The sequence below is a fragment of the Pecten maximus genome, chromosome 10 (genome assembly GCF_902652985.1).
Source record: "Pecten maximus chromosome 10, xPecMax1.1, whole genome shotgun sequence".
Taxonomy (NCBI): domain Eukaryota; kingdom Metazoa; phylum Mollusca; class Bivalvia; order Pectinida; family Pectinidae; genus Pecten; species Pecten maximus.
In genome coordinates, this window is record NC_047024.1 from 10,947,773 (window position 1) to 11,168,620 (window position 220,848).

General features: G+C 36.2%; 8 protein-coding genes across 16 annotated transcripts; 5 read left to right on the forward strand and 3 right to left on the reverse strand.

Annotated features, from left to right (window-relative positions):
* Positions 1-4,025: 4,025 nt before the first annotated feature.
* Positions 4,026-7,174, forward strand: LOC117336001. The gene is made up of 4 exons (XM_033896311.1): positions 4,026-4,156; positions 5,843-5,994; positions 6,205-6,281; positions 6,677-7,174. Exons 1-4 carry the CDS (start codon positions 4,047-4,049, stop codon positions 6,884-6,886), a joined length of 549 nt encoding a protein of 182 aa, XP_033752202.1. The 5' UTR covers positions 4,026-4,046; the 3' UTR covers positions 6,887-7,174.
* Positions 7,175-8,089: 915 nt separating this feature from the next.
* On the forward strand, positions 8,090-14,041 carry LOC117336003. The gene is made up of 4 exons (XM_033896315.1): positions 8,090-8,193; positions 8,530-8,592; positions 10,871-11,085; positions 12,052-14,041. The coding sequence occupies exons 1-4, from the start codon at positions 8,160-8,162 to the stop codon at positions 12,265-12,267; spliced, it is 528 nt and encodes a 175-aa protein (XP_033752206.1). The 5' UTR covers positions 8,090-8,159; the 3' UTR covers positions 12,268-14,041.
* Positions 14,042-14,065: 24 nt separating this feature from the next.
* Positions 14,066-19,185, forward strand: LOC117336002. 2 transcript variants are annotated; one of them, XM_033896312.1, is made up of 8 exons: positions 14,066-14,222; positions 14,450-14,503; positions 14,769-14,906; positions 15,202-15,318; positions 15,589-15,741; positions 16,174-16,255; positions 17,023-17,133; positions 18,961-19,185. In XM_033896312.1, the coding sequence occupies exons 1-8, from the start codon at positions 14,081-14,083 to the stop codon at positions 19,088-19,090; spliced, it is 927 nt and encodes a 308-aa protein (XP_033752203.1). In that variant the 5' UTR covers positions 14,066-14,080; the 3' UTR covers positions 19,091-19,185. The 2 variants fall into 2 exon arrangements, with proteins under 2 accessions (XP_033752203.1, XP_033752205.1); XM_033896314.1 differs by having other exon boundaries at positions 14,185-14,285.
* Positions 19,186-20,222: 1,037 nt separating this feature from the next.
* On the reverse strand, positions 20,223-32,788 carry LOC117336004. Its single transcript, XM_033896316.1, has 4 exons — positions 32,575-32,788; positions 23,359-23,506; positions 22,786-22,923; positions 20,223-21,402 (listed from the first exon to the last, which is right to left on the reverse strand). The coding sequence occupies exons 1-4, from the start codon at positions 32,639-32,641 to the stop codon at positions 21,249-21,251; spliced, it is 507 nt and encodes a 168-aa protein (XP_033752207.1). The 5' UTR covers positions 32,642-32,788; the 3' UTR covers positions 20,223-21,248.
* An 8,676-nt stretch (positions 32,789-41,464) lies between these two features.
* LOC117336005 (60S ribosomal protein L15-like) lies at positions 41,465-45,076 on the reverse strand. The gene is made up of 4 exons (XM_033896317.1): positions 44,963-45,076; positions 43,455-43,648; positions 42,450-42,586; positions 41,465-41,886 (listed from the first exon to the last, which is right to left on the reverse strand). Exons 2-4 carry the CDS (start codon positions 43,624-43,626, stop codon positions 41,581-41,583), a joined length of 615 nt encoding a protein of 204 aa, XP_033752208.1. The 5' UTR covers positions 43,627-43,648; positions 44,963-45,076; the 3' UTR covers positions 41,465-41,580.
* Positions 45,077-49,447: 4,371 nt separating this feature from the next.
* Positions 49,448-146,730, forward strand: LOC117336006 (dihydropyrimidinase-like). 8 transcript variants are annotated; one of them, XM_033896320.1, is made up of 16 exons: positions 49,448-49,562; positions 49,950-50,330; positions 124,312-124,406; positions 125,328-125,401; positions 127,317-127,427; positions 132,811-132,975; positions 133,675-133,817; positions 134,351-134,419; positions 135,758-135,878; positions 137,181-137,337; positions 137,914-138,055; positions 138,761-138,844; positions 139,545-139,724; positions 140,209-140,295; positions 140,631-140,793; positions 143,287-146,730. In XM_033896320.1, the coding sequence occupies exons 2-16, from the start codon at positions 49,998-50,000 to the stop codon at positions 143,370-143,372; spliced, it is 2,010 nt and encodes a 669-aa protein (XP_033752211.1). In that variant the 5' UTR covers positions 49,448-49,562; positions 49,950-49,997; the 3' UTR covers positions 143,373-146,730. The 8 variants fall into 8 exon arrangements, with proteins under 8 accessions (XP_033752211.1, XP_033752210.1, XP_033752209.1 ...); XM_033896319.1 differs by lacking the exon at positions 135,758-135,878 and adding an exon at positions 136,436-136,556 and having other exon boundaries at positions 49,450-49,562; positions 140,631-140,832; XM_033896318.1 differs by having other exon boundaries at positions 49,451-49,562; positions 140,631-140,832.
* A 2,621-nt stretch (positions 146,731-149,351) lies between these two features.
* On the reverse strand, positions 149,352-164,074 carry LOC117335996 (ABC transporter G family member 21-like). The gene is made up of 14 exons (XM_033896302.1): positions 163,935-164,074; positions 162,176-162,345; positions 161,774-161,879; positions 161,278-161,378; positions 160,265-160,426; positions 160,070-160,163; positions 159,016-159,079; positions 158,559-158,671; positions 157,489-157,733; positions 156,846-156,903; positions 154,263-154,477; positions 153,056-153,146; positions 151,949-152,066; positions 149,352-150,691 (listed from the first exon to the last, which is right to left on the reverse strand). Exons 1-14 carry the CDS (start codon positions 164,065-164,067, stop codon positions 150,502-150,504), a joined length of 1,860 nt encoding a protein of 619 aa, XP_033752193.1. The 5' UTR covers positions 164,068-164,074; the 3' UTR covers positions 149,352-150,501.
* Positions 164,075-183,594: 19,520 nt separating this feature from the next.
* On the forward strand, positions 183,595-196,918 carry LOC117336519 (acyl-coenzyme A amino acid N-acyltransferase 1-like). The gene is made up of 7 exons (XM_033897131.1): positions 183,595-183,648; positions 185,765-186,101; positions 186,890-187,153; positions 189,423-189,662; positions 193,163-193,281; positions 196,289-196,535; positions 196,818-196,918. The coding sequence occupies exons 1-7, from the start codon at positions 183,595-183,597 to the stop codon at positions 196,916-196,918; spliced, it is 1,362 nt and encodes a 453-aa protein (XP_033753022.1).
* The last annotated feature ends 23,930 nt before the right edge of the window (positions 196,919-220,848 follow it).

The following is a 220,848-nucleotide window of genomic DNA, read 5'->3' on the forward strand; positions in this document are numbered from 1 at the left end:
AACATTCATTGTAATCTTTAACATGAAACATGCATCAATAATCAAGCGTTAATAACGCATGCATACGCTCCTTTGATAATACCGTACATAACACAGCTGATACACATTTAATTGATACTAATAAATCAATACAAAAGAATTCAAAAACGCAATCATATCGCGGATAGACGACAAGGAATCATTAACATGGGACAAATCAAAACAACCGTGGGTACAGCTACTGGGCCGGAAAGGGTTACCTAACTCAGGAAGTCAACTACAATTCTATATCCGTAAAGTCAATTTAGGGACGAAGAAGTTTCTCTACAAAGTCGGGGGTCAAAACCGTGATATGCTGCCGTCGGGATTTAATCATGACTGCAAATGAAAAATTCAAATTTGCAAATAATGAATGACATACACTGTAGAGTAGAAGTATACAAGCATAATTATCAATTCATCTGCTGGTTATTATAAATGAATCACATTATTGATTTAAATGTGAAAGATCGTGAGACGATCGGTGAGACCATTTCATGATTAATGGCTTACTGAATAAATGCATATATTAGCGGAGAATTTATGTTCGCTGTATTTGCGGTCATTAAATATAGCACGAAATAAATACCTAGCGAATGTTTTCAAGCCTCGCGAACTTAATACCCGCGAGCTACATGTAGTTCTGAACTGTACAAAGCCAAACGACCGTCCAAGAAATTTCCATGAAGTGTAATATACGTATTTATACAAATCATAAATCTGTAATACATGTATATACAAATGTATAATATGTAATTATGATTTCTCTATGTCTATCTTATTTATCTACTTGGATTAGAAGACATGTCACTGGTCTATCTCCTTTTATAGTATACAACACACGCCTCACAGAGAGTGGGTATCCAACGTGCTGCCATTACCTTAGCTAGGTATCTCCAGTTGTGACCCTCGTCCAAAGTGAAAATAAATGTTTCTGTTCCAATCGGGTCTATGATTTGAGCATTAGCCAGTATAGAGTGATTTATAATGCATGAACTGATCGATAAACAATCTTTGGCCTAATCTTTGATGACTTGCACTGACAATCACATTTCAGGGCTATTAAATACATTGTATATAGATTAATACGTCATTTTCAGCCTCTTTCATTTACTCGCTATATGAAATAACCACACAGGGATTTTATCTTTGTCCGAGGAATGTTCGGTCAACATGGAGAAACACCTTGATGTGTTATTGTTTTTTATTTTCATTATTGAAACTATTACTGCATCTACAGGTAAGTGAATTCTACAAGTAAATATCTCTCGGAAGTCATTTTAAACGGTCACCGAACGATTACATTTACCTACCAGTCTGATGTCTGTGTAAATACATTAAACCGTCACAATTTACATTTACTTACCAGATAAATTAACAAGTCTTACCGTGTCATAATTATTCTTGTTATACATTCTATCAGTATCAATATCTTTCGGATTAGGATGTCACATCTTTCTCGTATTTTTTTTCTCATCGTGCGTCATTTATAGCTGTTGTCGTTTTTTTTTCGTCCATTCGTGCGTCATTTATAGCTGTTGTCGTTTGTTTTGTTTTTTCGTCCATTCGTGCGTCATTTATATATGAAGTATCACCCTTGTGTGTAGTCATGAGTCATTTATATCTGATGTTGTGTTGTCTCGAAAGACGTCCTATGTATTTGATGTATCGCTATGTCTCGCTATGTCTCGTTCGGCGTCACATTATCTCTGTCCAATGTCACCGATTTGTTTTAATCTCTTTGACGTAATTTTCTGAGTCTTGATGATTTCGGATTTTTCTTTAGAATATGTTATATTAAACGGGAAACCATTCAATTTCCTCTATATATAACATTACGAAGAGTTCAATTTTCCGATTAGACTTTTTTTATTTTACGACATTACATCAATATTTAAGATAATTGTATATTTGTCTTTTTCAGTTTTAACACGAGTTGAAAACCTGTTGCTTGTCTATGAAAACAGCAGCACCAACATTGTTGATTATTGGAATCTAAACAAGACCGACAATAACCCGGGTGACGACAAGCATACCATGCCAATCTACCAACTTATCAAGGAAGGCAACTTCCGCAGCGACAAGGTGGACCAATGGCATACTAACCCTCCAAATGAGGTAATTTAATTGGAATTATCTGGGGGGGGGGGGGGGGGGGGGGGGGGTTTCGTAGATAAAGAATTCTTTCTATTTAGTAACATTATTATGTTTGTTGTTCCTATGCTGTTGTGATTGTTAATTTGTTTGTTGTTGTTGTTGTAAAGTATAATAGGGATTAAAAAATATACACAGGTACCCAAGACATATCTACAGTAGATCTAAACACATATATGGTAGTCATTCACGCAGGGAAAGCCAGTAAAGATCGAGCCATCCTTCAAACAGGCCCATTTCATTACTAACAGTCCGCCCATTAGACGGCTCATCCAAAAGAGGGTTGGCAGTCAATTAGACAGGAAATAGAAAAAATGGACAGGTTTGTAATCACACAGACAGACGGACAAGTTTGTAATCACACAGACAGACGGACAGGTTTGTAATCACACAGACAGACGGACAGGTTTTTAATCACACAGACAGCCAATGGACAGGTTTGTAATCACACAGACAGACGGACAGGTTTGTAATCACACAGACAGACGGACAAGTTTGTAATCACACAGACAGACGGACAGGTTTGTAATCACACAGACAGCCGGACAGGTTTTTAATCACACAGACAGACGGACAAGTTTGTAATCACACAGACAGACGGACAGTTTTGTAATCACACAGACAGACGGACAAGTTTGTAATCACACAGACAGACGGACAGGTTTGTAATCACACAGACAGCCGGACAGGTTTGTAATCACACAGACAGACGGACAAGTTTGTAATCACACAGACAGACGGACAGGTTTGTAATCACACAGACAGACGGACAGGTTTTTAATCACACAGACAGATGGACAGGTTTGTAATCACACAGACAGACGGACAGGTTTGTAATCACACAGACAGATGGACAGGGTTAGACAATCAATATGTGAATAGATTGTAAATCATGGGATTTAAGACAGGAGACAAATTGATAACTAATGCTTTTGGTGTCTTTTAGCAATGAAGTGTGTTTCAATTACTTAAGTTTAAACGAATGTGGTTTAATGTATATATGGAATTCACAGTTTCAAGGCCATTTGAACCCTCAATGGTTAAAAGCTAAAGTAAAGCAAACATTGTACGATCAATTTTTACAAAAATGGGAAAGTGATATTTGTTATAGAACATATAAAAAAGAATGCAATTTTGAAAAATATTTGGATATACTAAATGACAACGAAAGAATGTTGATCTGTAAATTTAGAACAAGTAACCATAAATTCATTATACAAAACTGGAAGATGGCATACAGTAATTTATCAAAATAGAATCTGTCCACACTGCGATACCAATGACATCGGTGACGAGTTTCATACCTAATATTGTTAAATTTTCACAGCTAATGAACTCTACCAATATCAAAACATTAAGGAATTTATGTAAATTCATCAATGTACTGTTTAAAAAAGTTATATGATTTGTCATCCATATATATTTTTATTGTTGAATGTTGTAAATATGTTCTCTCTATACATTGTATTTTTGTAAAGAAAAGGAATAAACAAAGTTGAAAGTTGACAAATGTTTGATAACGAATACGTGATTACGTAAACTCATTTAGATTAACTATTGTTACAGATAAGAAATAGAGAACATAACCGTATTGTAACCAGAAAAGTTGGATGTTAGAGATATGTTTTGATGAAGAAAATATTCTTTCACGAGAAATTATTATTCATGGATGTATCTTCTTCTCTAAGACCAGAGCCATAATGAAATACTGAGCAAACATTGTCAACAAATTACAGGTGTTTTGTCACTATGGAGTGCAGTAACATGTCGCTTTCTGTTTAATTTGTACACATCACCATAATTATGTATGTACCATTATTCTTGACTAGGTCGCCATTATGTTCTTCAACAATATTGGAGACCTCCATTTCTGGATGGTGTTTAACACACGAAATGCGTCCAGGGGGTTGGAACAGTGGATGAAGGTAGATCGGCTGCTCGGCTCGCTCATCATGAATATGTACCAGATGACCCCATTGTGGAGGTTAGTAAGCCGGGGTGTCGTATCTATATCCCTACTGTAGATATAGGTGGATTGTGCCTGCTATATCCCGGTGTCTTTGGAAAAAGGTTTTCCGTGTCAGCACAATTCAAATGAACGTGGTAGAAATACTGTTTGGAATTCATGTCGGAATTGTGTGTGTTCATTTTTAATCCACTCTATTGGGGTTATCCCAATGTAACACGCAGTGCTCCTATCTTGGCCGATTGGATATGTGATTCCATACAAGGCTGATTTAATTGTCGAGTTTATCAGGACATGTAACAATGACTCTGTGACGTTCTCCTGTACCACATTTAGATACATTGGCGTGTTGTACGGATACACAATTAAAATCAGTGACAATACCAATTCTTCCACATTAGCCCCTTACATTAACCTTTTGACCTTTACTAACGAAAACAATCAACAGGGGCATCAATTTCTTCATTTATTTTAGAGATTAGGCAGTAACACCCAGACCTCCTAAACCAAATGTTTAATTTACTCGTAAAAATGGTGCCCTTGATTGACAAATGTCGACTACGAGAAGAAAACTAACAGCACAGGGGTTTTGCGAGAGGCGGGTTAATGAAGACCTTTGGGAAGTTTTATGATTGATATCATTTCATTTCCATGTTCGATATTGATTACCATATGTTCGATACTAGTTTATATAGGTCGATACTTGTATAGAACTGGACTTAACCCTTATTATTTATAACAAGCATTATGACTATTTTATAAGACTAGGATCTAACAAAGATAAAAGAGTCAAGAGATACTTTTAAAGCCACATACTCCCATGTATCAATATATCAATGTTTACATTTTGAGCTTTTTACAGTTTTCGGACTTGATACATGTACATACGTAACAGATTATAATCAGAAACTGAAAGAAAATGTGTATTTATGAAAGTATACGGGGAATTCCCAAAAATAATAACTGTGGCTGCCGGACCAAGTTTCTCTGAAAATTAGTAACACAATGCAACGGCGGGTTTTCCCGTCCATACAAAATGGCGGAACGCCGAAAGCGTGGATCTGCGAAAACGCAGACAGATTCTGTCAAAAAGAAACATAAAAGGGACTGGAATCGGCAAAACCCGAGTATTTCCTAAACCCGAGTATTTCCTTAGGAAAGGAAATGATTCGTTGGGTTTTAGCGAAAGAAGAAAAGGGAATAGACTCGAATTCCGATTTTACCGGACGTCTATTTGATTGCTGGTTAGCTTTTAAACATTGTCCACTTAACCGATCTAAAATTTTATCGATGTTTTGTTTTATGTATATTGCTACGTTTTAAAATTAAGTATTTAAATGTAAACTATGTTTGTTTATTTTGTTCAGTTATTACGCTAATAGTCTGTTAATATATTTAAATGAAAGCATTATTAGGCAAAGTTCACGTATGCTCGATATGTAAATAACGGTCATGTATGTAGTTTATGTGCAGTGCACGTTGTTATAGCCTCGTTCTCGGGATAAAAATAAATGCGGAAAGTTATTTTTATACACTGATGTCTCAACGACTCACCCGGTCAAGCGTCCAGGCCAGTGGTCATTTTATTGTTAGTTGAGCGTGAATGAGCATCTCGGATTGCCATTAATACATGTGTGCAACTAGAATTTTAGGTTGTTTGGGAGTATGTAGCTTTAAAGACAACATCACACTGTTTCATTTAAGCCAACCCGGATACCAGGTTCTGTTCTCCTCGGCGTTTGAAGCGAATAAGGTGTGGTTTGCTGTGACGGATAGAAACATCTATACGGGAAACAAGGAGTATCCTTTCTTCCTAGTCCCTCTTCGGGATTCTGTACCGTTCTCTCTTCTGGCTGGTAAGTTAATGGATTAGAATTCGTATGATAATATTTTAACGCAGAATCATCAACTAAAATAATATATATCATGTGACATCATATGTCAATACTCTTCTTGGTTCCTAACATGGTTTCCGACGGTTGGTCGATCTGTTTCAAAATATGTCGGTTAAGCGGTTAGTTTAGACATATACATTTTGTAGCTATATAGGCTTTCTGTTGTTACAGAGACCGAAGTGGTACCAAACCATGATCCAACCCCGCTAGGTGAATTCGGACCTTTCCTGTCTCAGGACGTAGTACAGGTAACAGCACTCTCCGTAATTAAACTTTCAAATAGAAAACAAAGCAATTCAAGGTTGCGCGGTTATATTTTTTAGTCAAACTGGTCCATTTAAGGCAGTCTTTATGACTCTTTAATTTATACAGGTGTCTACCAATGTTTGTTCAGTTATCCAAGGAATCGACACAAAATTGAAACGCATGTAGATAATGAGTGATTTTGGAGATCAAACTTCTCAATCAATAAATATTCATTTATATCTGTTTCTGTTTCAGAGTTATCCGTTACTTGTATCGAAATACTAAATACAAAAATCACAAAATCGTTTTCTGTTTACCAACGTGAATTCAAACAAGAAACGAAAATAGTGCATTTCCATAGTTGTTTTGACATTATTGTTTTTGTCACTTTGTCAAGATCGACCTGAGTGGACTTGCGTTGGGAAGCATGGTGTACGTGCTTGCTATTCATGCCAGTACACAGAACTCCGGAGTAGCTGTACAAGAGTTTTACAAATTGTTGTACAGTACGGACGTGTGCAACACAGAGGACAGAGTAACCTACCGGCGACAGGACGGTATGATTCTGGTACGTATAGAGACATTTACCGGCGACAGGACGGCATGATTCTGGTACGTATAGAGACATTTACCGCCGGCAGGACGGCATGATTCTGGTACGTATAGAGACATCTACCGGCGACAGGACGGCATGATTCTGGTACGTATAGAGACATCTACCGGCGACAGGACGGCATGATTCTGGTACGTATAGAGACATCTACCGGCGACAGGACGGCATGCTTCTGGTACGTATAGAGACATCTACCGGCGACAGGACGGCATGATTCTGGTACGTATATAGAGACATCTACCGGCGACAGGACGGTGTGATTCTGGTACGTATAGAGACATCTACCGGCGACAGGACGGCATGATTCTGGTACGTATAGAGACATCTACCGGTGACAGGACGGCATGATTCTGGTACGTATAGAGACATCTACCGGCGACAGGACGGCATGATTCTGGTACGTATAGAGACATCTACCGGCGACAGGACGGCATGATTCTGGTACGTATAGAGACATCTACCGGCGACAGGACGGCATGATTCTGGTACGTTATAGAGACATCTACCGGCGACAGGACGACATGATTCTGGTACGTATAGAGATATCTACCGGCGACAGGACGGCATGATTCTGGAACGTATAGAGACATCCTACCGGCGACAGGACGGCATGATTCTGGTACGTATAGAGACATCTACCGGCGACAGGACGGTATGATTCTGGTACGTATAGAGACATCTACCGGCGACAGGACGGCATCATCATGATTCTGATACCAACATCTACCGGCATAAAACTAGCTGTTACGAAAACATAGGGTAGTTGTGTCTTCTTGCTTCCTCATTAGCTTCCGTGTCATTTTTGTCTAATTCAATAAATACACTTCCTCCAAATAAGGACCAGGGCAGTTACCAGGAGTCATATACCTAAACCAGGAACATTTCCTGATTATAGTGACAAACATAAAACTAGCAAAACGAATATGTAGTCCAGGATTTAACTATTGTGTATCAATTTATCAAGGATCCATTACATTGTTATTGGGAACAAATCATTTGATACAAAGAGCAATTACCATGATATGATCTTGATCTGTTAGTTACGTGGATATCGAAGTAAGAGGCTGATGTAGAGTGTTTAAGATTCCTGAGGGCATTACCAATCTACATGTACATTACTTATATATTTACATGTAACATATACGTGTACTCTCTCAGTGTACATAGTTTCCTGTTGTTTCTTTGTTGACAGCAACTACAGGTGGACAAAACTGAGCCGACTGAGTTGTTACGAGTCCGCTGCTTGTGGTTATCGTTCGACAATGCGATGCCCTCTGTCACAGTGACGTTGTTTGGTCCAGGTACATATGTATAATCACATACATTAGTATTTATTCCTATGCGCAACATGTGCCGTATACCAACACACCCCTGTTTTTGTTCACCTAATATAATAGCAGAAATATGTAAAATATATTTAAGGTTTTTTTTACACCTTGACTGATTAACGTTGAGTTCGTCTGAAATCTAATATACATGTACATGTACATAGTGATTGTTGGTTCTCGAGTGGCTCTTATCGCGAGGTTATCAAATATGTGTGATCTCTATTTTAATACTAACTAGTTTAAGTATGTTTATACGTTACCCGTTTGTTGTATAATGACAAAATTATCATTTGAGTCTTACGTTTTTAGTTGCCACACAACAGGATTTCATTCAACTTCCCATTATGGTATTTCGTGGATTTTGGTATGGTGGTAAGTATTAAGTGTCCAAGGTTTTGTAATATACCAAATACCGAATGTGTCACTAAACGCACGTATACCTCAGATAATTATCCAACCACCTTAATGCCGCATGTGACAAACGAAGGTAACTCTGCACATACCTTCATACGGCATATGACAAATACAGGTAACTACCCAAATACCTTCATACCGCATATGACAAATACAGGTGACAATGACAATATTTTATTCTCATAAACATATAAAGTGTAGAGAATTATATACATACAAAATTTGTACAGGTAGCTATCCAACTACCCCCATACCGTATATGAAAAATTCAGTTAATTATTCAACTGATGTATTATTAATGTAATATCATGCAGACTGCCGTTTTGCGTAATATTTTATCCGAATCAATACTTTTAATTATTGAAATATGTATGAGTCATAGTTTCCGTATTATTGCGTGATTTTGTTGTGTTTTTATAACTGACATAACTCGGCTATGGCCAATCAAGTCGAGTATGTGAGCTGTAAACGCTGTATCGAGGTTAATTAGAAAAAAAACAGCTCTGTTTACATTGCTCAAGAAATGAAACTTATTTATTAATCAAAATTGTAAAAGTCTTTTGGATATTACATGTAGAATATCAGAAATGCTTTTGAATGTATTTTCATAGAATACCTTTTTTATATGCATATATAAGTCAAGCCTGCGAATGTGTTGGTGTTATTTAACTCAAAAGGCATTAATCAATAATTACTACTGTTGTATAATATGAAGTTTATACCGCACGTAGTATCAGCTTCAATTGAGTTTTTTTATTGGCTGACTCGGTTAACTCTGACTGGAAAGGCCGCATCACGCGGTTGCGGAAATGAAAACATACAAAAATAGTTCGTGATTTTTTTTGTGATATTTTTTACAATAGATTTCTACCAATTTATTGTTTTGAGGATAAAAATATCTTAATTACTTGTTATGATTTGTCATCAATTACAACATAAAAAATATATCAGTTTTGCATATTTATTAGCTGCATTTCACTGCATGTGATATTCTTACGCCAAAGACCAAACACATTCGGTAACAGGTCAATTCTTCCTCGGAATGTTTTTATTGTGGTCGAAACAGGTAATAAAAGCTTCCTGCATAAGGTTTATCTTTGAGTTAGTTTTCTTTCATATGTCACAAAAAAACATCCTCTAAAGTTCTTTTTCGTATCTTTTAGAAAAATAACTCGAGTGAAAGAAAGGACACATACAACAACCCGTTGCGTAGCTTGTATATATCATATTATTTCTCACCAAGCTATATTGTACACGTGTTTTATTTGTAAAGGTATATCAAGCTACATAAAATACTACATCCCATCCAGAATTTCGCACAGAGACATTTACAACATCAGTTTCGTATGCTGCACAAATTTTTACAAACATTTTAACATACAATTTTTAAGAACAAGAATAGCGAATAGCGATAAATAGAAAAAGAACAATATATGCACGGACTCTATCGATGGTTGAGTACATGTAGCTAAAGATTCATGAGCGAAAATAGTTACCTTTGTTTAATAAAGCTCTATGAGAACATGATTGTCTTCCTTTCATAATCGAATATTCAACACGCTAATCGTTTATCTAACACTTTATTCAGACATAAAAGTTAAGCAGGAAAGTATTAAACAATGTTCTCTATCCGGTCCATTTAATCACATCTTTCAGTGATCGAGTCCTAAGTACTCTTAGATAGCCTCATAATGATGTTACCGCCAACCATATCGATCGACATCGTATAGCTTTATGTATCGAAGTGACCAACGACTCGGTGTAAGTTAATAGGGAAAGTAGGAATAACGAATTTCGAATAACTAGCAACCTCAAACGGTAACAAAATACCACAAAGTGTCAAACGACCTAAATACTGTTCTAGTCAAGCAGACAAAAAACATAATATTCAGCAACTTCACACTACTTATATATATACGGGATAGTTATTCGATAAAACAAAGGTGGAATATGAACAAAATTTCTTGTTACACGATAATTCTTGACAACGCACAATAACAGGACCAGGTGTTTCGGGAGTATAAGCGTCCTTTGCTTCATTGACGACACCCGTCATGCAAATTAAGGTAAAAGTCCGGTGATGCCAAAATAAGACCACATACGATATGCTATGAGATGATATGAGCATATCAAATAAATATCCCCCAACCCAATTATCATTACAACATATCGCATGGTGTTAACTTCGCACGCATTGCATAGTACCAATTTGATGTACATTTCGAATATTTTGTAGACGCCAGCGAGACAACGGTGAGTCCAACAACAGAGGAAATTCTGACCACAAAAAGGGAAGAAATAACTACTGATCAATTGTCTACCGTCAGTGAAGTATCATCTGATCCGCCTACATCGGAATCCCCCTCTCCGTCTACAGCTGAAATGTGTACATGTGTCTGCCCAAATATACATGTAGACAACTCACCTGCAGCCATCAACCTTAAAATACAGGTGAGTCAAGTCATAACCCTAAAAGTAGAGAAAGAGTTAGGCCATGTACTTATAAGTACAGGTGAGTCACATCATCGACCTGATGATAAAAGTGATTCAAGTCATAGACCTAAAACAGGTGGAGAAAGTCATTGACATAAAAAAACAGGTGCGTCAAGTCATCGACCTGGCAATACAAGTGAGTCAAGTCATTGAGCTGGTAATGTAGCTAAGTCAAGTCATTGAGCTGGCAATGTAGCTGAGTCAAGACATCGACCTGGCAATGTAGGTGAGTCAAGTCATCGACCTGGCAATGTAGGTGAGTCAAGTCATCGACCTGGCAATACAAGTGAGTTAAGTCATTGAGCTGGCAATGTAGGTGAGTCAAGTCATCGACCTGGCAATGTAGCTGAGTCAAGACATCGACCTGGCAATGTAGGTGAGTCAAGTCATCGACCTGGCAATGTAGGTGAGTCAAGACATCGACCTGGCAATGTAGGTGAGTCAGGTCATCGACCTGGCAATGTAGCTGAGGCAATACATCGACCTGGCAATGTAGGTGAGTTAAGTCATCGACCTGGCAATGTAGGTGAGTCAAGACATCGACATAAAAATACAGGAGAGTCACGTCAAAAAAGAAAGGAAATGTCAAATGATCCAAATAAAAGAGATATGTGTTAGGGCTACCTCACTGAAATGTTATATAATGCCAATGTAGGTATGCGTTAAAGGGTCTTCGTACACAAATTCGTGTTGTCGATGTCGGAATCATTCCTTTAGAACGGAAAATGCATTTGTGTATTTTCATCATCGTTTATTGTTGATACAACGTTCAATGTTAGAGTAATATTCATAAATGATGAAATTGACCAAATCTCTAAAATAAAAATAAAATCTCTTGAAGTTCTCGTGAAATCAATCAATTTAATGATTGTGTCTATAATGCATTTGCTTACATAGTAGTCACATGGACACTTTGAATTTCAGAATTTGAAGAGGACGCTTGCAGTTAATAAGACCCAACTGTCGTCCCACATGAGAAAGTTCATCAGTGTACCGGATGGGCGTGCCTCGGCCGCTGGGATCGGGTACGTGGCCGGGGTATTCCTCGTGCTTGTGGTTACTACGATAGCTGTCCTGGATTTATCGTCCCTGCTCCACTATCTCGCCACAGTATGGAAATATATTAGAGAAAATAACTAGAACTCGGACGGACTCAATTGGTTCGTTCAATATTCCCTTTCCCTAATATCTCGCCTCTGTATGGATGTATCAGACAAATTATTGGAACACTGCCTCAGTTTGTTAAATATTCAAGGATCTCCACAGCAATGTATATTATAAATTGATATGTTTGTATATATATATATTTGGGATATCCATCCATATGGCACTCCCTGTACTTTCCTGTTCAACGTTACAATAAAATATTATTTCAACAGACCTCTTGAGAATTGTTTTCTTCGAATGATATGATAAATAACAATATCTCTCTATCTATGCTGATATCACATTGGACTTCATTAACGCGGCCACTTCAGTGTAGAATAAACTGTCAGAAAAGATTGGTGTTGAAATAAACTTACCTTGGCGAAAAATGACGCAAACTAGGGCTCGTTCTAAGCAAATAATAAAGTCTGAAATATAATAATCACATGGTCTTTTCCAGACAGACCTACTTAGAGAGGTGCCCGTGTAAAAATAAACATTGATACTAGCGGATATCCCTCTTTCATGTATAAGTTCACCTATCCGACCATACATGTTTCCGATTTGTCCACATCAGCACTTTGCGTTTCCACCAAAGAAATTGTTGCAAAAGAATTGCTCAAAAGATATTATCACCTTTCAATTCAAATTGAGTGTTACATAGTGTGGAACCCCAAACTGCATCATATATCTGTTTTTTCCTTCTGGGATCCGTCAGTGATGATAAGGGTGTAAAGTGGTGATATGAAGGAGATGAATGGAGAAATTGGAATAGGTCAAACTAAATCTAAACAATACAATAAATGCCATTTCCAGCATTGGATTTCAAAAGAACGTGAGGACATTCTGTCGACGTTGTTTTCTAATGACATTTAAAGGAAAAACGACGTTCCTTGGGGAATTACTGTCTTTCTAGCCGTTTTATACTATTAGAGAAAATAATTTTGACCACTATTTGGAAAGATCCTGAACCGAAGTGAAGATTAGCAAAATACTTGAACTGTTTGTAGATTTGTATTATACATAAAACACACAAAATATATTTCTGTTTGACTGTGGTCATCTAAAAATGACATTTTCAGATGTTTGATGTATTCATACATTTTCCTTTCGTAAACTTCCTCCTAAGACTTTAACAATTGAAAAAGGTATATACATAAGTAAACAACAATTACAGAGGCAATCAATCATTAATATTGTCCACTTCACGAGATTTTTTTCAGTGTTTTACAATGATCCAAAGACAACATTTAATGTTTCAGTTCTATGAATAATTGTGACAAAGATTTTAGTATATAAGAAATTGTATTTTCATTTTATTTTTAAGTAGGTAATAAATTAAGTTCAACAGGTATTGGTTGGACCCTAGTCGTTGACTTAAAGGTTAAACGGTAGATTGTACTAAAATGAGAATGAAATTAAACGACAATTATCTATACAAAATCATTGTTGGTCTTTTCTCACGAAATAAAAAAAAAAGTCAGCGTTACAGATAAGGTGACACCATGGCTAAAGTCCTGACTTACCACCAATACAAACCTGTCGTGCATCATACCGTATCATTAGACATGGTGATCACATATATCCTGGGAGACGTTTTATTGGTTGGTTCAGGGTTTGATGATTCTCGCAAAGATATTGGTATTTCTATACTGATATACTTACATAGAACATTGTGGAAGATGAAAAACCTGGTGATCAGAGCATATATTGAATACCATGCTAGTATAACTCATTTAAATCAAATAATAAAGCAACGCTCGATCAAATAATACACAGCAAGTAATATACATTATGCAAATGAGTCATGGTAACCCCAATCTCTAAACCATGCTATCTGTCCGCGACGCCACGCTATCTTATCACCAGTTTGTACTCTTTGATATCCTATCTCTCCGAGTACAGTTCCACACTATTGCTATGTTTCTATAACCAAGAGATTCTTGTCAGTAAGTACATAATTTCTGTTGTCACGTAGGCGACAAAGAACGGGTGGATATATTATATTAGAGGTAATTCCACGGGGATATAAATTACATTCAAAACAGCACGATTTAGGAATGATTTAAATTTTGTTATTTTAACAATATCTAACAATCGCAATATGCTAACATGAATACTTTTATGCGCTATCTGATAAATCGTGTGATGCTTTAAGATTAATTTCATTTTACAGACATGAACGTTTTCCTAGCATTCCTGTACATCTTGCCGATCGCTGTGTATGAAGGTAGATTTTTTATTATTCTTTTTTTTTCGCGTATATCATCATGGTTATCTTTCCCAACGGTACAACGTCAATACATGTTAATTTTAACAGCTTAAAGCAGCAAAAAAATATCAGTAAGGGTGTTGTATTATATGTCTATCCTGCAAAGAAGTAGTATTGAAATCAATTTAAACATCTTACAGAGACCTTTCATTGGCAATGTTTACTTTTCATAAACGTTCTGCTGTTCTAAATACATTATAAAAAGGTAGACATATTTTCCCAGTTTCCGGTGAGGGGAATACCACAGTAGCCACGTGTGGTGACGTTCTAAATAATTGCGAAACATACGGGAAAGCCGCGTGCCATCATCCGTTTGAAAGTTGGGCCCGGAAGAACTGTGCCAACTACTGCGGATTTTGTGGTAAGTCAAATATATTATATCAGTAAGCTTCGTTGAATGTGGATACCTATCATGAACTCCATGTAATTATTGCCAAAAGTTTGAAAGGTCATTCAGACTGCTCTCGAGCTTCTGTAACATATTGTCAAGTAAGTTGTACCCGCAATGACTGGAGATTAATGTTAGATTAGCCTAATCACTTTTGTAAATCTTGACCCAGGTGATGTAAGATAAAATCGCAGCGTTTAAATATCTTGCACTTATAAACTTAATGTTCATGCGCCATATTGTGACATCAACACTTTATTTTAACAAGGTGAAAACGCATGTGTGGATGAATTAACTAACTGTGAGACATATGGAACCGCCTCATGTAAATCTCCATATGTGAGTTGGGCTACCAAGAACTGTGCCAGGTATTGTGGTATATGTGGTGAGTATGGGCTGTTTTCGAAAATGTCTTAAATGAAAATATTGATGTATTTACCACTAATCAATGAATTTATTTTAATCGAAATGGTTGTTACATATAGGCATAGATGTTATCAAAAGAATTGTTCATGCCGAATTCCTGAACATTCTACACGTTTCACGAATAATCAATATTGATGTATGTTAATCATATAAACCAGTTTGATGTACGTTGACGTTGTGTCTACGCGGTTTACACTGATATACACCAATATAATCATTTTGATGACAGGAAGTATAAAGGTACCGACACACCCACCTTTAGCGCCATCCACCGCTGGTTGTCATGACGAGGAAAAGGACTGTAGTTCATATGGCAAGGACATATGCACTGGGTACCAGACCTGGGCCAGGCAACACTGCGCCGCATATTGCGGTTTCTGTGGTGAGTTTATTTTTACCCCAATTCTTACCAAATATCAGCACTGATTACCAAAGACAACTGTAACTGATTGGTGCCATATCTTTCATTCTGTAATGTGTGGTGTAGGTAGTATATAAACAGTGTTAAGAATGGAGGAAACAATCTCGTAGATCATATAGTTACTCTCCGCTTCAGGCGGCAAACCCGGGTTTTTTTCTTTGGATTTCATGTCATATCATTATTTTATTCCGACTAAACAATTGACGCAAAAATTAGAAAATGATCATACTTGTATGGAAACAATATGTGCTGTTTTAATAGTCTATAGTGGCGAGGTGAGATCATATCTCTGATGATATCTTACAGATATCCAATGTAACTTACTCTTCAGATATTGGTAAGAAAAAAAATGATAATGCTGTAAGTTGATTTATAGAATTTCTTTTTCTGCAGAGGAATTGTCAACAAAACCCACCATACCAGTGTATTTTTACACTGGCACTTTCCCACCCGGGTCTAATGGTACTTTAAACAGGTATGCAGCTTGGGACTCTATAATTGATATAGATATAAGTATTAAGTCATCGATTCATCTCTACAGTTCAATACAAAACTAGTTGTATAGCAATGTCATTGTAAATTAATAAGCAATGTGTCGGTGGCACACTTTAATAATACTTTGTGGTACGAGATTGACAGTTTTTATTTAAGAAACTGTTTTTGTTGTTTAGTGGTTGGTTTTAACTGCATTTTGTACTGCTATTGATATGTTGCCCTGAAATGGCTCAACAGCTGATTCCAATTTGACGGAAATGGCTGTCAACTAAAGGAACAATTAATACAGAATATAGTTACCTAATAACACCTCCTCTTCATTCCATTTCAGTGGAAATGTTTTGACATTTGCATCTTCAATTTTAATATTGTATTGAATTGCATCATATTTTCTATAAAAATAAAATCACAAATTGTCAACAAAAAAAAAAAATGTGTATGTGTGTCGAATCACAGCCGAGCCGGTCCAACCTCACTCACTGCCATCAATATATTCCTACGCGTCTATCGAAAGTTTACCGAAGTGTATACGTCAGTTTCGTTGGTAAGGCCAAATAAAGAAGACAGTGGAAATGTAGATATTAATGATTATCGGTAGCTAGTTCTTAAGAAAATCAACATGTTTAAAAGCTAATAATCTCCCCTTTATTGGTGTGAAATATTCGAGTCTACCTGTATTCTGCTCTTTAGCACGTTTATTTATTTATTTAGTTATGTGTTTGTAATTGTTTTTATTTTGTCTCCAAGATGTTTTTATAAAGGGAACTTTTACCAAACAAACGACACCTGGCGAGATGGATGTGAATACAACTGTACCTGTACTGATGATACGAAGGGAATGTACAGGTGTACAACCTTGTAAGTAAACAGTTTATAGACTAATATACAACGTAATACTAGTTTACATGTTTATTAACATCTAAACACTAGAACAGTATGTACATTGTAACATCAAAACAACTCTTAACATCTTCGGTAAGAGGGGCTACATCAGTAGCTGTACACATTTAATGCTTTGCGCTCGCAAAGTTATGAAGGAAAAGATAAAAAGAGGAGGGCAGATTTCACAGGATGTAATCCATTGGGTGACAGGCATCTACTCTTCCTACCCTAATCAGTCATATTTAACGCGTACATGCAAATAATCCCAAGTGTGGAATGTTCACCAATCACACTGTCGAACAAATTGTCAGACCCCTATCGGGAAATTTCCCTGGACAAAGAATTGTCCCGAGCATTGCCATTACTCATGTGGGACGTGTCACGTAAGGATGAATGTGATTACATAACATTACATAGTATATCAAAACATATATATCATGAGAGAAACATGAGGAAATCACACTGTTATTACAAAACTCGGGAATGAAATAATCCTAAATATGGATATGAGTAGATAAGTACTTGACGACGTTTAACCCTATTTTTACCTACCTACTCTCACTCTAAAATGTATGCATCAAACGTGCTAGATTCAGGGAGCTGTGACCCTATTTATTGTAGAATTCACATAACGTTATTTGTATACTTATGCTAGAATTAGTTGGACAGTCTAGTGATCAGGTTGTATTGTATCGAGAGTAAATCGTCCTAAATCTTAAGACAATAATAATACATTATATATAAATATGTATATACATGTTTGTTTTAAGAGTTATTCCAACACAAAGCAAATATAAATCGCAGATAACGATTTCGTGTTCCTGTCTGGCGTTTTTTTTTTTTTTTTTTTTTTTGTAAGGCAGATAGCGATTACAGCAGATTGCGTTAGCTCTGTGATATAATTATTTGTTTTGTAAACACGATCACGCATAAATGCATATCATTTTATAAAGGCAAAACAATGGTAATCTGTTAGATTCGAATTATATAATGAATAGAATCATAGGTTACACACTTTCTATGACGCATTACTATTGTTCACGCAATCTTTGTGTCGTATTAGTATAATTTACACACATTCCGTGACGTATTAGTATAATTTACACACGTTCAGTGACGTATTACTATTGTTCACGCACATTCTGTGTCATATACCTGTACTTTACACACTTTCTGTGACGTATTACTATGGTAACAGACCAAAGATAGACTGCCTGGTCATGTAGATTTTTTGGTTAAGCAAATAACTCCTGTATTATAATATGCATGAAAAAAATGAGCGATTGAGGGGATGGTGTCATTGGGAATAGCATATAGTGAAATAATTAGTTGTGTGGGAACTTTACACACTTATTACGGGTTATTACAGGTATACGTATGTCAATAACAGATGTTTTATTCATTGGAATATGATTCATTAATACTTAGTGAGGCAGGATAGAACATGTTTAATATTTTTCAAACAATTGAAGTATTTTTACCATTTTATTGTTCAATTGGGAAAACTTGCTAATGGTCGTCATTTCTGTTTTTAGATCTCTTGACATTAATAATTAATAGAACGATGTCTAATATTAATGTGGAAGTAATGTTTGTTGTTGCTGTTGTTGTAGTGTGCTACATCATCCCTTGACCTGAATATGTACACAAACTGTCTTCACTCTGTTCGGGTTTTGATATCATTATAATATCAAACAAATGAAATAAAGAGTTTATTTATTGCTCTGAATGGTTGTAGTTATGTTATTTTCTCAAGTCATCTGCAAATCATCTGATTTAGGAAGGTTATTATCTATATTCCAGGTGTTATACGTGGACCTTACCCAGTATCTGCCGATTGGAAACTCCGCCTGGCAAGTGTTGCGCCAAACCGGTGTGTCCTCCCAACTTCCATCTTCAGTATCCACCGGGTTACGTAGACCAGGACGTCTGAACTAACAGATATCGCAGGACTCATTGATTATATAAAACTTCCTTCATCTAGATGTCTATTTTCATGATTTATTAATAAACCCATACAATTATAAAGTGTTTATAAGACAATAAGTTCCGTACAATTCTAAACATTATAAAGCAGTATTATACAACCGAGAAAATACTTATCTCTTTTTAAGTATTGTGTTAAAGTCTTGTGTTGCTTGCGGAGGTCTATTGAAGAGTATTTCTATGTTCATGGTTTATCAATTTGATGGGTAAATACTATAGTTTAACACAAATAAGTATTCATCTCTTTTGTCAGTATTACGTCTTTGCTGGTTCCTTGGAATCTTAAAAATTGAAGACCAAAATACCCTGGGCAAGTAAATGTACATTGAACATAGACGGTATTCAAAATGAGTCATTTTTCAAGGGAATTGGCTCTGTTTGTAATACAAATTAAGAAGCTGCCGTCATGTCGTAGTCTCAGTTCTGTATGATGATTTAGTATTGTTGCAATTTTGTAAAATCTAATCTTTATATTTTTGAGTTTACACGGCAAACTCAACATTAATAACTAGATTTGATCAAGGTCAAAACACAAGATTTCTATCCAGGAAATGACTGTATACATGTTATAATTCTGACGGTCGCTTTTATACGTTTTCTGCTCGTTTAAGCGGCCATTTCAGTTTGAACTGTGTCAGTGGCCTTGAACTTCAAAGTAAATCGGTTCGTTTACAATACCATACCGTCGACCATACCGTTCGACCGACTCGTCGTTATTATGTTTAAAGAGATGTCACGTGTATAAACACGTCCGCCTGGAACGAAATTGATTTGTACATGAGATAATGATAAGTAAATCCATTTCAAACATAGATTTTATTACGAAAATAGTTTGCAGACATTTCAATATTGAATCAATGTGTAAAAGGTCTCACAGAACGTTTATCACAGGTTATTTGCAATACGAGACTGGCACAAAAAACCGATTATGTTTGATAATAGAGTGTTTGCTGGGCTACAAGTAGTGTTTAAGATTGCAATATCAACAGTAATTCTGAACCTTTCTTAGTGTTCAATAGCTTATTCAAACAAGAAAAAACGTTCTTTACTTACACATCTAGTTACGGAATGAAAGGGGGGGGGGGGGGGGGGGGGGGGGGGGAAGGGGGGAGAATCACATACAGGTTGTTGATACATAGCATTTCAAAAACTAAACATAAAAACATGCTTGTTTTTAGACATGCTAGCTGTTGTACGGATCCTACTTTTCTTTTTATTTATATTGTGAACTTCTTCTAAAAAATTTGTTTTGGTAAGTTACAAATTATCTAATATACCATTACGCTAATGAATCCCGGTGTAACGGGTTCCTTCCAATAAAATGGTATCGATCCGGACAACATCACTAGCATGTTTCCTGTCTACTGAATGAACTTGTTATGAACTAGCGGCATTAGTTACGTAAGTGTATGTCTCAGCTGATCTATCAACATATTGTCACGTACAAGGTATTGTTAACGCGTACGTGAACGTTTCTAAGGGAACCATAAAAATTTCCTATTAGTTCTTGATCTATCAAAACTTTATGCATAACTGAATATTCTGTTTAAATACTTAATGTACATATATACAAGCAGTGCTTCTAATGCGTTTTAGGATAGAACGTTATAATTTCAAATTGTTAAATCACAGGGGTACATACGTTAAACATGTATATAAACACATCACGTGAGAGTACAGTTGTGCATTAGATAAAATAACATAAAACAACAAGTGGACGGCAGTCTTGTAGATTATATACATATATAGTAGTACTATGTATTTGTTTTCATATAATTGTTATATTATTTTCCAACTGTTTGTCACCAGCCCATGGTGTAAAATGTACCAATGTGTATTATTCTAGTGTCCAAATTGTATAAACATTGCCATAGATGATTTGTGAACTTTCCACGGACGATTGTAATTTTTCAAGTAAATGAAATTGGGATTTTAAATGATTATTTAAAACCAAATCACAAAAATAAGGTTATATTACTTAGCTTTGTTTTTTTCCAAAAATATTTTTTTTTAAATGCGTAAGATTAATACATAATTGAGCCAAGAAAAACTAAGACCTTAATAAATTCTCCATGACAGTTTCACATCCCTAACTTTCCAATGGATTAATAGAACCGGGACATGTTGCTAGATGAAGATCCCGGTTGGATTTTGAGTTCCTCGTCGGACGGAAGTGTCCTCGTGAAAGGTGATATCTGATAAGGTTGACTCTTTCTTCTGTATTCCTCGTCGTTCAGTGGGTCATCGTCGGACTCCTCACTGTAATCACAAAACATCGTATTCAGTTGTAGGCCATAGATGTTTTCAAATATATGTATGTGATCAATATCGAATGGTCAATCCATATGTCACTTATCATGCGGATTCTAGCTCATAGTATGGAGTTCAATCCACAACCAATCGATTTTGGTACCAGGTGAAAGCATATGACATCCTTAGTAGTCTACACATCGCTATGATAGAGCAAGAGATTGCGAAAAAAGTCCATCATTTTACAAAAAACATGAAATAAATGTTACTTCTGAACTGGTGCCTCTATTCATGAAAACGTGACAAGCAAACTGTCGGTAAACAAAATTCTATCAGGACGGTATAACACCTTGTTGACAGAATGAAAGGTTTGTACGTTTTCTTAAATCATGTATTGCATAACGGTCAGATTAACAGAAAATATACATTTGGGCATCGTGACGTCGTAATGGTTATGACGTATCAATAAAGGTAATTTTGACTCGGCGTTCCTAAAAATAAAACCCTAACGTCAAAGCATTGACTTTAACTTAACTATGTTTTAGCAAACATTCCGTGTCTATATATAACTGCATTATGGAATTTATATAGTTTCTAAAATACTTATTATCACATAACTCTGAACACCTACGTTGAAACAGGTTTTGAGATCAAAATGACCTAATCAAGCGGAGACATTTTGTTGAATCATTCATAATTCGTGACGTCACGTCATAGTCTATATGATGTCACAATCGAATTTTGACTAGCGCAGCCAATGAAAAACGCTGTAGGATATTTTAGATAAGTGGCATACGCTAAAATAAAACATGGTCGAACTCATTGGCTAACAATAACGATTAGGTGATCAATTTTATTGTGAAAAGGGAATACCAATGAAATCACCTTTTTCACTGAATAGTAGTCAGCGTACTAAAATGAACTTTGAGCAAAAGCTACATCATTAAAAAAAAACACCGACCTCCATGCACTCTAGATGTCTTTGTATTTACAAGATCAGCGTCACGTAGTCTATTTGTTGTTGTGTTGTCACACATGAATAGTCATTCCGTACGCTTAGATGGTTTTGATATCCCATTGGAACTATTTCACGTTATCATTCAAATCACAAAATTGATGTTGGCGTCACCAAAAGCTATAGCAACACAGAGTTAATGAGCTGGTCTTCTTAACGACACATTGTTATATACATATATTGAACTGAGCGTACGATAGAAATATATCGGTGTATTATATGATATCAGAAATGTAAAGTTTGATTTACATTGGGGAAATCTTGCTTCACCAAGTACGTAGAGCGTTTGGGCTATATTATTGTTGTCAAGATGCACGCTAGCGTGGGGATTAGGGGACTCGATAAAGGGAAATCTGTATTCCCACAAGCTGACGTACTTTTTAGCACAGCAGCATCGGTCTTTGACTGGTCTGTCCGACGAGCAACAGTTCCAATCCTTACACAACCAACACAGCAGGACTGTAATGAGTATGACCGCAGCTAGGACAGCGCCCCATAGGATGAACTGTTCCTTCCTGTAGAAACAGATGTGAAGTCATTGCAACTTTATACCTAAATGCGTTCATACAAATAACGCTCAGCGATATACAACCACTGAAGGAAAAATTGACGAGATGCATAGTTTGGTTATATACAATGAATCTATAAACTTTCTTGATAACTTTTTTATTAATATCTCATACGCCAAAAATAGAACACAAGGGGTTCCTCTATCAAATACAATAAATAGTACCGATATATCGGGGAACATTCCGCTTGTTGTCAATGGTTATATATGTGACTCTGATTAGGATAATGGTTTAGCACGAAAAAGATGTAAATATTTTGATTGATTAATATTATTTCGATATAAACTTTGGTAAAATCTAAAATATAACAGATACATTAAGCTATATGATAAAACAGTATCTGATGAAATCTACTTTTAAAGCGTTAGGGGATATATTTACAGTGTTTTAGTAGACTGTGTCTGGCAGCAGGTGAACTCTAGGTTTTCCTCACAACACTCGGGTTTGCCTGGATCTTCGCAGTGATACACGTTGCCCTCCCGGTCTCCGACAAGTTCGTCTCGATAACATTTCGTGCACAGCACACCACCTTAACATATAAAAGCATTCACCATTTGAAACATGTTTGTAAAATTCTTTTCCTGTGAATACAAAACTAATTGTAATTCTATGATAAACTTACTGGAAGCTTATTAACAAAGTGATGTATTTTAAACACTCATACAGGAGAGACCTTTTTTCTATCTGTGTATGATATCCATACTGCACGTTATTTACATGGTATACTTTTACTTCACCATTTACTTCTGACATGAGTTTCTTGAGAAAGTTAAATTGAATAAAAGCTTTTAAGAATTATATACCGCCCCTTGTGAGATTTTTACACATATACATGTACATATACGATAAATCCGTTTTAAAATTCAAATTAGACATTTGACATTCGGAAATAAAGTAAGAGGGAATATGTCTATAAAAATGTTTTGGTAAGTTACAAATATATTCACAAGTTTTGGCTACTACAAAATGTCATTTTCAGTGTTTATAATAATAACAACAGAGTGTTCACTATACATCGGGTCAGTTGTGGTCAAATATTTCTTGGATTTGAAGATACAATAGTAAAATAAATGAAGCATAATGCATGCGTACCAGGAAATATCGTTTGTTTTAGCTGGTGTTCATGTCATGTCAGATTCTGAAATATGTATTTTTTTTTGTATTTGGATTGAGTAATGTTTTCCACTGTCAGGCTTTGGCTGCGAATTCCGATCGATACGCGTCTGTTATCAAAGCATCTGACCATTGATGTGGAAATTGGATTGAAATTAACTCTAAACATCCACAGAAGTATACCGTGATATTACAGGGTACACCAACGTGGTCATTTTACATTATAATTGTAAAATTGGGCATGTTTTCCGAGCAATGCCACTACCAGTAGATAATCTGGTAAAATATCGTGATCGGTACATGAAAATGGCATGCTTCAAATGCTAACCAATCAACTTTATATTCACAATATCCGCAATCAATCTAAAACGCGTAAAGAAATACATCGTAAACTGGTCCCGTAGTGATTTATGTTGAGTGGGAGACAAATGCGACAATCGATTTGAAGCACGAACTGACAATGTGTGAAACAGAATGGAACTTCGATTTTTGATAATTTTTTTGCAAATGTACTGTTTGTTTATGGAATGTAACTTTTTTTTTCATTTTTATTTCCCTTAGGATTTGTAAACATTGTTGCATCTAATAGTTGATGCTGACATGTTAAGCAAACACTCTGACATAAATCGATATAAAAACACTATTCATCCTATCATTGCTGATATACAATGTTAAGCGTGTTGAGCCAGATTCGAACACTCTATTACTAGGGTAGGTTATGAGATCACGTGTAATGAATAATGTTGAATAGGATCGATGAAAACTTTAATTGGACTGTTTTTCTGATGGACTGATTCTAAAACCGTAAGTATAGGATAAAAGAAGATATCATCGATATTTTTTACACCCAATATAGAGCTACTAGAAACTGTCGGCAATCGCTATGGACGAGTTTATCGACACAAAACTATATATACTCACACAAAACTCAATATACTAACACAAAACTAGGGCATTATGAGTTGTTTACTTACAAAGCTCTGGTGTTCAAATAGATCATAAATACCATGCAAAAACAGTTCACCGCTTATATTTACATTCCTTTTACTTTTTAAAAACGTTTTAAAAGATCATATCTAAAATTCATAAGTCCCACCTTACAGACAGTCTATAATTTTTGGTCAATAGATGGAACAGCTGGAACATGATCGCGTGCTGAATGGCAAAAAAATATTACATTGAAAAATTGCTATATACTCACACAAATTTATATACCCACATAAAACTATATATTTACATCTCTCCCTTCTTCAGCTTAGTAAACTCTGATTGCGAAGAAATTAGCTTATATACGCAGTGATAAAAGGCTCAGCGGATTAATAAGCGCGGGAATCGGTAATATCTGTGACGCTACCGGAACGTCAACTAGACGGCGCCATTTTCGAAGGACTGATCAACGCAATTTTAGTATTTTCTCTTGTTATCCGATTATCTCTGAACAAAAAGCTAACGTCAGCTGAGTATTTTGTCAAAAACTAAACTGACTATAGCGGAATTGGGTACATATTTAACTTCTCCACGAAGTAAACTAAGCGTACAGTTCCTAGAGAACATTTGACCACGTCACTACTAAAGCTGTGTCGATGCACGCTGACCTTAGTTAATCTGAGACGGAAATTGAGGATTGTGAAGATATCAATTAATTAAAAACGTAAAAGGTATTAAACAAAAATGTTGAGTTGATCTTTTAATTTTGTTAACAAAGCTAGTGTCTTTACGTAGATTCACTTGAACTATATCTTCTTAGCCACCACGGCTGCCGTAGTTACCAACGTCGCAACACACACTGAATGCTAATTTCTTCGTACTGTATTTAAACTTGTGTGATGTAAATATAAGGATTGTACCTCATTTTGACTGCGTATACGGTTGTATGCCCGTAGTTGGTAACGAACATTTCCTATGGTTAGCGCGTTAACTGTTAGCGCAAACGATAGGAAATGTTCGTTGCCAACTGCGAACATACCATCATATAAGCAGTCAAAATGAGGTACAATTCTTAAATGACATCAGATTCGTTGTTATTACTGTTCCTTTAGAATAAAATTATTTTTTGAACCCATACAGAACTTTACATACTTCATACAGAACTAAATATATACCTCATACAGAACTCTATATACCCAAAACAGAACTCTATATACCCCATACAGAGCTCTATATACCCATACGGAATATATTTATCCCATACAAAACTATATATACATCATACAGAATTATATTTATCCTGCAACTGTTACACACACACTGGCCGATAACTATTGACGGATGAACGTATGCTTTATACGTCAATACGATTCACGTGAATTCGTTCCCACAGCTGACGGGACTACTTTTAACTTAACCCTCGTAATCGTCAAAACTGAATTTGTTTGTTTTGTTTAGTTAAAAAGTGCATGATGTAAGTAAATATAGAATTCTTACAGTTACATATCGTCGTATGTGTTCTCAAATATGGATGATGTTCATTTTCAACAATCGTGGCAATATCGTCTGCTTCTCGTTGGCCGACGTCAGAAAATATCACAATAATCTATTCAAACAAGTTGACAACTACTAACCTTCAATTTGAATCAGAAAATCAATCCATGCCCAGTGTCACAAACCTACGGGCCCAAGGCCTAAAGTTTAACAACACGTGGTATCCGACAGGGGTGCCCTCTATCGTGTTTAATTTTTGTACTAGCTGCTGAATTACTAGCTCAAAAAATAAGAACAGATGTTCATATAAGTGGTATCAGTATTCGAAATAGGAATATGAAAATCTCCCAACTAGCAGATGACACTACTTTATTTATGAGGTATAGGGACATCAGAAGAGTGTTATCAATCGTTGAGCAGTTCGGAAAAGTGTCTGGTCTACAATTAAATAAATCTAAGACCGAAGGTTTGTATTTAGGCTGTAACAAAAACAAAGATAATATGTTTATGGGTATTAATTGGGTGAAGCAAGTTAAGTCGTTGGGAATGTACTTCGGCACAAACTCAAAGGTAAGTTCCAATCTTAATTGGGCAGATAAAATTACAAGCATTGATGAACTAATCAAAAACTGGAAAAAAAGAAAATTGACCATTATAGGAAAATCTGTCGTTGTTCAAGCTATAATATTACCACAGATAACCTACTTAGCAAGTGTCCAATACGTAAGTAAAGAACAAATAAAGGAGCTTGAAATATATTGTTTTATCTGGAACAATGGGCCGGAGCGTGTTAAACGTAGTGTTATGATAAGTGATAAATCGGAAGGCGGTTTATTAATACGGGATGTTGAATCCCATATTGATGTTTTAAATGTAGCCTGGATACAAAAGTTAGTATCTCCTGTAGACGCCTGTTGGAAGGTGATTCCAAATTATTATTTGGAAAAGCTTGGTGGCGCCACTGTGTATGTTTTGTATGTCCCCAGGACACATACGCAATCTTCCAAAAAACGATGTACCATATTTTTATATTAACATCCTACAATCATGGTTGAAACTTAGAGAAAATAACGCGCCGATCGTTGATTATAACTTTACAGATATTTGTCGAGAGATCATTTGGGGAAATAAACACATCAAACTTAACGGAAGGTCGCTAATTTTTAAGACCTGGATTGAGTCCGGGTTAATTTTTATCAACGATATAATTGATAATGATAGTATAAATGAAATAAAAATTTACCAACAATTAAAAGAAACGAGAGACTGGATAAGTGAGGTAAGTCAGGTAAAGAAAGCTATTCCTAAAGAATGGAAGGACAAAATCAAGGGAGATAATGCACGGGTAAATGTACAAACTGACTCTGATTTATTAGTCCTTGATAAAGGAGTGGGTGTAAAACTTGATCAGGTAAATAATAAGTTTCTTTACTTAGCATTTATAAGAAAAAAGAAATCAGAGTCATACTGCAGAGGCATGTGGGAAGATTTGTTTAAGTTAGAAAGCAGTGGTTTGATTTTTCATGAATTATTTGAATTTATCAATGATATCTTAATAGAGAATAACGAAAAAAAAATTCAAATGGAAGCTATTCCATAATATTCTTCCAAATGGAATCTTACTTAAAAGATGGAATATTATTGATAATGATGAATGTTGTATATGTAAAGTTAAGGATGATTATAAACACTATTTTATTGAATGTCAATGTGTAGACCCATTGTGGAATTTGATACATGATCTTTTACAAAAACATAATTACAATGTTCAGCTAAGAAATATGTATTACATCGTGATAGGATATAAGATTGTTGATAAGAAGTACAAAGAATTTAACATTCTTATGTCCCTGATTGGTTATACAATATATAAACACTACCACATCTCTAATAGAAGGGTAGACAGTTGTTCAATTGTGTCTTTATTCAAACATTTTCTTGAGAGAAAATTACTCCTACAACGATATAGAGATATAAAATTATTGAAAAGCATAGCAATGTATTTAAACGAGTAACATGTAAAAAACGAATAAAAAAGAATGATTAAAAGAATCAATAGAGAATGTGCAATGATGATAAACATGGCTCTGCGAGCTTATTAGCTCTTAAAATGTACTAAAACATAAAGTTATGATCTATGTGTAAAGATGGGTAAATGAAAGTATTATGTTTACATGAAAAGGGCGTATTGGTGATATATACGCTGCGTGTGTACTGATGGTGATGGTGTTTTTACTGTGAGTATTCTCTATTTTTGTGTGGGTCTGTGTATAAACCAGCACGTATATGCAAGTATGCTGCCGTTAGTATAGAGTTTCTGCTTCTGTTTTAAGGGTACGTGTGTGCAAGGGTGTGTGTGTGTGTGTTTGAAGGAGAGAGAGAGAGAGAGAGAGAGAGAGAGAAGCCAAGAAGAAGGCGGAAAAGAGGAAAATAAGAAGGCAAACCCAAAAATACAAAAGCCAAGGGGGCGAAACAAACCAAAAAAATAAAGAGGCCAGGGGCCAAGGTTTTTTTAATTTAAACCACGGGAAGAGACAAAAAACCAGAATACCAGGTTTAAAAACCTTGAAAACGGGAAACAGTGAAAACACTTTTCAATCCCAACTTAGCCCTAAAGTTTACCCCAACAACGGGGAAAAAAAAGGTCGACCAAAAATCCCGGAAAAGGGGAAAAAAAAAAAAAAAAATTTTTTAGGAAAATTTTTTGGGGTTTCCACCAAAAACCCCCGGGAAAAAACGTGCCAGGGGAAACCCCCCCCCATTAATTTCCCCCCTTGAAAACAGAAAGGAAAAAAAACGAGGGGAAACAAAAGGGGGAAAATAACCCCGGGTAAAAAGGAAAGGCGGGAAAAAAACCCGAAAGGTTGCTTTTACCCGAGGAGAGAGAGAGACAGACAGACAGAGAGAGAGAGACAGAGACAGAGAGAGACAGAGACAGAGAGAGAGAGAGAGAGACAGAGAGACAGAGAGAGTGACAGAGAGAGAGAGAGAGAGAGAGAGAGAGACAGAGAGAGAGAGACAGAGAGAGAGAGAGACAGAGAGAGAGACAGAGATTATTACTTTCGAGGATGAAATTATGAACACCACGTTTGTATGATATGTATAACGAGAAATGTAAAAGTATGGTAATGAAATATGAATGAGAAGTTGGACTATATACATATAATATTAAGATATATCTATGAGCCTATATCTGAGCATAAAAAAAAAAAAAAAAAAAAAGTTTAACAACAGCTCGAGCACGGTGAGGCAGCTTAATTCAATGTTTTATGGCGCAACACTCCACATAAATAATTTAAACATTTATACAAGCCAAATAATAATCCATTGTTGTATACTTTCATGTAGACATATCCTTGACTTTCAGATGTTGCCGGGCTCCAACACCAAACAAGTTGTCATAATAGCGTTAGGCTTACGTCACAGTGCTCGAGTTGTTGTAGGCTTTACACACAGTGACACAAGTTTGTGTCTGATGTCTGCGAATTCTAAATTCCGTTTTGTTGATCGTTGTTTTAAACATATTGTAAATTAAATGGGTCTTTGTCAGGAATAATTAATATTTATGTGATATGTCCATACATGTTAAACTAAAACTGAACTCTGATTTACATAAAAAGCGTGGAACTATTTTCCTATGGCGCATTGATAGTTTCGAGGTAGTAAATACACACACAAGAGGTATCAATGAATGGCTATTTTTCTGCGCGATGTAGCCGTTCAAGTCACTTGGGGTCACTCGTACCCAAGAAAGGTAAACAAAACGGTAATTTGCTTGTTTTCAATGGCTTGAACTCGTAGAAAAATGTTGCAGGATAAATAAAATACATAGTTAGTATCTCGCAATACAAGGTTTATTTTTGGCCCGGAACGTCTTTCCTTACCCTCGCCACAAACAAAATGAAAAACTTTCATGAAATTATATTTGTTTGCAAGTACGCGAGAAAAATAATCGGCAAGAGTGGGGTGAATGGCCAAAATCTTAAATCGGTTTAAAAGGTAATCCTTCCACGGAAACAGACCCTTGTTAATTTTTTAAAAAACCCAAAAAAAAACCATAACCCCTGGTTTTTAAAACCCCAAAAAGAAAACCTTTCCCCAAAGTAATTTTACCCCATTCCCCATTTATATACCCATACAGGGAAAAGATTCACCCCTAAAAGAAATTATAACTAAAAAGAAAAAAATTTTAACCCCAGAAGAAACCTAATACCGTATAAAACTCTTTTTTCCCCTACAGAAATCTATAAATTGAAAAAACCCCTTTCAAAAAAACCCAATACCCCATACAGAACTCTATATAACTCAAACAGAACTAACTATATCTCATAGAGAACTAACTATACCCCATACAGAACTCTTTATAACTCAAACAGAACTAACTATATACATAGAGAACTAACTATACTCCATACAGAACTAACTATACCCCATACAGAACTAACTATATCTCATAGAGAACTAACTATATCTCATAGAGAATTAACTATACCCCATACAGAACTAACTATATATCATAGAGAACTAACAATACTCCATACAGAACTAACTATACCTCATACAGAACCCACTATACCCCATACAGAACTCTTTATAACTCAAACAGAACTAACTATATATCATAGAGAACTAACTATATCCCATACAGAACTAACTATACCCCATACAGAACTAACTATATCTCATAGAGAACTAACTGTACCCCATACAGAACTAACTGTACCCCATACAGAACTAACTATACCCCATACAGAACTAACTATATCTCATACAGAACTAACTATACCCCATACAGAACTAACTATACCCCATACAGAACTAACTATACCCCATACAGAACTAACTATACCCATACAGAACTAACTATACCCCATACAGAACTAACTATATCTCATAGAGAACTAACTGTACCCCATACAGAACTAACTATACCCATACAGAGCTAACTATATCCCATACAGAACTAACTATACCCCATACCAGAACTACTAACCCTTACAGAACTTAACTATACCCCATACAGAACTAACTATACCCCATAGAGAACTAACTATACCCCATACAAAACTAACTATATCTCATAGAGAACTAACTATACCCCATACAGAACTAACTATACCCCATACAGAACTAACTATACCCCATACAGAACAAACTATACCCTATACAGAACAAACTATACCCCATACAGAACGAACTATACCCATACTGAACTAACTATACCCTATACAGAACTAACTATACCCCATACAGAACTAACTATACCCCATACTGAACTAACTATACCCTATACAGAACTAACTATACCCCATACAGAACTTACTATACCCTATACAGAACTAACTATATCTCATAGAGAACTAACTATACCCCATACAGAACTAACTATACCCCATACAGAACTAACTATATCTCATAGAGAACTAACTATACCCCATACAGAACTAACTATACCCCATACAGAAACTCTATATACCCCATACAGAACTTCATATACCCCATACAGAACTCTTTATAACTCAAACAGAAATATATTTACCCCAGACAGAACCATATATACCGTATACAGAACTCGTTATTCCCCATAGAGAACTAATTATACCCCATACAGAACTCTTTATACCCTATACAGAACTCTATAAACCTTCTACAAAGTAGGACATATCCCATTCAAACCCACCAACATTTGTTTTCTTAAAACGTTCCACCTTCTCACTTTCAGATGCGAATTGTGAAACAAATAGAGAAAGACGTGCGTAATTTTACGCCATATTGTAAAACTGGTCGTCCGATGACGCCGTCACCAATACGATTGTCCTGCATAACATGTTTCTAACACGAGAAATAATTTACATGAGACGAAGCGAACAAGGTTTTGGTAAATAGTGGTTTTATAAATCAGTTCCGGTGAAATCGCTGGTCAATCGCTGTAGGAATAAATCTATAACAATCAAGTTATTATTGTTGTGTTTCGTCACAGGAATATGATACATTGTTTAAAAAACGTTTCTAGTGTACAAAAATGTATAGCAGGACTTTTAAGTCAGGTGTTATCAAACTTACCCAGAAAACAGATGAAAATAAGGAACATGGACAGATGTTTAACACTCCGACATGTTGAAGACGACATAGTGACAAAGTTAGAATTGTCACAGCCACATAATTCCACTTATATCTCAAATCCTACACTTATCTAAAGTGCGCAAATATATGTCACAGTCTCGTGTACCTGGACCAGACCGTGTGCTATCACGCCAGGGATTCGTGTAGAGTGAGTATGGATCGGAGCCAACCCAGCATCTAGAGTCGGAAATCAGTGGAAACGCCGGGAACAATCGATCTTATTGAAAACTCTACTGACATTTATCGAGTGGGGTAGTCGACCGGACACTTACGGCTCCACCAGCCCGACAAATGATTTTAATCATACGTCATTACGTAACGAAAAATGATATTTATGGGATCTTTACTTCTTCTTTATGTAAATTATATCTAAAATAGAACATGACTGGTAGTGTGAATCATATTACAAAGTATATTTTATGACACTTAAATTCATCCATTATTACGTTTCGGTGTGATTCCAAATGTTGGTGTGTCGTTCATTGCCATTGACCTCTCCACCCAAACCATCTCAAATTTCTTTCAACCTATTTCGGGTTTGTTGTTGTAGCCTCCAATGTGCCAACACATTAAGGTCCTCGGCCTCACTGACAAGTCCGAGGTTTCACTTTGGCTCGACACTGTATTTGTATTGTAAGATTCTAATAGCTTGTGAGTCTTTTGTCTTGATTACAATGTATCGTTTGATTATTGATATGGATCCTACCGAAATGCCTGGTGTCCAACCTAATTAATAGTTAATTTAGGTAAATGATGTCAACTTATTCTTATCCTAACATTAAATATATTGGTATTGTTTTCCTTGGGTTAAAGAACAGACATATTTGTACAGATATTTGTAAATTGTTGTCAATATCGTTGCACTGCCGAAGTTATATCATCATCTATGAGATCGAAGAAGCCACCGGAGGAACAGGTCGTAAACTTCCGGGGTCAGTAGCTACATTAATCTGATTTTCATTGTCGTTTAATGAACAACAAATTGTACATGAGTATTGATGGCGATGGCGAATGTATCATTCCCCTGCTTTATAGCGAAGGTTCCCGCGGCTATGGATTAATACTGTTATTCAAAACCTGGCTAGATTTTGTCTAATAAAAGTTACCCATCATGTGTCTTAATGAAACAAGGACAATTATTTGTAAACGTGTTTTCTGCAATATAACTAGAAGCAGGAGGGCAGGAATTGATGGCAGTAATGACCGATCGATGATGCACGTGGGATGGAGCCGAATTCATCTATTCAGCATCGCAGTATCAAGAAAGCAAAAAAACAGCATGAAATTACTTTTCCCTGGTAGCAAATGTGTAGATATTTTATAGTTTCCTAATGTCCGCGAAATATCGACAGTTTAATAGTTTCCTAATGTCCGCGAAATATCGACAGTTTAAGATTTGTTGAGGATCTTTTGTGAATGATGATAAACTGTTATATAACGTTCGTATGCCCATTGGAACAATTTATGCCTCACTTCAGAACAACTTAATATTAGTTTCAATTCATATATTCATAGATAACGTATGAATCGTGTCTAGAATTGAAAACCGAGAACATTTTATAGACTCTTCTTTCTATCTACAGATTCCGCTTACCTTAATCAAAGACTTGTATATCAGGTATATATATGGTAAGGTATAATATATATGTGGTATATACGTCTCTACCTTAATCTTCGCTTAACTCAACTCACATTGTCGAATTACTACTAAGATGTATGACAAGCGTGGTTATTTAATTTTCATTTTTTTCAAAAAGTTTTGCGTCCCTGCTTTCTTGTGAGGAACCAGCAAAGTCATAGCCACCTCATTCAGTTGCATTTTCATTGGCTCTCAATTTGAAAACTTGGTATATCTTTATTTGTAGCAGATGCCGTCGATGAAGCAGATGATGTTTTCCTTTTCGAATCGCCTCGTTATACTCCTGTTTTGTCTTTTTTTCCTCAAATGTCTCTTATAAATCTTCTTTTTATCATACCTATGGTTTCTCTTGTTACATTTACCGGAGAGTGATAACACGGTGGGTTTTTTTTAACTATCTATAATTTTTGCGTTGTATACATTTTTTAGATGCTTGTTACTCGCACAATCACATAAACGTAGACCCCCTTCCCCCTTCATATCGATTCTCGAAATACAGCGACAAAAACAATTACAGATCGAATGCATAGTTTTGATTCAGCGATTTCCAACGTCAATACTGACACGGGGACCTTTGTGTTATTAGCAGGCAACTCTCACTTTTTTCTGTATATTCTCAAAATCAATATGGACGTTAACGAGCCTACAGGTACCGTGTGTACACAGTGTTCCGGGTAAACCCTGTTTAATGGATCACCATTGTCCATGTGTGAGGCACGAACTGGAGTAGGATGGATGGTAATTAGTCCGCATTGATCAGGCTCACGCACAATCAAAGGCTTACTCCAGACAACTTTACCATTACAAATTAATGTCAGTTTCTAATGGTATACACTTATTTAACAAAATAAGTTTTTCTTTAAAAACAGTTGATTTATCGTAAAAAATCCATCTGTAACCGATGTAAAGATGCTGATTGATGAAATCCTTCATAATTTTATCAATATTTACTGAAAACTAAAATCTTCGCCTTCCTCACACTACCCATTGGGATTACCTTATTGCTTTTTAAAACAAATTCAGGTAGCAAACAAAACGCAGTTGCCTCATTGATTATGGTAGCATGTAGCTGAATGTAACCTACTTAATCAGTATTTATCTCAGAATCGGATACTAGTGACCTTGTATCTTATATACCTGTTATGTGTTACAAGATGGTAACAGTGTGGGTCAAACAAATCTGATAGAAACTTACAGAAATAGTATGATTCTATCATCACTGTCGTCGTCGTCATCATCATCATCATCATCATCATCATCATCTCCTTTAAATCCGATAAAAACTCCCACAGTCACAAAGTTACAAGATGACATGTTTTACCCGAAAGAACGCATTTCCTATACACGTCAATGCACTCATATCGATTGAGCAGAAGAAGTGACACCACCAGAATAGGTTATTTGTATTACTGACATCCTTATTAATTGTTAACAAAAGTGCTTAATGCATGCTACAGCACTACATACTGTCTTGGTTAAAATAACTACCGGTTTGAATTCAACATTGTATTTACATTCTGAGTGTAGATTCTTTATATTTAAGAACATACCAAGTGAAAACAACAAACATTTGGCCATGAACACACTATGAATACAGTATGAAAACATCAGTAGCTATCTACATATCTTCCGAGATGTGCTAATGCGCACCACGGGGTATGTAGATAGCTACTGCTATTTATAGCCGCCATGAAAATAAAAAAATAGAATCCATTCAATCCTTATATCAGAGTCTTTCACAGTAAGGAACCCGCCTTGTTTGACACTGATGGTTTAATTTAATTAAGGATATGTAAACTTGTATTTGAAGATAGGTTTAATTCAGTTAGAGATAGGTTAAATTCAATTAGAGATAGGTTAAATTCAATTGAAGATAGGTTCATTTTAATTAAAGATAGGTTCAATTCAATTGTACCCTATCTTTAAATAATTAAAGATAGGTACAAAAAATTGGACCTTCAAATAATTGAAGATAGGTTCAATTAATTGAATATATGTTAATTTGGCGTTCCATATAAATAACTTTGCAACATCTCGGGAAAAGATTGCCAGAAAGATATCCGAGATGTTGCGATTGGTATCTAGTAATAACGGCACTTCAAAGTCATAACGAAATGAATATTTGATACCACACACCTGACTGCTCATTCTATATTTCTAGTCATTCATGTATATATAGAGCTTGAATCCATGTTAAATGGATTTACATCGCCATGGGTAACTCTATACATCCATAACATAGTACCACAAACGACGAAGGACAATTTTATGACTTCTGTTGTGACCGGGCCGCTTTGCAGTTACGCAATTTAAGTGGAAATGCTATATTTACAAAGTGTTTCCTATATGTATTCAGCCTATTCATTGTACCAAGCATGCATCATACTGTTTTTAACTTGTGGTATTTTCAGTCCAAGCCTAAAGAACATTTATCGGATGGCTTGATGCCAAAAACAATGGTATTTTGTTTTTGCGACTAGGATATGCCATTAGGTTACGTGAATACATACAGTTACAATACTGAACGAGACAGAATTAAGTCGTACGAACGAGTTGCAAAGTCGTATGAATGAGATATAAAGTCGTACAAACGAGATAAAAAGTCGAACGAACCAAAGGGACTTGAGAATTTGTTACAGCCTACATGTATTTGGACCTTCCCTAGTGTGTAGAGCACATTTTGAGACGTTTTGGAGGGCTAGATTAAAATTTGGTAAAAATGACACCCCCAGTGTTCATATATACGAAAAGGGAGGAAAGCTCTCTACAACAAAAAATCGACAACTACGTTTCTCGATGGGAAAAAAACATGTTTCTGCTGAGTGTAGAGCAATATGCTTATGATCGTTGAAAAGATCGATATTTTTTTCTTTCAAAAACATCCTATATACACGTAAAACCTACGTTCCGACGCATGCACCACCGCTTCCTTAAAAAATCACGCCATTTCCACGATTTAGAAAATTTAAGGCCCTTCATTTTAATATTCTAGGGACGCATCGGGGCTTACTGTTAAAGTCATCCACAAGCTAGAGGCACATCGAACGAAGGGGGAAATTTAGGAATCTATAGGCGAACTTAATTCTGACGTGGCGGTGCCGCAGGCAAAATTACTTGAGTGTGTCCCGAATATGCGCGCGCAATTTCGGCACGTGCCGATCGGCGTGAATTCCTGTCGGTTTGGAAGCACCGGCACACCGGCAAACAAGATGGCGACGTGTTCAACCGAATGATTAGATTAAGTTAGATGTTAAAGAATTTCAACTTCTTTTGAATCTTTTAGGCTATTTCAGTCATATATATTGCAAAATAGGTTGATTTTGAATGTTCTGCAGCGTTCGATGTTTACAATGCATTCATAAATAAATAAAAATAAATATGTTTTGGTCTATGTCGGCACCTGAGCCGCTTTGCTTGAAGGTATGCCCTATAGAGAAACCGCTCATTATTTCTGCAGCATAAAACATCATGAGTTAGAAACTGTTTCATCATTTCTTCATCACGAATTACTTCTCTTGTAACTAATTTTGTTTCTATGTATGCAGACATGATAATTTTCTTTGAATCTACACCTTTTGACAAAAATAAATAAATAAATAAATATCATAAAAGCCAATATTTTTTTTTAAATAAGGATGAAATTAATACATAACTAAGCGAACCTGTAATTTAAACATCGGTCTACATCAGATATGTCCCTCAATTTTCCAGAGGGGAGAGGCCTAATCGAGCTACAGACCGATGTTTAAATTAGTTTTGCTTAGTTATGTATTAATTTCGTCCTTATTTGAAGTGATTAACCCTCAATTTCATACCGTGCTGACGAAAGCTACATGCATAAAAAGTAGTTTCTTGACTCGGGATAGTCTCGCCCATCGTTATAATTATATAAGGCGTCTAACAAAAGGTCCATGGGGCCTGTATCGCTCACCGGGTTGGATTTGACCAAGTGTCAAAATAATGTTTTATCTGTCAATCTCAAACAACGCTGTATATGGTTATAGTGTGGGGATCCCAACTGCTTTAAAGAAATAACGAAGTCCAGACTCTCTAAGGGTCTGAAAGGCCTAAAGAATTGTTTTACAAGGTTAACATGCATTCATAAATTTACTAGTAGTGATTTAAGGGAATTACCTCCATTTCCCCTAAGTGGCCCCTTGGGGGTCAAAGACACTATTTATGCAAAATCTGTTCCCCTAGCTTCCCCTAAAGATGTTTCTGACCAAATTGGGTTCAAATCCATTCATAACTTTATGACTAGAAGCGATTTAAAGGCATTGCCTCCGTTTCCCCTATGGGGCCATGCCCATTTGGCCCCTCGGGGGTCGGAGTCACCATCCATGCAAAATCTGTTCCCCATCCCCCAAGGATGTTTCCGACCAAATTGGGTTCAATTCCATTCGTAACTTTATGACTAGTGGTGATTTAAAGGAATTTCCTCTATTTCCCCTATTGGGACCCACCCCTCCGGCCCCTTACGGGTCAGAGTCACCCTTTATGCAGAATTGATCTGTCCCCCCCCCCCCCCCCCCCCCCAGGATATTTCTGACCAAATTTGGTCAAAATCCATTCATAACTTTATGACAAGTAGCGATTTAAAGGAATTGCCTCTATTTCCCCTATTGGGCCCCACGGGGTCAGTAACCCATTTATGCAAAATCTGCTCCCCTTCCCCCAAGGATGTTTCCGACCAACTGGGTTTAAATCCATTCATAACTTTATGACTAGTAGCGATTTAAAGGCATTATCTCAATTTCCCCTATAGGGCCAGTCACTATTTATACACGATCTGTTCTCCTTCCCCAAAGGATATTTCCGACTAAATTGGGTTCAAATCCATTGATAACTTGATGACAAGTAGTCCCTGCTCCTTGGGGGTCAAGTCACCATTTATGCAAAATCTGATCCCCTTCCGCAAAGTATGTTTCAGACCAAATTTGGTCAAAATCCAATAACTTTTGACTAGTGGCAATTTGAAGCAAATGTTGACAGACCCTGCGCCATGCAAAAGCTAAACCAACCTTCGGTCCAGGCGAGCTAAAAATGAAAGTAGAATACTTCCGACATCATTACTTTCATATTCTTGGGAGTTTCCGCAAACAACTACAAAAGGTGTGAACAAGAGTTGTAAAATTCAAATAACAAGAGGCCCAGGGGCCTTAACGGTCATCTGACTCTAAATTAAAACCCTTATATTATTGTAGTATGCATTCTCTGTAGCATGTATATAGTAGCACTGTTGGCCATGGTGGCCATCTTGGATTTCTGACCGACCCAATAAATAACAACACTTGGTCTAGACCATCTAAGGATAATTTCTGGTAAGTTAGAGCTGAATCCTACCGGTGGAATTTGAGAAGAAGTTTGAAATAGGCATTGTTCAGGAAAACCATGATTGCGCAATCATGTTACAAAATGGCCGCCATGGCTGCCATTTCAAAGTTTTTACGAGGCCGAAAAAATAACAACACTATGTTGGCCCTCCTTTCTTAACATCCTCACCAATTTCAAGCTCAATGGCACCAGTGGAACTGGAGAAGAAGCTTAAAATGTGTTTTTTAAGATGGCTGCCATGGCGGTCATCTTGGATTTCTGGCCGACCCGATAAATAATAACACTTGGTAAGGACCATCTCAGGGTTATTTCTGGTAAGTTAGGGCTGAATACCACTGGGGGAATTTGAGAAGAAGTTTGAAATAGGTGTTGTTCAGGAAAACCATGATTGCGCAATCATGTTACAAAATGGCCGCCATATTGCTGCAATGTCATAGTTTTTACGACGCCAAAAAAATAACAACACTATGTTGGCTCGCCTTCCTCGACATCCTCACCCATTTCCAGCTCTAGTGGAACTTGAGAAGAAGTTTAAAATGTTTTTTATAAGATGGCGGCTATGGCGGCCATCTTGGATTTCGGACCGACCCAAAAAATAACAACACTTGGTCGGGATCATATCAGGATCATTTCAGGCAAGTTTCAGCTCAATAGCACTGGTGGAACTTGAGAAGAAGTTTAAAATGTGTTTTTCAAGATGGCGGCTATGGCGGCCATCTTGGAATTCGGACCGACCTGGAAAATAACAACACTTTGTCAGGATCATCTCAGGATCATTTCTGGCAAGTTTCAGCCCAACAGCACTGGTTGAACTTGAGAAGAAGTTTAAAACGTGTTTTTCAAGATGGCGGCTATGGCGGCCATCTTGGATTTCGGACTGACCCGAAAAATAACAACACTTGGTCGGGATCATATCAGGATCATTTCAGGTAAGTTTCAGCTCAATAGCACTGGTGGAACTTGAGAAGAAGTTTAAAATGTGTTTTTCAAGATGGCGGCTATGGTGGCCATCTTGGATTTCGGAGCGCCCAGAAAAATAACAACACTTGGTCGGGATCATCTCAGGATCATTTCAGGCAAGTTTCAGTCCAACAGCACTAGTGGAACTTGAGAAGAAGTTTAAAATGTTTTTTCAAGATGGCGGCCATCTTGGATTTCGGACCAACCCAAAAAATAACAACACTTGGTCAGGACCATCTCAGGATCATTCCTGGCAATTTTCAGCTTAATCCCACTGGTGGAACTTGAGAAGAAGATTGAAATGTGAAAAGTTTACGGACGGCGGACGACGACGGACGAAACACGATGGCTATAGGTCATCCTGACCCTTTGGGTCAGATGACCTAAAAATATCATGCGCTTCCCCAAACGCAATTTTTTAAGGTTTAAAATCAGAACTTTAATGGGTTCCTTTTATTTGAACCCAACCAGATTCATGTCAAATGCATAACTTCATTAGCACCAAACTAAATTTACTAATGTGGTGCGCAATTTATCAGGCCAGATATTTCTTGCAACATTAACCATGTCAAATGCATAACTTCATTAGCACCAAACTAAATTTACTAATGTGGTGCGCGATTTATCAGGCCAGATATTTCTTGTAACATTAACCATGATACCATCATCGAGGTCAATCAATATGCCTCAAGTTGTGGTGAATAAATATAGTATTTCCATTTGTTAAATAGGTTCTAGTATTTTTCATAGTTGTTTTATGGTTTAGATGTTAAACTTTTCAGAGGCCCCTTTTCCTTTCAAATGGCACCCATTTCTTTAACACTATGAGCCCAAACGTCCCTCTCTAAGTGCTAATACTACATTGAGAACACTGTGAAATATAACTCGAAGACAAGATTTCCTTCTGCTGTTTATTCCATTAAAGTATTTTTAGATCTGCACAGGGCAGTTGCTCAACTATTTCTAACTGAGCAATTGTAAAAAAAAAAAGAAAAAATATGAAAGCATTATTTTTAACGCTTTCTGCGGAGACTGAGAGAATTGCCCTTCTTCCAGTTTGCCCTGCGAGAACCTCCTGTAGTTTTGTGGAATCCATGACCCTTTCCAAGGCCACGTGAGCTCTTTCCAGCAGAAGTAAGACCACGAAGCTCCCTGTGTTTGTGGACAGCCTTGCAGATCCATTGTATTTTTGGGTCTCTGCGGATAGCCTTATGGAAGGTATCTACAAGGATAACTTCAAAAAATTTGTAGCTGGAATCCTGGGCTACCCAGTAGGAGTTAAGGACTCGTAGTGCTCCACACTTGCGACCAACACGTTCCTGCAAATCAAACAACAAAATACTTGCATAAAATGTTTTATGAGAATCTTCTAGTATTGTGAATGTTAAATTGATTTTAACAATTTCATTATATTTTAAGGAATAGAGGTATTATTTATATATCTAAAACCATATAATTAAAGGTAGGTAACTCTTGCAAAATTTAACCAAACTTACTGTTGAGAGAAATAGTTTTCAACTACAATAACGATTACATCATCTGAATGTGACATTTCTCGTTAATTCTTACAAATACATCATCTTAAACATGACACGAAATCTATTTGAGAATGATAAAATCTTAAAAACAACTTTCACATGCAAATGATCACTTACATCACAGGAATCTTCTTCTGGTCAGTATTTTTTAAAACTAGAGGACGTCTAAGCCATAAACGCCTCTGCTGCCACTAGACACCCTTACATGAGCAACTATATCCCCCCCCCCCTTCATGGCAGGGATATAAAATATTATGCCCTTCTCCATCTATATACCCCCCCCCCTCTGTCATGGCAGGGACACAACATATCACATATTATCCACTTCAACTATTTCAACATACCTCTGCAATAGACCTGTGGGACCGTTGGAACTTCAGCTGATTTACTCCATGGGTCTTTGGTTTACCATAGGTACATCCCTTGGCAACGGGGCGTTTGCGTCCACCACGACGAACTCGGACCCTGTAGATAACGTAACCTGCAAACAAAATATTTTACTGATAATATTCAGAAAGAAAATGTTTTAGATAAGATAATTGCCTACTGTGAAAGAATATCGATAGTCGGATAAGTATTAAGTTGGACCTTGGTAATATTGAAACTGGGTACCTTTATTTTATTAAATAGTAAAATTTTATTTGTCAAGTCATTTCAAGCAATGCAACCGAGATTCCATTTGAAAATCCAATCTATTATGCTTCTAGCTCTATATCATGACACTGAGCCTCTGGTTATCAATTGAGAGAAGTTGTTTTTATTAAAGACATAGTTAACCCTCTGACCTTGAAAGTAGGTCAGTGGCATTCATTTAAAGAGGCTTACCCGCAGACGGACCGGTACATCTCCGATCACTAAATAAACTTCAGTACACGTTTCTATGTGACAAAATTAGAGGCTTTCCGACTTTATTTCTTGAAAACAATTACAGAATATGTATTTAAAAGACGTTTTAAAACTCAACCCGAGAGGGAAATGTATGGAATATAACGGCAAATCTTCTTTGTAAATCGCCACTGCCTTTGAAGTTATCACTGTGCGGCACTGTGCACGTGCTTGTTTCTTTGATGTGTCAGTCAAATTAGACTCCACTTTATAGCGGGGACTTATTGCGGGTTGCGATTAAATAAATAATATTAAAAAATGAGGTTTTAATATCACTTTTCAGCGTTTTATAAAGAAAATAAAATGAAAAACTCAACAATTCCAACAATCTGTCATGTGTAAAAAACTTTTTCTATTAGCCAATTTTTCTGATCTCTCTGCGGGCAAGCCTCTTTAACAGGTTATTCTCCATCTGGCTGGAATTTGACCATATAAATTTTAATTTTATCCAGAAATATAATGACCTTGTTTAGCTCTGTATCCCAGCCTCCTGGCCTTGTCTGGTCGAGTGGGACGGGTGGCCCTATGGATAGCAGACAACTGACGGTATTGCCAGCACCTCACTCGGAGAAGAAACCTCATGACATCAGTTTGCTTCTTCCTGTATAACTCCTGAATGTACTTGTAAGCACCCATGATGGTAGCGTTGAATCCTTACCTGTTAATATAACAAACATTTTTAATATATCAAATGTATGAATTGCTTGCCCTAAACCACCGGACAAACAGTTTTTGGTCTCATTAATATGCAAGAGGCAAGTACACACCTGGGGAAAGTAAAAGTTCTGCTCTTACAAAGCAGCATAATTTCAGCTGAAAAAATCAAAATTCAAATGAATGACTGTGGTGTATACAAGTATTTGTACTAAAACTATTCAGCTACAAGGATCACCTTGGGTTAAATTGGTAGTAGATAATTCTTCAATAATGGGTAATATGCTGTCCTGGATTTTCCGAGGGATTTTCGAGTGTGAACTAGATCCAGTCTGGAAGCGACTCATGATCAACTGATTAGGCCTAGCGAGGCGAAATGGGATAGGTTCGAGTGGACAGGGAAAAGGAACAATTATCTATCTAATTCAACTAGTTGGGCATCATAATTGGAAAGGAATGTGAACATGCTAGTGCAAGTCAAAAATGCTTGTTGCTTGTTGATTTTAACCCAATTTTCATACAGCAGAGGCATCGTTATGATGTTTAGGTAGGGCATATTTAAAACACTTTTGTATATTTGCCCTAGACAATTTGCTATATAAGCATGTGCACCTCAGACAATCCTGGTGGACAGTAATTAGTCTTCCTAGCCTTCTCTTCTAAGGAGTTACAACCCTCGTTACATAATGATACCTATTATATATAATGACTGGGTTGGAAATTTCTACGAAGTCCCTGTGGAAGGCCACATTCCTCCGACTGTACACCCATTTCACAGGGGCATGATTCAGATTGAACATTCCGATATATGCCCTATTCAAGTGACTGGTAACTGTTATCTTTTACCAGACAACTGTCTGCCAAAAAGTTGGGTCTGGTGGTGGCGTATTGTACTCGAAGTACATTAGGCCTATTTTTGCTGATCAATCAAAGGGGTAAGTCTTATAAAATAGACATGCCCCGTGGATCAACGAGCTCCTGTCCAGATCTTAGTACAAATGTGTGTGACTCCAACTTTAACGTGCACCAGATGTATAGCAGACATTAGTATCAGATATAATACAACCAACTTTAGAAGTTTTCAGTCAATAATGTTTCGTTATCAACGTGGAACACCTATATTAGGTCCTACAACTCTCAACACCCATGCTGTGGTTGAATATAAAACTAAAAATATGCCATTTGTAATTAATCAACTGCTTTATAATATGTCTACATGACAGAAGTGTTAAATCAAGATCATTTTGTCATTATATGGATAGAATATAACGCTAAGCAAAGCGGATGCCCGCAGATACACAACGCCAGTTCAATGTACCTTCTGATTGCAATGGCGGTGCCGGTGAAAAGGATCTCGTTCGTCGCGAGAGGTTGCGAGATTACTTGGATATAGATAGACTTGCTTATGTCCATTTATTAAGCCCAGACAATGTACGTCTCTGATACTTCCGGGCATAGCTGATATTTGGTAAGATATATAGACTGTTGCCAGTCTCTGTGATATACAAGTCTCTGCTTTGACCAATCGTTGCGCAAAAAACATAATTCTTCTAGTCCTTTTTTTCGTAATGTAGACTGGATATCTGCTCTTGTGAGCAGTGCTAATTGTTACGGCATTTGGTTGTGAGAATAACGTCATGAATTTCTGAAAAAAGACGTAATTTTTTTCTCCCGCAAACTAATGACGTAACAATCAGTATCTGCTCACAAAAGCAAATAACACGGTATTACGAGAAGTATTACGGAATAATAAGATACAATAAATAAATAAAACAACACTGTATTACGAGAAGTACTACGGAATAATAAGATACAATAAATAAATAAAACAACACTGAATTACGAAAAGTACTACGGAATTATAAGATACAATAAATAAATAAAACAACACTGAATTACGAAAAGACAGAATAACAGAAAAATTAATTTAAAAAAAAAAGGAAAAAAGAAAAAAGAAAAATAAAGAATACCGACCGAAAAGGACGGAAAGTTTGAAATAAACTGATTTGCACGAGTTATAAATCTTGGGGTTACTTACATATGAGCTGATATAATTTAATTTATTTAATTGATATGAACTGTACCCATTAAATTCTGACTTGAACGTGATAGTGCCAAAAGATCTTTGATAAGTTAGAAAATGCAACGGACACAATTACCTCTGCATCCATATCGTAATGGTGTTGTGAGATTGTTCCTTAACCTCTACACCCATATCGTAATGGTGTTGTGAGATTGATCCTCAACCTCTACATCCATATCGTAATGGTGTTGTGAGATTGATCCTCAACCTCTACATCCATATCGTAATGGTGTTGTGAGATTGATCCTCAACCTCTACATCCATATCGTAATGGTATTGTGAGATTGATCCTCAACCTCTACATCCATATCGTAATGGTGTTGTGAGATTGATCCTCAACCTCTACATCCATATCGTAATGGTGTTGTGAGATTGATCCTCAACCTCTACATCCATATCGTAATGGTGTTGTGAGATTGATCCTCAACCTCTACACCCATATCGTAATGGTGTTGTGAGAGTGATACTTAACCTCTACACCCATATCGTAATGGTGTTGTGAGATTGTTCCTTAACCTCTACATCCATATCGTGTGGTGAGATTGATCCTCAACCTCTACACCCATATCGTAATGGTGTTGTGAGATTGATCCTCAACCTCTACATCCATATCGTAATGGTGTTGTGAGATTGATACTTATCCTCTACATCCATATCGTAATGGTGTTGTGAGATTGATCCTCAACCTCTACATCCATATCGTAATGGTGTTGTGAGATTGATCCTCAACCTCTACATCCATATCGTAATGGTGTTGTGAGATTGTTCCTTAACCTCTACACCCATATCGTAATGGTGTTGTGAGATTGATCCTTAACCTCTACACCCATATCGTAATGGTGTTGTGAGAGTGATACTTAACCTCTACACCCATATCGTAATGGTGTTGTGAGATTGATCCTCAACCTCTACATCCATATCGTAATGGTGTTGTGAGATTGATCCTCAACCTCTACATCCATATCGTAATGGTGTTGTGAGATTGATCCTCAACCTCTACATCCATATCGTAATGGTGTTGTGAGATTGATCCTCAACCTCTACATCCATATCGTAATGGTGTTGTGAGATTGATCCTCAACCTCTACATCCATATCGTAATGGTGTTGTGAGATTGATCCTTAACCTCTACATCCATATCGTAATGGTGTTGTGAGATTGATCCTCAACCTCTACACCCATATCGTAATGGTGTTGTGAGATTGATCCTTAACCTCTACACCCATATCGTAATGGTGTTGTGAGATTGTTCCTCAGTCAATCTATAGAAGTTAATTTGGCATTCTTAAAATTTCTACATAAAATGTTCGTGATATAGTAACAATCAGCACGAAATATTCAAGTTAATATCAACCAACGTTTTCCTATTACAATAATCATTGAACGTTTCATAAAAAGTCCAATACAAACTGTCTCAATTCCTTCCTTCCTTTTAATCGAATGCTAGAGGGTTTTTTTGTTGTTGTTTTTTTTGTTTGTTTTTGGGCACATTATCTTAAAGGGGCAATTTCTTGTTTAATTAGCTGAGGAAATGAATATAATATCCGGTGATCCGTGATTTCAAGTTAGATATAGAAGTTATTCCCCTTGTGTCAAGAAAAAACCTACCACTATCTTTTCCCTCTTGGTTTGCCGGCAAAGTATTCCATAAACGCACTTCATTTTTAACACTTCTATTTCGGAGTAGTAGACTCGGATTCTGCTCCTTCATTGTGTCCGAGTAGGACAGCTTATGCTTATTTTCCTCTAAGTTTGAGAGAGTGGTATTTTTGAAGAAGAGATAGCTCTCCTTGAAGTTTAAGAAAGTGGTATTTTCGATGTGTGATTAATGAAGTTACGTACACTATCCAACCATATTCTTTGGATTATGGTACGGACTTTTTTGGACAAGGACTTATTGGTTAAGTATAGGGCACGGAGTTATTGGTTAAGTATAGGGCACGGAGTTATTGGTTAGGGTTAGGGCACGGAGTTATTGGTTAGGGTTAGGGCACGGAGTTATTGGTTAGGGTTAGGGCACGGAGTTATTGGTTAAGTATAGGGCACGGAGTTATTGGTTAGGGTTAGGGCACGGAGTGTGTGGTGAGGGTTAGGGCACGGAGTGTGTGGTGAGGGTTAGGGCACGGAGTTATTGGTTAGGGTTAGGGCACGGAGTTATTGGTTAGGGTTAGGGCACGGAGTGTGTGGTGAGGGTTAGGGCACAGAGTTATTGGTTAGGGTTAGGGCACGGAGTTATTGGTTAGGGTTAGGGCACGGAGTTATTGGTTAGGGTTAGGGCACGGAGTTATTGGTTAAGTATAGGGCACGGAGTTATTGGTTAAGTATAGGGCACGGAGTTATTGGTTAAGTATAGGGCACGGAGTTATTGGTTAGGGTTAGGGCACGGAGTGTGTGGTGAGGGTTAGGACACAGACTTCACAAGTGGCAAAGGTTATGATTCGGACTTATTGGTTAGGGTTAGGACACATACTTCACGAGTTGTTAGGTTTATGGTACGGACTTAGTTGTTAGGATTAGGACACAAAGTGAGTTGTTAGAGTTAGGGGTTAGTTGGTAGGGTTAAGGCACATACTTAGTTGTTGGGGTTAAGTTACAGACTTAGTGGTAAGGGTTAGGTCACAGACTTGATTGTTAGGGTAAGGATACGGACTAAGTGGTTAGGGTTACGTAGGGTCACAAACTTTGTGGTGAAGGTTAGGTTAGGTTAGGTTAGGTTAGGGCTCTAGGGCATTCTAGCCTGTGAAACTGTACATTCGCGTACGGATAGGGTGTGCAGTGTGGTCGAATTGATAAATGTCCACAAATGTCCCCTTCTCCAACTAAATATGTGCAACCACATGGGAATTCGCTACAGAATATATGTATTTGGATATTTCCGAATGTTCAGGTCTAGATTAGATATAAAATTCTGTAAAAAAAAATACATCCTCGGTATAATGTGCAATCTACAGGGAAAATGTGCTACACACAGTAGGAAATGTCCAAATACATATAGACTGTAACGAATTCTCAGTTTCCTGTGGTGCAATCCATATCTATAAACCAGGGACGTTTAACTGGAAATTAATGGCAATTTAAGGGAAAAGTTGCCCTGACATTGACGGTGAGAAATACATAGCATGTAAATGTACATGTAGGAAACAGAGTTATATGTGAGTGCCAGTAATGGTTAGGCCTCATTTACATAAGGTTACAATGTGGATTGTTTTATATGAGACAACGCGATCACTGAAATGATAATACAGTATATAAATAAAGAAAATTAACGAAATGAATCGAAAAGGACAAACCACTATCCTTTGACATATAAAACGCATCCAAATTGACAATGTATAGTGATTCATTCATGGATGGAACTTCTGTAACAGTTGATATTATAATGATTCTCACACTCGCCTCTAGGGAATGTCGGCAACATCGCCCGCTGATGTGTCTGTACACGTCACATAGCAGAACTCCGTGCATCACCTGGTAAAATTTCGCGTGCGTAGTTAAACTTGTCAACATTTATAAATTAATGATTAATAAAGGTCTGTCCGACTAAGACGAGTTTGTGTTAACGTGTGATGGAGACCTGAGCCGGTCACCCGGGCGACGGATGTTACATCGATTTTTTGAGTCATCATTGGCGGGAGTTAAATTTGAGTCAGCCGCTGTAGCACACCCAACAAATAGATGTAGGCCCTGAACATGGATATGTTACACGAAAGCTAAGAGCCAGACAACACATTTGTAAGTGTGTTCGGTGTTGTTGGGGAGCTTTGCTGAACATCACATGTGATACAAGTTTACATCGGTTTGTGGAGGATAATTACACTGTTTACCCAAGGTCACTGTAAGTTTTATTCTGTCATGTGTTTCACGACAATTTAGATGTCTTGCTTATATCATTTTATGCATTTCTGAATTATACTTGTAGTTGGATCAATAGAAAATATCATTTGACATAGCAAATTGATATTAATGGATTTAAGGTTTGCATAGTTATTATATTAATATTAATATTTATAAGAATTTTCGGATACTAATTCCAACATTTGCCGAAGATATTGTTACTTTTTGATAACGAAATCTATAGATCTCTATAGCATATATTGATGCATGCTTGGTATTGATGTCTTCAGCAGCTGGGGTTGGCATAATGAACTTGATTGATTTTACACCTGGTTCATACATTTGTATATAAAGAGGGAATATCCCAAGATCTATTTTTAACTTTCAGTTTTATATCCAGTGAAGTTGATAGCAGGATTAGAAGATCACCTTAATCATGGCTGACAAGAAGAAGGATCCCAAGGATGATGACGACTTCGACTTTTTTGCACCACATCCTCATCCCACCAAAGTGAGAGTAAAGAACTCTTTCTTCAACATGGTACCAGATGCATATAGTGGAAAATCCATTGATTTCAAAGAAGATCCAAGGAGGACTCCAACCAAGAAACCCAATAAGAGTATTGCAGAGGCTGAGAATGAAGAGACGAAGGAAGAAGAGACGAAGGAAGAAGAGAAGAAGAAGGAAGAAGTACCTCCTGTGGAAGAGAAGCTGGAGGCAGAAGCTGTGGTGACACAGGAGGCCAACCCCTGGGATCAGTCAGACACGGTAAATACAGTAATGTCACAATATACACAGGTGTACCAGTCAGACAGGTAAATACAGTAATGTCACAATATACACAGGTGTACCAGTCAGACACAGTAAATACAGTAATGTCACAATATACACAGGTGTACCAGTCAGACACAGTAAATACAGTAATGTCACAATATACACAGGTGTACCAGTCAGACAGGTAAATACAGTAATGTCACAATATACACAGGTGTACCAGTCAGACAGGTAAATACAGTAATGTCACAATATACACAGGTGTACCAGTCGGATACGGTAAATACAGTAATGTCACAATATACACAGGTGTACCAGTCAGACAGGTAAATACAGTAATGTCACAATATACACAGGTGTACCAGTCAGACAGGTAAATACAGTAATGTCACAATATACACAGGTGTACCAGTCAGACAGGTAAATACAGTAATGTCACAATATACACAGGTGTACCAGTCAGATACGGTAAATACAGTAACGTCACAATATACACAGGTGTACCAGTCAGACACAGTAAATACAGTAATGTCACAATATACACAGGTGTACCAGTCAGACAGGTAAATACAGTAATGTCACAATATACACAGGTGTACCAGTCAGACACAGTAAATACAGTAATGTCACAATATACACAGGTGTACCAGTCAGACACAGTAAATACAGTAATGATACAATATACACAGGTGTACCAGTCAGATAAGGTAAATACAGTAATGTCACAATATACACAGGTGTACCAGTCAGACAGGTAAATACAGTAATGTCACAATATACACAGGTGTACCAGTCAGATAAGGTAAATACAGTAATGTCACAATATACACAGGTGTACCAGTCAGATAAGGTAAATACAGTAATGTCACAATATACACAGGTGTACCAGTCAGACAGGTAAATACAGTAATGTCACAATATACACAGGTGTACCAGTCAGACACGGTAATACAGTAATGTCACAATATACACAGGTGTACCAGTCAGACAGGTAAATACAGTAATGTCACAATATACACAGGTGTACCAGTCAGACACAGTAAATACAGTAATGTCACAATATACACAGGTGTACCAGTCAGACAGGTAAATACAGTAATGTCACAATATACACAGGTGTACCAGTCAGATACAGGTAAATACAGTAATGTCACAATATACACAGGTGTACCAGTCAGACACAGGTAAATACAGTAATGTCACAATATACACAGGTGTACCAGTCAGACACAATAAATACAGTAATGTCACAATATACACAGGTGTACCAGTCAGACAGGTAAATACAGTTATGTCACAATATACACAGGTGTACCAGTCAGACACAGTAAATACAGTAATGTCACAATATACACAGGTGTACCAGTCAGATAAGGTAAATACAGTAATGACACAATATACACAGGTGTACCAGTCAGACAGGTAAATACAGTAATGTCACAATATACACAGGTGTACCAGTCAGACAGGTAAATACAGTAATGTCACAATATACACAGGTGTACCAGTCAGACACAAGTAAATACAGTAATGTCACAATATACACAGGTGTACCAGTCAGACAGGTAAATACAGTAATGTCACAATATACACAGGTGTACCAGTCAGACAGGTAAATACAGTAATGTCACAATATACACAGGTGTACCAGTCAGACAGGTAAATACAGTAATGTCACAATATACACAGGTGTACCAGTCAGACAGGTAAATACAGTAATGTCACAATATACACAGGTGTACCAGTCAGACAGGTAAATACAGTAATGTCACAATATACACAGGTGTACCAGTCAGACAGGTAAATACAGTAATGACACAATATACACAGGTGTACCAGTCAGTTATATCTATGTACCCGTCACTTAATTATCCCAATATAACACAGTTGTACTGGTCACTTAAATAGTCCTTATATAACACAGGTGTACTGGTCACTTACTGACAGTAACAGGTGTACCGGTCACTTATCTCTATAATTAACACAGGTGTACCGGTCACATATCTCTATATAACACAGGTGTATGGTCACTTATCTCTATATAACACAGGTGTACCGGTCACTTATCTCTATATAACACAGGTGTACCGATCACTTATCTCTATATAACACAAGTGTACCGGTCACTTATCTCTATAAAACACAGGTGTACCGGTCAATTTCAGGTATACTGTTTTACTGGCTATAAAACAAAGGTATACATTTCAATTAATTTCATTCAATTAAACCTTTGTTCACTAAAACTGACCATAATCACAGGTCTGACATCTAATAGTTTAGAAAGAGACACCTACAGTAATGATCACAACATCCTAGTTAACTCGGACTTTCCCCACCCATTTCAGGCAGAATTTGTAAATTCAGTAAACCTGAACTTCAAGTGAACCATTTGTGACTCTAAATGTTTTGATATATACCAGATAGCCTCCAGGCCTCAGAGTGTTCTAAGTACATGTAAATATCTGAGATTTCCTCTAAATAAGCCTGGAGCATCCTTCTTGATAAAACAGAAAATTTTTACTGATTTGTTTTCACTAAATGGTATATGATAATTAATCTCAATTATTATTTCCTCCTTAGACATTAGATTAATATATTTTTTTCAGTTACGTTCTTCAAGTTTTCAGATCTGAGAGATACAAGTTAATACATGGTATACATCATATGATATATAAATGAAACTATCCACCAAGCACCCTTGTACAATATCATTATTTTTACTATAAAGTTTTATCTAAAGTAATTAAAAATGATACTGGAAAGTGCAAACAGTTATTAGCAGAAACAAAGGCCTCCTCTAACACATTCAGAAAAAGTTTTTTTAATGGCCCAAATTAAAGCTATAATAAGTAACAGAGTTATGTCCCTTTTCCAGACAATTCAGACTGAGACTAGAGGTAAACCTCTTCAAACCATTTTTGTGTGAAGGTTACAGCCCCATTTCCCAACAGTCCTTCAACCAACCATTAAGGATCAGAGTTATGACCCCTATTAAGGTGTTACTAATAGCTCAGTTGGTTAAGCATCATCCAAAAAGCATGCAATGGGCCGTCCCTATGTTGGTCGGAGATGTCACTACCTACTGCTTGTTGAACTGAGGTCCAGAAAGCATGCAATGGGCCGTCCCTATGTTGGTCGGAGATGTCTAAGACACTATCTACTGCTTGTTGAACTGATGTCCAGAAAGCATGCAATGGGCCGTCCCTATGTTGGTCGGAGATGTCACTACCTACTGCTTGTTGAACTGAGGTCCAGAAAGCATGCAATGGGCCGTCCCTATGTTGGTTGGTGATGTCTAAGACACTAGCTACTGCTGTTTACCAAAGCTAACACACAAACCCCCAATTCTAACCAATCAGGACCATTATATAACACAGTTCCCTATTCCTACCACTGAGGACAACAAGTGCCCAATTCAATTCATTCTTGATAGATAAAGGCACCTATCCAACACAATGAGGACCATGTTAAGACCCGGTCCTATTCCATTACACAGCAGAACCAGATAGATGTTAGGTCCTTCTTCCATCCACTTAATCATCAGAGTTAAATCTCTGGACAAATTCAATATTTGCCATAAAATGTATGATAATTAAGTTGTTCATCTCAAATAACCAATAAATTATCTGGTTTATGATATGCAATTATGAAGATTATCAATAAATGTGTTACATGACTGAGTGCAGGACCTCACTAGTGAATGCTTCATTTGTGATACTGGTAATTAAAGCTGGTTATAGTGACTGAAATATATAATTTGTTAGACTGTTGGTGTTATTGGTGATTGGAAATGATCTAAAGGACCAAACAATTCTTGGAAAGGCAATATATTATAATGTTTGTTGCTTTGTCTATTTGTTCCTGCAAAAAATGCTTTTCTGGGTCATAGCTTCCGACTCCTCGAAGGTTATTGAAATTTCATGGCTGTATGAAGTATGGTATGGAAACGCATGGAAGGTTGATAGGTTTTAACATGGCAGCACCCTGGCCAAATCACAAAGCTCTTTAATGAGTTTGAATCATTTGGTACTGTAAATTCTGGATCTAATGAACCATCATATTAAAATTACACATCATATATCTATTATCTGTGATCACATTGACAGAATTTTCCATCAAATCCATCGAATACATCCTATTCTGTATCTGCCGGAAAGTTCCTGTCAGAGTATTCCCAGCTGATAATTGAACACTCATCCACAGCAGATTGTCTGCAGAAATCATAGTTGCATATGCTCTGCAATATGAAATTATTATATAATCTTGTTTTCAGAGTGCTGTATGGTGTTCTCTGTATCAACTGGTTATCGTGTGATGTGTATGTAGGATGGTAAGGTATGGTGTACAGGGTTATATTGTACCAATTTTGACATAGCACGTCCAAGGCCATTTAAACATCAACGTTTCAGGGGTTATATTTGGTTGTGTTTAACATCAAGGTCACAGGCATCATATTTGGTGTGTTATCATCAAGGTCACAGCTAGGTCATATTTGGTGTGTGTTTAACATCAAGGTCACAGGGGTCATATTTGTTGTGTGTTTAACAACAAGGTCACAGGAATTACATTTGCTGTGTGTGAAACATCAAAGTCACTGGGGTCATACTTGTTTTGTGTTTAACATCTATGTCAAAGGTCATATTTGTTTTGTGTTTAATATGAAGGTCACAGGGGTCATATTTGATCTGTGTTAAACATCAAGGTCACAGGTCATATTTGTTGTGCATTGCCATAACTTTTAACTGAAGGTAGAGCAATGATATTTGATAGATATATGGTGGATGGAAAGACAGTGTGTTGGCATGTTGTGTACCACATAGGGATCTGTATGCCTGTATGAGTGGTTAAGGTGTACCGACACTTTATCACTAGCCCTCCACCACTGGGTTGCGAGTTCGAAACCTACGTGGGGCAGTTGCCTGGTACTAACCGTAGGCCGGTGGTTTTTCTCCGGGTACTCCGGCTTTCCTCCACCTCCAAAACCTGGCACGTCCTTAAATGACCCTGGCTGTTAATAGGACGTTAAACAAAAACAAACCAAACAAACCAATCTGAATGCCAAAGATCAATGTCATTATTGAGGTCAAATATTTCTGATCTGTTCAAGTCGCTTATTTTGTACATATCATCTGATTTGCTGATGCTAGGTCAAAGACATTTAATAGATTTGATGGGATGTCCAGATGGTGTGTAGTGTACCACTTTCTAGTCTGAGTAAAAAGGTCAAGGTCACATTCAGGTCAAAGGTAATTCCATTCCACAGGACACTCCTATTCACTGAAGGTAGGTTTATAAAAAAAACATTTATATATGTAGCTTGGCAAGGCAGTGTACCACATTTGGGTATAACGTCAGTGGCCATTTATCCATCTATGATGCTTTTTCAGACCATAATATACAACTTACTGAATGTAGGTCAACACTATTTTCTTGGATACCAACATGATGGCACATTTGCTATCAAGGTTATTCACTCAGTAACCCATATCTTCTAACTCAATAAAATGTAGCTATGGATGCAAAGATGTGGAATGAGAAATCAGTACAATATTTTAGTCTGTATACCTAAGGCCAATGTTACATCAAGGTCAAAAGTTAAATGCATTGACTGCTTAATTAACACGGAGTCTACTAAAGTCAGGTCTATGATATTTGATGGGTTTAGATTGCAAGGGTGTCAGGTGTAATGTGGACTATTTTTTGAGTTGACTCAACCACAAAAGTTAAGATCATATTGAAGTCAGACATTGGTAAGGCTGTGTATAAAAGCCCTTTTTGAGTTGTGTACAGTGTACATGTGACTGTCTGTGTTAAACCACCATATCCATGTATTTTTCAATCCTTTTATGCAAGTTATAGACTGAAATTTCTGTTTCACTTTTTCCAGTTACAATGGCTCTTCTTGGAGAGTGTAATCAGTCATTTCACTTGTTTTCTTGTTTATTGGTTGGTAAAATCACAGGGACTTGGCAGGAATTTCCAACCAATAGTCTAATATGTATTATAGTATATATATGGACCATGGATTGGAGATTTGTGCCAAGTCTTTGGTGATTAAATGGACTTTTCTCTCCATTTCATTTGTAAAGAGTGTAATTTGAATGTGATTCAATGCCTACTCATGGTCCTGTTATGACCTATGGGCAGTATGGAACCATCAGGTACCGAGCCTCTAATCTCCCCTTATCTATGTTAATGTAAATACCATGTCCACTTTACTAGCCGACATTATCTGATCAGTTTCTAGTCTAGTGTATCACTAATCAGGGCTCATAGTGGATGTTTTTACCAGGTGGTCTATTTTGCTACCAAGTCCTAAAATCTTAATGCCAATTAGAAAAGTTAGTCGCCAAAGTACCCAAGTTGTCTTAATTTTGAAAAAAATATCTTTTAATTCTTTTATTCAGTATTAAACATCTCTGTAACTTTTTCAATTGTGAATATCATTTTAGCATTGCCAGTAACCTTTGAAAGGTTAACCAAATCGCAAATTTACACAATTTTTTAGTTGCCATGCAGACGTCTTATAGGTCAATAACTGGTCGCCAATGGTGAATTTAAGGCGCCATGGCCATGAAATAGGCACCACTTTGAGCCCTGACTAAGAAAACTTTGTTCAATTTTTGTATCACTTCCAACACTTCATATTATTTGTGTTTCTGATAAACCATAATAAGATTAACAAAATAAGATATGATTTTATTGTTTAGTGTTATGAAACAATTACCCTGCTGTTATCAGGTAAAATAGACAAGTATTTTTACTTCCCTGGATGTACATTATATACACCCCTCTATCACCCTGTATCACACACAAACACACCTTAAGTACAATGTAATTTGCAGCTTCCACTGATTAATGAACTCTGAGCCAATCAAACATCATCAGGGAGTTAGCTGTACACTGATGATGTACCACAGATACTGCTAGTGTGGCTATATTTCTCATCTCTGTAGTTTTATGCCTCAACAAACACAGGTTCTCTGCCAAGTTTTTAACAGTTAACATCCTACCTCATTGCAAGAAAACATTGATACTGGCGACAACTTGCCTCTCTAGTAAGTGTTACTGTATTTACACAAAAGTAAGTGATATGGGTATGTACAAAATTGTACAATGTAGTTAATATTTCTACCAAATTTCAAAATAATTGAATTTTAAATACCAAGACATTGAAATAATAATTTGTAGCCGAACGATGGTTGCAGACAGTCGGAACCTAAATTTCTGAGATACTCTACATATTGAGTGCTTGTTGAGATGGGTCACAGCAGATCAACACACACTTTAAAAGGTATTGCACCTTCCCAACCATGAGGATGTTCTCTCCTGTTTCCTCCCATAGCTCTTTAACCTTTGACACACTAACCCACCAAGCCAACTAGAGTGGTGATTGATATAAGTTGATAAATCTTGTTTTCCTATATTGCTGTAAAGTAGATAGTATAGAGTGGGCACCTGAAACATAAAACTACATTTCTAGCATTTTTATTCTGTCATCGAAAATGTTAAAGGGCCATTCCATCATTGAAATACGGAGGTCGGTTAGTGCCACATGAAGTAAACTTTTTATGTTTAACTAAGTCATAATTACGAGATAACTAAGTCGTAATTACGACATACTAAGTTGTAATTACGAGGTAACTAAGTCGTAATTACGAGATAACTAAGTCGTAATTACGAGATAACTAAGTCGTAATTACGACATAAAAAAGTTTACTTCATGTGGCACTAACTGGCTTCAAAAGAAAGTAAATGGGAATCTTTTTATTTTTCTCAACAAGTAAAAGTTATAAACTTTACTGTAATACATTAAGTCCAAAGATAACCCAAAGCTCTAAGACATTTTTTTGTTTTTGAAAATGTAACTTTGAGTCTAAAAATGTGAATATCCCCAAATGACTACCAATACAAACATGCACGGACAAATTCATGGACAGAAACGAAAATGATGTATGCGACTCCCTGAGTTAGTGATTAGCTAATGGTCACTGGAATCGGAATCAGTGAGAAAATGAGGACTCAAGATAATAGTGAATGTCATAAGAAGTCGTATGAATATCGGCAAATAGATGGAAAGATGGAAGGAGGTTGTGTAAGTCAAGATGAGTAAGGAATTTGCATTGCTTCTGGAAATTTCTGCGGAATACTCAACTCGATAGCCCGACAGATTCGTAATGAAGTTATGCTCAAAGTTACACTTGCTACCATGCTACCAAATCACAGACAGTAAGAAAGCAACTGTTACATCATTGAACCACTATAAATGATTTTACATGTTGGTACTAAATCTGTAGCAATTTCCTTCATTTACATTCATGCCACATGCTTTAATTTTGTTTACATAACACACATGTACGTTCCCTGTTGTGCTCATATTCATGTGACTTTGTGCATGAGTAAGATCATGTTTGTGTGTAATATTTAAAAGTTTTTGATATTCTTAACTCATTTACTAGCTGTGCATGCACGTTACCCTAATTAGTTGAGGTAAAAAAGCTATAATTGGGGTTTATCATCACAACAAAGACTGATACACCTACATCAGTCACTATGCTGTGATCTGTTTAGGGTTGTCTTTGGTGTCACATGATATCTAAATGAAGCAAAGGAGGCGTAGCTGAATATCCAGTGCAATGCACAGCTGCAGAATTTTGCAGATTTTCTGTTCAAATATGATATTTATTCCATCACAGTTAGTCATAAATAGGAGTGTAAGGTTCTTTCATTTATCAATCTTATAAATTACTGTACAGCTCATATCTGCCATTCGAACAAAGGAATGCCTCTTTAAGGCTTTGAATCCTATTTGGCACATCAGATTTCTTTCCTTTCGCTGTGTAAACGAGTTTGTTGAGGTTTTGTTGGAGTGTGTAGGGTTCACTGCCATTCTGCAGGTGTAAGATGCTGGTAACAGTAAATAGGTATACCAGCAAATGTGTCAAATAGAGGCTGAACTGTCATAATGATCTGTAATGAGGAAGGTCACTACACAGATTAATGTGTAGTGATATTTATTAATGGTTTTCTTCCTTTATCATCTTAGAAGGTGTTGGTTATTGTTGATAGTTTATATTGGTGCAGATTTGGAGTTACTGTTGAGGGTTTATATTGGTGCAGACTTGGGGTTATTGTTGATAGTTTATATTGGTGCAGATTTGGGGTTACTGTTGAGGATTTATATTGGTGCAGATTTGGGGTTATTGTTGAGGATTTATATTGGTGCAGATTTGGGGTTATTGTTGATAGTTTATATTTGTGCAGATTTGGGGTTATTGTTGATAGTTTATATTGGGTGCAGATTTGGGGTTATTGTTGATAGTTTATATTGGTGCAGATTTGGGGTTACTGTTGATAGTTTATATTGGGTGCAGACTTGGGGTTACTGTTGAGGGTTTATATTGGGTGCAGACTTGGGGTTACTGTTGAGGGTGTATATTGGGTACAGACTTGGGGTTACTGTTGAGGATTTATATTGGGTGCAGACTTGGGGTTACTGTTGAGGTTTATATTGGGTACAGACTTGGGGTTACTGTTGAGGGTGTATATTGGGTACAGACTTGGGGTTACTGTTGAGGGTTTATATTGGGTACAGACTTGGGGTTATTGTTGAGGGTGTATATTGGGTGCAGACTTGGGGTTACTGTTGAGGATTTATATTGGGTGCAGACTTTGGGTTACTGTTGAGGGTTTATATTGGGTACAGACTTGGGGTTACTGTTGAGGATTTATATTGGGTGCAGACTTGGGGTTACTGTTGAGGTTTTATATTGGGTACAGACTTGGGGTTACTGTTGAGGGTGTATATTGGGTACAGACTTGGGGTTACTGTTGAGGGTTTATATTGGGTGCAGACTTGGGGTTACTGTTGAGGGTGTATATTGGGTACAGACTTGGGGTTACTGTTGAGGATTTATATTGGGTGCAGACTTGGGGTTACTGTTGAGGTTTTATATTGGGTACAGACTTGGGGTTACTGTTGAGGGTGTATATTGGGTACAGACTTGGGGTTACTGTTGAGGGTTTATATTGGGTACAGACTTGGGGTTATTGTTGATAGTTTATATTGGGTGCAGACTTGGGGTTACTGTTGAGGATTTATATTGGGTGCAGACTTGGGGTTACTGTTGAGGGTTTATATTGGGTGCAGACTTTGGGTTACTGTTGAGGGTTTATATTGGGTACAGACTTGGGGTTACTGTTGAGGGTTTATATTGGGTGCAGACTTGGGGTTATTGTTGAGGGTATATATTGGGTGCAGACTTGGGGTTACTGTTGAGGATTTATATTGGGTGCAGACTTGTGAAAATGTGAATACAGTGGAGTGTAGGTGGTGATGTTTTTACCATTTGTACAATTGTAACAAGTCAGAGTGAAGTAAGTCTGTTATAGACAGGTGTACAAGGAGATTATCATGGTTTATTTGTAAATTTTATCGAAGTTAATACAATGCAGGATATATTGTACATTTGTATGCAATATATAGATAAAGGTCAGGTTACATGTATAAAGCTCTACCCTGGAACACTGTTATAGTAAACAGAATAATGTGTATGTGTTCAGTGCTGAATCTCTCTGTTCTGATTGAGCTACAAAGTTTTGACCTTGTAGCTCAGATCGAGCATGCCTTGAAAGTTCATTGGCATTTTCCTCTGACTTATAATTTACTGTTGGTCTGTAAAAGTTACAGGCATCTGTGTCTGTAAAGTTAAAGGCGTCTGTTTGTAGGTATAGACTAATTCCAGTAATTCATTACAGACACATTCAATAATTGAAATCACATGCTAATGTTATCTCATTAGACAAGCTTACTAATGCACCTAACAGTATATGCCCCCTACCTTTATAGACAGATTTGTAAGCATGGGAAATTCTAATTTGGTGCATTTGTTTACTAACAATGGTCCTATGTAATTCACCAAAGAAAGATGTTTTAGATATAACACAACAAATATATTTCATATGAAACAGCAGTAAGATTGAGGAAAACTAAATTACACCATCAGGGGGTTATCCTTTACTAGTCATAACATTAGGACTTCTGTGTAACAACAGTTAGGCAATGGCAGACTTAGACGCTGACATATTCAGACATGGTGTATCTTGGTTCAACACAACAATTAGGCAATGGCAGACTTAGACGCTGACTTTCAGACATGGTGTATCTTGGTTCAACACAACAGTTACGGCATATGATGTCCAGGCACCTATATAGCTGGTATATAGGCATGCAATGTCTGTCACATTGACCTTGATAAGTATTGTTGAATACACAATGTGTCCTTTAACTTATTTCTAGTGACCTTGACTAAACAATGTGGCCTTGAACATGTCTATAGTAACCTTGACTACACAATGTGTCCTTAACTCAAATTATCTATGGTAACCTTGACTACACAATGTGTCCTTGAACTTGTTGACAGTAATCTTAACAACACGAAGTGCCCTTGACCTTGATGACAATAATCTTAACAACAAAAAGTGTCCTTGAACTTGATGACAATTAGTGAATTGTAACAACAAATAGTGTCCTTGACCTTGATGACAATTAGTGAATTTTAACAACACGAAGTGTCTTTGACCTTTATGACAATAATTTTAACAACACAAAGTATCCTTGACCTTAATAATTACCTTCGCTACAGAATGTGTCAAATTTGGCTTTATTGTCTACAGGCACAAACAACAGTTTGTAAATAATGTACATGTACTTAATTTGATGCACTCATTAATTTTAGTCCAAAACAAATTAAAACAGATTAGCGGAATGATGAATTGATTAGCGCACCAACAATGAGTGCCATAGAAACCACTGTAGACAATCAACAATTACTGCAATCATGATTAAGCTGAATGCTATCAGTGCAAACAATGCTAAAATAAGATCACCACTAAAATATGTATGTTTACAGTAATCAGCAAAAATGGCCTGTGATGTGAACCTGAGATACATGGTAGGGGAGGGGGTAACAGCTCCAAGGAGGACAGGGTTTAGGGTATGTGTCTGGTGTTGTTAAAATGATTTATAAGCATCCTTTGTGTTGTGGTCTTACAAGAACAATAGAGTTCCATTCATATGGAGACCATTACTGGGTACAGGAGGGACTGTTAGATCAGTACTGTAGTGTTGTGTAAATCGAGGAAATAAAGGATACTTACAGCGACAACAGACAGTGATTGGTACAGGAACATTACACAGACAGAAGGATGCTGACATTGCCGTTGGTAATGTACTTTGTCATCACATTAGGATTACTGCATGTAACATCATGTCAATTGATACCTTATCATTATCCAATCACCACGTAAACTAACCTATATAATTGATGTTTAATTCATTAGTCCAAGTCATACATGTATTAGAAGTCACAGGATAGGTACATACAGCTATCAGTCAGGATTCATTGTTATTTAGCAGATTGTAACTGTGCATAATTGATGTCATGACAAGTCACCCCTGTTATATTAAGATTTTTATAGGTGTTATAGATAAATATTGTGATAAATCATCCCGGTTATAATAAGATTTTTATAGGTGTTATAGATAAATATTGTGATAAATCATCCCGGTTATAATAAGATTTTTATAGGTGTTATAGATAAATATTGTGATAAATCAACCCTGTTATAATAAGATTTTTATAGGTGTTATAGATAAATATTGTGATAAATCAACCCTGTTATAATAAGATTTTTATAGGTGTTATAGATAAATATTGTGATAAATCAACCCTGTTATAATGAGACTTTTATCGGCGTTATAGATAAATATTATCATCCAGCTGGAGTACTTATAAATAAAGATGATATGAAAACAGAAGAGTCTGGCTAACAACCCCCTATTGGAGATGTGGTACAATGTTAGGCTGGGATGTATACAGTAGCTATCATATGTTAGTGATAAACCTCCACTGTAGTCATCTTGGTCCCCCCATCACAGTCATCTTTCCACATCTTGGTCCCCCCATCACAGTCATCCTCCCACATCTTGGTCCCCCCATCACAGTCATCCTTCCACATCAGTCTTCAGGTCTTGCTTATCTGAGACATAAGGTATTAATGGACTACAGTGAATATGTTAGATTGGTCCCCTGTCTCCAGAATAATAAACTATGATCAAATTGTGTCTGTGATTGTGCCTCTAGGATATGTCTGATTCTAGGTTTCAAACTAGGGGGAGATAATCTGGTATTAGAATTTAGAACTCTGGGCAATTCTTTACAAAAAAAACCCAACAAAACAACAACATCATAAAAAACAACACAGCTGTCAATACATTGATTGATGCATTCTTTACTTTAGACTTTACTTTTAGGTAGTAGTTACTGAAATTCATTAAGAATTCTCCTTATCTTCCATATAGGTAGGTTATTTTAAATCCTCACTTATGGCAGAAACAATTAAAGGAACATGAATTAGTACTACATCTCACTGACAATACCAAAGCTGATGTTCCTTATAAACCTTGGACCCGAATGAATGTCAGGAAGTGTTCCAATTCCTTCACAAATACATGAATCTGTCCATTTCTAAAATCATTTAGGAATACCATTTCACCTCTAAACTCATTCAGGAATACCATTTCACCTCTAAAATCATTTAGGAATACCATTTCACTTCTAAAATCATTTAGGAATACCATTTCACTTCTAAACTCATTTAGGAATACCATTTCATTTCTAAAATCATTTAGGAAAACCATTTCACCTCTAAAATCATTTAGGAAAACCATTTCACCTCTAAATGAATACCATTTCATTTCTAAACTCATTTAGGAAAACCATTTCACCTCTAAAATCGTTTAGGAAAACCATTTCACCTCTAAATGAATACCATTTCACTTCTAAACTCATTTAGGAATACCATTTCACCTCTAAATGAATACCATTTCACTTCTAAAATCATTTAGGAATACCATTTCCATTCTAAAATCATTTAGGAATACCATTTCACTTCTACATTGTAAATTCATTTAGGAATACCATTTCACTTCTAAAATCATTTAGGGATACCATTTCACTTCTAAACTTATTTTGGAATACCATTTCACTTCTAAACTCATTTAGGAATACCATTTCCATTCTAAAATCATTTAGGAATACCATTTCACTTCTACATTGTAAATTCATTTAGGAATACCATTTCACTTCTAAACTCATTTAGGAATACCATTTCCATTCTAAACACATTTAGGAATTCCTGTCCATTTAAAACTCATTCAGCAATACATTTCCACATCATTACTGGTTCAGAGATACCTGTCATCGTCTAAATTAGTTCAGGAATATCTATCTATTTCCAAACTTGTTATGTGTCCATTAAATGGTATCCTTTGTTATTACTTGCAATGTTTCACTAACTTTCTTTAACTCCCATTTGTCCTGAAAAAGCTGTTGGAACCTTCCCTCTGTTCAAAGGTTTTATCACTGTATAGGGAGCTGGTGGTGTAGACTGGTCTTTATCTATGTACTATTGACAGCTGTCAGTCTGACAGTTAATAGAGAGAGAGTTATCTACTGATGATGGCCTTGTATTAACCACAGAGTATACCCTGGAGAGTGGTTAGATAGGCCAGTTAGGGGGATGGAGTTCCACTATGTGTATTAAACACTGATTACTAACACTGATACAGGCACAGATCATGACCTTTATTTTAACAAGCATTATCAGCTTAATTGGTAATTTACTCAGATTTAAATTGATATAGCTTTCATTCATCAGAAAGTTATGACTAGTTTTTGCTTTCCCAAATGGTGTCATTTTTGTGACCAGTTTGAATACTAACATATAATATCTCTATACTTGAGAATTTTGCAATCTGTTTGAAAATTTCCTTAATGAAACTTTTGATGGAACATTATAATAAAGCGTGCTTTGACACTTTAGACCTGGGATTGGGTACACTTACATGCAGAGAGAGAAAGAGAGAGTTATTGCCATTTGACACTTGATACAGAACACATAATCTGTTGTTTTAGAATAGTATATCATTGGTAGATCTGTCCATTTGTTGGTTATTGTCTGATCTGCAGTAGATCATCCTCACCAGGGCAACAGTGCTACTGTACCAGACCCTCAACAGAAGGCAATCAAGTTCAGTAAATTACACAAGTTACAAATTATGGCAAGCCAAAGTGGAAAAAAGTCACTATTTATGGATATCCATAATTCATTTAAGAATATCCATAAATAATTCTAAATATCCATAATTAATTCTGATATCCATAATGCGATTTATGAATATCCATAAATATGTATTATGGATATCCATAATTAGATTTAAGAACATTCAAAAATGAATTATGGATATCCATAAATCAGTGCCCTCTATATATGTACCAGTAGAATTGGTCACATGCATGAGGAGTACACTGGAGTACAAGTCTCCTACTGTGTAAAAGTAACCACTGTTCAATTTCATGTCCCATGGATCCTTGCTTTCTTCAGGGCTTTGTATCCTTGACTCTCACATTTCTCATTTCAAGCTGAATAGTATTGTATATAGTTGTAGCAAATTTGGTATGCCTTGGTTGAACCAATAACCTTACTGTTGAGTGAACACTCAAACAGTAGACAAACGCCAAAGGCAATATTGTCTTGTCAAGTAAAGCATTAAAAACAAAACAGTACTGAAGTTTGGAAGGAAAGAAAATATGAAGATCTTAAATATTACTATGCATGCACATATAGAGTACTACATGTCAGTGTTTATTGTACACATCCACTCATCTTGTTTTATAAGTAATTCTTCAAGGGACTCATGGAACACCAACTTAGACCATCAGTGTCAGAGATGATGTAGCTTTAAATACAGTTACAGGTTTTGATGTTAATTTTATCCTCACATTAATGTAGTGCACATTTGATGTACCTCACCATCAACACTGGCGCAGTGTAAGGTTTTCTGTAATATCTCACGGACAGTTTCATGTTCTCCTCATATATATCACTTAAAAACTGGGCAAGAAGTACTTCAACGAATTATGTGTACAACCAATGTTTGTTATTTTAGTATGACCCTAAGGGTTGGTGCATTCAAAACCACAAACAAACAAACACATAGGATAATTAAAGCTGAAGATTGTAGGAAGTCAATTGATATTAAATGACCCATACTTAATTGAAGAGGACTTGTTACTGAAACTTATAATTATCACTTAGAGTGACTCCTTCCTCTCCTTCATATTTATAGGTTCTACGCCAGCAACATTTAGGGACCAAATAAATCAATTAGAGTATTTTATTTGCTTAAGACATGTACACAAGTATTATTTACAAACATGCCTACTTAGTGATAATGTAGTGTGACCTCAGATGTGGAAGGTCAGTTGGTTTCAGAGTCTGCTTTTTATGGGCTAAACATTTGATTCCTTGTCTGTCTCCTGGTCCAGTGATATGTCATTTCAGACCAATCACTGTACTTATAATTTAGGAATTGTAGGTGCATTATGTACATCATTCTGTTATAGGTCGCCAATAGGTGGAGGATACTGGTTCAGTCCCCTGTTGGGTACTGGAGGATACTGTGTCAGTCCCCTGTGGGGTACTGGAGGATACTGGTTCAGTCCCCTGTGGGGTACTGGGGGATACTGGTTCAGTCCCCTGTGGGGTACTGGAGGATACTGGTTCAGTCCCCTGTGGGGTACTGAAGGATACTGGTTCAGTCCCCTGTATGTTAGAGGAGGATACTGGTTCATGATCAGTCCCCTGTATGTCACAGGAGGATACTGGTTCAGTCCCCTGTGGGGTACTGGAGGATACTGGTTCAGTCCCCTGTGGGGTACTGGAGGATACTGGTCCAGTCCCCTGTATGTTACTGGAGGATACTGGTTCAGTCCCCTGTGGGGTACTGGAGAATATTGGTTCAGTCCCCTGTATGTTACAGGAGGATACTGGTTCAGTCCCCTGTATGTCAGGAGGATACTATGTGGCGCAGTTGCCAGCTAGGTACTGACCGTAGGCCGGTGGTTTTTCTCTGGGCACTCCGGCTTTCCTCCACCTCCAAAACCTTGCACGTCCTTAAATGACCCTGGCTGTTAATAGGACGTTAAACAAAAACAAACCCAACTGGTTCAGTCCCCTGTGGGATACTGGAGGATACTGGTTCAGTCCCCTGTGGGATACTGGAGGATACTGGTTCAATCCCCTGTTGGGTACTGGAGGATACTGGTTCAGTCCCCTGTGGGGTACTGGTGAATACTGTGTCAGTCTTCTGTGGGGTACTGGAGTATACTGGTTCAGTCCCCTGTGGGGTACTGGAGGATACCGGTTCAGTTCCCTGTGGGGTACTGGAGAATGCTGGTTCAGTCTTCTGTGGGATACTGGAGGATACTGGTTCAGTCTTCTGTGAGGTACTTGAGGATAATGGTTCAGTCCCCTGTGGGATACTGGAGGATACTGGTTCAGTCTTCTGTGGGATACTGGTTCAGTCCCCTGTGGGGTACTGGAGGATACCGGTTCAGTTCCCTGTGGGGTACTGGAGAATACTGGTTTAGTTCCCTGTTGGGTACTGGAGAATACTGGTTCAGTCCCCTGTGGGATACAGGAGGATACTGGTTCAGTCCCCTGTGGGGTACTGGAGGATACTGGTTCAGTCTCCTGTGGGGTACTGGAGGATACTGGTTCAGTCCCCTGTGGGATACTGGAGAATACTCACTTATTAGGTTCAGTCCCCTGTGGGATACTGGAGGATACTGGTTCAGTCCCCTGTATGTTATTGTAGGATACTGGTTCAGTCCCCTGTGGGATACAGGAGGATACTGGTTCAGTCCCCTGTGGGGATACTGGAGGATACTGGTTCTGTCTTTTGTATGTCACTGGAGGATACTGGTTCAGTCCCCTGTGGGATACAGGAGGATACTGGTTCAGTCCCCTGGGGGATACTGGAGGATACTGGTTCTGTCTTTTATATGTCACTTGAGGATATTGGTTCAGTCCCCTGTATGTTACTGTAGGATTCGAAACTGGTTCAGTCCCCTGTGGGGCACTGGAGGATACTGGTTCAGTCTTCTGTGGGGTACTGAAGGATACCGATTCAGTCCCCTGTATGTTACTGTAGGATACTGGTTCAGTCTCCTGTGGGGTACTGGAGGATTCTGGTTCAGTCTTCTATATGGTACTAGAGGATGCTGGTTCAGTCCCCTGTATGTTACTGTAGGATACTGGTTCAGTCTTCTGTGGGGTACTGGAGGATACTGGTTCAGTCCCCTGTGGGATACTGGAGAAAACTGGTTCAGTCCCCTGTGGGATACTGGAGAATACTATTTCAGTCCCCTGTGGGGTACTGGAGGATACGAGCTCAGTCCCCTGTGGGACACTGGAGGATACTGGTTCAGTCCCCTGGGGGATACTGGAGGATACTGGTTCTGTCTTTTGTATGTCACTGGAGGATACTGGTTCAGTCCTCTGTGGGATACAGGAGGATACTGGTTCAGTCCCCTGTATGTTACTGTAGGATACTGGTTCAGTCCCCTGTGGGGTACTGGAGGATACTGGTTCAGTCTTCTGTGGGGTACTGAAGGATACCGATTCAGTCCCCTGTATGTTACTGTAGGATACTGGTTCAGTCTCCTGTGGGGTACTGGAGGATTCTGGTTCAGTCTTCTATATGGTACTAGAGGATGCTGGTTCAGTCCCCTGTATGTTACTGTAGGATACTGGTTCAGTCTTCTGTGGGGTACTGGAGGATACTGGTTCAGTCCCCTGTGGGATACTGGAGAAAACTGGTTCAGTCCCCTGTGGGATACTGGAGAAAACTGGTTCAGTCCCCTGGGGGATACTGGATGATACTGGTTCTGTCTTTTGTATGTCACTGGAGGATACTGGTTCAGTCCTCTGTGGGATACAGGAGGATACTGGTTCAGTCCCCTGTATGTTACTGTAGGATACTGGTTCAGTCCCCTGTGGGGTACTGGAGGATACTGGTTCAGTCTTCTGTGGTGTACTGGAGGATACCGGTTCAGTCCCCTGTATGTTACTCTAGGATACTGGTTCAGTCTCCTGTGGGATACTGGATGATTCTGGTTCAGTCTTCTGTATGGTACTGGAGGATACTGGTTCAGTCCCCTGTGGGGTACTGGAGGATGCTGGTTCAGTCTCCTGTATGTTACTGTAGGATACTGGTTCAGTCCCCTGTATGTTACTGTAGGATACTGGTTCAGTCTCCTATGGGGTACTGGAGGATACTGTATCAGTCTTCTGTGGGGTACTGGAGGATACCTATTCAGTCCCCTGTATGTTCCTCTAGGATACTGGTTCAGTCTCCTGTGGGGTACTGGAGGATTCTGGTTCAGTCTTCTGTGGGGTACTGGAGGATACCTATTCAGTCCCCTGTATGTTACTCTAGGATACTGGTTCAGTCCCCTGTGGGATACTAGAGGATACGGTATCAGTCTTCTGTATGGTACTAGAGGATGCTGGTTCAGTCTCCTGTATGTTACTGTAGGATACCGGTTCAGTCCCCTGTGGGGTACTGGAGGATACTGGTTCAGTCCCCTGTGGGGTACTGGAGGATACCGGTTCAGTCCCCTGTGGGATACTGCAGGATACCGGTTCAGTCCCCTGTGGGGTACTGGAGGATACTGGTTCAGTCCCCTTTGGGGTACTGGAGGATACTGGTTCAGTCCCCTGTGGGATACTGGAGGATACTGGTTCAGTCCCCTGTGGGATACTAGAGGATACTGGTTCAGTCCCCTGTGGGGTACTGGAGCATACTGGTTCAGTCCCCTGTGGGATACTAGAGGATACTGGTTCAGTCCCCTGTGGGATACTGGAGCATACTGGTTCAGTCCCCTGTGGGGTACTGGAGGATACGAGTTCACTCCCCTGTGGGATACTAGAAGATACAGAGGTTGTTACATGTAATTTCATCCATGTAGGAAGCTGGAGGTTGCTGGTTTGATCCCCTGTAAGAAAATGGAGGTTAAATGTAACAAGTTTGATCCCCTGTATGGAGATGGAGGTTGCTGGTTTGATCCCCTGTATGGAGATGGAGGTTGCTGGTTTGATCCCCTGTAGGGAGCTGGATGTTGCTTGTTTGATCCCCTGTGGGGAGCTGGAGGTTGCTGGTTTGATCCCCTGTAGGGAGCTGGAGGTTGCTGGTTTGATCACCAGTAGGGAACTGGAGGTTTTTGGTTTGATCCCCTGTAGGGAGCTGGAGGTTACTTTGAACCCCTGTAGGGAGCTGGAGGTTGCTGGTTTGATCCTCTGTAGGGAGATGGAGGTTGCTGGTTTGAACCCCTGTAGGGAGCTGGAGGTTTTTGGTTTGATCCCCAGTTGGGAACTGGAGGTTTTTGGTTTGATCCCCTGTAGGGAGCTGGAGGTTACTTTGAACCCCTGTAGGGAGCTGGAGGTTGCTGGTTTGATCCCCTGTAGGGAACTGGAGGTTTTTGGTTTGATCCCCTGTAGGGAGCTGGAGGTTACTTTGAACCCCTGTAGGGAGCTGGAGGTTGCTGGTTTGATCCCCTGTAGGGAGCTGGAGGTTACTTTGAACCCCTGTAGGGAGCTGAAGGTTTTTGGGTTGATCCCCTGTAGGGAGCTGGAGGTTGCTGGTTTGATCCCCTGTAGGGAGCTGGAGGTTGCTGGTTTGATCCCCTGTAGGGAGCTTGAGATTACTTTGAACTCCATTGACTTAGGGAGCTGGTTGTTGCTGAGTTGATCCCATGTAGGGAGCTGGAGGATGCTGGTTTGATCCATTGTAGGGAGCTGAAGGGTTCTGGTTCAATTTCCTGTTGTAAGGGAGCTGAAGGATGCTGGTTCTATTCCTGAGGGAACTGAAGAATGCTGGTTCAATACCCTGTAGGGAGCTTAAGGATGCTGATTTGATCTCCTGTAGGAAGTTTTAGGTTTGATCCCTTTGGCTAAGGAAGCATGCACTGTTGTTTTTTTGTTGTTTACCAGTAGCAATGATCATTCATTAAGACTAATAGACTTGACTTCCCGTAGGGAGTTAATGTTATACTGGGTGGTACGTACTCCTAACAGACTGTTTAATAGCTGATCTCTGGAAGGTATTGTATTTACTTTGTACTTTAAAGTTTCTTCTTACATAATCCGGAAACAACAAATTATGAAAGTACTTTAAGGTTTAATTTAGACATGTGTATATCCTGAAACACCAGTATTCTATAATGGTCTGCCAAATTGTTTAGTAATCTATAATTATTTTCATTTAACACATTATCACCTGAGACATAAGTCTTGTGCATGGTGTATCAGTTCATAATTCTATATTTTCAACTTCTTTTCAATAGCCTAGAGGCCTACAGTCATGATACTCGACCAATAGTATTCTTGGATGGGCTACCAAGTTTGTTGAATGACCTTTATCTACATTGTAGTTTCAAGGTCACAGTGTTCAAATGTGTTTAAATCTTTAAACTACTTCTTCTCAATAACCAATAGGCCTCTACTGAGAGACCTGATATTGGGTCTGTAGCATGCTGGTTTGAAGGGATTCCAAGTTTATCAAAGGAAAGACCTTAACCTACTTTAAAGTTCATAAGTCAAATGCACAAAAAGCTTAAAATGACTTCTTCTTAATAACCATTAGAGGCCAAGCAGTAAGACCTGGTGTTGGGCCTGTAGCATCCTGGGATTAAAGGGGACCAAGTTTGTTCACATGAATAACATTCAGGGTTAAAACTCACAAATGAAATGTCAAACATGTGACGAAAAAAACAACAGAGCTGGGTTCATGATATTGGGCCAGGAATATAGTGGGTTGAAGGGCTCCAAAGTTTGTCAAAATGAATGGACATTGCCAATGTCATCATGAAATGCTTGACAAATATAAACTTTGAAGTTGCATTTGTAGCAGGTGAGAGATACAAGCCCATTGGACCTCTTGTTTAGCTACCTGTTATAATTTTATGTGCATTTAGGGAAAATATTATGGAGAGTGCAGACTGTTAATTTCTGTCAGTCAATGAAAAAATAGCATCACTTATAGAAAAGAGGATGACATTTTGTCTGAAGTGCTTCCTGAGAGACAGTGAATTACTATCTAGAAACTTCTGCCTACAGCAGAATCAATCACACACAAAATGGCTTGGTGTAGATTAAATCTGATACACAGCTATTAAGTCTGGGTCTTTTTGCAGTATTTCCATTTCTTCTTTGTCTGACTCAGGCTGTACATGCATATGTTGATATTGGAGTTGTCCATCATTTCTCGTGGCTGTACTGGGGAAGAGAAAAAAAAAACGTTTCTATGGCGTAACAATCAATGGTGTTATCGGTGGAACAGACCAGTAGCACAAATGAATCATACCGTTATCATAGACAAATGAATAACATTTGTTGACTGTTGTAAAACGTTCGTAAGAGGCAGCTATAGACGTAGCAGACTAAGCCTCAGCTGAAACAACATCAACCCAAAAACGTACCAATGTGTAGAATTACGGTATAGCACAAGCAATAAAACCTGTAACTGCTAGCAGTGGTGCTGGCAATTTCAGTTTTATTTGTCAGTCGAAAGGTCCTTGAGATGTTTTGTACGGGGTGAGTTTTATAGTGTGTGTGGTGCATATTGCCTTAATTCTGTCATAATGCTGCTAAACAGAATCCTTAGATTGCATTAGAGGGGAAACAGCTGTGAGAGGCTGCAGGTTGTGTGCTCCACCCTCCTGACAGTCCTGTGGCCCTGCTATCATTGTTTTAGTCCTCTGTATATATAGTTCTCAAAATAAAATCCCTATCAACTCCCAACATTTACAGTTTAACAGTAGGAAATTAATCTTTGAAATGTTGTATAATTACTAAGAACAGTTTACTAGTTCCCAGGACCATTTCTACAATGAAAAGTTTACTAGTCCTTACAAATATTTCTATGTTGAAATGTTTACTAATCCCCAGAAACAGTTTTGCAGTGAAAAGTTTACTTATCCCTGGGACCAAATCTAGAGTGAATAATTGACTTCTCCGAACATTTCTACATTGAAAAGGTTACTAGAGCTCCCTAGAAATATTTCTTAATTGAAAAGTTTTCTGTAGTCTCTAGGAAGATTGCTTTTGTGAAAAACGAACTAAATCCTTGAAATCATAAGCCTTTTGGTTCACTGAAATTTTAAAGCACAATGATAAATTGGTTCACCTGCAATACTAATTAAAAAAACAACTAGGCACCTAGTAAAATGTATTGAGTACTAAGGTGGGGTTGTATACTGCTTGGGCTAGTGTGGTATTGTGACTTTTGTGCTGCTGTAGGTTTTGATGGCTTTATGCTTTGGGGACTCTGTAACTATTGATTCTGATGTCTTCATGAGCTTTGTTGATTACGTAATAGAAAGTCACAAGGCACTGACATAACATACATATTGGTGTCTCAAAATGCTGGCATGCATAAGTCAACTTGTATCTGATGTATTTTGGGAAGAGTATAAGATTTACAAAGAAATCACCAATAATCTGGATGATTACCCGTACAATGCTTCCTTTCAGATTAAAAACATTTGCAGATCAGTATATATGTATCCGTACAATGCATCCTTTCAGATTAAAAACATTTGCAGATCAGTATATATGTGTTTTAAATGATCAATGGTGTACAGTACAACATCTGTGACTATTTGAATTTGGAAATATTTCCATACTTTATACGTCATTTTACAGAATTGACTGTCCCAACACAATGGAACAATAATTCCTCTTTGCTTTTTATATACAAAATGTACATCTATGGTAAAGATCTATACCATGTGTCTGATATAGTCTCTGATTAAATCACAGACCAACAGTAGGGACCTAGGGTTAGGACTGATTACATCAAATACAAACTGTGATGACCTAGGGTTAGGACTGATTATATCACAGACCAACAGTGAGGACCTAGGGTTAGGACTGATTATATCACAGACCAACAGTGGGGACCTAGGGTGAGGACTGATTATATCACAGACCAACAGTGAGGACCTAGGGTTAGGACTGAATATATCAAATACAAACCGTGAGGACCTAAGGTTAGGACTGAATATATCACAGACAAACAGTGAGGACCTAGGGTTAGGACTGATTACATCAAAAACAAACCGTGAGGACCTAAGATTAGGACTGAATATATCACAGACCAACAGTGGGGACCTAGGGTTAGGACTGATTATATCACAGACCAACAGTGGGGACCTAGGGTTAGGACTGATTATATCACAGACCAACAGTGGGGACCTAGGGTTAGGACTGATTATATCACAGACCAACAGTGGGGACCTAGGGTTAGGACTGATTATATCACAGACCAACAGTGGGGACCTAGGGTTAGGACTGAATATATCACAGACCAACAGTGAGGACCTAGGGTTAGGACTGATTATATCACAGACCAACAGTGGGGACCTAGGGTTAGGACTGATTATATCACAGACCAACATTGGGGACCTAGGGTTAGGACTAAATATATCACAGACCAACAGTGAGGACCTAGGGTTAGGACTGATTATATCACAGACCAACAGTGGGGACCTAGGGTTAGGACTGATTATATCACAGACCAACAGTGGGGACCTAGGGTTAGGACTGATTATATCACAGACCAACATTGGGGACCTAGGGTTAGGACTGAATATATCACAGACCAACAGTGAGGACCTAGGGTTAGGACTGATTATATCACAGACCAACAGTGGGGACCTAGGGTTAGGACTGATTATATCACAGACCAACAGTGGGGACCTAGGGTTAGGACTGAATATATCACAGACCAACAGTGAGGACCTAGGGTTAGGACTGATTATATCACAGACCAACAGTGGGGACCTAGGGTTAGGACTGATTATATCACAGACCAACAGTGGGGACCTAGGGTTAGGACTGATTATATCACAGACCAACAGTTGGGACCTAGAGTTAGGACTGATTATATCACAGACCAACAGTGGGGACCTAGGGTTAGGACTGATTATATCACAGACCAACAGTGGGGACCTAGGGTTAGGACTGATTATATCACAGACCAACAGTGGGGACCTAGGGTTAGGACTGATTATATCACAGACCAACAGTGGGGACCTAGGTTTAGGACTGATTAAATCACAGACCAACAGTGAGGACCTAGGGTTAGGACTGATAACATCAAAAACAAACCGTGAGGACCTAAGATTAGGACTGAATATATCACAGACCAACATTGGGGACCTAGGGTTAGGACTGATTATATCACAGACCAACAGTGAGGACCTAGGGTTAGGACTGATTATATCACAGACCAACAGTGGGGACCTAGGGTTAGGACTGATTAAATCACAGACCAACAGTGAGGACCTAGGGTTAGGACTGATTACATCAAAAACAAACCGTGAGGACCTAAGATTAGGACTGAATATATCACAGACCAACATTGGGGACCTAGGGTTAGGACTGATTATATCACAGACCAACAGTGGGGACCTAGGGTTAGGACTGATTATATCACAGACCAACAGTGGGGACCTAGGGTTAGGACTGATTATATCACAGACCAACAGTGGGGACCTAGGGTTAGGACTGATTAAATCACAGACCAACAGTGGGGACCTAGGGTTAGGACTGATTACATCAAAAACAAACCGTGAGGACCTAAGATTAGGACTGAATATATCACAGACCAACATTGGGGACCTAGGGTTAGGACTGATTATATCACAGGCCAACAGTGGGGACCTAGGGTTAGGACTGATTATATCACAGACCAACAGTGGGGACCTAGGGTTAGGACTGATTATATCACAGACCAACAGTGGGGACCTAGGGTTAGGACTGATTATATCACAGACCAACAGTGGGGACCTAGGGTTAGGACTGATTATATCACAGACCAACAGTGGGGACCTAGGGTTAGGACTGATTATATCACAGACCAACAGTTGGGACCTAGAGTTAGGACTGATTATATCACAGACCAACAGTGGGGACCTAGGGTTAGGACTGATTATATCACAGACCAACAGTGGGGACCTAGAGTTAGGACTGATTATATCACAGACCAACAGTGGGGACCTAGGGTTAGGACTGATTATATCACAGACCAACAGTGAGGACCTAGGGTTAGGACTGATTATATCACAGACCAACAGTGGGGACCTAGGGTTAGGACTGATTATATCACAGACCAACAGTGGGGACCTAGGGTTAGGACTGATTATATCACAGACCAACAGTGGGGACCTAGGGTTAGGACTGATTATATCACAGACCAACAGTGGGGACCTAGGGTTAGGACTGATTATATCACAGACCAACAGTGGGGACCTAGGGTTAGGACTGATTATATCACAGACAAACAGTAGGGACCTAGGGTTAGGACTGATTATATCACAGACAAACAGTCGGGACTTAGGGTTAGGACTGATTATATCACAGACCAACAGTGGGGACCTAGGGTTAGGACTGATTACATCAAAAACAAACCGTGAGGACCTAAGATTAGGACTGAATATATCATAGACCAACATTGGGGACCTAGGGTTAGGACTGATTATATCACAGACCAACAGTGAGGACCTAGGGTTAGGAATGATTATATCACAGACCAACAGTGGGGACCTAGGGTTAGGACTGATTAAATCACAGACCAACAGTGAGGACCTAGGGTTAGGACTGATTACATCAAAAACAAACCGTGAGGACCTAAGATTAGGACTGAATATATCACAGACCAACATTGGGGACCTAGGGTTAGGACTGATTATATCACAGACCAACAGTGAGGACCTAGGGTTAGGACTGATTATATCACAGACCAACAGTGGGGACCTAGGGTTAGGACTGATTAAATCACAGACCAACAGTGAGGACCTAGGGTTAGGACTGATTACATCAAAAACAAACCGTGAGGACCTAAGATTAGGACTGAATATATCACAGACCAACATTGGGGACCTAGGGTTAGGACTGATTATATCACAGACCAACAGTGGGGACCTAGGGTTAGGACTGATTATATCACAGACCAACATTGGGGACCTAGGGTTAGGACTGAATATATCACAGACCAACAGTGAGGACCTAGGGTTAGGACTGATTATATCACAGACCAACAGTGGGGACCTAGAGTTAGGACTGATTATATCACAGACCAACAGTGGGGACCTAGGGTTAGGACTGAATATATCACAGACCAACAGTGAGGACCTAGGGTTAGGACTGATTATATCACAGACCAACAGTGGGGACCTAGGGTTAGGACTGATTATATCACAGACCAACAGTGGGGACCTAGGGTTAGGACTGATTATATCACAGACCAACAGTTGGGACCTAGAGTTAGGACTGATTATATCACAGACCAACAGTGGGGACCTAGGGTTAGGACTGATTATATCACAGACCAACAGTGGGGACCTAGGGTTAGGACTGATTATATCACAGACCAACAGTGGGGACCTAGGGTTAGGACTGATTATATCACAGACCAACAGTGGGGACCTAGGGTTAGGACTGATTATATCACAGACCAACAGTGGGGACCTAGGGTTAGGACTGATTATATCACAGACAAACAGTAGGGACCTAGGGTTAGGACTGATTATATCACAGACAAACAGTCGGGACTTAGGGTTAGGACTGATTATATCACAGACCAACAGTGGGGACCTAGGGTTAGGACTGATTACATCAAAAACAAACCGTGAGGACCTAGGGTTAGGACTGATAACATCAAAAACAAACCGTGAGGACCTAAGATTAGGACTGAATATATCACAGACCAACATTGGGGACCTAGGGTTAGGACTGATTATATCACAGACCAACAGTGGGGACCTAGGGTTAGGACTGATTATATCGCAGACCAACAGTGGGGACCTAGGGTTAGGACTGATTACATCAAATACAAACCGTGATGACCTAGGGTTAGGACTGATATATCACAGACCAACAGTAGGGACCTAGGGTTAGGACTGATTATATCACAGACCAACAGTGGGGACCTAGGGTTAGGACTGATTATATCACAGATCAACAGTGGGGACCTAGGGTTAGGACTGATTATATCACAGACCAACAGTGAGGACCTAGGGTTAGGACTGATTATATCACAGACCAACACTGGGGACTTAGAGTTAGGACTGATTATATCACAGACCAACACTGGGGACCTAGGGTTAGGACTGATTATATCACAGACCAACACTGGGGACCTAGGGTCAGGACTGATCATATCACAGACCAACAGTGGGGACCTAGGGTTAGGACTGATTATATCACAGACCAACAGTGAGGACCTAGAGTTAGGACTGATTATATCACAGACCAACAGTGGGGACCTAGGGTTAGGACTGATTATATCACAGACCAACAGTGAGGACCTAGGGTTAGGACTGATTATATCAAATACAAACCATGATGACCTAGGGTTAGGACTGATTATATCACAGACCAACAGTGAGGGACCTAGGGCTAGGACTGATTATATCACAGACCAACAGTGGGGACCTAGGGTTAGGACTATAGGCAGTACATATTATAAAGAGATGGTCACTTGCATGACATAAACATTTCATGATCAGAATTGATTTAGTGTTTCAGATTTCATTTGGGAATCATTGTGACATTATCTTAGCCAGTCAAGAAGTGTAAAAAATGCCACTTTATGATATGCTGAATTTGTGCGGCTCACCTTTGCTATTTACATTTCTTTATCTAATCTGGAATTATAAATGAATATATTCTCTTGCAAAAAAACTACAAAGGCCACTTTAACAAGAAAGTGTGCCATTTATCACCATAAAAAAGTATATTGGTATTTGAGTTTTTAATATCATGCGCAAACAGAGCTTCACAGCATTGAGGGGGATTAGGCCTGAGTGTCTTTATTAACACAATGCAAGCAAGGCAAAACATGTCATTATATTATAATATTTGTAATGACAGTTTTATTTTCCAAGCGTTGAAATATTCACAAATACAATTTTATTTTCATTTTTGTCCTAAACACAAGTTTTAAAATCCATTATTCATGTCCAGCCATAGACATAATGATTAAGTGAAAGCTTTAGGTACTCTACTGAGTGCAGGCTACTGAATAATTTAGGCTGTCTCTCACCAAGTCTCACAACATATGGGAGATGTCAACTGGTGATGAGGTAATGTTAGCAGTAATGTCGGGATGTTGATAGCTCAAAACTTTCCAAGTTTAGGAAATAGTGCATAGATCAAGAGGCGTTATAAATGTACAGGGTTAACAGTCAGTCAGTATGGGTAAATCTCCCAGAAATATATGATGTCACTTCCTATAAGGTTGAGAGGTTTGCACCAAATGAGCTTGCTGTTAGTGTGCCTGTTGCAGAAGATGAAGCACATTATGATAACCCTGCTTTTGCATGTGTATACAGTATATATATATATATAATTATGAAACGTCTAATAACACTTCAGCATTTGCATTTGCGGGATATTTTCAAATGTCTTGGCCGACGTTGGTCACATGTTGTTCCATCCTAGAACATGGCTCTGTACATGTCACGCTAGCCTCTGCCTTCGGCCCACATCAGCCGAAGGGTTCATGGTTGTTTTTTCAACTACAACCAAAAATATTACTCTTCCTGTATCTTATTGTATTTTCTAGTACTGTTTATATATAATGTGATAGTGTTTAATTTGACATTTTTCATTGTCCACACTATTAGAATTACTTCTTTGCTCCATATGATTAAGTATATACTAAAGTTTGTATATCTTATCATATTGGACTGAAAACCTTATACCGATCCAGCTAGTCATTTGCTGAATACATGCATCTACAGGAACTTGAATGAGTTTTAAGTTTCAGAAGAAGTTTTATGAAACAAGTTTTTATTTTTGAAAGCCTGAATTAACAATCGAAAAGAGTTTTATAAAATCTCATTTAAAATGGAAAAAAATAATTAAGATACTGTTAATCATAACTCAGGAAACTTTCATTTTGACAGATTTTAAAGTTGAAATGTGAAAGACAACATCAAATCGTTGCGCCATTTACAATATTCAAAACAGAGTGTCATATCCATAATATGACCTCACCTCATATTCAGTTTCTGACTGAAGCATACTGCAAATGAAAAATGCTTCAGCGTGGAACTATAGGTTTTCTATTCATCCATCTTATACATATGTACGTACAAAGTGCCGAATTTTGTCTCTCCATCCATCTTATACATATATGTACGTACATAGTGCCAAAATTTGTCTCTCCATCCATCTTATACATATGTACGTACATAATGCCGAAGTTTGTCTCTCCATCCATCTTGTACATAGGTACGTACATAATGCTGAAGTTTGTCTCTCTATCCATCTTATACATATATGTACGTACATAGTGCCGAAATTTGTCAGCACTCTGGCGGCTTCATACCTTGAAGGATTTTGAGATCAAACTTTATAATCACACAATGATAAAGGATCATAATGTCTCATGCAAGTTCTAGTTTCAGGGTTTTTGGGTCAAGGTCAAGGTCACTGTTATTATTTTCAGTTGGGCCAGTAGGGGACATGTATTGCTCCAGCATTGCCCATGCAGTATATTAATTCTTACACTTTAGTAACATATACTAAAATATTAACTTGGTACATGGGAGAATTTCACTCAGACAACAGGTTGATTATGTGATAAAATGAATCAAGTCCTAATACCTGAATTTCTCCAGGTAGTGAAAATTGTTGAAGAAATAATCCTCCCAAATTTCACACTATATCATACAGATTACTCTAGTGGTTAATTCTGTTCTTGTGTCAATTGAGTTCAAATAATATAGATGTAAATCCCCCATGATACTATTTCTAATTTAAACTTAATTAAGCAATTTTAAATCAATTTCATTTCTCTTATTTTGCTGGTCAATCAAATATGCCATATCCATAATGCTTAAAAACATACCTGATATAAAGATTCACAGAGGACTTAACAATTAATTCAATGGAAGTCACTCTTGATGAAATAAATAGTTCAAGGCCCTTGATAGATGGTATGATCAGGGCATCCTTAACCAGCTCTAAACAATTTATCAACAAATCCATCAAAACATTTCCTTCCTTAACCTGTTCAAATAAAATTCTATGCCAACTTAATTTTCCAGAAGCTTAACATATAAACATAGGTTTATCGGGATATAAACAGCATACCAGTTGTTCTGATGCAGGAGATAGTGCAGAGTGTTGTTAAAGTATTTTTAAAGTGTTATGAGGGATTTGTCTGATAAGGCCAACAGAACTTTTTAAGTGCTTTTCTTAAAACAATCTAATGGAATTTAGCAGGAAACAAGAAAAAAAAATGAAATAAACCTTTTTTTAAGTTATTTTTACTGGCACAAAGAGGACACTAATTGCTATGCAATTTAAAGATGACAAATAGCTTGCTAATCCTGTGGGCTTAAAAAATCCACGATGACAAAAGCGTCATACTTTCACTTGATCGCCTTAACTAAAACATGTTCAACTAGATTTGATCAAGATCAAAACACAGGATTTCCAACTAGAAAATGATTGCAGACATGTTCTCGTTCTGATGAATGCTTTTGTACGTTTTACCTGCGTTTTCTCTTGTTTTCTCTTCGCTTCCCTTCTTTAACCAATCATTTGACTTTCAACCATGATCTTGACCTTGAACTTTGAAGGTCAAGGTCAAGGTCATAGATTTGCATACCTTTTGTAGCCAGTCAGTCAAGCAATAGATGTGCCAATTATCAAGTCTGTAGGTGCCAGAGTATTGGAAGAAAAATAAATAAAAGAGCAATTTTAGGAAATTTTTGAAATTTGGCGGGCAAAACGTTTTTCAAAGTGCCGTTTCTGCATTATTTTTGACGATTTGACCTTTAAACATTCCAAACAACTTCAAAGGAGAATTTTCTTTTATATACAATGAAAATACACCGTTTATAAGAGAATTTGAAATTTGAAATTTTTGATCATTTGACCTTTGTGACCTTGAACGTCAAGGTCAATGAAAAGCAATATGTTTTGTAGGCAACTATACATGCTATCACTGTGCCAAATATCAAATCTGTATCTGTGAAAATAAAGGAGATAAAAGTGTGCTTCATTATAGTGAACACCCTTTTATTGATCTGTAATCCAGATTACATCTTAAATGACAATAAATACAATCTAACAAGCACTTAATTGTTATATCTACATTTAGATAATTATGTTAACTCTGTTTTCACCCATTTCTCTGTACGTTTATTTGAAAGATTAAAACATCTTTTAATCAAATTCATTTCTGTGATTGATTCGCTATGGTGATGATCAACATAACGCCAAAAAATGACATCATAGTAATGTGTTTGTTCTCGTTCAGAATCCTCACTGTGTTTGATCATCTATATAGACTTTGTAAAGCATTCCTGTGATGTTGATCTAACCATTTTGATCAAAATCACATGATCTAGATTCATCTATGCACCCATAGATCCAGTCCAGATGAACATTGAGGTAATAAAAGACTGCTGTAAATGTAAATAGCATACATCATAGCAACATTTCACTAGCTGATATGATATATATAATCTATCCTTAATTGACATGTAACTCCATGACCTTGACTTTTGGTAAGGTGGTTCCTAAAACCTGTTGGTTTGTACATATCATAACAAAAAGTATGTAACAGTTAAAAGTTTGTCAGTTTGACCTTGAACTTTGACCTGATGCTCAGGACTTTTGTTCAGATGACTTTGCAAGCTTATCTCTGACCCTTATTACTTCATTACATGATTAAGATTTTGAACTTTTGAACTTACCAAAATTAACCTTGATCTTTGACCTATTGACTTTGAGCTTTGACCTATTGACTTTTAGCTTTGAACAGATGGCCTCAGTTTGTGACTATGACCAAGTTTGCTTCATTTTGTCAAAATAAAATGTTTACAAGTTTTAAGATACAAAAATTTGACCCCCCTGACCTTTGACTCAATCAATATAGTCAGATGACTTCCTGTTTGATTCTGATCAGCATATTGAGCTTTATAATACTGTAATGAAATGTATAAACTAATGTATAACATAAAGCAGAGACACACCGGATAATGAAAACAATATACAAGTGTAGGTTGAACATTGAACATAGTATTCAAAAAAAGATAGATGACTAAAATCTTTACTGATACATGCAGCCTCTATTACAAATTTTCATGCACTAAGCATTCTTCATAACATAGTTTTTGGTTGATGTAGCCCTTTTGATTACTTCAATACTGAATTTAGCCATTCCAAATCAGGAAGGTTGGCAAGTACTATATGAATTGCTACAAGAATATGTTGGATTCCGAATCCTTTTGGCAAACCTCTGCTGGGATCTTTTTTGAATGTCAACAAGTTTCAGGGAAGAATTCAGTGTTTTTTTGTAACTCTAAAAAAGAAACATGTTGGTGTGTTTTTCTATTTTTAGTGTTACAAATTAACACTGAATTCATCCCTGAAAGTTGTAAAGGCCAAGAATATCTCACAAATCTGGCAAATGTTGCTGACTTGGCCCCAGACCCTTTTGGCTGTGTTCTGTTAATCCGCCTATAACTGGCCTTTGATCTTCAGCCTTAAGCCCTGTCAGATCAAAAGTTACTATAACCATATCAACTTACAATGAAATTTTTTAAAGTAGGGTATATTAAATACATCTGCCATAAATTTGATGCATTATTTGTTTTCTGATAGGGTGTGACATATTTTGTGTATACATGGGTCACTGAGTGCGAAGTGTGTATTCTGTACATCACAACTTCCAGCTTTGTTTTAAAACTGAGTCTTATTGTTCCTATTACGTATAATATGGTGTTTAATTAATTCATTTAACCTTTAATATGTCCTGAAGATCTAGAACTCACAATCTTGTGTAGACTTGCATGCTTTTCAGATCGAACCAGCTAAAATCTCCTAGCAAGGATATCGAAGGATTCAGCCAGTGATTTTGAATGCGAATATTGTTTTTAAAATTCTAAAGATTTATTGTCTATTAATTAACTCTGTTTTGGTAATATCCTGATTTATGTGATCGTTGTCTGGTCTAATACATGTCTATGTATGCAAACTGTGGATTTTTAGGATTGGTCAAATTAATGTCCAGCTAATTATCTACTGCGCCATAACTGATTATATTACATAACTGATGTTGGTTCCATGTTTTCTACAGTATCATCATGCTGTGGTAAAGAGTACAAAATTCTAAATTTTTGTATATATCTTCAATTATTATAATCATTTCCCATGATATGATGACTTTTGACATTTTCTGTTTCTTCTTTAAATTATCATTTGAAAATTGATTGTGAGCTGCTGACGCCAAAATCTCTGCTGAAAGCCTCCATTTGGAAAGTAAATTTTTAGGCATATAGAAAAATTGGCTATATAGTTCATTTCAATCCTCTGAAATCATTGAGACAAGTATGGTACTCTACAGTAAATAGTCTGTTGATTGTATCCCCCTACAAACCATCAACACAGATAAAATACATTTTCAGCAGTTTTGCCCGTTGCTGAAAATAAAAAATTGTGGAATTTCTAATTTGTTTTTTGATCGAAGGCAATGAACAGTGTTTTATTACTTACCGAGACTTCCAATGTCTGGTTTTAATCAGAGAGTTCATTAGATATTGATTGATCCAGAAGACAAAGAGAGCTGGGGTAATTTATCATGACAGATAAAAACTAAGAAAAAAAACACGCCCAGATTATGTGACTTTTTTTGTTGTCATTGTGACTCACTGTTTAAGTTGGGACGTTGTGATAATTCTACATCCAACATGGGACATTTTAATATCCAGGACAACTGCTTAGTTTGTCTGTGTCGTCACACATGCATTGCATGTTAAATTGACTAATTGCATGTGTGTTAGACTGTTAGTTGTTAACATGAAGCAGTAATTGGTTAGGGAAATGTTCCTAAATCAAACTTAGCTACCATCTGTTGTGCAGGCTAGATGGAGTTTTTGTTGGGTATATTACGTTAAGAGCTTTAGAATATGTCAGACCATCAAACCACACGTGTTTTTCAATTTAAGGATTGGCTTACAAAGGTTGTAAGACTCCAGTGCTTACAACATTTCTTTTTTTTCTTAAATGTCAGTTTCAGATGTCAAATCTACACTTAAATGAGTTAGTTCTTCTACACATATATCCTAGCACCGTTAAATTAAGCAGAAATATATAACCCAAAAAAATAAATTGGGTTCTATTTCAGTTCATTTGGTAAATAAAGTAAATTAAGATATATCAATATATATGTGATTGTCAATTTTTGTGTGGATTTTGTTTATCATATCATCCATATTTATCACATTTGAATGATTTAAGAAGCATCTTACCTAAGGTACCTACACTGATGATGTTTCATTGTTGAGGTGCTGTACATAAAATTTTGACATTTTGAACTTGAAAGATGTAATAGCAGTTTTTTTTTCAAAATCAAGATGGCCACCAAAGAAACCCTCTTGAAAACATTTATTCAACAGCTTTTTGAGTTTGAACTTGGGTCTGAGTTGAGTAACATGTCACTGTATATATATGTTTATAGGTTCATTATCAATGATAACAGGTAGAGTGTTACACAATTAATTAACTTATAATGTAGTTTAAGTATCATTTTCAATAATTCAATTTTCCGACAAAATAATTAAGTTAATAAAAAATGCAAAATTTCAGTACTACTTTGTTGAAGCTAGAAAATACATTTAGAGTCATGTGGCTTAATTCTCTACAAACAATGACAACATATGCAGCTATTAACCGCTGATACAGTCTGAACTAGGGGTTAATATAGCTGTCTTACTCTGTGTTTCCCAGACTGTTCTGATTATTGTGACCATGAATGAGGTGATAAAATATTATTTTTATATACACTAATTGTTAAACAAATATCCCAAATACAGCCATTAAAATCTCATTAAACTATACCAAAGCTGAAATAACATTTGACTGCCTTTTAGCATGTGTGATACAGCTCCTTTTCCTGAACCTGCTGTCTAGCTTGTGTCAATGTCAAAACAAAAGCCAAGATGAATTCCTCTGCATACCAGTAAGATATAGCATCCCTGTTCTAGTGTATGGTCTGGGTGTGTAATACATATCAATGTGTTTAGTGGTAAGATCACGTTTCTGGTATGTCTATGTGATAAGTATAATGACATTGTTGCTACAAACTTAGTCTGATATATATATAAGTGGCCGTATACTGTTTTAGAAACTGGATTATTAACTTGTGTTGTAATAAATATGTCAATATGCATTAATCAAAATTGTCTGGACACCCTTGTATAAATTACTGTAGTCAGGACACCCTGGTATAATGTTACGGTAGTCACTTCCTCTGAATCCATTAGGTACAGTGTCAGACTTGTAAGCCAGAGGCCTAACATCCTCTAACATCATGCAGGGAATTGAACCTATTGAGACTTCTGAATTCAAGATGGATGCCCTAGTTTTGGTCACAGTCGATTAGTCCAGTCTGGTTCTGCTACATTCCTTTCTTCATCATCAAAAGCCATTGGCCCCTCAAAGACACAGAGGATCAAATTAGCTTTGATTAACCACCATCCATGGAGATATTTACTGTGCCAACAGAAGAGAATAAATTTAAGACCAGGCTTGACCTCTATAACCATGAACCTTAAAACACTAGAGAGACACAAACATAGCTGATCAACCCAGTCCAGTCCCCACTATATATAAATATGCTTCTTTTTCCCTCCATCAAGGTCTTGACCTTAATTCAGTCAGTAGACCTGTACCATCTCCCATGTCTGTATTTAGCTAGATACCAAGTGTAACAGTAGAGAAGAATTCAATTACCAGACTGGGACTCAAATCCAGAACCTCTGAACACTAGATGGACACTCTTAATGAATTAGTCACTGTTGATCCAATCCATGCCAATGGATAACAGAAGCCATTACCTCAGGTATATTTCTGGACCTCAGGTGTTAGGAGCCTTGAAACTCTACCATGTAACCACACAAGAAACCGTTCCTAGCCAGGAGGAGTTTGTATTTAACTATTAAACAGCTGTGTCAGATAAAGTTACTATCCAGAAGTCATGTTAATTTTTTTTCTTCTATTTCTTTACATTTAATACTTCATACAGAGCAGTTACAGTTTGTTACAGTTAAATAAACCCTCACTAAAACAATAGATTACATACGGATGTAGAATGCTTACTGTGATAAACAAATGACATGTCTAATTATTAAGTGTTATTTCAACTTAAAGGTTACTTGCAATTGGTGAAAACAAAAACAAAAACAAAAACAAAAAAACACGCTTTTAAGGTTACCTCCCTTTGCAAATTGGGAAGAATTGTCCCAAACTTTGTTTCTTTTACAATTGTGTGATAATGCGAGTTGCTTCCCTTTGACCGTTACAAAAAGCATTCAATATTTTTCTGAAGAGTACATAACATTTAATATTTCTATCTTTGATGCATTATTAATAAAATTTCAGAGATTAAAAACTCGAAAAAATATCTTAAAAGTTTTGATTTCAACAATAAAATCTGGGAATACACAACGTTTTGATTTCAACAATAAAATCTGGGAATACACAATGTTTATTTCAGTAGGCAAGACCATGAAAGCAAGTGATAATTAAATATTCAATAACTATAAACACATTTTAAAGTCATATTTGCATTAGCTTATTTCTTGAGAATAACACATTTTCATTATTTATTTATTTTATTAATTATTCTTTCATTTAATTATTCATCATTTACTTATAAAAGGTATATCATTTTTGACAATACAATTTTACAGCACCTTCTGGATGATTGGTATATATTTCCCATATAATACAGGACGCGAATGTGGGGTTAACTATTGATAAAAAATAAACACATTAAAAGGCATTCAACAGCTACAACTAAATGTAAAAACCTGAATGTGCCATGTGAAGTTGTGCGTGTACTCCTTAACACTTTCCAGTTGTGCGTACGTGAGATCGTGAAGCCACATATGTCTTGAATTACACACAGCAATGTCTGCATTCCTAACTATGTCACATTGTTTTCACTAAGCTACCTCAGAATTAAATTTCACGCGTCATTGTGAAACCACGTGCATTTATTATGAAAATACGCGCGGCCTATTTCCGGAAAGACTGAGTTGTCGTATGCTAGTTGCCGGGCCTCGGCTGTGCAGTATCGATCCAAAGGCGGCATCCATATTTTGTGTGTATAGGAGCGATAGTGGGTTGTGTGTAAGGCCTGGTCCCGCGCTCCGTTTGATGATTTGACTGTGTGCACTGTTTTATGTTAATGTTACATAGTCTGGAGTGAGTTTCGGTCGCCATAGAGTAGTGACAATTCAACGATTGCCCGTCATCGACAATTTAGTGATACAGGACTTGCTGGTTGGGGATGCTCTTCATACATACTGACCTCATTGCTTGCATTCAGTTTTAAAAACGCCGGGATTCTGCACGTGTTGAATTAGTGTTACAGAGCGGAAGTTTAATTTATTCGCATACCTCTTGGCAGAACAGCTACTTGTTTGCGTGACAAAATGACTAACCGTACCCCAGTCAAGAAAGTACCTATACATCTACAGGTAGGTTTCCTCGTAAAAATATTTAATGTTGAAGATCAAATGTCGAGACAAATTGAACCCCGTATTGAATTACATTCTATCTGTATATTACAAGGTGTCTTTTTTATACACATCCCTATAAAATGGTTAGGCATGCGTATTTACTCAACGACCGCAAATTGTATTGTTATGTGATTACTCAACTGTAACGCAGAGACAATGGACATTTCAACACCTTAAATTATGAATTATGGCCACGAGTGAGGTGGACATTAGTCCATTTAAACAGTGATACACCCAATGTACTAATATATTACAATGTATAAGTATATTCTACATTTTACAGCAAATACATTTGCTACACACAATGTCTGAATATCAATTAAATATTCTTCAATGATGGAGGATTAATTAATTGCTTTGTATCATATTTATGTTGTTTATTATTGGGGTACAGGAAATTGGCAATGTTTTGTATGCTTTGATAAAATTCATCACACACATGTGTACAGGCACACACGGTGACACTTTGTGTATTGAGAGGTCACTGTTTAAAATGCATCCATTCATGTATCATGAGAGGTTACAAGCCATGGTGTACTACCTACCATCAGGATATAATGAAGATATACTGGTACACAAATTTCAATTAGTCTCAACTAATTGATGTAAACTAGCTGTACATATAGATAGATGGGAGTATATACATGAAGGTATGCTACACATGTGATGAATGTGACATTACGTTCATTATCAACGTATGCTCTGACACATGTGTTGGCTATTAGTGTGCAGTACAGTATAGTGTCCACTCATGACCTCACAGTAAATAGTACAGGGCCCTGTGATGTACACCAAGATGGAGTCTTATAGTGATGACTGCATCAAATGATATGAATATTATAATCAGATTATCCCCAGGGATGTGGTATACAGAGATGGGATCTGATATAAGTTGTGTATTTACTCTAGTACATTTTTGTACTCAGCTTGGCTATATTAATTCTGTGCTTGTGTACATCACAAGGCCCCGTGCTATACACCAAAGGGAACCCGAGGTGACTATACTTCAGGATACTCAAACAGGTTGAGTGTTAGTGCACAGCTATACTAATGTATATTGGTATTATATCAGCTAAACTAACCTGTTGGATGGGGTCATGGTCAAGCTCTTGATCCACACACCACTCAATTAATTACCCCCTCCCCATTCACTCTTATGATTAACCATTTACAAATTAATTTACTCTCCAACCCATTCATTTACTCATCCCCAACCGAACTCTTTTTTGGATACCCCCCCCCCCCCCCCCCCCCCCCCCCCCCCCGCAACCTGAACCGACTCGACTCATTCACCCCCCAACACTTAACCTTCTCCCTTTTTTTTACCCCTCTACCAAACTCTTTCATTTACCCCCCACCCCCCCTCCCTGACCCAAACCCAATAACTTACTTAACCCTGCATGACCTCTGCCCCCTCCCAATCACTTACCCTGGCAATTCAACCCAACCCTCTCATTTACTCCAACCCAGCCCTTTCGTTTACCCCCAAACCCGAAACCCACTGCCTACTCATTTACTCTCCAACCTACTAATTTACTCACCCTGCATGTGCCCATTCAACCCCAAACCCAACCCATTCATTCCCCTTTCTCATTTACGCCCCAACCAAACCCTCTCATTTACTCCCAAACCCAACCTTCTTATTTACCCCCCAACTCGACCCCACTCATTTACTCAATCCACCCACTCATTTACACCCCTCCTCCACCCCCAGTCATTCCTGTATTTATTTATAATTAACTCATGCTTACTTAATCTTCTACTTCCAACCAACCACTCATGTACCCCTCCCCTCACGTACACTCGTCAGCTGGTTGTTTCCAAATATAGCCCCCCCCACAAATCTTACCCTAGTTAACTCCCTTCTCATTTCCTATGATTCAAAGTACTCTGTGTACAATACCAAAATGTGCTTGTTCATTTGGCAATAAAAGATTGAAAACACAAAGTATTAGGCAATAGAAAAGAATTTGAAAATGCACATTTCATGTTCCATGTTGAAAACGTATGTTTGTTATCCAACATCATGGTACTGATGCTGAACCCTGATTCATAGTGGTACACAAATGTATGGTATTTTGAACTGAATCATCCACATTTCTTCACCAAGATATCAAGTTTTCTGGCTTTAATCCAGTGAGGATACAAAACACATAGGACTCTCTGTTAATGGGGTACTTAAGTGTTTCTTGATTTATTCAACCTACATTATCATCATTTAACTGTAACTGTCAGAAGCAGTATACATACAGTAGCAGAATTAAGTATTGGTGGTTGTCTGAAACAATTAAGCAGCAATTCAAATGTCCTTGTTGAGAGAAAATGGTGCTATATTGATATCTTGAATTTCTGTTCTGTTGCTTGCATTTATGTTGATCAGAAAATGGTGCTAAACATTTGTCATCATCAATGTTCTATGCACAATTGACACATTCAAGACTACACAGATTTCATATGAATTAGGATTTCTGCTATGCTAGCTATATGGCTTCTTTACCTCTTCCATAAATGGAATGAACATGTACTCTAGATCTATAGACACAGGTAGTGACATTATCTGACAATAAGCCTATATATCTATTGTAGTTCTTATTTTTATTGTCCTGCACTATGCCTACCATCTGCCTTGAGTTTTTGTGTCAGCCTACTGGGTTTATTACGGGATAAATACTGTAGCTATACAGTAATAATGATATCCCTGGTGACACTATACAACAGCTATCCAAATGTTTGCTAGGTTAATGTAAAGTTTCCAAATCTCTCCCCGTTTTGGAGTTTACTATACACTGTACAGGTTACAATGTCAACCAGGTCCTGTACAATATTTGTTTTATGGCACACTTTGAAGAGGTTGTCTAACACAGTATTCACTACAGTGTGTAGGACCAGTAGATTGGCCCCGAGTGGGGGCTTATCCAGTATTTGGTAATTGTGACAGCCTGATTGTTGACATAAGACCTTTGGAAAAAAGTTTATTCCAGAGTCACCAGCTGTGTGCCTGTAGCTTGCTGTCATTTATCACACTTACCTGTCAAGATCTGACTACAAATCAACCCTTGTCCTAACAACGGTTCCTGGTGATAAGAAATTCCAGGTGCACACACACTGCAGTTAAAAAAAGTCTTTGATTGTATGATGACAAATTGTTTTTGTAATTCCATTATCAGAAAAATTCCAAACTTACATCACCAAACAGCCCAAAGTTAATTATATATATAAGTGTTAAAAAAAAAATCCTTCAAGACTTATTTTTGGCCTATGTGATGTAACTTCAAGCATACTACTTAGGGATTATCTCTTCTCTATGGAATTTTTGCAACAGACTTGAGTACAGCATTGCAAACATACCGCGATTTCCACACTGCAAGCGTTATAAAAAGTAAAGCCCAAAAATGTCCACAGAATATATAACACCTGCTGTACATGTGTGATGATTTGCTGTAATGACTTTGGGAGTATCATGCAAGGTCTCAGACAGGGGTACTGTACAACCCACTGGGATAAGGCAGATTCACGTGGTCTCAGACAGGGGTACTGTACAACCCACTGGGATAAGGCAGATTCACCTCTAACAACCCTCCTGTATTACACTCGGGGAAGTGAGGATATATGTCAAACCTTGTCAGATTCCACACTGTCTAAGATATACAGGTGTGAACATTAGGACCAGCATCCCCTTGTTTCCTGAGTAACACGGCCTCCCCAGGTCCTCCCCATTAGGTCCCCTTAGTCTGTTCTAAATAGGCCCAAACCAGCTAAAATAACAGTGATCCTCAGGCAAAACCAAAGTACAGCAGAACAATCATAAATGTCTTCACAGTACATGTGGAAATCATACATTTGTGTTTACAGTACGTGTAAACCCTTGTCAGCATCTCTTCAATGGACAGATATCCCTCATCAGCATCTTCAGTGGTCAGCAAAGTATGGTCATCTTGAACAGATCTTGTCTTGTACGTCTGCTGTCAGAATCATCTTGTAATCAGTGCTCAGATTTCAGAATTTCATTAAGTGATTGGTTAAGTTAAGTCTAGGTTTAAATATCTGAATACTTTAAGAAAACTTAACATGGTTAATCAGATAGTGAAGTTGTACCATTTTGGTAGAGCGATACTCTAGGAAGCAGGATGAGTCCTGGATTTGATCCCCAGCTAAACGGGCTGAAAAAATATTGACCTCTTTCAGATAGCTAGTCCTTCATTATATATTTCATAAATGTAGGTCTCACTGTCATTGCCTTTAACTCCTCCCTTTACACTAGCTATAGTCACAGGCTAAAAATGCTGCGGTACCCTGGTACCGCATGTTGGGGGTTTAAGACTGTGAGGCCAATTAATAGCTCCTTCAAATATGGGATCTAAAGACGCTGTAGATCCTGCAACATCAATATAGGACTCAACTTTAAGTCGCAAAAGATTCCCAATAAAGGACTCAAAGTCACAGATTCCAAATATTAGGACTCAAAGTCACAGACTCCAAATATAGGACTCAAAGTCACAAAGATTCCCCAACACATATAGACCCCAATATATGGACTCAATTTAAGCCTGCACATATATAGACCCCAATATAATATAAGGACTCAAAGCCTCCACTATAGATTGAAATTTACATAGAATTTCTTCTAATGATATTAAGTCAAGACTCAAGAGGAGTCTATATATAAGTTTCCCTAAGTGGAGTCAATGCACCGAATCACCTAGATGTATATGTATCTCAGTTAAATGCTATGGTCTACAGATGAGGCTTAATTCAGGACAGGTATACCAGCTATTCTGTGTATCAATATCAAAAACTAGCTATAGCCATCATCATTAAACATACATAAATACCTCTTTCACATGAGAACTGTGAGTCTAGAATGTTTCAGTTTGATTTTACTACCTGTTTATTTCATTGGCGTTTAACATAGTTTATTTGTTAGGTTTTCAACTATATAAAATAGAACATCACCTTCATAACCCTGCTCTGATTAGCTAACCAGCCTATGTACTTATTTACCAGGAAATGTATGAATACTTTTATTAGCATTTGTCACTCGTTGGAACATTGGTGCTGGTAAGGTTTTAGCTGGCCTCATGATCAGCCACTGACTTTCCTCCTGATCGTTAACTCCGAGACAAAAGTCTGGTACTTTTGGCACCAGCTTTTTAAAATTGCTTTTGGCACCAGCTCCAGTAATATTACAAGATTACAAGCCTTTAAATTAAGTTTTAAGCTTGAAGCAGGGTATAGAAATATCTTTGAATTAAATTTTCTGTAAAATTTAAATTACAAATGTTGAAGTACCGGAGTAATAGGGAAAATGATGGCATATGCATTCTGTCCAGATGGCATTATCTGTCCAACACTCTTCCTGGACAGAAACGACCAACTTTTACCCCGGTGGTAGATGATTGAACCAAAAAAAATAAATAATTTGTGCGAGTGTGGTACATAGTTTTTTACCAATATTTTAGCATTGGGTTAATAATATTCAACCGTTACATTATCATTAAAATCGGATCATCATGCTGGTTTTATAAAGTGTTGCATATAGAAATTAATAGATGAATAAGAACATGAGTGATAACAATTGCTGGTAATTATCTTAGTATCTGCCCCTCAAAGATACAGAGCTCGAGACAATCTTGTATAAAGTAATTATTTATATTAGTGTTAGTGGTTTATAGAATGAGCTGTTGAAATTTCAAACTATTAGATTCAATATAGGTATATTTTATATCTGAGAGTGGGTTAGGCCATATTTTAGAGTAGGTTTGGCCATATTTTATATCTGAGAGTGGGTTTAGCCATATTTTATATTGTAGAGTGGGATGGGCCATATTTTATAATTGAAAGTGGGTCTTATAATAATGGGCCATATTTTATATTGGAGAGTGGGTCTATAATGGGCCATATTTTATATTGGAGAGTGGGTCTATAATGGGCCATATTTTATATTTGAGAGTGGGATGGGTCATATTTTATATTTGAGAGTGGGTTGGGCCATATTTTATATTTGAGAGTGGGTCTATAATGGGCCATATTTTATATTTGAGAGTCAGGGTTGGGCCATATCTCATATTTGAGAGTGGGATGTGCCATATTTTTTATTTGAGAGTGGGTTGGGCTACATTCATATTTGAGTCAGTAGTTTGGGCCATATTTTATATTTGAGATTGGGTTAGGCCATATTTCATATTTGAGAGTGGGTTGGGCCATATTTTATATTTGAGAGTAGAATGGGCCATATTTTATATTTTAGTCAGTGGGTTGGGCCATATTTTATATTTTAGTCAGTGGGTTGGGTCTTATTTTATATTTGAGAGTGGGTTGGGCCATTTTTTATATTTGAGAGTAGAATGGGCCATATTTTATATTTTAGTCAGTGGGTTGGGCCATATTTTATATTTGAGTCAGTAGTTTGGGCCATATTTTTTATTTGAGAGTAGAATGGGCCATTTTTTATATTTTAGTCAGTGAGGTGGGCCATATTTTATATTTGAGTCAGTGGGTTGGGTCGTATTTTATATTTGAGAGTGGGTTGGGCCGTTTATCTTAGTAACACATTCCTTTGGCGGGTAAGCATATGTGTCTTATAGTATCCTGATAATTTACCATAGTTTATCAAGTACATACACCAGCTGCCTACATTTTACACTTTGTATATTGTATCTGAATCATATCTCAAACAATTCATACCACATGTTTTGTCTGGCCTTCCCGAACTTTTTAGAAATCTTTGCACTCCATTGCAGATCCAGAAGCTACTACAGAGAAATTCTTCCTGATGTTTACATGATTATAGCTGTAATAGATTTACGGTTTTGATATTTCTCCAGTGTATGTAGAGTAGGTTGTATACATGAACATTGCCTATAACACATAAACACAATAGGATGTGAGAGCAAAGGTATTTCATTCCATCATTTTGGCTTAGCACCATGTATATCCAAGGTCTTCAATGTTACCCTAGTTTGAAACTAGTAGTGGTGTTTTGTTTATTAAAGTTCATCAAGTATTTCTTGTTTGAGATGTTTGACCAATTAAGTAAGAATCTAGTTTTAATTGGGTTTCGTCAGAAATACCAGACATCATGATAAATGAAAGAATATTAGCTGATTGGTAATTATAACATGTGAGAAAAACTTGTCACAATCAATCCCTTGATTGTGGTTGTCTCTTATATTATATATAACTATACATGTGTAGACGACACGGTGCAGTAATCATTATGAAGGAATGTAAAGAAAGTTCAAATACCCCAAAAAATTTAAGCTGATTAAAAATTAATCAATTTTAATCGATCATTGATTAGATAGACAAAACTGATGATTGATCAGGAAATTTCAACTGAGTCCCATCACTACAAATTAGGGGAAGATATTAAGCTAGCTAGTATTTCCCAAAAAAATGGCTGATAATACAAAGCTAGGTCAGATACCTGAGCTTGACTTCTGGCCATGATCATGACCATGCATGGCCATAAATCCTTAAGGGTAACATCATACATGCATTCAAAATAATTACTTAAAGATAAAAATGGTATTTGTGTATTAAGATAATAAAAATGAAAGAAATTTTATAATCATCACTATCTCTTAGGTTGTGGTTACTTAGCAACCTTTGAATTTAAGATGTATGATAAACCTTCAAAGATGCATCTTTATCCAATTCCTTGCTTTAACAACTCGACCACATAGAGAGATGGGTGAATTTGTAACGCAAATTACCTACATGTACCCAGTGGTTTGGGGTGTAGGAGGGTGTACAGTAAAAGCTTAGTCAAAATCTTGATTTCTGTCTGAATGTATATACATGTATATGTAATAAAGGTACCATCTAAGCTTGCCTGCTGGGCCTGAATGTATAGCAGCTTCCAGATAAAGCTCTCTGTGGCCCTGACTGTAGGCAAAGTTCAGAAAATTGAATTATGATCTGCTGAATTAAGGCATCGATTATGTACATATGAAACTGAGCAATTTATACTACATCATTTTATATTCGCTGTATATATACATGTACTACTAAATTGAAGTATAATTATGATTATAACATCTTAAATGATATTCCCATTGGCTTGCTCCATGTTAATTAGTTAATTGATTGCTGGGTAACCAACATGGCATTCAAGCCTAGTGTTTGGAGAGAACCTGATTATCACTACACGATGGTAGGTGATTACCAGGTGTATACAAGTACATGGAGAAGATGATCACTGCCACCCAAGGATTCCTGAATCTGCCTAAGGAAAGCAAACATATCCTCATTTCTCACACATGTAGACAGCTGATATATTAACACCAGCAAGACTTGTCAAGGCTGACTACCCTATATTTTTGTTTGTGTACATGTATATATGGTTAGTAGTCAAACCTCCTGCTCTCTCTCGAGTCTTAAAAACACCAAATTCCAGTACCTTTAGATGTTTTAATGAACTAACAACAGATCAGTTTGAATTTGTCTGTATTGCCATGATGGAAGTAGGAAGAAAACTTCTTAGTTATACATCTTTTAAACTTTCCAAAGAATCACAATTGTTAGTTAAATAAATGCCCACTCATTTTCTCCATCATCCTCCAGCACGTGATTTGAAACTTGTTTCCATCACAAGATTTTGCAAGAGTTTTCCTTCTGATACCAGTCTATTTATAAGGAAAGCTTCATAAGGTCTTTACTTTTAGTACAAACAACTTGCCCAGATGCTGGAAACAAATGACCAGTCAGTACAAAAATGTCTTGAATGTCCCGCCACATAGCAGGTGTGAAGGACAGCATGAAATATAGGACCAAAGTACTACACAGCTGTGTTTGGGGAGGCTGAATTGTGTTTTTGATGTGTAAATGATGACCATTCTGGATTACTCATTACAGATTGTGTTTGTTTTCTGAAATCAGGAGAACATATACAAATGTATTTTTAAAATGTTCATTTTGATCAAAGTGCTAGTTTCAATCAGGATGGAATGAAGAGATCGGTTAATTTTACTGTACTATATAGATGAGTCAGATAAACTCTAGATAAGTATGTAAACTGAAGCTGTTTTTTCCTGCGATTGTTTTATTCATTCATGTTGAGATGAAATTGACATTTGATTTCTAAACTAAATGGGGTGTAAGTATTTTAAACTTTCAACTTTTATTTATAATTGTACTTGGAATATGTGTGTGATAAGATATAGTGAAAGGGCTGTGCTGGTCATAGGGTACACCTGTTGTCCAATTCCCTTTGTACAACAATCTGCACACAATAAAATATTCTGAAATGAAAAATATGTGATATGATCAGAGATCAACTTTGCATATATTATCCCTCAATTGAATTAAGTTTTCAAATTGTCAAGTGTTTTAAACTTTGAAATTTTTGAATTTCCTGTTGAGAGAATACCAGCTGATATGGCTCTCGATGGAGTCTATGATAAGGGGTGGGGGAGAGGATGTATATATAGAAATAGATTTAGACCCTGAGGAGTGTTGTATACTAACTGAGGAGTAGATTTAGTAGGTTATCTAACTGTTGTCAGAGGATGTATATAGTATTGTCCACATCACTTTGTCTTAGTTTACACAGCTTTTCTGATGAGTGTTACACACTTATAATAAATTATATAAGTAACAGAGGGGATAGTTGTGTAGTGTATATATATATGTTGTCCATCTTTATGATAAGGGGTGGATATATATAGATTTAGACTTTTTGATGTTACACACTAATTAACTAACAGAGGAGTTAGTTGTGTAGGGGTGGATGGAAGGATATTTATAAATTTAGACTTTCTGATGAGTGTTACACACTAATTAACTAACAGAGGAGTTAGTTGTGTAGGGGTGGAGGGAAGGATATTTATAAATTTAGACTTTCTGATGAGTGTTACACACTAATTAACTAACAGAGGAGTTGTTGTGTAGTATATGTAGTCCATCTTTATGATAAGGGGTTGAAGGGAGGATATAGATTTAGACTTTCTGATAAGATGTGCTACATTGTAAGTTACAGCTATGTAACTGCAGGAGTACATGTAGTTCATCACTTGTACATACTACACACTGTTATTACGATGTTGATCAAATAACAGTGTTGATCAAGTACATCACTCAGCTTAAACCCTAGATTGGCCCCTGTTTCTAGAAAAGTAAAAATTTAAGTAGAATTGAGTTTTATGATATTGGTCGCTACATTAAATCTAATCATTCAAACTAGGGGGGATAATCTTGTATCAAAATTTAGGGGGGCAATTCTGTACAAAAACTCAGGGTTAGGTGGCTGTGACCAATCTTATACTTAGATACACTGTAATATATATATCTATATACATAGACTGAGTATACTTCTCCCCAAGATTTGTGTAAACCCTTGTTTAAAAAAAAATGTCAGCAACATATATGGAATTGTGTGTAATATTTGATACTTTTTCTAGTTTACTGATAATTATATCCATAGTAGCTTTGTCTCATTCTCCAGTATATACTGTGTATTGCTGCATGGTGTTTATGCATGGTGTAGTATAGGACATTATAGCATTAGTGTACAGGCCAGCTCCTAATCCACATTTCTGGCATGAATAGCCATGAACATCATATTGTGCTAGCATGCGATTCACAGTACATGTATAGATAAAAACAATTTTGATTTGCATAATTATGCGTGACTTAGTTTTTCTCTCTCTACAATATAATGTTAGTGTACCACATAAACCTGATGAAACTGAAACTGCTGTAGAACGTGTTTGACATGGCTGTTAGATGATTTATACTTCTATACATAATAGTCATACTTAACACATCTTTCCTCTACAAACCTGTATTACAGTGAATGTATAGACACGAGTCTGTATGAAATTTAAATAACCCTGCATGTCTCGAATCTAATGGTATCAGAAAACAACCCAGGATACCCTGATAGTAATATATATTTAGATCTTGTCCACAAAGAGATATTTGGCAAAGTCTTATCTTCACAGCTATCAAATTTATAGCAGTGTTGAATTTTCAACAGTTTCTGGAGATGGGAGGAGAAGGGGGCTACGAGCCTGACATCCTGGCCTCAAGAGCTACCACCACTACCTCCTCCCTAGATAGGAAGTTATGGAGCTATCCTTGTTTTACTAATTCCCTGTCTATATAGGAACATCAGTTTTATAACGCCTTGTAAACCTTGTTGATGGATAGATAGATTTAGTTCCTGTCAGGGCCAGAAGTTTTAATAGCATGTGGCTATATTGTACAGCATCAAGCATTAAAAGAAACTTCTGATAAGGTACAACATTCTAAAATAAAAAGAACATCCAATGTTTTAGGTATTACATCTGTCACTATATTCTCTTGTTTTGGCCTCATTAGCATATTGCAAGTGTTGTGTATTAGCCGATGGTGCTAATTGTTGCTCCTATAATGTTTGGAGAATTTTGTGACATTTATATATAATACATGAGAATATGACTCACACTACAAACATTTATAATTAGCGGTGATACAGCTCCCACCCTATCATAATTAATGCTGTACAGCTACATGATTATTGATTTCTTCGTTTTATAATTGTAGGTGAGATCTTTGTTGTGTAATTCCCACAATGCAACTGACATGAGCTACAGACTAATACCAATCTTTTGTCTCTATGTATCGTCCTTATTCTTTTGTGACTTTTTGTTTAGAAATAAAATCATAATTTGTTATTTTTCTGATAGTCTCAATAATTAATTTAGATAGGTGACTTGGCCTGTAGGGGAAAGTGAATCTGAACAGCTGTGTTACTCCTGCATCTCATGAAACATGAATATTGTTTGACAATAAATATTGATTCTTTAGCTTTCAGCTAGGCCATATTCAATATGATATATTAATAGTCATCAATACCACCAGCTTGAGGTACTTAGAATAGTCCAACCTCTTATATATATATTTACTCTATATCAGCTTGGTAACATTATTTCAAAAGTTCCTATTTCCATGAATGTACTGATGGCCAAGCAGCAAAAGTTTGCCAATGCCAAATTGACAAGTTCAGGACTTCAGAATGAAGTTTAATTTGACCAGATGACGAGGTAGAATTATCATCAGCTCTCATTCCCCAACACTATCACACTGTTTAGATTGCTAAGACTGGCCATACTGTATCTTGGATGAATGCCTGTCCCATTAGGGACTTCCCCTGAACTGTATATGCTGAATCAATAGTGCTGTAGAGTCCCAGACCTATTTGAATATGTCTAGGAGGGATCACAGACTGGCCTCAGTTCTAAAACATCAATACTAACATTACATGTTGTGGTGACATTCCTGTATGGCTAGTAATGGTCTGGACACTATCCAGACAAAATCAATAACAAGTCTGATCCAGCCTCTAAATGACCAGGGCAATATAATCCTCCACGCTAGTTATCAAAATGGCAACACAAATGTTATCAGAGTCGAGAATTGGCTCCTGGCTCAATATTATTCTAAATTATACACAGAATGCATTGATTAAACTCAAAGTTGATAATTGTATTCTAAATTATACACAGATTGCATTGATCAAACTGGAAGTTGATAATTGTGTAACAACAGTATGAATAATTTGTACTTCTGCTGTTGACATTGTGGGTGCGGCATCCAATTTTGATGAAAGACGATATTAATAGTACATTTTTTCTGAATTGATGAAACCAATTGACTTGACTTGCTGTTCAGATCATGATTGTACTTGTACATATATAATTAATCAACATGTATCAAGGATGTCTATAAATAAGACATCTAATTAAACCATATTAGCTTGCAATTTTTTTTGTGTGATTACGTATTTCTATTTCCCCAGGGTGAGCTTTCCATTTCTTGATAGCAACATCCTTGCTTCCCTTAGTTACACCTTATAATACATTATGTCTTGGTTTTGATGTCAGTTTGCTGAAATGTTGTTTAATTGTTAGTGAGTCACATTTAATTTAATTTTCATATTTAAATGTAATTGCAATAGTGATTAGAATGCTAAACTACTAGAACAAATGAATTTTGTTAAAGTACTTAATTGATAAAGAATGTTACACAAATTGAATGATGAAGTTTGTAACATGTCTATTAGATCAATATTGCCTATTGAGGGAGTCACCAATGAATCTTCACCTGTCTGTTAGACCTTATTTATAGAGTTGATTCATCCCTGGTCTAGATATATATATACCAAACATTTTGCATGTAAGGATGGGACAAAACATGCCATGTTGCTAGGTTTGGGGTTTTATTAGGACAGAGACTGTCAATCATCAAGTTTTAGTGAGTTAAATTACTTGGCAAAGCTGTACCTCAGCAACTAGCTAGGTTGACAGTTTCTATGCCAGTAGAACTCAAAACTACCAATCTAGCTTGATAGGACAGCTTGTTTTGTTCTATTTGAACCTGGTTGGTTTCGCTGTTATGTTATGGCCCTTCAATTCACAGATATCTATTGTGGTACATTATATATATTTCTTGCATAATGGATGAACCTTAGACATTATGTCCAGGTGTTATATAGTATACCCTTTCTTGGACAATGCTACCTGGACATATTTTGATTAACACCTGACAGATATAGTATTTGAGGTAGCCTGCTTATTAAATGTGATGTTAAACACACTGGGGAAATCAGCTTGTAAATCCAGATGATATGTGTGAACTGTTCATTACAACATTGTTATACCTCTGTATCTATAATATATACAATACCATGGCCAGCTCAAAGAAAGGTCAGGTTTTCAGCCGTTTTCCAAAGGAATGATGGTGAACTATCATTTTCATACAATGTCAAACATTATCATAACCCTGATCCATCTAGATCATGCAAGACCAATGACAGTGTACTAGGAAAACATAATTCATTGGAATCCTATACTCTTTTCTATTTGAGTTTACATTGCGGTTTTTCTAGAGGTCTACTGTTTGGTACAGAGTAAATATGGATGGCCTGGGACCAGTTGTTCAGGTCTGCAGTTTGTATAGATGTCTGGCAGGCGGCCATGTTGTTCTGGATCTGTCTGGAATGTCAGAAACAACTTGTTGGTAAGCCTTGTCATTTCTAAAGGCTATCATATCTGTGTTTGGTACATGTGTATCTCAACCTGTAGAATACAGCCAACATGTGTTACTGTAGAAGATGTGGTGTGTGAAACTGGCTATGACAGAATTCCATACACATCAAATCTGACATGTAGTAAGCTACTGCCAATAGTTGCATATTGACAAGCAGGTCTGAGCTTCAATTCTATCAAAGTGGACATCTAATCATCAGACTCAGCAATGGAACCTTAGCAATGTTCTGTTATTGTAAACACTCCTAGCTATATAGCAAGGAGAGCAAGAGGGGCACTCATCTCGAGAATAACAATTTATAAAGTGAAGTAGATAGTATCTGGGGATAGGATTAAAGTAGTCTTAAAGCACTGCAGGCAGGTATTTTTTTAGATTTAAAATACCATTTTATTGCTCTAGTTAATGATTAAGAATATTCAGGATAGCCAGAAGAAAGTTCTTCAGAAAACTTTAATTGAGGGGCTGTCGATTACCATTTTATGGGAGATGCACATTGCGACTATATAGATATGACAAAGTCATGGTTGTATTTGACCTTTATATAAGCTTCAATTTTATTTTATTTTTAACTTGAGGATGAATGAAGCCTGCATATCTTTTATGCTGTAACAGTATAATGTTGTACATTTAAACGAGATAAAATTTCTTCTGTGTAAATGTAGACTAACCAAGTCTTCAACCTTTCATCATTTAAATCAAAATAAAAATGTTTCCAATGCACGTAATGAATTTGAGCACACTGAAGTATTTTAGAAGGTTTGGCTGGCAGTCAAGGAATTTATTGGTAGAATTTAGAAAGACAGACTGGGGCTTTTAAAAACTCAAAGTGTGTGAATCACATAGAGACATTTAAATGAATATATATATAGAGTTAATCATGAGTGAAGTCTTTATAGCAGATACAGAGCAAGGTGCTTTCTGACGATCAGCCAGTACAAGATCTTGTCCAGGACATCACGGTATATAAAACTGTGATTGCCAACTTGAGTGCAAGTTAACTTCATTTGACATTAATTCCAGTGCTTTATACTAAAATCAGGTCTGTGGCCACATTGTATTACAGAGTTATGGCCCTTTGGTCTGTCCCATGTATCACATTGTCATGGACATATTTTAGACTCTGTGAGCTGTAATAACCAAACTTTGTAATCGAACTGCAGTAAGGTATTTGTAGAGGTAATGGGTGAATTCAAGGCCTTATTCTGAATTAGAGGTCACAGTAGCCATCTTAAATTACGACTGGAAAGCTTGCTTCATCTGCATCACATGGCCATATTCCATGAAAATTCAAGCTTTCATTGATATTAGTGTTTTTTCTCACAAAAATGATACCTGGCAAGAAGTGGACAGAGTAATAACAAAACATTATGTATACAAATCAATTATCATAAATCTCCCAAACGTCTTCAGGGATGGCTTGATTAAATTTGTATGGTGGAAAGTTTGTTCAACTTAACAAAGCATTTTCTTGTTTTACTTTTAATTGGGTTTTAAAAATTCATCCGACTTTGTGTTTTTATACTCTGACAGACCTTTAACCTGTTCCAGACATCTCTGAGATTTACCTAGGGTCACTAGAATGTGGCAATGATTGATTTCATCATTTTGTTTATTATCTGACACACCTACCATAAACATTGGTTTACCTGAAAGACTTCCTACAAAGCCGTCCCTTTGGCTACCTGTAAAATCCCGAGCCTAACCTTATAAGCTTTATCTTGACTTTTTTCATACCCAACAAAAGTTAGGGCGCTCTAATTCAGACATTTATAATCTCTCTGATTCTGACAGATATATCCGACCATTGTCCTGTAGAACGTATATATACATGCTGTTGGAATATTTACTTTTCATGCTGATAATATTATCATTAGGTATTATACACCTATCGTGGGGACTTGATAGAACTATATGCCACCTTTACACTGTATTTATTAAGGAACCTTACTGCAGTTTGAGACTGTAGACTTGAATATTTATATTTTAGATTGTTTTGTGCAAAATCAATATTTCAATATGTAGGCTATAGCTTATATTATTACACGACCTCAGATATCTAAACACATATATGGTGGTTATATAGATTATATTTGATCTGTTTGCTTACAGCTAAGTATAATTATAATTAATTATTGAGCTGATGATGAACTGTGTGCGTCGCACACACAATACATCAAAAGTGTGGTTAAATTCTGGGAATGAATTAATGTAATTATGCTAATTAAACTCACTAATTTTTGTTGACCTGTCTTTAAATTTAATTCTATGTTTATTGACCTGTCTTTAAATTTAATTCTATGTTTGTTGGCAGGTCTTTAAATTTATTTCTATATATAGCTGCCAGTTTGAAATATAAGTACAATTTGTAAATCTCAGACATTAGGTCTGCCATACATGTGGTGGTATATTATCTAGTGTTATGTAACACCTGGATTACCACTGGGATGTGTTTGTACTTATACGTGTGACATTTATACAGATTAAAGTATTTAGGCACGCTTAGGCATTACATTCCTTATACTTCCTAATAACTAGTATACCAGTAGGTTTGGTGAATCTAACAGGTGTGTGATCTATATAGTACAACCTAGGTAGTGGTAGGTTTGGTGTATCTAACAGGTGTGTGATCTGTATAGTACAACCTAGGTAGTGGTAGGTTTGGTTTATCTAACAGGTGTGTGATATGTATAGTACAACCTAGGTAGTGGTAGGTTTGGTGTATCTAACAGGTGTGTGATCTGTATAGTACAACATAGGTAGTGGTAGGTTTGGTGTATCTAACAGGTGTGTGATCTATATAGTACAGCCTAGGTAGTGGTAGGTTTGGTGTATATAACAGGTGTGTCATCTGTATAGTACAACCTAGGTAGTGGTAGGTTTGGTGAATCTAACAGGTGTGTGATCTGTATAGTACAACCTAGGTAGTGGTAGGTTTAGTGTATCAACCTAGGTAGTGGTAGGTTTGGTGTATCAACCTAGGTAGTGGTAGGTTTGGTGTATCAACCTAGGTAGTGGTAGGTTTGGTGTATATAACAGGTGTGTCATCTGTATAGTACAGCCTAGGTAGTGGTAGGTTTGGTGTATATAACAGGTGTGTCATCTGTATAGTACAACCTAGGTAGTGGTAGGTTTGGTGTATCTACCTAGGTAGTGGTAGGTTTGGTGTATATAACAGGTGTGTCATCTGTATAGTACAGCCTAGGTAGTGGTAGGTTTGGTGTATATAACAGGTGTGTCATCTGTATAGTACAACCTAGGTAGTGGTAGGTTTGGTGTATCAACCTAGGTAGTGGTAGGTTTGGTGTATATAACAGGTGTGTCATCTGTATAGTACAACCTAGGTAGTGGTAGGTTTGGTGTATCTAACAGGTGTGTCATCTGTATAGTACAGCCTAGGTAGTGGTAGGTTTGGTGTATATAACAGGTGTGTCATCTGTATAGTACAACCTAGGTAGTGGTAGGTTTGGTGTATCAACCTAGGTAGTGGTAGGTTTGGTGTATCTAACAGGTGTGTGATCTGTATAGTACAACCTATAGGTAGTGGTAAGTTTGGTGTATCTAACAGGTGTGTGATCTGTATAGTACAACCCCTAGGTAGTGGTAGGTTTGGTGTATCTAACAGGTGTGTGATCTGTACAGTACAAAACCTGGGTAGTGGTAGGTTTGGTGTATCTAACAGGTGTGTGATCTGTATAGTACAACCTATAGGTAGTGGTAAGTTTGGTGTATCTAACAGGTGTGTGATCTGTATAGTACAACCCCTAGGTAGTGGTAGGTTTGGTGTATCTAACAGGTGTGTGATCTGTACAGTACAAAACCTGGGTAGTGGTAGGTTTGGTGTATCAACCTAGGTAGTGGTAAGTTTGGTTTATCTAACAAGTGTGTGATATGTATAGTACAACCTATAGGTAGTGGTAGGTTTGGTGTATCTAACAGGTGTGTGATCTATATAGTACAACCCCTAGGTAGTGGTAGGTTTGGTGTATCAACCTAGGTAGTGGTAGGTTTGGTGTATCTAACAGGTGTGTGATCTGTACAGTACAACCTAGGTAGTGGTAGGTTTGGTGTATCTAACAGGTGTGTGATCTGTACAGTACAACCTAGGTAGTGGTAGGTTTGGTGTATCTAACAGGTGTGTGATCTGTACAGTACAACCTAGGTAGTGGTAGGTTTGGTGTATCAACCTAGGTAGTGGTAGGTTTGGTGTATCTAACAGGTGTGTGATCTGTATAGTACAACCTAGGTAGTGGTAGGTTTGGTGTATCTAACAGGTGTGTGATCTATATAGTACAACCTAGGTAGTGGTAGGTTTGGTGTATCAACCTAGGTAGTGGTAGGTTTGGTGTATCTAACAGGTGTGTGATCTATATAGTACAACCCCTAGGTAGTGGTAGGTTTGGTGTATCAACCTAGGCAGTGGTAGGTTTGGTGTATCTAACAGGTGTGTGATCTGTACAGTACAACCTAGGTAGTGGTAGGTTTGGTGTATCTAACAGGTGTGTGATCTGTACAGTACAACCTAGGTAGTGGTAGGTTTGGTGTATCTAACAGGTGTGTGATCTGTACAGTACAACCTAGGTAGTGGTAGGTTTGGTGTATCAACCTAGGTAGTGGTAGGTTTGGTTTATCTAACAGGTGTGTGATCTGTATAGTACAACCTAGGTAGTGGTAGGTTTTGTGTATCTAACAGGTGTGTGATCTGTATAGTACAACCTATTATTCTGGTAGTGGTAGCTAGGTTTGGTGTTACAATAGTGATGTTTGTGTGTGTATGTTTCATCATGACTACCAAAAGTTAAGATTTACCCAGGTATTGGTAGGTTTGGTGTTATAATTTTGTACTTGTCTATGGTTCACTGTGACAACCTTAATTAAAATAAGCTAAAGATTTACCCAGATAGAGGTAGGTTTGGTGTTCACAGTGACCACCTTAAATAAGTTAGGATTTACCCAGGTATTAAAGTGGTAGGCTTAGTGGGTAGTACAGTTGTATGAATGTCTGTACAGTTCACTAGTGACCACCTTAAATAAGTTAGGATTTACTAGGTATTAAAGTGATAGTTTTGTGATTAAGGGGCCAAGTATGTGGTCACTAAATTTGTTAGAATTACTATTTACTGTGTGTGATGGAGAGTATGCATGGGGTGTATAGCTCCTATTTCATAGATTCCACAGTAGTGACATTGCCAGGCTCTGGCTATAGAAAGTCACCTTCAAATCTCTCAGACAGTAAAGACAAGTAATTCAGTAAGGGTAATGCATACAGAAAGAAACATGTTAAGATATCTACTATAACGGTTGATTGTGTAATGATTTAGACAGTCAGTGATGATAATAAAAATCAGAAGAAATGTTTGTTTTCATGCTTTGTTTACAAGATAATTTGAAATCTAACATATAAGTATGTTGTAAAAGTTATGATTAAACATATTTCAGATTGAACTTTTCATCTAATTTTCCCTTTAACATAATTAAGATATACAACCATGGCCAGCACTTAGCCTCTTTTGTGCGTCAGATCCTCATCACAATGATATGCATACACACATAATCTTCTTTGATAGATGTATTATCATGTACATGTCTAATAAAATTTGTTCCTGAATCAAGAGGGAGCTTTTCATTATATATAATTACAGTGCAATGCATTTAGACTTCAATTTCTTATGGGGTAATTACAATTAAGCTTCCCTATATAGAGATGTGCCAGTACTCTCTTATACTGATGATAATTATATATAACAACAGGTTGTTTGTAATTATTGTATGTCTGTATTAAATTCTATGTTGTAATCATTTAGATTACTTGTACCTGTAAATGAGTCCCAGACCTTGACCAGCTGATCCTTGTTACCAGAATTATTTAGATATTCCCAGTTAAATGTTCTAAGCAGGAAGTGCTAATTACTTTAATAATGCTCATTTTTCATTTCACATCTCAAACGTGATGCCATACTTCTGGTGTATCTATAAACACCAGTGTTAAAACCATCCAGGCACTTAACAGGGAGGTTCAACCCCTCCACAATATTTACCAGTAGGTGGAGCCATGCAGATATATAAAAGTTCTCCAGTATAAGCCCCACATGCATGTATGTCACTTCAAGGTCATCAGGATATAATTAATATAAACCTGAACAAGGTTAAAATAGGGACAGATTTAAACAGGTTTCAAAAAGGGACAGATATACCAGCTTACAACGGCTCAAAGAGGAAACAAATGCCTAATAGAAGCTAGTCTCCACTGTTAACCACTATTATAAGACCTCTTGAATTGGTATACACTGTGCATAGTGTATAAGTAGACACCTAACACAGCCCAGGCTCTTCAACAGGCCTAATCATCTTAGCCTGGCCCTAACTGTCTCATAGAATATCTTTATAATTTTGGTCTCTTGGATACTGAATGTCTGCGGATCCTTAATTCAAAGCTAAGGGAAAATGATCTAGCTACTTGTAGCTTATGATTCTTAAAAAAAAACCGATGGTCTGGTAAATATAAGCACAGCTAGGGTAGGGATAGCAGGCCAGCTACGGAAGGCCAACGGGAGCCAGTACTGATGATTCTTAATAAAATAGGGGCTGGTATGCATAGCAGGCCAGGGAAAACCCAACAAGAGCCAGGCCAGACTAGCTAGCACCACAGGGTTGGAACCAGCTGTAAATTTAACACCACTAAATCCACCAGTTACACATCACAAGGTCTCCATCAGTAGGTCCGCCCCCAACTTATAGTGTAGATAACTTCACATTACATGGCTAATGGAACTTATTTATATCCCTTTTGGTACTGATTATTTCTGTGCCTGCTCCCTCATATTCAATGTGCCATTTAATGAAACAGAATTAGCTGGATCACCTCATTACAGTTTATGTCTCAACTTTATTTGAAGTTGCACATGGTGTATGTTGAGGTATAATTCATTCTGAAAGATGTGTATTCATAGGATACATGCACCACTATAAGTAGGCTTGGAACTAATGAAATTGTTGTGGAATGTAGGTGTCTATATAAATATAGGTTTGGGGGGGGGGGGGGGATACTTTGTGGAATGTAGGTGTCTATATAAATATAGGTTGGGGGGGATACTAGTACTGTTTTAAGGAAATTAAAAAATATTTGCATAGAAATAGTAATTTGATAAAAAAATCTCATACTATATATTGGTCTATGTTAGGATAGATGGCATTGTTTTTAACAACTTGGGAATGTCTTGCTGTATTTGAACTAGCTGGGGGCTAATTACTTGTGAATTTAGGCCAGAGTTCTGTGGAGTTCCTTCCTTGAACTGGGAACCCTTAGATTAAATATGGAGGAATGATAATTCAGGATGACTGATCAAGGTTGTGTGAAGGTAATTGCATTGATTGTCAAGATGGACTTAGAAATTGTGCCGAGACAATTAACAGCTGACACCCCCACACTGTGTCCTTGGCTGGTACAAATCAACATCTTCTATCTATAACAGTTTACATAATATTGTACGGCATATAGAGATCATGTCTACAATCTCATTGATTCATCCAGTTTTACATATTAAATTGTAAGAAAAACTTAAAAAACTGTAAAAACTGAGCACAGTGAGATTCCGGGTCATTCAATAATGTACAACCACAAAAAACCTGAAACTTAAGTAATGTTAACTTATCACTAAACAGGAGATGCTGATTTCAGTGTAGAATTGTATATAGAATAAGTTTTTAAAAAGTAACTGCAGGAAACCAAATGTCCATGGGGCACACATGCATGCTGGGAGCTGTAACCCTTTTGACATGAGCCACCTGTTAACCAGTACCAGTGATAAAATATTTTGAGTATATCATTCTGGTTAAAAACATATAAACCAGTATTTTTTGGTGAAATGAAAACCATAATCTTGAAACAAATTTCAGAGAATTTTTAGATGTAACAGGACCGATGTGATGGTTGATTGCCATTGTTATTTAGGCATATATGTTGTACAGGTATGTATGGTACATGTCAATCACTTGTAGTTTCTTATGCGTAGTTTCCTATGCCAATATGTTTTATTTATGATTAATATGTTGTTATATCATTGTTGGTAAAATCATTTAACAAATATTTCAATATGGAAATAAAAGAATTCAAATCTTTGTAGTAAGTACTCACACAAACGGAAGACAGAATTTAATTTTCCATCAGAACTGAATTGATCTATGATAATACAAGAACAGTATACATAAGCCAATACCTGTTAAAGCTGTTAGGTTTTAATCGACCATTTAACCTCTGTCAGTTAATAGAGATGTTCACTGTAGTATATATCAGATGACCAGAAGTTTGTACTGGAGCTTCATTCATCTTACAGATTTGAATTGATGGGGTGGGGGATTTATCTTTTTCTATAATAGGCCTATCATTGGATGAATGGAAATGTCTTCTTACCTGTAAACAGGTGAGAGATAATGAGATAACTGCCCAGGTAACACAGGTAGAAGGATTTTTTGCCACTCCACCTGGTGACCTTGACTCTATGTTGCCCTACAACCCATTGAGAAGCATTGACCCTGTGATACATACACAGGTACTATTGCTGTGTGATATACACTCACTCTTCTATAGAGCCTTACCAGCCTGGCCAATCATATTCATTTAACCTCTCGATTTAAAATCTCACAATAATAAAGGGTTTGCATATCACTGGGAACTTTTATCTGGGCTGGCTGTCAGGTGTAACGTCTACACACACAGGTATTCATTAGGTATCGGCACCCTGGTAAGATGTCTGAAGCTACTACCAACCACAAACAGGTATGCATATATTATTACACCCTTGTACAGGTTTAAATTAAGTGTGATAAACATGGGATAAACACTTTGGATTTCACTATTACTTTGTACTGGGCATTAATAGGAAGATTGCTTTGGGCTGTCGTCCCTTCATCTGCAGGTGACGACATGCATTTGGGTGTTGAGGGAGTTCCTACGGATGATTGATAGTCTGTTAACGACATTCTGTGTTTACCTGTATTGCTGGTATGGAGTACCATAATAGAGAAAGTCTATATGTACAGAATCTCAACATCTATTACAGAATTATTACACAGAACAGCATAAACCATGTTGCTCAGTTTTATCAGAAATTTTGTTTTGCTTATTTTTTATACTCTGTTTTGTGGTTTCTTTCTCCTTGAACAACCAGTTTTAGTTTGTCTGGCACACAGACAAAATTTACTCATAATAAAATATTTATCAACAACAATTTCTTACGTCATTGGGCAATTATGCAAACCAGCTTTCTTAAATTCTGTACGCATAAAATGTCCCATGGTTCAGAGAGCTGTACTGGGTACCCTGCTTTTATGCACGTACATATATCTGACCCACTTAAACTCCAGCGTACCCAGCTAGCTAGCTGTCACCACCCATGATACCACCTACATATAATATAACCTGTCCACACTCTCACCCCTGATTTTGCTGTTCTCAGCTGGACTTCTATATCCCTGTACAAACCCTGTTTCATTACTTCCACTCAACACTTGTCACCACTGTATTCCAAATAATTAAACCCCATTCAACTTCTGAATCCCACTCCACTTTGACACCAATTCAACCTATCCCCTACAACCCATTCAACTTCTGAATCCCACTCCACTCTTCCACCAACCTATCCCCTACAACCATTCAACTTCTGAATCCCACTCCACTATTCCACCAACCTATCCTCTTCACTCCATTCAACTTCTGAATCCCACTCCACTATTCCACCAACCTATCCTCTTCACTCCATTCAACTTCTGAATCCCACTCCACTATTCCACCAACCTATCCTCTTCACTCCATTCAACTTCTGAATCCCACTCCACTATTCCACCAACCTATCCTCTTCACTCCATTCAACTTCTGAATCCCACTCCACTATTCCACCAACCTATCCTCTTCACTCCATTCAACTTCTGAATCCCACTCCACTTTGACACCAATTCAACCCATCCCCTACACTCCATTCAACTTCTGAATCCCACTCCACTATTCCACCAACCTATCCCCTAAACCCCATTCAACTTCTGAATCCCACTCCACTTTGACACCAATTCAACCCATCCCCTACACCCCTGACCACTCAAACTCATCCCTGTCCTCCAGCGTACCCAGCTAGCTAGCTGTCACCACCCATAATACCACCTACATATAATATAACCTGTCCCCACTCTCACCCCTGATTTTGCTGTTCTCCGCTGGACTTCTATATCCCTGTACAAACCCTGTTTCATTATAACTTCCACTCAACACTTGTCACCACTGTATTCCAAATAATTAAACCCCATTCAATTTCTGAATCCCACTCCACTATTCCACCAACCTATCCCCTACACCCCATTCAACTTCGTAATCCCACTCCACTATTACACCAACCTATCCCCTACAACCCATTCAACTTCTGAATCCCACTCCACTTTGACACCAATTCAACCCATCCCCTAAACCCCATTCAACTTCTGAATCCCACTCCACTTTGACACCAATTCAACCCATCCCCTACAACCCATTCAACTTCTGAATCCCACTCCACTTTGACACCAATTCAACCCATCCCCTACAACCCATTCAACTTCTGAATCCCACTCCACTTTGACACCAATTCAACCTATCCCCTACACCCCTGACCACTCAAACTCATCCCTGTCCTCTAGCTCCTATGGTCTTGATCCAGAATGATTTCCTGTGTTACGATTTAAATATAATTGGTATGAAATGACATAAAATACATTGTATTGTGTTTTATTGGACTGTGGATATTGTATAAGCTATTAAGTGCTGACTGTAGTCTGTCTGTTACGTGAGTCACACATGTTTTTCCTCGTTACTTTCAAATGTCAGCTTTAAACTACTTTGTCAATAGATATAAATATATTGTGGATTGGGACAAGTCAGGACACCTGATAAATGCTTTTCTGATATCTATTCATATATATATATGTACGGTGTGTGTGTAATGAATGCATTTGAATGATTTCCATGGTAGAAATCAATAGAAGTTGTATTAAAGCCATCTATACCTTCTCCCCAATGACACCCTAGTACGTAATATATCAACATCTACATAAAATATAAGTGTGTAAAAGGACACAGGTGGAATCATTCAAAATCTGTTTATTGTCTTGTTTATTTGTACTGTATGTTGATAAAACCAGTGATTGTATTACAGTAGATTTTAATTATTCTCGCATTGGGACAAAGATTATCTTTTGTTCCATATCATTGTATCCGTCATTAATTTTTACTTACCTCCAGTTTATTGCAAATATTAAGATGTAGGTTTATGATTGAATGATTCACATCTATGTTTAATTTGATACATAATGGCATGTGATAAATTTACATTTGGCATAGGTATATAAAGATTTATTAGGTTTAAGGAATCTGTGAAAACAGAAAGTCCTAGCTTACCTGTCTCTACTGAATGTCTGTACTATACATGTGTAATTTGGCAGATGTTACTTTTGTGGAGCTAGGTGTGGACATGAACATTAAGACTCCGATATAGGTAACAGGCTGTTGAGATATACCGTACTGTAGACTAAGGATAAGGTTGGTACACATTCCCATTAATGCTCCTTAGAAAAATACCTTGGGTGATAAACAGGGCACCGGAAAATCAATGGGAGGCTCCCAAGGGAGCCGTATTAAAAGTTTATCTAAACCGAAGGAGGGTTCCATAAGGTTTTCCTCGCTTATCTTGGAGAGTGAAAGGGAAATAACTCATTTCAATATGATTATCTCCTTAGATGAAGCCCATGTATGGTAGTTTTATGATCTCATTTGTCCAGGCATTTTTGGCAGAATCCATTTATACAGCTATATAGGAACTGATGAAAATTTCCAATTGTAAGAATCAAGTACCAAAGTTGTTTCATTCACAGAGTTAAATCACCTTTCTCATCAACATTTGGAACACAGTTATGAAAAGTTACAGCTATAAATAATCTTTGCCAAGTTAGTATAGATCTGCTTTTAGAATGTACGACTTTTGAAATGTACCGATCCAACAGGTAATTAAGATAGGACACAGCTTGGCACATCATTGCATTGCTGTTTGTACTATATATAGATTATGATGTGTTTGCAAGCAGACTAGACTTACATGTGTATCTTTAATAGCTATGCATAGTTAGCTTACATTGTGTGATATCTTGCAATTCGTTAAGTACTGACAACTCATAAGATTTTTCAAATGTTTGACCTACTATTGAAGTAAAGGTCAAATAACAAATTAAACTGTACATATGATTCGCATAGTAACGTTGTTGTAAGCAGAATAATAGTGCTGTCAGGGCTTTTCTGAGCTAGGGCTTTTTGGTGCCATTAATCATAGCCCTATTCCCAAATGGAATTATTTCATTTTAAAGCCAAATTTCCAATATTTGCAGTTTACTCATGGAAAAAACCTTTCCAAATTCAAAACATTTCTTCCCAAAATGAGACAAAAAGGCCAGGCCATATACCAACCCAGTGAGAAAGAGCCCTGGCTGTTCAACTCTTAATGGAAATAAACCCAGGAATTAGTAGATAGTGTTTATAAGTTTTCACTTCAGAAGTTCATATTTTTTGTACACTTGTGGTGATTTTAATTGTTTGGACAACTATAAGGTACAATATATGTATCTTAGTACTTCTGTGGCCTAATAAAGTCTGCTCATTTTCTTTAAGCTTGTACATCGAAATTTGATTTTCAAACATGAATATCATCTATATACACAGTATTGTTATAGATAGGCAGACAGGAAAGTAATAAGTTGTAATTTTATGTAAATTTATTTTTTGTATCAAATGTATTTTATGATTTTGAGGTTAATTTAGAGGCATCAAAAAAGGCATGAAAGACAGATTGAAATAATATAATCTTATGTCAACAATAATCTTGGAAATTTGCATAAAGATTTTAAAACTGTGAATCGGTTTGAATATATACTTTACCTTTAGGCATATGCATTGAAACTATGGTACTTTTATACCTACCAGTGCATAAATTATGGTAATTTTGCTTGAAGGTAGCATTAAACTTCCTACAGCCGTGTACCTGTGTGTGTAGGTGTGTTCGGGGAATACTCTGGAGGAGACTTGTACAGCTGTTACATGGATACATGTGTGTGATAAACTCTATATTTAAATAATGTTAGATATAGAGTTGAGTTTCATTGTAATATACCTCATTTAATGTTCAGATATAGAGTCGGATTTCATTGTTACCTCATATAGGTTTGGGTTCAAATAATATACAGTTCAGGAGTGATTTTTCTTCTTATTTAATTGACAAGGTATACATATCTTCAATGTATCTTGAAAATATAATGTTAAACAAAACAGGAACTTCTATTTGTTACAGATTAATTGAAATGATAATTATATCTGATATATATTCATCACTCTTATTATTATTAAGTATCCTATATATAAACTAATTGTCCTTCTGAATGTTACAAATTATCTTGATGAGGTTTCATGGCCTAAAGATCTTGTTCAGTGCATGCTGCTTTAATCTGCCAGGAGTTGCCCCCCTTGAATCTCTGCAGCAGTAACATGTATCCTACCAGCACACAAATGGCTGATGGTGCGGTGACACATGTGTTACCCATGGTTAATTTTATTGATTCAATGGTGACCTTATATCACTCTTGTGTGTACAATAAAGCTGTGAAATGGCTGACTATACATGTACAGTGATCAGGTAATGGATGACTCACGGCCATTGATGATCAGGTATAGATGATGCTGGCAGTGATAATCTGAGGTGAATGGGATAATGACATTCTTGTCTCACCATCTTGTGACCTTGCTTCCCCTGACCTTAGCTCTATTGTTCCATCCTGACATACAATGACCTATTCATATCCAATCATATCTAAATATAAAAATTATGATGGTTTCTTCTGACTGCATGCATGGAAAATTTCTAAAACACATCCTGTTAATCCTGTTGCCGACTCGGGACAGGGATACAGTGGTATTGATTATACAGATGTGTTGTAACGAAGTGCAGTGTAAATAACATACATTTTATTTTCCAATGATAATCTAAATAAACATTTTATTTTCTAATGATAATCTAAATAAAAGAAACAGTCATTGAAGCAATGCAAGCTCTTGTAATCTAAGTGAGCAATGACGACCAAACTCTGGTTGTCAAAACCAGAGAATTGTTGCAATTGGTGGATTTTTAAATTCATGAATATTTGTTCTCAAATGAAAAAGAACAACTAGAAATTAAAAATCAAAATAATGATTGATATGCTAAGCACAGAACAAATTCAATTCTAAATGTTATGTAAATATATATAAAGAACTGATCGACTGGTATGTCTGCATCTGAGGCTGACAGCATGGTCGAGATCTGCAGCATGGTACCAGCCTTGCCATGAGTCAGTGCCAGTCTAGATTGGGAGTGTTTGGCTGTGTCGAGACAGGAAAATGACAATCAATATGCATGTTTTATAATGTGCAGGGAAACTGAAATGTTTAACTGGAATTAAGTGAAGAATAACCGTTTGTGTTGGATTTAATTTAAAAGAAAATGTGTCTGTCTTTGGTCAAACATCGTTTGGCTAGTGTGTTAGTGAAAGTGAAAGAAGAGGCGAAGCCTGCATGTATGGGGAGTTTTGAGCCGGTAAGGAATTCAATAATACTGAAACATCATTATAACGATTAAAATTCAGTCTATGACAATGCATTATCTATGTATGCATGCAGTTCTAGAAATAGATATTTTCAATGTTAAAATCATTACATAATTTCATGACAGCCATCTTTTTCCAGCATTTTATTGTCAGATGGTGTGCAGCACATTTATTATGCAAATTTGTCCTAAGCGAGTATGGCACTACTTGTAGAAACCTGCATTCTATTGGCTCCTTCTAACCACTGTCCAGGGGTAAAAAATAGCAGGTGAAAGAGTTTGCAATCTCGAGATGCATTGATCAGGAGCTTGCAGTTCTTTTCTATCATGGTGTCTAGACAGTATTGATGTTGTATTCATTCAGCCATAGGTCCAATGATTGTCAGGTTCCCATGGAAACCACACCTTTATGTAATATCAGTCTTTAATAACAGTTGCAAAATTGCTGCGTTCTTTGTTGCACTGTATCTCACAAATTAATATTAGAAGAATTTTCCCCATGGTGTTTCATTTTAATGGTGCTTCATGCATTGTGTGACGAGATAGAAATCGCTGTTGACATACGTATGGAAAATTAATATGCTTGAGGCATGAATTATCTGTAAAATTTAAATGTTTCATTGAAATAATTTTTATATAATATTAAATTGGTATTCAGTTTTACAAGTTAGCTCTTGTCCCTACCACAGACACCTGTTGATGTATAACATACACAATTATCAGGCCTTAGGGTTGTACATGTATATAAACTTGTTTTAGAATCTTTGTCACATTTTATGACTTAATTCAAAGCATTCAGTTTTACATAAACTATATATTTGGCAATTTTTGACAACATTCATTTTTCATTTCAATTCATTTTTGCATAATCATCGATTTTAAACTAGTAAGCTAAAGTCTAGTTTAAAAATGAACCCTCCCTAAATTTAATACTAAACTTTTAAAATAGAGGAGGGGCTTATTTAAAGTTAAATACAGAACTAAAACGTTTACACAAGGGGAAGAGACTTATTTGAGGATATATACTGAGTACTTAACTTCAATACTAGTTAGGGGAGGAGGGCTTATTTGAGGATATATACAGTACTTAACTTCAATACTAGTTAGGGGAGGAGGGCTTATTTGAGGATATATACAGTACTTAACTTCAATTCTAATTAGAGGAGGAGGGCTTATTTGAGGATATATACAGTACTTAAATTCAATACTAATTAGAGGAGGAGGGCTTATTTGAGGATATATACAGTACTTAACTTCAATACTAGTTAGGGGAGGAGGGCTTATTTGAGGATATATACAGTACTTAACTTCAATACTAGTTCGGGGAGGAGGGCTTATTTGAGGATATATACAGTATAAACTTTTACAATTGGGGAGGAGGGCTTATTTGAGGAAATATACAGTATAATTTTTACACTAGGGGAGGAAGGCTTATTTGAGGAAATATACTGTGTAAACTTGAATACTAAGGGGAGGGGGGCTTATTTGAGGATTATATATTCTACTAAACTTTAATACTAAGGGGAAGAGGCTTATTTGAGGATATACACACGCTACTAAACTTTTACACTAGGGGAGGGGGGCTTATTTGAGGATATGTACAGTATAAACTTTTCACTAGGGGAGGGGGGCTTATTTGAGGATATGTACAGTATAAACTTTTCACTAGGGGAGGGAGGCTTATTTGAGGATATGTACAGTATAAACTTTTACACTAGGGGAGGGGGGCTTATTTGAGGATATGTACAGTATAAACTTTTCACTAGGGGAGGGGGGCTTATTTGAGGATATGTACAGTATAAACTTTTCACAAGGTGAGGGAGACTTATTTGAGGATATGTACAGTATAAACTTTTCACTAGGGGAGGGGGGCTTATTTGAGGATATGTACAGTATTAACTTTTCACTAGGGGAGGGGGGCTTACTTGAGGATATGTACAGTATAAACTTTTCACTAGGGGAGGGGGGCTTATTTGAGGATATGTACAGTATAAACTTTTACACTAGGGGAGGGGGCTTATTTGAGGATATGTACAGTATAAACTTTTCACTAGGGGAGGGGGGCTTATTTGAGGATATGTACAGTATAAACTTTTCACTAGGGGAGGGGGGCTTATTTGAGGATATGTACAGTATAAACTTTTCATTAGGGGAGGGGGGCTTATTTGAGGATATGTACAGTATAAACTTTTACACTAGGAGAGGGAGGCTTATTTGAGGATATGTACAGTATAAACTTTTCACTAGGGGAGGGGGGCTTATTTGAGGATATGTACAGTATAAACTTTTCACTAGGGGAGGGAGGCTTATTTGAGGAATATGTACAGTATAAACTTTTCACTAGGGGAGGGGGGCTTATTTGAGGATATGTACAGTATAAACTTTTACACTAGGGGAGGGGGGCTTATTTGAGGATAAATATGGTAAGTAGTTGGCCATCTTCTTCAGAATGACAGTGTTTCAGTTTATTAAAAAATATAATTATTTTCTTATGCTAAGAAAAAAAGTTACAAGCAACTTTCGTATTTCTGCTCACTGCTGTAGTATTAGTCTCTTTAACGTTCGTAAATTGCAATAGTCATGATCACATGACGTTCATATGATTGTACAATAATTGTATTGAGAATAAAAATCATCATTTGCAGGCAGTCAGTACTTACCGGATACTTAAATATAGGGGCCATAAATTCCATTAAGCTTGTCAGTTAATTCACATGCAAACATATTAATTGTAATCAGCAAACATATTATTTTATTTTGGAGAAGACAGGTTCCACATAAAGCAGGGTCAATACATAGTTAGGTAAGGAATAGTGACTGTCTCCGAGTCTGGTGGATATATATATGGTCGGATGTTACAGGATGATGCTAAAGTCACTGGTCGGTTAAACATCAGATTTGGTTGTATTCAATGTTAAAACTACAACAATTTGAAAGGCAATCAAAAGAATTATTAAATATTTTTTCTTTCAAGAATATATATGGTGACTACGTACTGTAATGGCAGGATTGTGGGTATTTAATAATGTGTACTACATTGTAGGATATATTTATTTGTTTCCCGACATAAATTGGCTGACTCTAAAGAATTAGAGACTTGTATATAATATGAAATTCCAGTTGATGTGGGTTATTTCTTTAGACCATGTCACTTGTTGGTCTTACTTGTACCTTTCACATCAGTGTAATTGTACTCCAGTCATTTCCTGTTGAACTAATATTCAGGACTCCTCACAAACAAGATAAGGATGAACTATTTACTAAAGCATTTGAAAAAACTGAATGATGAAATGTTTCTCCCTTTCAATTTGACTTGTCAACTGTTTCCTTATAATCTGAAAGCAGAACTTGACCTTTGTAAGCTTATATTATTCCACTGAGCTCTATGTGCTCTGCTCAGACTAAATAGAATCAGATACAAAAAGATGGAGAGTTTTTGTAGACAGCAGTACTGTTTGAGCCTGAATTATTGATTGATCAACCATTGATTAGTCAATATATTGTGTTTCCTGCATCAAACAGAAACTAGATAATCCTGCAGCGTAGGAAGGAACTCGGTGACGTTCAAGGCGCCACATATAACTGGTAGACACTATCAGATGTTGCAACAAAATCGTTAAAATTCATTTGGTGACTAATACATCTTCGATATTATAGTCCACAGCGGTGATCAGGCATCAATTTCTAAGGGCACCTGCCTTCACTGGCAATAGTAAGGTAGTGTGAGGCGCTCATGATGCAGTCACACAGGTTGCAGTTTCATTGGTAGCGTAGGAATTTCACAAGTAATAGATTCTGTGTCCGTAGGACTAACATATTTAGAAAACTGTTGTCCTAGATAGTGCCATATACATTCTGTTCAGTATTTATATGGATACGCTGAACCAGAGGAAGGATCAGACCAGTGATTTTGTGGTATAGGGTTGGTGTAATGTCTGACACTTGTGACACTTCTGATGACAATGGTAAGAAGGATGAGGTGATGGAGGTCATTCCCATGGAGACTGCAGACTCGGATACAGAGACTGCAGACAGTCCAAAGGATGGTGAGAAGGAGGAACACAAGTGTGAGGGATGGTGGTGTCTGTGTAAGGAACACATAGTGAGTTCTTCCTCATCATAATGTCAAGGTCAGAGTGAGTTCTTCCTCATCATAATGTCAAGGTCAGAGTGAGTCCTTCCTCATAACAATGTCAAGGTCAGATTGAGTTCTTCCTCATCATAATGTCAAGGTCAGAGTGACTTCTTCCTCATCATAATGTCAAGGTCAGAGTGACTTCTTCCTCATCATAATGTCAAGGTCAGAGTGACTTCTTCCTCATCAAAATGTCAAGGTCAGCGATCACCATCATATAGGCCTGTGGTGAGAATGAACTAGTCTATTTTGGTAACAATCTAGTATTAGTCTGGTATAAATTTGAGTTTTACTTTGGCGTGAACTACCTAGTCCACATCATTCTAGTGACGACTGGTCATTGTCTGTCAGTTTATTATAGTCAAATTTGGTTTAATTGTATAAACTACTGGTTTCCAGTCTTGTGTGGACTCTATTGATGTCTGTTTAGTTGGGTATGAAGTTGTCTAATTAGATTGGTGTAAACTTTAAGATTCATGTGAACTTATCCCTTGGTAAGTTTGGTGTGAACTGTCTATAGAGTTTGATGTAAAAGTGTAAAAATCTTGTCTGGCTAGTTGGGTGTGAAGTTGTCTGGTTAGTTGGGTGTGAAGTTGTCTGGTTAGTTGGATGTGAAGTTGTCTGGTTAGTTGGGTGTGAACTTGTCTGGTTAGTTGGGTGTGAAGTTGTCTGGTTAGTTGGGTGTGAAGTTGTCTGGCTAGTTGAGTGTGAAGTTGTCTGGCTAGTTGGGTGTGAAGTTGTCTGGCTAGTTGGGTGTGAAGTTGTCTGGTTAGTTGAGTGTGAAGTTGTCTGGCTAGTTGGGTGTGAAGTTGTCTGGCTAGTTGAGTGTGAAGTTGTCTGGCTAGTTGAGTGTGAAGTTGTCTGGCTAGTTGGGTGTGAAGTTGTCTGGCTAGTTGAGTGTGAAGTTGTCTGGCTAGTTGGGTGTGAAGTTGTCTGGCTAGTTGAGTGTGAAGTTGTCTGGCTAGTTGGGTGTGAAGTTGTCTGGCTAGTTGGGTGTGAAGTTATCTGGCTAGTTGGGTGTGAAGTTGTCTGGCTAGTTGAGTGTGAAGTTGTCTGGCTAGTTGGGTGTGAAGTTGTCTGGCTAGTTGGGTGTGAAGTTGTCTGGTTAGTTTGGTGTGATGTTATCTGGCTAGTTGAGTGTGAAGTTGTCTGGCTAGTTGGGTGTGATGTTGTCTGGCTAGTTGAGTGTGAAGTTGTCTGGTTAGTTTGGGTGTGAACTGTGTGGTAAGTTTGGTGTGAACTCGTTAAGTATTAGGTTAATGTGAAGTAGTCAGTGGTATTATGGTCTGAATAAGTCAGGTTCAGTTGGGATGGGTTACAGGTATTTGCAGCTAATTGGTCTAAACAAATCCTTGGGGTTGATTGGATATGAACATGCTGTACTAGGTTGTGGTTCAAGTCTAGATCTGCTGTGAATGATTCAGCATTATATCAGATGTGACCAGGTTTAGATAGAAGTGTAAACTGGTGAATCTGGTGGGAATTAGTTCATCTCTTAATTGAGTTTGATGTTGACCATACTTGTGTCCATTATAATATGTCAGCTTAACTATATATACGTGTTTCCATTTGTCAATTTGGTATGTACTACTCATTATCCTAACTGATGAGTCCAATATCAGTCTTATAACCTACAATAAATTGAAAAAATTTTGTCAACCTACAACGTAAAATTAATGACTAGTTTGGCTACAAGTGTACATACAGTTGATGTATAATAATACAAAATACGGGGAGATATCCGATATTGTCAAGAGATCAACAACATCTGCTGCCTGTGAGTGCATGGTTACACAATTACAATAACTATACATGGAAAACATCCGATGGTGTCTTCATAAAACACCTCAGTTCATCTGATCAATAATGCTGAACATACAAGTTCAACTGTTTTCACAGCCCCTGTGTGTGAACATGTGACTTTGAAAAAAAAAATCAGTGTCATTTGCAGGTGTTGGATGTACTTCAACAGAACACAGTGATATCACAAATCAACAGTAGGCCTGCATGGGTACAATTTACTGTAAAAAAGGGGAAAAAAGACTTCCATCATAGCATCACCAATAATCAACTTCATCAAATATGAAATTTAGTTTTTTCCCCTATATGTGTCTCAAAAACTTCATGATAACACACTGATTCATTGTGTGACGACCATATCAGTAATTTTTAATTGGGGTGCAATTATATATACAGATGTAATTAATGATTCTTCCCAAAGTGATAGTAGACTTTCATATTATAGGCTCAGAAACCTGTGTAGTCCTGTGTCGGGGTTGTTTGTGATGATGATACACTTTATATAATATTGAAATGAATTCAGAGTTCAAGATCAATATCACAGTGGCCAGCTTTTGAAATGAAATTTCATTTATACTTTTGAATTGTGCATTCATAGTTTCTTCAATTCTTAAAAGAAATATTGAAGAAAGCTCAAGTAACATCAATGCAGGTGACTTAATCCTAAAATGGGAATGAATTGACTTTTATTGAAGTGATTTAAATGGAATAACTTAACCTGAGATAATTGGTACAATATCTGATAACTAATGTAAAGTGTGCTTTAATTACCATTCAGTATTAGCTCTGCATTTGATAGGAAATGTAATTGGATCATCTGAATTCTGAGATTTTCCGAATTTTGTATTTTGTAGAGTGCACAGTCACGGCTGTTCCTTAAAGGAGGCAAAATAGTTAACGATGATCAGTCTTTTGATGCAGATATCTATATTGAAGATGGAATTATCAAGTAAGTATAATAGCTAGTTGGTTTCTCTCATAAGCTGTTTAAAACAATTGATTGATGGTGTTATTATTACTACTGAAACCTACACAGTGTGTATACCAAAACTATATAAATACAGAAAACAAAATACATATTGACACTTACAAAAACAACTGAAACAAGAAATATCTTAAAAAAAGATAAACGGCATAGTTTTAATGCTGGTAGTTATAATGTAAAACTGCTGGTGAAATAAATTAACGAACTAATCAATAAATGCGTTTCAGCACGAATAACAAAATTATATCAGTTTGCATAATTTTTGGTGATAATAAGACTGCATTTGAATCAGGAATATAATTTTATTAATGTGTCATTTGAAAAGATACATCCACTTATTCAGCTTGCATGCAATCTTAATTTTGTTTTGAATTTAACTGCATATCTGCATTTTGCATTTACCGCTACATTGACCAATCACATACTTCATCTTGACCAGTAACGCCACCTGTCGCGTCATATCCGGGGCCAAAAGAAATTATACGGCTATGCCGAAAAACCCCACAAAACTTTAATGTATTAAATCATTGTACATGTGTAGTAAAACACCAAAGACAGTAATATATATTAAAACATTACACACTGTAATAGTAGTGTAACAAAAGTAGTGGTATCATTTGTAATTTAACATGTTATCCAGTGTATTGAACATTTTTGTAATTTACAATAATTGGTTTACAGTGTAATTAGAATATCATACAATTTGTATCAAAACTAAACATATTGTAACAAAATGTGATGTTACCATTGGTATTGTTGTTTACCAATTACACAAAATATTGGTCTTAGCAGATGGTAAACATTCTATAATTTAATTGTTGAGTTAATTAATTTGATAGTCCTGTTGACAACTTTAGACAACCAGTGTATGCTTGTCATTTTCAGACAGGTGGGTAACAATCTCGTCATTCCTGGGGGATCACGGACGATTGACGCCCGCGGCAAACTCATTATACCAGGTATGTTCTACAGGTGATTCAGATATCCTAGGTGTTGGTATGAACAAATGTAAAGACAGAAACCTAGTTGGACCCTATGTTGTAGGATTTGTTTGTGTGTCCATCAAATCTTTATTTAGGTGTCTTTTGTTATAATTTACTGAGGCATAAGTTAATTTGATACAGTGATAAATGTCACAAATTCCTCATGCATAGGTTTGTCTGCTCTAGAGATACGCGTGTAGAACAATACACCTCGAGATCCATATCTTATAACCTCTGATCCAGGTCGTTTATATAGCAGTTTATCGCATGACATTTAATGCTGATTTTTTAAAACATACAACAGGAGTTCAGTTTAGTTGTATTTGATTGTGTACATATTCCACCTTAGATAAGAGACTGTATGTAGTAAAACCCTCCACAACAAGAGTTCAGTTTATAGTTGTATTTGATTGTGTACATATTCCACTTAGATAAGAGACTGTATGTAGTAAAACCCTCCACAACAAGAGTTCAGTTTATAGTTGTATTTGATTGTGTACATATTCCACTTAGATAAGAGACTGTATGTAGTAAAACCCTCCACAACAAGAGTTCAGTTTATAGTTGTATTTGATTGTGTACATATTCCACTTGGATAAGAGACTGTATGTAGTAAAACCCTCCACAACAAGAGTTCAGTTTATAGTTGTATTTGATTGTGTACATATTCCACTTAGATAATAGACTGTATGTAGTAAAACCCTCCACAACAAGAGTTCAGTTTATAGTTGTATTTGATTGTGTACATATTCCACTTAGATGAGAGACTGTATGTTAGTAAAACCCTCCACAACAAACCTAACTGTATACTTCTGTCACAGATGGTGTTGGTACATCTCCTATAAAATTCATTAGATATCATATTAATTGATCATCTTCAGAGATATTACTGGTACCAGTTGGAAAAAGAAGAAGGGATAATATAGTACTCATGATATCAGAATTAGTCCTGCCATAATTTCATTCACAGATCTAGAGCATATAGTCTCCTGTACTAGTGCTGTTTCATTTTTAATATTTGGGAAAAAAGGCTATTTCCATATTTGGAAATAAAGGCTATATGGAAATAAAGGCTATTTGGAAATAAAGGCTATTTGGAAATAAAGGCTATATGGAAATAAAGGCTATTTGGAAAAAAAGGCTCTTTGGAAATAAAGGCTATTTGGAAATAAAGGCTATTTGGAAATAAAGGCTATATGGAAATAAAGGCTATTTGGAAATAAAGGCTATTTGGAAATAAAGGCTATTTCTATATTTGGAAATAAAGACTGTTTCCACGTTTGGAATTAAAGGCTATTTCCAAATATGATGTTCACTAATTAGGAAGGATATCTCTGTATCAAGGAAGACTACAACCGTTTGAAACAGTAGGAGTGTTGGTTAATTCTCCTTCCTCATATATAGTTTCTTATTTTCAATATTTGTGTGTGCTTCTCAAGAAGGCATTCACATGCCATAGTAAGTTTACTTTGATCGATTTCTTGGCTTTTGCCATTTATAAGACAAAAGGCTTTTGTTGGCATATCTGTTATATTGCATCACCTAGTATTTATACTGATTTGTATACGTGTATTTGTGTGTGTATGTCTGAGAAGACAATTGTGTCACATTACCAGATGTATGTCACTGCGACCTATATTTTGACCTCTGAATGAACTTACGTCTGGGGCGTATCAATTGTTTTTCATGTTGAAACTTCAAGATTGATGTTTGGATATCCCCTTGATCGGATCTAATGTTTTTTGCTTTAAGCTTGCTATAACATTATATGTAGACATTTAAATGATTTATAATAATCAGTGTTGTGTAATAGTCAGTGTTGTGTTATATATAAGTGTAATTACATCTATATTACTTTAAATAAATATTGTATAATACATGCATATTTCAGGCGGTATTGACACACATACACACATGCAGTTGCCATTTATGGGAACATTTGCCGTGGACGATTTTTACAGTGGAACCAAGGCGGCTCTTGCAGGAGGGACAACCATGATCAGTAAGTGACTGAACTCTTCAGAAAGAAGGGGATATTAGTGACCTGAATTCTTCAGAAAGGAGGGGATATTAGTGACCTGAACTCTTCAGAGAGGAGGGGATATTAGTGACCCGAACTCTTCGAAGAGGAGGTTATATTCGTGACCTGAACTCTTCAGAGAGAAGGGGATATTAGTGACTTGAACTCTTCAGAAAGGAGGGGAGATAATCACACCTGACAGTCATGATCAGTTAGTGACTGAACTCTTCGGAGCGGAGGGGATGTTATCAAACATAGTAGCCAGTCAGTTAGTGACCTGAACTCTTCAGAGAGGAGGGGATATAATCATACATAACAGTCATGGTCATTTAGTGACCTGATGAGGGGATATTATCATACATGACAGTCACGATCAGCTAGCCTATAGAGTAGGGGAGATAATTAAAAACTGTTCAGTATGCTGTGGACAGAATTGTTGAGAGAGAACAGGAGAAGACCCTAGATTAATGACATGGTAGGCTGAACTTTCTATAGTATCCAATAATCATGTCCTGGAGCTTTATGTTTGAAACCTCTCCAAATTTTCATTTCATTTCAACATATTTATTGGAAAACAAATGGATTGAACATCAGGCTTAAGCCTATATTAAAGTTCTCTCCATAACTTATTACATTTATTTCAAATAATTAGTATCCAGTTATTAGTCAAGAATGGAAAGTATTGTATATGTATATAGAAAGAGTATTTGTGAATAATATATAATGATAATCTTATGTATTTTTAACGTCAGGATGCCTTTGGCACGTGCCGTTATAGTCGTGGTGGGTAAATGTTGTTAGTGACACTTTCGTTTCCGGCTAACAATTCCTCTTTTCTGTCATACAAATGATATACATCCACAGCCTAAAATTTAGTTCCTATTTTGACAGCAATTATTGACACGATTTAACTGATGGTTCCCGTGTTTACTGCAATTATTTAAAATGAAATATGAATGTTTGGTGTTCTATACTATTTTAGAGTATAAATATAAACATTTTCCTCGTCAGTATATGCAATTTTGTTGGCGTAGGATTACGTAGTTCTGTCTCAATCCTGCCTTGAAAACGAAAGTAAAAAATCAGTTTGATCGTCGTGGAAATTTACACGCATTCACAGGGAAACTATCCACATGTCTTAGACTCGTATGTTCATCCTGAGTTCATTGCAGGAACATTTCATATAAGCCCAAAACCAACCCTATTTTACGTATTCAAATGCAGCCAAGCATTCCACGAGATAACTTCAGCTGTCACGTGACTCATCACTAATCGTACACAATTTATTGCTACCATCTCGTACACACTTATTGTTACCATCTCATACACACTTATTGTTACATCTCGTACACAATTTATTGCTACCATCTCGTACACACTTATTGTTGCCATCTCGTACACACTTATTGTTGCCATCTCGTACACACTTATTGTTACATCTTGTACACACTTATTGTTGCCATCTCGTACACACTTATTGTTACATCTCGTACACAATTTATTGTTACCATCTCGTACACACTTATTGTTACCATCACATACACACTTATTGTTACCATCTCGTACACACTTATTGTTACCATCACGTACACACTTATTGTTACCATCTCGTACACACTTATTGCTACCATCTCGTAAACACTTATTGCTACCATCTCGTAAACACTTATTGCTACCATCTCGTACACACTTATTGCTACCATCTCGTAAACACTTATTGCTACCATCTTGTACACACTTATTGCTACCATCTCGTAAACACTTATTGCTACCATCTCGTACACACTTATTGCTACCATCTCGTAAACACTTATTGCTACCATCTTGTACACACTTATTGCTACCATCTCGTAAACACTTATTGCTACCATCTTGTACACACTTATTGCTACCATCTCGTAAACACTTTCTGTACCACCGAAGTGTACACATGCTATACTGGTCATTCAAGTCTGAGGAAGATAACTAGAGCTGTTATCAAATGTCACTAGCAATATCTTTATTGGTTGTGTTAGATAACCTTTTATATAGCTATCCAACCTGAAAAATATGTTTCATGGCATAAATGGGTGGTATTATATATATCTCATGATGTCATGAGAAAGTTTTAAGCATGACAGATTGGTTATGACAGATATTTTTTTGTGAATCACTGGAAATAAAATCCCCATTTTCTTATCTGTAGCATAGCCAGTGATCAGACTACTGTCTGTCTTTAAAATCATTATGTTAATTGTGGTGGAATGTGTGGGTGTATTGGTGTGAAAATGTGTCTGGATTATTATAATACATCAAGTGAGATATGCCCCGCTTGTGCAGCACATCAACTTCACTGGCATGATTCAGAAGGGTGACACAACTGACTCTGCAACGTAACACTAAGTTGTTCTGAATCAGGGCAGATCGGTGCCAGAATTTCTTCATGTTGCAGCTATCTCCTGATTCAAGTTTCATTTGAATTGATTATATGAAGCACTCTCCATACACAAACAATAGGCAATAGGCTAAATTATGTTTGAGTGGAGTGGGGGTGTGATCACAAGGCAAACCATGAAGAATATCGGCTAGATTATGTTGGGGCAAGGGAAATCACAAGGCATTACGCATGGAATATAGGCAAGAAGATAACTAGCAGGGGCGGGGATATGTGGAGTGAACCTTTTGCGAGATGCAGAAATCATTCTCCCAATCCAGGAGGGATATGATAAATCATACAAAAGTACTAGTGCCATACCTTTTACTGTAAGTAACATCTAACGTGTCATCTGACACATATATCCACCTTATCTCAATTCTGAAGAGATACAAACCCGGAAATGTGACAATAAATGTCAAATTTTGAAGGAATTCTGGGAAGATAAACATCATAATGTTTGATTTCAAAATTTCACTTATAATAATTTAAGGCATTAATGCTTCAATATATAAAATATTAAATTGTAAAAAAGATGGGAAATTTAATGTTCTCTTTACTTGTGATTGTGAAAGACTTTTTTACTCAAGGTAACAGTGAAAGCATGAACTTTTCAGTATGAAATGTTAAATTGTGAAATAGATGTACAAATTTTAATGTTCTTTTTTTTTAACTTTTGTTGGTGAAAGACTTATTTTTATTTCAAAGATAACTGTGAAAGCATGGAAGAGATTCTCACTGATTGTGTTTCAAAGAAATGATAAATACAGGTCGTCCATCATTGAAGTAAAACTGACTTATCAGGGAAATCAGTTGATTTTGTTTTGATAATGTCAGGGTTTACTTTATCTACATGACATCACAAAGGGATGTACGTTGTTCATTCAGAAAAAAAATGACTCGTAGGATTCATTTTGAAAAGCTGAATAGCCTATAAATTGTATAACCTATATCTGTTGTGATGAGGGTGAGTGGTAAACATTAGCCTACTATGGAGATATTTATAATGGTGCCACACATATTGTTATATAGATTAGGCACACCTGTTCTACTTCACATTTACATGTTGTTCCCCTCCATTAGTAATAGTTCACTGATAGAGCATGCCTCATTTTCATACTGGATCTGTATGGGCTAAAAGTGTTACAACCTGACAGTAGGGATTCTATAGGGATAGGACAGAGGGGAAATAGACGAGGAAATGTTACATAGCTGGTCATTAATCCTGTAACATATCAATCATTGTAGAGGATTTACTGGCAATGTTACAGGGGAACACAGTAGTCGGTCAGATATGGAAAATACATCATCACACCAGTTGGATATATACCCGGTAGTTCAAACTAGTGTAAGTCTGAAGTCATATGATTTAAGTCGTTTGTGCACATACAATTTTTTAATTGAAAAAAAAATAAACATTTTTTTTCAACATGTTTGATAATCTGAACAAAAGCTTCTGTAAATTAACTAAATGTATGGGTGGAATTTGACTGATACACTTTTGAAGGATATATATGAATTTCAATACAGAAACTATCAATAATTTTGAACTGCTGTAGGTTAGGGTTGGTTCAAGTGTGAATGTTGTATACCATAGATCGAAATGCAGGCAATTTAAGTCGATAGAATAGACAGATTCCTGCTCCTGGAATAAAACCAGCTAAGAGATTCCCGACTTATGTGTGGAATATAAAAGACAATACGTAGACAGAACTTTTGTAGTCCATTAACGAAAATGCTGATTCAGCAGAAATGCTGGACTGGTAGTATTCTGTTCTATATGCCAGGTATTGATCAATTTTACCGTATGATTCAGAGCCTGAGTGGATCGTAACCTCAGCCGTCACATGTTGTAGTCGGTCCTAGTCTCCCGACTGTTGTAGCGATTAGCATTGTATTGTAATGGGTGTGGTTGGCAATAATAAAATATTTTTACAAAAAATATGATACAACAGAGGCTGTAAAACTGTTACACATGTGTCAGAGCCGGTCCTGATTGCCTGTACATTTAATCTATTTCTACCAGATGTGGAAAAATATCCTGTAGAGATTGTATTGTGTATATTAGTGATGACATCATTACAAGCCTGAAAAATGGCTATTCCTCTACAAAAATGTGTTAAAAGCTTGATAAATGGCAATTCATCCACAAAAATGTGATGCAGGCCATTTCTCAGAATTAACATCTGATTCATGCATTGAAAAAATAAAATATCCTTGACTCAACATATCAATTGGCTTGGTTTGCATGGTTGGCATTGCTCTGCTATTCAAAAATTGCTAGATGTATCAGCCAAACTATAAACTTGAGTGATGTTTTTTGATGAATATATTGGTATTTATTAAATGTTCTTTGAAGACTACAAAATAACTTCTACATACCTCTGTAAGGTCTGTAGTAAGGTGCCAGCCAAAGTAGTTAGGCAATAGTCTGTAGGACTCATATCAATCTTAATACGGGACCACTAATACTGATCGATATACACAGCATCATCTGGAAAATAGTTTGCCAATTTTTAGGAACAAAATCACAAACACATGGTACAGGCCTAAATCTGTTAATGAGTCTAAAACATGTCTTTAATGCGTTTATGTCTGATTATTCCTGTCAAACCATGAATAAAAATTTTCTTTGATTGCCAAACTATGTATTTGTCAATATGCTCAGCTCTGCCAAACTATGTATTTGTCAATATGCCCAGCTCTTTATATTTGACCTTTAAACTTTACATTTTGTCTATGTGCCTAACTCTGGCTGTTTGACCTTTACTCTACTTTTTGTCTATGTGCCTAACTCTGGCTGTTTGACCTTTACTCTACTTTTTGTCTATGTGCCTAACTCTGGCTGTTTGACCTTTACTCTACTTTTTGTCTATGTGCCTAACTCTGGCTGTTTAACCTTTACTCTTCTTTATGTCTTTGTGCCTAAATCTTGCTGTTTGACCTTTACAGTTGATTTTGTCCTGGACCAAAAGAATGTATCCCTACTGGAAGCGTATGACAAATGGAGGAACTGGGCTGATGGCAAAGTCTGCTGTGACTATGGCCTTCATGTTGGTGTCACATGGTGGTCAGACCAGGTCTCCAAGGAGATGGAGATCCTTTGTAAAGAGAAAGGTCAGATTATTGACAAATGTTTGTGTGAGAAACAGTGGTATTATCGGTACATATCACTAAAACAAATATATGTTCGATATTTGTCTTTGTTCAACTTTTGCAGGAAAAAAATTGTCATACAACATTAACCAGTTGCTGGAAACATGATTCACCTTAATTAGCTTATCTTCAGATTGAATCCTCATCATGTTAGACACTAATTGCTTACTATTATATTAATTAAATGTACACAAAAATGGGCATAACTTTACCAATTTGAAATAGAAGTTACATTTATTAAGAATGCATTTTGAAAAGTAGGGGGAAATATGAATATAAGAAAAGTTCTCTAGGGAATCATATATCATGTATGTATCCCCAGAACATCTAAGCTGTACTATCATAAGAATTATACATTATAAGAGGCAGTCTGAATGACACATCTTTGCAGGTGCATATTGCGATCTAGCACCATATTTGGTATGTTTTCCTGCAAAGCTCTGTCATTCACTTCTAGGAATTTTGCTGTTTAATTTATTTATATCAATCTTACTTCAATATTTGACAAGTGTGCTTTGATGTTGCTTTGATAAAATTATGGTGTCATTACTGTCAGGAGAGTTGTGGTATTCACACCTAGATATATGCCATCTCTGTTGGTAGGAATACCATGTCATATAATGTTTTACTGATCAATCTTACCCCTGTTGTATGTTACAGGTGTGAACTCGTTCAAGGTGTTCCTGGCATACAAGGATGTTTTCATGTTGGAAGATGATGAAGTATACCAGACCTTCACACGGTGTCGAGAGCTAGGAGCCATTGGCATGGTCCACGCCGAGAATGGACATTTAATTGCAGAGGTAGGTAGACTGTGCCAGTAGCTATAATAGACAGGGGCTTTCATTGGACTGTCAGGCTAACATATAGTTTGTTTGTTGCTGGGTTTATCCCCTGTTAACACTGATGGTGAATTTGAGGTGGGGTCTCATTGTAGTAGTTGGTAAATACCTCACCTAAAATGTACGGGAGGCGCGTCACATGCCATCCAGAGCAATTAGGTTAAAGTGTCTTGCCTATATGGACACAACCACAACTGCACATACTTTCCATTTCTGAGCTTCTCCAGAAACACAAACCAACATGGGTAGGCAATGTCAAACTCCGCACTTTAGATATTTATTTGAGGTTACATGGTCAAAGCTTTTACCGACTGCACTTTCGTGAAATAGGTGTAATTTGATTTACTCTCCATTTGTCTCTTGGACTGCCTTCATTCGTTTCCTCATCGTTTTATATAATAATACATATGAACAATATTTTCCATTGACCCTGATTGATGTCAAGTTAATTAAGTTGTTGATGAAATTTCTTTTTTTTGTGTTTTTTTATTTAGAAATCACTGGAGATGATAGAGAATGGTATCACTGGGCCCGAGGGTCATGAAATGTGTCGCCCAGAGGAGGTAAGTCAGAGGATGTCAGAAAAATGTGTGACATTAATTTGAGTCAAGTGAAGTTGACTGTAAGTTTGGAAAAAAGGACTCCATATTTTTTAGAACACTTTTTTGCCTTTATTACATGTATATAGATAGCGAATTACTGTAATTTATAGTCAGTTATTAAACATCAATATTAATTTAAGTTATGGAAATAAACCAAAATTAATTTTATTTAGAAATGAAGTTCTTTTTCATATTATTTTTTTTCTGTAACATTTAAATGACTATTGATTTTTTTGTGTAAATTCAGGTCTTAATTGTGTATCTTTTGGAATATTATACATTGTATATTTGTATTTGATTTGTCAATATCTCGGGATTCCTTTGTCAGAGAATAAAATTTAGACAGTGATATTAAATCTCTTTTGAAAATTATTGAAGATTTAGAATCAGTGACAAATTCTGAAAGTACAGCTTCATCATGGTGTGTAGTTTTACTGGAGTTGAGCTTTTGATATTTTTCTTTAACCTTACTGTGAACATATACCATATCTGTTGTAGAAATGGACCAGGCTTTTTACAAATCGCCCCTGGCCGTTTCTAGGCTGTAGTGCATGTAGTTGTCAGAGTACTGATTCATTGTAAAATGCAAAGTATAAACTGGAAAAACATAAAAATAATAACTAAAAATTTTATCCTGGAGATATTGATTAGACATTTGAGTTGATTATAAATGTAATGTAAAATATATTTGTCATTGTCATTTCTCTGATGTTAAAGTCAAACCTCATTATCTCAAAGTGAAAGAAACCCAGTATATTTTATAGAATTTTTATCGTCAAAATTGAATTTTAATTATGGTTACAAGTAAGGTATTTGAGTTACCTGAGTTTGAGATGACAAATTTTGACTAGTCAGTCCTATCAAGCCTGATCCATTTCATCACCACAGTACAGAATTTTCTTTATAATTACTTACTGTAGATCTGCTTTTTGTATTGTCTGTCTGATTTCTGTTGTATTGTTTATGTACAGTACTGTATAACTCCTAAATTCTGTTTTGCCTTTATATATACTAAACCTTTTCCAGTGAGGCAACTGTTTCAGAACCTCACAGTTAAAACAATGGTGGCTCGTACATATTCAGACTCCACTGTTTTTATGATAAATGTGTTTATTGTTTATTATTTCTTTGCATACAGTACTGTAGTGTGTAGAATACCTGGTATTAGTTTTCTCTTTTTTTTTTCTACCTTAAAAAGTATCTTTCTTTGTAGATATTGTGTAAACATGGTTTTGGGTTTTGCTTTAATCTGTAGTGTGCTTTTTATTTTACGTTTTTTCTCCGTCGTGTTATCACCAGGTAGAGGCTGAAGCCACTCTACGAGCTATCACGATAGCCAATCAGGCGAATTGTCCACTCTATGTTGTTCATGTCATGAGCAAATCTGCAGCCAAAGTTGTAACTGCGGCCCGGAGAAAAGGTTTGATACATTTATGTATAGATCTGTCAAAGTGGTCACTACACCTTCTGATTTGTCTGTGTTCATGTGTAACATCGACTTCATAATGGAAGGGAGACAACTCCATATTTAATCTGTACCTGTCTAACCATCAAATTTAGAAACTCAAACTACCTTTAATTGATGCTCTTGACATTTTTCACAGAAAATCTGTTTGGTAAAGTGACCATTTTGTAAATTTTGTAGAAAGCTTATCTTGCATGTTAAGTGGAGTGCTGGAATGTTAATCCCACTGGCCAAGTGAATCCAGACATTTGCCTCAACAGCTACCTGGGTATCATGAAGTCTGGGATTCATATAAAACAACTCACCTTGAAACTGTACATTGAAAACACTAACAAAATAAAGACCTTTCTAGCTAGGTTATAACCCCAAAAATGTCGCTGTACAGTTTTAAATTGATTGCTGCCAAAAGAAGAAATCTGACACACTGATTCCCCCGACAAATCAATTGGGCTCCAGTGAGACTAAGCCTTACTGTATAAACTACAGTGGACATGATTGGTTGCAAATTGTAGGTGGAAGGTGAGGCTGTCAACAGAGCCGTTACGATAGCCAGTCAGGCCAACTGTCCACTTTACATATGTAAGATCATGAGCCGGACAGCTGCCAATGCATTGGCTGATAGTCGTAGGAAAGGTGAGATATTTCGTTACAGATCAGGTCAAGCTACTGTAGTGGTTTAAAAAAATCTAAACTTTATTTATTTTACTGATGGAAGAGCACAAGGGTTCCTACTGTGGAAGGAAACCTGAGTATCGAGAGAAAACCAACTTGGTTGGGCAAGTGACCCCTGCCATACTATTTGATGTGCGATCAGGAAATACTTTTTGTAACCCTGGCTACCTAAATGAAAGGGGAGTGGGTAACCAATGAACCAGACCACATTGCAATAGTTGTGTTGATGAAATGGATTGCATTTCTTTAAATGTATATGCAGGGATCAATTTAGCTGTTCAAAACACATACTACAATGTACTTCTGTCCAGTAGAAAGAGCATGTTAAAATATCAGGTTAATAAGTGTTCTTGAAGCTTGAAAGTTTGAGTGTATGCAATCTCCCACATGCAGAAGTTGGTAATAATGACAAGCTAGGCCCAATATAGGAAATATCGGTAAATACTGACAAAAATGCTCCTTCTGTATGTACTTTCAAGGTAAAAAATTTTTAAAGCTAACAACATGATTCCACATTTAATTAGATGATTTCTGCATGAGCGTGTTGCCATATCCAGCTTTTTCAAGGAGTGTTGAATATTACAGGCAATGTTGTGTTTGGGGAACCAATTGCTGCTAGTCTGGGTACAGATGGAACCCACTACTGGAACAAATGCTGGAGACATGGGGCAGGGCATGTAATGGGACCACCACTTAGACCTGACTCTACCACCCCAGGCTATCTCATGGACCTGTTGGCAAAGTAAGCAGTGTGTGACTAGTAGGGTTAGCACGGGCCTTGAGAAAGCCTTGAATATCACTGTGGACCTTGAAAAGCCTTTAATTACACCTTGGGCCTTGCGAAAGCCTTGAATTTCACAATGGGCCTTGAAATGGGCCCTGGATATTTAATTAAGACATTGAAAAAGCCTTGAAATGGCCTTGAATTTGGTTTGACATAATTCTTATGAACCCGGGACTTGGGTTTTCACTCTCTCTTCCCTGTCTTACTCTTTGCTTATTTTCTTTTATGATTTATAGCATAGCTTTTCTGAGGACATTCCATGATAGTAATAAGCTAAAGATTTTATTGAAAATACATGGTGAAACAAAGGCTAATCTTGTACTTGGTCCCCAAACCAATTGCTGCTACTTTGGGTTAACCACAAGCAAAAACAATTGACAAGTCTTATCATTAGTGATAATATTGATGTTGATTTGGTCTTACATACTGAAAATGTGCCATTTTGTCAACTGTCTAATCTTTTGAAATTTGATAATTCATTAAAGTTTAAAAATAGTTTCTTTAAAATTTCAGAATATTGTAACTTTGTTTCAGTAATGACCTTCAAGTAACTGGAACAGATAACTGTACATTTAACGCTGACCAGAAGGCTTTGGGCAAGGACGATTTTAGAAAGATACCTAACGGTGTGAATGGTGTGGAGGATAGAATGTCGGTCATCTGGGAAAAGGGAGTGGTGAGTATTGTTAGACTACGGATGGTTTGATTTAAGTGATTTACTGTCAGCAAAATTATAAACCAGTCTGAACTGAATGGAATTAAGCTTCATGTTATAGGACTAAAATAGCATTTTTATAGTGAAAGTGGAATGACGTGTTCGAAACTGGACTTGTCATGCTAGCCCTGTTGGAAATATAATTATAACTGTACAAATTGTTCTACAGGTAATTAGCGTACAAAATCTACTACAGGTAATTAGTGTGCAAAATCTACTTCAGGTAATTAGTGTACAAAATGTACTACAGGTAATTAGTGTACAAAATGTACTACAGGTAATTAGCGTACAAAATCTGCTACAGGTAATTGATGTACAAAATCTACTTCAGGTAATTAATGTACAAAATCTGACACAGGTAATTAGTGTGCAAAATCTACTTCAGGTAATTAGTGTACAAAATGTACTACAGGTAATTAGTGTGCAAAATCTACTACAGGTATTTGGTATACGAAATCTACAACAGGTAATTGGTGTACATACTACAGGTAATTAGTGTACAAAATTTACTTCAGGTAATTAATCAATAACCATGATACATGCACTGCTGGTGGCCAGGGTAAAAAAGTAATCCAAAGGAAAAAAAACAAGATTTTTGCTTTGATGAAAGAAAAATTGGGATGAATTTGACAGTAAGATTTCTAAAGTTGTTAATTGTTTTTACAGGCATCTGGTAAGATGGATCCTTGTAGGTTTGTAGCTGTCACTAGTACAAATGCTGCCAAGATCTTCAACATTTATCCTCAAAAGGTAAGATAATCACACAGTATTGTGTAAAACTTTAACCAACATCAGAGACAGAGTGGAGGTCTTATTAACCTCATTAACGAATGGTAATTGATTAACGAAACATTTACCGACATCAGGGATGAACTAGAGATATGGTTAATCTCATTAATGAATGATCATTGATTAACGAAACATTAACCGACATCAGGGATGAACTAGAGGTCTGGTTAATCTCATTAACGAATGATAATTGATTAACAAAACACTTAACGACATCAGGGATGAACTAGAGGTCTGGTTAATCTCATTAACGAATGATAATTGATTAACGAAACATTTACCGACATCAGGGATGAACTAGAGGTCTGGTTAATCACATTAATGAATAATCATTGGTTAGACAGACTAAAACGTGATGGATAAGATGGAATTGGACTGATTGCATTTAGCCGAAACAGAGGGAGGGAGAGCGTACTGGATGAACTGATGATGGATAAGAAGATGAAAGTTACTTTTCAAGAATGTGTGATAAAATGTTTCTTTTTCATTTAAATTTTTTTTTTCTGTAGAATTTGTTCAGGTTAAGAATATGAATAACAAGAGCTGTTTGTGTTTTTTTTTTTATAGATTAAGGTATTTACCTTGTTGTAGTTGGTCTTGGTAATGTAGAATGCTGTTTGTGTCCTATGTAAGAAATCTACATGTACGTATTTCTCTGTAGGGCCGTATTGCAGTAGGATCTGATGCAGACATCGTAATCTGGGACCCCAAGGCGACCAGGACTATCTCTGCTAAGACCCACCATCAAGCTGTAGATTTCAATATATTTGAGGGCATGACATGTCACGGTGTGCCAGAGTATGTCATTACCAACGGCCATGTCGTGTTAGACGAGGGACAGGTGAGGAAACTGGCTTAATATTTGTAAACTATTATTTAAATCTACAGTAAAATATCACAAGAGGCCAGAAATTGTCCTTCTGTGGTAATCCATCCCATGGAATCACTCTTTAGATAATCATTTTCTTTCCTAGTTATTTTCTCTTTTTGAATTGTTTGGATTAAAGAACCAGTTGTTATTTGGTACAGTACATGTGAAGACTTGGTAGTCCAGCGATAACTTTCTTCCCAGCTGCTTTATTGTAATACAGCAGGATTACTGGGACAACATTATATAGATGTCTAAAATGTCGGGATAATTGGCCGTTAATGTTTGTTCTGCATGGACCACAGAATTAATGGTGACTTAATTAATGGCTGAAAGAATCTACTGTATATAAACTAAACCAGTATTTCAAGCTCATCCAACAAAAAATGGATGACAGTAATTCTGTAGAAATTGGAATATTTCTTGCATTGTACTTTACAACATATTTTATTTTCAGTTGCGTGTGACACAGGGAATGGGCCGATTTATTCCAACACCATGTAACTCGGAAATTGCATTTAGCCGAATCAGAGAGAGGGAGAGGGTATGTTTTATTTAGACAATCTGAAATGATTGTTTTTCATGAATATTGATGTTATTTATTCTTCAAGAAATTGCGATTTGCTTAATCAAGTCAATTATAAACATTTTGAAATGATTGTTTTTCATGAATATTGATGTTATTTATTATTCAGAAAATTGTGATTTGCTTAATTAAGTCAAATATAAACAAACCAAGATTATATCGTTTCCTTGAATTTCAAGTAAAACTTTCAGAAATAATTATTCTTTATATTAGTATAAACCTATTTCACTTAATGAAATCAGAATTGACATACAAAGAGCAAAAAAGTGATATCTTTTGTTTCCACACAATAGACCTGTAAGCCATGTAAGGTAGAGAGAGATGGATACGAAGGACCAGTCGCCAAGCTGGATGGAAATGCTCCCGAGATGATTACAAGGAGTAGTAACCCAATCCTGTCTGCGGACGCGGGATCGGACAAGTTTAATTCTCACAGTCGACCAGCTACCAGCAGCGGTGGGAGAAACCTTCATGACTCTAGCTTTAGCCTCAGTGGTAAGATATAGGCAGCTCAGTGCACCTCATCGGTCCTCCTCACACACAACACTGGCCGTGGTATCTAGAATTAAATCTCTAAAAAGAATATTACCCAAATTAAATTTGTACTATTGATAAAAGATAGGTTTAGACAGTGAATAATATTTTTCACCAATCTCTTTATTATTTTCGTTAGTTTTAGATTATAAAAATAGATACAAAGATTATGAAAAAAAAGATACAAAATTTATATCTCTCTTATCAAATTATGGGAAAGGTGCAGAATTTATGTCTGTCTTATACTAAATTATGAAAAAACTACAATACAATATTGATTGATAATTCCTTAATCACGGTTTTATCATTTGAAGTTGTTTTTTTTATACATAGTTGAATATCTTGGTTTTAATAATGTTATATAAGATGATCTTTGTAAAATTAAATCAAACCAAGATTCAGTTCAAAATCACTGTCTTTAGTTACATTGATCTATAAGATCCTAAAATAGATTTAACTTTTAATCAGTGTAAACCATTGTATATTAAAACATGATTAAGGCTTCACAGTATACACTAATTCTCAGGACAAGACTTTACTAACTGGCTGCATGTGAAATATAAGAGTACTAACAGCAAAATCTACTGAAAAATGATAGTTATTCTTGATTAGGTTCAGAAGAAACTCAAAACTCTTAAACCTTGAAATTTTGATAATGATATCAGTTTTATGGTTTTGAATGTGCTTTCTATATAATGATTGCTTGTGTTGCTTAAGATACAGTTTGGAAGTGGATACAAATTTCTTTGTATCTTGTGCATGTTAAAAGAGTGGATCATAGAATGTAGACATTGTAAAATAAAAAAAAAGTATTATTTATGGAAGAATTTAAACTCATAACAATATTTTTGGGATATTCAACATAGAGATAATCATGTAAAAACATCCGTTATCTGTGATCTAGATAAAAATCTGAATTTGTACCTGTCTGAAATGTTGTAAATTCTTAAATAAATCCAGTATTCCATAGTGAGTGGCATTAAGAATATTTGGATAAACGTAATGATGCTAAAGTTTCCTTTTTTTAACAATATGATGTTACCCAGAGCTCCACTAACTCCGTCGTTGTATAACACACTGGCCGTACTACACACTACACATGAGGTGCACTGAGTTCCGTTAAAGACACAGTATGACAACATCAGTGGTTCCCCAAATGTTCAATATTGAAAAATCTACAAATTTTCGTCCATGTTTTGTAATATTTACACAGTCAAACTTTTATAGTATAATATAGTAAATATGGAGTGGAGAGATTAATAGGGGGGGAATTTGATTTTAATACATGTAATTGATAGTGAAAATGGTTTGTTAGCAATTCCAAGATTTATCCTAAATTTGAGTTTTATTTATCTATCAATGTTTTCTAAAAGAAGAAAAGTTCATAAATGATGTGAATTAAAATAAAAAGCTGGTGAAGCAATGCTAATTGACTTTGTAGAGGATGGCTATAACACTGATATAATGAGTTACATTATCAAATTAATAAAAGTAAATGAGACAAACTTTGGCTATGAAATTTTCTATCCAAATATGGAAATTTTGGGATAAAAAAAACTCCTGTGTGATGTCTGCAATGTTATATTTGACAGAAGCAGGTATAGAGCTTGTCATGTAAATGTGTCTTTATACATTACCACAGCTAATGCAGCCACTAACACCATTCACTTGCTAACGTTGTGGGTGACCAAAAAGCTATATAGATATGTATTTTCTACTTTTTGTTCCATCTTCTCTGATTTGATCTCTTGGTGATTTAATGAATAAATGCTTACCATATTTCATAAATAATACTCTACATTTAGGACCAAAAAAAGAAAGAAAGAAAAGTATTTGATGCCTTTTAGAAAAGTATCTAGAACTTGAGGCTGAAGGGAGATAACTTTGAGATAGAATTAAATGTGACCCTAGGTTTGCACCATTAATATTTTAAATTCTTTTTGTTCAGTAAATATTCAGATGTAACAAGGAATCCACTCATTTTCAAAGATGAAAATGTTAAGGCTTTTTTAGAATTTAAACATATCACAAAATTTATATTTTCCTATGTAGAAAGGAACCAACATTCAAATTTTGTTGCTTCTGTTCGCTGTTTTAAACTTCTATTGGAAGTGTGTAGTACTCCTGATCATTCAGAGTAAGTAAAGCTAGGTGATTCCTTCCAGTCAGTAAATTTCCCATCATAAAAGCTTTGAATTGTGGGAAATGTGGAGACAAAATCTATGTTTTCATTTTCAATCATCAAAACCTCATTCAGAGAAGATGTAGGACAGATATTAACACTAACAGGTGTGGTTGAACAGCTGCATGGTTATGGAACATGTTACCTGGTTTTGGCTTCTGTCCGAGGTGTCTGGAATATTCAGTTTATTCCAACTACATGAACTAAATGTTTTTGTTTCGTTTTCTCAACAGGTGCTCAATATGATGACAAACAGGCTAGAAAACCATCAACACGCACGCTAAACCCACCAGGCGGGAGATCCGACGGCATCTGGTAAACACGGCAGGTTTAACACTGGATAACGGGGTTACAGGGGCCATGAGTGACAGAGATGGGTCTGTTTTATTTCATGAATATGCAGCAGTAACTGATTGCCGCTTTTATTGTTAGTTTGTGGAGCAGGTCTAGGTCATTTCAAGTCAAGGTCAAGGTCAGGGATTGTAGAGCTAACTGTCTCCAATCAGAAAAGTAGCATGTCCAGCTTGTACTCAACTTAGATATATAAACAAAACAAAGACTTTTTGAATTTCAAAATAGGATTTAAAATTTGAATTTGTACATTTGATATATATATATATATATTGAGAGTAGAAATGGATTTGTAGGGTCCATCATAACCAAACAAAACCTACAACTCTCTTTGTCAGCCATTTTATCTATACATATTTGTTTTTGCAATCATTATGTTATTGACTTCCATATTTTAAACCGGTTGTAATCAGTGTTGTCAGTCTTGAAAGTTTGGATCATTTCTCTGACTGAGCAGTTGATGAGATCTCAGTCTGTTTATTTGATGGCAAATGAAAAAGTGAATTCAAGAATCAGAAGAAATTCTGGCCTGATTATTTGTACAATATGAATGGAGTGAAGATGAAAGGGAATATTTAGATGTCACTATGACTAGGATTGAGACTGTTGGTGCCTTTCCTCCGATGTAATGAATCTCGTATCACAGAATCCTCAAATACATACAGACCATCTGTTTCAAGTGGTTTAACTCATAGCTCATATCTACTCTGCAACACAGTAACAAACTTAATTGTACTGTTTTATAGATCTGGTGCGTTTATACCTTAAATTATTAATTAATGACAATCAAAAATAGCCTTAACAATAAAATCACCTAACCAATAGGTTCTGAATTCTAGAATACACCTTATTAGTTTGATACACAAAGACCTCCTATATTAGAATGTGTTGATGTTCGTGAAATGGTTTAGGAATCGAGTCCTAAGGGGATATGTTGTTGATGTGTTCGTGTTCTACACCCTCATCTACTTGGAAACCATCGGAATGTTGGAAGTTTACACGAGGACTACATAAACTGATATCCAAATTAATATACATGTCTTTAACTTCATTTATATCAATCTATGGTGATAATACTTAAAATTAAAAACCAAAATTACAATATACTGCTGCTCCGTTCGAATTACTAATAAACCTGTTGTTGTCTACTTTATTTGTACACCGTGATCTCTGACTTTAGACAAAACGGTTTCATTATAAAATTGGATTTGCCATTGTGGATGTGAGGGGGTTGCCTTCGGATCTGTCTCCCCATAACATGTACTTATCACTCTGCTAAGTCTCTGGGTTTATACACTGTGCCCTTATGGTTCTGCAATTTATATTTGGTGAAAAATATTGTTATGTGAGATTGTTTATGAGCTTAAACAGTATTTAATTTGTGTCAGTGGAAATAGCATTATGTATATTTATGCTGAACTGTTTTAAAAGTCCTGCAACCAACTTATATCCGATTATCATGCCTTAAATGTTACGGATTAGAATTAGGAATGAATTTCAGTTGTGAAAGAACATTTCAAAGTCAAGAAAAACATCCTGAAAAATATTCAGAATTAATTATTTTGATTGTAAGAATTTGTATTAATAGTTAGTATTCTTGTATCATTTCCTGTCAAATTCATTGTACATATGAATGGCTGGTATTATCAGTACTGTGTATTTGTATGTATGACATCTGGGTCCAAGTTTCACAGACAGATCTAATTTACTAAAGGTTAGTATAATAAGAGACTTGAAATGAGGGAAATTTGTTACAGTAGCTAGGAAGATAGTCTGTGAACCTCATGGGCCTGGTATATTTGTGTATAAATTGTCATTGAATATAAGTGTGGTGAACATCCTGGGTGATTAACAGTCTGCACATGTGTTAGTAATACTTAGAGGGAAAGAAAAAGGTCCTTGAACTCCATCACTATTTTCTGACGGTGAAGTAAATTTGACCTGTTACCAGTGAATCTGACAGCATTAAAGTATTGAAATTTTCTCTTAAGATAAACAGAGATCTTCCTTTTTGAAAACAAAAATTGGTAATAAAGTAAAATATGTACATTGTGTAATTAGATTTGCATAGACACAAGTTTTCACTGATCATTTCTTTTTCTGTGTGAGAGAAATATAATTAAATTGATAAATTGAAACTAAAAATGAAGAAATGATTTGAACATTGTAAGTTACTATAAAAGAAATCTGTGATGCATTGATGCTTTCACTGGTGTATACAAGATTATTTTTGTGTTTGAAATAATTAATCACTGCAGTATTTAACACACTGCAAACAATTTCTCTTGATTGAATGCTCTGATCTATAGTACAAGGAAACACATTGGTCATTGTGGAACCTATAGATGGATATAATAGGGTAATCTTAGTTTCACCTCCAGGCATTCTCTTTGGATGTCAGTGTTGGTACACGCTAGATCACTGTAAATTTCTCTCCTTTATCCTCTGGATATTCAACACACTTGGTATCCGTCAAGAAAAGCATCAATATTTAGTCCCAAATTATTTCTTGTGAACAAGTTTGATTCACTGAATATTTCAGGCTAGGGATATAACACTGATTTGTTATCAATAGAGAATGTTATTTCCAAATTACCTCCCTTTGCTTTGTTTGGTTGTTAGTTATACAAGAAACCATGCTAGTATCCAGTATGTGATTAAGTTGTCTGTATGGAGTCGTTATTTGGTACATGTATTTACATGAATCATGTGTTTTTGATGTTATTGTAACCTCATAAATTATTTGTTGGTTTATATAGTAGAAATGCTTGTGCTATTTCTGTAAATCTCTTCATTTTCAGTAAATGTTAAACTACTTGCCTGGACAAATTTCCATGTGAACAAAAGATCTCAAGATTTGTTTTGGAAATAAAGCTTTTCCCTTTCACTGGAAGTCTTTGGTTAATGGAAAGTTTTTATTGACAAATAAGTGAGAAACAACACTTTTATGAGACTTCAATTAATCATACTCATCTTCCTTTCTAGAAAGGTGTACAGATGGAAGGGCAGGTGCTCATACTAGGTCAAATATGGTACTTAGATATTTTACCATCATTTTACCATCCAAATGATGAGTGACTACCGTAACAGTGTGTACTGTGAGAGTTTAACACCTACTCTGACATGATCTTGTGTAAAATAAGTCTTAAATATTCTGAATGAAGGTCAATATTTGTGTATCCTGAAAGTGAAGTGATTGACAAATTTCAGCAGGAGTTAATCATTACAAACACTGCCTTTGTAACTATGTCAGCTAGAGTTTGTCCTGTCAGCAATATTTCAAATACTTTTCTGTATGGAATAAATATTAAGTTAAAGAAACTAAATGAAGATTTTGTTGTTTTTATTGGGTCAACTGAGACAGTCTCAGGTGACCTATCCTAATTGCCTTTGGTCCATCTTGGAGCATCCCTAAGAAATTGATATTTTAGACTTCTAGTTTATAAACAAGAGACTCTAGGTTGTGATATTGGGAAAGTAGCATGCTGGGATGAAGGGCTGTCAAGTTTGTTCAAATGAATGATCTTGACCCCTCTTTCACAGGGGTCAAATGTGTTTAAAATCTTTAAATGACTTCTCAATAACCATGGGACCCAGATTTTAATATTGAGCCAGTAGCATGCTGTGATGGATATTGATTACCAAAGCTGTTCAAAATTTCAATGTCAAGAGTGTCAAATCTGTGTGCTCGGAACTCTAAACATCTTCTCTATATAACAATAGCAGGAAGACCATAGTATTATGCCAGTGGCATGCTGGGATGAAGTACATTAAATTTTGTACTTCAAAGTTTGTTAAATGAATGACTTTGCTGGTCACAGGGTTCAAACGTGTTCAAAGTTTTAAACATGCTGGGTTACAGGGATTACCGTATTTTACCAGTGATAAGCCCACACCCCTATTTTCACTTTTTAGCCCACCATCATCAGATGGTGGGCTATTCAAATCGCCCTGCGTCCGTGGTCCGCCGTCCGTCCGTCCGTAAACAATTCTTGTTATCGCTAATCCTCAGAAAGTACTGAAGGGATCTTTCTCAAATTTCATATGTAGGTTCCCCTTGGTGCCTAGTTATGCATATTGCATTTTGAGACCAATCGGAAAACAACATGGCCGACAGGCAGCCATTTGGGATTTTGACAATTGAAGTTTGTTATCGCTATTTCTGAGAAAGTACTGAAGGGATCTTTCTCCAATTTCATATGTAGGCTCCCCTTGGTGCCTAGTTATGCATTTTGCATTTTTAGACCAATCGGAAAACAACATGGCCGACAGGCAGCCATCTTGGATTTTGATAATTGAAGTTTGGTATCGCTATTTCTCAGAAAGTGCTGAAGGGATCTTTCTCAAATTTCATATATAGCTTCCCCTTGTTTGAAAAGTACTAGAGGGATGTTTCTCAATTTACACAGATTAGTAAAAGGAAGGGAAAAATAGAGAAAAGATCAATCTGACATGGAACCTATAAAGATCGTTCAATGGTGGGCGCCAAGATCCCTCTGGGATCTCTTGTTTTTTTATACACCCGACAAAAGACGGGACGTATTATGTTATCATGATGGCGGGCAGGAGGGCGGGCACATATGGTGTCCGGACCATAACTCCAGTTCTACTCGACCCAGGTTCTCCATACTTGACACAAATATACATCTTCATGAGCCGGAGTGTCGCATACCAAAATCATGCCCCTTACCCCAGTATTTTTGGAGTTAATCCCCATTGATGATTTTACTTGTCCGCACCATAACTCCAATACTACTCGACCCAGGCTCTCCATACTTGACACAAATATACATCTTGATGAGCCGGAGTGTCGCATACCAAAATCATGCCCCTTTCCCCCATATTTGGGGAGTTATTCCCCTTTGATGATTTTACTTGTCCGGACCATAACTCCAGTACTACTTGACCCAGGCTCTCCATACTTGACACAAATATACATCTTGATGAGCCGGAGTGTCGCATACCAAAATCATGCCCCTTACCCCCGTATTTGCGGAGTTATTCCCCTTTGATGATTTTACTTGTCTGGACCATAACTCCAATACTACCCGAACCATGCTCTCCATACTTGACACAAATAAACATCTGGATGAGCCGGAGTGTCGCATACCAAAATCATGCCCCTTACCCCCTTATTTGTGGAGTTATTCCCCTTTGATGATTTTACTTCGGGCACATATGGTGTTGAGCTCTCCATACTTAAAACAAATATATATTTAGATGAGCTGGAGTGTCACATACCAAAATTATGCCCCTTACCCCCTTATTAGCGGCGTTATTGCCCTTGATGATTTTGCTTATCTTGATGAGCCAGAGCATTACAACCTGTGAAACTACCCCCTTCCAAGTGTCTCAGGTGACCTAAAAGGCCATTAATTTTTAGGTCACTGGGACAATGTTTTAGGTGATATTTTGTGATCGCCTGTAGTCCATCTGCATTATTTGTCCATAAACAATCATTATTTTCTTTCTTTACTTTTGAAAAAAAACTTAATCTTTTTTAATTGAATTGTGAAGAAACCTTTCATAACTACCTGAAGCAGGCCCGTTAATTTCCGGAAATTGGCAGTAAATTTCAGCATCTCTTGTTGACAATTTGTCTCATTTCTGACGTTACTATAATTTGGACGCAATGTCAGACTGGTAGTCATAGTAACTTTCACCAACTGATGAAGCATGCGTTATCATGTACCACTCCTACACCAACGGTCCATCTCAGATACTTAAATTATAGCACAATAAAAATGAAATAATACGTGAATATAATATTATTGATAATGTATTTATTTACATAGGGGTGAGTCCAAATATGGATTTTTTTTTTTCAAATCCAAGGCAACAGCCATGATGTACATGTAGCTATATACTAACTGAATTCTTCACGTTAACAGTAAATATCTGGTGGTAAGATTGTCCACAGAGATAAATAATATACACGTGTGCAAAATTCTTTTGATGGACTTTATTTTGGTGTCAAATTAGATAGATTATAACCGCAATGGAACACATCACAAAACCTTGTCCTATCCTCAGTGTCGTGTTCAGACTTTATGAAACAAGAAAATTATTGAATACGTTAAAAATCCATCTGAACATGAAATATATGATAGCAGACTTAAAAGCCAACCTCGCATCTATCAGATAGTTTTAAAAATAGATGTTTTATGATATCATATATACGATACCCGGTACGTATTTGTGATATTCATATTTATCATGAAGAACGGAATTAACATTTTCCCATAAATGATTGTCTACTACTATTCCAAAACAACTTAAAACAATAAATAGGGGCGATTTGTAAGTGGGCTATATGCCTTACTTTCGGAGTCCGGTTTTCTTACCGTGAAAATCGCCTTTCTTGATAGAATTATCCATGTTATTCCACCTACAGTATGAAAGGTAGGTGTTTGCTGCTGACGAACAAATTTGCAAATATTCCTTAGGCGTATTTGATGATATGAATCTGACCCGATCCCAATATTGATTGATTAGGTGGCTTGTAATGAAATAGAAAACAACTGATCACCTAAATGGACCTTGTTATCGTAAAAAGTCTGAGAGTAAATCTTTCTTTTACATTTAATTTGTCAACGTGCAGTATATCCAGGATCTTTATTCAATTGCATCTTTATTCATGTCTGTCTTTGCCGGACGTGTTATGGTATGACATTGTCTGTCCATCCGTCTTATAGCATCCTTGCATAAATGATCAGAACTAAAACATCGCCGACGAGTGTGAGTTTTCTACATCTGATCTAGACTGGCCACCAGACCCTAAGTTTTTTTATTAAGAATTACCAAGCTAAATTCTAATACTAGATTATCTGTCCCTAGTTTGAAACTTAGGATCAGACATATACTAGGGATCAAAATCATAAAGCTTAATTTTATCTATAATTTTAATATTCTAGAGACAGGGGCCCAGTCTACATCTGATCTCGTGGTCAAGGACTTGATTGCTTTAACTAGAAAATGAATTTTTATTCGAAAACAGTTTAGATATTAAACAGTTTGAAGGAAAAGGAAATGGCGATTTTGCTTAAAATCAAACAAGTCATGGCAACGACTAGGTGAAAAGTTTTGCTGAATCGTCATCATACTCGTTTCCATTTCAATGCGTAATAACCAATCACATAACATATCAAGATGGCGAACACGATGGTCATGATGTAGCAATAGATAGGTAGTTCCACGCCGATCTCTATCAGAAGGTCACGTGACGTCAGGACTTCTGTCGTGTTGCCAAGACACTTCGAGTAGATAAAGGCATTTGTTTGGTTACACCTGGAAAATATAATAGAAAATATACATGCCTGCTTTAAACTGAAAAGGATGCCTGCTTGCGTGTAAAATAAAGTTTGGGAAGAAGAAAATGAGAAGTTACATCTGTATAACATTTTACACAATAAAGCTTATCACAAGTAGCTAATGTGAAAGAGAATGAAAGGAATAGCAACAGAAAAGAATGGGATAATTATATCTAAATGTAAGTGTGTTTTTTTCTGGTTATATTTCGTTTTTAGCAATTGACCTGAAATATATGCTCGATCACTACATGTACTTAATTTTTGAAGAAAAAAATAATATTTGAAAAAAAAATAAGGTAACGATAATGAATGAAATGTTTTTTGTTTTTGTTTTTTAGTTTACCTTTTAGAGAGGTAAATACTGATTAGATACCATATTACCTTACCTTACCCAATATACACAAATGTAAATATCGTATATATTGTATATCCTGCAACAATACACGAGTCAAAGTTGATTATTTCTATTCTACCATGTACTGTTTAGTTCTTAGATCGACCTCTTTTTAATAGGAAAACAGCAAAGAACCCCGAGAAAACCTTGTGATTTATTTCTTGAGTATTACATTATTTGTTGATGAAATATACAGGCAATACAGTACTACGATCAAGAGCATCTTTCATATGGCATTGATTTTGAAAATAAAAAAAGGGGGATAAAAAAAAAAGAAAAAAAAGTGGGCCTCCGTAGGATTCGAACTCGCGTCGTGATAAAAATTAATGAAAGACTAACCCATTAGCCCACTAGGCTATGACGACCTTAAATTAATCGGGTGAATATTAGATATATCAAATTGTTACAGCCGTGACTCCCGACCGTGTATTATTGGCACGAGCGTGGGTTATTGAAAAATAATACATGGTTTTAAACCAATCAAAACTGGCGTTGCATAGCAAACATGGTAGAATGGCTGATATGCCCTTCTCAAATAATTGTATTATTGAATTATACACAATGATTATTTTAAAGCGTACAAGAAATGATTAATTCATGTTAATTCAAGAGCTACCCAACAAGTATTCTAACCTCCGCAATTAATGAATTAAAAACGCGGTCACTATGGAGAAAATTGTTATTCAACCACGCATACAATAAATTTCCAGACAACAATTTTCAGACGCATATTACAAATTATGATCCTATGATTCAGTAGTTACAGAAATTTTATATTTGGAAATATGTCTCCAATAATCAGGGTACATAATTATCACATGAAGTAAATGAACTTCTCACCAAACGTCAGGTGTGTCCTTCAGTATATATGTCAAAGTAGCGGCGTAGGGGTAGTGGAATAATGTGACGTACTTCATCCAGAACAGCCAATCATGTGGATGGACCTTGAGGAAACCCCCTGTATACATTAAAGATAGTATCATAAGTAAGCTTTGTGTTTCTAAAATTTTCTATAACACAAGTATTAAATACATTTATGGCCCTTGTTACAGGGCGATATGAAGTTTGGTTAAACCGAATACTATCTAATAAATGTTATTGAAAGGCATTGGTAACATTCGAATATAGAAATGTGATTACTGAATTTCTGCTCATTTTGCTGTCATAGGTGTAAATATAAACTACAGACAGCTGTAATTATTAAATAAGTTATACATGTGCTTTACAGGTATTTTGTTGAATTTTAACGTGTCGCCATTCTTGACATTAGATAACCATGTTGATTAAGGAGGATGTATTTGATTCTATTACTTTATGATATGTAATATTGCATGGAATGCGTTGTCATCAGAGCTGAAGTTATTTTTCCCAAGCAAATTTACTACTTTTTTTAATACATATTTTAACCAACGGCTTTACTTTAGATAACTTTATATACGTAGACAACAAACTGGCCATCCTTAGTATTGCAATGGAATATGATAAGCAAAAAACAGATTTCCATGGTCATCCTTAGTTTAAAGTGTGTTCTATTTGTCAGTTTTCTTTTAACGATATATAGACAACATATGAATTATACAAACAAGAATGAGAAACAAGTTTCAAGACAATTTTTACAAAGGCAGCTTTATAATGGACTGGTAACATTGCAATCTGGATCAATATTGGATGACTGATGTATATTACAGACACACATTTGAAGATAAACTCCTCCATCAAATGCAATGTCAAGTTTTTAACTTATGTCATGAATGATTATTACAAGCATCACGTATATAACTGATTCCTTAACATTGATATTGTTACGATATACTAATGAGATTACCTAGAACATTGATATTGTTACGATATACTAATGAGATTACTTAGAACATTGATATTGTTACGATATACTAATGAGATTACCTAGAACATTGATATTGTTACGATATATACTAATGAGATTACCTAGAACCAGTCCCCCGATTGAGATTACGTTTCCAGTCATAATGCCAAGTTTAGGGTCCTTTATCGCCGCGCCAAGGACGTGTGCCACTCTCTAAACGGAACAATCACAACAAAATAGTTCTGATATAAAACATATGAGATAAAAGAATTATAATTTTACATTTCTGCTTTTGAACGTCAGAAGCGTATAGCTAACGATATATACAACATGTGCAATACAGGACACTAACTCAGCGAGAAAATTAATTAAAATATAAGTTCATTCATCTATGTCTAAACTTATGATTAATTTCCAAGATATTCTTAAAAACATTTACAAATTAAATCACGAATGAACACCCAGATAGACGGAATTCGTTGGTTAATGGTGGAAATATGTTGATTGATAGTTTTTGGTCAAGAAAAATAAAGGTACGTAATTATTGAAATCGCAGTTCCCTTCTTTGCAGTGACTTGTGTATATCAATTTGTACACATTAAACATACAGTGTAGATACATGAAAAAGGATTTTGACTATTCTTGTGTTGTTAGGCTATTTAAATGATTGATTAATAGGGATTATCGTCATTGTTTTGGTTATAACCGAGCCGTGGACACACGATTGAAATAATGAATACAACACTATACTATATTTATTACATTTTTACCAGTGAAATATCAAAAATTATTCATTCTATAAAAGTGATATTTGTCACTAGTGAAAAATATCATATTTATCACTAGTGAAAAATATCACTTTTGCTGATTTGACCAATCATCATAATGATTAGAAAATACCAAAAATAATTGACCAATCAGAAAGCCCGACATATATCTCCGCACCTGGACAGGGGGAACTACATTTTTTGTTTACAAATTATCGCTGTAGGCCTAGTTAGCATACGGGGAAGGTTTTTCGTTGATAAAAAATGTAATAAACAGAATATCTAACAGTGTCTTCAGTAATACCAAATATATTTCACTCGTGAGGCTAATATTTAGATATTTTTCACTCGTGCTGCGCACTCGTGAAAAATATCAAAATATTAGCCCCACTCGTGAAATATATTAGGTATTACTGAAAACACTGTTAGATATCCTCTATATACTATTAACTATATACCAATATATAACCGTATCTATGAAGCTACCAGACCGATGATTCAGAACCATTTCATACCAAAACAGTTATTACTCAATAACTATGTTAAAGCATTTGATATATACCTGTGTCAATAAGCAATTCAGCGTACCGATACCAACGAACACCAGGTAACCGTCCACCCCTCCCAGTCCGCTCAGCCAGTACACGGCAGTGTTAAACAGGAAGGGAACGAAGATGATTAGGGGAATCTCGATGGTTATCTTGGCGAGGTAATATGCCAACAATCGGTAGGCTCCGGCAGCTCGATCCTTACGAATAACAGCCTGCTCATCGTAAACTGTCAAAACAAAAAGAGAAAAAAATCCGTATATATAGGTCTAAAGTGAATCATGCTCCATTATCCAGGAAAATATATCATAAACAGTTGACGGAATGGCTACAACAATAATGGCTATTCATAAAAAGATCCACGAGAATGTTCAGTGTTAGGATTATTAGTTCGAAGCCCGGATAGAGTCAGCAAAAGCCAACATAGAACTTATCGCCCACCGGCAATTATATTTGTTCCAAAGATGAATTGTGTTGATTTTTGTTTTAAAACGTTTTATCTGTATTTATCTATTGTGTCCCCTTCCGCTGCCTCTATGGTGATAGGAACTTATAATAAAACATAACAGAAAGTAGTCCAACATATAAGACATATATATGATCCAGACGATTCCCTTTCAGTATAACAACCTATGGAAGACGCAGCACTGTTTTGAAAAAAAAAAATGTTTTTCCCAAGTTACAAAAAGGAGACATTATTGAGAAAATTTTATTGAAAGAAGCCTCGATGACTCAGATTAACAGTTTAAACACAATTAGCTCCCCTTCACACATGGGTGTTTCAGATAAAATGATCAAAATCCGTTAAGGCATTTTTGGACTAACAAACCTGTAGGCAGAGCTTTCCATCAGATGTAAAACTGTAATCCTCCTGGAATAACAATTCTATCATTAGAGCTTCCCTTCAATTCAACAACGGTAAACTTCTGGTGATAACGTCATCAGAGCTCGCCTTCTATCTAACAAAGGTAAACCCCAGGGACTTACCCATCTGTCATCAGAGCTCGCCTTCTATCTAACAAAGGTAAACCCCAGGGACTTACACACCTGTCATCAGAGCTCGCCTTATATCTAACAACGGTAAACCCCAGGGACTTACACATCTGTTACCAGAGTTCGCCTTCTATCTAACAAAGGTAAACCCCAGGGACTTACGCATCTGTCATCAGAGCTCGCCTTCTATCTAACAAAGGTAAATCTCAAGGACTTACACATCTGTTACCAGAGTTCGCCTTCTATCTAACAACGGTAAATCTCAAGGACTTACACACCTGTTACCAGAGTTCGCCTTCTATCTAACAACGGTGAATCTCAAGGACTTACACATCTGTTACCAGAGTTCGCCTTCTATCTAACAACGGTGAATCTCAAGGACTTACACATCTGTTACCAGAGTTCGCCTTCTATCTAACAAAGGTAAACCCCAGGGACTTACCCATCTGTTACCAGAGCTCGCCTTCTGTCTAACAACAGTAAACCTCAAGGACTAACACATCTGTCATCAAAGCTCGCCTTCTATCTAACAACGTTAAATCTCTAAGATTTCTATCTAACAACGGTGAATCTCAAGGACTTACACATCTGTTACCAGAGTTCGCCTTCTATCTAACAAAGGTAAACCCCAGGGACTTACACATCTGTCATCAGAGCTCGCCTTCTATCTAACAAAGGTAAATCTCAAGGACTTACACATCTGTTACCAGAGCTCGCCTTCTATCTAACAACGGTAAACCCCAGGGACTTACACATCTGTTACCAGAGTTCGCCTTCTATCTAACAACTGTAAACCCCTAGGACTAACACATATGTTACCAGAGCTCGCCTTCTATCTAACAAAGGTAAATCTCAAGGACTTACACACCTGTTACCAGAGTTCGCCTTCTATCTAACAACGTTAAATCTCTAAGATTTCTATCTAACAACTGTAAACCCCAGGGACTTACACACCTGTTACCAGAGTTCGCCTTCTGTCTAACAACAGTAAACCCCTAGGGTTTGCACATCTGTCACCAGAGCCCGCCTTCTATCTAACAACGTTAAATCTCTTAAGACTTATAAATCTTTCATTGGAGCTCGCCTTCTATCTAACAACGGTAAACCTCTAGGATTACGTATACACATCTGTCATCAGAGCCCGCCTTCTATCTAATAACGGTAAACCTCAAGGGCTTACACATCTGTCATCAGATCCCGCCTTCTATCTAACAACGTTAAATCTCTAAGACTTATACATCTTTCATTAGATAACGGTAAATCTCTCGGACGTACACATCTGTCACCAGAGTTCGCCTTCTATCTAACAACGGTAAACCTCTCGGACTTACGCATCTGTCAACAGAGCTCGCCTTCTATTTAACAACAGTAAACCTCAAGGGCTTACACATCTGTCATCAAAGCTCGCCTTCTATCTAACAACGTTAAATCTCTAAGATTTCTATCTAACAACTGTTTAACCCCTAGGACTAACACATCTGTCATCAGAGCTTCCTGTCCGGGTAACACAGGATAGTACCAGAAACAGACGTATAAGTAAACAGACCCGTGCAGAACATAATTAAACACTTAAATATTTGCGTAAGAACGTTTCTGATACTCACATCCCAAGATAGCCATTACAAACATTCTGAAGGCCCAGTAAATGAGGGAAATCATCACCTAAAACAACAAATATAATGTGAATATCTTATTTCCTTTTTTTTCATTTATATTTAGTTCGTTCATTGACAATACGTTCAATTATTACCAAACCAAAATCACTTAATACACTTATCAAATAATGAAAGGTAATAAGGTTACCTTGTCGTACAACCAATTGCTGGTGGGTTATACAGATATTTTGCATTAACAACTATGTTTTGAACTGAGATCTGGACTAGTTGCCAATTTATTTAATCGAATCAGTCACTTGTGAAATTCAAAGATATTTTCATTAAACAAAAAACAATTGTTTTGAATTTACTCGAGGTTTTCTCTCTAAAAGCTAAAATTTCGTAAAACCTGTTGATGCACGATCTCAGATTTTTTATCACTTGAAAAATCATCATTTGGTTTTAAATTTATATATTTACGAAATACCACTTCTGTCAAACAACGTGAAGATGCAAGACTGTTTTGGTGTAGTAAAAAGATGGCATGTCATTTATGGCAACGTTTTAATGCTATCAATTCAACATCCGACCGTAAAGACCGTCTTTAAATCTTAATAACTTTTCTTTATTTGATATAAATAGAGATTATTACCAAGCCCATTTTATCGCGGACGGTGCTAGCTGAATTTTCTGTCTGAAAGAACGAAACGCTGACATAAGTAGCTGTCATGGCAGCTAGCAGAATCTCAAACTTGTCCAGTATCCTTCCCTTCGACTGCTTGTAGGATCGCCAGCTGAGCATGTTAAACTGGGTCCATAATGATGTGGGCCATCGTCGAGTTTCCTCTCTTTCATTATTGACATCATTTGTATGACATTTGGGTAGCTTGACCGCGACTGCAATTAAAAAAAATGATTAAATTATGTAACTAACGAATACTAGAATCAAAGATGCAGAAAAAAACAATGATTTGGGGAGGTTTTGAAAAATCAAAAACGATCTAACTGATTGTCTAAATACGAAGAGGAGACGAATAAACGCCAAAATGATTCAACCCGGCATTTCCATTACAGTTCATATATAATAATAAAGTCTTTATTTAAAAACTTGATAACAAAATGAGTCAAAGACTCGTCTCCCTTTTGGTCAAGTTTACAAAGCATAATATATACAGTATATTACAAAATAGAAATAAAAACATGTAATATCACAGATGAGCATATAAGTAATAGCCAGAAAGGGTCTTGATAAAGTAGCTATTACTGGTATAATTTAAATTGAGTCAATTAAAAATCTTTTGGCATTTTGTTTAAATGATAATAGTGACGTAGAATTCCTGACATGTTCTGGTAAAATGTTCCATGTAGATGGACTCTGGTAAGTAAAAGATCTCTTAAACATTTTTGTTTTAAAAGCAGGAATGTAAAATAAATTATTTGACGATGCTAAAGTAGACCTTGACTGGACAGCAGAGGCAAATTCAAAATTGTTCAAATAATTTGGAGCTAAGCCATGTAAAACTTTATACATCAGAACTGACTTTTCACTTTTCTCACTTTTCTATATTCATCTGATTGCAAAAGTCAAGTGATTAACTACTTTCGATAAGGTCAATGACAATTGCATATATAAATCTATAATAAAAATACGTTTTATGACTACAGAAACTTGAAGAAAGTGATTGTGTTGGTCTATTACATGATCCCGATCTAGCTGCACACCTTGCATCAGTTCAACATTGGTCGTTCCTATCCCTCGATCTGTGTCGGTTAGTGTACCATTGTGTTTGCCGCATGTACCACTCTGTTTAGGCTCCTCCTCCTGCTGTTGCTGACTTAAAAAGAAGACAAAAGATAAAGGATTATTTTAGGGTCGTCTCAATAAATCATAATCAAACATATACAATTACAGGAGATTTAAACACGTATGACGTTTCATCTCAAAATGTTTCCTTCAAAACATTACAGCCGCAAAAAATATTTTCATACAAATTATTTTATCGAATTACATAATCTGAACAAATCGTGCTCATGTAACACAGATTATTGAATAAATAATTTTACAGATTGCAATGCGTACTGTTTAAAAAATAATGTCAAAATAGCCATTGTTGTATCGGCAGTCGTGGGGTATAATATGGGGTATTTTAAAATCAAACGGTATCTATCAACATCTTACCTTTGAATTCCCCTTACGTCGCCCTCATTTTTGTGTTTGATCACATCCGCGGACAACGCTTTCACTTTATGGAACAAAGTAGATACAATTTCAGAATTATACATTGTCTTACAAAAATATCTATTCCGACATAGCTAAAAAGTGTCAGTGTATTCGCTATATTCAGTTTTCTATAAATTTTCATAAATTTGTTATGGTCATGAACAGCAACAAGTGGTATGTGCAAGATTTATAAATCAGCAATTTTTTTTTGTGAGATGGAATGGATAGGATGCAATTGACCAGCTATGCGTCTATAACAGCGTACATTCTATTTGCTTTGTTTGGAATTTGGAATGTAAATAGCGGCTATAGTATTACACCAATATGGCATAAAGGGAGTTATTTCAGTTATTTTAAAAATACTCCAATGCAATGCCATTATGACGTCTGAATATAGCAATACTTATCTGTGGAGTTAGTCTCAGAAATCTGCATTCAGTAGTTGAACTACTTTTTCCTAGCACAGAATCTTCGTGCTATGTTCAATGTCTATTTTCTCATTTCGGCCTCGTGCAATAAAACATCGGTCGACTACCAGTACCTCGTGTCAGATATTCTGGACTATTGCACTGACACCCATTAGAAAAATGGACAATGATTGGAAGTGTTCTACAGACTAGAAAACAACCTTGTTAGGAAATGTTAAATATGACGTTATCTTATGCTGGTTTCCGACTAAAAATGCCTCAAACAGCAGATTTAGAGAAACAAGATGTAAGTTGAAGACAACATAGATTTGTTTGACTGGCTGCTCTTTTTAACTATGTAATATATCACATCTTTTGATGTAATACAACCCTTATTATAAAGACAGTTATGTAAAGTATGTTAGTATGAACGGTATCTAAGAACATTTTGTGTTTAGTCTTTTTTTTAACTTTATTATTATCCAATGTTTGTCAAATATCTATATGATTATAAAAGTAGCTGGTGCATTTGAGTATATTAAATTATATTGTGTTCTTAAGCACTGTACATACAATATCACATTTAGATGTTTAACTTCACTTACAGAGGAAGTCGGCTGGATTTTGATGTTGACCACATGTGATCCCAAGACCTGCGTAATGCTCTATTGCCCTATTGGCTGGTCCAAAATACGCCATCTAAAGAACGAAAAGTAACTAAACAGCTATATATTTTCAATATCAAATGTTTATCTTATTTCATCAACATTGCATGTCCGAGCTTTCTGTGTCATATTTACCTTCCCTTCATTGAGCAACATCAAGGTGGAGAACAAGTTAAATACTTGACTGGAGGGCTGGTGAATAGTGGCTACTATTGTCCTGTTATGCTCTGACGCGTATTTTCTAAGCTGTACCATCAAACTATGTGCTGTACTGGAATCTAAGCCGGAAGTTGGCTCCTAAGATAATGTATGACACACTGATTAGTTACAGTAAAAAGACTTGAAGATTATATATTGAGGTATTGGGGACCTATAGGTAGGGCGTAAGATTTGTACATGTTGCCCCATCGCATAATCGTAAGATACGACCAAATTTAGAATATTTTCTTTTATCTTCCTTTTAGCAAGTTTGTTATCCCTTGAGACTACATCACTAATACGCTTTAGTTGACCGTTCACCCTTGTGAGGAAAGTTTTGGATTCTGTTCCCTGATCAAGCCATACCGGAGCCTATATAAATGGTAGTTGCATTACTACCTCGCGCTCAGCAGGTTTGGTTCGTCTGTTACAATCATAATGTGACCGAGTGAGATATACCATGGTTTATGTCCAATGCGTTTGAGTAAAGAACACAAGAAGACCAAGGGGAACATATCAGAGACTCCCAAAATACATACACTACATGCATACATCACATATGGTACACCGTCCTTAAATGACTTTATGTTAAAATACAAAACAAAAAGGCAACTGTTATGCTCTTCTGATAGTTGGAATAACAGTTTGTTGTACATTGCAACTAAAAAGTTGTACAGTCATTTGCATCAAACACGGAATGCACCAGATGATTGCAAGGTTGTGGTCAGTCTGACATGTTTTGGCTATACCAAATCGTCAATGTTGTGACAATCACTGTGTCGGACTTGGCATAAAGAATTATCTTTACTTTTACTATTGTCCGTTCTTTGAAGAAACAGGAACATAAATAGTTAGCCAATCTTAGCTCTGCTCTCTTTAGAAAATGCAAGGATGGATATATTTTAAATGCATGTCGTTAATATTGTAGCATAATGAAGACTTAAACTCACGTCTATGAGAAGAATGTCGGGGGCTGCAAGTAATTCACAGGCAATGCTCGCTCGCTTCTTCTCACCCCCAGATAAACCAGGATGGGCAATATCTCCAATAGCTAAAATTGAAACATTAGCAAATGAAGGCAACACTGGAAAACATGACCATATCATTATGATGGTAGCGAGTATGTTATGCGAGTACTACCATACAGCTCCAGTGTTGCGGTAGTAGTTACAATGTAGACTAAATATCAACTGGGGAAATATCTCCATGGTAATACATTTTCGGTCTATGCTTTAGTTTGTGAGCTTTAAATGTTCATTCTTATTGCTAAAAAGTTGAAATGTTTCTGAAAATTGCAGTCAATACTTCTGTAGACTAAAGAAATCCTCTATTTGCTCATTTCATTCTTAATGCGAATTTATTAATTCACAATTGATAACTACACTTCTACATATTAAGTATTCTGCAGTGCTATGAACGCTATCTTGTAACTACGATAATTCTAACCTGTATTTAAGCACTTCTGTAGATCGAAGGAATCCACTATTTTGTTGATTTCCTTAATCTTTTCCTGTTTGGGGATTTCATCTGGTAGCCGTATCATCGCTGTAAACTGGAGAGAACACCTCGTCTCAGTAATTACACCCGTAACTATCAATTCCCATAATGATTTATTAATTTAAAAAAACAAACAAAAACAAAACAAAACAAAAAACAACCCCCCCCCCCCTAAAAAAAACCAAAAAAACTAACAAGATACCAAACATTGAAAGCCTGATTTTTGAGAGTTATCATTATGAAGTAGTAGCAATACAGAATAAATGTTACATTGATATTGACCACCGAACCTAAAAATGACTACCACCATACTATACTTAAATGTCTTGTAATCATTGTATAATTTCTCACGTATAGAGTTTCCCATAGTGTCAGGTTGGACAGAAAAATATCATTCTGCAATACGTAGCCAAGGCGACGTCGCAGTGCTTTATTAAAGGGAGATTCATTCAGAGTTATTGCTCCAGAGTGACATGGTATTCTTCCTGCCAGTACATTGAGAAGAGTTGTTTTTCCAACACCTGGAAAAGAAAACGTGGAATATTTATCGTAACCGACATGAATACTTCGAAATTGAACTGTTATTATATATACACATATCAGTGATTGAAATGATTGATGCATAAATGATTGAATCTTTTACTGTAAATCACCTAATTTTTACTTGGAGTTTATTTTCGAATTAATACGCGAAAAGTAAAGACAATTGCGATTATAATCCTTGGCGGTTTTTATTTGGTTAACCCCACATTGGCTTATTATTTTATGTTTGATCAAAGTGATATTTTATATATGTATGAGTGATTCCATATCATAATCTTCTATTATCACTTTTTCATAATTAATAAATGTTTTGTCACCCTCTGTGAGGGTGGCCTTAATCATTCAAATACAGTTGTAAGTGTGTAGATGTATAAACAAACTACTAGATGGGGGCCAAGCAAGCTGTTACCGATATAATAGTCTTGCGGAGTCCTTGATTCTAAAAACTCATAAATCGGGAATTTAAAGTCGTATATTTGCGAATATGTCTGAAGTGATTTGTTCGCGAAATAAATATTGAAATTAATATTGATTTACCAGAGATTGCAGTCTTTAGTCTATATTCGTGTGGTGTAATTCTGACATCACACCTTGTACGTGGATAGTTCAATATAAACTATGACTAAAATTTACCAAGTCATCTGAGAAGGTCAAAACAGTGTAGTGAATCACAAGATTTCAAGAACAATATCTGCAAACGGACATTATTCAATAGAAATTGAGGAACTTATTGATTCATAAATGGGATTTCATCCTTGATGCATGCTTACCATTCGTAATGCTAGTGACACAAATTCAGAATATGTAAACGAGTTTTCTGTTGCAGCATCAAAATCCATACCTGTTATGGCTTTATACTTTTCCTGAAATAATGGTTTGGTTTGGTTTGGGTATCTTAACAATAGGTCGGTACCTATGTATGTTACTTTGAATCTTAAAGACAAAATGAATACAAGCAACGCTTGTTGAACATTCGAGCATTACCAGTGTTCTCAAAACGTATAGTTATCACAATATTTTGTTCGCCATTTTCTTAAATTTTAGTGGTTCAGATTACACACACTTTAAAACTTCAGCACAATATACGATAAAGCTTACCAAAGATTCTTCATGGAAAGGAAAACTAAATCGTTACCTGGAACAACTAATGTAAAAGAAATTGTCTCGATCTTTGTTATTTCTGGTCCCTTCCTTAATACATGTAAAGTTTCGGAGTGATGTGAATATTGCAATCTCTCAGCATATCGTGGGGAGACTTCACCACAGTGTTCTCGATATACGTCGAGCGATTAATGATTCAATAGAGAATGTGTTTGTGATCAATATCGCAGGTTTGTTTGATTAATTGATTAATAACTTACTTTTATATGGTATATCAAAGTGGCCAGAACGTTTGAAAGCAACTATCTATATATCTGCATGTATATATAAAAAAAGTTGTAACGACAGATAAAACGAGAATATGTATATGTTATTGATTATTTCATACATTTTTATGTAGTTTTTATGAACATATTAAAATATTGGTTAATGATTTAATAACATGTGCGAGACAATAAACTATCACCTGTGGGTCCCATAATGGCAAGCAGATCACCACTCGATGCAAATCCAGACACGTTCTTCAGTAATATTTTTGATTTAATAGCCACAGTCACATCCTTGAAGGCAAGTGTGGAAGTATTTGAAATTCCGTCCATGTTTCAATTTTATAAGCAATCGTACAGCAGTACCTTATCCTGAATAAAACAAATCAAGAGGTTCATGGGCAAAAGAAAAAAAAATCATCTTTTAACGTCAACTCGTTTAACATTATTTCCGTTCTTACGAGTAGACGTTAAATCGAGATATAGGATACAGAAATGGAACTCAAACTAATAAAATATATTTCCACAGAAACATCCTCTCCTCATATAAGGGAACAAACAGCCAATTGAACAAATATACTTGTGAAACATCCCCTGTGTATAGAAAGCTGAGTCAGGGATAAAATATATGGCAGCCACTGATGAGCCAGTATGTTATGCAGTAACAAAATGAATATGTAGCCCGTTAGGTAACTATCCATAAGAAATACTGATTTAAATTTTGTCCGATTGAATTTTTCCGAAAAGTTCAGGAAATAATCATTAACAGGTAAAGATTTCAGATTTCTGAGAATTTTTACTGCGAAATTCACCCATTTTTAAAATGGCTGCTCTAGAAAAAATTTGAGCTGAAGAACTTTTTTTTATTGCGTCTTATATGAGACCTTTTGTTATTAATCATAATTGCCATATTGAATTCAAGAATTTTAATGATATGCTCTTAAACGTTAATACTAAAGTTTGTGGAAAAACAATTGGTTGGTTGGTCCATATAAAGCCACAGTATATGTCGACGATCTAAAAGTTATACTTTCCATGCCTTCCATGAAGACACAAGATAAACTGCTTCCATTGATCCCATTCACCAACTAGGGAAAATATAGTTATTTTTTTACCGTAGAGGAAACTGATCTATCTTTCAGGTTGTCAGAGTTCCTTGCTATAGTTTTTTTGATCCTGGACTGAGGATGAAGATAACAGATTTAGTGATGATTTTGTATTACATATTCATTAACAACTAATAAGGATATAGTCAAACAGTCGTATGTTATATGCCTCTTTAAGAATTATATGCATACAAAACACGACGACGATATCGTTCGTTATTCGACCAATACCCAACCAACAAATGATTATGATAGGACAGTCTTAGAATTCTAAAATTCAACCCTTCTAGAATTTAATTGGAACGGGAACATTTTCGCCTTCGCAAAATCGGCATCATTAGGCTCCTTTCGTATACAGGCCAGATAATCAAAGATATTAACTTTTTTTTAATTAACAGTAATGTGTGAGTACGTACTTCTCTGGTAATATGTAAATATTTTATATAGATTTTCGTTATGGTACTTTTGGGATTGCCTATCCTTTGTGCGAGCTACATGCGTGAAGTGAGTGCGTGTGTGCTTTGAGAGGCTAAAGTTCGTTTGTGTTAGCCTCCTTGTCAGTTTCCCTGTATTAATCAAATCCATTTCTTTGATTCAATCATAAGCAATCGAACACTCTGAAAAACGCCTTGTCGTGGGGATGATACATATACTGTCAAATGACGTCATACAGTAACCGGTCGTTCTCCATCATATTCCTCGCTGCTTTTTTTAGCTGTGACGTTGATTAAAATGTTACAATCACGCCATGTGATCTAGACTAGATATATGAGCTTATAGATGCATTCCAGATAAACATTGGTGTAATGAGAGACTGCGGTACCAAATATAAATGTCTAAATACAACACATCTCAAATAGATAGATAGGTGAAATTTAAGGATTCACAATACATCTGTTACCAGTTATTATATGTTTTTCAATATAATCAGCCTCGTATAAAAAGAAATCATCCGTTTGTAAACATGAACATGACATTAGTCGGTTGAAAGATCCAGTTACAAAACTCAACAATGATGTTGTCGTAAAGAAGATTTATTCTCATTATTTAATCACAATCTAATCAAAATCTAGATGGTCATTCTCACTACCTTACAAGAACATCTAACGACATCGCATAAGGGGTCATGTCAGGAGGACCTTTGTTACCCAAATAATTCATTTTCAGGTCGAATTGACAATTTTTCGATCCCACCCATTCGCGACCACCTGCATCTGAAGCTCACCATTTTGGTACAGGATGTATATCTATATGCTTTGTTGGACAAATGACTTGAAACATATTGACAGATTATGCAAGCCATGCATTCTAGTCATGTTATTTCGGACATACGAAATGCACTTCTATGATTATGTTAGTTGTAATTTGATTAGCTAATCCAAAAGGTCATCCTGACGTGACCCCTTATGTGATATCGTTAGATGTTCATGTAATGTAGTGAGAATGATTCTTTTACAAGAAATATGTCAGTGAAATCCAAGCTTATATTTAAAAAAATGATTTTATCAAACTCTGTTTTCTCCTCTTTCAGTTACTTTAATTTTTATTAAGCCTACTTTTGGTAGTAGTGCTACATTTTTCCGAGGAGGCGAGCTGGCAAAGACCCAAGCGTGCTTGTATGGCAGGGCACAACAAAGACACCTCGCCGGGCAAAATTGTTGAATCCAAAAAAGGAGGGTAAAAAGACGCCTTAACGGTCAGCCTTGTCTACTTCACAAGGGGCCAAGGTGCCTACTTCTAATACTGACCAGCCTTTGAACAAAGAAACCAAAATGGCGGCTACGACTACGTCTTTATAACCCCTTGTTTCTATATTCACCCTGTCTTTACAGGATATCAAGAATACCCATGCAAAGGAACAAACTAACAGAAGTTTACTAAATGAACACAAGCAGTGTGTGACTCGGTCTCTGATAATAATAAGGTAATACAGATTTAGTATCCAAAACGGAAGAAGACAAACTCAAACAAACAAAAAACTATTTCTCTAACCATGTCCACTAACTACTGAGTCGCTCCAGAGTTCCCGAGTTAACCCGCAGGTGTGTCAGAAATAAAACTTCATTCGAGAATTCAAGATATTAACATCCATCAAATTCCAATATGAATTACTAAAGGGCTAACTCCCCTTATACAGATGGCGAGTATGAACTCCGTCAGTCCGACAAACCAGTGGACAGAGACGTCATTGACAAATTAACTGAATAGCACACAGGAAGGTTTTACGATGCTAGGTAGTGTCAAGCAGGTCTTAAATCAGAGAAGGAAAGAACTTAGCATGCTCCGTTGTATTCAGCCTTAGTCCAAGTCACATCTTTCCTATTCGGGAATCCATGGTTTATTTTACAATTATTCGGTCACAAAATCCAGCATGTCCATGTTAGGCTCAACTTAGACAGCACTTCTTCCATTAGGCTTATATTAACAATATTAAAGGTAAAACTGAACAATATAATCAGCTTAACAAAAACGTCAGGGAATGGTTATTGACAGACATATGGCTATAAGCTGCTCACATTCGGGGCATGCAAACTTTCGATGAAGTTGAGTTGGGTCGTCTTCATCATGTACATTCGAGTGTAACGCGAGTAAACATATATTCAAGGCAATCGTTTGTTGGGTACACCTGAGTTATTATAAGTATTTGTTTCAAGATTAAATACACAGCTATAAGAGCATGTATCAGGGAAACTAGACCCTACAAAACTTATAACAAAGATGGAAATTGAAAGTGCACAATATTTTAATTCAGAGGTGCCATTTTGGACTATTCAGTCTTCGTTTCGACCAAATACCTGTTTGATTGTGAATTTGTTTTACCTCGGGTTCCACAAACACTTACACATCCACTCAGGACTTTTAAACAACTTCAAAGAGTGCGCCTTCTCGCCTGTCTGCTTTCAACACTCAATCTTTCAACAGACGCTGACGAGATATCACTATGCTATCATGGAGTTCTACTGCAAAAGCAATAAAGTACCCCCATCGACAACGGATGTTCTACGGAAGCTAACAAGGATACATCCCTTTTATCATCACACCTCTGTTGTAGCATCATAGACTTAATAATTGACACCTATAATAAAGAATTAGGTCAGCACTCGCATCATTTTTCTGTAATGACAGACGAATAGATTGGAACCTGGGACCCTCACCTTTAACTCACCTTAAAAATATTAATGTGGAAGATAACATTTATATTGCTATCGACTGTACAGATATGGAGTTCAGTTAAAACAAACCAGGCATGGGTTTAAACAAGCAGAACGTACATTACCTGCATTCATGGATGATAATCTGTGTATATAGTTCGAACTAATTATATCGACATTTCTATATTCACCCTGCACTGCACTACAGCTACAGCCTCACCAGCAGTCTCTCGCGGTCACGTACCTGTTCAGACTGTTTTAAGACCTGCTGGATTGACCTTACCAATGTGTGTGGAATGTTTGGCTATTAGCCAATCATGACACCCTCGGAATTGTTGCATGTCTGTGATTCTATTTAGACACACAACGACGACAAGCGATTTCTACCTGAAGAATTAGTTTGTAAATTTGTCAGAACAAACCAGGGTTTATGGACTTAAACCATTTGGTCAATATAAAGCCACATTTCATAGTTAAGTTATAGCATACAGATTATGATAGACCATTTTGTGTCAAAGTTTTTATGCTTCGGTTTAACCTGTGACAGTGCAGATGAGTATGAATTATGTGAAAGACTTTTTGTGAGGGAAAACGTGTGGTTGTTAACTAGGACAGTGTAATGTTACCTGTCTGCAGGCCATGCCAGACAATACGACTCTTATTGTTAAAGGCCGGGGATGACCTACATAAAAAACCGGGTAATTTATATAATAGTCCATCATGCCACACTCTATCAAAGGCTTTACTTATATCACAGAAAACTGACCGAACTTCTTTCCCCTTGTCTAAGGATCAATAATATTATTGTATATGAAAAGAAGTTGATTAACAGTTGAATCACCGAGGATAAAGTCAGAATGATGCTTAGTGATAACTTCACATTCACGTAGGTAATTATACAGATACTTAAAAATTACTTTTTCGATTATTTTGCTAAAACAGGACGTAATAGAAATAGGACGATAATTTGAAACATCATTCGCGTCACCTTTTCCTTTGTATATAGCATTGATGTTAGCTGTTTTCCATGATAAAGGAATTGAACCAGTGTTCATAGTTTTGTTGCAAAGAAGGGTAAGGGGAAGAGTAATAGAGGGTGTTATTAGTTTGATAAATTTTGGGACTAACCCATCAGGACCAGCGGGTTTCTTTTCATTTAAAGTGGAAAGTTGATCATTGATGTCCTGTTGAGTAAATACAATGTTGTCAATTTTGAAAGGAAATTCAGGAGGAGGAGGAGGAAGAGGTTCAAGGTCATTAGAAGTAGTAGAAATTGAAGAAAATAAGTGTTCAGGTATTCTGCCTTTTCAAATGGATGCTGAAGAAAAGAATCATTATGTTTCAGAGGGGGAATAGAAGATTGCTTATTGTCAATTTTAATAGAGATTTAGCTATTTTCCACCACTTATCTGGAGGCAAGTTTTTTTTATTTAATGATGCTTCAAGTTTCATGAGGTATTGATTTTTCGTTTCTCTAATTAGATCAATAGTTTCATTTCGAACTAACCTGTACCTTTCCCAGTGAGTAGGAGAGTTAGAAGTAACAGCCTTTTTATGAATACGATTCCTCTGTCTTATTTTTAATCTTATCATATTAGTAAACCAAGGCTTATCATTTGGTCTCACTGTTACTATTTTCTGAGGCACATAATCATGTATTTGCGTATTGATTGTTTCAACTAAAATATTACTAAATTCATTTACATCATTATTTTGTGATAAAGAGATCCAGTCAATATTACTTATATTATCATTTATCCTATCAATGTCAGCACGATCATATTCATATATCGTTTTCTTATATGTAGTTTGTTTATACACTGAATATGATATACTAAAATTAATAAGACAATGATCACTACAAATAGGAGCAAGAACAATGGTGTCCCTTATTAGATTATTGTTATTAGATAGAACAATGTCAATAGAAGAAGAAGAGGTAGGAGTAATTCGAGTGGGTTCATTAATAAAACTGCTTAGATTATATTTTGTTAGTAATTGGCCTAGATGAGAGTGTGGCTGAAGGTTTAACATATCTACATTAATATCACCAGTTATAACTACATCAGTAACATTATCATCAAAAACTTTATCAAACATGTCATCTAGTTTTCTCCAGTATTCTACATTGGATTCGGGTCTATAAATACATCCTAATAGTAACTTATGGTTATTGACTATAACTTCTAACCAAATGATTTCAATATCTTCACACTCCAGATCTCTTCTACGCTTACTGACCACAGTATCTTTTGTATATATAATAATTCCACCTCCAAATCCTACCTGTCTATCCCTTCGATAAAAATTATTAAAACTGTTTAAAATAAGGTCATTGTCTGATATTAGCGGGCTAAGATGGGTTTCTGTAAGACAAATTATATCATTTTCAGAGAGTTCATTATCTATTATGTCTAATTTATTCCTAATCGATCTTATATTCAGATGAGAAATTTGGAGATTGCGCAGAGGACCAGGATTTTGTTCAATATCATTACACAACAGTAGTAGATTTTTTAATAATAAACTAAAAGTTACATGTTTCTCAACAAGATATAGAATATAAATATATAGTATATCAGAATAAAACAATTTGGATGCTTGATATAAAATATAACTTCCATGTATATCACGTATCCACAACTTAATCATATATATACAAAAGACATTTAACCGTAATCAAAATGGTGTAGCGCTGTGCGATACATGAAATACATGGAAGGAAGAGTATTACAAAATAAACATGTAATGGGGAGGAGATACACTATAAGCAACATCATATAAATATATATAAACAAGACCAAGAATAACATGAGAAAGTTTTTGGTTTTTTTTCTGTATGGGGTAGAGTTAAATTCATTGGAAATTTAATTGTGATATGATATTTAGGAAGGAAATAATAATACATTTTATCTAATAAGCATTGATTTTATACATACAGCAACACATGGTTAGGTAGAGGACGATTGTAACTAATAATCTAAGATAGTCAGACACAGGCGTCTGTCATCACGGGTAGGGTCACCACGTGCACGTGTATAATATAAAATAAGGCGACTCCATTATGGGCGGGTAAGCTTGATAGTAAAAGTGGACTCGTTGTATACAAACATATAGGAAATCATCCGTGACGACATAACACATGTGGTTACTATAAATATATACATAGTATGATACAAAATACATTTTTTTTGGAAATATTTTGAATCTTACTTATTTTTTTTTATAAACCTGATCTTGTCTCACTGTATAGACGATAGACAAGGTACACTGTAGATAGGTGAAAAGAAAGAAATCATAACGCGTGTAAATGTGACGACTCGTTATCACAGATCAAATACTATTTACACTATATTCCAAAATGTTTGTATGTTTGATGACAATACATTTACACATATAGTACGTAGGATGAAATTAACAAGTCAATGCCAAGTTAAGCAAACCAACTCAGTGACAGACAAATACTACATGTATATACAATGGAACGCTTGTGTACAGGTATTATGAACTTTATATGTCAGAATATTTTTAACGCTACTGTGGCAAATGAAAGTAAATTTTCAGGACAGCTTTTAGATGTTATGTAAAAAATAATACTACATTGGAAGATAAAAGATTCACACGAGTTTCAGTTTTGACACGATCAATGCAGGAGTGCACGTGTGTGGTGTTTAAACATAGACTTGGCGTACAAACCGCCCAACCGTGACGACCGACCTTATGCACTCAGCTGATCGTGTGAGGTACAATGTAAACACTTGTAAAAAAATGTACATGTAGAATAAATTTTCAACAGAGAATGGATTGGTGGTAAATACACACACGCAGCAGAATTACATTCTCCTCATCATAAACTTCTTCAGAAAGTATCATTTGATTAGTAAGACTTAATTTATCAGTGTATATACTGATACATATTTGGACATGTTGGTAAAATTCACCATATTTTAATTTATCATAGCATAACATTTAAAACAATTGACCGGGAAATTACTGTTTCCTCTAATATATATGTTACGTATTTTGCCTTTTTATCATGTACTACTAGCTGTACATAGATTTCATCTGAATTATGTTTACTAGTTTTGCATGTACACGTAATATATAAGGTTTGTTTTACTAAATACAATGTAAAGAACTGAGTACTAACCAGTGATTTTTAAATCTCTATAGAATGGCAGTATTCAAAAATGGATATTTAAAAACTACACTTTTTAGATTGATGATATATAGCAATTTGCTTACAAACAACACTGTGAATTTGAGAATAATTCAAACATCACTAAACATTCAATATCTTATTAAGACATTAGTGTTTTGTCAGGTACATGTTATAGTCTATTTGGTCGGCGTAGACACAGAGACACGTTGAGCGAGAGTCCTGGGCCCGGACCGCATTGGAGGGGGGTCGGGATAGCTGTGTAGATCACGCAGAGTAGTGACATGGGCCTTACGTTGCTGGTTATCGCGGATAACAATACGACCATCAATGGTCCACGTACCAGAAATATGTTTGTTCTTTTTTAACCACAGGGCCTTACTGTACACTTCCATCCGTTGTTTCGTGAGTGCTTCATTAATATAGAGGGCCGGGGGTCTAGTAAAGCTGGGTGGTTGTTGATCAGCCTGATCACCTTTATTAGACTTGATGAGGTTGAATCTCGCCTCGTAGACTGAGGCCCGGACGCGATATGATATAAACCGGACAATAATGTCTCTAGGCCGGTCTGAATTTTTGGGACCAACTCTGTGCGTCCTACTAATATCCCCGGGAACAACAGCCACACCGAGCGAGTTATTACAGGCATTTAAGATGAGTTCATCAGTACACTCTTTCTCGTTCTCCGGGAGACCGCGAAATTTGAGGCAGTTACGACGAGAGTACTGTTCCATCTCGCCCATCACAGATCTATTCCAAATGTTTGCACTGGTATAAATCCTTGTTTTATGTAAATCGTTTTACCAGCTTGTCTTCTTGAGGAATGAGCGTACGGCATATATATGAAATAGTTGTATTAACATTTTCAATCCAATAACTTGTGAAATGTTGAATTTTGAATAACTCCATGGAGAAGTCTTTTTCTGCTACTGGATCAGTTATGATATGCTTTAACGGCTCATAGTTTGGTATTTTGGAAATCGTGATGAATGTACTACTGTTGACATAAAGTGCCAATTTATTGTCTAGTAGCTTTATCAGAACATTGACCTCACCGTCACAGTTTCGCATAGTCTAGTGAAAATGATGGGTACGACTTTGTCATGGAGTTGTTCTTTCCTCCTTTTCCTATGTTCCAGATGGCACGGCAAAGACATTTTATATTCTTAATACCCTGCCATTTACCATTCTGAATTTGGGCGAATGAATGATCATTCACCAATTAACCAGTTTATGATGGGATCTATATCAGTCGTGTGTATCTATTCTTTTGACTTTCAAAGTGATAATATATCCTCTCAGTACCAATGTTCTCATAGCTTGTGCAACTGCTTCATGCACCTTACTTATGTGAGTCTAGAACTCTGTGATTTTTGTCCCCTACTACTAGTGACGCTACACTGGTGACTTCGCTCGACGAATATTCGCGACAATAACAATATAATATTCATATTCCTACAAATCATCATAGCTGGATGAATTCCTTCTAGAAGAGCAACATTCATGGATTCAGCATATCAATGCTTAACAAAGTCATTATTGGCGGAGAGAAACTTTCTTTTGTTCCTTGATAAAGCACAAACTAATTTCAGATCCATTGCAAAATCATTCATGTTGAGAATGCAGTATCCCGCTGCAGAAATTCGGTCCTGTCCCGTTGGTCGACATGTTGAGGACGACCACAAGAAAGTAAAGTATGTTCGATTTTCATGTGAGGATTAAATCAAAGCACCCACATGTCCTTCACGTGTTGATATTTTTCTTAAAACCGCTGGGCATCATCCATCGCAATTTCAATAAGTCCATGAGTCTTGTTACTGAGTACTGAGTAGTTACAAAGAACGTTGTATTCATTTGCCCCTTTGCAGCACGCAGTTTCGCTTCTGGTGCATTTTTGTAATGCTTGAAAAGTTTCCTTTCTTCAATCAAAACATCCAAATTATTAATGTTATTACTGGTCTAATACGTTTTTCTTCCGTATATTCTCCAATAATATTGCTTTATCGTCTGCTGGAATATCTGACTTAAAATGTGGTGGATGTGTCCTTTTTCCCGGAAGGTAAATCACGTGTTTTCGTTAACATTTCAAATCACTGTATGCTTAGAATTAATTTCAGTAACACAATATCAAATTAGCAGGGAAAATAAAAAAAAAAAATGTATCCTTTAGTGGAAAACATCATGTATCGGCTGTGCTAGAAACCTATTGAAACCAAATTTACTTAAGAGCAAACGTTGAAGTGTAATACCTGAACTATGGACAGTAACGTTTAGGATCAATCAGTTTTTATCAAAGGATAAAGTACGGTATGGTATCGATCTATGGAATCGACCGTTCTTAAAAATATAAATGCCATGCCATGCCATGCTAAATTTGATCCTTTGGTAATACTTCCAGAAATACACTTCAATCCTTAAATAAAACGTATACATACGTTCGGTATGTTCTGTGCCATCCACAGTGCCATGCCCCCACCAAGACAAAAAGCCAATATCCCAAGACCTTCTGAACGTACTTCTGGTAAACTAGTGAACCATCTCTCTGCTTCCTGTTTACCAAATATACTTCATATATAACAAATATACTTCATGTATATTAAATATCCCAGATTAGCCACGTTTTTCAAAGGAAATTTCTATTTCTCCTAAGTTCATAACATTTTAATGTGATTCTCTCTGATATGATGGTACGGCTTTGTGCTAGCTCGGAAACACTCTCATTAAACACCTCATGTAGTCCCGACTACCTGACGGAGGAGACTACAGATTTGTAAAGTTAAATGAGATCTACATGTAAGTTGACATTTGATGTCAATTTTGTTATCTCCTCAGCAGGAACGTAGGGTTACATCCCACCCTTTTATTGCTTTTTCCGACCCTGTCCTTTGGGAGTCGTTGACTCTTTCAGATTATTGCATATTACTATATTCTATTAACTATTCATTTACAGTTATTTCCTTAACGTTAGCACTTTTCTTTAAATCACGACTATACACATGCACACGCGTATGATGTGATCCCCAACATACCCACATAGGAGAGAAAATAATTGACATTAATATCAAGGCACAGGTAAGTCTCACATAATTTTATAAGCATTTTGCAGTTTATAAGCTCATTTTAATAAACATACAACATTCTATGACGTCAGTTTATACATCGACTGGGAGGTCTTTAATAAGGGTCAAATGTTACAGATAGATTCAAATGACAGAATGAAGCTACGACTTTTGACTTAGTCAGCACCGACAGACTGGAATAAATTTGTCGTAAATTAGTAAAGCGATGTAATATTAGTCTTCATGCTATGATTCACATCTAGCACACTGCACGGTCATCACATCATTTAGGAACACCAGATTTTTTTTATATTCACCACTAATTATGCACTTTGCATAGATTTTAAATATAACTTGTGCTAATGTGTTAGTGTATGGAATGTTAGTATTCGCTTTTAATCTAACAGGTATTATCATCTAATTGCTGTGATAGTTTTTTTTACTCTTTATTTGATAAAAGCTTGTAATATATCATTGTTTGCGCTATAATGGTTCCCGTGAGATAATATTATTTGTATGATGTTTGTGACATTATTGAATTGGAAACCATCTTTGGTGTGAATGCCGGAAGAATGATTTGAAAAACTATCCGTCATAAAATGGCCACTAATTGGGGCGGAGGAAGAGGAATAACCTCATTTATAATTGCATGCAATGGCAAACACACATCATCTACCCAATATCACCTTGTCTCAGACCCCATCCATTTCCAGTTACATCAGTGTCGGATACTCAGTGACTTTCAATTTAACATGCAAGTAAAGTAAAACAAACTTATTTCCCTTTTTTAGGACGTAACGATACCATGACCATGACGTTAGAGACTTGACCAGAGCTGAGGACGTATCATATAGTTATAGATACATCAACAAAGTAATGAAATAACAAAATTATGTTTCAGTAGTACTTACGGTGATGTCAATGGTTGCTCTAGTAGCTGTCCGTACGAACTGTAGCGTTAATTATGTTACGGTTTTTGGACCATTCGACATCCATTGTCAAGGTTGAGTAACATAGATGTGTAGTGCTATTCTAGAGGTCCTATTACCATCCGAATCGTTAGCGCAAACGCACTGCGCATGATGAACTGTGTGGCTGTACTGTAACAGGAGTAGCAGAAAACGTATTTTACAAACTGAAATACTTCTGTTTCTGAGCAGACTTTTATAAATTGTACAACTTGATAAACTGAATTCTTCTACACTGTTTCTATTTGAATTTTGTGCTGCAGTTTCATCAATGCAGTATTATTTAGGTTATCTCTTCCTGCCATTCAAACGATCTCTCACGCAATAGCTACTCGAAAAAGAATATATACGAAAATAAGGATTTCAGAATTACATTATGACTGATTTGCGATAGAGCTGATATCACATAATGCACAGTTCAATTAGCAGTATTGGGAAAAGATTTATTAGCTGTATAGACAAAAACAATAATAATGATAATTAGTGGCACCTGTGTAGAAAATCAGCACGTATTTATTCACGTGTATATATATAAATATTAATTGTCAATATCCAAATACACTGCAACTTCCGAAAACTAAATTATCTCAAAACCGATAACATCTTGATACCGATCGAAATGGCAGTTTTACGGAATCGATCCTTTATAGTAATAAAAAAACCATTTCCCATGCAATACCGATCAATCTGAATTTCGAATACCGAACCGATTTTGCGTCCAGAACGTTTAAATATACCCAAAGCTATAACGAATTTGATTAGAATAGATAATACACTCCAATATTATATTCAAACGACTCTTAAGGATATAATTTCCCGATCTCTTTTCTGAATTTAGATAATTTCATACCCTAGAATCAATGACGAGTCCTATAATCAGGGACAGCTGTATAGTGCGAACTTATATCAATTAATGGCCATTTCACTACTGGTCGTTGAAGTGAAACACTTCAATGACATTCTTTAAAGTGTATACAAAAGTTGGTGAGACCCTCTCCTATTGCTTATCGATCTATACCAGTGGGAACTGAGAGTTGATATCTTATTGTCAACATCTTAGTTTGGTTTATACTTTTTGCTTATAAAATTGATTATTGACATGTCTATGGGAACCAATTGTCAACCTCTGTTGGCCTACCTGTTTTTGTTTTCCTACAAATCTGATTATGCTGTAGAGTTTTTATATCTAGTAAAAGAGACATTGCAAAGTCGTTTGATATCATACACAGTATATTGACGACGTTGTTCGGATATACCCTATAGAACTTGAAATCAAGGGCACTACAAACTCTTCAATATCAGCTGATTACCGCAATCTTAACTTACAACGTAACCAGTGGGACATCTTACTACAAATAGCTAAATGATAAGCGTGATGATTTCAATTTCCTAAATGTTAATTTAACATTTCTAGAGAGAAACATGTCTGGCTTCCGCACCTACGGTGTTTTCATGCCCTCAGTTGATTTGATATTAAAGGATTTGTTCCCATTTTCAATAACACGACAACGGAAAGAGAAATTAATTACACAAGGTTTCGAAAATTGCAGGTTGATGATGACCATGAGGATATTTCTACATGGTCAACATCATGTGCAACATGGTTAGCATCATGGTAAATATCATCTGAAAATATGATATTTCCTTGTGATATTAATTCAAAGGATATGTATTGATAAAATTGTTGTTCAGTTTTAACCAGTCATTTTTCCTTTTGAGAAAATGACTTAACCCGGATTTGACGTAGATTTTCTTGGCTGGCGTCAATGAAGAAGATAACGCTTACTATTGAGGGACACCTGGTCTTATTCTTTTTAAATGATCTCCATGCAAATCTATTGTTTTGTAATCTTTATATTATCAAGCTACCTCGACAAACTTTCAGATAAAACCGGGGAACTAAGTGTAGTTTTCAGTTTTCTTCGCTATTATTAATTTTTAGTTTTTGTTTCGTTTCATTATTTTTATTCTTACTATTCGTAAAACAGCCGATCTGCTTGATTAAAAATAATATAAGTTGGTGGAAAGTATGACAACGTCACATCGTTTTGTTTTAAAAAGACGACTTTTGAACTCAAAATGGCCGTCAAATGGAGGCTAATAATCAGATAAAGAAAAAAATAATATTCTCATAATGATGGTGATTATATATCATTGTTTTGTCCACTTCGTCTGACGAGCTGTCCGTAGTACACATTTAAATATTGAAAACAGGAATTTGAAATAGCATGTATTAGTGAATATGTTTTAAAGATATTCAGAGAACATTGACTCTTTGCTCTATGAGGCGGATTCATCGCACGGAAGCCTGGAGAGACATTGTGTAACCAAATGAATTTTCGTATTTAGCAGTTACTACTTATTTATTATCTCTAGTTTGTTGTTATTCATTTGTTATAGATGATCATTGATATAATAACTGATATGTATTATAATTAAGATTATTTATTTCAGTATCATTATTAATATTTCATATTAAAGATTCTATTTATGTTGATCATTTTGTGTCTATTTCTGTTCCGCTGATTTGTTATTTCTTATATTCAGTTCTAATGTAATTGAAAACAAAAAACAAAAAAACCGATGGCACCAAAACGCCTTAATGAGACAACATCTAATGCAAACCATGTAAACTTTTCTGAAGTGCTACCACTGTGCTTGGCATCCCTCAAAACCGCCAGTACTAGTTTCTCCCAGATAGGAAAACATCTAAATCAGAGGCCTTCATTTCGTTTCCATGGCGACATAATTTTGTTAATGTTTCAACTTATTTTCATGGGAATTGTATCATCAATCATTTAGAAACAAGTTTTATAAAAAGTTCGGTCTATTAGAAGAGCCTTTATAACAGATGATCTTAACCGGAATAGGCTCTGGAGGTCATCTTTAATTTCCGATTAAGGTAAAATAGCCTGTTGCACACCTATATCCCCAAATTAGTATGTTGTTAAGTTTCCTGATCATCTGCCCCAAATAAAAAATAACAAATATCCATCTAGAGCTGAATCAGTATTAATTACAGATTCCTTGTCTTTCGGCATAAAAAGATGTAATATCTTATAACCGATACAACCTTTAGACATTCAAATTACCTCGTTGATGCGAGAAGACTGTTGTCCAATCCAGCCAAGTGCGGTAATTCATTTCATATTATGCACACATCATCTGACGAAATACAATATCCCTATCCTTTGCCGAACAAAATACTATCTCGGACAGGCTTGATAGATACAATGAGGACAAAAACCAACGATATATAGGTTTGCAAGGGTCACTGGGAAATTACAAGGAGAGGGTAAGCGTCTTAATATATTTGTAGCAGTCGTAGGATATTGCTCTCTTTTTTTTTCCATAAATTAGAATTTTACTCCTAATTTGCGTTACACATCACTAAATTAAAAAAAACTATTATCGACGTATAACCACTGCATTTTCACTGTATGGTGCAACAAAAGTGAATTTAATTTCCTAAATTCATAGAGAAACATCATATGGCGTTTGGGGAAAGCATAATGAGTTTGACGCTTTTAGGTTGTCAGTGATAACAGCAATTAAGATATTACCTACTTGTACTATAAATCCAGTTGTAGATATTTCGTTGAAAATACCTACGAATCCATTATCGTTTTTTATCATGATGACAAAACTACGATATAAACTAACTAGAAAGGTTTGCATTACTAAAAGTGACATCATTCCATCTGTATGAATATATTTTATCTACGTGAAACATAATCTTTCAATGTTTTATTCATAAGGATCGAAATACTGAGACGCTATACATTAAGGTTTGTATCGACACACAAACACAAATCTTCTTTTGGGTCGTATAATTAGACCGTTTCACAGACATTCATTATCCTATGGCTTTGTATACGTTTGGGAGATCGAGTTAACCCAATTAATGCAAGGGAATGCAAAGTCTACGATTGTCACGTGGCGCTGTGTTCCGCCTACGATACCCTTGAAGGCCATAATAGCAGAATTAAAACCCATAAAGTAATAAAGTAAATATATAAATATATATCCCTGATATATAAGACTGTGTTCCTAGCATGATATTGTATAAAAACAAAGCTGTAGTACCAAATACTAACTGTAAATGTAATAGTTCATAAGAGCGGGTCGCGCCCTTGAAGCCCTCCTTACGATAACAATGTTTCCTATCAATCATTTACACCTTCAACTATGAAATCGTGCCCTGCGTAGTCTCGCACCCCAAGTAGAGGCAGCCATGTTTGAAATATCGTTTCCTACACGGCGAGATCTAAAATAATTTCTGTCTCGTCGAAACAAATAACTGAGGTCACTTCAAATTACTTAATTCGTTAAATTTCTACACAACACAAGTGAAAGACCTGATTCAATTAAAAGGTACAATTTCTATTTTCATTTTTACAAACGAGGTAAATATCGATTGGCTTGAAATATTTCGTTTTTTCGGTGCAGATAAAATGAAGCGAAAGTAGAAGAGGTTACAAGAGTAGTATTACATTACAATGTTTAATCGTATACTCATTACATAACAGCTTTTAAAGCACAGCTTTCCACGTAACAACAGAAAACCCTGAATTGATCAGCCCATCCAGATTCATTGTCGTAAAGCGTTACGCGATAAGAGCTCGACGTCATAGATTAAGCAACTTATTCCCGCGCTTTCCTGGCACGTATACTTTAGCTTTTCGTCGATCAAATGAAGTAAAAATAAGATAAAAATTGACCTGGTTCCTGTTGAATATCATGTTTTTCACTTACATGACAGAATATATCGACATTCTAATTTATGTCTGTGACATTTCAAGGGAATCAATATCATCTTTAAATATTTTAAGTGGGTGGTATCAGAGACATATATACACATATATGTCTCTGGTGGTATTCATTTCAATGAATAAGTAAATTTTAGAATTATCATAGAATTTTATCAAAATTATTACATTGATAAAAATTCATAGCTTAAACATTACTCTGTCCATATCTTGGTCAAAAGCTTAAATTACTCCATATTATGATTAACGAGGCATCATGAAACAGACTGTAAGTTATCATTGTACAGTGTGTATCAAATCCTATTATGTCACCTCTTGTACACAAATACTGCAAAGTGATTAAGAAATCGGAGTATGGTGGAATTCGACCCCTTTGTGCAAAGTATTTTTGTGCGTGTCTTATAACAGAATCCCGAAGCACGTTTTATAAAATTTATGATCTTGAATCATCTTGAATGTGCAAGTCGATATACCTGTTAAAGGGAGAACCTGATGTACTGCGTAATGAAACTAGCACTATGACCTCCACACGACTGGGGGAATATTGACCTCAGATGAAAGAATCAAATGTAAAATAGATACTGAAGGAATGCAACATCTCTTTTCAAATATATACACATATTAAACGTCTAAAGAAACACGATATCTCTACATCCCTACATCTCGGACAGGATCGAGGGAATATGTAGTTAGTCAGGGTGTACAGTACACAGTGTATATGATATAATGTATGGAGACCATTAAAAATACGAAGATAATAAGACTAGGTGTCCCAGCAGGTGTTCATCTGCAGCTCTCAGTGAGGTCAAATCTAGGGTCAAATCAAGCCTACGTAAAGTCATACCTTTAAAATGACAACTAGGGCAGTGATATGAACCATCAGACATATAAACGTATAAAAATATTGCCAAAAATAATAATTAGGAGTATTGTGCAAAGTAATTAAAACTGGTTGACAATATTGCTATTTACCTTTTTAAAATGGACTGACACTTTAACTAACAGTCTACTAAAGTAAGATTTCCACTTTCTGAATGGCCGCCATGTTCCCTGATAATTACATGTATAAAATGTTTTACAACTTCTGAATCAATTTTCTGACAAAAACGTACATAATAGATTAAGTTGGTTTACTCATTAAACCATTTAATATGGAATCTTGTATGGCGTCTTAGAATATGAATGGCCATGTCAGTGTTGGTCTACATCGTAGTTTTAATTGTCCAAGTCGAACGCACCTAATACCTGAAGTATTGTTGGTAGCGAAAATCTACATTACTACAGATTTGTCTTAAACATTTGGCTTTTGGATATCAATGATTTACATCAGAGATTACATCAACCCTTTGTACAATTGACAAAGATTTTCCCCCTTGAAATGTTCAAAACAAATAATATCTTTGGTACACTTACTGTTTAAGTATTTTAGTATTTAGTTACAATAATATTTTTAGGATGATCTGTGTTCTTAGTTTAGTTAGTAAGTTGGTAATTAGCCAATTAATTTGAGTTAAATGTATAGCCAAGGGAAACAACTTTGATGGCACAAAGAAATGCATCGGTGAGTGGAACTCTAAGTGTTCAAAAATCTTAAAACCGACCACTATGGAATATTCACATTGCTGGAAACCTCACATTTTAATTGTTTACAGTTAAATTAAAGAAGGAAAACACACACCGAGTCCTCCCAAAGAAATAATCACTTTATACAAATCTCTGAGTAATCGGAAATTTTCTTGTTTGTATAACACATCACACAAAAAAAAAAAACCCAAATAACAAATTGTCTGTCAATCAATGAGAGCATAATATGACCTAGCGTGTGTTCGCTCACAAGGTAAGATGAAACCAGCCACATGAAAGCAATTTGGCATCGCCAGGTGGATATGTCGTTATATATATGTATATATATATATATATATGGGGCAAAGAAGTAATTCAAACAGTGTGGACAATGAGACTTGTTAAATTTTCGAGGCAATCCGCCCCATTATCAAAACAAAAAAAATACAAATACAATCACATAATATATATAAGAAGTACTGGAAATACAATAAAATACAATAAGAATAATGTTTTAGTAACTGGAGAAACAACAATGAACCCTTCGCAAACCTTGTACAAAGTCTGAAAAACTTTTGAAAAATATGTTTTAGATAATTAGAATTATAGAGAGTGGTGTGAAAAAACTACTACGAATATTTATCAAGACTGAAAATATGAGAATATAACATATTTTTCAAAAGTTTTTCAGACTTTGTACACGATATTTAATCAATCACTGTAGAGACGATAATGCAACATTTTTATTCTGAAATCTGATATCAATGCAATGTCGTCCACTAGCAGTATTTAGGGACGAATCGTCTTTGAACTCTTCGATATACTTTCACGTATATATATATGATTACAGTGGATATTTCAAGAGACCCTTCCTTTTAAAGCCCTACACATTATCATTTGAGAAGTTCGTGTGCCCCTGTGCGTTTTAACAAATTACTCGTAAACATAAAACTAACTATACTTTCCTGTGGCGTATGAATATAAATGTGATCCTACCAGGGTCACCTTACCGTACTCAAAACTTCATATAACTCACCTACAGCCTGATGATCCCTTTTAGGCGCTTTTTATTTACAATCTAAAAATGTCTGTCTGGAGGTCAGCTTTAGGAGCCTGTTTTCGTCGTGCTCATTGTAAGGTAAGTAAAGTATTAAATTCATTGATTACTTTTCACCAATATATCATTAAGTCCATTATTGGATTGATTTGATATTCAGATTTCAACTCTCTTAATTAAGGCTTTTTAATTCCTATGATAGAATATTTTGGGAATATCATATTAAAGTCGGCTGCATACCAAGTAAAACATCGTCGATTCCACAGGATGGACACTCATAGAGTTAGAGAAAACATGGTAAATTTACATTTCAAATTTGAAGGACATAACGAGATAGTCGTGTATGGGCAGAAAAGGCGGCGTTATCCTTATCACCAATTAATTTTAAAATTTCGTTTTACCGATTAAAACCCTTTCTTACTAATTGTATAACGTCACGTTGGTAAAATTATAAAAAGAACTGCTAATTAAACCTGATTAAACCGACTCTCAGTGAATGATCTCGGTATTAAGCGCCGATATGAGGTGATCCTAGCTCGCCTGTGTTCAGATGGGTAGCGCATTTCAGTAAAGCCTTTGTCCAGTTGGCGTTATCACTCCATAATTGTCAACTGAAAGCAGTTCAATGCTTAAATAAGTGGTGATTTCGAATGTGTATATTGTGGAAATGTTTTTGCATCCCGTAGATATTTCCAGAAGGTTATCACTCTATGGCATTATCACTATATAACCTTACCAACCGTAGTTGAGCATTACCATCTCATAAACTGCCATCCGCCGCATTTTTAATGTGTCAAGGGAAGCACACCGCTGTTGCGAAAAAATATCAAATACACATTTTCATTTTGTAAATCTAGACAAACTGTTTATATATATTTTTTTTTCATCATGTTAATTTACATTAGATATTTGTGTTATATTGATTATTCTTGCATTGCTTTCTTTTATCATACAAACCATTTTTATGCGGAACAAAGTGGTAGAGCTGTTAACAGGCTCGTAGCCGAGAATGGTGGGAAACTTGATTTCCGTTAATTATAGGGATTATGTTTTAAAAGGCAAGTGGTGAATGTTAGTATTGGACTACTTTCAGTTGATAATTTTAGGCTGATAATGGTAACTGGACCAAAGGCAAATTTATTATGAAGCGCTAGCGAGGGGTTTTGTAATATGACCAACTAAACCAAGTATATAGAAATTACTTAAGCTTTCAAAATCCGCATACTGACCGTGGCAATTATGTATTGCCGGAAAAGTTTTGTTGCACCTAAAGTATGTACAATTAACACGTTGCGCTATTGGGTAATATGGAATCAAAGATGCTAAAAATAGCTTACAAACATTCATTTGAATTTTTAAGCTAAAGAGGGAACGAATCTACAACGAAGGTATGCTTTGATGATTACAACAGCAAGAATAAGTTTTCTATAGCGTATTTAGTTTAGTTTAACAAACGTATGACGTGTTTCAAATTTTCGCACGCCTTTCGCTGGAAAACAAGCTCATTTCAATCTCAATTCTAAGTGTGCTGTTTTCACATTCGACGGTAAATGACATGTCAATGGTCGACAATATCTATATAAGATAATAGCGAAAGATCGCAACATCAATAGGAAAACTATTCACTTGAGTATGACGTCATCAAAATATCAGCTCATGTTTTCAGTCTATTACATGATAGAAAATACAACGATAATACAAATAACAATCCAAAATAAATTATTGAAATATAAATGATATAGAAGAAAAAGGCAATATACAAGTCGACAAATGTGTAGCATGGTGGCAAACGATCATTGTAATATTCTTGAAATCACATGAATTGCCTTGGCCAACACATTGGACATTTTGATGCCCGAAACAGACACACATTTCAGGTAAAGCTATTTAGTTATCGCTGTCTCTTCATTGAGTTTATGGACTCTCTGAAACCTTCTCACACCTCGTCATGTCTTTGTCTATATCAGAATACGTTAGTTTGTATGTCTATATCAGAATACGTTAGTTTGTAGGGAATAATTCCTGAATACGAAGGGAACAAGACAAGTCTTTTTGAAATGTCCTCTGTCTAATGTTTGACTAAGTATACCGAATATATATGGAGTGTGTCCGAACAGAATTAGAGAAAAAGACCCGTCATCCTTATCCTGAAACGACATTAATAATGTCAAGTAATAACGCAAACTTTTAATTACAGACTCGAAAATCTACCGGAAGTATGTTCCAGGTGTTAGCTCATGAATATAAGCCTAGTCCATGGCTACAAAAGACATTTTTATCACCCTGCATCAAGTCAATGAGATTTTATACGTCATCGAATCCTGATATTGAACTATGTGTAGACAAGTACGAGTGTCTAATGGACGAGGATATCGTTGTCAAGGTCACAGGACTGTATCCAAGCAACAGAGTCATAGTCCTAGCAACGACAGAACATAATGGAAATCTATTCTGGTCACACGGCTTGTTTCGCGCCAATGGCTGTGGTGTTGTAGACCTGAGTACTGATTCACCCATCAGTGGCAGTTATGACGGTATAGTGACAATTTCCTATTGACTATTAACTTACTGATAACATTATCTATTAAAACATTATTTGTCCACATGTTCACGTGTTTATAGGGGCGATACGCTTCATTACCGTTTTTTTTTTCTCTGGCTTTCGTTTCCAAATTTTCCACAAATTTAGCGTATGTCCTTTTAAATTTTGTATACGCTATCTGTATGTATCATAGATATGTTTCTTTTTGTTCAGAAGTATCGGCCTTTGGAATCCCATTGGTCAACTCCTTTTCGAACCGTAACCATTCGGCACTGTATATACGCTCGTTGCATAAACAAATAGTGGGGTTCAATATTAATGCCATAATGTCGGGAAAACGCGTAATTTGCATACAATATTTTCCCTTCCGATACTGAATTCGCATGTTATACTTTACAAATCCTGTAGCGATTTAGCGACTTTTCGCTGTTTTTTGCTTGTTTGATTTTGCTTTTTTAATGGTTGAACCTTTTAGTCTCTTGTGATTCGTCCTAGGAATCTCCGACGGAGGTAATACATAGGGAAGTGAAAAAACTTCCGGATTGTAGAGTGTTTTTTCCTTTGAGTAATTATTTACCCGCTGTAAGCAATAACACATTCTGAGCACAACTGAATTAGACTTTGTTTGAATAGCCAATTTACTCAGTAGTCTCGCTAGATACGTTATATGGTTATGACTGTGCTACTCTCGTAGTAAAAGTTTGCCGATTGCAAAGTATTACAGCTTTTTCGGCCTTTATTTCATGTTTGCTGACTTTCAAATATAATCTTTACATATAGAAGCTGATCCTAGTGGCTTGATTTGGAGCATGGTGGCAGCACCATGGTTACCAGCACACACGAGAATGTTCCAACCCAGAGCTATCAAACCTAGGATAATCACTTTCAGTGTATTCCCAGAGTCTGATAGTCCTTCTGACTACCTCAAAGACAAAACGAAATTACTAGCATCGATTGAACACAAGAGATGGTACAAATCTTCCAACACAAGACGAATTCCAATCGACCATCCACGACTACAAGGCACTGTTTTTCTACCGGAAGGTATTTATTTAACTGCAGGTTTTGTGCACATACACATATACACTACCTGTCCCAATCCCACTTTTCTCCAGTGGACTACATTATGAATATAATGATAATGTGTGCGAGACGAAACGTAGTTCTACTTAGGAAGAATTCAGCAAGGTAAACTACATGTATATACATGGAATCTTTTAAATAACCATTTTATAGTTTAATCACTACTGAGTAGAAACCGCATAATCAAGCGTCATTTTAAACCAATAAATTCGAAGAAATCAACATTAATACCCAATATACAGCCAGCGATACATGACAAATTCAATAAACATACAAGTTGTTGGTAAGAAGTAGACGTTTTTATCTCAAAAATATTCTTGACGACATCTTGCAACGTAATATCCTTATTGCATAAATAAATGCCTTTCAGTAAAAAGAGAGTAACAACTTATTACATTTTGCCTATGAAATACCGAAAACTAGCAAACTAATAAAATATATGTGCCTGGGCTGAGTTAGGTCCCAGGTGGATGACTGGATGACAGGTGGATACATACATACATACATACATACATACAAACATACATACATACATACATACATTGTATAACAATATTCACATTATGTCTTCACAATAATACATTATATACACTTGATAAATTATTATGAATTTACAAAATCAGTCTTACAACATTTTGTCAGACATGCATCAAACCCACATCAAATTTAGACAATTTCATACTTTTACAAGAGTATGTGAAATACATGTTAGCATATGTTAATAGTATAGAATAGCAAGAACTTCCAAAGCCACATCAGGAAATGGGTCGCCATAACTTGAACTATACACCAACAATATAAGTGGAGGGAAAATATAAATCAATAAAACCATGTTGACAATCATGTGACCAACATACTAGTTTGACCCCAAAGACTTATTACTTACCTGTATACCATGCTCACACTCACACATTCCTAGTCACTACAGTTAAACAAACACACAAAGACACACTGTGCATAGTGATTAGATGAATGTGGGGTGCTGGTGAAATTGATGATGATGATGATGTTACTTAATACATGACTTATTACTAAACTTAAATAGAATATAACTATATATATAAATCACCCTGCCACATTTATATTTTCACTGCAGTAAAATATAGGATTTGTAGTTAAGATATAAGGCTTTGCCGGAACTACTTTCCTTTAGTCGCTTCGGCATGAGAGCAGTAATACCAGACGAACTACGTTTACATATCTATATTTCGCTACACTGCTTACATTAATAATGGATTAAATATTGTGTTTCAGGAATTAATAAACACAAACTAGCGTTTATAAGTGTCATTTATTATTTTTGATATATTTCTTAAATGCGAAACTATATTTTGTAGCGTATCAATATTTTAAAATGAGCACTTTTTAATCGATGACTCGATCGGTTGTCATTTCGGCGGATTGGCCCAGCTACTTCCAGTAGACAGTTTTAGAGAAAAAAACAAATAATGAAAATATTTTTTAAGGCATTATTCGAGATGTAATAAAAGGAAATTAAATGGTTAGCCGTTTAATATCAACTATATTTCTCTCGTATGGCAGATTTCACTCGTGCTAAGCGCTCGTAGAAGTATATATATATGTATATAAATCTACTCGTGTAAATATATTTAACTTTAAACGGCAAACCAGTTAACAGTTAATACATTCTATTCAAACTTCAAGAAGCATAGAAAATTGGTATTTAGATCTTTGGACTTTCTGTTAAGGACAAGTTAATCCTTAGTATGTTAAATGTTGTCAGTCAGGTGTACAGAAAATATTTTCTCTTATATCTCGACATGTTGGATAGATTTTGCCCATGTAAGTTAGCCTCGGTTTTCACCACATTTTGTGATCCCTTGGGTGGAATATCCCTATCCTACATACACACATACGAGAGTTGATTGTCATCTTATTCACTGTTAACACAAACTCCAACCAACGTTATCAACATGTTTTACCTTGCTCTTTCTATCTGGGAGGTCATTTAAAGGTTTTATAGAGAAAAAGATATGTATGCGATTTGTAAAGATGCTACATGGAGCGCGTATATGTAATTATAATTGCTATGAAACAAGTAATTTATTTCATCTCGATATACAAATTTGTGCTCGGCCTTTAAATTTCGTATGTTACTGTTGGAGTTTAAAGCGATTATTTCTACTACTTAACGTTCATTTGTTGGTGCTTAATAGATAAACTTTAATGCATTGTGTGTCATTTTATGCCTTTATGATGACTTGTATAGGCTGTCATGATGATGGCATCTTTAGATATCGCATACATTACGTAACCACAGGGCCTGGTCCATTCCCGGGGGTCATCGACATGTACGGTGGTCTTGTGACGATCGTGGAGGGACGGGCGGCTCTCCTCGCATCCCAGGGCTTCGCCACGCTTTGCCTGTCTTACGTCCACGCGGAGGGTCTACCGCAGTCTCTACTACATATCGAACTCGGCTATTTCGAGGTGATTATGACTCAGAACGGTATTTGTTACTTACAATGTTTGATTATCTCAATTTATTGAAATTTTTGTTGTTGTTAAAACAGGTCTCTTTGATGTAAAAGAACAGCGTGTGTTCTTGATAATTCATGTACTAGGTCGTATATTTATAACTTGGAAGCACAGTTGCTCACCTGATCATTAAGTTGTAGTTGAATGTTTTCATGAATGTTAATTTCCTTTGAAAAACATGGTTAATATTTAATATACATGAAGTATATTTGGTATACAAGAAGTATATTTGGTATATAGGAAGCAGAGAGATGGTTCACTAGTTTACCAGAAGTCCGTTCAGAAGGTCTTGGTGTAATAGCTTTGTGTCTTGGTGGGGGCATGGCACTGTGGATGGCGCAAAACATCCCGAACGTATGTATACTTTTTATTTAAGGATTGAAGTGTATTTCTGGAAGTATTACCATAGGATCAAATTTAGCATGGCATGGCATGGCATGGCATTTATATTTTTAAGAACGGTCGATTCCATAGATCGATACTATACCGTACTTTATCCTTTGATAAAAACTGATTGATCCTAAACGTTACTGTCCATAGTTTAGGTATTACACTTCAACGTTTGCTCTTAAGTAAATTTGGTTTCAATAGGTTTCTAGCACAGCCGATACATGATGTTTTCCACTAAAGGATACATTTTTTTTATTTTCCCTGCTAATTTGATATGGTGTTACTAAAATTAATTCTAAGCATACAGTGATTTGAAATGTAAACGAAAACACGTGATTTACCTTCCGGGAAAAAGGACACATCCCCCATCTTTTAAGTCAGATATTCCAGCAGACGATAAAGCAATATTATTGGAGAATATACGGAAGAAAAACTTATTAGACCAGTAATAACATTAATAATTTGGATGTTTTGATTGAAGAAAGGAAACTTTTCAAGCATTACAAAAATGCGCCAGAAGCGAAACTGCGTGCTGCAAAGGGGCAAATGAATACAACGTTCTTTGTAACTACTCAGTACTCAGTAACAAGACTTATGGACTTATTGAAATTGCGATGGATGATGCCAAGCGGTTTTAAGGAAAATATCAACACGTGAAGGGCATGTGGGTGGTTTGATTTAATCCTCACATGAAAATCGAACGTACTTTACTTTCTTGTGGTCGTCCTCAACATGTCGACCAACGGGACAGGACCGAATTTCTGCAGCGGGATACTGCATTCTCAACATGAATGATTTTGCAATGGATCTGAAATTAGTTTGTGCTTTATCAAGGAACAAAAGAAAGTTTCTCTCCGCCAATAATGACTTTGTTAAGCATTGATATGCTGAATCCATGAATGTTGCTCTTCTAGAAGGAATTCATCCAGCTATGATGATTTGTAGGAATATGAATATTATATTGTTATTGTCGCGAATATTCGTCGAGCAAAGTCACCAGTGTAGCGTCACTAGTAGTAGGGGACAAAAATCACAGAGTTCTAGACTCACATAAGTAAGGTGCATGAAGCAGTTGCACAAGCTATGAGAACATTGGTACTGAGAGGATATATTATCACTTTGAAAGTCAAAAGAATAGATACACACGACTGATATAGATCCCATCATAAACTGGTTAATTGGTGAATGATCATTCATTCGCCCAAATTCAGAATGGTAAATAGCAGGGTATTAAGAATATAAAATGTCTTTGCCGTGCCATCTGGAACATAGGAAAAGGAGGAAAGAACAACTCCATGACAAAGTCGTACCCATCATTTTCACTAGACTATGCGAAACTGTGACGGTGAGGCCAATGTTCTGATAAAGCTACTAGACAATAAATTGGCACTTTATGTCAACAGTAATACATTCTTCACGATTTCCAAAATACCAAACTATGAGCCGTTAAAGCATATCATAACTGATCCAGTAGAAGAAAAAGACTTCTCCATGGAGTTTTTCAAAATTCAACATTTCACAAGTTTGGATTGAAAATGTTAATACAACTATTTCATATTTATGCCGTACGCTCATTCCTCAAGAAGACAAGCTGGTAAAACGATTTACACAAAACAAGGATTTATACCCGTGCAAACATTTGGAATAGATCTGTGCAATTTACAGTCGGAGAAGTAATATATTTATTGCTTGATGGTATTTACCTATGTCTTGTCGGATATACTATTTATAGTAGCCACTAGGCATTGTAATACAAATATATATAATGGATTTTGTTCGTGCTTTCATATGCCTTAATCCAGATCAGAGCAGTCGTCAACACAAACGGTATACCATATACTTCCGGGTTTTGGACACATAATGGAAAGGATATTGGATATAAAGCAAGGTTATAAAGTTGGGCTCAATTTAGCAGAATTTTGTTTTGTAAATTATGTACATTGTGTATCTAGGTGTTATTTTCAAAATAATATATATCTTTAAATATGGATATCAAAACATCGAAGAATAGTTTAGCACTGGTATTAAATTTCTGCCTTAGTTTATACATGTATTTTTCAGACTACTCAAAAGCTTTTAAACAAGACTTAAAGAAATATTAGTATACAAACCTACACCTTGTTTTCATTATGCATTTATGGTCCTGGTTGCTGTGTAATATGCAGGTTAATATACTCTAAGGTATCATTCTTCCACAGGGCTTGTCCGACGGAGATATGACACCCAGGGTAAATTAACCTTCATACGACCCTACAACCTCAGTTATACATTTTTCATTATACTGAAAAACAATCGTAAATGATGACATTAAAAAGGAATCAAGAAAAAATTTATGTTTGTATTTTGTTTCAAACCCTGTGATCTAAGTCGCTCGATGGATACGATTTTAAGTTCAGGTATTAACATCACATATTCATTTTACGTCAGAAACTCTATGAAACAGTTTACCTATACTCTTGTTTTCTATTCTACTTCTTCGATTGCAAGAAAACGTTTGTGTTTTTGTTCGTCTTAATGAGTATATAACCCTGTCACACGTTGCGTTTCAACTAATCAAGGGCATTGTCTAAAAAAACAAAACTTCTTGCCATGGAGCTAAACATTGGTGAATATTCAATCATGTAAAGCCAGAATGATTTTCCTGAAACACGCTTTTCTTCAACTTCTTTTAAAGTTTTACCGTTGTGAATAGGTGAATAGCTTAAACATTCCTGAAATAATCCTGCGATTGTTAACAATGTATTGTTATTTTTGTTCTATCCATCGCATATTACACCAGTGGGATTTTGTTGATATTACCAGAAATGATCCTGACATTGTCTTAATTAAGTGTTGTTAAACCGATCCGAATTCTTGCCGGCTGCCATTTTGTAACATAGTTGTCGTAAAGAAAACATTTTAAGCTATTAGATTTCGATAAAACCTACTATCAATTAAAAGGCTCTGACCGCGCGTTGTTATTTTTTCGGGAGGCTATACAGTATTGCACAATTGCTCGAAGTTGAAGGTTTTTGAATACACTATACTGCTACTGAATACGGATGCCACACTAAAACTAGGCTCTATATTGTCTGATTACAGTTACGATACATATGCCTCTTGTTTCTTTTTCAAGGATTGAGGAGACAGGAATCCAACTCAATGAGGAAGGTGTATCTATCAGGGACTTGTTCGTGGTCCCTGACAAAGCCTATTTTAAGGTAAGTGCTAGTTAAATAAAAGATGGTGACACTGAGAACCTAATACAATCTATCACACGTGTATATTGTAGAAAAAATAGGAATACATGTATTTAAAGTATAGCACTAAGGCCTTTTGTTTAAATATCCTATCTTGGGTGTTGAAAGGACACCCTTTTATCTCCTCCACACTATCCTGTCGCTGGAAACTGTTAAAGTGAACCGAATATATCAGGCTATCTTAAATAGAGCATGCAATCTGCGATGAATGTACCAATATTCAAAAGAATATTATCATAATTACATTTGTTTATTATCATAATTATTAATTGTTATTATCATAATTACATTAGTTTCGTTTTCAATCAGCAACCATTTAGGACAACACCACTGTAACCGTAATGACCTTAGTTGTATATGTTGATGGGCTTAGTGTGACCAAACCAAGACATAAACAAATTTAGAAAATAAACGTAGACCCTTCTAACAACAGAAGACAAATAATGCCAGTAATTTCGGGGAAAATAAGCATCATTATAAAATCATAAAAGCTGTTAAAAGTGCTTGTTGACTGGGTGCTCCTAAAATGGATTGATTATGAATTACCTACCCTTGATATTGACCAACAGTGTGAAATATGACAAGCAATATCTGATTGTTTAAATATTATATTATCGTGGATTCAAATATGCATTTTAATGTATCTGTTTACTTTTGATTGTGCTGTGTTTAAAAGAATACAATGAATATTTACAATAGCTTCATAAACCAAGTACAAGTGTTTCTTGCATTCATCGTGTGATTGTTAAACAGCACAACAAATTTTACCCTTGGATTGCGGTTCCATGTCAACATGCAATAGCACATATTGTCATAGAATGTGTATTTTGTTCTAATACTGATGCGGAATTCGCCATGATGAGCTTTTCCAAATATATCTGATGACAATAATTATCATGTTTCTATAATAAATTGTCATCTTGTATAAGATGGCATTTTCAATTCAACATTGGTTTTAGCTTTGTGTGGAGCATGCATACATGCAGGCTATACAAACAGCTGATTTTATTCTAAACACATTAATTTCCCTTTGTAATTTTATTTTGTTTGGGTTATGTCACTCTAGGAGTCTTTGTTTCTCGTCGGGGGCCCCAGAGCATACAGCAGTTGCTGGTCGCTGATTGTCTGTTTACTTTTCTTCACTTAGGAAACAAAATTTCATCATCGCCATCTTGTTTCAACGCATCTTGCTCTAAATCTTAAAATTAAACTACTTAAAAGCCCATCATCATTCCACCCTTATATAAGTAATACGGTTTTGATAGTGTGTTTTTGTTTTGTTTTTGTTTTTATTTTAATTAGTAGATTTTCCAGGCGTATTTCTGTTGAATACCCACCGAAGGAAGTAAATTGTCATAGAAATTGCACTGTGTTTTAATACTGATACGGAATTAGCCATCTGATGATGAGCTTTTCAAAGTATTTCAGATGATAATAATTATTCTGTTTCTAGAATAAATTGTCTCCTTGTATAAAATAGTCTTTTCAATTCAATCGCTGGTTTTAGTTTTATGTGGAGCATGTATAAATATATTTATATCTCCACTTCTCCATCTATTTAAAAAGGATCAGCGGATCAAAACACCCGGTTATTGGTGTGTTTATGACGTCGTCTCTTTGTGACGTTACGAAACGTCACCTAGATGGCTCCATTTTGAAAGGACTTATCAACGCAATTTTAGCGTTTTCTCCTGTTACCTGATAATCTCTGTGCAGAGAGCTAATGACAAGTAAGTATTTGGTCAACCACTGATGATTGCAGAAAAGGAATAGATGCATATTTGACTTCTCCACAAGGCAGGCTTACAACAAATGGCTGAAGCGTTCAGCTCCAATAGAACATTCAGCAACGCAACTACTAACTCTGTGTCATTACACACTGTGATTGACAACCATAGTTAATCCGAAACGGGAATTGTGGATTGTGAATATATTAATTAAAAACGTGAAATATATCTAACAGAAATGTTGAATTGTTTGTTTTTAATTGTGTTAACAATATTGGTGTCTTTACGTAGATTCACTGGATTTCTATTATCCTAGCAACCACAGCAGCGGTAGTAATCAACGTCGCAACACTTTCTGACTACCGTATACGCAGTGATAATGTGGTACAATCCTTAAATATCTAAAATGACATCTGTTATTTTGACAGTTCAATGTTGTAGTGTTGACGCATGAAAATTTAAATATCTAAACAGATATGAAAATTTGAAGTAAGGAATGGTATTCAACTCCATGAACTCTACCAAATGTACACGGTTGTGATTATAGAAGATGATCTCTGTAGATAAATAATTCGGTTACTCCTATGTTTGTAGATCATTATTATACATTTCCTGCTTTGACATACATCAAGGTAGTCATTTTACTTGTGCCTGACCTGATGTCAAGTACAGTTTAAACTCGTATTGTGATATTAGTCAGGTCAAACGTTTTTGTTAGTTCATTCAATATAACCTTTTAACGTAAATATTTGTTCTACATGCAGTAAATAAGGATTATTTGTGACCGACGTGAGCGTGCAAATATTTAACACTCCAAGTTATAACTTGGTATTTAGATGAGATATTTCGAACACACCGTTTTCTGGCTCGGCAATCATGTAATGTTTTTTTAAATTTTTGTATGAACATTCTGAAATAACCCAAATCAAACCCAAGTCAACAGGAGAGTTACTAAGTATTGTCTTTTTAATGTAATGAGGACTTGCCAGTACCACCAGCGTGGCTCTGTTCCGCTTTTTCTGTGTGGCACTCTTAAGAAACATCAGCCGAGGTAAACAATGTTTTAAAACTCATAAACAGATATTCATCGAATATATTTTACGGTATATGTCAAAGCTTTTTCAATATTCATAAGAAGACATTACAGTGTAATAGGTATCATTACTACAGTTAATGTCACTTTATAAATAAATAACATAGCTATAACAAACTGCTAATAACAAGAATAATGACTGTTGTAGCCTTGGATACACGGCGCCCACCTCCTAACAATTCTGGGGAGCGATGATCTCATGTTCGCTGTGGACCATACTATTCATCTTTACAAGGATATGCCACAAAATTATTACAGTAAGAAGGCTACGCTTGTGATATATCCCGGTGCAGGGCATATGATAGAAACACCAAACACCCCCTTGACGCGAGTCTTAGATGCATTTGATCATTTACAGCAGGGGATTAATCTACAAAGTTGGAAACACGAACAAAGTGAGTTATTCTTTTTCATATAGTTCAATAAATCATTGATACAATTGTCATCTAAAAGTTTATTGTTAACCCATTGCCTTAGAAAGACCATTTTTACTAATAAATTAAACATGTTCTTGCAATTGCTTAGATGCTCAGTCTGATGTTTTGTGTTCACAGTATATCACAGTGTATCACATATATAAGCATTGCCAATTGCCGGTAAATGAAATGCCATTAATTATTAATATCCCAGAATTCACTTCACAATTAGGTTTTATCAATTTTCGTTCAATGGTTTAGATAACCTCTTGCTCTGTGGAGGATATCCGAAGGAACACGCAGCGGCACAACGGGACGCCTGGCAACGATCACTCAACTTCCTCAGGAAACATCTGCGGTGAAGGAAGGACCAGCATATCCATAGTTATTCCTCAAGATCATCGTATCGTATTAGTCATAAGGACTTTCTATATGAACAAAATCATATATCTACGTTTGCGATGAAGTGTTTCGTGTACTACCTCTGTCCTGCAAGTAAGGCGTTAGAATTATATTTGCTGTCATCATTGCATGCTCGCAATATGTAGCTTTATTTGGTATCTTATCTTTCCCCTCCCTTTAAAGCAAATGTCTTTTTCCTAATGTTTTCCCTGGCACTGGCTCCTTTGAAACTGAATTATTAGAGAAAGCTCAAAGGGAAGCTGCCCGTATCATAACAGGCTTTCTTTCGCATGCACGTATAGAAGATCTACATTTTGAAACTGGTTTAGATACTCTTTCAAATCGTCGAAAACTTTTATAGAAAATACAAAATAAGGTTTCTTCGGACTGATCTCCTTTCAGCTACTTTGCAGAAAAAAACCCGATACGCTTTTAGAAATAACAGTAATTCTCGAGTTCCTCCTTTTGGGCGTTCTCAAACAAATCTCTCGTTTATACCTGCCACTATTCGTAGCTGGATCGCGTTTGATCTATCTGTACGATCGTTGTCTTCCCTGAATTTGTTCAAAAACTCTATAAACTCAAATGTACAACTATCTCCACCTACCTACTACAGTTATGGTGAAAAAAGGTTAAACGTTTTGCATGCTAGATTGAGGAACAAATGAAGTGTTCTCAAATATCATCTGTATCAAGTAAATCTTGTTAATGATCCGTTTTGCACCTGTGGACATCCTTGCGAAAATGCCTTTCAACCTTTCTTTAAATGCAAATTGTATGAATTTGAAAGATCCAATAAGTTTCAAAGTTTAAATGCCTTAGGTTTGATTTTTGATTTAGAACTTCTCTTGTTTGGAAATTCAGATATTTCTCTCTTGTGTTCTGACGTGTGAAAAACTACAGCAAATCCAGTAATAGATTTTGATGTGTATTCACGTACTCTTTCTTGCGAACCTGAGTCTAAAAAGCGGGTGAGTCATGCGTGAAGGCTCCTCCTTTCCCATGTGTCTTTTCAGTATCGTACGTGCCATAAAACCATAATAAATAAAATCAAAACACCCCCCCCCCCCCCCCCCCCCCCCCAATATTAAATATTACGATATTGTTTTGAAATCGCGTTTTTTTTTTTGCATGTTTAGTCGAATTAAATATTTTAGGACATCCTTGAATCTATACCCTTATTTGATTATTGTTTGCGCGCTTGTTTATTTACTGAAAGAGCTTCGTTAAAATCATGGTTAATCAGTATGTTCACTATATACTTTAGCATAGTATTGCTTTTTATATATTTTTAGCTCACCTGAGCCAAAGGCTCATGTGACCTTTTGCTATGGGGTATTGTCCGGCGTCTGTCGTGCGTCGTGCGTCGTGCGTCGTCCGTTAACTTTTTTTAACCGAGAGTGTTGAAATTCGCATTGAATGATTAGTTAGAAGGTACTGACTAGATATTTGTATGTATTAAGTGAAAATAAAATTCAAGATGGCTGCCATGATCGCCATCTTTGAAATTCTGTTTTCCTTATAACTCCAATATTATTTGCTCCATAGTAAGAAGACTTTCTAGGAATATTCTAGTGACATTTCTGAACAAGAGGTGTTGTTTCAAAATTCATTGAAATTACAAGACGGCCACCACAGCACTTATCTCCTGATGAGCTATGGAAAAGTTCTTAAATTTTTGCATGTGGACAAGATAACTAATGACTGGTACATCGTTTAGAGTTGATTTTCAATAACAAGGTCCAGATAGTGATGATAAAGAGACGAGTTTAATTTGGGGTACTTATAATGAGTGGCTGATTTTTAATTGATTTAATTGTATGGTTTGTACCTGTCTGTATATACACTCTATACATCTTCAGTGTGAACATTGCTGGTAGGGGTCCCAAATGGGGGAACTGGCAGCTGACTAGCTTGGTTGCTAGCAGCACCCACACCCACTTGAGAAACAATCGCATATAGTGTAGTACACAATCAAGGGGATGAGACATTCTGGAATTTTTATTTTAAAGAAAAGGACCACGATCAGGTTCAATGTATCAATCAGTTTTCAAAAAGGTAAGTTCTGTCTATTGAAATTTTTGAGCAAAAGTAATCTTTATTGTTTTGATTTTGTAAAAAAAAACTATGTATGCTTCTTGATAATGGATAACTATACTATGTATATATAGGCATCAATTATACCGGGTGTTCGCCTCAATGCTGTGCAGTAATAGGTGTCTTTACTTGAATGATATAGTACTCAGTTCTGTAGAACATCTCTTTGTGTAAGATAACCATGCTTTTGTATTATCTACTATTTGTTACCAGTTAGTTTTGATGCCAAAACCGGTAAGCTTAATCTCTGGATGAAACCATGGTATTGCTGGTTTAGGGTCACACAGGAAAACAATAAAATTAATTAGATAAAGGGCAGCAGAGGTCTAGGAATGGAGCCCTATCTCCAGAGCTATTACTTAGTGATGAAATCTGTCCAGTTACCCAGTGCTTTAAATCATTGATAACTAGCTGTTGACAAATGTGTTTTGGGTGACAAATGTGTTTTGGGTGACAAATGTGTTTTGGGTGACAAATGTGTTTTGGGTATTAAGTGTACCTTGTGTAAATACGGTAAATATCAGAAAACTTCTGATAATTCAAATCAAATTTGGAGAGAGTCTATAGGTTTCTTATTGATTATACATATTCATATATATTATGTAGTGATAATGTGCAAGTGGAAAGCATGTCACATTGATACTATTGATGACCAATTCAACCTGTGACCTTTGGTGACTTATATATCACTCTTCCCATTGTTCTATGTTGTAACTTGTGCAAATGAATAGTAAGACAACATTTAGGAAGCATGCTGATAACAAATATCACAAAATTAGGTCACTGTGACCTACTTTTTCAATAATTATATTAGGGAAACAGAAATAGACATCTAGGATGAGAAAGGCATGCCAATAGCAAATATTACAAAATTAGGTCACTGTGACCTACTTTTTGAATAATAATGATAGGAAAAAATCCATTGATATCTAGGATGAGAAAGGCATGCCGATAGCAAATATTGCAAAATTAGGTCACTGTGACCTACTTTTTCATTAATTATATTAGGTTAGCAGAAATGGACATCTAGGACGAGAAATGCATGCCGATAACAAATATTGCAAAATTAGGTCACGGTGACCTACTTTTGCAATAATTATATCAGGGCAACAGGAAATGACATCTAGGATGAGAAAGACATTCCGATAAATAATATTGCATCATTAGATCACTGTTACCTACTTTTTAAATAATAATGATATGACAACACCCATTGATATATAGGATGAGAAAGGCATCCCGAGAGCATATTTTGCAAAATTAGGTCACTGTGACCTACTTTTTCAATAATTATATTAGGGCAACAGAAATGAACACCTAGAATGAGAAAAGTATGCCGATAACAAATTTTGCAAAATTAGGTAACTGTGACCTACTTTTTCAATCATTATATTAGGGCAACAGAAATGGACACCTAGGATGAGAAAAGCATGCCGATAATCTTTTTTGCAAAATTAGGTAACTGTGACCTACTTTTTCAATCATTATATTAGGGCAACAGAAATAGACATCTAGGATAAGAAAGGCATCCTGATTGGCAAAATTGCAAAATTAGGTCACTGTGACCTACTTTTTCAATGATTATATTAGGGCAACAAAAATGTACACCTAGGATGAGAAAGGCATGCCGATAGCAAATTTTGCAAAATTAGGTCACTGTGACCTACTTTTTCAATCATTATATTAGGGCAACAGAAATGAACACCTAGTATGAGAAAAGCATGCCGATAACAATTTTTGCAAAATTAGGTAACTGTGACCTACTTTTTCAATCATTATATTAGGGCAACAAAAATAGACATCTAGGATAAGAAAGGCAAGCTGATTGGAAATATTGCAAAATTAGGTAACTGTGACCTACTTTTTCAATGATTATATTTGGGCAACAAAAATGTACACCTAGGATGATAAAGGCATGCCGATAGCAAATTTTGCAAAATTAGGTCACTGTGACCTACTTTTTCAATCATTATATTAGGGCATCAGAAATGAACACCTAGGATGAGAAAAGCATGCCGATAACAAATTTTGCAAAATTAGGTAACTGTGACCTACTTTTTCAATCAATATATTAGGGCAACAGAAATAGACATCTAGGATAAGAAAGGCATGCTGTTTGGAAATATTGCAAAATTAGGTCATTGTGACCTACTTTTGCAATGATTATATTAGGGCAACAAAAATGTACACCTAGGATGAGAAAGGCATGCCGATAGCAAATTTTGCAAAATTAGGTCACTGTGACCTACTTTTCAATAATTATATTTGGGCAACAGAAATAGACATCTAGGATGAGAAAGGCATGTTGATAACAAATATTACAAAATTAGGTCACTGTGACCTACTTTTGCAATAATTATATAAGGTTAGCAGAAATGGACATCTAGGACGAGAAAGGCATGCCGATAACAAATATTGCAAAATTAGGTCACTGTGACCTACTTTTGCAATAATTATATCAGGGCAACAGGAATGGACATCTAGAATGAGAAACGCATTCCAATAACTAATATTGCAAAATTAGGTAACTGTGAACTACTTTTTAAATAATAAGGATAGGACAACATCCATTGATATCTAGGATGAGAAAGGCATGCCGATAACTAATATAGCAAAATTAGGTCACTTTGACCTTCTTTTTCAATAATTATATTAGGGCAACAGAAATGGACATCTAGGATGAGAAATGCATGCCGATAACTGATATTGCAAAATAAGGTCACTGTGACCTACTTTTTCAATAATTCTATTAGGCAACAGAAATGGACTTCCAGGATGAGAAAGCGATACTTCGAACTTATCTTATTTGTTTATTTTTCATTTGCTAACCTTAACCAAAATTAGCCGTTGCTAAGATGCTGCAGTGTGGAAGCATGTTATATCAAACCTTTTAAATGTAGATGACCAATTTGACCTGTCTCTGACAATCGAACGAGGGAACTAGATCCACACACACACACTACTCTATAATAGTGTCCATAGTAAATCCACTGGATTTATGCATGTAACTGTTACATGTTGTGTGTGGGTCTTGTATTCATTTGCAAATTATTTTGTCTAGATTGCCTCAATAAGTTGACAATATACTGCAAAGTCATTACTTCTTCAACTTAATAGGTATATGTATATCGAAATAATGCAAGCATGGCATTTGACATTTTGATGATGAAAATGATGAAAACAAAAACTAGATGAATTTTGTTGAAGCTTCCTGTGGATGATCAACACCGGACACAGATGGATTTCTATTGTGTTTGAAATAACTACATCATTCAAGATATCCACCATTTTTTTGCCATCTCCAGAATCACATTCTCCAGAAATTTTAACCTTACATTCTTTGAGATATACCCTTGGTAATATACTGCCCACCAGCTATGCGGCCATCAGCCTCTAGTTGGTTCGTAGGGGGATGTATAAAAAAATGATATGGGGCTATAATTACAGAAGGTGAGCGTTTAGGCCTATATATAGGCCTCTTGTCATAAATACTTTCATAACCATCGTCAGATGGTGATCTATTCAAATTTACACAAAACCAATTAAGACCACACGAGAAAGGGTGCCATGGGACATCAAATTTGTTTGAGTATCTCGATATTAGCCTGCTGTTTTATTGATGTAGTTGCTAAATGTTTGAGAAAATATATCCAAGGAACAATAAAATGTAAATGTGCATGCATATTATTAGTATAATGATAAGGGTTTTGTGTTAAAGATGTGTGGTTGTTTGTTGTTAGTTCTCCACTTATAAGTGGTGAGTTCTATGAACTCATAGAGTCTAACTTTATGTTGATATAACTTCCCCCCTCCCACCGACTTATGTAATAAAAAGGGGAAACTCACAGTTATGTGTTATATTATCTTCATTTCTATATTTATATGTTAAGGTAATGTTTTTACTTTTCCATAACGCAATTTCATTTCGTTCATTGATATAGATATCGAAATTAAAACCAAAATTATCAGTTTCTAGAAGACAATTACAGCAGCTAAAATGGTAAAAAAGGTTATCTAGTATACAAGGTATCAACAAATTGAATAGATCCAATGCATCAAACATATTTTGAATAATTGTGGACGTATCAATACCTGGCTAAATCAAAATCTTTTTAATATCAAATTGATTATAACAGAGGTAAAGCTTCCACTTACCGATCGATTCAAACAAAACTTGACAAATATCTGTTGACAATCTCCAAAATATATAATTTATAGAGTCTACAAGAACGAAGTTGTTTTTGAAAATTATTTCAATATTGTATCCAAATAAAAGTTGCTTTAACTGTTTGTAAATTCAGAACTAGAAATAATGACTTACCTCTTAAACCGGAATTTGAAGAGGTTTACCAAGCGATGAACGTATCTGTCAAATAAGTGATAAAAGAGACATGGGAGATGAGTATCATTATTTGAAAGATCGAGTTGCTTACCATTCAACCACATATTATCATTACAAAATATCAAGTCAAAAAAAAATCTTTCCTAAAAAAGTTATATACATTTATCCAAAAAATTAACCGTGTAGATTCACCTCAACAATAACTCATTAATCAAACCATATATTGAATACTTTCATCCCTCTGTATATTCTCGCATGTGCATTGCATTACTTGTTTTGTTGATCGTAACTATTGTCTATTTTAGTATAAAGTAACATATATATATATGTCTATACTATTATACCATACTGGGTTATAATAAATTAATGAAAAGAAATGATTTCTAATATTTGTTTCTCGTCAGATAGTATCATTTAGTGTTTTTCTGTGTTTCATATCGCACTTATACTCGGTCTGGTTACGCCGTCAATAGGAAGGGTTGTCTTTCTTTACACAGTAGCTTCAAACACCGCACAGCGTTAACAACAAATACATTGTAAGTTACATTTGACGCTGTGCCTACATTAACGATGTGTACAGTATGTGTCGTGCTGATCAAAGTTTTAAGTTTTGTTTCCGAAGAGAGAACATGATTTACACCATATTTTCTGTAATCAATTAAGCGAATTTGCGGTAATTACTGTAACTAATTGGTATCGAGAGAGACAATTGGTCAGAGCTACGACCTTACATTCTCCCTCCACTCACTGATTTGTCTTCCGCTTAACTAATGCAAGATTTCCCTGTTACACATAGGATGTGATCTCTTTGTCTCCCGTATCGTGATTTCTCTGTCACCCCTAGGGTGTGATTTCTCTGTCAAAACTATGATGTCATTTCTCTGTCTTCCCCTAGGGTGTGATTTCCCTGTCCCATTCAGGGTGCGATTTCTCTGTCACTCCCTCGGGTGTGATTTCTCTGTCACTCCCTCGGGTGTGATTTCTCTGTCATTCCCTAGGGTGTGATATATCTGTCCCATATAGGGTGTGATTTCTCTGTCACTCCCTAGTGTGTGATTTCTCTGTCAAAACTATGATGTGATTTCTCTGTCACACCTATGGTGTGATTTCTCTGTCTTCCCCTAGGGTGTGATATCTCTGTCCCATATAGGGTGTGATTTCTCTGTCACTCCCTCGGGTGTGATTTCTCTGTCACTCCCTAGGGTGTGATTTCTCTGTCACACCTTTTATGCCCTCTTCGTGTGGGGTGACGTGTTTTTGACACTGAATAGGGAGATTCCCTTAAGGCTAGATTCTGTTGAGGAGAACAAACAGCAGAGGTTAACTTTCGATGTTTATTTCACGGTGGTCAAGCTTCAAGTGATATACAATTTGATACAATTTCACATATAATTTAATATTTGACATGCCAAATGTTGAGAATAAAATGTTTATACATCTGTTCGAAAGATTGTACAGAGTTTGAACTATAATTTAAACTTCTAATTATTTCAATATACAATTATTCAGTTATAATCACAACTACCAAAACATGTACATGAAATCTAAATAACCATTTAGTGTAGATACACATACATTTGTACTTCAGATTACAAATAATACAATATCTGATATTCCTGCAACCACAGAATATAAACACAAAACAAAGTGATTAAAAATAAAATAAAATCTAGTTCCAAAACATTTACTTTAGAATATACTATTTAATATTCCTGCTACCCAATCACTTAAAATAACTGTTTACTAATAGATTCAGTAACATACATATTTTACACTATTAACTAGACTGTGACCCGAGTTTGACAGCTAGCACGTGTTACTGTTTACAGTTATGATCACTTCCGGTTTATGACAGGGAGTGATGAGAGGGGCGTGGCCTATCTAGTTAGCTAAATCAAAGTTATGCGGAACTGCAAATTAATAAAACAAGAATGGAACAACACTAAACTATTCACACAAGAAAAATATACAATCATATACTGAAGTTAATACTGTACTTCCTCACAATACAGTCTGTCTGCTATACTAGTCCTAAATACCAAACAATGTCTGACAATTTACGCGCGTCTGACAAAACTCGATAATTTACAATAACTAAACGCATATCCGATCTATAGCGTTCTTCTACAATATTTGAGTAACTGAATTACTTACAATTCATGATCTAGTCTCGATTGAGCTTGAATCATCGTTATCTTATCAGAATTGAGGTAACTTGACAGGAGAAGTTGAGTGTGTATTTTAGACAACTTTACAGGAAACACAAGGGAGATAACTCGTATTTAAATATTTAACTTTGTCTGATAATTCACAATATAATAATTCCCTTTTTATTTACCAATAATATCTGAAGGTTATGAACAATGACTTTTAATGTAACACTTTGGAAGAATAATATTAACCAATTCATTATTAGGCATTTTATCACTAAAAGTATATACTGTACTCAAAATGTAACATATTCCTATAGATTAAGGTTTACAATTAATTTACAATTGAAAATCTATTTACAACAGTTCAATTTCTCAAAAATACTCAAATAGAAATACGAAGAAAATGTCATAAACCTTGCAAATAAAGTTTCAATAAAGGCTTGTAATAATTAATGAATATACATGGACATTGCATACTGAATAAAGAACTTTAAACATTTTAGAACTTTTTAAAGTGACTTAATGAAATTGTCTTACCTGTTGAGGAGAACAAACAGCAGAGGTTAACTTTCGATGTTTATTTCACGGTGGTCAAGCTTCAAGTGACTTGACCCAAGCTAACCTCGCTGTCCGTCGCTCCCAGGGGTCGAAACGCGCATGCTTAGCGTACCTAACATCTTAAAATACAAGTTTGCAATTAGGGGTGGTGAGCCCCGGGGTTGTCAACACCTTAACCCCTATTGTGTCTCACTGTGGCCTAATTGACTGCCTAATGGATGTTTTGTTACCAAACATCTGCTACAGATTTGTTTGTAACCAAATTTGTACGTAACCGAATTAACATCTAAAAATAGGTAAACTTTATCAGAAATAAGAATATTTCTGTGAAATATAGAAAATGAAAAACATTGATATTTACAAAATAAATTCTCAATTATGTAGTTTTACATAATTGTACTATTTTCAAACTCAGTGCCATTTCTGGCATAACACACCTATGGTGTGATTTCTCTGTCACTCCCTCGGGTGTGATTTCTCTGTCACTCCCTCGGGTGTGATTTCTCTGTCACACCTATGGTGTGATTTCTCTGTTTTCCCCTAGGGTGTGATATCTCTGTCCCATATAGGGTGTGATTTCTCTGTCACTCCCTCGGGTGTGATTTCTCTGTCACTCCCTCGGGTGTGATTTCTCTGTCACACCTATGGTGTGATTTCTAAGTCTTCCCCAAGGTTGTGATTTCTCTATCATACCTAGGGTGTGCTTTCCCTGTGACATAGGGTGTGATAACTTTATCCCACCTAGGGTGTGATTTCCATGTCCCATCTAGGGTGTGATTTGTATGTCATTCCCGAGGATGTGATTACTTTTTCACACCTAGGTTGTGATTTCCCTGTGTCATCTAGGGTGTGATTTCTCTGTCGCACCTAGGGTGTGATTTCTCTGTCGCACCTAGCATGTGTTTACTTTGTCACAACTAGGGTGTAATATTTGTGTCATCCCTAGGCTGTGATTTCTTAATTCAAAACTATTGTTTGGTGTCTCTGTCACCTATAAGACGTGATTTCACTGTTACTTATTGGGCGTTATTTCTCTGTCAAAATCTAGGGTATGGCAGATAACACGCAGCTAACATTCTGCACCGGAAATTAACCGGAATAACTTTTACATAGTCGTCAACTATTTATTTGCAGATACTTTAACAGTTTTTTTAATGATTCTGAACAAACGCACGCGGAACATTGTATAAGAATAAAGGGCTAGTTTAGCATTCCCCTTCCATGACTTGATAAAGAAATTCTTAACTCTTTTTTTAAGCATGAGAGAAATATCTTTTGTATTTAGTTATTACCAGTTAATGTACCACATGTAAACAATTCCAACATATCTAAGTACTAATTTTCTAAAGCAACTAAGATATAAGTGCAAGTATGTCGATATATAGAGAATACATGGTCAGTGTCTTAAAATATAAGCTGTATATTTTGGCGAGGGTAAAGAAAGACAAAAGTTGCGAGCCTTGGCGAGCCACTTTTGTCTTTCTGTCCCGAGCCAAAAATACAGCTTACATGTATATTTTAAGACACTGACCATGTATTCTATTTATCCCGCAACAGACATAAAAATAATCATCAAGAATAATCATTTTGAAGTGAAACGGTGTCAAAAATGACAGAAATATGTTCGCCTTTTAAACGTAGTTTCACTTTGAAGTAGGTCAGTCGAACTGACGCACGTGCTATGATTCCAAAATACAGCTGTTTTCCGTCACTGCCGTATACAGCAAATATATATACGGTGGTGTATTCCGACAATGCGGGGGCAATTGCAGGATAAATAACAATAGTATGTTTCAGTAGTACTTACGGTGATGTCATTAGTTGCTCTAGCAGCTGTCCGCACGAACTGTAGCGTTAATTTTGTTACGGTTTTTGGACAATTCGACATCCATTGTCAAGGTTGAGTAACATAGATGTGTAGTGCTATTCTAGAGGTCCTATTACCATCCGAATCGTTAGCGCAAACGCACTTCTCATGATGAACTGTGTGGCTGTACTGTAACAGGAGTAGCAGAAAACGTATTTTACAAACTGAAATACTTCTGTTTCTGAGCAGACTTTTATAAATTGTGCAACTTGATCAACTGAATTCTTTTACACTGTTTCTATTTGAATTTTGTGCTGCAGTTTCATTTACGCTTCAGTATTATTAAGGTTATCTCTTCCTGCCATTCAACGATTTCTCACTCAAAAAGACTCTGGAAAAAGAATATACTGTATATGAATATAAGAATTTCAGAATAACATAATGACTGTGTTGCGATAGAGCTGATTACACATAATGCACAGCTCAGTTAATTGAACGTTTCTTTAATACCATTGGAAATACGCAGTAATTAAAATCCGTCTAAAAACGTATTTGAAAAAGATTTATAAGCTGCAGACAACAAAAAAACACCAAAAAAAATGATATGTAGCCCCCTTAAACCAATGTACATTAAGCCCCTGTAATTAATTGCACGTGCGAAGAAAACAAGCGCGTATCTTTTCACGAATTTATTTATTTTTCAATATCAAAATACATTGCAACTTCCGAAAACCAATCCCTCTCAAAACCGATCACAGCCTGATACCGATCGAAATGGCAATGTACGGAATCGATCCTTTGTAGTAATAAAAACCTTCCAAATGCTGATCCCTCTGAATTCCAAATACCGAACCGATTTTGTTTTGAGAATGTGACTTAAACCGGATTTGCCCTAGATCTACTTGACGGGCGTCGATGAAGCAGATAACGCTTACTATTTGGACTAAGACCACAATTAAGTACTTCCGGGTTCAGGCCCACGAATGAAGTCCCCTCAAAAATGTATGTATTTCAGGAAAAAAAATCAAATGCCTCTTTGAACTTGATTTCTGTTGATGAATTTAATGTGAATTTATAGTAGAGATGTCAATCTAGGTTTTGTGATGTAAAATAATAATATTGATCATTTATTATGTGCTCCAGGACACTGTGTGATGAGTCCTGATTTGACCTCTACCCCTGACCCGGATGTATATAATCCACGTTGGTGACACATTTTGACAGCTATCTCCAGAAAATGCCCAACATGCTGGGTTGAAACTTTTATATTTTGCTTCTCAGATGTTGGTCTTGGCCAGGTGAGATGGAAAGTTGCATATGAGATTTTGGGAATTTATTATGAATTTTAATGTTACAATGAAACATATAGCGAAGCTAATTGTGGTCTCAGTCCATTTAGGGACACATGGTCTTATTCTTTATATACTAGTTTTCGTCCAGATCGGAAAACATCTGAATCAGAGGGCTTTATTTCGTTTCCATGGCAACACATTTTGTCAACGTTTTAACTTATTTTCATGGGCATTGCATCATCAATCAAGTTGCAAGTTTAATAAAAAAAATCGGTCTACCAGAAGAGCCGTTTTAGTAGGAGTAGGCTCTGGAGGCCATCTTTGATTTCCGATTCGACATAAAAAAAAGATATAACATCATATAACCAATACAACCATTAGACCTTCAGATGACCTAGTTGATGCGAGAAGACTGTCGTCCAATCCAGCCAAGGACTTAATTCATTTCATATTATGCACACATGATCTGACGAAATACAATATCCCTATCCTTTGCCACATAAACTGATATTTAGGTCAGGCTCGATAGATACAATGAGGACAAAAACCAATGATATATAGGTTTGCAAGGAGTCCCTGAACAAATACAAGGAGAATAAGGCACGTGTACGGGAGAAGGTAAGCATCTTAATGTATATGTATCATTTGCATAGAAATTACAATCAGGAATTCGCATTACATAACACTGATTAAAAAAAAGTATTCCTTATCTACGTTTAAAAACTGCATTTTAAATTTCAATGTATGGTACAACAAAAGTGAAATCAATTTCCCGAATTCATACAGAAACATTACTTAAGGATTGATTGTCAATTTTGTTGCTTGCATGGACTGATGAAGGGAAGTGAACCTCGTGCAAATGAAGTGAACTGCGAAGCAGTTCATGTACCATTTGCACGAGGTTCACTTCCCTTCATCAGACCATGCAAGCAACAAAATTGACAATCAATCCTTATATTTACGTTAACCAAATTAAAAACTTCGCCACCAGAGTGCAAAATTCGGTCACAACGGTGTGACGTAAGTATGTCATTTTGTAACATTGTTATACTTATCGTACATGTGTGCACAGTAGTGGAACGGCAGACAGTCAGCTATTCTCGTCGCCAAGGCAACACAAAATATAGTCCCATACACGTTTTGATTATTACGATGTTGATACACATAAATACGATATTTTCAAGGTAAAATATTCATTTATAACAAATATTTATGATATTGTATAATAAAAACGAATTTAAAGTGCAGTGTTGACAGTATAGTATGTGTGTGATTTGATCACTCGAGACACAGGGACTCGGTTAAAAATGAGCACAAGGTTAACGTGACGACAGCTGTTTGAAGTGAAATATCACAACATTAAAAACAGAGTTTATATTCTCTCTAAAGCCTTGAAAAATGGATTTTGTAAGGTTTTATAATTTGAGTGAATGTTGGATTTTTAGTCTTTCGATTATTTATAGATGTCATATGTTACTCAAAATTTAACGCCGAACCCCTGTGACCGTATGTTCAGAGCTCCAGAAAAAGTGTAACAATGTGGATTTTAGTCGCAGGTTAGCTGATGATGTACATTGTGCTCTTGAAATATTGGATTTCATTGTCGTACTGGCGTTTTGGGATGTAAATTCTGATAATAAAGAAGCATTGATTTGAAAATCGCAGTATTCGACAGCTGGAAACTTGTGTCCTCCATATGTTTAGATTGAGTCAAATTACGACAATAATGTGTCCCTGTGCTCGATATAGCATACTGCTGCTACAGTTTGTTTTGTGTTGTTAAATAGTGTTAAAATTGAGGTTTATTTTCTGTGACCACTAAAATGGTATCAAGCATGGCATTCGAGATATAGCTACAGTAACGTTACACCTACTGCGCTACGTAGGTCATAAGCTCGGTGCTATCGGGAGTGTCAGTGTTCTGTCAGATCCTGTTTTCTAAACTGTCTGCATTATATTGGCATTTTTATTAGCACATAAAGCGGCTATTCCACTTGTGTTTATATACGTTTATAACAATGTTACACAATTCACAAAATGAAAGTACATTCAAGTCTGAGGCGGTACAGAACTCGATCGCCATGAATGTATTCACACGCCGGCAAGAAAGTGATTCGTCTCTCAGAACAGAAGCACGCGACCCAAAATCTTCAACGGGAAATGAAGTGAACTGAGTTTACTATGTTCATTGAGGCGGAGCGAAGTGAAAATGTAAATATATTAAGTTTAGGGAAGACATTTTGTATTTATCGGTTTTAGGTTGTGGGGATAACAGCAATTAAAACATGTCAACAATTACCCATTATAAATTCATTTGTATCTATTTCATGAAAAATGCCTACGAATCCATTGTTTATGGTTTATATTAGGATGACAAAACTACGATATAAACTAACTAACTAAATAACTAGATAGATTTGCATTACTGATACAAAGTACCTAAAAGTGACATCATTCCAACGGTATGAATATACTTTAATTATCAACGTGAAACATAATCTTTCAATGTTTTATTCATAATGATCGAAATTTCGAAACGCGACACATCAAGGTTTCTATCGAAACAAACACCAACAAATCGTCTTTTCGGTCGCATAATAAGACCGTATCACAGACATTAATTATCCTATGACCTTGTATACGTTTGAGAGATCGAGTTAACCCAAGGGAATGCAACGTCTACGATAGTCACCTGCCCTTTTGTTCCGACTACCTTTCCTCGACATCCTTAAAGGCTTTAATAGCAGAAGTAAAATCCATGAAATAATAAGATAAATATATATCAGGTCGCAGGTCATCGCGCCCTCGAAGTTCTCCTAACGATAACAATGCCTCCAGTCAACTATGAAGTCTTGTCCTGGGTAGCCTTGCGTCCCCAGGAGAGGCAGCCATGTTTCCTACACGGCGTGATCTGAAACATTACTGTCTCGTCGAAACAGATAACTGAGGCCACTTCAAATTACTTTTAAATTCTTGAAATATCTACACAGCACAGGTCAAAGACCTGATTCATTTAAAAGGTTAAATTTCAATTTTCATTTGGTTAACGAGGTAAATAGAACAGTTTGTGCACATTGTACATACATCGTACAGTTTGGTTTGGTTTGCGATTTGTATGCGTGTGGTAGGTGAGTATGTGTGCTTTGGGAGACTGCGGTATGTTTGTGTTAAGTCTCCTTGTGATAGTGCTACGTCACTGAAGCATACTGCCGAAGACAACCAGCAGATCACGGTTGGTGTACTAACACTATCGACAGAACACCACATCCGGTCACATTATACTAACAACGGGCGAACCAGTCGTTCTACTCCTGCTAAGCACTCAACATATTCAACTTAAAATTAAATCTACAATTACTACACTTAACTTTAAGTATAACGCAACGTAAAAGCGTCATTTTGATCAATCATTGGATGATTGCGGATCGGAGAGGGCGTTCAAATGATAAATCCATACAAAGCTCGATATATCACGCATACCATGAAATCCAAACTGTTACAATTACAAGGATTTGAAATAATTAGCATGGAATGGGGTATATAATATGCAATACATTGATGTGGGTTAGTAAATATAACACGGATGTATTTGTAATTATTATACCATTGTTTATTGAAATGATCTCCGTGGACGGGGATGGGTGATCTCAATCATAAATGGTAGGTACAATCATGACGTGTACAAGTTTATATACCGAATTCATTTTTACGATGGCCGATTCACCTAGTTATACATAAATATGTATTAAATGACAAGTTTCAACATTTCAACATTCAAAAAGAAAATATGTACAAAATGAAAAATGTACAAATAAAACTTTCCAAAGTAAAACATGTACATAATGAATTATGTACAAATAAAACTATTTAAAGAAAATATGTACCCAGTGAAATATGTACAGAATGAGGGTAATGAGGGGACTAAGGGTTTAATGAGGATAAATGAGGATCTGAGGATGTAGTGAGGACCAATGAGGATCTGAGGATGTAGTGAGGACCAATGAGGATCTGAAGATGTAGTGAGGACCAATGAGGATCTGAGGATGTAGTGAGGACCAATGAGGATTTGAGGATGTAGTGAGGACCAATGAGGATCTGAGGATGTAGTGAGGACCAATGAGGATCTGAGGATGTAGTGAGGACCAATGAGGATTTGAGGATGTAGTGAGGACCAATGAGGATTTGAGGATGAGGTTCTGAGGATTAAGTGAGGATAAATGAGGATCTGAGGATGTAGTGAGGACCAATGAGGATTTGAGGATGAGGTTCTGAGGATGTAGTGAGGACCAATGAGGATCTGAGGATGTAGTGAGGACCAATGAGGATTTGAGGATGTAGTGAGGACCAATGAGGATCTGAGGATGTAGTGAGGACCAATGAGGATCTGAGGATGTAGTGAGGACCAATGAGGATTTGAGGATGTAGTGAGGATCAATGAGGATTTGAGGATGAGGTTCTGAGGATTAAGTGAGGATAAATGAGGATCTGAGGATGTAGTGAGGACCAATGAGGATGAGGTTCTGAGGATTTAGTGAGGATAAATGAGGATCTGAGGATTTATTGAGGACCAATGAGGATTTGAGGATGTAGTGAGGACCAATGAGGATCTGAGGATGTAGTGAGGACCAATGAGGATCTGAGGATGTAGTGAGGACCAATGAGGATTTGAGGATGTAGTGAGGACCAATGAGGATCTGAGGATGTAGTGAGGACCAATGAGGATCTGAGGATGTAGTGAGGACCAATGAGGATTTGAGGATGTAGTGAGGACCAATGAGGATTTGAGGATGAGGTTCTGAGGATTAAGTGAGGATAAATGAGGATCTGAGGATGTAGTGAGGACCAATGAGGATTTGAGGATGAGGTTCTGAGGATTTAGTGAGGATAAATGAGGATCTGAGGATTTAGTGAGGACCAATGAGGATTTGAGGATTTAGTGAGGACCAATGAGGATTTGAGGATGAGGATCTGAGGATTTAGTGAGGATCGATAAGGATCAATGAGGATCCTAGTGAGGATATGAGGATTTGAGGATGAGGTTCTGAGGATTTAGTGAGGATAAATGATGATCTGAGGATTTAGTGAGGACTAATAAGGATTTGAGGATTTAGTGAGGACCAATGATGATTTGAGGATGAGGTTCTGAGGATTTAGTGAGGATAAATGAGGATCTGAGGATTTAGTGAGGATCGATAAGGATCTATGAGGATCCTCGTGAGAATATGAGGATTTGATGAGGATCTAGTGAGGATTTGAGAAATCTTGACCTTAAAGCTTTGTAGTCTACCTATGTGTTTCACTAGTTCTATGTTTAAATGACCTCGTGCTGATAAGAAATAAGGATCAGTTTAGTACGTCTTAAATAAGGACACCTATCAAAAAAAATAAAACATAATGGCTCAAGCTCAAATAGATTTAGTAACAAGTGAAGATATTACTTTATCACAAGTCTCTGCGAATAAAATAGTCTGTCGTTTGGATATTACAGAACAAGTCACCATAAAGAAAGATAAAAGTCAACTGCGTATGTCAATCAAAGAAGGTAAGAAGACTGTGTCTATATCTGGAGACTTGTTCAAAAAACTTTTATTCCTAAGCGAGAGCACACAACATGTACCACAAGTATTTACTCCTAAACATCCCTCGATGCGTCAATTTGACAGCCGTTTGAACACTTTAAGTAGTGGCAACTTCAAATAAGACTCCATGTAACCTTGCACGTAACAGGTTTTTTACAATGGAATTAGTGACTAAGTTCAGTGTTTTATGTGTGGAGTGATTCTGAAATCATGGGAATATCTAGATATCATCGAAACGGAACATAAAAAATGGTCGAAAGACTGTCTTCTTGTTGTTTAAACGAGAGGTGTAGATTTTGAATCATTAAGATAGACGCTACACTTCTTCAAAATTTGAACACTACAATGTTCATGTATGAGACATAAAATCATTGATAGAGGAAAGCTAGTCTGTCAAAAGAGATGGAAAGATAAAAATTGAGTAATTTGCGCAACGCTTTAAAATTTTGGAAAACTGTGGAAAGAAGACAACTACATCTACAAAGATTATATTATATCGTTATTCGTATTGAATGAACACATAATTTATGTGCTGAAGTATATTCATAATGGATACAGAGCTAATTAAGAAAAACAACATGAGTATTTTATCGAAGGTATTGAAGAAAAAGCTTATTGAAGAATATTTAAAACTTCGGTGTGCCTTTCTTATGCGTATATCATCAAAGCTAAAATAACTGAGTTTTTCGTATATCCAGGATGTAAAGAGGGTCGAGCTAATCGGCTAGGACATTCTGGTGTGATGTTATCTGATGACGATTTTGTGGATTTACATTTCAATGAAGCTTTGAGCTTTGTTAACCAGTTTGAAGTCGAAAAGACCTTGTGTATACGATATGAAACCCATGTAAAACAACGCTATTGTAATAAAATATAGATGTAGATGGACATTAATAAAATATTTTAAAAAATGGGAAATAATGGTAATATCGAAACACATCTGTTTGTTTAATCGCATTACTTTTCTTGTATATGGACATTGCTATATTTCATTCAATGCAGCAACAAATGACAAGTTGTGTGGATCGGTTGATAACGTCTTTTCATTGGAATTGTAAGCTTCGTCAAACCCCATATCAACTTACTTCAAATGGATTTTACCACGAGGGTGTCGGTGATTATATCACCTGATATAACTTTACGACAACTCTCAGTTGACAAACCAGCGCTTAAATCGTGTTATCTACGATGGCCGACCATGCTCCGGAGCATTCCATGCATTCTTTCAGGATTGTTTTATGTACATAATCAATTCTGTACATATTTCTTTTTGAAAGTATTATTTGTACATAATTTAGTCTTTACATATTTTGTTTTTGACAGTTGTCAATATATATAATGAAAATGTCATTTAGTACATAATTATGTATAACTAGGTGTATTATATATTTTAATAACGCCGAGCGTGCTCATCTATCTACATGTATATCTAGATGTATAGCTACTATACGGAACGTGATTTATATGTTTGTCATTTTTCCTACAGTTATACTCATCATATTCAGTTACTCTTTAATTTTAGCAGTAACCCGCATCATTTTTCAAATTACCTTATCAGATACCCGCATCATATACTCACAGTTACTGTCATCATGCCAAAACTAACGCTGTTAATATCAGCTTAATTACAGCAAGTATCGCTAACTCATCGCTTCATATTACATTTATATTGAACCAACTATCGGTACGCATACTCAGAGTGCCATATAAAATTGAAAAAAAACGTTGATAATTCATATCAGTCAATACTCACTGTTTCCGCCCTACCGCCATATTGGATGCAGGTAACTACAGTGACCCGCATCAGGTTATCCCCCGTGACCAACGGAGTAGCCTTCCATACCAGTAAGAACCTCCTTATCGCAATGCATATTCGTACAGAAACTCTTTTTCATTAAGTTCTTTGTGGCTCTTTCTCAAAGTTTATATGTAATAGTTCCCGTTAGTCTCTAGGTGTTAATATGTAATTTTAAGACTGTTCAGAAGTCAAAATGGCAGTCAGGTGGCCATTTTGAACTTTGACAACTGAAATGTTAGGTTCAAAATGGCCAACAGGCAAGAAGCAAATACAATAACTTTTACGCTTACGTTTACAAATAGGCATTGCAGTTTCAAACATGGCCCCCTTTTGTGTCAAAATGGAAAAAAAAGGAATGCTGCATAATCGATTGATGTTGGTTTACACATCAAAACACTTAATATGGAATCTAATATGGCGTCCGAGAATATGAATGGCAATGTCAGTGTTTGTCTTCATCGACCACACCTAATACCTGGTACCTGGAGTATTGTTGGTAGCGAAATCTACATTACTAGAGGTTTGTCTTAAACCTTTTGACTTTTGGATGTAAGGGCTTTCATCAAAGATTGCATCAACCCTTTGTACAATTGACAAAGTTTTGATCTTTGCAGGATTAGGGTAAGTGATGAAGCTCTCTACACGCTAAATATTTTTAAATGGACTGGCTATGGAAGACATTCAAAATGTCATTTATTCACAAAAAAACAACAACAACAAAAAACACACAAAATGATCAAAAAATAAATATTATCTGCGTTCTTAGTTTAGTAATTTAGTTGGTAATTAGGTCTCGTCAATTAATTTGGGTTAAATGTATAGCCAAGGGAACCAACTTTGATGGCACAAAGAAATGCATCAGTGAGTGGCCTCTGAGTGTTCAAAAATCTTAAGACCGACCACTTTGGAAAATTAACATTGCTGGAAACCTCACATTCAAATTGTTTACCATTAGATTAAAGAGGAAAAAACACACAGAGTCCTCATAAAATAACAATAACTTCATACAAATCTCTTTGGGTAAACGGAAAGTTTCCTGTTTGAATCGAACCATAACACACCACAAATGAAACACAATGAACAGGTTGTCTGTCAAACTGTCCAAGCATAATGTTACCTAACGTGTGTTCGCCCACACGGTAAGTTCGCATCGACATGTGGATATGTCGATATATATATATAATTACAATAAGGGTCAAAGAAGTAATATGAACAGTATAATCCAGATAACACTGGATCCTCACATAAATGTATGGAGGATACGAATTACTTGTAATGATTATATGGGGCAAAGAAGTAATTCAAACAGTGTAAACAATAAGGGTTGTTATTGTTTACACTGTTTGAATTACTTCTTTGCCCCATATATAATTACAATAGATATTTCAACAGACCTTTCCTTTTAAAGCCCTACACATCATCTGTTGAGAAGTTCGTTTGTCCCTGTGCGTTTTAACAAATCACTCGTAAACAGAAGATCAAATCAAGTTCAACCCGCCCTTACTGTATCTTGACCTCATTTCTGAAATATGTACCGTTTATAAGAAGAATCTCTCTTCATAAAGTTTGCATAATCCTACTTTCACCAAAATCTCGCCTGTTGTATTTATAGCTATAACGCGATATATGCTAGATACAAAAGGAAGCGTTAAATGATTTTCAGAACTTTAGGCTTATCAGAACAAAAGGAATGTTTTTAAGTTAAAACAACACCACACATGTAAGTCAAATAGTGGGATTCTCCCACTCCAACTTATTTAACCAACAACTCATGATCAATCGAAATGGTGTTGTATATTGTCTAATAAGGAAGTATACACATATCATAAACTGCCCAGTTGGCGTATGAATATATATATGATCCTACCTGGATTACCTCCCCTTACTCAAAACTTATTGCTTAATATAACTTATCCACAGCCTGATGATGTCTGTCTGGAGGTCAGCTTTAGGAGCCTGTTTGGGTCGAGCTCAGTGTAAGGTAAGCGAAGTAGTTAATTATTTGATAACTTTTCAACAATATTCATTAAGTCCATCATTGGGCATATTTGATATTCCGATGTTAAATATCTTAATTCAGGCAATTTAATTCCTATGATTGAATAGTTTAGGAATATCATATTAAAGTCGGCCGCATACCAAATGACATGTCATCGATTCCACAGGATAGACACCCATGGTGTTAGTTCAGTGCCTAAAGATGACAACGCAAGTTAAGAAGCTTTCGCTTTCAAAAAAACAAAAAAAACATATAATTTTTGAAATGGTTTGGAGATGTTCCCTGTGATAAATATATTTCGCCCGGTCCCCGTTTGCAAGGATGTAGAAGACATTTTAGTTGAATTCTGCTTGGATACGAGACTGGGGAACTGTGCCTATGGAAGCGCGCATGCACGTGAGACCGACTATCAGTATATTTAGTTGTCTTGCCTTTTTTTTGTTTTATTTTGTACATAATTTGAGATGTTAGCTGATAAGTACTGGCATTCTTCACATCACTGTCACGTTCTCAGGTGAAGTGCACTCTTTATTTTCAGAAGAGGGTGGTCGGGCTACGTGTGTTTACGATAAGAGAGGGGAGTCGTTTAAATAAGTTATGTTGTGAATACTTTTTGGAGACGACTCCCCAGTCTGAATGAGTCCTAACCTAGCACTGTTCAGTAGCAGCTACGCCTACCCTAGCGAAGCTGAATATCTGATACAGATGAGTTTACAGACCATAGTACTAATAATATTACAATTTCAGAATATAGATATCAATAACCAGAATATAGATGCCTTGTTATTTACTTGAAAAAGACAATAGATAGCTAATTATTTGAAGTAAAATAGCCCATGTTATATTTATAGTCAAAGTAATATAAGTTATGATGTTATAGTAATTATCTAATTAAATGATTACCTATCTATTGTCTTGTTCAAGTAAATAACTAGGCATATATACTCTGGTCATTGATATCTTTATTCTGAAATTGTAATATGATTGTAATATTATAGTAATATTATTGTAATATGATTGTAATATTATTAGTACTATGATCTGTAAACTCATCTATAACATATATTGTATTGTTATAATTATTTATACGTCCATAGCATTTAAATATGCACATATGAGTTATGTCCCTTGAATTGTCAGGTCTGTAGTGTATTTGATATGATTTTGTGGCGAGTTGTATTTTCGTAATTGTAGGGCTCTTACCAGAATAAAATATATATCTCATCTAACCAAGAGACTGTGTGATGTTGTGAACCATCCGGTAACAAATGTTAGAGTGGGAACTGGTTTGACGGGTAATTTATAGTCACTGATCCTTAGTCTTGTATCCAAGCATATGTCTGCCACTTCCTTGGAAACGGTGACCGGAAAATATATATATTTATCACAAGGACCATCTTCAAACCATTTCAAAAATTATATGTTTTTTTTTTAAATTTCAAAGCAAAAACCTTTTTAACTTACATTGTCAGCTTTAAACAAGCGATGATTTCTAATGTTTATACGGTGAAATGTCTTTACATCCCGTAGATATTTCCTTTCATTGCATTGTTGCCAGTGAAATATAGAAATTTATCAAACAAATAAAACTTACATTTTCACTGCAGCGATGAGCAGTAAAAATATAAGATTTTGCAGTGAAACTATAAGTTTTACTGTGAAAATAAAAGTTTTGCCGTTTTTGACCAACGAGAGCGAACCCTTGTATTCACCTCGATGAAACTTTTTTTTAAATTTTTCTAATCGAAGCGAAGATAGATAAAGTGGCTATTTGCTGTATTTTGGAAATGTTCACACTATTTTTTGACAAAATACTCTCTTGGCGTTAGCTATTCATGCAATGATTCTCCGATAACAATAGACAACGCTTAAAATGCGTTGATCAGTCCTTTCAAAATGGCGCCGTCAAGTTGACGTGGAGTAACGCCACAAAGAGATGACGTCATGAAATAGTCCCACACTTTTTGACACGATTAATTTTTCGATGCTTTTCATTTTGTTTGTAAGTATATGTAATGCAATAAAAAGAAAATTGAATGGTTTCCCGTTTAATGTGACATATATTTCACTCGTATGACAGAATATTTCGATATTTTCCACGATTGCGAAATATCGATATTCTGTAATACTCGTGAAATGTATGTTAAATTAAACGGGAAATCATTCAATATGCTCTATATATTTAACATTATATGACAATGTCACTATAACCATACCAACAATAGTTGTGCGTGACCATTTCATAAACTGTCAACCGGCGCATTG

Bases quoted from the DNA above. Each gene is read 5' to 3' on its own strand.
- LOC117336001 (XM_033896311.1), top strand. From the start codon at position 4,047: ATGGTGTTTAACACACGAAATGCGTCCAGGGGGTTGGAACAGTGGATG. The intron at 4,157-5,842 runs GTTAGTAAGCCG...GTTTCATTTAAG, and splicing joins CAGATGACCCCATTGTGGAG to CCAACCCGGATACCAGGTTC. The intron at 5,995-6,204 runs GTAAGTTAATGG...CTGTTGTTACAG, and splicing joins ACCGTTCTCTCTTCTGGCTG to AGACCGAAGTGGTACCAAAC.
- LOC117336003 (XM_033896315.1), top strand. From the start codon at position 8,160: ATGCCCTCTGTCACAGTGACGTTGTTTGGTCCAG. The intron at 8,194-8,529 runs GTACATATGTAT...TTACGTTTTTAG, and splicing joins AGTGACGTTGTTTGGTCCAG to TTGCCACACAACAGGATTTC. The intron at 8,593-10,870 runs GTAAGTATTAAG...AATATTTTGTAG, and splicing joins TCGTGGATTTTGGTATGGTG to ACGCCAGCGAGACAACGGTG.
- LOC117336002 (XM_033896312.1), top strand. From the start codon at position 14,081: ATGGTAACCCCAATCTCTAAACCATGCTATCTGTCCGCGACGCCACGC. The intron at 14,223-14,449 runs GTAAGTACATAA...TTCATTTTACAG, and splicing joins TAACCAAGAGATTCTTGTCA to ACATGAACGTTTTCCTAGCA. The intron at 17,134-18,960 runs GTAAGTAAACAG...TCTATATTCCAG, and splicing joins ATGTACAGGTGTACAACCTT to GTGTTATACGTGGACCTTAC.
- LOC117336004 (XM_033896316.1), bottom strand. From the start codon at position 32,641: ATGTCGTCTTCAACATGTCGGAGTGTTAAACATCTGTCCATGTTCCTT. The intron at 23,507-32,574 runs GTAAGTTTGATA...TTATATGTTAAG, and splicing joins TATTTTCATCTGTTTTCTGG to GTGGTGTGCTGTGCACGAAA. The intron at 21,403-22,785 runs GTACGTCAGCTT...TTGTGATTACAG, and splicing joins CGATGCTGCTGTGCTAAAAA to TGAGGAGTCCGACGATGACC.
- LOC117336005 (XM_033896317.1), bottom strand. From the start codon at position 43,626: ATGGGTGCTTACAAGTACATTCAGGAGTTATACAGGAAGAAGCAAACT. The intron at 42,587-43,454 runs GTCATTATATTT...TTTTGTTTGCAG, and splicing joins GGGATACAGAGCTAAACAAG to GTTACGTTATCTACAGGGTC. The intron at 41,887-42,449 runs GTATGTTGAAAT...TTTGATTTGCAG, and splicing joins CCCACAGGTCTATTGCAGAG to GAACGTGTTGGTCGCAAGTG.
- LOC117336006 (XM_033896319.1), top strand. From the start codon at position 49,998: ATGGCTGACAAGAAGAAGGATCCCAAGGATGATGACGACTTCGACTTT. The intron at 140,296-140,630 runs GTATGTTTTATT...TCCACACAATAG, and splicing joins GAATCAGAGAGAGGGAGAGG to ACCTGTAAGCCATGTAAGGT. The intron at 140,833-143,286 runs GTAAGATATAGG...TTTTCTCAACAG, and splicing joins CTCTAGCTTTAGCCTCAGTG to GTGCTCAATATGATGACAAA.
- LOC117335996 (XM_033896302.1), bottom strand. From the start codon at position 164,067: ATGGACGGAATTTCAAATACTTCCACACTTGCCTTCAAGGATGTGACT. The intron at 162,346-163,934 runs GTGATAGTTTAT...TTTCTTTTCCAG, and splicing joins TGCCATTATGGGACCCACAG to GTGTTGGAAAAACAACTCTT. The intron at 153,147-154,262 runs GTATATATCAAA...TGTTCCGTTTAG, and splicing joins TGAATTGCTTATTGACACAG to AGAGTGGCACACGTCCTTGG.
- LOC117336519 (XM_033897131.1), top strand. From the start codon at position 183,595: ATGTCTGTCTGGAGGTCAGCTTTAGGAGCCTGTTTTCGTCGTGCTCAT. The intron at 189,663-193,162 runs GTATTTGTTACT...GTCTGATTACAG, and splicing joins GGTGATTATGACTCAGAACG to TTACGATACATATGCCTCTT. The intron at 193,282-196,288 runs GTAAGTGCTAGT...TGACTGTTGTAG, and splicing joins CTGACAAAGCCTATTTTAAG to CCTTGGATACACGGCGCCCA.